Source organism: Melanostigma gelatinosum (genome assembly GCF_949748355.1).
Source record: "Melanostigma gelatinosum genome assembly, chromosome: 21".
NCBI lineage: Eukaryota > Metazoa > Chordata > Actinopteri > Perciformes > Zoarcidae > Melanostigma > Melanostigma gelatinosum.
The window spans coordinates 20366413-20654770 of record NC_136654.1 but is presented as its reverse complement, the minus strand read 5'-3'; the positions used below and the strand labels follow the sequence as shown (position 1 = coordinate 20654770).

The 288358-nt window shown below is 42.3% G+C and overlaps 7 protein-coding genes across 9 annotated transcripts in view; 2 read left to right on the top strand and 5 right to left on the bottom strand.

Moving 5' to 3' along the window:
- plce1 (phospholipase C, epsilon 1) overlaps nt 1–2525 on the bottom strand; it is a gene marked incomplete at its 5' end in the record, with an annotated part of 55333 nt that extends 52808 nt beyond the window's left edge. Inside the window, 3 exons of the mRNA XM_079292823.1 lie at nt 1053–1262; nt 1382–1792; nt 1917–2525. Of these exons, the coding sequence (XP_079148949.1) occupies nt 1053–1262; nt 1382–1792; nt 1917–2525 (1230 nt within the window). The remainder of the gene's footprint in view (nt 1–1052; nt 1263–1381; nt 1793–1916) is intronic.
- Nucleotides 2526–15021: 12496 nt separating this feature from the next.
- Nucleotides 15022–26375, bottom strand: slc35g1 (solute carrier family 35 member G1). Its single transcript, XM_079292968.1, has 5 exons — nt 25961–26375; nt 19913–20093; nt 18558–18692; nt 18247–18443; nt 15022–17432 (listed from the first exon to the last, which is right to left on the bottom strand). Exons 1-5 carry the CDS (start codon nt 26247–26249, stop codon nt 17020–17022), a joined length of 1215 nt encoding a protein of 404 aa, XP_079149094.1. The 5' UTR covers nt 26250–26375; the 3' UTR covers nt 15022–17019.
- Nucleotides 26376–26863: 488 nt separating this feature from the next.
- Nucleotides 26864–37221, bottom strand: lgi1b (leucine-rich, glioma inactivated 1b; the record flags this gene model as incomplete). Its single annotated transcript, XM_079292897.1, is given in 11 exon segments — nt 26864–28781; nt 29996–30242; nt 30482–30702; nt 30818–30982; nt 31196–31365; nt 32413–32484; nt 34607–34678; nt 35161–35232; nt 36745–36816; nt 36981–37197; nt 37200–37221. Coding segments are annotated over 11 exon segments (1680 nt in total). The 3' UTR covers nt 26864–28431.
- A 1465-nt stretch (nt 37222–38686) lies between these two features.
- Nucleotides 38687–53016, top strand: fra10ac1 (FRA10A associated CGG repeat 1). The gene is made up of 14 exons (XM_079293846.1): nt 38687–38747; nt 39109–39188; nt 39437–39529; nt 40804–40849; nt 41085–41161; nt 41307–41390; nt 41504–41588; nt 43410–43455; nt 49838–49951; nt 50847–50889; nt 51365–51498; nt 51711–51761; nt 52350–52434; nt 52817–53016. The coding sequence occupies exons 1-14, from the start codon at nt 38730–38732 to the stop codon at nt 52857–52859; spliced, it is 999 nt and encodes a 332-aa protein (XP_079149972.1). The 5' UTR covers nt 38687–38729; the 3' UTR covers nt 52860–53016.
- Nucleotides 53017–61018: 8002 nt separating this feature from the next.
- On the top strand, nt 61019–63742 carry rbp4 (retinol binding protein 4, plasma). Of its 2 annotated transcripts, none has more exons than XM_079292974.1 (6): nt 61019–61095; nt 61314–61416; nt 61625–61761; nt 61913–62019; nt 62898–63110; nt 63252–63742. In XM_079292974.1, the coding sequence occupies exons 2-6, from the start codon at nt 61315–61317 to the stop codon at nt 63296–63298; spliced, it is 606 nt and encodes a 201-aa protein (XP_079149100.1). In that variant the 5' UTR covers nt 61019–61095; nt 61314; the 3' UTR covers nt 63299–63742. The 2 variants fall into 2 exon arrangements, with proteins under 2 accessions (XP_079149100.1, XP_079149101.1); XM_079292975.1 differs by having other exon boundaries at nt 61067–61095; nt 61310–61416.
- An 869-nt stretch (nt 63743–64611) lies between these two features.
- On the bottom strand, nt 64612–73159 carry cep55l (centrosomal protein 55 like). Of its 2 annotated transcripts, none has more exons than XM_079293364.1 (12): nt 73081–73159; nt 72341–72567; nt 72121–72228; nt 71175–71330; nt 68708–68761; nt 68298–68439; nt 67968–68113; nt 67468–67661; nt 67216–67339; nt 67042–67113; nt 66658–66783; nt 64612–66500 (listed from the first exon to the last, which is right to left on the bottom strand). In XM_079293364.1, the coding sequence occupies exons 2-12, from the start codon at nt 72527–72529 to the stop codon at nt 66294–66296; spliced, it is 1518 nt and encodes a 505-aa protein (XP_079149490.1). In that variant the 5' UTR covers nt 72530–72567; nt 73081–73159; the 3' UTR covers nt 64612–66293. The 2 variants fall into 2 exon arrangements, with proteins under 2 accessions (XP_079149490.1, XP_079149491.1); XM_079293365.1 differs by having other exon boundaries at nt 72341–72564; nt 73081–73103.
- Nucleotides 73160–99396: 26237 nt separating this feature from the next.
- Nucleotides 99397–284581, bottom strand: nrg3b (neuregulin 3b; the record flags this gene model as incomplete). The annotated part of the gene is made up of 9 exons (XM_079293078.1): nt 99397–100144; nt 103273–103455; nt 107140–107252; nt 112312–112438; nt 115349–115451; nt 118951–118977; nt 124126–124199; nt 193929–194064; nt 283717–284581. The coding sequence occupies 9 exons, from the start codon at nt 284579–284581 to the stop codon at nt 99397–99399; spliced, it is 2376 nt and encodes a 791-aa protein (XP_079149204.1).
- Between the last annotated feature and the right edge of the window lie 3777 nt (nt 284582–288358).

Below are 288358 nucleotides of genomic sequence, written 5' to 3'. Positions count from 1 at the left end.
AAGACAACAGCAGAGTATCCTGTGTGATGCTGCCGATTCTCAGGCTACACAGATTCTCAGAATGTTTGCACCTCTCAAGACTGAATGCCTGACTTGTGACAAAATGACTTCTATTGAAAAGGTAGCAAAAAGCAGAATATTCTCTGAAATGTGGCAGCCAAGGCTGCTGCAGCTGAACTGCTCCTGTGAGATGTTCGTAAAAAACACTGGCTCTTGCTTGGAAACTCGATATTAGCGCAGAAAACGTCCCGGCTCTCCTCTCTGTCTCACTCGGCCTCTTTTCCGCCATCCTCCATCTCTGACCTTCTCACTCTGTCTTGCTCATTTACCTTCTCTCAAGCAATTTCCATGGCTATAACTTCAATGTAGACGCCAACTCTGCTCAGTCCATTTACACACACACACACACACACACACACAGAAGGCAGTCATTCAGTCTGTCAGGAATATGGGGAGCAGGACTAAAAGAGAATAAATCATGTTTCCACAGCAGGGGCCTACCCTGAACAAAGAGCCTGTGTGCATGTGTTTTAGGAATGTGTGTGTGTGTGTGTGTGTGTGTGTGTGTGTGTGTGTGTGTGTGTGTGTGTGTGTGTGTTGGTCTATTAATTATTCATCCTTCATGCATAACAGGCATAAGATTTCAACCCAAACAGGGGAAAACAACAGCCAAGAACAATTTTTGCAATCAAGTCATAAATACTCTTGCGCCACTGCAGCTCTGGCATTTGCACTTTTTCTTGTGGCAGAGAAAGGACAAAGCTAACCACATTCAAACCCAAAGCCTCATCATCTGTGGCATATCCATGTTTATTGCGCTGATTAACATCGCAGACTTAGTTATAAATCATTTCGCCCTGGTAACAGGAGTGTGTTAACAGCCAGAGCCTCAGTGTGAAAGATAAACTATCAACGACCTGAGAAGTTCACTGCATCGCTGTCTTGAAATCTACGTTTTCATAACCTTAACGGCCCATTTGAGTCCTGGAGCGCTCCTATAATGCATTAGACGACTACAGTCTTGTGAAGTGTGTGTATCGTCATTCTCTTACCTGCTGCAGCTTAACGCCAATGAAACGTAGCATCTCCCTGCAAACGCTGAATTCTTCTTTGACACCACGCATCACGGTCGGCCACACATTCTTCTTGCTGGGTTGCCATATCCTGTGATTAACAACCACCTCCCAGACCTCGTCTGAGATGCGTCCAGACGGCAGCGTCTTGACGATCGCTCTGGTTCCCGTACACACCGACTTGGTCACCTTATGGAGAGAAGACAAGTGTTTCAGCACTAGCGAGGGTGAGAAAAGCAAACTAATTCATATAAAAGAAACAAACACGTTCAAGATACCAACAGAAAAGGAATCTTGCATGGAAATACCTTTTGATTATTCTTGAAGAAGCGTCTGACCAGGACAGTGGAACGCTCTTTGCGGTTCCTGATGAAGTCTGCGTTATCCGAGAGACCCTCTCCATCTCCTTCGTCACTGCTGCTGCCCCCGCTGCAGTTCCCGGTCGCAGCCGAGGGCGACCTCGCGTCGTTCCTCAGGGTTGTCCTCATGGTTTCCAAAGACGCTCTTCTCGGATATAGTTTCTCCAGGGAGCATTTCTTAACCCTGGGCCTTCTGTTGAGCCTCTCTAAACTGGAGTAGCTGTCTTTGAGACGGTGCCGGTGACTATGTCCATTCTGGTGATGCTGGCGGTGTTTGGGAAAGGGGGAGCCAGAGGGAGACGACACCAGAGAGCCCGGCTCACTCGATGGACTGCACCGAGATGAGAGGCAGGGTGATGTCTAGAAGCAGAAAACATGGTTAATGGTGTTTCTGTCCAGCTGAACTGGCAGTGCCTCGAACACACAGTGTGGCGGCTAAATGTGTACAGATTGCAGATGGACGAGCGACGTCCTTCTCTATTACCTTGTGGAAAGCCAGCATCGACACAGGAAGGCTGCTGCGACGGATGTGTCTCCGGTTGGGCTGAGGGAGGCTCGGACTGTGAGCGGGGCTGGAGCCGGGGCTCGAACTGGATCTGGGACTGTGGCAGCAGTAGATGTTTGGACTCATGTTAAGGCTAGTCAGGGTGCAGGAGCATTGGTTGCTGCCAGTTCTGTTTCTGCCGGCATCCACACCCTCTCCAGGGGTGTCCAGCTGGCACCGAGATCCCTCTGAACTGTTCCCAGGTATCTGAGTAACAGCGTGAGATATTCCTTCAATTTTCTTGCCAGCCGACGGCTCTGGATAACATTTCTCTTCGCTACTCAAGAGTTCGGAGCTGTAATCCAAACGCTCGTATTCCTCGTCCAAAATTGTCACTTTCCCACTGTCACACGACAGCTTCCTGTAAAAGAGCAGGGACGGGCTGCTGCGCTGTTTGGACGACCACAATTGGTCAGAGTACCGCCATACTTCCTGGCTGTCGTTTGCGTGTCTGGCTCCTCTGCTGGTTCTGCTCCCGGTGGATGGAGGTGAAGCACGCTGAGCCAGGACTACGGCCCCGACCGGAGACTGATTTTCTTCAGTAGCCATCGCGTTTCCCTGGAGCGGCCTGCTTTGTCCTTTGTTTAAGCTGCAGCTCTGAAAACAAGCAACACGTTGCTGTTGATGCCAGTTAAGCAGGAGAAATCAAACAGCATTTAGAAGTCCTTTTAATCATCTAACATTGGGAACATTCGTCCCAATATGTGATGCAGATTCCTTAATTCCTTGTATGTGGGAAACGACATCTTCCATCTCAATTAGTGGCTCCATAGAGCAGCAAGAGGAAATGGAATTTGCAGAGGAAATTAAATTAGCTGACTTCAAAACCCATAGATTGTGTAAGACACGAAGAAACGTTTATGACTTCGATGGTCTCGATGACTAATGGCAGTGAGTTTCCCCTGAATGGAGCTCGGGGAGGTTTCAGCACATTTCTCTGTTGCAGCTTCACCCTTCGATTGACTGACTTACACACCACCATCATCAGTATACTTTCTGTATTTTAGTTGAGTTCAAACTACTCACTTATTATAATGAGAGAGATCCACTTCAGGTCATGTTACACAACAGTCTCAGGTGCCGACCATCATGGTCAGAGGCCCGTGGGCGGGCTCCAGCTTCCAGTGACCTCTTGAGTGACTAAGACAACATGTCCACACGGAGTGCGCGCCCTGCGTGCGTGTTGTAGAAACAGAAGCTTGTGCAGCTGCACAAACCGCCAGATAGAGAACCCACGGACGTGACCCTGGAGGAAAGAGGAATTTCCTTGATAGTACGGTTCACGGTCACAGCTTACAAGGCGTGTGTGCGCTAACTCTGGTTGGTCCTGACATGCATCTGGGGTATAGTTATCCACTTGCAGGCCCTGAGAGAGAAGAAACAAGAGAGGGAAACAGACAGAACACAGACACACCAGTTATGATCTATTTACCTGGTTTTCACAACTAATTTCCACAATTCCAAAGCATATTCAAAGAGTATTGTGAGAGAGAGAGCGAGCTTAAAAAGAGAAACTGAAACCCACATGAGAAACACATTTCACTAACTGTCAAAGACTCAAGATTTCTCTTAGGTCCTTGTGTGCTCTCTTCATTCGCCACATCAGCTTTCTTATCTCGAACTATTCAACTGAATCAACGCACAGAGCGCGAGCCATTGTGACCGACACAACTGAAACAACAAATACTGCATTTCAGTGGGAAGGGAATAATGCGAGAAGGAACAACACTCACTTCACACCCATGAAGAAATACCAACTTTCTGGGGCAATGAGAATACAACTATCAACAGTACTATTATCTCCATTTCCTGAGATGATGTACGAGGAATAGCACATGTTATGGGGTTGTTATAATTTAAAAAACGGTATAATATGCAACAATTTCCTGAAAAAAAACAATGTATAGGCCGATACAAAAACAATCCCTGTCAATCATCACTTATGACTAGAAGTGTGTGGCGGTGTCTGTATCTCCTCTGCCTGTATTTGCTCTTTTCTTATTATTTTACTGTGTTCGGGCCCGTTCTCATTCCCAGGAGAAACATTGCGGCTTTGTTCCGCCTTTCCCCGTAATGAGGCTCACAGACTACACAGGCAGGCCACAGCAGGATGACGCGTGCCTCGAGGGCTATATATTCATCCAAAACGGGGCACGGTGATGTAGGCTGACTGTTGCCTGGACACACCGCAAAAACTAAGGCAACGGATGCTCACCGATGGCCAGTCAGGGCCTTTATCCAATACCTCAATATCTAATATCAATATCTAAAAAACGGTGGACTGGTAGACTAGTTATGCACCCAGCTAGCATTAAATCCATTCATAACAGACACTCACCCACAACATGCATACTAATCGTGCGGTTCTGGTATCGTCAATGGCGGCCAGTGGTGTATGAATCCAAAAGACGAGCGGCCGAAACCTCATAATTAGAGCGACCTCAGCCCTTAATTCCCTGCCCAAATTCGTGGGCCAGGGTAGGAATGTGGGACCGACCCAAAGAGGGAGGCGCCAGCTACACTTTTAGTACATGTGTACAAGCTGAACTCCGCGGTTTTTCAGTTTCTGATCGCACCCAGGAGGGAAGAAGACCCAGGAGGACTCCACTTTTGAAAAAGGAAAACATATTTTTAAAAAAAGGCCAGAAAGGAAATTGCTAAAATGTATATTGACAAAGCACAATCCTTCTGGGAGACTGTTCTTTGGACAGATGAGTCAAAACTGGAGCTTTTCTGGCAAGTCACAGCGCTATGTGCACAGACCTTTAAAATAGAGCCATACAGTGAAACTTGGAGGAGGCTTGGTGATGTTTCGGGGGCCGCTTTGCTGCGCCTGGCACAGGCTGCCTTTGAGGCCCAGCGTCAGAAAGCTCTGTCCCAGGCGCAAGACATGGGTCCTGCAAAAAGATAACAACCCAAAATACACAGCTAAAGCAACCATAGAGTGGATGTAAACAAAACAGTGGACTATTCTAGTCCTGATCTGAATCCTATCAGACAGCTATGTAAAGAGCTGACATTTGCATCCATCAAACCTGATACAGCTGGAACAGTTTCTACCGGTTCACTTTTGTCCGTTTCAAGTTGTTTTATTTTTCGTTGAGGGGAACCAACGAATTTCAGCACATCTGTATTATCACGGTGTCTATGTTGGATGTCTGCGCCCTGTTTTCGAGGCTCTGTGCTACATCCACACAGACAGAAAGGCATGAAACAGACAAGTGCTTCATTCATGAGCTCGCAGTGACATCTCTCCTTCATAGGACCTCCTCTAGCTCGCTGCTAAGCTGCAGCCTTTTGAAGACAATGATGGGACGTTTTGAGATGCCACTGCTTGATGAATGCTCGTTTTTTATTTTCACTGGAGAACATTGTTCCACAGATCTACAACGGCATTTTGAGTCAACTGAATCCAGCGCTACACTACAGGACCTGAACTGATAACTCGGTATCATTATTGTTATGCTGGAGGGAGTTGCAGAGAGCGTTTTAAAAGTGTTAGCCACTCCTGCAATAAGGAATAAGAGACATGCCAAGATTCAGAATTTCCCAGAAGCCAATAAACGTCTTGTAAAAATAGAATTTGAGGCCAGAGGTCTTTACATGAAGTTATACTCAAAAATGGGCTTCATATCAACTAAATAAATACAAATGACCTCATTGTGCATGAAAAACATGCAACACTACTTGATGGACAAGTAGGATGCTAATTATTTTACCAGATCCTGAATTTACACAACAGCACCGCAAAGTAAGGCTCGTGGAATTGCTTCTACCTTTAATAACCTAATGATCATTAGATGGCAATAAAAAAAAATCATTGGTATTAATAATGTTTTTCTTATTTAAGGAAATACAATTAATATCGCAACATAACCCAAACATGAAAAAAAAACATATGCCAGCCCAAATAATTTGGCTAACCACAATCTTCAAGGTTAGTATTGGATTTCAAGTGCACAATATAAGCCGACCTCTGACTGAAACTGTGGGAGCAGCTTGTCCGGAGCTACACTGCTGATTAAAAGGAGACACCGAAGTGTTCTCACAACACCTCAGAATCAAAAAACCAAAAAACACAGGACATGACGTTTGTCTGTCCTTTGGGCCAAGGTGGTGAGCACTTCCAGGAAATGAACCTTGTTTTGAGCGGTTGACGATCTACAAGTGGGGGTTTTCCAGCTTGTGTGGGGTGTATCTTGGTTTGGTTTAGGTTGTAGAATTTTGGGACAGTTGGGCCCAGAACACATCATCAGTAAGGTTCCCTTGTGTCATTGAGTGTTTCGGCCTTTCAACACTATACACCCTCCCCAAGGGCGGCCAGCTGCAGGATGATCAGACAAAACAGGGACATTTTAACCTCCATTGTTGAACGATTGAGGGACAAATCTACACTTTGGCTGAGCTAAACAACATCAAGGAGGTTTTCCGAAGTCTTAATCAACAGGTTATTAGCAATCATGTCATTTTTTGAGCACTCTGATCTTCATTAGCGTAAGTGCCCACCCCAACCCATGACACAAAGAATCTCAGCTGCATGTGTCACAGTCAATCAGGACCAACCAGATCGAGAAAAAGTTGGCAAAGAATATGTTTAGCCACTACACATGTTGCCAGATATGAAACACCAACCTTTTGGCTTCAAATCATAATTTCTTTCAACCCCTGTTCTCTTATATTTGAAATAAGAATATATATGGCACAGACAAGTCAGCACTACTACAAATGGGGAGGCGAAATGAGAAACCAAAGTGCAGCTACACTAAATGTGCCGACAAGATGCAATTAAAAACAACATGGAGAACAACTGTGTTCTCCTTGGAGAACCATCTGTGCTCAACATCCACTGCTTCAGGCCATGTTGTGGCTGCACAGATGTTAGGCGTCACATTAAGGCTGATGTCACTTGAGGACACACGCTGACACACTCCACATGTTGAGGCATGAACCTGTCCAATTTCGGGTCAGGAGGGCGAGGCAAGCATAACAATTGTAGAACTCCGTCGCATACTGTAGCTTTAAATCCTGCAGCCATGTGCCGAGGGGCATGATAGACAGCTGTGCTTGCCATCAAAAATAATTCAGCAACACTCTGAAATTAGCAACAGGAAAAGCATTTCCACACTGTGGTTCCTTGAAAGAGAAGCATGTGGACTTAACGTAAGGTTGAGTTTGATTTTAGATGTGTTACAGCCGTTTACTTTGTCTTCATGATCCTAACTGTATCTCATTCATATAAATTACAGATATGACAAATTAAAATGGCAAAAATAAAGACAAGAAAGGCACCCCCACCATAAGAAACGTGCCGTGTGATGATTTCAAAAGGTGAAATTGACAAACACACACCAGAGAGTAATTAAAAAGAATGATTCCATCCCTACAGTTCGTTCAAAACAACCGCGCACACATGCTCAACACAGATCAAAGTACTGTTATCAGCTGAAGTTTGACCCTGGCCGGGAAAGCAAATGGCTCTCAGGCTAAATCTCAGCCTTGGGACACACAAGACACACTTGGGACTTTATTTCCTTAGAAAATGGCAACATTTTGAGCATGCGCTTGTATATTGCTTTAAAAACTTTGTGTACTTCAATAGAAGCCAATGAGAACTGTGCTCTCGGCTGCACCCACTGGAGGAGCACTGATAAAATGAGGACAGGCAGCTGTCGGCTCATCGTGCTCTAAAAAGAGAACTGCTCGCTGCACTACCAACATATTCAGCTGCAATAAAGTGTAACACATGTCGATGAAAGGGAAAGAGGATGATCTCAGCACCTCCGACAGCACTGAAGAAGAAAGATATGCAGTAATCAGAATCAGATGGTTAACAACCAAATATTATTGTTTTGTATTTGCGGGTGTGTGTCAGTTGTTCCCTCGTTTATCTCAAACGGGTATTTCCAAACTGCCATACATGAATTAGAAAATGATGTTCAGTATAAATGTTCTGGAGATTAAACCGTGTAATACTCATTTTTGCTTTCACACACAGGGCATGTTACAGTCGTTCAATGTGGTGCAGTGTCACACCAGTGATGTCTGAAGCTTTACTGGAGAGGTTTTCGGTACATTTTAATCTTACAGGCGTGAAGTCAAATGATCAATGACTGTCACATTGTTAAAAAACGATAACGAATGTGTTTTATAACCTTTGCTCCGTGGTGAAAGGCCGGTGCACTGACACTATTCCTAGCTTCAGAAGCAGGAAAATATAACGACAATAAACTAAAATGAGACAAGTGGGAAAAAAATGAATTCATAATGTGATGTCCATGTCGCTGTATTTTGATAAATGGAAGAATACAAGTTCACCACAGGTTTTTTTGGTGTTCAGACATCCAAACACTTACTGAAATTATGAATTTAAACTCAAAACTGTGTTTATAATAACCTTTTGTCTACTGAGTAGTCAATCAAAATGAGTAGCAATTTGTTTTAATGAGTCCGTGTCTCAGGACCACAACCTAAATCATTGTGTGTCCCCTCAACAAGAGGCCTTCATGCTCACATAAAAGCCTTTTTCTAATGTTCATTCATGGCGGATTATTACGCAACTCATCCAAATAATGACTCATGGCCTTGGTATTGGATTAGGTCCAACTTGACACGGTGTGCAGGCAAGTAAAGCCGAGGTGGAACTGACTTTGATGCTACACAGTCGGTGAATAAGGGAAGTAAGAGAGAGAGAGTAAAGGATCCAAATGATCTCAAAGTGTAAAATGAGAGCAGTATTTCAAACTGAGCTGAAATGCCTCTTATCCTCCTAAGCCTCCAAAATGCTGCAGTAAATACTTCACGCTAGGATTCAGCATTGGATCTTTAGCATTCCGCCAGCATAATAAGCAGGTCATGGAGAGAAGGAATCTCCTTTTCTGTTGTGCAGAAATGCCATGCGAGTACAAGAGAGTGACGCTCCAACTGGTGTCACCCAAGTGCAGAGAAACAGTCGCGCAGTGAAAACACAGATTTCACTGAGATCATCTTTTCAGTCACGAATGCTTTGAGATGCCGAAAAGGAGACTGTTAACCGTCGGGAAAGCGCCACAAATGGACTAATTTAAATTCCATTAATAATCTAAGAAAGAAGAGAGAAGTGAGTAAAGTAACGAGAAGAAGGGGAGAAAAGAAAAGAGATAAAATCACACATCTTGGAGAATGTAATGCAACACTTTGCATCGCTATCTGTCCTAATCTTCCCAAAACCACCAGATAGGCTGTTAGAAAAAATCCAGTATATACCCTAAAATATTATTGACAAGTATTCCCTGGACTATTATGAAACTAAACTACTCAACGAAACTTTACAATAAAGCCACAGTGAGTGGCGACATAACATAACAAGCCACAGTGCAGTGGTGGCTTATTAAGAGCACTGAATATGCTCAAGAACAATTTAAACTAGGCTGCATAAAGTAAGGATACTCAGTGTTGTGGAACTGTATTGGAAACCACACACTCTTCATGCAAAGGACCCCCCCCCCCCCCTTACTTTAGAACAGGGGGTCAGAGAAGAAAAGACGCATCATATGACTACCGGTACAATAGAATCACATTCCTGAAACTGGCCGCAGTTGAAAAGAAACTGACAAGCGGTACCGCGCAGTGCGACGACCCAGATAGAAAGAGAGCGATCAGTGCCGCTGGGAAGAAAGAAAACAATGGCGTGCTTTAGAATATGAGGGGAAAATCCTCGATTTCATGTGAGTCTTTCTAATCGCAACACACTGTAGGAAAGTTGTATGTTAATTTGAATGTTTGCGTTGTGGGTAGCAGGGTTTTGATCTGGCTGAGGGACAACGGGACCAGGTTTCTAATCAGGAGCCTGCATGGTTTCTGTACTCAAACCTGAACAACTGCAGCATTTAACACCACAATGTGTGAAAAGGGAAACTCAGGACAATATCCGGACCTGATTCTCCAGACGCTGTCCGTAGTTCATATGAGAACGTGGCTTTAGATGAATAAAGGAGAGAGAGTTGATTCATCTGAAGAGACGACGTGGAGCTAAACACCCTGACAATTTTAAACACTGTGATGATTCAGAAAGGACCAAGGCTATTCATAAAGATTTTTTTTTTTTAATCAAACCAGTCACCAGGAGAGCTCATAACTACTGAAACAAATACGCATTATATTAAATGGAAAGAAAACTACATCCATCTTCCCATTACCAGCTTTGGAGGCAATACTGATGGCACCAAACGGACAGAAAACGAAACGACAATAAAGTAAAAAGGATGGAGCATCAACCTGCAATCCGCCGCAGGTATACCTTTGATTTTCAACACGGCCTCCCTCTCAGTAACGCAGTGAGAGGCTGCTTATGGTGCTGCAAACAGAAGAGACTTTTCATGCGAGGGACCTGGAGAACATATGGCTTTGATTAGAGGGCAGGGCAGAGAGAGAGACGCCAGCAGAAAGTGCACAGAAACAGAGAGGGAGAGGTTCTATGCGTGCGAGAGTATCTGTTTATACGCGTTTTAGTGTAACAACGGACGGAGAGGGCTGACTCAAGAAAGGGTGACCGTATCGTCTCGGCGGATGAGCGTGTGAATGGTAGTGTGCGTGTGTGTGCGTGTGTGTGCGTGTGTGTGCGTGTGTGTGTGTGCATGCGCTCGCTAACAAAGAGGGTAAAGAGATGACTCAAACTGAAGAACAAAACGAGTGCCAGGGTTTGCGAATGTGTGTGTATGTGACGATTAACCACAGAAAGGTTGTCGAGGAAGAACAAAAGTGACCCAGGTCCATATCACACTGGTGCAGAGCCTTCTCTGACACCTTTGGCTGTGAGTTGAAGTTTTTTCGTCTAAATCGAATGGAACTGGTCCGTCATGTCTGCTCTGCGCAATCAGCTATTTCTTATTTCAAGATTTCATGACATTTGAACTCGCAGACCGTAAGCCGTAGCCTAACTACGATCCAGATGTCAGTGAAGTTGTCATTCTTTTCAGCCACTTCGTTAATCAATCACCAGTTGTTCCCCGGACAAGACCAAGTCAAAGTAAGTTCATATCAGAGGCTAGTGCAAGCGAAAGGGAAACGCTGAGGCTCCAAGACTCTGCTGCATGTCATCTTGGCTTAAATATCGCTTTATATACAGTAATTGCTTTGTTGGGTGTTTTTTCCCTTTGCCTAAAATCCAGCCTTGAGCTCCTATTAATACTGTTGGCAAATAGAGATGCAGCAGTTGCGATTTTATTGTTGCACACAGGGACGAGCATAAACGTGCACGACACAAAAACGTTTTCCTGCCGTCGGTTTTCACGCTATTCTGCAGATGGACAGTTGGTGGAGGTAAAACGCAACGAAGCATAGCAAAGCATTACAACAATCTCCATAGGGGCTCCTTTAATTTGTCTTCCAACACTAGAAAAAGGGTGATGTCATCAAGACAGAGTCTGGGGAAGCACCTACTGTTTGTGGAAGTGAGGGTGCACTAACGCAGCGAACAGAGAGTGCAACGAGTCCAACCAGTCTCCCATCCCACGTCTGCTGCAGATGTCTTTATTTCACCACACCTCCTCTCAAACTGTTGGGCAGAAATCAAAGTCTTAACATTAAAAAAAATGTTCCAGTCTGCAACAAACTAAATACTGTGGATTTTGTCAACCACAGTATTATGTTAATATATTCCAAAGGAATGTGGTTGTAAGTTGCATCTTTGTGTGTTGCCTCTGAACCAGAGACACAAAGCAACATTCCTGCTCTTCTGTTTATGAGAGCTGTATTTTCCCTTTCGTTTCCATTTGCAACACTTAAGTTCGAGCAACTATGGCAGGACAACATCACTCACAAAAGAGTTAAAGGTCACAGTGCTCTAGGGGGGGGGGGGACTCTTCCTGAGTAAACAATAAGCTGACCTGTCAAACTAAAATACTACCACGCGCCAGCTCGCAAACAACGTTTAAAGTGAATGACAGTGAAAGCAGCTTAGGTTACAAAACAATCACGTTCAACTTATACGCAATGAAAAGAAACACAAACGAACTTTGTCAGCGCTAAACCCAGGAAAAGGCATGAACACGACTATTAGTTTGATATTTAGTGACTTCGGAGGTCCTTTACATAAGTTTGGGAACCACTGACACTGTGAGCAACTTCACAAACGCACCACACTCACGACCACAAAACGCTCGTGCAACGCAACCCATGAAAAAGGTGTATTGACGTGAAGGTGTCGTGGCACAACACTTACCCACCAACGTTGTCAGACCGCGTGCGCATCCGTCTAAACGTTGCATACTGACTCGTTTAACACATGTCCTGGTAACTTTTTCGAAGACGTGCTCGCTTCTTCAACAGCTCGCGCGGAGAGCCAGTTGATGCAGAAACTCGTGCTGCGGTGGGAACCGGCTCTCTCACTCTGCTCTGATGCATTCAGGAACTCCTCGGAATACTGTACCGCAAAGTCTAAACCAGGACTCTTTTTTTTGAAAATAGGGCATTTAGACCACAAAACCAAGCTGTAAATTTACAGTAGTTTGTGTGTGATGTCATAGTAAAACAATGATTTTGACCTGACATGTTTGAAGCCAATAACCACGAGATAGTTGTTTGTATTTTAAGACCATGATCATTTTAATATATGTTGTGTTCAGGTGGTGCATCCCACAAAGACCACATAGTATCATTCAGCATAGGAGCATTGGTTGCTTCCTGAGCATATAGCTTCTGCAAATAATTTGTAGTGTGAACTGCACTGGATGGGAACTTGGAGGCAACAAGGTAGGTGCACAGAGGGTATGACATATGTCACTTGCTGGCATAATATTGGTATGGAAGTTACAGCCACTGCAGTGTTTCGTTTTATGTGGCATAATGCTAGATATATGCATTTAACTGTGCTCTTGTCATGAGTGTTTTATAAAGTGTTAAGCGTAACGGTAAAACATCCAACGGTACCTGAATGCAGCATATTCTTCCCTCTCCAGTAGCCCACAAAGCTGTGGACAGGAGGACAATAGCTGCGGCTCTGGGTTACTTTGTGGTCCTGCGTGTGTGTGCGTGTCTATGCGTATGTGTCACCATATTGGAATGTCTGGCACCAATTGCGCACCATATAGCTAGTCACAGACTTCATGCGGCGTGTCTCCTACACCGTTTCCCATACTATCCCCCCCCCCCCCCTCTTTTGAATATATAGTTTTGTAGCAACTCACCACACACTCCATTATTGACTATTGTCTCCAAAATACCTGCTTCCAGTGCATGCAAGCTACAGCCCACCACATGATACTCACCTTATGCCATCCTCAATCAGTTACCGTGCTTGCCCATCATCTGCCAATCTAGAGCCAGATGTGCCTGACCTCAGCCAAATCAGCCACATTTATATCTGGGACAGGTTCATTCGGACGATGAATAATATTTGGAATACCTCTGGTAATAATTTGTTCAATGTGATCGGCAAAGACAGGTTTCGCACGCCGCAAATCAATGCGGTGTCCCTGCTCTACTTATAGATTATAGATTTATTATAAGTGAATATAAATTAGACTGCATTTTAACCTGTGGACTCCGTGCCCGCGGGACAGCGAAAGCACGTGCTTACGAGAGATGCCCTTCACAGCCTATAACTGCAATTTATGAAAAAGAGGCATTATTTTCCAATTCCCTCCCGCTCAACTGATGGGAAGTCTTATGCCATCCGTCAGGAATGTGCAAGCCTTTCATTCCTCCAACTCTCCTCCACCCAGGAGCGCGCAAACCTTTGGGAATCCCCAGCTCCCTGATAAAAAGGGGGCGGAGGTTGTTTTTTTCAATGTCCCAGCATATCTTTATTACAACCACGCCAAAACATATGATGTGACTTTATCCATCGCTTTGGAATCAAAAGTAAAAACAGAAAGTAACCTAGATAAATAATATACTGTAGATATAGTGATAACACAGAATCATGTTATCTACACACACCTTTGACCTTATCTGATAGTATCAGTACTAACGTGTTCTTCCAAAGCACGCCGGTTTACAGCAAACTGCACAATTAACTAACTACTGTCGATGTTGTTGCTGTTGTTTTATAAAACATATAAATGTGTATGGCTGAAAACAACTTCAATGACTCTGGAAACAGAACAAACATGTTTTTTAAATTCAGTTTATGACTGAAACACCACAACTATTAGAGTTGCCTTCATCACTGATGATGGAAAGTTGCATTCAAGAGCAAATCCTTGGTTTGCGGATCGTGCCCTCTGCTGTCAGTAAAGGTTCACTACATGTGCAGGAAGCTGCTATTATACCTCTAAGCTGCTGTTATACCTCTGCTACTTCTGCTGCAACAATGAAAATACTGATGATAACAGCATTGATCAAAGCAGACGCACCATCGCTACTGCGACTACTTATAATACATAAAATCAACAACATAGGCCCACGATAATCCTTGGAGTATGTCACTTGTATAGTATGACCCTAATCAATACGGGTCATCTAATTCCACTTTATAGAAATTGGCGGTGATTGCATGTTGAAATTGGGAACATACGTTGATGGAAGACGAAGTAGCTCTAAAGCTGTAGGGGTAAAATAAAGAACCTGTTCATTTTAATACGAGACATCTTTAGCATCAAGTTACTCCTAATTCTCCCCAACAACAACGAGCTACTCTGTTCTACTTCAGATTCTTCAGCCCTGCCTAGATCCAGTATAAGGTTTATACCACCATCTGCATGCAGTTAGCCCTCGATGGACGGTACGAGCCTTTGTTATTCTGATCTGAGCACTCCTGTCAACAGCTACCTGACTCAGTAGTTTGTGCCATTGTATACCATGGTGACCCTATAGGCCTTGGGGACAATGATGCAAGCACAGGCAATGCCTCTACACCGGTTGGGTGTGTTCCACAAGCTCCAGTCATGTTAGAAAGATATAATAAAGCATGAATTCTCAAGTGATTATGAAAAAAAGAAACCTGTCTGCACAAGTTTGACGGCGGAAAAGTAACACTCAAGTCAAGACCACAGACATGACTTTTAATATTCATAAAGAATTTATTATCAAATCATACTATACTAAATATGATCAATCACGATGCAGAAATATACACATCTTACAGAATATGTTGATGTAATACATTACAGAAATAGTCAAATAAATACGATTAAAGCATAGTTTAAAAACCCCAAAACCGCTTTTTTTTGTAAAAATTTGTCAACCATTTGATGGAAATACAACACATTGCGCGTAGGCTACTAGCATTCAAGTCAATGAAATGAATATGCTGAGGTAAAACTCAACGTCAAAGCAAATCAAGAAAGAAGAACGTAAAATGAGTCTCAACATCTTAAGTGAACAGAACAGTCTACAGCACTACGAACACGACCAACAATGACTTCTTTATTTTTAAATGTCACAATGCCTTTACATTTTCTTCCTCCATACTAAAGTAGAATACTGGGAACATGTGTGATTTGATCAATTGCACACTTTGAATGATGTCACTGTTCATCACATGAAAGATGAATCATATCTCTTGTTGTACAATGAATCACATAACTATATTCAACTCTTTCAAACAAATAGGACACGAATTTAACAAACTGATATACATTTGTATTAATAAGTATTGGTAATAAAATATAATATCAGTTGTAATCATAATAACCACAACAAATAAGTGCTCATAGGACGCTCTCCAGCAGAGGGACGTTCATTGTAAATCGAAATATTCATCATGGAATCCTTGTTTTGAGAGACTAGAAACAACAAGATGTGAAAGGACGAAGCTGCAGGATATTAAATAGCAGGTCAGCAGCACTATTGCCTTCCTTTTCTGGCTGTATTTCACCCAATTAAACATTCCCACAACAGCAGAGCGCCGTTGTACTGTGAACTCCCTGCTAAATGCTAAAAAACACAGTTTGATTTATACCAGACATAAACACAGGCTGGAGTGCTAGAAACCCACATCCCTTGAAATAAAAGGTATTTCTCTTTTTTTCTGCAAGCAACAACAAACTGATCACCTTTGATTCTCAATCCAGCTGAGGACAGTCATACACAAGGAGACTCTTTTTTTTTAGCGACAAAGTGCAAACAACAAGCCTCTTTGAGCCTCGTGGAACACATATCTTTAGAATGCAGAGAACATTAATTCGATGACAGATAAGACATTAAGTGCTGGCCAACGTGTGAAGAGTTCACTCCTCCTGAGATGATCAAGGAATCAGTGTGGGGATAACACGCATGCCTTAGGTGCCTCATTAAAAACTCCGTTAGACTTGATCTTAAAAATCACGAGTTATCGAGTTGACTTTTTTTCAGAAGCATCCTACTTCATATTCATAACTATGCACAATCACACCTGAGAGCTGCCAGAACAAGTTGCTGGTAACTGAGCAGCTCCACTGAGGGAAGCTGGAGGTCAAAGGTCCTCCTGCTTAAGGCACTTCAAAGATTAGATAATAATGGATATTAGCTTATTATCTTGTTGTATAATAGAGGAGACAGGGGGTGACAGAAGCTTTTTTTGGTTTGCTTTACATTTCCTTTTCTTAGTAACAGAGTGATCCTAGTTGTATTGTCAGCATCATCAGTATCTTTTGCAGTCAATAGTGCCTAGTGCGTACCACAATAAAATAAAAGATGTAGTATTCTTTTTTTTCCAGTATACCATTATTGCCAAGTAATGTAACACAGTACGGGTGGTCCCAATGCAGTAAACCTCTCTCTTTGGCTGTTTTAAAGCAGACGTAAAATGGGACTGAGGATATCCTTCATCAAACTGATTGTGGTGAAATTCCACCGTCAGTCCCATTTATGTTGTATCCGTGTTATTGAGGAGAAAAGAGGAAATCTGTGTTGTATAAGCAGTCTGTTAGCTGCTCAGGCTCCAGGGAGCGTGATAGTTTGCGGGCAGCAACAGTGTTTCCTCCCTAGAACTCCTAACTGACCCCGCTAGATCATCCTCCTATATTTGTATTTTCAAACCTCCTCACAGGTTTCCATGTAGGTAACAAGTAAAATACAGAATAACATGTAATAATGAAAAAAGTATGAATATTAATACCAAATCATCCTTTGTTGCGTCTCATTCTCAGCTCTTGCGAGAGTTGCTGTACCACTTCTGAACCGCTACTCCACTCGTGCTCAGCACTACGCACAGCGCCCCTCCCAGGCTCCACATGGTCGGTGCATGGTTGAAGAAAATAAATTGGAAAATGAACGCCAGCACCACATCGATGGTCCTCATCAGGGCCACGGGTACGGCCTTCTCAATCTGCAGGGCCTTTGTGAGGAAGGTCTGGCCGGCGATACCCAGGACAGCAATCAGCATCAGCATCCAGCGATCGCGGCCACAGTACGGGATCTTCCACTCCCCAAGGATGGATAAAGTGATGACGCACTCGATGAAGCCGATGACAGCGTAGTACCAGACAGAGAGGTAGTAATGGACGCTCTTCCCCATCTTGCGAAGGACAACAAATGTACAAGCAGCCGCAATAGCTCCTGTGATCAAATAAAAAAAAGAAGAGACTGAATGAGAACAGTGCACACAAGACTTAATATATGTTCTAATCGACTGCTATATGGCTTCATACATGTTAAAGAAGTCTTTGTCAAAATATGTGAGTCAATCAATTTAATGTGAGTTTCTTCTGGTGGCTATTGTGACCATTTTTCACTTGCATTCTATGTTATTTTCTGCCAGGTTTTTGTACTCAAGCACTCAACTCTTGGAATTTAGATATGCACATAATTTAAAAAACGCTCCATTTTTCTCAGCGGCGTAGTTATGTCCACCTGCTCTCAATGCCAGAAAGCCGTCAGACATGTGCTGTTGTGGAGGTCAACCTATTTGAAAGTCTATTTTGGTGGCCAAAGTTCAATCTAGTTGCGGCTAGAAAACACGCGAAATCAGGGGAATGAACACTGCTGAGGAGAGCGCAGATGCGCACTCCCTATTAAAAAGAACAGCCTTCCTCTGTGCGATGTTTCACTGACGCATCTGGTGTGAAACGTGGGTAATTCACATTCAAAGGTAGGAAGGGTTGTGAGATGAATCATCAGTGTCAGTGTGCTGTTAAGAAGTTACATTGCACAGCGGAGCTTTTTGAGCACCATGACTGGATGGAGACCCTCCAATAGCGATACCATGATTAACTGGGAAAGACTGTCTTTCCCAGGTAACCCTGGTGTGCCAGGAGATGTTACTCTATTGCATGGAACTCCCCGAGATGCCATGGTAATCCTGACTTTGTTAAGTGGTTAAAATAAACACTCTGACACTTCCTACAGAAGCCGTGTTTATCAATCGTATCACCTGCAAAGGCGGCGATAGTCCCCTTGATGTGGTTGGCGTAGTTGCCCTCAATGCCACGCCGATGCTCGCCAAAGAGGAATGGTGGTTGGGCGATGAGGAGGACTCCACTGATGGTGAAGACGGTGAAGACACAGTCCCAGATTGTACACCTCTCCTTCAGGAAGATCCAGGCCAGGAGGGAAGTAAAGACCGGATTACTGAAACAGCATTAGTAAGAGAGAGTTATTCAGATATTTGAGAGAGCGAGATAATTCAATTGGAATAAGCTATTTCTATCATCTCCACTAATCCACAATCAACTAAATTCCTACCTGAACATGATGACTGTGGCGTCCGCGAGCGGCATCTGCTGAACAGCATAGAAGAGCAGGATCATAGCATTGGAACCAATGAAACCCCGAAGCACCAGATAAATGCGTTTGTCTCTTGGCCCAAGGAAGCCTGTCCTGGAGGATCAGAGATATGAGGATGATGGATGAATGAATGACTGGGTGGCTGGATGATTAGACTGACTGACAGAGGAAGTGATCAACTGAATTTTAGACGGGGACGGACGGAGACAAAGTGAGCCGAGAGAAGACGAATGACTTGATGGGTGGGTAAGTAATGTGGAGATGACAGATCGATGCACAGATGAACAGATGGGGCTGAAAGGAGGAAAGTTGATCATGAAAAATTTAAAAACAAAGAAGAAGGTAGAGGACGGATGGATGGATGGATGGACAGGTAAATGAATGAATCGAAATACTGGCGGCAGTCTTTGGGAATTAAGTTTATTTCAAAGGTGAAGTGGTTTTCCATTCATCCGTGCAACAATGAAACAAGAGACAAGCTCGTGGAATAAATGGATAGAGAGTACAATTAATAATTGTCAGACGCGATATTGTCTTTCCCTTTATGCACCATCTCTTAGTGGTTCACTTCTTTGGATTACTTGTGTTTTGTATGTTTTGCTTGGCGGAGGGCCCGTTATTGTACACATCGTGACATGATAATTGGGCATGGCTTGTGACAAACATTATGGATATTTAGATAGATATTTACTCTGCTGAGCTTCTGCCTCTGGTCAAAGAAACCTTGAGGAAATAATGGACAACATATCTAAAACATGCACGTGTCTCTATTACAAGTGGTTTATTTAATGGATTTCATTTCTTTGCACTTAAGAACTGATAATCTGATGAACAGTGTTCGGTGAAAATGATACAATATGCTATTGTTGATTCAGAAAGTTTGATAATGTATAACATTTATACAAAGCACATAACTTCATGTGGGAAGGCTTTACTCCAAACCATCCCAACACTTCTCTACATCGTATGCATTTCCATCAGCAGGGCTGAGGGGAATGTGATATTAATAATACATGTCTTTCACAGCTTTTTGACAACTTAAACTTGTTTGAGCAATGATTGTTGGTTAAGTCATGATACTTGCCGATGAGGTCGGCGGCAAGGCATGAAAACAAATGGCAGGGATGTGTACTACCTCACTGCTGAGCTTATGCACTTCATGTAATCACAACATATACATTGTTGGTTTAAAATAAAGACCGTTACGGAGTAAATACATGTGTAAATCTGAAACTCTTAAACTTAAAATGTTATTGAAGTGTGACTGTCTAAGTGTGGCAATCTAAATGTTTGAGTGTCTCCATCATGCTTACTTGTGGTAGATGAGTAGCGGCAAAATAAAGAGCATCTGGAAGAAGCAGCGTATGGCGCTGATCTCTATGGCGTGGACTCCCTGGATGGTTTTCACCAAGAGCGAAATGCTGGAGAAGAAAACGGTGGACAGCAAAGCGTAGAACAAACCAAGACCTGGACATGTCTTTGGTTTCTCGGAGTCTGAGAAAGAGAAGGAAAAAAAAAGGAAGAGAGTCAAAGAACAGGGAGTTACGGCTGGGAAGCAGGTAGGTATATGGGGGGGAAATTACTATTTCACATTTCATCTTAAAAATATTGCTGATTTTTTAGACCTGTCACAATAATTACTCTCTCCACTCATTGTATATTATACAGACGTGATCTCATTCATTGTTGCTAACCTTGATATTGCCCGTTGTGTTTACATGCGTGTTTGTTTACATAAGAATGACATTTTTAGCAACATGACGTCAGAATAAACATCAGGGTTTTCCCTACCGTTGTAACACTTGGGCATTGCGCATACTTAAAATATTTCTATCAACAGAGTCCACCAGTCTATTTTTATTTACTGAGCATATTGGTTGTGTAGTTTTATTATATTTATGTTTCTTTTAACATTTTAATATGTTTCTTCGCATTCCAAATTCCAATTTGGAATTTCCAAGTTCATTGTTTTTTTTAACAGGTGGACTTTCATTCTTATAATATCATATTAACATTATATGAGAGGCATAAATTGTTTTTTTTTAAATGACAATGTTATTTATCGTCCAACTTAATCAGTTATCGACAGGCCCATTCATTTTGTGGTGCTTATGTTGATACAGTAATAGCAAGTTGAAAGTATGTTATTGAGCTCCATGTGGCCTGGGTAAGGCAAGGCAAGTTTATTTGTATAGCACATTTCAACAAGGTAATTCAAAGTGCTTCACATAAAACCATTAAAAGCATCAAAACATAAGGCAAAAGAAAAGGAGATTTAAAAACAATTAAGAACATTCATTGCATTAAAACATTAAAAAACAGAGTAAAATGCAGAAATTGATAAATATATGAATTGAATGTGGTTCAATTAAAGGCAGCAGCAAACAGAAAAGTCTTCAATCTTGATTTAAAGGAGCTGAGGGTCTCAGCAGACCTGCAGCTTTCTGGGACTTTGTTCCAGAAATGTGGAGCAGAAAAACTGGACGCTGCTTCTCCATGTTTCGTTCTGACTCTGGGAACAGAAAGTAGACCGGTCCCAGACGACCTGAGGGGTCGGGATGGTTCATAAGGTAGCAGCAGATCAGAGATGTATTTTGGCCCGAAACCATTCAGTGCTTTGTAAACCAACAGCAGGATTTTAAAGTCAATTATTTGTTGGACAGGAAGCCAGTGCAAAGACCTCAGAACTGGGGTGATGTGATCCACCCTCCTGGTCTTAGTGAGGACTCGAGCTGCAGCGTTCTGAATCAGCTGCAGCTTTCTGACGGACTTTTTACAGAGACCTGTAAACACACCGTTACAGTCGTCCAGTCTGCTGAAGATAAATGCGTGGACAAGTTTTTCCAAATCCTGTTGAGACATAAGTCCTCTAATCCTTGATATATTCTTCAGGTGATAGTAGGCTGATTTTGTAATTGTCTTGATATGGCTGTTCATGTTGAGGTCTGAATTCATAACTACACCTAGATTTCTGGCTTGGTTTGTGGGTTTTAACATCAGTGATTGAAGCTGAGCGGTGATTTTCAATTGTTCGTCCTTGGTACCAAAAACAATTACTTCTGTTTTATCTTTGTTTAATTGAAGAAAATTCTGGCACATCCAGTTGTTGATTTGTTCAATGCAGTTACCCAGCCCTTGTATGGGATTATAGTCCCCTGGTGACATTGTTATGTAGATTTGTGTGTCGTCTGCATAATTATGATAACACACTTTGTTGTTTTCCATAATCTGAGCTAGTGGAAGCATGTAGATGTTGAACAGAGGAGGCCCCAGTATTGAACCTTGGGGAACACCACATGTCATTTTAGTCAGCTCTGATGTGTAATCAGCTACAGACACAAAGTATTCTCGGCCCTTCAAGTAGGATTCAAACCAGTTAAGTGCTGTGGCAGAGAGTCCCACCCAGATTTTTAGTCCGTGTCAAATGCAGCACTGAAATCCAGTAATACTAAGACTGAACTTCTGCCATTGTCTGTGTTTACGTGGATGTCGTTGAAAACCTTAACAAGAGCAGTTTCAGTGCTGTGGTGCTGTCGAAAGCCTGACTGGAAAACATCAAAGCAGTTATTTACGGCCAAGAAGTTGGTCTGCTGTTGGAAAACCGCTTTTTCAATTATTTTACTTAAAAATGGGAGGATTGATATTGGCCTTTAATTTTTCATTGTTGCGGAGTCTAAACTAGCCTTCTTTAGGAGCGGTTTAATAACTGCAGTTTTTAGGGCTTGTGGGAAGACACCTGAGAGAAGGGTTGTGTTTACAATTTGTAAAAGATCAGTGGTCATGCAGTTTGAAATATTTTTGAAAAAGCGTGTTGGTAGAATATCCAAGCAGCATGAGGATGACTTCAGATGTAGTATAATGTCTTCTAGGCTTCTACGGTCGATTGAATGAAATTGTGTCATGATATTTGAATGGATGTTATTCAGAGATCGGGACAACACATATCCTGTGGTTGGTGTGGAGGCACTGACTGCTTGTCTAATTTTCTGAATTTTGTCAGTAAAAAAGGAGGCAGATTGATTGCATGCCCAGGTGGATTGGAGTTCAGCAGCTACCGACACTGGAGGGTTTGAAGGCCTGTCGACGGTAGCAAATAAGGCGCGTGTATTGTTCTTGTTTTTGGTTATGATGTCAGAGAAGAAGGACTGCCTTTCTGCATTTCTAAGTTCCAAATTATAATTGCGAAGTCTCTCTTTATAGATGTCACAGTGAACCTGGAGATTAGTTTTTCGCCACCTGCGCTCAGCTTTCCGACACTCTCGTTTCTCTATTTTGACCAGCGTAGCATTTCTCCAAGGAGATCTTTGCTTACCCGAGACTACCTTCACTTTAGTGGGTGCAATGGCATCAATAATATTTTTTACTTTAAAATTGAAGCCATCTAAAAGCTCATTGACTGAGAGGCAAGAGAGGGCTGGTGTGGAGGAGAACTTCTGAATAAATAGTTCACTGGTGTTTTCAGAGATGTACCGCTTTGTCACAACCTTGGTTTGGACATTTGTGTGCAAGGAGATTGCACTCTCAAAGAAAACACAGAAATGATCAGAGAGTGCAACATCAGTCACAGCAACCTTGTAAATGTTTACACCTTTGGTGATGATTAGGTCCAGAGTGTACCCCCTGTTGTGGGTGGGTCCTGTCACATGCTGAGTCAGATCATAGTTATCAAGGACACCACATAGTTCTATGGACTCTCTGTCCTGGGGATTATCAACATGGATATTAAAATCACCAACAATAACAACAGTCAAAATCAATACAGATTACAGACAACAGTTCAGTAAACTCATCAAAGAAGGTTGCACAGTGTTTAGGCGGTCTGTAAATGTTTAGGAATAAAGCTTGAGTGGAATTCAGAGCCACATATTCAAAAGAACTAAAATGACCAAAGGGCATCTGCTTGCATTGAAGAGAATCATTAAATAAAACAGCAACTCCACCTCCTTTCTTATGCACTCTTGTTTCGCTCATGAAACTGAAGTTGGAAGGTGTTGAGTCAATAAGAACAGCTGCACTGTTATCTTGATTTAACCAAGTTTCAGTTAAAAACTAAATGTCCAGTTTGTGCCCAACAATAAAATCATTGATTAAAAATGTTTTTCCTTATTTAATAAAGCTAAGTTTAATGTGGTTAAAGCTTTCTTTGCCCAATTTATTTGGACAGGCTGACGAGGAATGTATGCTAAGTTTGATAAGTTTGCAGGTTTACTATTGTTTCTTCGCAGCCTCACCTTTCTTTTTCTATAAACTTGCAGGACAGGAATTGAGATGGCTAGCTGCATACAGGGCCCAGACTTTTCCTGGAGAGAGTCATTGGTGTCATGTGTAGCCTGGACCCAGAAGATATCAATTATTTCCTTTATCAGGTAGGGGAGACAGAGGATGGTTGTGGAACCGTCGAGGAGTGCGTTTGGTTCCAGCAGTGACCAGCTCTTTCATGTGGTCAGTGAACTCCAGGAGGGGGGAGGATGGGGAGAGTGTGAGAGAGGAAAGGGACCTGGATGGAATTTGGGGGGTGGAAGTAGGTGCTGGGGAGGGAGGTAAAGACCCCTCGTTTTGGAAGGGTGGGGAAAGTGGGAGAGCGGAGGCGGTCCCTGATGATGAGGTTGGAGACTCCTCCTTTTGGCTGTCGCTAGGCGGGGGGCATCCTTCCCGCAAGGTCTCCATGGCGATGCTGTGTGGTTATCTCTTGTTTAGACTCCTCTTGTGTCTTGTCCTTGGCAGTAGGGACAGACGAGTGACGCAGGGAGAAAAACAGGTTTGAGGGAAACAGTTTTACCCCTGACTTGTTCAGGCTTGTTGACAGTGCAAACAGCCTGCTGAATCCTTCATCTCCTCCTCTGGCTGGTGGAAGAGGGCCACTGATAAACACCTCAGCCTTGACAGAGCTGACTGTGTTTAACAGATCAATAAAGTCTCGCTTCAGAACTTCAGACTGTTGTTTCACAATATCACAGCTTCCTGTATGCACCATGATGTTTTTCACTGTGGGATAGTCAGCCACGATGTCCAGGATTTTGTCTCTCATGTTAGAGACCATACATGTTAGGGTACAACATTCAGTGGAAAACAACCTCCAACAAAAGGTTCTGCAGAAGATATCGGTGTGGTGTTTGCATACGTTGCCTGCAGAATAATAAACTGATATGCTTGTGGAGATTACATTCTGACCGCGGGTCGCTCAAACATCTTTCTTTGTTTGAGTGTCCTACTCTCCATTTCATCTATCATATACAGGATCAGTTTTCTTCACCTTGCACCAAGCCAAAGACATCCCATTTTGTTATTCTTAGTTCCACTGTAGTGCTTAATAGACACAGAGAGGATTGTTATTACAGTGTTACATTACTGTGTTAGTATTACACAATTTTTTTTACTACAATCTTCTTGGAATCATTGACTTGGACAATATCATTTCGTAAAACAATATATGATCATATCATCACTGTATTATTTCACTGAAAGTCTGTAAGCAATAATTCATTTCTATCTCCACATTTATTGTCTCATAGCTCTGTGACGTGCCTCATGTTTCACAAAGGCATGTCCAGGGGCCTTGAGTGCTTTTCCCACTTCCTTGTAAACTTTCAAACAAAGCCAAATCACCTATCTTCCTCATACAAAGTTGCACGGATGGGAATATCCTTCTATACTTTATTGTTTTGTGAGCAAAAGCTATTAAGTTCACCATTGTAGCCTTCGGGATGGAAATCTTTTGATTTATCTTTTAAAAAAAGGTCTGTGATATGCTTAAAGCCACAGGTATAGTGACACAGTAAAAGTGCACAGTCATCTTTCCTCGTTCAGGATGATGCCAATGTTGAACTGGTTTACAGCAGTTTATCTTTATCTGCATCATATTAGGCTATAGTTATTCAGCATACAATGTATAACATTGTATTATTATTATTATTATTATTATTATATCAAGAAATATGGATCACCAATTTGTTTTACCATAAATAGATTCCCATTAATTAAACATGTTTTTTTATGCATGGCTCACATCATTAGGGCGCACTTATACTGTGACATAAATCGTATTATGAAATTGCATAATTTGTGCTGCCCTTAAAGGAAAAGAAAGGGTCTTTTTAACTGTGCTTTCTTTCAGCTACAGCCCTGCTAATAGGCTAATAGCCTCCACGTGATGTCATCAGCACTGATAATACTGATACATGACGTTGCACGGTTGTATAACGTATAATCTATAACGTGGTGCTTCACAGGAAGCCATCGCTTCCCTTGGCTCTATTTCCGCATATTCTTTCCATCACTGACATGCGACGTGAGGATGGAGACACGTATCGCTTCAGTTTTAGATTGCCGCTGAGCTAAGTGCGTGCGCGCGTTTGTTCTACCTTCACCCGCGTTTCCGTCTCGGGTAGCGAGCCTGCCTCTGACGCAAAACGCCGGCGGGCAAAGCGTTTTCTCCTCGCCGCCTCTCGCCTCCTCGGCATCGTCGCCGTAGTCACACGACACATGGCTGCAGTTGCTCTGCAAGTGGATCCTCGCAGCCGTCCGCTCATCATCGCCACTCTCGTCGTCGCTGCCGTTTGTGACATGGCTGTCAACTCTGTGAAACACGACAGTCACGCGGTCCTCTGCGCACGAAACCCGCTCGTGCGCACAGTGGTTGCGGTCGCCCATGGTAAGATGTGACGGCTGAGCGGCAGCATGCCTCGGACAGAGTGCTGTCCGCTTTCTTCGGTGACTGGGAACTAAGGCAAGGTGTAATGACTAACCTTGGTGGTGGCAGATTAACTCCCGTGCGGTGGTTACTTTACCCACGAGGGGGCCGAAATGAACCCAGGTCCGCTCTGCAGGACAACTAAAACATTACCCAACGTTTACGCCCATAGCGGAGGGAGGCAGTGGAGATTTGAACCAACCAAAACTCAGCGTACATACATTCATGAAAAACATGTATGTAGGCTACCTTATTTCAAGATGTATTAAAGCTGTCTTCGTGTTAGATGATTATGACTTTTTTGTTTTTCCCAAAGCTTCCAAACATCATAATCATGTATGATTTAGTTGGAGTTGGCTTGGGGCAGATTTACTGTAAAAAAAAAAAAAATCATTTATATTGGCGAATAAACAACAAAAACATAACTGCATCTGTGATTTTACATTTTAGTATTTTATTACCACTGTGCTGTACAGAAAATACAATGAGCAAGGTGACAGATGAATGGCTATTATCCTCTATCCGTGCCTAACTAGATTAGACTGACACAAGTACGCCTACACTGTTTTGCAGAAGTAGCATGTTACACAGCATTTCAGGAGGTGACCCATATCTACACTAAATTCTATATCTATGAAAAATAAAACACTCGAGTGTGGTCCCTACATACAAAAGCAATATCACATAAAGTATTTCACACCGTACTGTAAAAACCTCAACATTATATTTGGCAAATCAATATTTGAAGTGAAGTTGTTAATTGTCACCCAAATTCGGTTCCTTTTGTGTCCGAATAAGAGGACCGTGTGAAAGCACAGGTACCAGGTGCTGCCCAGTGGTTGGCTTTTTAGTCACAGAGTAAAGACAACAATGGTTTTGTCAATGAGGGAGAACGGGGGCAAGAGTGCAGTGAAAGAGGGAGGGCTGGGGGGGGACACAGTGGGATGCTTCCAGCGAGGCATTCATCAGGAATCAACACATGAGTGTCTGCACCATGCGTGCAGTCTTGCTTAACTGATGGTCAGAGAGTATAAGGACAGAGAAGGTGTTTTTCTCACAATGTTTAGTGGATTCATTTCATATATTAGGGTCACTTCTTTAAGTGGTAAGTCATTACAAAAGACTGATAGGTTGACTAGCTACCAAATTGGGCTGGAAGAATGCACATAATCCTCAACAAGTAGTTCCATTTTTTTTCCCACTTTTGGTTTGGAAGCTTGTATTATTTTCAAGCTCAAGTCTTATAGTAACACACTGACTTTGCCAACTAGGTCGTTGCTGCTGTTACATTAGATTCCAATCCGAAAAAGACGTTTGCACATTGTCTATCTTCTACAAATTATTAAACAACCCTGACTTTAAAACCGACGAGTCATATGACCCAGTGCTTGTAGACAACGTCCACATATGTTCCATTGTGAATAATCTCTTGTCATGCCGTTTTACTGTGAAGTAAGTTTTCCTGAAAGAAGACATCAATTAAGAAAAGTTCTCTTTTGTGTTTGTAGTTTTTCTAGACAAAAAAAAAAGAAGCACGCTTCAACCTGAACACCTCTCCCTCAAGAATGTTTCCCTATTGGCCTATTATTGCATGGTTGTTAGCACTACCGAACCTAAATTGTTCCTATCAAATCCCTACAATAGAAATACAAATGCATGGAGTTGAAATGAAGAGACATATACTCTATGTCTATAACTACAAGAACACCTGCATGGTTAAATAAAAGACAAAAGCAGTGTTTTCATTGCAGTGTTTTTCCTGAAAGATAGTCAGTTCGCACTCTACGTTTTTTTTCAAATGGAGATTAAGGCATTTCCAAATAGTGAGGAATCAAGATTAAGTAGTTGCAGCAGGTTTGCCAAACATAGGCATCAGGGACTGTGTAGAATGTATTTTCAGCGAAATAAACTCAGTGATCATAACAAATTAATTTCAACCACCTAATCTCAGCCTAAAGGTCCTGAACTGTATTTGAAATATCTCTTTCGATGCTTTGAGCTTCTGCTTGAAACTTCCTTTTCTTTAAACTTAGGTGGGACTTGCTGGTGGATTCTAATGAGACTGATAAGTTCAACACGTTCACAGAAGAGAGCATTTGAATGGCACAGTGCACATAATTTATCCGAAATTAGACGAGGAGTTCAAGTACTCAAATCGATCATGAGGTGCTCATATATCTGAGTTTTCCCCTTGAAGCTGGATGCGAGCAGGAACACGCGGTCGTCAATGGAAACCAAAGAAAATGCCCGCGGTGCCTGGATATTCAGCTCCTGAGACATGACAAACTGGCCCCTCTCGGCGTCCCATTGGTAGACCTGCGTCAGTGAATAATCGCTGCCCAAGATGGCATACTGCCAGTTGCCGATGGAGACCGGCTGGAACACCATGGAGCCACGGGACGGAAATGTCTGGACCTCCTTGAACATGGCACCATCCCAGCGCATCACCTTGGAGTCCCCGATGAATCTTGTCAAGCAAATGAACAGCTCACCTTTGAAAAGATTTAATGGACTATTTACTTTACACACACACACACACACACACACACACACACACAGCTACTAAATGTGGACGTGAAATAGAAAAACTCACAAAGACAGTTCATGTAATTCCAAAAGAATTCATAGCATATCATTTATAGCTACTTAGCAAAGAGTCACGAGTAGATGAGCTATCCCTTTACAAAGAATATTATACAGGCATGATTTATGGGCAGATTTTATGGCAGTGGACAGGGACATTGCCCCTTACAATCGAATGATTATGAGCATCAAGGAAAGATGAGGAGGAGAATTCATGAGGAGTTATGAAAACACAACGTGGTGTTTGGAGAATCCTACACTTTCACGAAGCTACGTAATTATGATGCGACGGCGGATGTCACTGACGTAGGTCTGCCATTGCGAAACTACAACAAAGAAGGACGATAAAAAGTGCAACTGAAGCTTGACTCCATGAAATTCACTCGTGGTGTGTAGAGGAGAGAAACCGGAGCTCCTTCCTTCACTTAACGATCAACACTGCCTCCAGTAGAAACTGACAATTCCCTTGTGCAATGTCAATGAAACTGTTCAATATCAATATTTCCTTTGGTTTGGTTATATTTAGCTTTTTAACAGTTTAATAATCTATCATAGGCCCAGCTTCTTTTTTTTTTTTACTGATGCTTGTTATTATTGAGAACTAGAATTTGTTCAATTATATTTTGCTATATTTACTGTTCATTTTATTTCGTCTTCTTTCTTCTTCTTTTTTACTTATTTGTTACATGTTTGAAGTAAATGAACACATATAAAATGAAACGAAAGGATTGTTACTGTCTATTCCTATTCATCAACATGAATCCCATTGCTTTATGACTGCATGAGTATAACTGTTAAACCTGCGTTAGATAAGCATATCAGTTGTTTTCAAGGACGGCCGAATGGTGCGTCACTTTAAATGTTGCCACCGTAAGGAATTGTGGGTCGGAATTATCGACTTTCCTTTTGTAAAGGAAGGTCCAGTGTTTCCTATGCTGAAGGAGCTAATAAAGGAAGCATTTAAGCACCTCTCCTGAGCATTTAGAGAATTCGAACAGCTCTTATCATGGCGGTCACTTCGATTTTAGACTTCCGGGTCATTTCACTCAGTTAGGAACCTTCCTAAGCAAAAAGGACTATTCGACCGCAGCCACACACATGCTATTCAAGCTGCAGCTCTCACCTTTGACCCGGAAGTGTTTGACAGAGAAGACGTCCTCCATGTCTGGTATGTCAGTCCTGCGTTCAAACTGTTTCTGGCTCCTGTTCCACTGGTAGACAACGGGCCTCTGGGAGCTGCTGGACAAGATCAGGTGGGGTTTGTTGGAGATCTCCAGATATTCTACGTCTGTGTCGCGGAACCACGGGTGGACCGACTGGTGGGAGTAGAAGCCATTGCCGTTCCATTTGTACACTGTTGTGGAGCCCGCCTATGAGAAGAACATGTGCCAAATGTCAGAATAGGTTGTTTAAAACCTACACATAGCACAAGTATAAGGCTAAAGATGTGTGCAAAGCATGTGCAAACATTTGGCAAGGCCAGGGTAATCAGCAGGAGGACACCAGGGGGAAGGAGCAGTACGCTGGATACGATTGACACACACATCTGCACAATACAATGTCATTACATCAAGTACTGTCGAATATCAGAGGAGCAACACGAGCCAACCTTAGAGCTGTCAGCGATGACAAAGAAAGACTCTCCGTCAATCACGAACGTCTCAATGTCGTTGGGTTTGCGAATCTTCAGGATGTCAATGTCCTGGATCTTGATGAACTTGTTGGCGGAGGTGTCGCGTTTGTAAATGTGCGAGCCCCCGAACAGCTGGGCCACGATGACAAAGAGGTGGTTGTCGATCACCGTGGGCTTGCAAACCACAGTGGAGGTGCCTGAACAATAAAAAGAGAAGACGCATCAAAATAATATTGTTATTATCGGACAGATGACCTCTTTAACAACAGCAGATTTGCACAGGATCCCCCTCCCCCCATAACATCAACTCACTTTCAATGGTGTCGTAAGTTCTGAAGGTCATTTCCACGTGATCCCATTCCAGGAAGCTGCACGTGCCAGCAAACGGTTGAGCAAACACAACATACTGATCTTCTCCAAAGCCGAAGGCCCCCACCGAAATGGACTCAAACTTCAGCGACTGATAGGAGGCGAACTCTGAAAAGTACGACATGACGATGAATTCCCACCTTTATCTCTGGATAATCCTTGTTGATACATTCCTTCATAAACTGGTCGGATGAACACAGCCGAACATTTCAGCTTCATTCTCAGCACTTGTTGATAAGAACAGGAAGGCAACGAGAGGGTGAGGCAGTTAGTGACAGAAAGCTAATGTTAGTTGAATGCTCCTATGACAGAAGATAAAACCTGCTATGATGCAGTCGAAAGAGTGTGGCAGCAGGTCATTGATCTTCTTCCCCTGCTGAACGGGCGGACCGCTGCAGTAGATCTGGTCCAGGGTGGCATTGGTGTGGTGCATCCACTCCACCAACCACTTGAGATTGCAGTCGCAAATCAGGTTGTTGCCGCGTAGATCCCTACACGTACGGACGGATCGTATGGGACATCAGTGGATTTGTTAAGACATGACATCATAAATAATTACTGTTGAAACATGTATTTTAGGCTTTTTATTTCCAATCCCTGTTCAGTTTCTGCTCCTGAGGCAGGTGTGTGGTAGGAGTGGCATTTCAGGACCCACGTAGAATAAACAGGAAATACATATTTTGATGGTTTCGCCTCTGTCTTTCACGTCGATTCTACGGTTTCTTTTGATGGAATATAAACTTTGTCATTCACTCTGGTCCTCGTTAAGTGTCCTCGGAATCTCAATCACAGCCTCTGCCTCCCCTGACCGCACGTCCCTGGCTTCAAGCCACGAAAGCCATAGCAACAAGTGTCCTATCTCCTGAGTGTTCTCTGCTCGTCGCCCACTCTCAGTCTAAATTGCCGTTGACCTTGGATGTGTGTATTGAATTCATACGCACACACACACACATACACTGTAGCCTGCATTATTCAAGCTGATTGTGGCCGTGTGACAGAATCATTTTCTCTGTAATTGACTTGTGATTTACTCTTCTGGAATTTGAACCCAAGTTTTCTTCTTCTTTACCTTTTCCCATTGCAGCATGGAATAGCTTCTCCTACAATTGCCTCACTCTGATTCTTATTACTTCTTTTACGCCTCATTGTGCTCTCTTTTTCCCCCAGATTCTTACTTTTACACCCTTATGGGGGATTTTCCTTTTTGTCCCTATGCCCTTGTACAATTACTGTATTTAATCCCACAGTTTAAAAAAAAGAAGAAAAAGGAAGATTTTGCTCAACATTTGCCATAAGCCCTTTCCCACCCCGACCAAAATATATAATAGTTCTCCGATCCTTCGGTACATGACTATTTCAGAATAAATACCAATCAAGACAACTAAATAGTTGATTACAAATCAAGTCAGAGTTGTTTCATATGTTAACTTTAACCGTACACACATTAACAGAAATGGCTGTTACAGAACAAATCAATAAATGAGATTATAGGTTAATTAATTGTTTAGCACCCTGAGTGAAAGACAGACCGAACTCACACTTTTGTCAAAGCGTCCATGCCCTTGAAGACATCTTTTGGCAACGTCTCTAGGTTGTTGTAAGCCAGACTTCTAAAGAACAAAGAGAAACAAATAATGCACACAGTGATTGAGTTATAGGGGTAGACTGTCCCCAAACACAATTACAAGCAACCGAATATAATGTAGGCACAAGCTCTGACAATATTTATGGGACATCGTGCGATAATGTAACAGCTGACAAATAGTTATGAGAGGGGAATATCCTTCTTGAATGCTGTCAAGTGAATGATATATCTACTGGCTTAAAGCCAACCATCAAAACCTGGCCCTTTAGAGACTTCATTTGTGAGCGAGACACTGAACTCCAAGCCAGAAAGAGAAGTAAATGAAAGGTCAGCGTAATTCATGAACACTGCATTATTTATTTGAGAGTTGGTTTTCCAGAGAGAGGGAAGATTTTACTTTGAGTTTGTGTAAAAAAACAGAACGGGATGAAGCAGGGTGGACAGGAGTCCAGCCTGTGCCCTTTAATAATGTATCAACTGTATGTGACACATTTCTAATTTCTTACAAATCTTCCATTTTGTTTAAGATGTGAAAACGACACATTGTGGTTTTACATGGCGTTATGTGCCAGGCTATTTCTTGACCTGGGGCAGTGACTTCCTGGAGTCACAGCTGGTTGCCCCTTAATTAAAAACCCAACTTGTATTTTTTTTTTCAAATAAAAAAATTAGATATGTCATGTTGACTAGGGACATTACAAGTTTTTGTGTAGAACGTTAATACCAGCTTTTCTATCATTGCAGAAGAAATTGTATAATTAGGTCATAATGTCTGCTTTCTCTCCAGGAGCCACTAGAGGGCTAACGTTTTCTCTTGTATTGATTATGCCCGAATTAATGGGATGTTTCCTGCAAAAAGTCATCGACGCAAAATGTCCTCTGATGTGGATTTTGCTTCTATCAGACAAGTTGCTGTCAATGCTATCAGCGCTCAATTCAAAATGAATGCAGTCTGACAATCTTATGGCTATGTTTGCGTGCAATGTGTGTAATTATGCCTTTGGTACAAGCATACATTTTGGAAAATTTCTATTGATGTGTTTATCTTTTTACTTTTGATCTATCCCAGCTTATGTAACTTATTTTTCTCTGATAGCCACTAATGTTGTAACTAATCCCAATGTTCACAGTTTCAATCACGCTGCTTTGTCTGATCATCAGAGCTATGCATTCTCCCACCAAAAGCATGCATGAATAAATGCTGATACACTGTTTTCCTTTCATATCTGAGTTATTTCCTCGACAGTACAACATTTCCCACCTTTGAAAATGTGATGGGAGAGAGTAAAAAGTCACCCTCACATGCGTGCATCAAAAACAAGGAGGAACACAAGTTTGGCCGCACTGCATGAACTCAAAATGTGTTAGGAAGGGAGCTGTCAGATACTTTGGACACAGATTATAGGTCAGTCAGTGTAAGGTTACAGTACAGTTATATTTAGTCTTGACTTGAGTTTTGGCAAGCTCCGCAGTTCAGACACATAGAATACCGTTTACTTTCCACTACACGACTACTTCCTGTATCAAGATTTTCATTGCCATTATTTCTGTAAACAAGAGATGCCATCTGCCAGAAATACCATAAACACAGCTAGAGTGCATGCCATAGCATTACTTATCACAATAGCACAATAGACCCCAAAGCCGTCTGCAGAAGATACAAGGACACTGTTGGTCACAAAATCATTCATCTTGCTATGCCAAAAATGTGTGAAGAACAACTCTGCTGAGGCAATGTGACATCCAGATCTGCCCTTCAGCAACCTGATCCAGCTGCACCTTCAGCCCTGCATGGACATCACCACTGGCAACAGCACTTCTGCCTACCTTTGCATTTCAGACAGTGACAAAGTGATACAGAGAAGGAAACAGGAAATTAATGCACAGTTTATTCCTTGTTCGAATAAGATGAATACTCATAATCCCTTACCGCTCCCACAGACAAATGGCTTGAACAGTAAATGTGAAAGTGGCTGCTCTCGCTGTGAATCATTATGGGTAAAGATAAAGTTATGAATTATAAAAGGGGAGAAAGAAGGAACAGATACAATGATGGCAAGGTCCCTTTGGCAGGAATGAAGGATGAAGAATGTAGAGAATGAAAAGATGTTTTCCAACATGGCCACCACAGAACCAAAAATACTTACAGATGTATCAGCGTTTTCAGGCCCCGGAAAGCATTTGGGGATATCGATGCAATTTTGTTATTTTCAATAAATCTGTGAATGAGAAATATCTCATTAGCATTTTTGCAAGATTATGGTTAACAGTATGACAGGAATCCTTCACAGTTACCAAATATATTGTGACCCTGAAAACTGAAATCCTTGAACCTTTTGCATGTCTTCTACCTTTGCAGTTGTGGGCGGCTGACAGCAGTAATGGAGGGTTGTGAGGAAAACCAGAGCTCTATTTCTAAAGACTGTATACAAACCAAGTATCTCGTACCAGAGTAAACATGTCAGAATGAATTACTTTAAAGGCCCTACACAACCAAGCAGGTGTTTTCAATTAGGTTGGGCATTACATGAGGTCAGCAAACTTGTACTAATCAGAACCATAAATATGTAAATGACCCTCCCCTACTCAGTCAACACAAGTGATACAGAAAGTATGCAACTGGGGAGCTGTTTGTGTATTTTACATCCCTCCCCCACACAGATATAAACGAACCCTTAATAAATGAAAGATAAATACTGACAGGTATTCAAGATGTGGTAAACCCAGGAACGCATCCTCATCAATTTGGTCCAATGAATTTGCTGTGAACAATCTGCGAAACAAAAACCCTGTAAGAATAGTCGTATTCAGTTTCCACAGCGCTCCTAAATCCCGAAATGGTTCACGTTTCATAACTCAAACGTCGACTGGTTTCAACTGGAAAACAACAACAGTCAGTAGGGAGGAAATGTTACGATGTTGAGAAACTGTTTGGTACGATAACAAAACTTGGCTTTTTAATCATATTGATTTATTATTACCTAAACCAGTAGCTCTAAGGCCATATCAGAGGATAAGAAGGATAGAGTTACTGTAACAGCAGAGAACACACTCATTCAGCATTTCGTCCCACAGCAGTGAATGAAATGAAGAAAAGAGAAATGGCAGATCACTCCCACATGTTTTTCATGAAATGAATGAGAGAGCGGAATGGATGCCTCCTCCCACATGTTTCTGAATCACATAATAAACCAGTAAGGTAAGAATAGTGTCCAACAAGAATCTAGCGTGCACCTCATCCTCATTAAATCTACTCATTAAATCAGTTCTGTGATAACTTATATTTTATGTTTTACGTCAAAGCGCTGTAAATCCAGAGAAGGAGTTTGGCCATAAGTTAAAACCTTATAATTCCAAGATGTCAAAATGCAGGAAATAGAACTCTTCATGTTTATTTCTCACTGCACGCTCAGCAAACCAGTGACAGAGACATTTTACACTCACAATGTTGGCAACAGAGAAGCCCCATGCATTGATTAAGTAATACTATAATGGAGGTTGAACTTTGGGTCACCTTGGCAGTAAATAATGACAGAGGGGACGATGACACTCATTTATTTCCCCCAGTTAAATCTACTCTCCTTCTGGTCACGAGCCTTCATGCACATCCAGTCTGATTAAATGCCATCTGAGCATATGGAAGAAGTGATGCCAAGAAAAATGTTTTGCGAAGACAAAGTGATGCTTGGTGACAGCGTGCTGTTGTGTGCAATAAACTGAAGCAAGTGTGACGAGAGCACTGTTTAAATCTGACCTTGCTGTTAATTTGTGGATTTGCAATAACAAATTGCCCAATAAACTCTAGTCCTATCAAAATGTACAACAATAGATGTCATATGTCAAAGAAACAGGGAGATAAACTGCTGTGTAATGTTGTTCCTCTTTTTTTCTAAGTGCTGTCTTTTGGGGAAAAAAGAACATGTCCATTATTTATCTTTGCATCTCTATATCTTCCAAGCACACACACACACACACACGCACGCACGCACGCACGCACGCACGCACGCACGCACACAGACACACACACACACACACACATAGCTCCTCTCTCCCCAGCCCCTGCTGTTAGTTGCTGTAGCCATGTGGTCTATTGCATAATCCTGACACCATTACAGAGAATCCCCCTTTAAATCTGCATATCAGCCTCCACAGAAGTCCTCTGGGACCTACTGCCTCATTGTTCGATTCTGTAAAACACAGACAGACAGACAGACCGATCTATCGATCTATATATAGACAGATGGATTCTATAGATAGACAGATGGATAGGTGGGTAAATACTCACAGCAGTTGCAGGGCAGGGGTGTGAACAAAGCTTCCTCCGACGATTTCATTAAATCCAGACTTGACAAAAGATCTGAATGGATGGAGGATATATATGAGAATAAAATGTATCTGAAAGTACAATAAAGATGCAGAGATCCTGGTACTTAACTTGAATGAGTATTTCCGTAAGCTTTCCTCACAATTCACCATATGAACAATAAAATCAAGAGTATATTCAGGAGCAGGGCCACTTACAGTGAAACGACGTCGGACGGGAAAGTGTGAGGCACGGATCCGACATTCTCACACAGTGCATTGTCTTTGGTGCAGGTACATCCAGCGGGGCATCTGGCCGGTCTCACTCTCCGTCCGTCTGCAAAAACAAAGCTGACAGCGGCGACCCAAACCAGGAGCGTCCATCCTTTCCATCCTCTCACTGCTCTGCCCGGGTATCCCATTCCTTCTGTCCCGGTCGAGTATTATCACTCCTGCACATGCAACTTCTCGGCAAAAATCCTCCAGGATTTGTAACCCCCCCCAGATTTGAAAGGGTTTCTATTAGTTATATGTGTTTCTGTCTTGTTTGTTTTAATGATAGGAGCTGGCGTTGTTGCGCTCAGATGCAGGCTGGTGTCTATGCGTCTTGCGTCTCAATAGGAAGGCAGCAGTCCAGCGGATTCGTTCTGCAAGGGCGCCGGATTACAAATGCGGGACAGACAGGAGAGCAGAGAACAGTCTCAGATTCTTGTCATTAAAACGGAATCATCACAAATGATCATTAAAACACGCTGCTGAAAATGTGGTTCCTATTAGTATGCTGCTTACAAATAAGTTATAGGCTCAATGCTGCCGCCGTGAAAACAAATAAAAGCGTAAATGCCCGTGAGAGAGAAAGAGAAGAAAGAGATGGAGGAGGGGGGGCTGAGGCCCCAAGGTGTGCTTTTTTTTTAATCAGCAGTGCCAGCTATTATTCATGCGCGCTTCAGAGCCGTGCATGGTTAATGGAGAGCAGCTATTCATGAGGCACCTGCCTCACTCATTCACATGCTGCATCTTTTCTTCTCTGCCTTGGCATAATAATGGCATTCACTGTGAAAAGAAGATTTGTGTATGCCGCGTGCTTAAAAATAAACACGACATTTGAATTATGTGATATTGTGGAGTAAGAAATGACGTTTAAAGTTGTCGTTTTTTACTCCGACACCATCTTAAAACCCATATGAAGTTATGATAATTATGTGATGGAATAACATACGGACAACAGAGCACTGGATTTAATAAATATATGTACTTTTAAAGAAAACACGAGAGCAATTCATGCTCTTTAAAGGATTTGCCTCTCACGTCCTCTCTTTCCCGCAGTCACACATTGAGTCCTTTGATGGTTGTGGAAAAGTCATGAAACACTGGACTTCTAGTCCCAGACTGCGGCGAACTTTCACCCCCGCCAACACTTATGATCAATGTACTCACGTATAGCCTACACAAACATCCAAATAGGACAATACCCTCTTCCCCCCCCCCCCCCATCTACAATTCAAACGCCTACATGCATCTCTGTATTGTTCCTCCGCGGAAGCGATAAGATCAGTGTAATTGTGCCATTTGTCCAAAATGAAAAGACATTTGCATAAGGTATTCATTGGCCTCTAATCAATAGGCTTTTGAAAAAAATGGGTTTATGATGATGAATGAATGGGTGAATTAGTAGATTAGGTAAACATGACAAACAAACCAAAGTCTTCTTAGCCTAGAGATTGAACACATTTCGTTTTCAGCATCTTATTTTGAAATCACAAAGTGTCCCCGACGACTCCTGTATTAATATTTATGTCAAAGCACACGAAGACTTATTTTCATCCCGTCTCGGCTCAGTCTCTCAGAATAATGTCTGCAGTTACACTCTACGTCATCGCGCCGCGATTTGCTGGCCACGTCATCACATGGCGACGTACTTTTCATTTTGTAAACACTTGTGAGCTGGGGACAAAAGTGAGGAAAGTCATGGATAGTCTTGTGAAGGTGACGTGTCTTTTGAAGCCGAAACCCGGTTTTTTTTCCCACCCCCGATACAAACACGTTCAGAGGAACATTTAGTGCTTTTAATGTGTTCGTCACTTGCCAGTTAGCATGAAACATTAGCATGAAGATAAAGTAGCCAGTTGCCCACAGGGTTGCCTGCGAACGTTACTCTCTTGATTCCTCACTGCGTTGCTGGCTGTACTTACGCTTGAAGCATAAAGCAACATTTTACCACACATTAGATTAGCTGCACGTTTAGTCCAACGATTAATGCCCAAAATGGCACCTTACAGTTGTTGTGCTCTGTGGCATCGAAAAGCAGATAATACGGGTTTGGCTGAAATGAGTTGCTGTGTTTCAGGTGCACGGAAGTGGCGGGTATGACTCGGACTTCAGTGATGATGATGGGCAGGGAGAGACTTCAGACAGAGGCCTTAAAAGGTAAGCTTTTACGACTGTAGACTTATACATAAGCTCGTTATTATCTATAAATGTATTCAATGATAAGTATAAATACATGGGGTTTTGTCTGTGCTGTACAAACAGTTTAACAGTGTAGGAAGTCATTCAAAGTCTGATCTACTGTATTTTGGAGAAACCTTTGTCTCCAGTAGCTTACACATACACTGATGTGGGTGGACAGCCTCGTCCACTAACAAGCTTTCTGTGTTTATTTGAACCTTTGTCAGGAAACACGAGGAAGAAATCTTACAGAAGCCATTCCAGAAAGATCGGCACTCCCAGAAAGCTCACCGGAGTTTCCACTCTAATGAACTGGACAGGTGGTACTGTACAATAGCAGTGAAATACAATGCATTCAGACCCCTTCACTTACATCTAGCTAAAATCCTTTCAATACATTTTCCCCCCTTGATACCAAACAGTGATTCAGCAAAAACAGGATGGTAGATATTTCTGCAAATTTATTTTAAAAAAATACTTTAGTGAAGCACCTTTGGTAGCAACACAGCTTCAAGTCTTCTCGGGTAGAACGTGACAAGCTTCGAACACCTGGATTTGGGAGGGGATCTTCTGGCGGTCTTCAGGCCAGTTTAATCTCTGGTTCATCAGGGCAGATATTCTTGTTTGTCACCATCTTCTTGAGGCGCTTTCATGCGTTTCACGGAGGATAGGCTTGAGTCTGGCCACTCTACCCTAAAGCCCATGGTCACATCTTCTCCCCTTTGGATTGCTCAGTTTGGCCAGGTGGCCAGCTCTAGAAAGAGTCCCGGTTGTGCCAAACTTCATGGCTGCCACTATGCTAGTGGGAACCTGTTTTTGTCTCCTTTTTTTATTTTTTGGAGCCTTACCCAGATCTGTGCCTCGACACAATCTTGTCTCTTGTGCTCTTGCAGGCAGTTCCTTCAACCTCAAGGCTTGGTTTTTGCTCTGATGCCGATGAAGCTGTGAGACTTTACATAGACACCTTATATACACAGGAAGTGTGCCTTCCCAAATGATGTCCAATCAATTTAATCTACCACAGGTGGACTCCAATCAAGGTGTAGGAACATCTCAAAGCTGTGCCAAATTTCAAGTGTCCAAGCTCAGAGAAAACCCTGTTTTCACTTGTTATTAAGGGGTATTGAGTGCAGATTGATGTGGTAAAAAACAATACAAACAATTTTAGCAAAAGACTGCAATTCAACAAAATGTTAAAAAAAATGTAGGGGTCTGAATACTTGAATGAACTGTATATGAGTCATTTTATTTTACATTTTTGTGTTATCTATAATCATGGCAGAGCTTCCCGCTCACTTCTGTTGTGTATATTAATAGCTCATCTCAAAAATAATGGTTATTCTTCTCCAGTCACATGCACTTTACGTGTTCACATTGCTATTGATTTTATGTGTGTGTCTGTACATATATATATATATATATATATATATATATATATATATATATATATATACTGTAGTCATTCAACATTGATTTACACTCCTGACAAACTATTTTCTTTAAACCATACTTTGATGAAGATGAACAAAATATGCCGTCAACATGATCTAATCCTTGTTTATCTTTTAGATAACTCTTCTAATTCTGTTTTCAGAGAGGAGGCCAGGAACAGAAGAGCTCACCTGATCTCACTGAATGCTGTATCCTTTGATAATTTGTAATTTGGTGGGTTTTTTTCATGACGTTCCTTTTATAACGATAACACCGATTGATAAAACTACAGACATTTTGCCATAAATATATGTTCAAACAATCATACAACAATAATTATACCATAAAATAGATTTGATGGAGGTCAAGTGCTCAGTTCCCTTCATTGAAATCTAAAGATTTGTTTGCAATTCAAAGTGAGCTGACCTTAAGCACTGTCTTCAGTTTGAGCGACATAAGAAGTTTGTCGGTGACTACATACTTTATTATGGAGGACAAATGGCCGACTTCAAGCGCTCTGCGTAAGTGTTATGTCATCGGCTGTCACTCTAGGCTCAAACTAATGTGAATATGCTAACCATTGGCATTGCGTTTTAACATTTCTAATAACAATTCATACCAGTTTCTCCTGATCTGCCTTCTCATTGAATCTTTTCTTTCCCTCAGAGCCACGGACAAAACCGATCTGGATGTGCTGCGCGAGAATCATCGCTTCCTCTGGAGGGACGAGGACGAGGAGGACATGACATGGTGCTCACTCATCGCCAGCTCCCCACACAGGCTGCTGTAATATTCAGTGTGCTTTTGATTAGTGCCCTGTTTCAGATGGGAGTGTCTTATCTTCTGCATTACTTCTGTTCCAGGGAGAAAGATCTCGCCAAGAAGTATTACGACAAGCTGTTTAAAGAGTACTGCATAGCTGACCTCAGCAGATACAAGGAAAACAAGGTGGGATGAGTGATTCGTTAGCCAGCTGAAACGCAAATACAGCAGCAGTAGGCGTTTAGTCGACATCAAACAATTAGACAGCACATACAGTAGCAGGTGGCTCATGATGCCTGTTGATTAGGGACTATTTTGAATACAGCAGCTGTTGCCGCACCAGAAAAATGCTGGAATGAGAAGCCAGTTTCAGACAACAAAGTAAAGGATGTTGTAGTTTTTAAATGTGGTTGACGGAATCCAAATGACCACATACGTATGTATTATGTGCTTCATTAGGAGGCTGCTGTTCATCAACATACAGTGTTAAGTAATGGGACAAATACCTCCGACACAAAATAGGAAAATCTTTCATTTTCTTGCACCTGTTTTGGTAATTCAAATGTTGTGGCTAAGAATTATTATCATCATTATTATGATTATTATACGCACAAAATGTAGAGAAGGACAATAATAAAGCGAGCATAGACCGCTCAGCCATCCCAGGCACTGCTGCCAGGACTCGGCAGGACTCGGCAGGATCCAAAATCACAGTATGAGCAAAGGCTAACATTCTATAACTCAGACACAACCTCCCACCACCACTGAGCCATTTTAGATAAATGTTCACGGTTATGATGCGTTTTGGCACCTCTAGTGTCCACTGGGCCATTCTGGTTTGAGGCCAGGCTTTAAAACTGATGTGTTGAACCTGAGGGCTGTGTGCTTACGGCTCCGTAGAGGCACGGTTTGGTTTATTGATGCTGTGCCTCAATGTGTGACTGTGAAGTTGCCAAATCTCAGATAGGTGACATACTTGTATAATACAGTATTCCCCAATTGACCGATAATGATAATTAGAGGCAGAATAGTTTTTTTACTTATCATTATTATTATTATTATTATTGATGCAAAAGGGCAGAACGAAAAGCAGTGATAATAAAGAAGAAGAGAGAAGTCTCAGCAAATAATAATAAGAATAGTAATAATATAATAAATGCATTCATAAATAAATACAAAAACAAGTTGAGGCACTAAAGTTCAAACTGACACCGTCAGTCCAGTTGACTCAAAATGACATAATTCAGATGTCCTCACACATTATTCATATTTGTTACTGATTCCAAATGCAGTGATGAGTTGCATCATTCACACACAAGTGTAGTCGCATGTTGGTCGGTGGTGTTGGCTGAATGAGGAGTGACAGCATGCAGATGAATCACAGAGAGCGTGCTATGGGAGCGAACAGGCAGGAACACTAGCGACTGTATCATCTGTTCGTTGATGCTCGTGTACATACTGTACATGCCGTACATACTGTACATACCAGCCCTATAGCGCTGTGCACTTAAAGTCTGCTTCAGAGGAGCTTGAACGACTCATCTGCTGCATGGTTCCAAGTTATATTGTTTGTTTTTAGGTGTTTTTTTTATTTCTGCTGCAGCACAAATTGCCCACTAGGGACACATAATGAAATGACTTGACGACAGAATTGTATTTACAGTACAGACTTATATTTACAGTAAATGTGAATGCAAAGTACCCTTCCACTAGAATACATTCTCAAAAACAATATTTACATAAAGATATGCATTGAAGCCGTTCAAATCCTCTAACAAGGTTTCACATTTGGCCAATAAGATTTTTATTTCTGTCGCTCAGAGTTCAGACTGTAACACAATGAATTCTTCCACTTAAACAAATGCAATTACATGCTAATGACTGTTCTGGTTAAATTCAGTTATGGTGGGATTCCTTCAATTAAGCTTATTGTGCTTGATTTAAGATTCATGAGGTAAGACTATTATTTATGCTCTGTGTCTGTCTTATTCAATTTGTGCCCAACAGTTTGGATTTCGTTGGCGGACTGAGAATGAAGTGGTTTCTGGCAAAGGTAGGACATTCTCCTATCCTTTTGAGTTTATTCACGTTTTTTTCCATTATTTTGTGCACTATGCAGTATAATATTTACATTCTATAGTTCTCTTACTCACAGGAACTCTGAAAACATTCTCGTTAACTGAACAGTCACCTTTACTTAACGAAGGTATTTACAAATCCATACATACAGTATGCACTGTATTCCTGTATTCCGTAATTTACTGTTCGTACAAAGCAGGTAAGTATGCAGATTTTTTTTTTGTATGCCACCTTTTAAAACGGTATTCTATGATGATCAGTGTGTCGTACATTCTGTATAGAAATAGTATGTAGAATGGATTTAGGACACATCTAAGGTTTCTCCTGCCAACGTGCCCATAAAACAGTTCCCAACCTCCTCCACTAGATGGCGATAGAGATTTATCGAGCGGTACAAAACATTCAGAGGACACGTCCCAACACAGGACTCTCGAGGCTCCTTTCATTTTACTTTGACTCGTTGCCTTTTGCTTGAGTTGTTCGTTTTTTGTTTTTGGGAACACTCTCCGCCAATCAGTTATCGATGGATCACTTCATTCACACAGACGCTCCCCCAAAAGCTAATACTGTTGGTTTATTATGTCTCACAGCGAAAGAGAAACCTCATTCTACCTTTGCACTGGTGACGGAGCCTACTTTGACAGATTGGCAGCGCTTTGATGGTTAATTGTTCAGGATTAGTACAACACCTCTCTGTCTCCTGCTCCTTCGTGTGACAGTGCCAGATATTTATAGGTTTACCTGGAGGCACAATACCAGTCGAGGATAAACCTGCCTCTGCAACTCACTGGTATGCCGTGAGACACGCACGCACTTTTACATTTGAATAATTTGCTTATGTTTACATCAATGCAGCCTCACAGGTATACACAGTATTTCTGAGAAAGCCAATATATTGTTCCAGATTAAGACGGTGTAATCCTGGTCAGTTCACAGTTCACCCCCTGTAGTAACACTGTACAGGAAGTGGGATTAGATCAGGTCAGAGGCACTTCACTTCAACTGTCACGTCTGTGATTTGTTTACATTAATGATTCCCACAGAAATACTTCTTAAGCAGTATTTAGCGCACGGGACACTGAACTCTCCAGTGAAATCAATACTAATCTAATCCTGTAAAGTAGACCCAAGGTCCACAATCAGATGGCGAGGAAAAAGCTTGTGCTAACTGAAAGTCAAAAGTGTTAATGTTGCAAGTAAAAGGCGTGAGAAGTGTTTATCGCATCACCCAGAAGGCTTTATTGTTCAATTAGTTACACCTGGATTAAATGTTGTTCGTCCAGGTTCTGGTGTGGTGCTTGTCATTAGACCACGATCCACCTTTTGACTACAGATACATTAAACACTAAACAGTGCTTTTTTCTCCCAATTAAACTGAGCCTGCATCTCCTGATAAAGGGGCACTGCACTTCCGCTCTGACACAGGCGCCTTTTTCGGAACTCATCCACTAATCATTTCCTGCTGTCTGTGCACCTCGGGTCATGTTGGTATTAGGTAAGGCTGTCTACTCTTCACCCAATCCGGTGGATTACAAAGAGCGCTGACCTTTCTTTTCATGGCCACGGTGTGATATGGGACGAAGGAAGATGCAGCACTGAAAGGCTTCCTTCTTTCTAAATGTTTTGTTCTTGAACATGAAGGAGAACTGGAAGAAAAAGATTGTGTTCTTGAATCAAGTGCATTCGATAAGAATCAAATATCCTCCCCCAGAAGGCCTGTATTTCCCTGTATCTCTAGGAATCCTGAAAGAAGAGATATACCCTCTTCCCTTTCTGTGTGTGGTCCAGAAAGAGAATTAAGTCTTTGAGCTATAAAAGAAACGCCTCTAAACACACCTTAAAATGTGCCTGCTGGAGCCTTTTTTTGTAAACAAATCAAGTTACAATTAAAATCTGTTTTTTTACGCATTCTGTGTATTCTCGAGGTCTAACAAACACGTTGAATGTATTTTCTTCCTCATAGAATATTTGCATTGAAAACTGTAAATCCACTACAAATCGGGGACCACCTGCTGGACAAAACCATGGCTCTACGGCGCTACTAGTGGTCAACAACTCACATTGCGTCTCGCTGTTGGGCCTATTTTCTGCAACCATCAAACATCAAAATATGACAGAATTTTAGCAAGTTAAGTAGAGGACGGCTGGCTACTTAGCTAGCTTGCTATTTTCACCATGCTTTCATGCTAGAATTATCCTTGTTACAGAAAATGAGCCCACCAGCTAGCACTGCCGCTGAGTCTGTGGACCCTCTGCCTCCCTCTTCTCCAGGCGGGGAGGGCCGGTGGAAGCTCCAGAGACTAGCTAGCTAACTAGCCCGCTCTGGAGATGGACATGCTAGCTAACTAACTGGCGAGCCGGGTTCTCTGGAGCTCCCATCTGAACCCTTCTCCTGGTGAAGTAGACTGCCAGTGGCGTAGGGGTCAGCTAGTATGGTCCCAGTGGTAAACGTTAACTTCCTCAAGTAACACTAGCGGTCTCGGAGAGTGAGTGACTGTAAATACTGAGAGGAACTCTAATGTTGTGAAAAACGAACATGTTCAGTGAATTATTCTGCTTTCACCTATGCTCCGCCCACAAAACAAACAGAAAAGGGGCCTATGATTTCCGTAATCGGAGAAATCAAATGTGTCTTTTAGGGGTGCAGGACACGCTTCATTCCATGTTGTTTTTCTGTGCGTTTCCCTTCTGCGCTTTAGTCTTGCTGGTCAAAGGGGGTCAAAGGCCAAAAGCAGTTCTTGGTAGGCCTTCTGTCAAAGAACATTTACTTGACTTGAAATGTCCTTTCTTTAAAACATGGTTTTAACATGCTGTGCACCACACGCTCACTGGCGGTGCAGGAATCACATGTGACCCACCTCTGCTGCCATTGCCTTTATGGGGCAACTTTAAAACCACACTGTGACATTATAGTTCTATAAGTTATTGACTCGCTGATGTCATTTTGTTTCTTTTATAACCCGTGTATTTATTTTTTGCATTTTTTAATTATTATTCCTACCTCTGCTCCATCCATAGATGTCAGGTTCAGATACTGCAGTTAGTCTGCTAACAAATGGTGGAGTTACAATTTTGTCACCAGTTTCCCTGACTTTCCCTGTTTTTGAATAAAAATGGAAGCGATCGCCCAATTTGAAGGTGAGATCCTCTAAAGTGGCTTTAAACAACCGCTTCAGCGCGGCCTGGGTTCCGATGTAGACGGGATTTGTATTTTGTAAGGAAATCCTGGGCTTTGTTGTGCCAGACGAAATAAATCAGCCTCTGAACAGTAACTGAGTGTATTTTAAGTGTTTGAAGTGATGGCTCATTAGCCCATAGCCCACAACGCTTACAGAGTTTGCCAGTCTAACAATAGAGACTGCCAGCTTCTCTGTTCTTATTGTTTTAATGAGTGTCTCTGTGACCGTGTATTGGGCATTGCTCTTTAAAATGAAATATCAGTATTTCTCAGTAGTAGGGGCAATGCAGGTCTTTGGACACAAACCCTATGATACATAATCTTAGTACTATGTAATGCTCTTTAGTCTACTTTGTTAACAGGATGCCGGGAAGTGAATACAAGCTGCAAAATAGAAAAGAGTAGTGAACTTCAGGCCAGTCGTCTGAACTGCTTGCCAATGGGCAAAGATGGACATAAAAAGGCTAAATCTGATCCAGAGTCAGAGGTGGGACTTTGTGGTTGGAGAGAGTATCAGACTTTTGGATGCCAGTTACTTCCTCCTTGTTTGAAAGATCTGCCTGGGGGCAGTTAGTGTGGATTGTTCAGTGTTTCCCACAGGCTGAGAATCTATTGAAGGTGGTCGACCCCGAGGTGGGAGGGGGAGTATCAAGAGATGACTGCAAAACAGCACTGAATTCTCCAGCTCAATGGCACAACTATTCCCACATGAATGCAGCTTTCTACCAGATCTTTGAGTCTGCACTTAAAGGACACAAGAAATAGTTCTGGGTTTCTATTTTACTCTGAATAGGATTATAATTGACTCAATGAACATCGTGCTGTATTGAAGAAGACTTGAAACTCGCGAGTGAAAGCTCATGTTTACCATGTTTACTGAGGTAATAAATCAAGTGAACGTAGTTATTCTCTCATAGACTTCTATACAATCTGACTTCTTGTTGCAACCAGATGAGTCGCCCCCTGCTGGCCAGTAGAGAGAACGCACGTTTTAAGACGCATCGGCTTCACTCACCAGAACCGGAGGTTGCCGCCTGGTTTGTGCAGCGAATTTTGTTACTTTTTGTCTATTTCCCCCCCAGTTCCAGCCTTTATGCTAAGCTAAGCTAAGCCAACTGACTTCCTGGGTGTAGCTTCCAAAAAATGTCAAATCATTCCTTTTAAATAAGATTCTTTTTCAAAGTCAGCTGGTGTCATGTAAGAAATACATCCACAGTGTTTACAATCAACTTGACTTAAGAGTGAATGCGTAGTGAGAGCGACGGCTCAGGTGGTCACTGCTCTCTGACGTCATCCAGCGAATGTTCATCAAGTAGCCATCTGGTGGCATTAGCCACCATTGACGTAGGACAGTCGTTTCCTTTCTGAATGAGTTTACAGCTCTTTTCATGGCGCACGTGAGGATCACCTGATGTGCGAGGATTCCCCATCCTCGTGAAGCAAACAGTGGCGATCATAACAGAGACCCCCCGTACAGAGGGGCTTTGTTGTAACGCCAATTGTTTTTATTGTAGTGACGTGTGGCTCTGTCTTCATAGAACAGCTTATTAGCATTCATGTGGGACCAGGGAGTCAGAATCTCTATCCTGACCTTGATTGTATTCAGTTCTTGACATTTATTTCGACAAAGAAGTTTCCTAGAAACACATTTCTGTCGACTGTACAATACAGTACATCTTATTCTTTTGTAATCGACTCTGAGCTGCTTCTCTGCAGCAACGAAGGGAGTCAGTGTCTCACTCCAGGCTTTTACCTCCTCTCTTTACAGATAAAAGCTGCTGTGTGTAAGAATATCAGAGGTATTTCATTGAATTTCTGATGTGATGCAGAGAGTTAGAACTTTTTGTGAGTTCATATTGCTGAATATCTCAACTATTGGATGGACAGACACTCATGGTCCTTATATATTATAATTATCTCCGTAGCCCCACCGCGACGTTGACATTTTTGTAGTTTTGAGTGAAATAACTAAAAAAAGATTAAATTGCAATGACATCAAATTTGGTCGAGACATTCATGGCCCCCTCAGGATGAATCTAACAGACATTAATAGTGTTAATTGTTTGAATGCAGTTTGTTGCACTGTGGTTAGTTTTCAGTTAGAAAAATAAACTGTAGAGTCGCTGCCATTGAGTTTGAAATACAATATGTTAAAGGGTCATGGGGTATCATTGCAATAATGTTAAATGTTTAAAGTAAGCCATGTGGTATCATTTAGTCCAGAACAATAAGTACAAGTCCAGCTCAATATTCTGCTTTCGAGCTGCACTGGAATATTTATTCAACATAATTTCAACGATGAACACATTTGTTCAGATTCTTTTACTTGATAGAGTTTCAGGTCCTCCAAAAATAATCTCAGTCAACCTAATCACAGCCAAGGACTTGAGCCGGGAGTGTCTTTATTTAGCTGACGTCATAGTCTAATGACGCATGCGAGGAGAAAGTCTGCCGTATGGCCCCAGTGGCCCAAAGCCACGGCGTGACGCAGACCGCCATCCAGCGTCACGTCCCCTGGATGTTATCACAGTCTCGGTCTCAGGCAGGTGAGGGAAGGCATCCTTTCCACTCTCCCGAGTAAGGAGCATTTCTCGCTCCTGCGCCAAGAATGGACCGTGCTGACGCACTCGCTCTGTTACTCCGAGGGAACCCCAGAGACCAGATCAATGCCACCTTAAGCTCCTCTCGGGATAAGAGGCTGTGCAGCGGCTGGAGGGGAGGCCTGAGGGGATGAGGTGAGGCAAAGAAAGGGAGATGAGAAGGAGCCGGGGGGGGGGGGGCTGGAGATAGACACAGAGGGAGACAAAGGAGAGCAGCGCGGTTTCAAGGTTGCCTGACAGAATCGGAAGCCTTTGGAGATTTAAAGTCTGCATCTCATAATCCTAAAATAAAACATTTGCTTTTTCTGCGATACCATTTTGTTCTACTTGCATATTTTCTTTCTTTCCTTCTTTTTTTCTATGCCAAACACAATAATATTTGTACACTCACTGTCAGGGTTCTGTGGCTTGTCTGATCTTAAACCTTTTACCAATTGATTAACAACAAATACGAAATCTATTTTCTTGCGTACATCGCAAATTGGTGTAAATAACAGCTAGATGGCTGAAATATCATGTGAATGTCTTTCAAATATACGCATATCTGTATACGGCACATGTGCTCTTTTGTCTTCCAGGTCAGTTCGAGTGTGGAAATAAACGCTGCGAGAAGCAGGAAGGCCTCAAGAGCTGGGAGGTGAACTTTGCCTACGTGGAACACGGCGAGAAGAAAAATGCGCTGGTCAAACTCCGTAAGCTAAAACACACATTGGTTTGTTTTCACTATCTCTGCTCGTTCTTTCTTAAAGGTGTGCGTGTCTGTGTGGCTGGAGCCGAGTGGGGGGTTTTAAGACCCGGCTCATAATAATCCTCCTTCAGGTATCGTACTGAATAAAATCCTGTTGGAATAATTACCGTAATTGGAGGACCCAGCAGTCATCGTGAGCTCAGTGAGGCAGGGAATGACAACGCTCTTTGAATAAGCTAGTGTAACAGGTGATATCCAGACATTTTGGAAAATGGCATTAATAAGAAGAAGAAGAAGTCACATTTTTGATCAGTCCCATAGGTTGTGACAGTGATGAAACATAATCTGGCGAATTTAACAAAGCACAGCTGAGCAATGTAATGGATAGGGAAGATGTTGCACTGTTGTGATTTAATGAATACATTTCTCAAAACAGCTAAGCATTTGAATTCTACAAAGTTTCATACCTCAGTGTCGTATTATAAATGTCATTATAGAGCGTCATCTTTGTGACAAAGTAACACAGGAGCTCCACAGGGTTATGTCCTCGGACCTCTTCGCTTTTGTTTTAATTAGGAATTATTTACCAGAATTACATCATGGAGGAGGTTTCCATATATAAAAGCAGGTTGTCTTGAGTAAAATGTCTACACACATTTATATACATGCAAATATGTCCACTCTAAAATTACAAACTTTTTTTTTTCCACATTTCCTACCAAATTCATCTTATAATAGAGGATGAAAAAGTATAAAACTTGCAAGAATTAATCTCACAGCACCCTTATAATTACTGTAAAAATAATTAATAATAATTACATTAAAAACAATAAAAGAATTTCCACAAACACTATCATATTTGAGTTGCTATTGATGATGCCATGTTGTTTCTATTGTAGGATTATGTCCTGAATGCTCGTTCAAACTCAATTACCACCACAAGTAAGTACTTCTCGATGTTGATCTTTTTAATGAGTGATTTTACAGATTGTGGACAGTATGCGCTGGTCTGCAGTAAGCGGGGCAGGTCACCACAGACAGACAGCCCAACTTACATTATTTTCCAGCATGCAGGGGTTTAGGATTTAAATTTGTATTAATGTCTCCTGTTTGACCTTCTTGCCAGTTATTATTATTAAATATCGCATTTTCAATTGTAAGTGGAATCTTGACACATCTGACTGTGTTGATGCAGATTGAGAATCTTTTTTAAAATCCCCTTTGAGTGTTCCAGCAGACTTCGTAACAAAGTGTATGGAAAGCCTTCATCTGTATAAAAAGTCACGCCAAGATCCATTCATGCGCCTCTGGAAGTGCCTTTGGTCCTGAAGGTTGTCGCTTGCCTTACAAATGAGCGCTGTAATTTGCTGCTTTGTATTCTGAATGCTGTTTGTTCAAAGTGTGGGTCTGTTTGTAGGCGGAAGGAGGTGAAAGCAAAGGCTAAAAAGGTGTCGGACGAGAACCAGGAGCCACCGCAGAAGATGAAGAAGGAGAAGAAGAGGAAGAGGTCGTCTTCACACTCCAGAAAGCACAAACGCAAGAGACACAGAAGTAAAACTCCCGTCCTCTTCTGGCCAAATATAGTGTCCCATTAATTAGGGCAGTAATCTCATCAGATGAGAACAGCCTGTGGGAGCAGCCTTGTTTATGTTTTGTTCTTGGAAATTACATCATTTTTCTTTTGCATTTGACATGATTATTTTATAACGACTCCCTTTTGAGTAAAACGCATGTTATTCTGTAACTCTCTGTTTCTATTCAAGATCCCTCCGGCTCTTCTAGCAGCTCAGAGGAGTTGAAGGACTCGGACAAAGGTAGCGTTCATAACTCTCTCTCACACACACACACACACACACACACACACACCCACACACACATTGGGCAGTTGATCTACTCCCCAGGCTTCTGGGCCGGGACACTCCTCTAAACTTGAGTGAAAACACCTTGACAACCCTTTGTGAAAACACATCCATTAGCCCTGTAGGTAATAGACAGACTGCAGGTCTGCTTTTTTTTTTTTTCCCCATTCCTCTGGACGTGTTTTTTCTTTTTTCCTTGTCATTTTGCCCTTCACTTTGAGCAGAGTGAAATGAAATATGTCTGTTACCCCGTGTCTTTCCTTCCTTCTTTGTGAGCGATACGTTCAGGGAAGGTTCGGAAGTTGAAGGTGATGGAAGGGAACTTTATAGGGGCCGACGAAACGAATCTACCATTTATAAATGATTCAAATCTTAATTGGTTAATTCAAGACTTCATTTCTCAGCAAAAACTGAGCCGGTCAAAAATAATCCCTGCTGTGTGAGGCGAAAAGGGAAGCCCTGAATGAACAATTGCAAATTGTTCGCCCGAGTTGTTCCGTCCTCAAAGTGGGACTGACAGCTCTCTGAATCTCACACTGCTAGACTCTGAAGCTGGGGATGAACCAGGGGGCCAATCGGATGGCGACCACTGGCGAGGACCCGCCCCTGCAGTAGAGGAGAAGTCAAGGTGAGGTTACCAGCTAATGTGCAGATTAAATCTCACCCAGTAAGCTGCTGTAAAACCACCACAGGCAGTCTTTACCACTTAGCCTACATGTGTTACTGATCTCAATTATAGCACAAAGGTAGACCACTGAGATACTCGACACAAAGCAGTTCTGAACTGAAAGTCGCTTAACTTTTAACCTGCCCCTGTTAAGCTTCTTCTGACATGGGAATTGATATGAGAAAGATATATTAATCAGTTTTTATTTACTATATGAACAAGACTCATGCACCAAGGCATCCAGTTTGTCAGGGGCCACACGTACAATGTATTCAAGAGTCCGTGTCAGCACTGTGCATGGAAGGAACTAACATTTCCCTCTCATTTTGTTCGTCGTTTCTAGGGAGGAGGAGTTTGATGATTACTTTGAAGACATGTTTCTTTGACTCTGCCGGTATCAGCGGGAGCCCTGCTGTGACTACGCTTCCTCCTGCGGCCCACTGACATCATGTTCTGTATCGAGTCTTGTGTACTTGTTGCTTTATTTGATTGTATGTTTCAGGACTGCTGCGGAAATAAACACGAGGTTTACCCTGCATACGTCTTTGGTTCTACGAGTCTGTCAATCGCACCGCTATCACGGAGAAAAATCATTGTAAATAGTTTCATCGTTAGTTTCATTATTTACACCTGCGCTTAAAAATAGCCTCTGTGAACAGTTCCTTGACATTCCCATCCGCCTCAGCTGTACATTTAGTATTTGTCAAAAGTTGAGATGCCAACATGCTGACGGGAACATGGCAAACCGTATGCCCGTTTTAAAATCAGCACGTTATCGATGTCATTGTGAGCATGTAAGCACGCTGACATCAGCATTTTAGCTCAACGCAGAGCCATTTGTCACAACTTTGTTACGGGAACGTGACGAGGAGCGAGTTCCATGCAAGGTTATAATTAAAACGAGTAAAACAATTAAAACAAAAGGTCATCACAAATGAGCAATTGAGTGTGCGCAGCAGCCATGTCGGCGATGAAAGTGCAGACCGAAATGAAGCGATGCAGCTTACATGTAAGCTGTGGGACGGGAGAAACGGAGAGCAAACGGGCCAGCGTTTACAGCCTAAAGCCCAGGTGAGGTCAGTCAGCTGATGACCCTCCTATGTCAGCCTCCAAGAACGCTGGAGGGACCTCACACTTGGCTGCTAGTCTTGTTTTAATGTGTAAGAATTGCCTAAACTTTAAGTTTTCTCTCGTCAATTGAATCTACACTTGGTATATTTTGCAGAGTACTCTCCTGTGCAAGGGAAACGATGAATTGAAATAGCGTTTTCTTTAGTGATAGTAAAGAGCCTATCGGCTTAAATAAAGACAGTATCTTGACTTCTTTCTGCTCTGTCTGTCTTGTTTTAACTTCTCTGCTTTCTCAGGAGGAATGATTCATGGCAGTGTTTAGCTAACAGGTGGTCAAGTGTCGTGAATTGTACATTGAGTAATAACGGTCGGTTGTTTTCGAGTGGCGGTGGGATGTGATTTGGCCCCTTTGGCTGTACTTGTACACCTGGATGCATTTACAGTTGATCGATTGTGCTGTCAGCATCTGTTATCCCGGTTAAAGATTCTTGCCTTCACATGGCACCCATTTAGGGCCCTTGTGAATGTCCTGGGAGGAATTCATGAATCCCAAAGAACAACAACTTTTTAAAATGCAAAGCTTTGTTTCTTCTGTGGCTTTTCAAAAAAAAAAAAAAAAAAGGTAGAATTAGTCAGTTTAAAATTAATTCTACTCTCTCTCTCATTGAAAATTCCAAACAGCAGCAGCTAAGTGCATTGTGCAACCTACAGTACTACTGTACCGTGTGCTAACCGACTGCCAATGGGAACGCTGTGTGAAAACGGAAATAAGGGAAATATACGTTGTCCATGTATATATATTTTTTTTTTAAGTTCTTGGTTGCCTGAAGGAGGAAGTTTCAAATACATCACGTCTTCTGAGTCAAACAGGCTTCTCTCGCAGTCCCAACATTACTTCTTGGTGATGTTGCTGACTCTTCCCTCCTTGGAGAATAGTAAGGCTGACTGCAACCGGGACCGCAGACCAGACTTGAATACACGAGACTAAAGTAGGCTACACTGAACCAGACCAGACCAAATAGGGCTGGACTAGACCGCACCAGAGCGGACAGCACCTAACCAGAGAGAACTACTCTGGTGTCGATCAGACCAGACCGAGCTGGCCTAGTCAAGCGCCGACTAGACTAGTTGTCAGACCAGAATAGGCTAGATGAGTCCTAACCGGACCGCGTCAGTCCAGATCCAAGCACCGTAGGAACTTAGCAGACGGTGCAGGTCTTTGACTTTGCATCTCCACCGGCTTGATAAACACACACAAATAGAAAGAAGTATTAAAACAGGATCTTGATCTTCCATCAGGCCATCAACTGCACCAATTCTCACAGATTTTTCTTTTATACCTTTCTTGGCTTCATCTTCTTCCAGTTTCTTCTTCTGGTCCTCAATGACCTTCATCTTTGCAGTGTAAACCTCAGCCTGCCCGTTCCATTGCGCCCTGTTGTTGTTCAGACCATCACACATGGGCTGGATCTCTTTGTGGAACCTGGAGAACTCCTGGTGAAGAACACCCTGGGTGCAAATATGTTGTCCACAAGGAAGGGAAATGTTGGTGTTGCAAATACATCATTTCCCTTTTAGACCAGAAGTCCGCAGGGACGACTGGCACATCTTGATTTCTATGGACGTGTGTCTTCTTGTCCAGATACCATCCTGAAAAACAGTGAGCTGGCATTCCTCTTGGGGCCAGCTGGGTTCAACAGGTTCTTTGCTCTACATCCTGTCATCCAACCTAAGGTGGTTGAAGCTACAACAACACCTCTGTAAAGTTAACAACAGTGTGAGAAATGATTTCACTCTCTGGTAATTTTCTACGATTATAGATCTGGCGTGCATGCTGTTTTCTGTTCCCGTCTACAAAGTGCTCTATTACCACTGGGTTGAATCTACGCCTCTCTGTCTTTTCAACAGTTTATCATACGCAGCAGGCGTCACACTTTGCACAGTCGGAGGTGAGCTCGGAAATAAATGTTATAGCCTTGGAAAATAGAAGTCACACTTCAAACTAGGGCCTCGGGGTGAGGTTAATGACTTGAGTTAGTTACTTTTATATTTTACATTTGTAGAGCTTGCGCTCCTTGAAAGTATAAAAATGTATTGGATTGACACTGAATCAAAACAACTCGTGGGCAAAATATGTTTTTTATGGTGCTTTGCTGGAAACCAAAATCAGATAGGAGCTGGATTAAATTGTTATGCCCCTCTTGGCCTGTGGCTGTGTTTAAATTCCAGCAGTTACAGATAAATTGTTGCAACACAGAGCACAGGCCAGACTCCCTTCTTGCAAAATCCATTTTCTCGCCTTGAGATCCATCTTGAAACCATCACCTCCCTTTTCAGTGTGTATAATAATCATACTCCTCATTTTTTCTGTTGTGCAAACGTAAAAAGCTGTTTCTTACCTTGTACACAAATGAGCATACGAAGTCGATGAAACCACACTGCATCTTGGGTAGCTGTGCGGAACAGTTTCTGTTCTGAAGGCTGTGAAGGCCACCCACCTTGCTCTGTACCTCCCAGGGTTTGGTGATAGCTGACAAGTCACAACCTGTCATCATCATGGCCCTGGAGGTGCTAGAGAGACAGACAGTCAGGTAGGGCAATAGGACGCCCTGCTGCTGATGATGCAAGTTGTCTTCTGTTTCACGAATCTTCCCGCAAATACATTTTGTTAGCTGTATTATCTTGGGCTTGAATCAGGTACATACATCACGATTTCCTTCCCGGTGGAGTTGTTGGAAATGTAGGCAATGGCAAATGTAGGCAGTGTAGAGCGCTTTGTGGAACTGTCTCTCAATGTCTGTCAACTCCTCAAACACTTTACTGGCCGACCAGAGAAGCACCTACGAGAGAAAGAACAAGCGATGCATGTGACTGATTAAATGTTTAGCTGTGGCATGTAGTATGAGCTCTGTTCAGTGCATTAGAAACACCAACAGGTAAATAACAGGGACAAGAGTTTTCATCGACGCCTAATGGTGGGAAGTTCAGTTTACCTGACTCCTTCTGGACTCCACGTTGAACATGTAGGATGTGTAATGCTGCAGGGTGATGACTTGGGCAAAGTTCATGTACTTGTGGAAGAGCTAATGACCAAATGAGATTAGAGGGTTCATCAACACACAACAGCAGATTAAAGACTGCTGAAGAAGCATGGTTCCATATGGCGACATTTCCCACAGCAAAGTCGGGATTTGTCATGAACAGTGAACTGCGAACTGTAAAATAACACGTTGGGCGTTTGCCGTATCCTGAGAATTACATTTTAATTTGATGGATCAATAAAACATTGACATGAATACAAGTCTTTCTTGCAAGTCAAACTTCAGAAGGTCTTTTAAGTCCACTTTTGGCTAATCTTTACGCAAATTACACAAACATTTGTGTTTTTCGTAAAACTTTTCGGAGATAATATGTAAAGAGAAAGACAAGTACAAACCGACACACAAAGAACACCGAAGTTTCAGCCGTTTTGCACCTTAGCTGTTAAAGCATTTGCATCCTTTCTGCCTCTCTCTAGATCTCCTTTCTCTCTCTTTCAGTTGCTTGGATGAACATTATAACCTCAAGAGTCGGTGAAAACATAATTTCCATCTGTCCCAGTTTATCCTTTGCCCCGGTGGGAGTTTACTGATTCTAAGTAACCGTATGGATGTTTTCCTTTATATTCTAAAGAGATAACATATTCACAGTTTAGATCATTACACCTTTATTCAAGTCGAATGTTCAAAAGCAGCCAAATCAGTTCACTCAGGTCTGATTGGCTCCCACTGACATAATTGGAGGGTTTTACACCCTACTGGGGAGATGTAATTGCAGCAATCTTTATTTGCAAATTTCAGGCTTTTTAATATCCAGTCCTAAAACATATGGTGTACTTTAGCTGCTCAAATTCAAGTTAGTTTATGACTGAAAGAGTGTCTAAAACATAACCCTGTTCCAGCTCACTCAGTAAATCACTGGCTGTCTGAGTGTATATTCTCTTACCGTCTCATCCTCTGCAGAGAACGAGTCAGCTCCTATTTTGTTTCGTGCCATGATGACTCCAAAGCACTCTTTGTCAGCCATCAGAGGGAAAGTGAGCATGCATTTGGTCTTGTGTCCAGTCTGTTTGTCCACAAAGTCGCAGAACTTTGGATTCTGTTTTCGGGGAAAAAAGTCAGGTTTGGTCGAATCCAGGTGGATATTACTAAACACTGATGTAAAACAGCAGGATTACACTATTCATTTCATTCTATGCAGTTAACTGGTTTCATACGCTCATTAATCGCATGTGTCTGAGATGATTCAGTCATCAGTATTTGAGTGTTGGCCACACTTGGAAGCAGAAGACATTCATGCTGCATTCAAATTTGCCAATGGACAAGATGGGTAAGTAGTATGTCTTACTCAGATCATTTTATATCGGGCGACAAGTGAGAGAGTTGGGCTGTCCTCAGGTGAAATGTCGGGTTGCCTACGCCAGGAGAGGGTGTGAAAGGATGCTCGAGACCAACGACGTCTTTGGTACCCAAATCCCCACAAACATGTGGACACAACACTGAAGAAACAACGGTGGCAACAATAGACTACCTCAGTGGTTCAGGTTGGTTTCACCAATCCACTTAGTTATCCCTATACATGACACTGGGACACCTTAGCGATACTTAAGTCCAACCACTAGCCCAGGTACTGGACTTACACCAGTAGCCTTCTGTTCCAATTAGTCAAATATCCAATGTGGTATCCCAACACGTATTGATGAGCAATTTCAGCAAGCAGGAGACATTATATCCAGTTTCCTTTGCCTCAGGTAGCCTAACTTCCAAGTGTTAGGTATGACCACTGCTCTATCCTTGTTGTTGTTGTTGCTACGGAGGCGGATGTACCGAAATAATGTCAGCCACTGGCAGCGGTGTTATTCAGAGCCATAACGGCACAGGCAAATGTGTGAGCAGTCTTCACCTGTGTGCTCTAATTAGATCTCCATCATCATAGAGGTATCTGTCCCAGAACTGGAAATTGGCCAATTAGTTGGACTTGGTTGCCTGGGAACAAAGCCCAAAACAAAGATGGCTGGCTATTATTAACTGAGTGCACTGTCTGGTTAGCTGCTGGCAGGCTGGCAAGATGAGGAGTTCCCTACGAGCTTTTGTCAGAGGGATTAAGGCGAGCTAATCAAGGGAGAACTACAAAAGGTGTGTGTGTGTGTGTGTGTGTGTGTGTGTGTGTGTGTGTGTGTGTGTGTGTGTGTGTGTGTGTGTGTGTGTGTGTGTGTGTGTGTGTGTGTGTGTGTGTGTGTGGCTTGGAGACAAATCAAAGCAGCTCATTTCACAGCAGGAGAAATGAGTTGGGTGTTAGCGGGTGAGAGAGGAAAAACAGAGGCAAGACAAATATTGAGGAATATGATGAATAATTACATATTTCTGATAGTTCCAATATTTAGTTTTCTAGTTCACAAGTAGGGTTGGTGATCTTCACAAACATTTTTTTATATTTTTGTTGAAATTCTCATTCCATCCTGACAGCAATCAATGAATCAAATGCTCTGGAAAAACAAGATCCAGTATCTGTGGCTGTCGCGGGGCTGCAATAAAGCCGTCCATTCACCTGCCTGTGCGTACTCCGCTCTCATTGGGCTGCTAGCTTAACGGCTGTGAGGACGACGCCATGTTCTTCCATTCATGACAATCATTTTGAGGGAGTGTTTTTGGAGGGAGGCCCGAAGGGAGGAGCTTTCAGTGTTGCTGACTTTCTCGCTAGGTTTAGCGACTGCTGGAGCTAACGTGCTAGCCACTATCATTAGAAAGAGTTTGCAACACTGGGCTAGGTTTTTCGGTTGGATATTTAAAAACATCTCGTGTACTTTTGCAAGTTTTTCAAGATTACCAACCCTAGCTTTAATACAATTGAGTTATATCAGTATTTTTCCGAAGTGTGTTCATTGTTAACTAATTAATGTAGTAGAATGAAGAGATTTTTAATTCATTTTGTGTGTTTTTTTGACCTATTAAATTGAGACGACGTCATTTTTACTAAACAGCGGCTACACGAGGCAACTACAGAATGACGGCACATTGAATTCATTCATATTTCTCAAGATTCAGTTCAACCAGTTGCATTAAAGACACCAATCGATGACCTGACTGAGAGGGATGAGAATGGGACCAAATGTAAAACAGTCAGCAAACGGACACAGTGATGTCAGACACACAGCAATAGTTCTGGAGTGTGCTAGAAATAACTCATTTGTTTTTAAAAACATCTTAAGTGATGCAATTAACTTGGTGCAGTCTCCACAATATTTAATCTGTGTCATCAAGTCTTTTCAGTTTGTAAACTACATTGGTACAATCTATTTAAATTGCAAAATCATTTTTCGGTGAGTGGACGAACCACTACTTCACTGTTATATCATTGCCTTCTTTAAAGCCCCAAAGCAGTGTATTTAACAATGAGGTTGTTTGCCTAATCCCACTTAAAACTTAAGTTTCACACCACATGAAAACAAGAAACCGAGTCTCGCTGGAATCATGACCTTTCATTTACCCCTATACTGCCCTAAAAATATAGAACGCATGCAGAAGCCTGGCGGCGTGTATCGTATAGAGTTTCTCAGCCAATCTTCATGATTATGAAATGTTGCCTCTGGCCAAATTCCAGCTGCAATTATTTTGGCTGAAAATGAGTGATTGTCCTGTTTCCCACTGGCTGGGCCTTTGGTTATGCAAGCTGCAGATGTTTGGCTGTGCTGTGCTCTTTTCATTCAATCAAGCCCTCAGAGGACTGGCTGGCTACATGAGCTCAGCGTAAAATAACAGCATCAATTTATAAAAAGCCTGCCACGGTAGATTTAAGTCAGGTGAAATACCGGCCTGTATTAGAGAGTACAGTTACTATATTTCTCCTAATGTTTGTACTGTGAGTGATGCTGTTTTATCGCACAAACCTGGAACAGCAGAACAAAACACAGACACATGCCGTTTGACGATGTGATTATCTCTCTTTCACATTGATTATATTTTTTTGTTTGAAGTGCACTTTGGCCACCATTTATACAAACACAGTCCTAAAAGGGTCAGTTGGTAGCAAAAATCAAGTCAACGGGTGATGCAGGTCGTTTGTGCAAACCATATATTTCTCATAAATAAAGAGGGTCCATTGAGTCCATGCACGCAAAACACTTAGATTCATGAGGTCAAAGAGTAGTTGTATGCCCGTGTGTGTCTACCTTGGAGTGTGACAAGTGTTTGTTCGTATCTACACATGCATACAGCTTGTGCCAGATGGTCCTCTTGGCTTTGCTGGCAGCTGCTTTCGTAAGAACCAAGAAAGCCTCGATTCTGACAGGAGAAAAACATTTTTAAGGGGTACAGAGGGGTGGTGGGGCCAATGTGCAGGACACACAAATCAATAGCTGAAAGTTATGTCAATGTTTGTCCAATGGAAGGCAAGCTAGCTGTGGGGAGAGCAGGGGAGGTTCAGATCTCCAGGAGATGTTACGCAATATGAGCCAGCGGTACATAAGGACACAGCAATGCCAGGATCGGTGTGAGCTCTCCACTTTAAAAACAGGTATGCATTGACAATGGACTTGTTTTTTTAACTTTCACATTTTGAACGGAACATTTTAAATGAAGGATGAAGTGCTTTTGCAAGAGTTATTTTTTTTCTTCACACAAAAGTTCGTAGCATATCGGTAAATATTTCGGGGAGTTGTATCACACTTGAATGAACAATGTGGCTGACACGTCCTTCTCTGCCACTGCTCCCCTTTCCTTCCTCTGAGGTAGAATGCTGCGGTACGTTGTGGCCCTCAGTCTCCTGGCTTTCTCCTGGGCCCAGGACTGCCAGGTGGCCAACATCCAGGTCATGCAGAACTTTGACAGGACAAGGGTGAGTAGTGTGAAGAGATTTGTTTAGTTCTGTCGAAATGTTTACATTTGCTTTGTAGTAGTTTTTCGGATTAGGGACGTATGGGAATACAACTTCTGCTTTTAAAGGATTTTATGTCATTCTAAGTCGACTGTGTGTAAATATTTTGTTCTTTTACTTTTAATGAAAAGCATTGAGGAGCTCTTACACTTGGATTCCCCTCTCATAGTATACAGGGACGTGGTACGCCGTAGGAAAGAAGGACCCAGAAGGTTTGTTCTTACTTGACAACATCGTGGCGAGCTTCAATATCGACACTGAAGGCAAAATGACTGCCACTGCGGAGGGCAGAGTTATCATTTTGAAGTGAGTTCTGTTCTTTACGGTGAAGGTTGGCCTTTCCCCCACTGGGACTGTGCAATTGTGCCGCATGCTCTATGCTTAACTCAGTCTTTATCAAATCCATTGTGTCTCATCTGTTGTAATGTCCTTCTCTCTCTCTCTCTTTGACATCTAGCCAATGGGAAATGTGTGCCAGCATGTTCGCCACCTTTGAGGATACTCCTGAACCTGCCAAGTTCAGGATGAAGTACTGGGGAGCTGCATCTTACCTGCAGACTGGAAGTAAGTTCAGGAACATTTATACCTGAATAGGACTTAACTTGAATTTCTGACATGGATTTCTGGAATCAACAACAATAAATTCAAGGCTTACCTAAGAATCTACGGCCAGGCACCTTATTAGCACGAGCTGTTGGCTCGGGGCCGGGAGTCACTGACATTTAAATTGCGAAAGGGATTTGTTGACCTCCAGACAACTATTGATTTACTTTAATCATCAACTGCAGCACTTGGTTCTCTGTGACCCTGACCCTGGAGAATGAATCAAACCGAATGCTTACAAGGAGGGGGTCCAAATGTAATTGAGTGTATAACTCTGACATCGTGATCCCAGTGCTGACAAAACTCTTGTGTTTTTAAAGTAAACTTACATTTTCAGTGTCAATTGTAGTATTACCCAGAATACCCATCGATATAATTGCATCAGCTGTTTACGTGATTATGCAGTCATGGGACTCTTCTATAACTCCCACCCCTGTTTTTGTGTAAATGATTGACGAAAGTACTCAAGTCCACTTTAAAGCAGAAAACAATCAATGTGAAAGAGAGACAACCGCATGTTTCCGAAACACAAAGTCTGAAGTTTCAAACACCGACCGATGATGATGGCATAATGAGAGTCAGATAAAAAGAAACAGTGGGTACCTCTGTGTGTGTCTTTACATGAGTCAGTATTCAAGTCGAATGTTAAAGTGATCAGTATTTATCTTGTGAACAAAAAAAGCCTTGATATACAAAACATCAAAGTACTTCTGAGACACAGAGTACTTCTGAGATGTACAGTGAATGTCCGTTGTAATTTGCAGCACACGATGTTTTTGGCCTCACACGTATCACAAAAGTAAAAAAAAAAAAAAGGTTCCTCCCTTCTCTGCTCACAGACGATGACCATTGGGTGATTGACACCGACTATGACAACTACGCCATCCACTACTCCTGCAGACTGATCGACTCTGACGGCACTTGCCTGGACAGCTACTCCTTCATATTCTCTCGTCATCCGACCGGTCTGAGGGTGGAGGACCAGCCCAATGTCGTGCAGAAGAAGAGGGCCCTCTGCCTGCTGGGCAAATACAGACGCGTTGAACACACTGGTGAGACCAACTGAATCCTCAAGTGGTTATGATAAGATGCACGTTTTCAGTATATGACAGTATATGACAGATGTTTATATTTAGGCGCTAATTTGTGCTAATTTGTAGTGAGCAAAATGTTTGTGTCCTTTTCGATTGCAGGCTTCTGCGAGACCAACCAATCTGTCACTCCGAAAACTGATTCATGAAGCCCCCAAAATGTCCCAATTAGTGGAGGAGATTCTGGGCCTTTCAACGTTTTAGTCTCATCCTCAACATGATTCACTTGTTTGTGGAGGAATTTCAGAGTTGTGTGAAACAGCATCCGTCAGGAAAAGCAGTGGAACATGCCCAGTGAGAGAAAAAAAGACACATCAGATCACTGAAAAGCTATTTTTTTTGAGTTTGTGGAGCAGGCCAACGTGACAAATAATCTGTTGTGAAAATCTTGTTGTGTTCACCACAAAACCAGGTTGACAAGTCACTGACTTTGCTTTTACACTGAAAACATACATTACAGCACAAAAGTAGAAATTGTTAAACCTTCATACATATGAAGTTGCGTGCTATATAGGCATCGAGGTTTGGTTGTTACTTGATCATATGATGTGTACTTCTTGATCCAGTATTTCAAATAAAACATTCATACCGTGTTGGCTCGTTCAATTGCCTTGAAATGTTTATCTGTATTACAGGACTGCAAAAAATTAATTCATGTTGTGTGCCTTTGGATTCAGTCAATCAAAACACATCAAAATCCAAGTACATGCAGAATTTCGTGTTGTGTTTCACAAATAAACATTAAAAAAGCAATTACATGAAATGAGCTTCTAGCAACAGCTTCCTATATACTGAGCACCTAACATAGCACATCATAAGTGCAAGCTTTTAATGGAATATATATATTAAGTATGCTTATTATATGTGTACATTCGTATGTCTAAATAAGATTAAAAGTACCTAAAACTGTCTGACTGTCACCAGCAGGTCCAAGATGTCGCTTCTCAACATTTGTTCAATGAATTGTAAAACTAATGACATTCCCATCAGCCTCAGTTACACTTTGTGTTTGAATGCTAGCATTCTAACCTGTGAACATTCCACCTGCTGAACAACGGCATGAAAACCAGAGTATTCAGCTCTAAGCACCACTGCATTATTTAAAAGTGACAAAATGTTTTCCACATAAGTTACTTTGCAGGTTCATTAATTATAGTCGTCCTCGATGGTAATTGGAATACACGTATGATGCCCAATCGCTTCAGTATCAAAGTGCAGATTAAGTAAACAAAGTCAAAACACACGAGGCTCATCGACCTTTATCTCGGCCTTCACTTTTTGCGATGACGAGCGACGAAAAATCTAAACTGGTAAAAAACAAACAGACAAAGCACGCAGACTGCGTATTTGGCAAAGTAAAAGTTGAAAACACCATTGGTCCTCAAATACACACTGATGTGACAAAGTACGCAAAAGACTCTTGTGTCGGAAGTGGATTCAGATCTTTATTGCACACTTTTGTACAGTACAGTGCATGGCAGAACAACTTTGGAGCACATGATTAGAAAAACACAAAGATGACTTTAAAAACAACGGCAAAACGATGGGGTGTAAAATCAAAGATGACAGTATCGCAGTGTCTGTCTGTCGAGTCACATTGCCAAGATGGCAGGCATGAAGGCAACTTAACCCCGTATCCCCTGCCTTAAATAGTTTAGTAGGAATTAGCTCATGCAATCTCATTCCAGCCCCCACGGGCTTGAAGAGTGGCGGTGAATGCGAGCTTCACTCGAGCAGTGACGAATACAAGGACATCCTGGCACCATGTGGCAGAGGTTTATGATCTGGTTGAGTTTAGACAAATCAAACGTTGTGGGTCAAGTCTCAGTCGTGGTCACATGGTTCGGAGAGGTTTGTCCAACTGTCGGCAAAACACTAGACAGAGAAACACCACCGGGCTTTATATTGGAAACATAAGAGGCAACGTTCGTCCACAGTGATGACGGATGAACGCAGTAGAGAACACAAGAAGCACAAACTGATTTATTTTGTCCTTCCCCTTAACACTGTAAAATATATCTTTCTTCAGACGTATGTAAATATGCCTTCAATATTACACACACTAAGGGAAGGAGCTGGACAAAAACCCCAAAGAATGGATTCATGAAACTAAGGAGTGGAGGTTTACAGCTGGTTTATACTGCGTTAAGCCGCTTTGTAAACTTTTACACAAAACCATTAAATGATACACAAAAGGGCCATCGCAATAGCACAACAACGGACAGTGATATATAAGTAGCAATGCAAAGCTTTCATCGTCTAAAAAGACAGTATAGCTCGCTTGTATGAAAAAAAACAAAAACAAAAACACAACAACCCGAGAATAAATAAATTCATCAAATACACAAAAAATAAAATTCACTAAGAGCTTCACAAGAAAAACTGAAAAACACAAACTGAGGAAGACCCCCAGAAATAAAACGTATGGAAGGAATATGATCAGATCGCTCTTTGGCCTGCTGGTATCATACTGGCTCAATAAAACTGCAGTACTTTATTTTAGCATAAAACTGACTTTTAAAAAAGTGATACGGTGATGAAATACGCAGCATTTTAAGAATGTCCCTTGATTCCCATTTATATACAAAAAAAAAAAAATGTTTTCACTAATAACTAACTCATTGAAGCTGTTTGGATATCAACCCACTCTCAGGCAAAGGAACCATTTTAATCTAAGAAATGAATCTTGTTTACGGGAACTTAACACACAGTCGCACTTGGAACACATCGATAACGTCCCGTTATTGAACGCATCAGAAACTTGTATCCAGTGATCATCACCACAGCAGGAGTTCCAGACCAATCATCTTACGCGAGGCCGCAGCCACGTCGCACATTTAAAATCAGCTTTTGGAAATGAGAACAATAAATCGGGTTGGCAAAGCATGCAAGCGGCCTTCCAGGCGAGTGTAGAATCTATAATTCACTCACCATTGTTGCTCACAGGAGTATTGCGTTAGCGGAGTCGGTGTATGACGGTGTTTCAAAAAAACAAACCCTGCAGGGGTTAAAGTTCCTGAACGGATATTGTGATCGAGTCTAGAATGAACATTTTAGAGGCCTGGATGTGTTAAGAAACATAATAATTGCTTGTGTTGTATGCATGGTTGCCCCAGGAACCACTGGTCTAGACTTTCTTCGAGCTCAGGCAAAGCAGTAGTCGATGTGTGCCAGGAGGTCCCTGTGGCGGCTGGTGGGATAGGGGGCCCGACACTTTGGGCACTCCAGAAAACTCTCATCCAGGAGGTCGGGGACCTTTGAGGGAGATGTAGGACCGGGAGGGCCGTTGATAGTAAGACGCTCAAAGTTGTTGTAGGAGCCGGGCTCAGAGAAACGGGCGCTCGGCTGTTTCTGAAACACAAAACATTACGCTGATGAAGCGGACACAACAAAAGATTTAACCTTCATGTGAACATTTTCCATTTAAAGGCAATTAAAAGAGGAAACGACTTCATCGACTGAAGTTGTATTTCTGAAAGATATATGAACGATGTCCAGTAAAACTTACAGCAGACTCCAGTTTCGAAATCTGATCACGGGCCTTGCGAAGCTCCTTCAGCACCTTATGCAACTGGTGCTGCATGCTCTGACGATCAATCTTTTCATCCTCAGAGTCCTTGGCGGAGAGTTGGATCTTCGGAGAGGTTAGAAACAAATATGAGAAGAGAGAGAGAGAGACAAGAACTCATTGTGCTTGGATTACACAGGCGGGATCCGGATGGATTTCACTACGTTTAGGAAATGTTAAGTCACTCGTAACAGTTACAACTATGTACTGAAGGATTGTCTTCTCAGAAACTGGGCCGTAAACGTTCAAATTGTGTCATCGCTAATGCTGACAGTGTCAGTTTTTTTCAGTTTTCTCCCTGTGTGCACACGTTGACGGTGCTACCTGCTGCTCCAGTGCTGCGATTCTCCTCTGTTCTTCATTTTGGCTCAGAAGAGACTTCTGCAGCATATTCACCTGTGAAGGCCACATCACCAGTAAAACACATTTAAAATCGTATCCAATTCAAAACACACCTGGGATGAGGCGTTTCATTTAAAGGTTGAACGAGAGCGTTACCTGCAGCAGGAGTTCAGCGGATCTCTTCCTCTCCTCCTCCAATCGGACGTCCATACTCTCCAGTTCCATTCTCATCCTGTCTGACCGCTCGGACTTCTCCTTTCTCTGCTCACACACTTCACGTCTGGATGCAATGTTCATGTAATCCACATCAATATTAAGAATAACCTTGTTTATTTATAAAGTACGAGAACGGAAATCTTTGTTTTAAAACCGATTAACTGCTGTTATTGTTAGCAGACTTTGCTTTACCGGTTGCCATGTCGCTCTGCCTGCAGCTGCATCGTTACGTCCGCCGACTCTTTGCTCTTCTCTTCGTACTTCCTCAGAGAGGAGGCCAGATCGCCGCACTTGTCCTCATACCTCCTCTGCAGCGCTGACATCTCCTCCTGGAGCCTGCTAATTTGCTCCTTCTGAGACTGCAGCTCAGCCTGAGCTTTCGAGGTCTGCAGAGCCGCGGAAGAACGCAAAGTTCAGAACGCTGCGTACTTTTTTTTTGTCTGTTAATTTCTCCCAATAGAGCGCTCCTAAATAATCATGAAAATGCAATCGGGAGAGTGCAGTTGCATGAAGATTTGGTGCTAACCTAAACATGTGAACAGGGTGAATGTCAATTCATTTTCTCAATTCTCAAGAATGTGAGCAGCGCAAGCCACAAAAAGTAGAATATAGGAATTAATTAGGGCGTTAATCTTTCGACCTGGAAAAGAAATGTGTGAACAGTAATCAAATAAAGATCCTTAAGCATGTACCTGTTCCCTCTGCCCATCGAGCTCCTGTTGGCTTCTGGTCACCTGTTCCCTTTTCTGCTCCAAGTCTTTCTGCACCCCCAACAGCAGCTGCTCATAGTGGCTTTTCAGCTGAACCTCTTTTTCTGGACTCGCTGAGTCAGCAGGAGCTGAGGTAAGAAGCGTTAGTCGACAAAATAAGACGCTAATCTCAAAATGTAAACATTTCGGTACGAAGCAGCGTCCGTGTTTACGGTCAAAGCCAAACTCAAAAGATTTAATTCCAGGATTATAACCCATCTCATCCCAAAGCCCGCCGCTCTCTTGGTGTTTAGTGTCGTGGCTATTTCTCACCATCTGAAGGGGCCTCTTGTTTGGTTTCTTGCTGCTTGCCCAGCTGCTGCTGCTGCTGCTCCTGCGTGCGGGCCACGACGGACTGGACGTAGGCCTCTCTCTGCTGGTCGTACATCAGCCACTGCTGGTTCTTCTCAAGAGCCTGGTGGTGAGACGCACAACTCAAGACACCGACGCACTCTATTCTGTGTATTTCAGTACGAGCCCCTTTTCAACTCAACGACACGTCTGTATTGTTTTTGGAAAAATCCCATGGCACTCGACTGAGTTGTGGGATGAAATACTTCAGAAATGTATGGCAGATGGGCAAGATACTTCTGCTACGAAGCTGCGGCCCAAAAGCATTTTTTCAACAGTGAGAAAGTAAGCGGTTAAACTGCAAACGGCCGCGTTCAAACACGCTGACTCACGTCTTTCAGCTGATCTTGTACCAACGCCAAGTCTGCAGGAGGCACCTGTCCATTCTGTAGAGAGAAAAACACTTTCTTTAAAACAGCGATAGTCACAGTTATTGGCTTCAACACTTCTATCTGATCGGCTTGAATTAGCAAGTCCTACTAATCAAACCTCTACGTGTCATGTACTGAAGAACGTGCACTGCCGTTCCCCGCGGTGCCTTTTCCGTCTGTTCTTTTTGTCTTTGGTTGTGTTATTGTGACTTTAAGTTTCCTCTCCATGTCTTCTACAGTATGCAAAGACCTACATGACACAAGTGCATTTCTAAATATTGTGTTCTGGGCAGCAAGTGGGCCATGTATTCATGCGAGATGGTATTAAATAATAATAGATAAAAGCCACATGACCCCAGGGCCCCCTAGAGTTACTTCCTCGACATCCATTCCTAAAAGCCTGTCTGAGGTCTCATAGTTGAGCCTGATCCCGCTCAAGGCCTAAACTCAAGAAAGCCCTTCACAACAACAGGCCTCTAAACGATCATCTCTGTGAGCTCGCACACGTCCAGGCGAGCACCCTCAGCTCGGCAACTTTTTCCAGATGGATTTAAAAACAAGCTAAACCGGACTAATAGCTTTTGGGACTCCAAGAACGAGGGCGAGGTTGAGTCAGGGGCATGCGGGTCGGATTATTTCTAGTAATACCAAAGGAGCTAAACCAAAAGGCTTGGAAAGGTCCCGGGCTGGAACATTCCTGGAAAGGCAGAGAGAGATAAGGAGATCCACCGATGTACAAAAGGACGACATGACCACAAGTGTTCCGATCCAGCTGTATGAATAATCTGCATTTTACCCAACCTTCCAACCGCGAGTCTAAAGGTCGTGACCTGAAAACCAAAGCAGGAGTTATGCAAACAATCGGAGAACATTTAGATTCACAGGCAGTGTTTCCAGCATGTGGCTGACCTTTATAAAAACAAACAAAAGAAACTGAGTCTGTCTCTTTCTGCTGAAAACCTCTTTTCTTTCTTTAGCCCCTCCCACTTCTTTGTCTCTAGCCACAATTGAAACCACAATGCATCTACAGCGACTACAGTTAGTGGTTCCTTTGTTTTCATTGTTTAGAAACACCCACATTGGGTATGAGCCTGGCAGTTTTTGGCGTTAACATGAAGTACACACTGAATGAACTGATTTTGGAAGTTTGATATAGATAAAGGTGTTGTCTTTCTCCCAGTTTTATATATAGATACATATATGTATATTATGTATTGTGTTTTATTTAAGAATACACAAATGATAATATCATGTAAAAAAAATCCAACGCCTCTTAAATCATTTTATATGTACAGTTATGGTCACAGACTCTCTAAAACTCCCTCTAGTTGTATTTAGAGTTGAATTCATTTGCCAAAGCAACAAACGCACAACAAACGATGCTGAAGCTGTATTCGACCCAGAGGTTGGTGATCTCCGAGTCTTTAGCCATCCAAATTCCTGAATCACTTTTTTGCCATTTTGCCAACTTCGCCTCAAGCAGATTCTGTTCGAGAGTAGTGAGGGCCCGCTGTGCTCATCAAAGGGCTGACCGGGAATCAGTGCTGCCTTTCGATACGGAAGGAGAGCCTCCACTCGTGCCGACCATGGGTGTATTTAATTACACAACGCTATAGAGAGAGTGTGTCACTGGCACAAAGTTATTCTATCGTTACTGTGGCGCTATTGGTTGAAGAAAGAGAACCGTGGCTCATGCAGCTACATTCATCACGTTTAGTCAGAGAGAAGGGAAACAATCAGAGGTCCCACAGTGCCGCCCAGTGGACAAAGAAATAGATGCATCTGTATTTCCAAAACAAGTCTCCTCCCATGCAGCAGCAACGGTTTCTGTTGAAACGCACAACAACCCGATGACATGAGCGTTACAGATCGTAGGTGCACGAGTAGCAACTGATCCAAACACGAGCCATGATTATTCAAAAAACAAGTTATACATTTACCTGTTCCTTTAAAGCACCTTTCTGTTACACTCTAGTTGTCAACTAAAATTTAATTGGTGCACATTTGTTTTAGAATTTAACAAATATATGTGTACTGCATGCGCACTGTGGATGTGTACAATCTCAGATCGGGGGATATTAGATCGTGTGGCAGAAGACAGAGTTCTAGAAATCTGTTTTTCCTCAATTTCATCACATTTGTGTCATGTAAAATAGAGTTCTCTACACTACCCTAGGGCTTGTCATCAATAACTAAAAAGGTACCGAGTAAGCCCTTTAATTATCAATGTCCTGATACCATGAATGTTTTTCGTGGCCTGCGCCAGCAAAAGCAGTTTCATCAGACACATTTTAAAGCCAAGTGCACACATTCCCAATCAGATAATTAGTTACCTGGAAAAAAAGCCGACAAACTTAAATAGCAGCGAAACCTTTCCAACTAATGAGATCATCTCAACAGGTGCGGGGGCTGTAATTGGTCAACCTACCACCGCCTGTGTTTCCAGGGACTGGCACCGGGCAGACACAGTGGCCAGCTGGTTTTTCAGGTTCCCCGTCTCCTGTGATAAGTTCTGGAACAACGCGTCTCTCTGCTCAGCCTCCTTCCTCCGCTGCTCCAGCTGGGCCTGCAGTGATGCCACCACCTGAAATACACATCACTATAAATAAACAAAAAACACATCAACCTGGTTTTTTTTTTTAAACAGAGGTGGTTTTTGCTCTTCTCCAACCAAATTCTGCTCACATTGCCCACTGAGAAGTTCCGGTTTTTAGCACTTTTGTTGATGAGGATCATCAAAGTACACATTGACGATGGATGGGGAATCAACAGCTGATATTCCCCATTTACCAGCAGGACATTTCTAAGTAGCAGCCGGATGGCATTGTGACTATCGTGTAAATTAAAAAGAACAAAAAGGATTTCTTCAACAACAGAAACAGGATGTTAGAAGGAGAAGCCACAAGCTCAAATAGACAGCATCAATGTATCTCGCAGTGTCATGAACACAGACCCACAACAGTGAAAGATGGTTGGTTTATAAATATCAAGTGAACAGCATACACATCATGTGTTGGTGTGCTTTTCTTTTTTTTTTAGGGCTGTCGAAACATCCTTTAGCTGAGCTGCTGTCAAAATGGGATAGAAGCTATTCCACCCCAACTGTTTTTATGGCAGCTCAGTGGGATTCTAGTACGTTTTTTTGTCTTCTGCCAATATATGATGGCAAATAAGTGCAACAACTCTTCACAAGTTGAGGAATGCTCCCAAAAGACACAGCTGTAGGCATCTCCGCTCAACCTGGGCAACATGTCCAAATCAGTCTGTGTGTCCCAAGTTGCCAGAGGATGTCTAGATGGATGCATCTATACTGGTCTACTGTAAATGTGATTTTTAGCCGTATATTTCTGCAGCGATGTGTTCTCGGTACATACTTCTCCTCCTCTGGCAGACAGCTGCTGTCTCGTTGTTTCTAGTTCCTGCTCTTTAACGAGCAACTGCTGATTGTTTCTCTCTCGCAGCGTCTCGAGGGAAAGGATCCTCTGAAATAGAAAACATAAGATAAACACGTAAAAATACGAAGGGGAAAAAAAAACCAGTCAAGCAGACGATTCTCAAGTTAAACCTGAAATACGTCAACTCATTAACTTTTACCTCCAGCAGCTTGGTTTTGTCCGAGTCGGGTGGTTTGGCGAGTCTTTTGGCCAGTTCATCAATCTTTCTCCTGAGGTGAGCGTTGTCCTTTCTGACTTTCTCCAGCTCTGCCTCAGCCTTGGAGGCAGAGCTGCTGGATTTGAAACCCAACCTGGTGATGATGGTCTCTTTGGCACCTTTAGATGTCATGGCTGCTTTGGTGGGCGTTGAGGAAGCAACCTGGACTTCTAAAAAAAAAGAAAACGAGAAATTCCACCTGACGTTTTTATGCCAACTTTACCAGATGCATTGAGTTACATTGACTTAATACAATTGGACAATACATTTCTGGCATACAGCCTCTTTCAAATATTAACAGTAATATGAAATATGCTTTAGAGATTTCAATTTCGATCTTTACCGTAAATTAATTTACGTCTTCATAGATGTGTGTGTGTGTGTATGTATATATATTTATATATATATACACACACGTATACAAGTAAATGCACGTGATATAATAAATATCTAAATATATAATTCAATATACATTTAAAAATACCATATATTATGCAGATACCTCAGTAATAGACCTGACAGTTCTTGAACGTTACATAAACCTACATCATCGCCCTTTTCTTAGCTTGAAAGCTTTTAATAAACTAACGTTACGTGGTTTTAATTGCACGCTGTCAATGTTGTTACAAATCAACGAAAAGAAAGCTCATTGACGGATGAATACATAATATTTTTACACTTACAAATACAGCGAACAGTATCTCCTGAAACCAGTGCGTTTGTAAGAACAAGACCGTTTTCTAACCAAACGCTTTCGTTTCCTGAAGTTTGAATTGCAGCGCGTTGACGTCATATCCGTGATGTGCAGTGGGGTGCGTTTGTTTATGTGATCCCCGAGTGTCTCGAAAGATGACATGTTGGGCGGTGCAGTGTGGAAAACATAGCGATTTGTTAAGTTATCTGCTGATGTAATTGAAATTACTGGTATTCAATACGATTTACCTTACTTGATTAACCTTTTACAGTCAAAGGAGTTAGGACATTGGCTTTTTATGGTTTTCAAGGACTGTTTAATCGGCTACACCCGATGGTTACGCCCGTACCGGACTGCCCGCTGCACTGAATGAAGCGAACACATCATAGGAGCTGGATTTACGACTCAAACTTGTTTGACGTGTGTCAGGATCGCGGCTCTATGCAACCTTATAAAGCGACACATCATATTGAAAGACCATCTTCATAGAAATTGCGCTACCTCGATGAAAGTATATCCTGCATGATATTTGATAAGCATACCACGACATTCAAGAGATTGTAGATGGGGTTATACTTCATGGTGTTCTTGATATTTAGCCACACAGTGTTAAATGTAAGTCCCGAATACAATAATATTATCTTACGTTAGGCAGACTTTATTTGACATGCCTGCATCAATAGTGTTCCTGTCAGTGGCCCTGGTGTAAATAGTGGTTGAATTGTGAATTGTACAGTAATATCCATAGCATTATTGTATTGAGAAATGTGATTAATATCAAACGTTAACATTTTTAATTCTGCCATTTTTAATGTACCATCTGGGTCAATGTTGTATACACATACAAATAATAAATTGGGCACAACTGCAATACATTGGAGACTGCATGGAGATTGTCCACATGATTCTGGTTGATATGATTTTGTTTAATTGAACGTCAGAATCTACAGGCTACAGAGTATGCTTTGTACGTATTACCTCCGATCTTATGGGTGTCCAATCGGTCAATATGGTCCATAATTTCAGCTGTAAATCTCCACTAGCTAACTACTCATAAAGGTCAATATTATCTTTGCTTTCAGTGATATCACACCTTCTATTTTCATTTGATTTATACAATTGTACAAAGCTATTCTAGTGTTTCTGGTTGGCTGTGTTTACTGGTCTGTCCAGCATGTAACTCCCAGCGGAGGAACAACAATATGGATCAGTATGAAGCCTTGTCATGGCTGAGCCAGTAATGGTCTGCTCGGTCAAAGGGCATCCCAGGATTAATTTTGTTCTTGTACCATCAAAGCTATAGGTATCTATAACTCTGCTCCCTGGAGAGAAGAAGACAGATGGAGACATACTCCTCGATACGGAGCACCAAAGCTCCACAGCCAGCTCTCACATGCCAAAGCTGTGAAACTATTCCCACTTGACCAACTAAGCTAATTAAAGGCTCGAAGGAGACAACAGCATGACAAGTAACATGTCACCACTCAAAATGAGTGTTGAAACCCGAGAATTTATCTTGACTACAACATCTTTCACCATGTTTTGTGATTCACAGCGCTGACAGACTCTCATTCTGGCCCTGGGGTGTCTCACGAGAGCCAGGGAGGCGCTTGGCTCATAGATCCATCTCCTGGTGAGCCACGTTCGCATCATCAGCAGAGCCCAAGCAGCTTGACCGCTATGCTGCAGACCTCATGCTGCCTCTGCATTACTGACTGGCCTTGCTTCTATTGCCTGGAGCTGGGTCACAGAGTGAGATGCACACTCCTGCCGGGGCTCACATCAGCACTGCACTGTATCGGAGCAGCATACAATCTATCAGGGCAAGAGATTCTGTGCTCCATAGAGAGCCATAATGTATAATCTAAACCTCCTTGATACGATCAGATCAAATGCAGCTTTAATGAAATTGGGCTGCAGACGGTGAACAGTAGAGTTTTGCAAGTTCTCTTGTGTTCCTGTGCTGTTTTCTCCACCTACATTCAAAACGCATAGGAGGTCAGGTATAGGTTCTAAATAGGCCATTTTCAAAGCAGCTATTTTGACATGTCATAGCAGGTGTATTTGATGAAGTGAACTATGGAGTCCTGGCCAACCTAAATGGAAGAGGGCCATGATTAATGTTATTGATTACACCTGTATAGGTTGATGCCCCATGTGACCCTGAAAAGGATTAACAGAAAATTAGCATTTTCTGACCATCGACGTGGAAATATCAAATAGAACAAACAAATGCAAAACAGAGATTTTTTCATGAACAAACTTGCTGCCGTACCACAGCGATCATAGCGGCAAAACGTCATAAAACAAAGTGAAATTCATGAAGCATTCATATTTCATTAGGATTCATTCATATTTCTGGATGCTTGTAAAAGCTTTGAAGGGGCACATCAGCCAGTGCTCACCACAAATACGCACCGACAGCACAGCGTGTTTGGGTGTATCTGAGCACAAAACAAAATCATGTTTTTTTTTACGCTTAAACGGATAAAAGAATGAGATAGCAGGCACCGGCCCGGTGTTCTGGAAATAAACACTATTGACCGTGACATCAACACAACTCTGAAAGACGATGACAAAAGTTTATTTTGCCATTGAAATATACAGATCAGTCTGCCTTCCCACACTGAAAATGAAAGCTTGTTAAATTTCGCAGCTGCACAATTCCATTACGTTACTGACTTTGTCCTGTCTGCACGACTGAGCATCCTTAACGTCTCTCAATTTTTTTTACTTTTTTTAAGTATTTGTTTGTTTCCCAGCTTGCCCAGGCACCTTTGCAGTTCTGTCTGTTAGAGAGACGGCTGACATACTGGCTGGTTATCACTTCATGAGAGATGTACAGTTTTTAAATCTGACATTATTTTATCTGAGCGGAAAAACGAGTTTCTTAAACAGCTTCTTTCTAACAGTAGTGAGATTCAACTTGAACACACAGTTTTCATAATTTGACATTTACTGGTTTGTTTTTTTGCGACATGTTTCAATAAACCTGAATGTCAAATTGAATAATGTAAAAGTATAAAAGTGACAATTAGCCAAGACCTTTATATGTCAGATGTCACGCTAGTTTCATTTTAGCTGCACACTGAAAGGCATAAAGCCAAACAAACAAAACAAAATATAATAATATTATAATACCTGCTTTTTGCGTCACACAATTATCCCTCTGCCATTTCAAATTGGTTGGACTTTGGACGAGAACGTGTTTAATTCATATATTTCATGCGCAAAGTATCATTCTTGTCGTGTCACTGAAAATAATATGATGATCTTGGTTTTGACTCAAGGAACATCTGGACTGAGGTGCAAGTTTAAACACAGGGATCCCAAAGATGTTTGAAATTCTTAACTAGTGTGGCAAAATATTACGTTTTCAATACATGAAAGGGAAAATATTACCAAAAAACTATGAATCAGAACACGAGCAGTAAACAAAGGATTCAATTAATCAAGCAAATCAAGTCATCTACGTACATGGTCTGGTCTTACTCAACGTAAGATCTACTGTAAATGCAATACATGACAGACAAAAGTCCAATGTATATGCATACAACAAAAACACATGACAGTGAAAAGTTTTCACGTTCACAAGTAAGCAGTCGTCAGAGCTTACTCCCTCAGGAAAGCTGTATGGAGTTGGGTGTGACACTTGTGACTATAATAAATAATAATTTTCAATACTCTTTGTTTCTTTCTCCCTCTTCATCTCATGTCTCAGTCCAGCTTCCTCTCTCTCCTCTCTCTTTCTCCCATCACTTCACGCTGTCCCCTTTTCTCACCCTCCCTTTCATCACCTTTGCTCTCACATCTTTCCGTTCCCTCCGTAACTCTCGCTGAATGACTTTTCACTGGCACATCGCAAAGACGCTCACAGGGCAACGTCTACTAAAATTGGATCGAAACATTTTTCATACCGTATCGATATTCTACGAATTCTTCTTTCCAGAACTGAATACACACCATTTATGTGAGCGCTATTAAATATCTCCCTCATTTTTACTCTCTTTTAATGCCTGTGTGACATTTGTTCATCCGTCTTCAAGAAACACCATCGTCCGCACTTCATTTTGTGTGAGCCCTTGTGAACTCACTGGTGTTATTTTAAACATTCTGGGTCTAGTGATCAAATCATTGCTCTTCAGCCTCCACAAAACCAGCCACAGCCACGCATGTTATGACCCACTGTACACACCAACGAGTAGAGTAGAAGAGAGCTGAGCACGAGGAAGCTGGACAGATTGAGATGTGACTCAAGACTGTGAGTTTGCAATCAATTAAGGCCCTAACAGATATTCCCCGGGCCTCTTTGTTTCAAGGAGAAAGACAACTTATTTTCAAAACCCTAAAAGCTTCATTAAATGTTCCTCCCGATGACATCAGGAAAAGACTGCAATGGATATTTGTTTGTGTTGCCATGAAATAAACAACCATTATACCAACAGTGTGATGATCATGTTCAACAAAAATACTCATTACAAAATGTAATTAATGAACAGCCAAATCCTGCCAAGCCCAACTTTGACGGATTCCAGGGTTGATTTCCCCATGCTGTTCCATGGTGGGCACATTTAACAGAGATAAGCCGACTGCTCTGCTTTCTGCCACAGAAGCACCAAGCACACACTGCTTGAGAGTTTATTACATTTTTGGAGGGGGAATGAAGTAAAGAAAGTACCGTAATAGTGTGTCCCTGTGTGTGTGTGTGTGTGTGTGTCTGTGTGTGTGTGCGCTGCTGTAGTTGAGGCAAGTCCAAGTCTGAATCCCGAGGAAGTCTCAACTAAGACTCAAATATTCAAGTGGCATAACCTGGGTTCAAGATATCCTTGATGGAACAAATGAAAAACATAGAGAATTAGACATTTACAGTCCAGATATACTGATACGATGCCTAGGCTTTGGGTATCGGCTGACACAGAGTACCGAGTAAACTGTATATGCCCCACTGTGTGGAAGTGACTGGGATCATCCTCTGATGTGTAAAGCAACATCAGGCTTGACCTTATCAATTGCTTTCCAAATTTACGGGGACATTCCTGAATTTAAGACCAATATTTTGGAAAACATGAATAATGCATTTAATACAGCATGTTTTTTTGCTTTTTACAGTAATTTGTTAATAATAGCTTTGCCCATAAGTAATACAGCAGGTAAACCGTAGTCACTGACAACAACCTTTGCCGAGCGTTTCTATAAAGACCATTGCGTTAGCATGTTTTAACTTTACACAATACCTTCTTAGCATTATTGCCAAACATTTTTCAAAGCGTACCATACCGTTTTATATTGTTAAATGTGTCTTTCCTGTCAACCAGGAAATTGTTATTTCCACAAAGCATGAATATCTACTTGAAGAGCCTTGAAACACGCCTTAGTTACCAGTGAATGTATGTATTGCCTTATCAGCAGGTGGGGATTCGTGTTGAATTACTGGCACGCAATTAAAAATGTACTAAGGTGCTGGATGGCACTTAGTTTGATGGTCAACTGCCAAATAGAGTTGCATTGATGATATATGTGCATACACGGACATCAATGTGGACTTTAAATTGCTTTCAGTAGCTTTCATCTGCACTGACTATTTACGTAAGTGCACAGCTACAGCGAGCCAAACGTACTTCTTGTGAAGGCTGGAGATGAAGGAGCTGAACTTGAAGCTGGAAGTGTTTCCTGTAAGCAGGTGCAAAAGCAACAGATAAATGATTTGTCCCCGAAAGAAGTTCAGCAAAGTACAAAAGTAAGAAAAAAACAGAATCCACAACTGAAGCGTAAAGTAATAGTCATTTAGAGTTTTGTATTTGCAACACATTAGCCTGAGGCAGCTAGTACAGGCTAGTGGCAATATTATATTGGTCATGGATCGGACAAAAGGGTGACTGAAATAGATAGCTAAAAATAAAGGATTGGTGGATTTTAAAAATGGCTAAAAGTACGAAAAGTAGTAAATAAACTTATGAAATGGCTAAAAGTAATGGAAAAGCTAAACATAGTAAGCTAAAAGAAATGGATGAATGGTAAAAACGCTAAACAGATACATGCTAAATAGATAGATAGGTAGAAGAAAGAAAAATGATCCACTATGATCAACAGTGTTGAATAACTACTCTTGGGTTGTTGGGGTATATAAGTAAAGTAAATATTGTAAAGTAAGATTCTCACATGCATAACATTCAAAACTCTGGTGTTTATTCTGGATCAAAATACCAATGAATTCATCAAACCCAGTTACACTTTGGGTGTCACTGCTCTTCCAACAGTTCTCCAGAATACCTAATGAGCTGCAAAAGCAAGTCTGAGAATCAAGTGAATGGCATCTGGGCTCAATAGTCATGTCAGCAGTCAGATAAGAGGGGTTTACATTGGCACAATTGGCTTCTCCTTACTACTGAGAAATATGCTCCTACTGCTGTAGCCTTGCAGAGACAATCACACTCTTCACTGACACAAATTGGACTTAAATACCTTGAAATATGACAAAGGACCAAATGTTGAGGAAAGGCATTTTGCCACCGAGATCATACACCCGTAAGATTGTCCATCACTTCCACATTTTATATACACTGCTTTCTTTCCTCATTGTCTGAGGTGAGCCACCTTACATCACATGAAAGGTGAACTAAGGACCCCTGTGGCTTCTTCATTTCCCTTGTTTCCTTCTTGTTGACGACTTGCCTCGAGATCTTTCAGTTTTTCCTCCTTTGCAAAGTTGTGGTGGATAATCTCACGTCGTATGAATCATGATCTATTTTAGGAGCGCTCTGAGGCAAAGTTTTTTTAGGATGAAAGATTCTTGTAAGATTCGTAGTCAGGAGAGAGCTAAAGCAGCTGACATCATAAATGTAAAGAATGAACATCATCGACATCAGAATGTGATGTCTGGTGAGTCTTTGCCTCTCTTCTGCCAAACCTATGAAAAACGTTGGTCATCCATTTGGCCATCATCCTCGTGATAGAGAAGAAATGAATCTCCTGAGAAAGGCGCCAACACGATGCAACATTGCACCCAATGACCAACACCTGTCACATGAATGCGGTTGATGCCATCTTTTATGTTCTGAGGCTGGACTGTGCTCAAAACACCCCATTAAAAAGAAAGGATTACCATGAAAACACACTCAGGTCAAGAATGGTCAAATTAATGTTAAATTATTCATAGAAAACGTTCGACTACCTCATTTTACGTTTCCTAACGCATTCCTATATATTTTCCACATACTATCATTTTCAACACTCAATTTTCAGGCTTTGTTAGCCGACACCTTCCCGAGAAGTGATGCTGAGTTTTGTTGACGATAAATTTGTAGTTAGTTAGAAGTTTATCTCTTGATGGCCGGCTGAATTTGTGATGTCCATCAACTGTAAATTCATTTCAGGCGGTGTGTGCGCTGACTTACCATTACCAATTGAGCAGCTGCCAAGAATATGCAGATGTGCAGAGAGCCTCAACTGCATCAACATGAATATGTGCTGGGGTTCCTTTTGGGAAAGGTTTTATGACCAAATATGAAAATACTGAATCAAACACGGGGTATAAAGTTTTTGCGAATGATTTAATGTAACCTGTGGCTCTCTTATTGATGAAACTGTGAGGGTATAGCTGCCTAATGTAGCTTATGTAATACATTGCACATAACTGGGTTTTCAGCCCTGCAGCTAAAGTGCTTCAGTACAGACAGACTCACTGTTTATGCATGAAAGGAAAAGCTAAAACATTTTTACTTGGTCTTTCTCTTCCAGTTCCTCCTCAACTCTTGGCTGGCTGAGGTAGACTTCTCACTGAAAAGGACATGTTTAAAACATGATGCTGACACATGTTGAAAATCAAATTCCACTGCTCTATAGGATGAAATGTACTAGATGAAACCTACAGCAGCTTGGTAAAGTACTTCCATCTGGATGTTTCATTTTTAAGAGAGAGTAGTGGATGTGATTTTTTTTAATTGCTTGTCGAGTCATTCATTCAATTTACATAGCAACATCTGCTCTAAGCAGCTGCTTCCACTAAAGGTCAACAGCCATTTTAAAAGAAACAATAACCAGAAAAGGTTGGGCAGTGTTGTATTCATATTTTAAGACTGAAATAAATGACGTTGAACACAATGAAAGTAAGTCCAGACGTCTGATGTTGTGGATGAGAAATGTATTAGATTGTTGTAAGACAGTCAATCCAAGCCAAATATGTTGATAACATATAATTAGCTAATGTGTATTAAAGCACAGGGATGACACTAAGAGTTATCTGTTCTCGATCAAGTTAAGAAATGTATTTGTCTGGAAAATGTCAGGAAAGAGTGACAATTTTTGGCTGAAACTCTAAACCCAAAGTTATTCAACAGAGAAAAGCATCAAACGCTGACATTTGAAAAGGTGGAAGCCACAAATATTTGCCATTTTGGTTTGATCATCAAATTTCCAGTTGGTCATTTTTTTTTGTCAATGTACTCATTAATCAATCAACTAGTTGTTTCAGCACTGCTCTCAACCTTAGACAGTTTCTATCACATATTGTTAGTTTGTAGGGGAACCTTTACGAAGCCTCATTGTGTTGTTTCTGTCTCTGTGTACTCATCAATGTCTAAACATCATTGAATATTTCATGTTTTCTCTGCTCAAGATCAAACATTTCCCTCCAGCTTAGTCCCAAAACCAAACATCTAGCGAGATTTCATTGATTACACACCTGATTTGAGGACGAGTAGTTGTGGGGAGCAACCATCACAGCTCCGAAGTAAATTGCTAGTTTGGTACATTTTGACGCTTTCTAATCGCACATATTCCTGAGTTCCTCTAATCGGGTTATACGGAGAAGGCTTAAAAATGATACTCTGTTCAACACATATCCCCCTTCATGGGAAATGCCTGAGAAATGCAGAAAAAGGTGAACAAACTGGTGAAGGAATCCTTGCTCTGCAAAACAGCATTTGAGAGTTTTACATTCTCTCACAGAACAGGCTTTTAAATTGTGCCGAACCACACAGTGTGCCAGTGTTATCTCTGATCCAGTAAAAAGCAGTATGACATCCTGAGCCAGGTAAGGTACTTTCATCACTAACACCCCTTCTGGCGTCACCAACAGCATATTCTTCATCGGCATGACTTTTCCTTTCCTCCAGCGGGCAAATTTAAATTCCTATTTGTTGATGCTGAACCTTGTAAGGATGGAAAAGATCATCAGAAAGATTAATGCCACTGAGTTGCTGAGAGCCATTGTGCTGTGGATACATTTGTTGAGATTGATAGACTTGATTTCATCGAGAAAATTTGTTAATATTTCTTGTCTTGTATTTGAAGCCTCATTCCAGCCAGGGTGGAACCAGCAGAGAGAGAGAGAGACAAATGAGGAGATTGCTGTCACAATTACTGAACTGCAGCAGTGGAGCATCATAAGAGTCTTATTGCTTCTTTTAAATACTGAAAATTGTTTGTGACGAATGCTGTTTTCAAACTCAGTGACAGAATCCCCTGTGGTACCTGTTTTAGAGGACATTAGGCTTCCTCACAGCAGGAACTATCAACGTGTGAGCGAGGACGAACTGGGACAACAAAGAATGGATATTCATTTGAAAGTTTGAGTCACATTTGCTGTCAGAGAGTGATCTCATAGAAAAGTGCACTCAGTAGAGTACAGATCTCCGCAAGGTGTGTCTGCAACGACATTCCCTCGGTCCCACACCTCGAAAGCAGACTGGCCAATAAAAGCGCATCATCCGCCAACTGTGCAACCAGTGGGCAACAACTAACCCAGCTCTGCTCCATGGACTGTGACGCAATCGTTTCAGATTTTCTTCATTTTCAGGCTGCTTTTGCGGATTTGGAGCTCGTCATTGTTAAATGCTGCGTGTAACAGTGATAACCGTGAACAGGAGCGTTTGGAAGGAGATATTTCTAAAACGTTGGGTTTCTTCTTAAAAATCGGTGGAGCTAACATTAGCAGAGGATGTTAGCGCGTCATTAACTAGCGGTAGCACGTCTATGCTACACCAGGTAAAATGAATGTCGACACATGCTACATATACAGGAGCAGTCGTGTTCCGTAATTTCCGTCTTGATCACCAGGTCATGTGGTGGTTTAGCTGTTTAACCTGTTTTCACTTGTAATAATAAATGATGGAAATAATATGCTCTATACTTGTATGCTTATATTGCGGAGTTGTGAGGTCACATGTAAGTAGGTCAAATACTCCGAGCAGGGCATCGAAGGAGGATCCATGGTGAGCCAGTGTGGGTGGAGATGCCCAGTGCTCCAACCAGGCCGCTGAAAGCTAAACACAGCTCCGCCTGCATCTTTGTATTCTACCAATGGGCTTCCATAAGGAGAACCTATTAATACGCATGCGCACTCTGTCTAAGCGCCTTTTAGCGTTCACTTTTTTTAGGTCCGTGCACGTATAACTGCTGGACATAATACTTCTGTTACAAATAAATGTTGTTGCTTGAATTGAGCTAAACGCCTCGACCTCAGTCTGTTCACTCGAGTTACATCCTCAACACACTGCTGAATCAGTTTGACATCCTGGATTTATCTTTCAACACACATATTGTACACCCTCCTGCTGCTTCTCTCTGAAATCAGATATTTTTTCAGGGAGTGCAGTATGTGACAGTGTGGGCCCCATGGTACCTCTGACAGCTTGCCAGAGTATAGCAGCATGGTGTGGGGCTTAGCAAAGGGGGACATCTCTCTGTATGTACTCCCTCGAGGTTACATTATTAGCTTTCCCTGTTATGCCGACGATACGAAGCTCTACCTCACTGGTAATTGCAGTGACCCGAGCTTAAAGTTTCTAGCCCTTGCCTATAGATGCTTTGACTGTCTAGTAGTAATCTCTTACGAAATTAAAAAACAAATATATTTAGTTTAAGGACAAAAACTTTGATACACAGATACACAAAGAGAGCTCAAATTAAGTCAATGGGTTTGTCTTTTCCCCATCACGAACAAAATCAATCGCTACATCTTCTTCACTGTCGTCTGTCATCTTTATGTGGATTGCTTTGCCCTACTTACCTGTTTTTTTGTGAGGGAAATCCCATTTTAAGAAGGCAGTGACACATTACACATTGTTTTTGCGGGAGATGAGCACATTCTACTTGATTTAAAGCAATGACTAGAAGGGTTAAAGGGCTAATTTTCATGGTTTCATGGTTTCATGAACCATTCAATCAAGCGATGGAATAATTCCTATGAGCCCCGTTAAAAGAACACTGAGCTAATGTTCGAGAAGGCACACCAGCGGAAGAACGCACAGCCCTCAGTGTTTTTTTGCCCTGTGCAGTGTCTGCGCAGTGGCAGCCATGATTCCCCTGTACAGTAAGTGTAGCACTCCCGCTAAGGTCACAGCCCAGCAGAGTTCCTGTGCTGCCCTTCAAGACATTTGTTCTCCACCGTCCTTCCACAGGTAACTTTCCCCATATCAGCCCCCAGCTGACTTGACAGGAATCAGACAATGTCATTAAAAACACTGTATCTGCCAAGGGGGGTGGGGAGGAATATTAAGTGCCCTGAGATCTGCCACTTAAAGTGACAAGGGCATTTCAACACCCGACACCGAAAAAGGGACTTTAGCCTGAATAGATATGCTGTGTTGTGTGCTTTACCTCTAAATGTTCTTCGGTTTTCTTTTCTTTTTTTAACCTTTTGTACTCAGACAGGTGAATTTAAACCACCTTTTGAAATACACTCACCGCCGCAAAAGGGCAGAGTAGAAGTCTTAGCAGTGAATAGTCAGAATCATGGCCGTTTATGTGAAGAATACCAAGTTCTAGCGAGGAATAACAGCACAGAATTTAATTTAAAACAAACATACAATCAGTCCTGGCTCTAGAGGAACGGCAACATTACACTCGATCTGATCAGTGTACAGCACATGTAATGAGAGTGAATGCCAGTATGTAGAGTGGTTTCCATTTAGCATGTCGGCTCTGAACTCAACACTCCATGAGAATAAACTGTAGCATACCCTTTAGGTACTTTATGCATCAATTAACGTGATTATGAATGTACATTGATGGCCTGACAAATTAATACAATTTAAGTTGTGCACACTGTAATTTACATACAAATATGATGGGATTTTTATCTTGGTCGACTCGTCCTGCAATCTGAGCGAATATTGATAAACTAGAAGCGACTCCAGCTTTTCTTTTTTTCTAGGAGCGTCCAGCCATGTGGCATTGCTGATATCCCAAATGCAAGCCATGCATGGAGGATAAAGCAAGGGCATTCTAACATCACATAGAATTTTCTATGCAGCCATTACCCTGCGCCCATTAAGTGCAATATCCTATCAAGTGAAATCTCCAGTATTTGTGGCCATTCCTCTGATAAGCAATGTCTACATGGACGCAATGTGCATGTTGATGTTGCACAGCAGCAGAAAGCAGGTCAGCTCTCAGAATGTGAGCATATTCAAATACAAATCAATGCAATGAGATGTGAAGGGCATGGTGGGCGAGCTGCTGTCAGCTGACCCAGCTTAGCATGACTTAGTTGCGAATTCACGAAAGGATTGCGAGGCTTTTGCAGCTGATAAACCTGCACAAATAAGACAAATACAACCTGTGAAATGCTCAAAGCACACACAAAGGCTAAAAAGAATGCACCTCTAACAGTGCTGCTGAAGCAAATAGCGTCTCAGTGCTCCTGTGCTGTTTGCACGTGTTTAAATGAGGTAATATGCATACATTTGGGGCAAAATCTGCCCCTTTTTATGCACCCTGAGAAGGGGCAATTCATGGTGGTATCAGCGGCCTCGATCAAATCTTTGTGAATTCTCCCGTTTGTGTTCTGCAACTCAGTCAGTATCTGTTTGGCTCTCCCGATTAACCACGCTACCTAAGTGAAATATACAGTAGCATTGGCAGTCGTCGTGCATAACACACATGCTTTGATCTTCTTCTCATCCTGCAGGACAGGAATTGTGTTTCCTCTAGAAAATGTACACGCTGCTCGCGTTCATGTTTGTCAACAACCCCCGACGGATATTGCAATGGCAGGATACTGCCAGTATTGATGGAAAACTAAAAGAATTCTAAAGATCCTAATTGCGATTAATAACTTTTTGATGATCAAATACTTTAAGACTGTAAAAAAAGTTACATATTCAAAACAAAATCTAGATCACAATCGGACGCGTTACTGCCCCCCCCCCCCTCATTAGCATGACAAAACAAATGAGATACCTTTGACAGTTAAACCTTCGGGTTCATTTCATAGCCCTAAAAATTTGCGACTATATCCAGAGATTAAAAATCCCCTCTAGTGTTTTCTACTAAAGGAGAATTTATTGGCCACGTTTCTCTTGTCACATGTCTCCGAACTGACTAAACAGGCTTGAAAGCTGCAGTGACTGTAAACCAGGAATTGATTCTGAGGGAATATCTTTAAGAGTTTTTCCCCCTAGTGTTATCTATTTATTTATTTCAAAGTCTGAGCCAGTAGCCAGACTACTTCAAAGACAGCAGAGGGTCTCTTGTGAATTCACTTTATCCAGAGCATAACATGTTAATCTTACTCGGGTGCATTTACTGCTGCATCATCAGTGAGCCAGAATAAAACACAAAGCCCTGTTTCTAATAACTGAATGATATAAATAATCCTCATTTGGTTCAGTATTGCTGTTATTCGACAAAACTGGTGGGAAAGGGATTTTATGAGAAAATTGACTTTGTCTGATGTCTTGTAGTCGGGGCATAAGTGAGAATGAAGGGTTTGTCAAGAAAGACGGGAATCTTTGGCTAGTATAGTGGCTCATTTCAGTAAAATGTATGTTCTATTATTGGATTATAATTATTGATTCATGTGTGCATCACTTTGCTGCTGCAGCTGGTAAAGGTGAAGCTAATTGTAATGACTTGAATGAATGAATGAATTCAATATGAATTCCCACCGGGGTCTTATTTTTTACCGATTACAACACATCATAATTCTTTTTTTCGATTGTTTTGTATTATTAATCTGAATCTGCAAAGTAGGAACTAAAGCTGTCAAATATACGGAGTGGAGTAGAAGTTTAAAGAAGAAGAAAATGGAAACACTCAAGTAAAGTAAGTCAAAATCGTGATCACTTTCAGACTTTTTCTGTATTGAGATATACAGCGAAAGAATATCCATGGAGTTCATTAAAGGGCGGCAGAGGCATCTACAGACCCATCAAGGTGTTGTTCCGCACACCCTAATATGATCGGTCTCTGTAGCTCTGCTGGCACATCAGCTCTCATGAGGCTCAGATTGCACCGATGGCAGAACTTATGAGGCTTTAGCAGAAAAACTGGATCCCATCTGACTGCTGAGGATGTGAGGAATGTGGTAGAGCAAAGCAAACACTCTGAGGGAGCAGCTCTGGCAGTTTCAACTTGAGGACTTTGATGATGCTGATGCCAAGAGTCTTCTCATGCTGGTATGGGAGGTGAACAACATGCATGAAGATGAGAGTTATTGGATTCAGGAGGTTGCTCAACTCACCAGAGGCCAGCCTTCCTTAATTGTTTTTGACCTGAAAAGATCATTAATAGGCTCATAAATATGCCAGGAGCCTGACAGAGCAGCAGCAGGAGGCGCCGCAGATGCAGGAGGTGTTGACGGAGGTTTTTCCCAAAGTCCTGAAGGGCTTCTCCGTGCCCCGCCAAGCACATAAACATGCCCCAGATAAAGCAAAATGCACTACGGTATATATCAGCAAATATAACATCAGCGATTAGTTAAAAGCGTAGCTAGGGCACATGAGGACACGGTTTCTACCACTCCCATTAAACGTAATACAAAATGAACAGTTTGCATTATACTCCCCTATAAAATATATATAAATCTGACATCTTACAAAAGAATTAGGTGCCCTTTGTAAAGCCATTGAGGTTTAAATGATTATCCATAGGAAACTACCGTATTAAGTGGATTTTTTGAGTGTCCTTGAAACTGTAAAACACATTAAAATGTTCAAGTTCAGCTGGATAATGAGTCTGAAAACTGTTTTTGTTGGGGCTGCGCATGTCATATTATCAACCATACAAGTGGCGTGGCTTGTGCTCCTGCGGTGCTGAGTGTGTGCCTCATCCCACAGTGAAGGAGGGGACTCCATGGATTGTTCCATCTGGGTTATATATCTGCTTGCCCTCAGTTCATGCACAGTGGCATCCTCTGTTCCCTTCCCAGGACCGATTGATTGGCAGTGGCAGTGGCTTTGTAAGTGTGAAAGCTCAGGCAGTTCACACTACAGGGCCCGGGTTTAGCTCTTGCTTTATTTATGAAGGAAACGTTACCAGCTGGCATGAACATCCTGATTTCTTGTCTTCCTCTTATGGGGTTCACACTCAATTTGCATGTCCAAATGCTCCTCCAAGGAGAGCATTTAGGGAGTTAAAAAAAATTAATTAGTGCTCACAGACGCGTTTGCTTTGCACATAGAACCATGGTGAGGACTGGAGAGCAGGAAACGCAGCAGCGCTTTAATATCTGTCAATATGAACGGTGTAGGGAACGACCGAATTCACGGGCCCCTTTAAGGAAAGGGGCGTAACCCTGGTGACGGGGGGGGGGGGGGGGGGGGGGGGTTAAAGGGTGGCAGGAAGTGAATGGATGTTTGTTTTGTATGGATGGAAATAAACGGCCACATGGTGCAGCCAAAGGGAATTCTCGCCTCCTTGTTTGTTTCCACGCACCTACAACGGCACATTTTGTTGGATGTCTTCGTTTGTTCATTGTGCTTTCCTTACACTGGTCATAATCAATACAACTTTTTGTAAAGGAGCAACATCTGTCATATCGATCCCTCTTATGGGACGTATACTTGCTGAAAAAGGGAGAGGGGTTGACTTGTTGACACACACACTCCTAGAACTCATCCCCTCTTTCAGGTGACAGCAACACCAATGGAGACCGTTCAATGCTTCTTGAGCCTTTTTACAAAACGGATGCTTCGTGAGTTTCCTTCTCAGCGTTCTTGCCGCGCATAACACAGGCCACTCCAGCGTGCTAAAAAGGTGTCAGAAACATGTTCCAGCACTCACCCTTTCCTTTACAAGTTCCACACAGCGGGAAGCACACGATCCCTCTATACACCTCTCCAGACCTTTTTCTGACCTATTTTAAGCATTATGAGTGTAATCGACCACATGAAACCCACTTTCAGCTCGGTTCATCACTGCAGAGTCCTTTTCTCCAGCAAAGGAAAAGCCTCATTCAAATGTGCATTTGACATTATAATGGGCTACTGCAATAATAATAATGTCAGGCTAGGATTTATTTCTCCATCATGATTCCTTAAACCATTGATATCTGAATACATTTCACTTCTTTTTTTATTGCTGTACATATACAGTATGTGCAGCACATATCTATATGTATATATGCTGTTGCCCCCAAAAAGCAGCATTTTTAGATGTTTCATGAGTTAGGAAAAGTACACTGAATTATTCAGTTTATTCAGTAATCAATTTGGGAAAATAATTCTGGCCACACAGTGATTATGGATACAATTTAGATATACGCAGGATGACGCCTTATTTAGTGCGATTTGCAAATGACAGCTTCCATCGTCTTCAGAAAAAAGTTAATATTCATCCATCTCTTAGGACCTCACATCTGTCATTTGCAACCCAACCAGACCAAAAATAAAATAGACATTTAAAATTTGTGCACCCAAATACACATTAGGCTGCTGATGTGATGTGTGTAACTGATAACGACCTTAAATCCATGATGTGTAGGACTGTTTATGCATTAGGGTTCTTTATTTTTAGTAAAACAGAAACAATGCCGTTAAAATTGTTGCAGTTTATCTGCTGCCCTTAACTCATTCATTCTCAGGGTCTCTGGGTCAGATAAAAAAAGGGGGAAAAGTATAAGCATTCATTGCTTTTCGCCACAATATTCATGGATAGTAACACTAAAAGTGACAGCAATATAAACCCCTCAGGCTCCATTCAAAATGTGGGTTGTTGGTGGAGAGTTGCGGTCAGTTGAGAGTTTGGATAGCGTTTATATAGTTTGGAGAATTTAGAGAGAGAGAGATAGTTTGGAGAGTTAGGAGAGTGAGGAGAGAAGGATAAGTGATAAGATGGAGCCAGTTAGGAAGAGGAGGATTTCCCCTGTGTGGGAACACTTTGATTTGATAACTCCTAATAAGGTAAGCTAAATCTAACTCTATTTCAGACACATTAGGTTTGCTTATCAAGAACTGTATTTTTCACAGTTTCTTATTTTATTCAAAGGTGAGGTGTTTATTGTGCTCCAAGGAGTTGGGGTACAATAACACCTCATCCATGCTAAGGCATCACCGTGCCTTGCATGAGAATAAGGAGGAAACTGGAGCTTCACCCAGCCATGGGAAGTCATTACAATATTACAAATGCACCATCACAATTTTTCCCTGTTCACTTTTGTTTATTGTGCAAATAAAGACAGGTAACAGACACTGTATTTGTTCTCTTTTAACCAGCCACCAGAAAACAAGAGCTGGATGAAGCCCTCGTCTCCATGACAGTGAAGGACACACTCTTCAGTATTGTGGATGATGTTGGATTCAGGGCATTTGTGTCCAAACTTCCTAGTTCCACAACCACTTTCACTGTCCTCTGCCTGCTTCAGCCCATGCCATTTTCCTAAAGTGACATAATAACATTATTACACAACCTGCCATATCATATGATACTACCATTTTGGGAAAATTTACACACAGAATACATTCAAAAAATATTTTATGATGCACATGTGTGATAATTTATGCACAGAAATTATTTGGTCATACATTTTTGTAAGTCATAGTCATTCCCAACAGCCATAACAGACAAAAAAATTCAATGCATCACATGATGTGGTTCAGATACAGCTGCCTGTGATTATACACTTGGCCAGTAGGTGGTTTCGTGTGCACATGAAGCTTCGAGAAATGAACCCTTTCTCGAACCAATTGGCTGAAGTGGTTCGATGCCTCATGAGGCTTCATCTCACCATCACTACAGATGACCCTTGACTGGGTACTGGAGAGAGTTGGCTGAAGACAGGGGCGGCAACAGCAGCAGCAGTAGTTGGTGGTAGATGTTAGGTTAGGTTAGGTTGCAGAGCAATTATCAGAAACAGAGCAGTAACACTGAAAGGAAGGCTTGACAAACGGGCAAGAGCTGTGAGGAGATTCTGCTTCAAATAGACCGGAGCAATTCGGAGCAGCTGGTGAGTGATCAGGGCAACGCATGACAGGTGAGGTGAAGGTAATCCAGGTAGATTCAAGAGTGATCATGGGTTGCAGAGAAACCCAGCCATGACATGTTAACCAAAGCGAGATAGTGTCACCACCGATAGTATCGTGTGTATAATCAACTAAAATAAAGTTTCAATTTACAGTTATATACTGTGCCCTGCTTTATATTTAAACAACTTTTCTTTAAAATAATAGTTAATAATTTGGGAAATACGCTTATTTGCGTTCTTCTCCAGAGTTCGTGAAAAAGATCAATACCAATCTTATGTTCGTGTACAGTAAATATAAGGCCACACCTACAGTAGCAGCCTGTTAGCTTAGCTTAGCTTAAAGACTGTAAATACTGGGAAACAGCTTGGTTCTGTTCAAGGGTAGCGAAATATCAATGCAAGTGCACTCATTTTGTTTGGTAACTGGTTTGGTTCAACTGTACAAAAACAGACATGTTGCTGTTTTATTAGGGTTGCGTGCTCGATTATCGCCTATCAATCCTGAAGGCTTGTTGAGGTTCACTTCAGGAAGTCACTGTTTCTAGTTTGCTATACCTAAGTAGCTGCTGCCTGTAGCCTTCTATTTACTCAGAGATATGACACACTGTTATCTAGCTTCTTATTTAAGGCTCTGCAAGAAAGCAGACAGTATTTCCCAGAGTCTCTAACTGTTGCTTTATAACAACAACGATTAGGAAACGTTTTAAATATCTAAACATTATGCAAAGACATGAGATGTTGTGGGCAACGTATAAATGCACTGTAAAGACGTTGCTCTCGTTGTACACCAGAATTGATAAAATGGAGAAGGAGGCGTCGTGACCACAATTCACTCGACTCAATAATTCAAGAGGATAGTTTTTGCCTCCTCAAAATGTCTCAATCTGTCTGACAGTATAATGATGAAAATTGAGCAGCCTGACCTTAAAATGATTGCAAAATAAAATCTGACAGAAAGCTTGGATTGATGAAAAAAACCGTTTTCTACTCTTTCCTATCAATGGTTACATGAACCTATCCCTCTTTGGACTGAGCAGAATATCAAAGGGTATTTCCAGTTTCCTCCAAGAACAATCCTCTGAAATGCTGATATGCAGGAATGACAGGCATGCATGGTTGTTGTTTTTTAAGGATTCTCCACAACACGCATGAACTCGAAGAGTGGTTATGATTGCCGGGGCATCCGAAGGCCAAGGCACTTTGATCCTCCGGGACTCTCACGTCAGCCTGCAAGACAGATTCATTGACACTAACACCCAGGGACTGAGGTGTTTGCCTTCTTTTTCTCTTCTTGAAACATTGCACTAGCCTTATACCTGTAACCCAAATGAGTCATTAAGCATGGGACAAGTTTAGCCACAAGCCAAGCAGTTACATAACATAAGAATTGATCAAAAATATGAGCTGCTTTTTATACTACTTGATGGTGAATGTATCAGTAGATCCCAATGATTCAGAAACAGCCCAAAGACATTGGGCATTACTGTGAGTATTTGAGGTACCGTGTTTACTACTTTGCAAGCAGGAAATCTAAACTGTCAACCTCAAGGAAGTAGTCGTCCAACCAAATAATTTTACAGCGTGCTTTTAATTAGCTATCCTTCGTCCATATGTCTGGCCTGGCCATTAAGCCAGCGTGATGTCAAACTTAACAAATATGGAAGTATGATTCCCCATGGTGTGCTTAATGGTCCGAGCACCCTTCAAGATGCATCAGGCTTTCGCACTGTGGTTTTAGGAAGCGCATGAAAAATAGGCATGCTCATCCTTCACCGACACTCCGGAGCTCACGCATGCCAATAGTGACGGCATGAAGCCGAAAATGTTAACTTTCTGAGGCATCCAGTACATTTCTGTCCAAATTTGTGTTGTATTTTAAAACGTTATAAAATAATAAGAGCAGTGTGCAGATAATCTGATTTTTATGATGTTTTTGCTGTGTCACACTGGAGACGGTGACTGGAGCCAATGATGCCAGCGCGGTGAGCAATTCATATTCTTTGTTGTTCGTAAACATTTGTTCATTGATTGTAGCCCACAATGTCTGGGCAACATAGTAGCCAGTGGGAGCAGATGGACAATTGTTGTTAATTACTGCTGCATTGCTCCATTAATAAATGAACTACATGTCAACAGCAGTACATTGTTCTACTAATGCCTTTTTAATCTAAATACAACTATATATTAGATGATATATTCCAAGTGTTCCTAATGGGAGAATGAGCCCTTGTCTTATTCACATAGATAATTGACGATACGATGATGGGGTGTCACAGTGAGATATTTCCAGGACAGCTACATTAGAGTTTAATGGGGGAAAAGGCAGCTGTCAAAAACATCATTGGTAAATGTCAGGTCTCGTCAGTTCCTCAGACTCAAAGAGGAAGGTCTTCTATCTGCTCATGATTTTGTACCAGAGTCATACAGGGACGAACCTCTTATGTTAAAAGCAGTCGTCACAATGCAGACTTAAGATTGGTGAAGTTGGTGACCCTCTCTTGACCGGAGTCGTAGTTATTTCTATCTTATGTTTGTATGCAACCCTATCTCCTACAAAATGGTGTTCCAATACAACTAAACTGCACTCTCAATTACAATTTGAGGGAAACGTATATTCTACCAGATTTTACGAGTTTTAAACAGTTTGAAACACGTGGTTTATGTTGTAAATGCAAGAAAACAAAAAAAATGCAACAAAACTACTTTGTTGGGTTTAGACAACAAAACTACTTTTGTTGTCTAAACTAATTTAGAGAACGAAACTACAACTTAAAGTTATTACAACTCATCCTGTCAGCACTAAATTTCAATAGTTTATGAGACATTTGCCTCAGAACACCAAATGTGAACCTCATGATTGAGATACCGACCGGCACTGCCATCCCAAGAACCATGCTCCTAGCCCAGCTAAAAACATTAAAACCATTGCTCTTATGCAGCCATTTTTAAATATTTAATATTAGAGGATCCAAGCAACTTCATGACAGCTCCATATTCCGTATATAGAATGCCACCCTTCCTTCAACACTGGACAGCAGCTGGTATAGTTTGTTTTTAGATTTTAGGGAAGATTTTTGTTCAAGATGAGATATCTAGGGAAATGGCCAGAGAAATGGCAGAAACTTTATAAGTCTACCACATTCAGAAGTCCCACCAATGCATTGTGCACAGACAGAATAACTTACTATTTCATTGCTTTTGGAGTGTTTATGTTTGGTTGTGCTGTACAATAAGAGATCCCACTTGAACTGACACATTTGACGTACTCACATGTGAGCTGAGTTGTCACCGAAAACCAAACAAATCGTATTTCATTCCAGGAAAATAAATTGCCCCTTGTATTAACACGGCCACTGGATATGTTAAATATGACCTGATATCCCACGTTGAGGGGAGCTGGTGAGAGATGTTAGCAGACATCCACACTGGTTGTGCTGCATTACACATGCTGGCCTGCTGTCCTCGTAATCTCAATGCCATCTGGTGGGGAACCTCACTGTCCCCCTGCACCTCTGGCACATTAGTATTCCTCTCACGCCGAGCGAGGGAGACCAATGTGTGTGACATTCCTCGGAAGCATAAAAGAGTCGACACCGATGAGGATTAATCGAACCGCTACAGGGCCCACCTCCAACAAACCTGGCTCATTTCAGGCAATGAGAACGCTTACTTTTTAATCTTTTTCATTGTTGTCCGTGCTTGTGTGTGATTCCACCCCCTCACAAAGTAAGCATCCTCTCATTTTGTCCACAAATGGACCCACAATTGCGACTTCGTGCCTTTGTTAAGCGTCGGCTAAGATGTTCTGTTGACATTGACATAAAAGAAGAAATTCTTTCATGATCTTTAAAACATAATTGTCTTTTGTAAAATGTGAATTTAACCCTAATAAAGGCCTAAATAACATTAAACAATGTAATATCCCAGTCAGCAGTGAGATTGAGACTCCTTTGACTGGTGCTTTAAATAGTGTGTTGGGCTGTCAGTGCAAACTGTGATTAAAGACCGACCCCTTCCTCTTCATTAGCGCCACTTGGAAAAGACCTCTCTGACAGGATTCTATCATTGCATCATCATTTACACTTTGAAATGTATCTACAATAGAGTGCTGTTTCGGATTTGGGCCTCATGCAGCAACATTCTCTTACATGTATCTTATATTTTCTCTTAATTTCTATCAACTCTAGATGCAACGTTTTTTCAGCATCCAAATCTGCTCTTACCCTGGTGTGCTGAATGATGAATCCCACTTGATCATAAATTAGAGGGGCGTGTGGCCGATTGTTTATTAATAGCATAGGTAACGCCCCCTAAACACGATGTTAGGGCAGGTGTTGTGCCGTGTGCAAATACTCTAGCACATGCCTAAGATTGTGAGAGTTGCCACCAAAGAAGACTGTGAAAAAAGAAGAACTTCAGCAGTAGTGAAATTGGGATCAAAAGTATTTCTTTAGCCCACAAATTTAATAATCCAATCATTATAATTACTGCAAAACATAAAACCATTTAGATTTGATTTATGAGATTCATGAACATTTTCATGTCCTCAAATTTAAAACGTATGTTTCAAACAATTTGTAGACTGTAAAAATAAGAATTATTTCGGTAAGAGTGCTTTCAACCACTCGCAAAATGTTCTCTCACCTAAGAGAAGAGCAAAAACAAAAAAACATTAGTGAATCAGAAATCAATGGGCACTAAAAAAACAAAAAAACATCGAGGATACAAATCAAAATAAGAGGAAATTTGTTCATATATTTCTTGATGCAGGAGGGCCATGTGTCATATTTTATGGGGCGCTATCACGTTGGTTGTTATGAGAGGTTATTGTTCACGTTATTATGTGAAGTTTTTGTTCACGTATGAATATCAACTAAGACCAGTTAAACATGGGAGTAGCAACTAGGGGAGAGTGTGCTCAGTGTTTGCATTTTATCGCCAGTTCCACCATAAAAATTATTGGTAATTTTCCTTTAATTTAACACTCATCTGTAGTTGCACCCCTATGTGGTCTTGCGCCGCAGGATAAATACAGCATGCAAATCTGTTAATATTCAGAGCAGGACAATTCAGTGAAATGTGTGGTGAATTATGTCTAGCCAACAGTCATTGTATGCATTTAGAATCCTAAATATTTTCTATTAATGGTAATTTTATCTCTCCTTTGCAGCTGCCTGGGCACAATTTCCTCTCGGAGATCAATGAAGTTCATTTTAATCTTCATAAAAACCTTCTTATAGACTCAAGATGGTTTTATTCTGCAGAGTAGTGATGAAGAAGTCGCAACAATACCCATTTGTAAGTCCTGTACAACTTACCTCACCAGCAGTCTTTGGCAACCTGAAAGGGAGGTAACGCAGATACTGAATTGGACATAAATGAGGCATAAATAAAGAATTGTACTCAGCTTGCTTCATTTCCATCCAGAAACCTCGTAACCTCTTGCGTTTATAGCCCTATGGGTATATTATAAAGTGCATCATGGGAAATAAGGAGTACAGACTGAAATACCCTTTTCTTCACATACACAGTTAATACTCCATCATCAAAGATGTATCTATTGTCCTCCGCTCAGTTCTTACCTTCATCGTTTTAGTTCTAAACTTGAGAACAAAGTAGAAGATTCTCATTCCGTTTAAACTATTGACTCTCATTAACCCCAATGGATCACTTTAGAGGACATTACATTGACTCAAATTACATGGAGACTTAACCTAACCATAACCGCAACACTCAAATGTACGGATTTACACTATAGGGATGTGCAACTGTCCTCATTTCGTCCCCCAAAAAAAGGCAGGTCCCCACAATGTGACTTTGTAAACACATTTACGTCCCCACAACATGAGTAATACAGGCAGGCACACACACACACACACACACACACACACACACACACACACACACACACACACACACACACACACACACACACACACAGACAGACACGCACACCTCAAGAACAGCTACCTACATCTGAAACAAAAAAAAGCTTACCTAATTAGTGTGGCTGTTTTTAGGTATGGGGGATAGCGAAACAGGTGCGTGATTCAATTCCAGTACATGCTACAGGAGCCTGTTGCCATGGAGATAAAGGGAGACCTGATATTAAATTCACCCTAACCTATATGCAGTGGCAGGCTGTGCATTTTATACCTGGGCCTTCTGTGCTGTCCTACTATACTTGAACCAGCTCCTAATAAGCTCATTGTGACGCCACAGCTACGGGTTATTATTTGTTTCTAGGGGTGTAATAATACACGTATTCGTATTAAACCGTTCGGTACGAGGCTTACGAACCGAACAATACGTTTGAATAATACTAGTGCGTTTGGAAAATGCAGAAGCTTAAATTGTGGGAAATATAACGTTTTCGTTGGACTGCACTCACGTAACAGACAACGGGCTGTGTGACTTTTTGAACCCGGAACAATAACAAAAAACAGCTGAGGCCCCGCACGTGTCTTCAGGGAGGCTAAGCTAAACTAGCTTAGCGGAGAAACAACAGCGGCACACAATCTACGAACTCTCCCCACAGCGTTGAGCTGTTCCCTACTGATTCAGTCAGGGCTAAAGCAATCACCACACAATCCCCATTTTTCCAGACCATCATTCTTGCTTTGTTAAAGAAAACAACAGCCCGAACGGATTCAATTGTCCGGACAATAACCCTGCGCATGACGGGATGCTTCGTAATTAACGGACAATGCATATAGTCCAATCAATGTAATGTGCTAGATCACGAGCCATTCATATTATTCATAAAAACGACGCGACAGACAAATTAACACAGTAGAAACGCTACTGCAGATGTAAAAAAACAAAAGCAGTTAACTTACCAAAGCTGCTGTTCACTTAAAGACAAAGTCCATCCTCCTTTCTTTCTTAACAAAGTCAGTAACTCCAAAATCCATTTCTCCTCCTCCTTCAGCCATTGAGTGTTAAAAAAGAAGAAGAAGAATCTACACCAAGCAAAACGCTAAAAATGTCATAACTTCTTACATATGTTTCAACCTGAACTCTTACTAAACACTAAGATCTGCTAGCTAGCTTTCTGTTCGGTAAAAGTCACGCTGGCCCACTGACCAATCACGGCGCACGTTGATGCAGACGTACTTAGCAGGCTCCCTGGGCAGCAGTGGCACGTCAAAGAATACGCCCAACATGTCAAACTAAAGATCTGATTGGTTGAAGACTATGACAATCAACAATATCGTCCCCATTCACTTAAACTGCAAAGTCTACCTTGAGGACCTCGGGCCTCTCTCCTTACATAGAGAAATATCGTCTGAATCTGATTCAGCTCTCCTTACAACAAGCTGTGCTGGAAGCAGCGCTGCAGGCTGGAAGCAGAGCAACAGAGGAAGACAGGAGCTGTGCAATGACAAAATAAGCTAATGGGGAAAAACATTATAATACATGTAGTGTATTTGTGAAAAATTATTAAATTATAAAATAGCTATAACTGTGATTCTGTTTAGGCCAGCAGAGAAGGCTGCGCTGGCCCTCACGGCCCACCATATAGGCATATTCTACGTCAGATGTGATTTGAACATCTTTGGTATTTATATGGATTATTCAGTATATCTAAGACACAAGCACAGACATTCTTCACATGTAATAAAAATGGATTGAGATGAACAAAGCCCTTAATTAACACTGTTATCTTCGTCTTTATTTTGTCACAATTGTATGTCAAATATATATATACGTCTATATGACATATATTATATGACACATATAATTTCATTTCTTTACAATAGAGAAACAACATAGAGATGACACACTATTTTGGTTTCTAAGTAGAAGCTCCGTTTAAATAGTGGCATTTTTTTCCATACACTGTTTAAGTCAAGCTCCCACTCAAGTCATGGTTTTGTTTTCCTTATTGAGTCACATTCATACACAATGTGTGTTTGTTCGTCTCTTTTTCTTTATAATTAGATGTCAGTATTTTTTTTGTCTGCAGTTCAATCTGTTCATGTTCCATCACAATTGACGGCCGTCTGTTATTGGTCCGTGTGGCCTCACAGATGGTTCCACCTGCCAACCATCCTGTGCCACCAGTAAAGGTATACAGTTATTGAATACAGTGTCTTTGAAGATTTACAGTGAATCCAATCAGCTTGCAGAGGGCCTGGCATAAGCGTTTCCAGTTCCTCTGCAGCTGGGCCCTTTGCTGGCCAAGGAGAAGTGTGCGCCTCCGCACACGAGGGACGTCTGACCGTGGCACTGTCCCTGGGCTTCTCTTTGGCCTGCTGCCTCCAAACCTCTGGTCCCACCGCCGGTGTGCAGAACTCCGGCTGAATATTGGACGCAATTCCCCTCTGACTCCTGCACAGTCCCAGCCTCGAGAGTGTTTGTGCCACCGTGGTGGATCTCGCTTTGAGACCCGGACATTTTCATGGGGATGGAGAGGCTTTTCTGTTTTAATTCCTGCTCGAGTTCCACTGTCATTTCAAAGGAGCAGGGTGTTTGAGCGGAGCTGAGGTTCTTCTCCGACCCCATTGTAACGATGATGGCGGCAGGAGGGCTTACACTGCTGGGCATAACACCAGGCGCCAGCACGGCACTCTCACAGGGCGAAGAGAGAGAACCGCTCCCGGGCACCGCTGTCTTTCCAGCTAACGCGGGGTGCCACTTGAGGAGCGCCCGTTGGTTCCGCTCACTCGTGTCCACATTCTCGAGGTCACATGCTTGCAGGGAGGGAATGATGGGCACAGAACGGGTGCGCAGGGAAGGTGGAAGGTAGGTTGTTTCCTTATCCAGACGGGTGGATGGGACCTCGGTCCATCCCTTTCTGGCTGCGAAGTGAGAGAGTGACGTCCTGCTGAGGAGGGCGCCGACCTTTCCGCTGGCAGAATCACACCTTTAGGCAGAAGAATGAATAGAAATGGCAGTGTGAAAGAGAGAGAGAGAGACCAAGTCGTTTAAATTATGACCTTTTAGTCCGAGACACTCATTTCCTAAGAGGAATAAAATATAGAATATGGAGATAAAAGTGGCCATTCTATTGTGCCTTTTACGATTTCATTCCCCTCAGTGGTCTGTACAAAAAAAAACTAATCTTGCACCGAGAAAAATATTATTTAGGTATTGTTCTTTTGTAATCTTGTGTAATTACCGCCATTCTAATCATTTATAATCCTCGACATGAGCAGTCCATATTGTTGCTGCATGAACTGAAGCATCCCTTCTCTCTTGACTGCCTTATCAGAGATTTAAGGCTTTGGAAACACAGCAGCTGGATGCCTGACCCCGGCCTGTGGGAGGATGTGTAAAAATGTGTGTCCTTGAACATGTGTGTTCTAATTTCGACGACATAATCCAACAGAACACATCTAGTCTGACGGATTTATAATGGGACAATAGGGGCTAATGTAGTCCTGTTCGTGGGTGTGAGAGTCTCAGCATGCATGTTGGCATGATGATGCGTCTTGCCACCAAGTACGAGGGAATTATCTCGGAACAGTGCCGACAAGCTTGAAGGCATCATGTTGAGAATGAAAATAATACAGGAGAGCAGGGAAACGTATCCAGACTCAAGTGGGTATACGTTTGTATATGAGTTGAATGTGCACAATAGTTAATATTGTTACTGAAGACTCGATTCACATTTAGAATCACCCTGGCAAAGCCTTAGGAGACAGCCAGTGTTATTGTCAGCCTTCAGAGACTGTTTGTAGCATAACCAAGTTTAAATAATTGAATTTCTTTCCTATTCCTCCCTCGTATTAGAAGGGCAAATGCAAGCTGGAGGTAAATCCGGCAGATCAAAACACATCTGAAAATAACTCCCGTAGCAAATTTACCGACAATTCTCTCCTTATCTTTGATAAGTAAATATATGTTTTGACACTGGATAATGAAACTGACAATACTCTGCGGGGATTTGTTGTCACAAAATGGAAAACATGGAGCGTTCTCGTGTTTGTTTGCTGTTGTCGCCTCGAACACTTTCCACTGCACTCATCGCTGCACAATCTCCCTCCTTTAATTCCTCACCTACCCCTCTCTCGTTCTCTCACTCTCCTTTCCACCTCCCATTTCTCATTTCCAGAGATGAGAGAGTGTATCCATGGCAACACGGGGAGAGGAGGGGGCTGGAGGAGGAGGTGGAGGAGGGGGCTGTAAGCTTGGTAGCTTGTTGTATAGCTGTTAAGTCCAGAAATACGTCATTTCGACCTCGTGAAGGCCAGCGCAATATACTCGACTGATAGATCTGCGAGGGAATTATCAATGGATAACGAGATCTAAATAGTTTAACTGTACAAACGCAATCTTATCCCAGAGAACATTAGAGACCCTCTTCTTCTCCTAAACACTTGAGAAAGCTGTGTTCGGTTAAATTGCCTATAGCTTACAGATTTTGCCTTTGTCATTTAAAAAAAAGAAGTCTCATGAGTTTCTTTAGTTTATTTGTCATTCCGTGTGTTAAGAGGGAAACTGCTAGGATCTCCCCGCACAGCCATTTGAAAGAACTGCTGAGCTCCATGGAGCTTTGTTTAAAAATGTAAATTATGGAAATAGGTCACATAAAGAGTTTGGCAGCTTGCAGTGCATCTTACAAGCCACTGTAGTGCTCAATCAGGTTGGCATGCTAATGGCAGCATTGCTTGGCACTTTTAAGTGTGTGGAATGCACGAGGGACACTGCTGCTTTAACGACAGACGTTTCTGATAACAGTGCCATCGTTCAAGTTGCACACACTGACAGCAAATTAGGCTGTTCCTCAGTCGTATGCTAAATAGGACTGCCTTACTCGGGCTTCAAGATGCTCTCGTCTGCGTCCTTAAATAAATCCTAAAATAATGAAATGCTTTTATTGTAGTTGAAGAGAACCGCTTAACATTATGCATGACTCGACTTAGAAAAACAAGCTTTTCAATCAACAGTGAAAGACAAATATTTGCGACGTGCTACAAAACAATCAATCTGATTCATAATCTGAAGATCTTTGCGGCAAAAAGTAAAGTCTTAACAGAAATACTTTGTCTTAACATGGATCATCTCCTCCCTCCTTCAAGACACGAGGTGAACGTCCCTCTTTGATAACAAATGTGTCAGACATGATTTTATTTCAAGCTATTCTTTTAAACCCATGCCAGCGATGCTCATCAGCCTGTACTTTTAAAACGTGTGAGTTATTTTAAGCCCCCAGAGAGCCAACTGATGAGGTGTCTCTGCCAAAAGTCCTCCCTGCTTCTAAAGCCTCCTGAAACAGCGCCAGTAGCTGTGCTTCACTTCCGATAGCCATGAAATAGGGCAACTCCCTGTCCTTACTTGACATCAGGATGAGCATAAGGAGGAGAATTTAAGATGCGTTCATGCCTGAAATTAATTCTTTGCAATTTGTAGTCTTGTTCTAGAAGGCTGCAGCCAGCCAACATGGCTTCATATTTAGCTTGCACATTACAAAAAATGGAATTATTTATTTCATGTTTTAACCACAAAGCTTATACAGTCAAGCGTTAACCAATATCAACCCATTCGAGACATTTTGAAATTCATGTGAACCCGTGCATCATCTGGTAATTAGCTTTGACGGTGTCGTGTTTTTAAGCCTGATAAAACCCTGCAGCTGAACCGCATCTTCATTCACAGCAACAACCCGGTGGCAAGTGTATGGAGGATTACACACGGACTCATTTCCTGGACTTCCCCAGCGCCACGATAGTGTTGAGCAGTCGGGATCAAGTGTGTTCTCCAAATGAATTGTGACAGTCTCAGTTGAAGGGCTCAGCAGACCTCATTTATTTCCCTGGATCAGATTTCATCAAGCTAGTTCATGGATGTGGACTGCGAGCATTTCAGTCATAAACTAATTTTTTCCCCCAAATTATCCTTCTGCCACTCCGACTTAACCTCAGTTAGTCTGGGGGTCAGTGTCACTGAACCGGTTATTTGACATCGGCGTGGAAAGGGGCAAAGGGAATTTCCTCTCTGAGGATCAAACAAACACGACCAAACTATCGAAAGAGAAAGTCAAAGTGTCACCTTCTTATGGACTCCATGTCTGTTGGCTCATCCTCCTGCAAGTGTTTGTAGACGTGGCCATTCACTCTGGATCCATCAATGAGATTTGTCGATATTTTGTGTTTCCCTCTGGAAAAGGGTGGGGTCCTGAAGTAACTAGTCTCCCTCCGTTGTTGGGCAGGACTGAGTGAAAGGGAACTACTCCTGTAACCAGAAGGGAATATCACCGTTTTAACCCTAGTTTACAAACGTTGCATGAATTCAAACGGCACTCACTGATCTATTTATTGTATTAAATGTATCTCATCTCCTCTGCTCACTGATATGATGGACTGGACTGGATTGACCTTTCTGTTTGACGCTTGAGATGAAAAGAAGCATCACATTTCACATTCAGTTGACTCTGCGCATTAATAATCTTGGTGTTGAAGTGTAAGCATCAGACTGGGGTTGTGAAAAGAGTAATTTACCATTCAGCAATATAAATTACATTCACATTAAATCATTTGTCATGGCACAATCAAATATGAGAAAATAGAGAGAAGGATTTGACTCAAGAGTCAGCAGCTCTATTGAGCTAAATGCCAACATTAGTGACAATGCTAACATGCTGACGATGAGCAGCTTTGCTAGGTTCACTAGTTTAGCCTGTTAGCATGGTAATATTTCTGCTACCCCACATGAAAATGACCAGAATACATCGCTACCCTGCTGCCATCAAGGATCTTTAGAACCCGGCTTCCTGCCCAGACACCCTGTTTTGAATTGTTCTGTTGGCAGCAAGTGGTCAACTTTAAAGCAGATCCCTGCACGTCTGCAGCAATAAAGACATGGCATCTGACGTGAATCAAAGTTATGCTGCACTATATTGCAATCCCATGTGCGTGTATATCGTGCAAGAACAAACGACTCCCACGGCAGTGTGGGAGTATGAAATACATATTTTCAGTTTATTTGAATACATTTCAGCACTGTAGCTGCCTTGTCGATCACCTGCTACTCTTTCCTTTGTGGACAATAGGTCACTTGATTGTGTTGGCTTAAGTGAACCACAAAATCTTTTTATAACATATTATTACTGCTGGGTGAAAAACTTGTTTGCATTGAAGCACTGAACACAAATCAGCAACAAACATTCTCCGAACTTGATTTTGGCTCTTGAATAATTTGGCATTGCGGCAGTGACAAAAATAGACTCTGTATGAAGTGGTGGACTGTGTTTAAATGAAGATATTCAAACCTTTAGCTTTTTTAGCTTGTCCTTCAACTGAACTCCCCCATTCCCTTTAATACAGGCAGTAAACTAAATAGTCCAGTACACATCTGGTTATTAATTGATAGCTGACTGGACCCCTGTGCAAAAAATAATAAGCTATAATAATTCCCAAATGTCCGTGGCTGTGGAACAATAAGCATGGCTGATGTTGGCCCTAGTCTTCGCCAGCATGAACGTCCGCATCGACTGATGTTGAAAAACGTTCACATGAATAAAGCTGAATTATGTCAGTTTTGTTCGCTATTAGCATGCTGGTTTTTTTAATTCGGATGAACTGAAAGCTGGAAAAAATTAAAATATGATTTAGTGAACAAAATCACCAGGCTGTTGTAATTATTGAATGTTAAAGGTCTAAAACTGAAAGGCAGCTGTTTATCTTCACAATTACAATAAAAACAAAGTACAACCTCCTGATGTTAAATGGGTAATACTGGATGTGAGAGTAATCCAGCACGTATTTCATTAAGTTTTTCTCTGTTTGTGCCATCTTTTGGACATACGAGAGAGAGAAAGAGAGAAAGAGAGAGAGAGGCAGAAAACACTGGGAGACAGAGGAGGATGATGCGTGACAAGAATAAACACCCTTACCCACAGAACAGCAGGACACAACGGCACAGCACTTCTAATATATGCATGTTTTCACTGACTCAATTTGAGAACATTGATTAGCCTACAATGTCCTTATAATCCAATCATGACGACGGGATCTGGAGATTGATCAAATCCCAACAATAGCACAAATGACAACAATGATTGACTACTGGCAGTGTGATGATTATACATTGACTTGGACGGTGTTATTTCCATCAGATTTTGCTGGCAAAGCAGCTCAGAAATATGCTTGAGAACAGGCGGAACAGAAGGAGCTGTGCTGGTCAGTTTATTCAAAACTTATCCAAATTGGAAACGATTGGTTCAAAATGATTGATTTGTTCAGTTCTCCCCACTGACGTGTGTACAACCAGCAACAGAGAGGGACAGTTTTATTTCATAAATACGAGCCACATGACTCGAGGGTTGTTTGTCTTTGGTCCAGACTGAATTATCTTTCAAAGACATTCATTCTGTGGATTTTTATAATCCCCTGGCTTTTCCTCGAGCGCCACAATGACGTCAAGCATTTTAGTTGAAGTTAACCGAGGCTCAAGATCACTCTATATTGTCCCACTTGGGGAAATTAACACCATTAATGGCCAAATACCTGCAAAACACCTATTCCCATCAGCCTCAGATGTCCTTTGTGTTTAGTGCTAATTAACTAAAGTTAGCAAGCCAAAACTAACCGACGATGGTGAACTTGGTAAACTTTAAATCTGCTCAACAGGATGTTAGGATGTCATTCTGAGCATGTTTGCATGCTAAAGTTAGCATTTATCGCAAAACACCATTGTACAACCGAAAACATATTTGTTGCTCATCATGCTGAATCCTATGACACTCAGTCAACCTTTTGCAGCAATATTGATGGAACATATTGACATGCTTTAATGGAGCATTTCTCCCAATCGCTCCAAATGTGCTCCACTTCTCTCCAGTCAATAGATGAAAGCATCTGAACATCATCCATCGCAGTCAAGTTCTCGTCTGCCTCCTCTGAGAACAAGCCGAACGCGTGATTGACTGTCAGCTGCCCTCCGTGAAGCACCTGCATTACACTGTAGAGAATATAAAGCCAGGACGAGTCGGCACCATCCCCACAGCCACACACGACGACCGTCCTCTCAGTTCCCCGTTATCTCCGCAGACATAGCGTCCTTTAATCACAGTACGTCCTGACTGTACTGTATAGGAGATACAGTACACTGCATAACGGTTAGTTTGTCTAATGCGCACAGCAGTGTAATGAGACTTCAAATAAATGTGTGGAGCTTTATGCACAGCCTGCTCTCTTATCCAGAGTGGCTTTCAATGCTGCTCAACACCATCAGTTCAAGTAAAAGGCAGACATTTATCTGACAGATTTACAAACATTTTTCTGAAACGACTTCTTGCACGCTGTGTGGCTGAATGTCATGAACTGTCATAGTGTGCTTGCACCCATATCAACCAAGCAAATGAAGCTTTTCTGTAAACATCCCACATAGGGTGATTGTAACACGCAGCACGCTCTATACCCACATCCCTGTGTTGTTGAATCTTCTGTCACTCGAAGGATGGCATGAAAGGAATTTGGTTGAACCAATGTTTAACTCTGCATATTAATTAAACAGAGGACGTCTCCTCTTCCCTATCAGTGTGCAAGAAGTCACTTCTGCCCAATTTACTGGACATGCCATGTAAATATAGACATCTTCATTCCGAACCATGTTGAGAGACGGTAATTCATTTAATTAACCTAGCCAAACCAATAAGCCTCCTATAAAACGTCTAACTGAGGATATGCACACAGGCAAAGCTCATGACTATATGTCCAAGGTTTATATTAACATAGTGGCCCCAAATTACAATCACCATAAATCTTCCTTACAATTTTACAAAAGATCTGTTTATTATTTGCAGGTCTAAGTTTCTACCATATTGCAGGATGATTGCATTTCTCACTCGGCTGCCTCTCACACCGGGATGTGGTGAACGATAAGAGACAGGAAATAAGAGGATGGCACGTTGGTCACCTGAAGCGTTTCCCTTTAGACAGCGCTCTGCTGAGAATAGGTGGCGCTACTGTTGATGTGCCTGGTGCCGCCACGCTGCTGCCCTTAACAGACGATCCGTGAGAACGGCAGCTCTGCAAAACATGAAGAACAATAGCGGGTACAGTGAGCCGTAAAAAGCATGGCAATTGTTGCTTCAGGATGTATCTTGGTTGGTATCCTCGGGCTATGAGAAAGACAGAAACATGAAGCTCCTTTATTACAGTTTAGCTTGGATTCATTTGTTGTAACGATCAAAAACAAGATGGTCAGGTGTGAGGGATTATGTAAGTCAACACAGGAATACGATCAGGCTGTAATACTTAATGCAGGGGATACTGTATGGGGTTTAGTAGCAAGTCCCCACTCAGGTTGAGGATGTTTCCCCCTTAGTGCGGCAGAGTGTCCTTAATTACACTTTACATTTTAAACTGCAGATTAGGAGGGGGACGCTTTGTGAATAAACTCCACCATGGCCCTCATAACACTCCCGCTGCACGAAAGAATTAATGCCACACAAGATTATGTTAATGGTTTCCGAAAGAATTTCCCCCCTCAATTCTTTCCCTTTATTCTTATCAAAATGAACACCATTATCTCACAACAGGCCCCAGACAGAGCCCTGGCACAGCGACCATGGATGCCCCACGAGGCACTAAGTCATGAGATAATTCTGTTATTCCAGTTACAGTACTTCCTGCGCTGCCCTTTCTCTCTGTCTGATTTTACCATCATTAAAGCAATTGCATGCGACTTGGAGCCATGTTCAGGGTGCTCACGCCTGATAAGCCTCTTTTTCTCCCTTACACCCTTGACTCCCAGAGGGAGCTGTTACTGCTGGTAACCAGTTGTGCAAGAAAATAGGATCATTTTGGCCACCCTCTCATATGCCCTGCAGGTCTAAGCCTCACTTTCTGCAACAATTACTGTGGCAAACTTTCCCAGAGGATGATATCGATGTCAGGGGATAGAATAAATAGTTTGTGGCAGACCTGCATGCCGTAACCCATTTTGCTTGTTCCATCCTACCTCATTTTTGCCTTGTTTTATACCGCTTTATTTCAAGGGGAAACAGAGGGAAAACACAGAAAAATCTGTCAATATGTTGACTATCAACTACATAACAAGGAGACAGGCAAACCTTTGCATTCAGAGCAGCATTAATCCTCCTTGGATTACCATCAAATCACATGTCCTGAACTCTGCACAATGGGACATTTGACCATTCTTCATGAAGGACATTCGTTGGGTTAGCAGCAGAACAAACCACCGCCAGATGTAGTTTACTGCTCAAACTGAGCAATGTGTCAACGGGACGACCATTGACAGCGGACGCAATTTTGTCTCTACAAGACCAAAATGTGAATCACTTGTTTCAGAATTATGCACTGACAAGCACATTAGCATTGAGTTTGTAACTGTTGACAGCATTATTAATGTTCGAGCTGCACTGGCCTTTCCTTTTATTAATCATGGAGCTGTACCTGCGGAAGATCCTGTCACAACACCAACTGAGCAAGTGGCTAATATTCATCCCCCATTTACTGTTCATCCTGGCATCCTGGTGAATTCCCTGATGGGACTGGGCTTTGTTTTTCTTTTTAAAGCTACAGTATGATACAAACACACGTCTTCAAAAGACAGTTTCATGCATAAACCTGATATTTTAAACTTTTCTCTTCATTTGAAAATACTCTAAAGGAGTGTTTATGTATTATTTAAATTGTGTCAATTGTCTTGTAGAAGAGGACGCTGTGTCTGTGACACCACATGAGCTGACAGTAAAATTGACTTTGGTGTAGCAGAACACAGCCCTGTGGCACAGAGCTGTTATTAAAATACATTTCTGTGGATTTCCATGCACAAGGCTCTGTTCTGTGGCCCTTACTGTTCTCTACTGCCATGACGTATTCATACCGCCTTGCCTCATTCCTGAGGGCTACCCACTCTCTTCTTAGAGTACCACTAGTTAGTTACCTTCAGCTTCAGACTGAAGGGAATTGAATTTTCCTAGTCTTGTCTTCCCAGCCTGTGTGCCCCTATTCCTTCATGTTGGTGCATGTCTGTTTCAGTGCAGTGTGTCCCATGGGTGCGAAACCCATCTGTTTTTATTTGACACACACTCCTTTTGCCACAGAGGTGTTGATTAAACTCTCAGAGGCATGGGAGCCATTTAACTCTTCAACTGCATTCACATTCTTCTTTTGGTTTCCTTTCCCTTAAAAAGTGCCTTGAAACAAGTCACAATATGCAATCTGACTCATATATAATAGGTCTCAGTATTCATGGTGAAGTGCAGGAGCCGTGTTGAATCCACAAGGTTATTTAAAATCATAATCACAGATGGAGGTAACATATGCACAGGATTTTTTTCCAGATGTGCTAAATTGTACAGGTATTTGCGATGACAGATGAAAGAGACACATAAATATGTAGAAATGCTGCACGAGCCAGGGCAGGTGCGCAAAGACGTCGGACATGATAGTGCAGGGCTGTGAAGTGCACACAGTATAGAGGCAGGACAGGTGCCCTGGTGTCTATTTTAAGAAGGTGCCACGGGTTTAGGAACCCGATTTGGCTCAGGCCTTGCTTCAGAAAGCAATGTGTAACAATGACGTCAGCATTTACTGCATAACTCTTTGCATTGCTACTCAGCAAAAACCCTGAGAGAAGACGTCTTGGTCTATAACACCTGAGTTCAGGGAGTTGCCACGTTTTTGGGGAGGTTAAAGATACTCGAGCGGCACCTCCAGTTTATCATAGAGAGGATACGGAAGACACTGACCAAAATGGACTTCAGTTTCATCGTCCCCTCTGCACCTGCCTCGACAGAGCCAGCCTGTTTTCACAGCTCACCGCACTCATCCTCCACCTTACTGCCTCAGACGCACACAGAAGAAAACCGATGCCGAATACTTTGCAGCGAACATGTTGAGCCTCTTTTGGAACACTCGGCTCTGTTCTTCCTCGAAGAGTTTTGTTTTTTTCTCCATTTCTTCAGTCCAACTCATCCTTGACGTAAAAGCTACTTGAGAGAACTTGTAGGACTGCACCACTCACAGCACATGTCCTCTCCCTAGACAGGTGCAAGCTGAGGGAGTGGGCGGACAGAAGCAGTGGTCTGGGGGTTGCTGTGTCAAATCTGTGGAAAAATAGGTTTCGCTTGTTAATCTTTTCCTGGTCTGTTCAGCTCATGCCCCCTTGCGAGTGTTTATAGCCAGTGATGTTTAACGTCCCACCTTAAGCTTCCTTCCCACTGTTCTATTACAGCTTGTGTTTCCGTGTTGTTATTGCCGTCTGTTATTTTTGTCTTTGCCTTCCTCTTGGCCTCCTCCCTGTGTCCAGCTCTGAAAGCATTTTGTGGCTGGATACAGGGCATCACTTCATGCTGAGCTCTCATACAATCCTGTCACCACATTCTCAACGCCATGTTGCTAATATAATAGCCTGCTATTGTGCTGTGGGACGATTGGCCTGCGTCCGACTGAAATGCAGTAAACTGGACTCCGATGTGCTGAGACCAGTTGGACCAGTGGAGGGTTTTTGTGTTCTGATTTTTGTCTATTTTGTCTGTGCAGCAGAGAAGGGTTGTGCTGTGTTTTCTGTCTTATTTGAAAGTCATTTGAATTCTTTTTTATTTAACACAGCTACTTAATAGCAGCAACATTTACATCAAATGTTGTACGACTACTTTGCTGTCAAGCGCTCGAAGCCCTAATTTCAACTGCAGGTCCGTGGGTGGGGCTGGCTTGAGGGCTGTTTGTTTCAGTGGGTGACAATAGACACCGTTGCATTGTTAAAGAGATTCAGTGCAGGCCTCATTTGGGAACGCAGAAATGACAGAACAAGGCTGAAGTTGAATGAGGAATTTCAGGCAACAACAAATACATTTGTGTCGCAGACAAACGTGTTGGTTATCAAACAGGCGTGCCAGCCTGTTTCCTCCTTTATGCGTACATATTGAAGTGAGAGTCATGCAAATTGCAGAAGTATTTATTTATCTTCTCGCAATCTGTGAGTGTCAGTAACACCTGGAGATTTCCACATCTATAAAGAGCTGGTGCACATTAGCACATGCATATGATAGAAAATCAGTAAAGCGTGCAACTTCCTTCAACAACGAAAGAAAAATGCACACTAAACAACAAAAACAACAACATCTTATTACGAAGATAAAATGTGCACACACTATGTGATCATTTTTCTAACACCAAACAAAGAGGGCGTATTCAGAAGAGTCCTAATGCGTTACGGCAATTGCACTCCTTTGATGAGAAGTTCATATGTGTGCATTAGGCTGCAATTACTTTGGGATTCTGTGGACACTGATCAGCCTGATCAGTGTCATCTACATCCTCCACGCGCTCTGCTATGAATGTCTGGGTCAGTTTTCTCTCCAGCAGTGTCTGCCTCTGTGGGCTGTGGTGGCTTTTAATCAATTTCAAGCTACTTTTTTTTCTTTTATGTCGACACCCTGCCATTTCTTTTCACTTAAAGCAGAGGTTTGTCTGTGGGATTTTTCATTGTGAGAAATAGCTGCCAAAATTAGACTTTTTTTCCTTGGGCTCCTACCGTTTCTCTCCAAAATGTTTCAGTGTTGTGTTTCTTCATTAATCAATACCTTAATCACACAACTTTTTTTTCTTTTCAATTCCTGAGTTCAGTTGAGGGTTACAAATGTCAAGAGAAGGAATTCCCATTTGCATACAGCAAGTGAATGCACCACAAATAAAGTTTTGCCATTCTCAGGAGAAAAATAACACCAGTAAAGTGCCATTTAACATTATTTGGCTACTATGCAGTTTCAATGCTGTGCTTGCATTGTGAGTTCAGGACCCGCGACACGCCATGGATCAGAATTTCTAATCTGCAATTTGTCACAGGAAACTGTCATTGTGAACACGACAAGCAGATTTTTCCCGTTTAACACACGACGCATTTATTTGAAACTCTAAATTCCCACCGTCTCTCAGCCTGTCAGATACGAGTGTGAACAAAAGGCTTCAGCCAGTAGAGATACTATGAAGACGCACATCGTGCATCATCCTGCCAAACACTCTAAACTAAAGAAGTACTCTACATATTAAGATGAAAATGATCATAATGACGATAAAGACATGACTGGAAACAAATAAATACTCGGTGAAGACGTACCTTTTGGAGTTGAAGGCTGTATTGGAGCCTGGGAGTAGATTTGGACATGAGGCCAGAGGCGTTCACACTGCAGTCCCTCAGGCTGCGGCTCTCAGAGAAATGAGCCTGGAGTTTTTCCCTGTGTCTTCTGTGGAAGAATGCAGGTGTGGGGAGAAAGAGAGACATTGCAATATCACGACGAGAAATGACCATCGTGGTGTGCTCCACTGGAAAGTCTCTGGCTCCATTAGCTATTTACCTCATGCATTCTTTCTAATGATAACACACGCTGATGGTCTTTAGTCCAGTCATTGATTTCTGTGACCTACTTGGCCAGCTCTTTATACACCCATGTAACAGCGAGGTAGGCGATCATATTTATAGACATAATACCCTTTCATTCTTGACACACACTTTACACATTCATTCCTGCATCACCATCAGTGGACAATCACACTACACCAACCAAGTGTGGCCCTACACACACACACACACACACACACACACACACACACACACACACACACACACGCACACACATTGTTGTTCATGTGCGGGCACCTTGAAAGGTGAAAAGATCGTCAGCTCACATGTGGACTTTTTCTTCCAGAGCTGTAACTGAAGGTGCGATGGTGGTGAAAAGTGCTCAAACTGGTTGCAAAAATAGCATTAGGAGGAAAGATGTCTTGCACAACTGAAAATTGAATTAAGGAAATGTACCGTGAAGCGTCCATTACATGCCTTTATAAAGGAATAAAGAAAGACAACGCTTTTCCAGAAATACCTTCACAGAGCGTTTCAAACTTTACAGAGGAAGACTACAAAGGAACATGTCCAGTTGCATGTTTTAGTGGATAGATAATGTGGATGCATGTTTAATCCAAAGCTGCGAAGTGAACATGTCCCATTGATGGTTCATTTATCCATGTGCATCTGGTGACCTTAGCAGACCTTTCTGCTTCATAGACAGCTTACATTTGTTTTGTCACCTGTACAATATTATTGCCAATCTTCACCATAAAAAAGGCTCTTATGAAGAAACAATGTGAGAGAGACAAGCAAAATGGCATCTTTTTGCAATGCTAAATATAAAATATGACAGTGTTCCTTCATTTTAGAATTAAACTTTGATTTGATTATAAATTAATGAATGCTTGAGAGTTAATTAAATGTTAATTCATCATTAAATGTTAATTCTTAAATAAGAGGTTGGTAAACTTAAATAAGAGGTTGGCATTTCACCTGAAGCTAAGGCTTCAGGTGAAATGCCTCTGGAGTAAATTACACGGTCTTGCAGCCACCGCCGAAGACAGCCCAACGTGTTCATTGTGTTTAACCTTTCTTGTAGTGCGATTTGTATGCTTGATGGGATGTGTTGTCCTCAATTGGCTCCCTCCCGCTGAGGCGTGGCTCATCTCTGACTGTCTCACAAGCCGGGGATCGTGATTGCTACTTAACGTTCAAATGCCTGGACAGCTTGACAGGCAGCTGAGGTTAAGTGGGCCCAAGTGCCTCTTTTTGTCATTGTTTCAAAGCTATTGTTAATTGTTAACTTGACTCTGTGATTAGTGATTGAGGTACTCTCTAGCTACCAGTGTACAGGGCCAGGCCTAGTTTTAATCCCTAAATGCACACACATTTGGGATTCTGTCATTTAGAGACACAAAGTGCAAGGGTGCTGTATTGAACTGTGTTTAATTTTACTTCTAAACAATACTGGCCGGTCGTGAGGTTTTTATTTTCCATTTTTGGTTTCTTTAGAGTAAGTTCTTATTTTAAGAGTCCTCTTTTATATTGAACACCCACAAGCCCCTTTCATTTGTAGTTTGCCTACATTTTCGTTTTTGTGTGTTATCTAAGCTCCTTAAAATGAAATGAAATAACTTTATTTTTACCAAACATATCTTTATGTTGCCTCCCTTTCCTTTCACGAGCTGGGTTGTAACACATGGGCAAGAAGAAGCAAATGAGTAAACTGGACAACAAACTGTGACTAACTGTTGGTTTGCTACTTAAAGCAGAGCAATAAATGTTCTTTGGCTGTGTCAGTTTTTATTCAGGTGTGCTCAATTATTACATAAGCTTACTAAATCATGCTATACAATATGGTGCAGTATTATTACTGACTGAAGTTAATTTCATAGTCCAATCCATGACAATCGGTGACTGATTGAGGCTATTTTGCAAGCATCAGCACTATTGTGATATGTAGCGCTTCAGTATCCTGCCTTATTACAACATTTCATAACCACACATTATTAACTATTTCAGTCTTTAAATATTCAGAAGTAACCCTCTTAACTTAAACTCCTCTGTATAGCGTTCACACGCTATCATGAAGGAACTGCTGGTTAATCTTCTCTGTGAAGTACTGATACAAATGAAATTCCAGGTCGCTGCTGAAGCGCAGAATACACTTAGAGTTCATTGCGGGAGAAGCTAAACTGTCAAACAACATTTGGGGGAAAGCGGTTCAATTTAATAAGGAGTCTGGGTTTGGATAATTTCCGGTACATTTCATTTATTTGAGCCAGGACTCTCTGGTCACTCTGACACGCCTTACAGCGCTGCAGTACTGAAAATGAAACTCATTTTTGTTTAACAAGACCAATTCAATTAACCCAAGCTACATTAACTCCCTCTTTACACTGTGCCATTACTTTCACTTTGTCGACATTGCTTTTCTTTTGTCTTCCCCTGAAGTGAGTAATTGACTTTGGCGGGAAACTTTCGTGTGGCCCGGTACCCCTCTTATCCAGGTACACGAACACGTACACACATTCTTAGGGTCTAATGTTTCTTTGGAGTTGCTCTAGCCCTTGCCTCATCTGTGCATTTTGTGACCCACCTGCTTGCTAAAACCACTTTACAAATAAATCGTACATGAGTATCTGTCCCAAATGCATCCTACACAATTTAGATCTGAAGCCCTGATAAAATATCCTCTCGCTAACGCACACTTAGAATTTCATTGGGCTCAATGCCATGATGGTAAAGTGCTCTTTCTGCAGAGCCGGGGGCATACTCTACTAATGTGGTGCTGGCTTGCATCACTCACTTGTTGCGGCGGTAGAGAGCCATACACGCCACTCCAAGAAGACAGATCCCGGAGGCAATGCTGAAGATGGACAGCACCTGCCTCTGGTAAGTGTCACCACTCTCTGCGGAGAAGAGAATACGGTTCAGGCCATAGAATTTCTACCGTGACACAAAGGATATGCGCTGTGGCTGTGATTGAGCCGGGAGAAAGAAATGTATCATGAATTAACATACTGAGCTCACACAAACAGCGGACGGACGTACACACACACACACACACACGGCCGCACACAGACATCCGCCCACAATCTGCATTAGCATAAAGCGACCGATGCTGCTGTCGGTAAATGTCAGTGTTTGAGCATGGGATAGGGACATGGCAGACACAGGCAGGGCTCAGTGACATGTGCTAAGTGAAGTGTGGTAATCATTTCGTTCAGACACAACCCAGCAGGCAACACGGTGGACTGTCTGCACAGCAGGGGCCACACCGTGCGTGCGTGCGTTTACTGTATGCGTGTCCTCATTCAGAGACTGATGGCGACAGGGAATTAGCAGCAAATGAATGCTCCCGGAGTTCCTTGTCAGACCCCTGCACATCAACGGAAGAGGCTTACGGTCACAAGCAACTGGGACAAGCAGCAGTTGATCCGAGCAGATATCTGTCTGACTGAGGAGCTGCATAGTGCAGAGGGTGACGGTGGGACATGCACTGGCTTATCACAAACAAATTGCCTGTAGTGGTCAAAATGAGCACAGTCTAAAACCTGCAACTACTAAGTATGTGACTGATCCACTGCGGAGAGTTGGATAGACCTCTCTCTGTCCCAATGTCTTTCATGACCTTAAACACAACCTCCTGTGACGTTACTCAATCAATCAAAAACAATAAATCCCCCCAGTGTCTGATCTCACCAACATGACAACAGCAGGGTGAAGTGCAGAACACACCCCCCCCCCCCCATGACCTTTGAGGGCTTGTCTGTGGCTTTTTACGCTGTCAGAGAACTGTCCTGGGAGGTCTTCTTCATCCCTTCTTGTCTACCCTGGTTTATCAACTTCCCCTTACTCTTGTTTTAAGGGCACAGTTGGATAGCCTCTTGCGTTTAGCTCGCACTGGAGTGCAACCAAGCACACTGTTCACCATTTTTCCATTTATTTTCTTCCTCTGCATTACATCAGTGCTGCAGCAACACATGCAAAGGGTGGTATGGTGTAACTGAGTTCAAACTGGAAGGAAACCTTTTTAATATTAGAATGCTTCTGGCAAAAGATGAATATACCATTTGCACATGACCTGGAGTTACAATATGTGGAGATATACAGTCTATACTGCCCACTCAGCTCCTGTGAAAAGGAGGCAGGCTGGGTTGGAATTAAAATAGAGCCAATGTAAAGAAATGCTGCAGGGCTGGTCAGCTGTGACACACTATTGCTTATTCAACACTGGTAAGCTGACAAACAGCTTTGTGGATACTTTTGGTCATACTTGTGGTGCAATAATTTGGCAAATAATCGGCTTAAAGTATTAGGTTTCAAAATGTTGTTGTTTTGGCTGGCATATTATGACCTCAACAAGAGCAATTTGGAGTGTGACTAACTAGTTTAGTGAGTTTACATTGTGCCAGTGGTGGGCCGTCAGGGCCTGCAAGGCCTTCTCTGCTGGCCTAAACAGAATCACAAAGCTGTATATATTTTATAATTTCATAATTTTTCTTAAATACACATGTATTGTAATTTATAAAAATATTTTCCCATGATCTTATTTTCTCATTGCACAGCTACTGTCTTCCTCAGTTGCTCTGCTTCCAGTGCAGCTTGTTTTAAGTAGAGCTTTTATCCAATCAGATCTCACCTCGAGGTAAGAACAGAGACCCAGGCCTGCAGAGTCTCACCTGCATCCAGTGCAGTTTAAGTGAATGGGGACGATATTGTTGATTGTCATATTCTTCAACCAATCAGATCTTTAGTTTGACATGTTGGGCGTATTCTTTGACGTGATAGTGGATCTGTCAACAAGTTTGTGACTCACTGATTCTTGAGCACCCTGTAATTCCTCTGGGATACAGCAGTGCATATTTTCATGCTTTACAAATGAACAACAGAAGTTGCCTCTGTTCATGAGTGATCTGTCTCTTGTATATCTGTGTCCCTGCAGCCTTTAACCATCAGTGAAATGACCTCTCGACGGTTCTATCTTTGAAACATATGGGAACTATCTTTTCCTGCCGCCACATCATCAGTGCTCATGATGTGCGGCACCACCTGAGACGAGCCTCTGCCTTGTTCGGATAGATGACATGGGCCTTTCCAAAATCTGAACATAAAAACAGCTGTCTACAAAGCTCTGCTGAATGCTGAAACGGAACGAACTGAGCATCCTCAGCTACATTGGCTAAGCCATGTCATATGGACACGAGGACAACACAATCCCATATGGCCAGCTGTGCCATATAGCAACCACACTATACATGGTCAGGAAAACATGCTACGATGAAGATCATGCCAAAGTATCCATGACAAAATGGGTAGGGGTATTTTGCCTGAAATACATCAGGGCAAACTAGGGAAACACAGAGAGCTTCAGCAGCTGGGCCCAAAATAATTACAAAAAAAACAAGATTATTGAGCGTACTCAAACCCACTTCAACCAGAGCTTTGATGTATTCTGACGGTGTTAGATGTCACATATTGGACTTGTATAACAGCTATCAAAAGATGCATTTCTAAAGCAGAAGAGGAAGTCACAATGGAACACAATGAATAAGCAAGTGAGCATGCACAGTGCTTTTCACAGGCTAAAAAAAACTACCTGCACTTCAGTCTGCCATCTGTCCGGCTATCAATCGATCAATCCTGTTCTCATTTTCTCTAATGCATCCGCCCACCCGCAGGAGCATTCTGGACTAATTTAGTCCCCAGATTAAAATCACTGAACTGGGGAATGTTGTGTGCAGGGCAGGCGTCTGCTTTCAGAGCGCCTGCTATTTCCTGGTGGAAGTGTGTGGTGTGACGGCGGTGTATGAAGCCACGCGAATGGAAAGCTTCACAGCATGCAATGTTTGGTTATCATGTATGCACAAAAGGGAGCCAGAGAGCGAGGAATAGATGGCAAAGAGAATATGCTACGAGTGTGGTACTGTAGAGGCGGTGTACAATTCGATTGTATATTCCCTCTGGACAAGGAGCAGCGTGTGATTATTAACGAAAGCTGGATAATTTGTTTTTTTAAAAGATTTGTTAACTCCCTGGAAGGTTGAAAGGTACCCAAAGAGGTTTAAATTGTATTTCCATTGCATTTGTATAGACCGTTTGATCACTGAAAACAAAGACAATATTTATAAAATGCAACAGATTCAGGATCTGCTGCTAAGCTGAATCTACATACGCGGACTGCTGCATTGTGTCTTTACTTCTCCATCGTCTATATCGCCACTCTTCTTCATGCAGAAAGCGTACTCTGAATTCACCACAACGGTGTTTCCATGGCGACTGGCCCGTGTTAATTTTCCAAGGTGAGCGGCCTTGTTGTGCTGTATTGTGTGTTTGGTATGTGGTGTTTCACAGACGTGAGGCACATTAACGAACACTCTCCAAACAGTCAAAGAAAAGTTGTCTTACCCATGAACTCAATCCCAAGTTCATCCGCTGCTCCATTCACGGCCAGATAGCAGCATGAGGAGAAGGGAGGGAATGGGTAAACAGTGAGGAGAGAGAGAGAGAGAGGGAGGGGGGAGAATAAAACAGTTACAACATGATGTGCCACTATCTTACTCAGAATTCACCTAAGGGAGAGACACATGCTGCAACTAGACCATAAAGTTGGTTTGACGGCTTTCTCTGACACGGCTCTCCCTTGTGCACCAGGTAATGAGCCAGGCCGCCCCAGATGCTTGGTGTGCTTTTGCGAGACACACTTTGATTTCACACAGCCTACAGTGGCTTTGAATAAAGAAAGAAAACAACAAAGATATGGGGGCTGAGAGGATTAGAGGAAGGATCATGAAAATAAAAGTTGAAAATGACATATCATGTCGCTTAATGTCACCGACGTTGCTTTGCACGAGGCTTATGTATTGATTTGAGCCTGAGGTGTCGCAGTAGTTGTCAATAGCTGGTCACTTTAAGACTAACACACATGTTTACATGCGTGCGCAACTGTAGGCATATGCTGTACTCTTGTCTGTATGTTTTTGTCTCCCCTACACACACACACACACACACACACAGTCCTTCTTCATGCAGTTAAGTCTTTTCTCCCCAGTCCCAGTGCTGGGTAAACCGATAAAAAGTAGGACTCGTGTTCTTTCCATCCTGACAGTGCCCCTTTTTCATGTCACTGTAATGTAATCTCATTTAAATTAAAATGAAAACCCTCACTCGTAATTGCTTTTCTGACAGAGGTGGTCTGAGTTTTAAATAGAATGTGGCTTGCCAAGCTCCTGACAGATTAAGTAGCGGGCACTCTCAAAATAAAAAAAAAGAAATAGAAAAGGCTAACAGAGAGAAAAAACAACATCTGTTCTCGGATGCATTTTGATTGTACATTGGGAAAAATATGTTAAGCCAGTGGTATGAGGAAAAATAAAAACACCGCAGAGAATGAGTGAGTTTCACATAAATGACCGATGAACATTTGGATGAATGGATTTATCATAATTGCATAAGGTCATCTCGCTCTATTAAGGGGTGTGATTTGAGGAAATTGGTATTTTTATTGAGAATGGTCACATTTGAAATACAGTTGGCAAACGTAGAAGATTTAGGGGACGTTTCAGAGAGCATTTGATCCTTGGTGTTCAATAGAAAGCCAAGTATTTACTCTATGACTGCCTAACAGACTCCTAATGAGGGAAGGGGATTTCCACGATTCCTGTGATAACCTGTGAAAATAGAAACAAAGGCAGGTCTGAAATCCCCTGATCAATCAATCGATGAACAAATGAATTCATGTTTGTAATTAAATAGGAAGTAAGTGTCATCATGTTTTTACTGAACACAATGTCAGTTCATCCTTTTCAGATTATATCGCGCAGATTATTTATTACACTCTCCTACTGATTCATAGTCGGTATAATAACAACTCACAAATTAATGATCAAAACAGTCAATTCTAGCCTGCGGGCATTATGCTTTTCGCCGTTGGGAGTTTTGAGTTATAACTGCATGAGTAAGATGCCGACGACACTTTAGTTGCTAGGCGCTTACTGTCACTGTGGAACAAACTCTCGGCAAGGCCAAAGAAGTGAATGCAGCATCTCACTGATGTCGCCTGATCTGTATTATCCATTCAAGCCTCTCTCTGTGATTGCCCATGGCAACAGCCAACACTTTCCTCCCCTCTAAATCGCCCCGACTGTCACATCCTGTGCAGATGATGTCATTACAGCACTGATACACATCCCTCGTTCTGGCACTGCCTTGTCTGGAGACATACACCGATCATAATACATGCAGGCTCCCAATCCCATGCACTGGCAACTCAAAGCTCGCCTGGGAATCACTTACGCCGTCTTGTGGGAGCCTTGAGCAAGCGTGAAGAATACCTGTGCATTATGTCAGAGGCTCTTGGCCCGATTAAGAGGCAGAAAACGGGCAGGTGGGAGACAATGGCAGAAGTGAATCAAATCCTTAATCCCCGCCTTCGTTTGAGTGAGCAGGGAACTGGGAAGCCAACGTGTGTGTGTGTGTTATTGAACTCAATATCCTGTGCGGCTACTTACTCCGACTTAATGTCTAGCAGAGATAAATAGTTCAAATTTGAGGCTTGCCTACTTCCTCTTTGGAAATCAGCTGAAACGAAAAGCCGGCTCGCCTCCCTCCCTTTCCTCTTCAATCTTCCACCAAACATCACATATGTAGCCTCAAAGGCGTAACCAGCACAACTAAACCAACATTAGTTGCATGCCCTTACCTGTCCCATAGACTATATTGCAGCCTTCCTACACTCCCATGTTTTCAATGAAACACCCCGCCATGTTCCCACTGTGCACCAATATGCAAGACCATGGCACCTTCTCTCCATCTCATCTCCAAGGCTGAGTTCACAGCAGAGTAGTTATAGTGCCTGACAGGGAGCCTCTTTGTCCTTTTGTTCCTGGGCTTTTCAGATGTGCGCGACAGTCTTTCTACCTCTGTAAGGATGTGTGTATGACGGAGTGGCAGTGTGTGTGCAAAGCCAGTGCAGGACTGCTCTGTTGAGTGGCTGCCTTGCGGCCAGTCAATACCAAGACAAAGCGTACGAGGCGATGATGATTTGTGACTGTGAGGAGACACAGAGATTGATTTTTTACCAAAAAACGAAAGGTTAAAAGAGAAAAATGTGCGTGGCAGATGAAACTTTGCTCTTCCCAGCGTGTGATTTGTGTCCAACGCTGAAGATGTAGTATTAAACTCTGCTTGTAAAACAAGCATGTAAAAACAAACCCGCTCACACACACACTGACACACATACTGGACTGAATTGAATTTGACTGGAGCTCGTCCCACTTGTAGTTGCTGATAGTGTGTGCATGTATGCCTGCATGTTATCATATGATTTGGCTTCAGAATGCAGGCTAATCCTCAAAAGCCTTGGTAATCTGGGTACATTTTAGATTACTTTGTCTCAACAGAGATCAAATTAGGCTTCCTTGCGTGCACGCGTGGGGTACTTGTCATTTTTTCCCATGCTAGAAGATGTTAAGGATGAGTTCATGATACAAAATTACGACTGATTAAGATTTCTTAAACATGTTTTGACAAAGCTTTAATGAGCATTTCTTCTTCCCTTTTAGCTATTGTATATTGTAATATGAATGTCATTTTTTTTTCTCCAGTACTTTCAAGAAAAGAAGAAGAAAGAGAGCTCTTGCACCCCAATAACGAGTGTACTCTCACTAGCTCCCTTGCTCATGCCTCGAGGAAGCACAGTGTCGAGTGTAAAAGTTGTTTGGATGAGCGGTTCTCGAGAAAGCTGCAAGCAGCAACACAGCAGGCCGAGCGTTCCACTCGTTCAGAACAGGCCGGCAACGTTTGAATGCTCACCGCATTAGCAACTAACTCCTTGCTTTCCATGAGATTCTTATATTTTCATGACAAGTCTGGCAAGGCTGCACTTAAGATCATATCATATTGTTGGACGCCGGATGTGTATATATATATATATATATATATATTTATATATATGTAGTGTATGCAGTGGGGGTGGATGGGGATGATTCTGATGATGAACAGTTGACTTTAGAGAGTATACATAAAGTCAAAGTTTTGTGTACATTCAGTAATAACTGTGGAAATGTTATTCCATACATTTATTTGAATCCATTTTTATTCCCCCCCCAAGGTATTTTGAACTCCACTTGTTTGTAGTTTTAGCTGGAGACAGTAACTTTCTTTTATTATAATGTAATATAATGACAATACTTTAAGGAGATAATCTCATTTTCAGGTTCATTCTTGTATTTGAGGTTATTTGACAGTTTGTGGGTAAGCAGGCACCCCAGATACCCAAACATTAATGATGTCAAACCTTTCTTTCATGCTTGATTTTTTTGGTCAAGGTGACTGAATATTTTTACCCCAACAGGACTCAAGAAATGATGTTCCTGAAACACAGTTTTTTAGTCTGAAAGGTCTTTTGTTTCTTTAATTGACTGACAAAATCAATCCACTTCAATTTTCTGCTTCAATCCTGCTATATTTTGAAATAGGAATCTTTTCCCAAGAATCATTTTGCGTTGAAGCGTTTTCAGTATGCCCATAGACTGCAGGAAATATAGTTTCTAAATGTGTAAATATCAACAAATGTATGTACAGCATATTCTATTGCAGAGTCTTAAACGATGTGCATACAATACCTTTTACAACAAACAAAGCATATTTTAGAATTTGCCTTCTGAAGGCGTATTGTCTTATACATTTTAAATGAATGCAAATGTACCATGAATGTTTTGTAATCTGCTGTATTTGTTTCCTCGGGTGTCCATTATTGTGGAAAACAATACAACTCAGTTTATCTCAAAGAGCAAACATAAAATCTCCTGACCTGGACACGCACGGAAATTGATGTCTGCCTATAGAAGATAAAATACATTCCACTGTGAGAACTGGCTGCGATGAGGGAGAAAGAAACATGCTTTGTGACACTGGCTTGTGACCCCATTAATGGACTCTCAGTGGGCCTGGTGACATCAAACAGAAGGCAATAGAAGGTAAGTTTTCTCTCTGACTCTTGGTGCAGGTAAGCCAAGTCACTCCATAAAACAGTGTGAATTTGTAAAGCCGCAGCCTCATGGGAAACGCTCTGGGCCACCAATTTCTCTTCCTTGTACCTCTGACTTTTGCTTTATTTTTTAACTACTCTACACAGCTGTCATGGGGCTTCAAAGACTCCTGGGGAATAGTTTGTAATCAGGAATAGGAAACTATTCCTTCCTTTCAGCGAGACGAAAGCAAAGCCAGATTAAAGACTGTAATAAAAGATACAGGAGGATTTATGCACATGTTTTAATATCTAAATGGTAGCTCTGTGCCTATGTGGGCCAATAAAGAAACGCAGTCTCATGATATGCATTATGACTGTCTCTTGTAACTAAATCATGTTTCAGTGCTGTAATAATGTCCAAATTCAGATTAAAATGGAAATATCCACATTATGACAGTATTAGTAAATGTATCACCACGTGTTATGAAAAAATAGACTGGATGGAAATCGATAATAATGCAGCAACTGAAATATCTGTTCTTATGAATGAACTTCATGTCGCAGATCACTACACCGATATAGTAGGGTGTAAAATAGAAAGGAGAGCGTACTTGGGTCTGACAAGATAGCCTCTGTCTTGGGTACAAACTGGTCACAGCGTAGTCCATGGTAGCCTTCCTTACACCTGTGTGTGAGAGAGAGAGAGAGAGAGAGAGAGAGAGAAAAAGAGAGACAGAGAACAAGATCAGCAGTAAGACAAACCAAGCAAAAAGTACCAGAGTACAGCATGAACTATCGGCTGAAGACTTCCAGATCAGGAAAGTTGAGAAGAGGAAACCTAGAAAGAAGACGAAAAGGATGGTGAAACGTTGAGTGCTCACCGTGGACTGAGGTGGTAGAGGGTGATACACAGAAACTGTCGAGAGGGGTGGGGTGAGAAGAAAGAGAACGGAAGGGGAAGATAGTTTGGGCAGGCCTAAGCAGCGTCTGCAGCCTCACTGATAGCACATGACTGACAGGAATGCCAGGTCCCAGTGGAAGAAATGGGGTACTGGGATGGAGAGTACTTGGCGTGATGCAGACAACTCAAGATCTACAGTGGAAGGGAAGCTGCCATAGTTGGAACTCTCATATAAACAACGTCCTGGCACAGTCCAGATATTTGCCTTCATCATCAATTAAATATCTCTCCACTGTTGACGCCTGCAGATCCCTCAGCAACTGTCATAAATATATCCAGCGAAATGATGACATTTTCAAGTTTGGCTGGGTATGTTGCAATATCTCAGCAATACCCTCATCGTTCGACATTATCATACATGTATAATTCCCGTGAATGATTGAGGATTTTTACCAATCCTGTGCTATTACCTGAACGAATTAAAGAAGGAAAAAAACACTTGAATAACATACTTGTTCTGTTAGAATGAAATTTGTGAAGTTACGCAAAAAAATCAGGTCATAAATATAAAGTTTGCTGTTGTCCCTCTGCACTCAGCCCCAGTTTGGCACAATCCTCAATAGTTTTTGTCTCAAAGAGGACTTTTTTTAGGAGCTTTTTTTATTCCTATCGTCAGTAGTGGCCACACTGAGCACATTCAGTGGGCTGATCCATCCCTCTGCTCTTTCACGGCTTAGGGGAGACAATTGTGGGATTTGCTTTGATGTGTCTCTGTCAACATAAACTTGTACTTGAGTGAGCGATATGTCAGAGTTGTCTATATTTTCTCTATTCCGTCGGTCAATGACATATTGTAGGTAAACTGCAGGGATTTGCTGCTCACACATTATCCGTCAATATCTGTCCGGCACATTTTCCACCAGTGACACCGCTCTCTCACATACAGTATAATGTCCTGAGATGAGTGACGGGCAGAAGTCGACCAGTCGCTCAGCTCACGATCTGATAAAAACAACAACAATGCCAACAACAACTGAGCTATGTAAAACAAACTGAGCAAGCAATGCAGATCACAAGTTGTTAAAGTTGGATAAGAGTGAAAACAAAGTTTTTACATCTCAAGCTGCAGTTTCAGCTTCCATTTGTTCAGTGTGTCTCAGCTCAGTGTAGTTTATTATACCTCCTATTTCCTCTGTAATGCAGTGTGGAACTGCACAGTTGATGCAAATGAATAGGATACTGTATATGGTCCTCATATTTTGTGCTGGCTCAAAGCTGACAGTGGTGCTAATGCACCTGCATCTTCTTTTTTCACTCGGTGTCTATATTTTGCACCTGTTTGGTGATGTCGTGGCTCCAAAGTCAAAAATGCTCCTACTATGGTAAGTTAAGTGTCGTGAAGATTAGGTGGCACAATTTTGGTGTTCTTTTTTGCCTCGATGAAGCTTTTAAGATATACTGAGTGATTTTTTGTCCACTGAGAGACAGTGAGAAGCATCTCTAAACACAACACTGACATATTTTATTCATCAATTAAGTCTATTTGGCAAGTGATATTCACTCTTAATGAGATCTTTTTCTTATCATCAACCAGAAACATCTGTCTCTTTAACTGTTAAACGTTCCACTATGTTCACCAGGTGGTTTTTCTGTCTGTCTTTTGGTGCTGGAGAGCTAATAGTGGGTTTGTAGCGCTTTTCTTTGCTGAAAACAGCAGCCTGCTGCTTCTGGAAACGACAGAATATGAGAGCGTGGTGAGTTAATCAAATCAGTAAAGTTTGGTGCCAGAAAACTCAATCAATGACTTTAAAGAGATTGCAGTTCTTCATACAGCTGATCTGCTGAGTCGTTCTTCATTAAAAGTCATCCTTTCTCCTCCCATCACATGTAGCCATTTGTTCCATTGTAATTATAAAAAATGCTGATTATAGCCACTTTAAAAAAAAAAAATCTAATTGAAAGATGCAGAAAACATTTTAAATCATGGGTGTGCTAGAAAGTGAGTTTGAAAAGCTTTTGCAATCTCAGTGCCGTTCACAGAGATCAGCACTGCTCTCAAGCTGCAGGGCGTGATCGTCGAAACAGTCAATTTGTGTTATGTGGCGATAAAACCTCTCTAACTGCACCTTTTAAACAGAGCAACTCATTACTGTTCAACTGATGTGTGAAAAATACCCTTGAAAAGCCTCAAAACTCTTCATTTCATCTATAAAGTAAAAAACAAAAAAACCTTGATAGCTATCCGCTCAGGCAAGTAAAGGGGAGAAAGAAGTTGATTCTCTCCTGTTATTGTCTCTCCCACAGACAGACTTCTACCTTTTAATCGGACTGAAAAAAATGACTCCTGCAAAGTCTTTGGCACGTAGAAACAAATAAACGAGAATATGTTGTTATGTTGTCCTATAGAGCAGCACACAGAGCTACTAATAGACCAATAATACCTAACAATAATATGACAATGTCTTGGTCTGACAATTGGAAATGCTCCTTAGTAGAACAGATATGATGACCAAACTAATTGAAGAATTCATTGTTGGCAAAACCGTGTTATGCAGATAAGTTCCTTCTATTCATACATATTACCCGGCTCTAGTTCACATTTGTGAGCGAGGGCTGGTTTTGTTCATCATTTGCATAACACAGCATAGTACAATACAAGTGTCTGTGCTGAATAGCATTAGTTGCATTCTCATTGTTCACAATGCACTCAGTGTGCATCTTACAAAAATAAAAACAGCCAAAGCCAACATGATTTAATTCAGTGATCTGAAAAAAAACGCTTTGAGAAAAAATATAAATCAGAATATCACCATTAAATCAGACCACACGTTTTACAGTGGAATGGAATATGGAGAAAACAAATGTCAAATGATGCGCAAATTAAAGCTGCTTTTGACGGAAGTAATTAATACAAGGCCACAGTGGGACTTCAAATAAGAGAGAAGCTGAAGTTTCTGACACACACTCATCCTACATCCAATGTTAAGTTGCCAAACACACATCACAGGAAACAGAGAGCGTTGCTGATGCTGATACTTTCCGGGTAGCCAGATACAAACTTTGTGCATCCCGTGGTTCGCAGTAAAAAACTGATTCCCTGGTTTGGTATGAAACTCAAGCACTGTCCCTTTTTTGTCAGACTGCCAGTCACACTCAAACAGCCAATGGTGTACCGTAAAAATTGAGGGAGGAACCCAATGCGACCACACAGATTTCAAGGGTAAATCGTCTCTCCCCTGCCATTGCCTGGCTCTGCCCTGTATCACCTTCTCTCCCTGGGTGTGAGCTGAGACGCCTTGTTAGCATTCTGAATCACGAACCCAACGGCAGAATGCCTGTCTGGCTGTCTGTTTACGGCTGGGCTTGCTTTCTGTTTGTCTGAGAGTCTCCATCTCTCCCCTCCTTCCATCTTTGTTGCACTGTGAAACAAGCTCAGCCGTCCCTCAGTGAGATGCAAACAATGCCTTGTGAATGTGTTTGTGTGAACATTGCGTCGAATGGATGATAAACAACGTGAGATGATGAGGCGCTTTGAGTATGTGTTTGGGCGTGTATCTTCCAATGAGGGCAATGGGGGAACAAGAGCTTGTGTTCGTGTACGTGTGAGTCTGAAAAGGGGGAGAAATCGCAAAGAGAACCCAGAAGTGTTTGTGTGGATCGGGGTATATTGCGACAGCTTTCTCAAGTGTGTGTGTGTGTGTGTTTATGTCCTGCAGCCGTTGTGTGCATGAGCAGCAGGACTCGGAGCATGTTTCCCCCCCCCCCCTCCGGAGCCGTGTCTACCCAGCTGCCTTTAACACATGTTCAAGTCACGGAGAAAACACACCTCTGAGTCTGTAGGATGACAGAGGGGTGGGGAGCGCTGCCTCAGAACTAATCACCACCCTTCCTGTTAATTAGCATGAAGAAAAATGGAGGATAGTTTGAGTGCAAGGGGAGGGAAAAGAGGTTGAAGGAGGAGAGAAGGGATGGGTGTGGGATCGTGTCAACCAAACTTTTCATTTAATCCCTGACGCCCATGCATATTAGCATCCATATGTCACATAAAAAAAGTCCAAATGAGCTACAGTTTTACTGTGAGTAGACTGGATGAACTCAGGCGTGTAACTTACTCTTTGATACACAATATTTAGTGGCCATTGATCATTTCCTCTCACTTTTAACAGCATCTGTTGACAACCAGTTGCAATAAAATGGGCAATTCTGTTGCACATAGGGAACGTTTTACAAGAAAATGAACAAGACCCGATGAGGTAATCAATGTTACTCACATGTCTGTGCAGTAAATACGATTTTCTAGCCGAGCATAAAGTTTGGAAACAGGGTAAAATTATGCCCAGTCAAGAAATAGTCGCCTGCCAACATACACAACCCCCCATTAAAGCCAAAACATGTGGCTTTTATGCTTCGGTTTTCGTATAGATTAGAAAAGAAGATATAAGGTGTTACTGTTAGTGACTTTTAGAGGTGCAGTTAGGCCGATGTTTGTCACCTTTGGACAGAGTCAGGCCAGCTGCTTCCAGTGTTTGCAGTCTTTATGCTAAGCTAAGATCACCAGCTCCTGGCAGTATCGCTTCATGCTGGACATGAGAGTCGTATCAATCTTCTCATCTAACTCTTGGCAAGAAAGCTAATTAGCATATGCGCTGCAGGAATTACCATCCATTCCGGCTTAATTAAAAGCTGTGGTTCGAAGTTCATTATTGACCTCAGTTTCTGCATCTGCTAATGGAAAGCAAGTGATTGAACGCTCAAGAACAGGTGCTACGTGGACCTTGTGTTGAGATTGTATTCTCAATTGAGTAATTCTTCGTATTACGTAAGCGATCCATCCAAAAGCATCTAACACGGAGACAATAAGACATCATTCAAATACAAATGTAAATCTGTTTTTGTATTTTTGTTGAATGTGTAAAAAAGGGAAAAAGGACACACATGTTAAGTAAATTAACATTAAATCCATGTTTGTAGCTTCATATATTAAATGTTATTCATTAAATATGGCAACTGTTGTTTTTCGTGGTGTCTAAATTCTGAGTTTCTGATTGAAGCAAATGGTTTCTGTCGTGTCGCTGTGTCGAAAATTCCATCTCTGATTAGAACACTTGGCATCCCGCAGGGTTCAACATTATGGTTCCGCCACTTCAAAAGGAAATGGGTATAAGCACAGTCAAAGCCTCACACTCAACATAGAAAGCTTTCCAACAGCATGTCTTGATGTATCCGGGCTATATGACTCAAGCTGGCTCACCCTGAACTGCAGGACATTGCTGTCATCAGCTTGTTAGCTCCGTTTGCCAAAATGAAATGAAGAACTTATTTTTGCTGGCATAGACCCATGACTCATGGCATACGACAGAACCTAAGAAGAGCCAGCGCGCGCTACTTAAACTTGCCACTTGATCATATCTACGCATGACGACTGGGGAGTTAACAGAACGCATCTACTGAATCCATTTTCCCTGAATTACCTGATTCTTATTCCAGGAAATGCCTTTCTTCAGTCTCTCTATCAAAGGCAATCATTATTTGGCAGCAGGGCTTCTTGCCACACTCAACAGGCAAATGTATCACACTGCACCAAGTCTTTTGACTCACTGCCACATCTCATATTGCATACCAACTGGTGCAGTTGATGTTGATAAGTATTCCTGAATTGGGCGTTACCCTAATTTCCATAAATGTACCTACAAGTCATGCATAATAAAATCATAATTTGCAGATGCATGGCCAGCACAGATGCAATATGGTATTATGTTAATTGCTAAATATTGAAATAAATGATTAAAAGTCCATTCACTGTGTGGGGATGGTGAGGACTGTGGTATTTTAACTTGGTCATTTTTGAGATATAGACCGCGATACCGACCTGTTATATGAAGTGTATAAATACTGTAGAGGAGGAAGATGAGGGAAGGCAGTTGAGTGTGCATTCGCTTTCCACCGCAGCCTCATTTTTACCACTGGAAGGTCGAGATGACTAACTAAAATCCATTTTTTATGAGCAGAAAAGAAGTAGACCTCTAGTGATCTAATTCCTTTTATAATAAGAAAATACACACAAAAACATATCACACCCATAGCACACACACACACACACACACATACATATCTCTGCTTCACTCTCAATATCAAAGCCTATCAGTGGCTGACACGTCTCTCATTGTTGTTGATGGGATACGAGGGAAGAATAGGCGATGAGTTGGCTGCAATCTGCCCGGATTGTTCGATGGTTAAAAGAACAAACATGAAACAAATGCCTCCAATAAAGACAGCCCTCTACCTTTATCGCATAAGCCACACATATCTCCATCCGTCTGTTTGCAGCAGTGCAGCAGGGGAAGGCACGGCGGACGTGATTTATACCTCGTGCGGATTTGATGGATGTCTATTCCTGTGTGTGAGCTGTTTACATGCAAGACTGATATGCCGCTGCCAGCATGTGTCTGTGTTGGAAACTTAAATGCTTCACCGAGAAGAGGCCAAGAAAGAAGTGAAGCGAGAAGGATGGCTGTCGCTGAGCGACTTCTCTCTCCGTAAAAAAATAAGCGAGAATGCGTGGATCTAAACAAGATGCGGGCACAGCGGTTAAATAACTGGCATCATAAATTTAGGTAGACCTAAATACTTTGATGACAAAACAGAGCATTAATAAAGCGGTTTCATTGTCTGGGGACATTTGATGTATGATATATCGTGCTGTGATGCTGTGATTAAAATCTAGATTGTCAGTCAAGCAACCGTTTGTCTCAGATACTGCGCATGCTAACTCTACGGGAGTTAATTCGAGCTTCATTAGGGTCCTGACTAATGAGCCACTTTACTGTTGGAGTAAATACATTGTTCATAAAGTTTAGTAAGGCTATACTGTCCTCACTCCTTTTTTTAAGGTTTCACTACTTTTTGGATGTTGTCCCGAAGACATTTTGCTGGTGAAAAGTGTTTATAGTACGTTGCATTTTCTTGAGCCATCGTCTGCTATAATTGCTGCTGCAATGTCCCCATTTCGCTGCAGGGATCGTGACAATTTCATCAGCTAAGACAGTAAACAAGGCTGCTGCAACCATTTCATTCATCAACATAAATCCGAACCAACTAGCAAAATAAAATATCTCAATCGGCGCGTGGCAGAAAAGTGCAAAACACACAGCACACAATGTTCTGGTCTGGTGTGCTCTATCTCGAATGCTCCAAGTCGTCATTAAGCTCTTGGAGGATGAAGACATAAGCAGGGCTGAATGTGAAACTGGATAGCTGGCACTGTATCACGCAGGAGTGCGCACTACATCACGACGGTGCTCCCGAGCTGCGAGTCTGTAACAGGTGCTGTTTCAAAGGACTAGAGATAAGAGAGTGGATAGAAAAGGGTGAGGGGAGACGGACACAGTGAGGGGGGGGGGGGGGGGGGGTTGCTGCTGAAGGGGATGTATTCCTCTTCATCTTTAGAGATTTCTTTTTGCATTCTCTCTGCGGATGTGTGCATGTGCACACAATTGCAAAAAATATACTGGCAGACTGGGGAACACTATTGTGTTTTGAAGAGCTTTAGTACTTTCAGCGTCCTGACAAATAAGGATGAATTTTCCCAGCAGTCCGTACAGGTTTGGAGATTTGCACTTTCAACCCTGTATAATTACGAGACATCTGCATTGTGTGCTATTAACCACCGCAAGTAACCTTCCACGCTTCCCACCGAGTGATTCATCATTTAAAAGTGTATTGCTTGAATATGTCCATACAAATCTAACAAGGCAAATCGGGGGGGGGGGGGGGAAGATAACGTTATCATCAATCAGCTCTGTTTCGTGGCGATGATGATCATCTGGTGTGTTTGCAGAAGACTTGCTAAATATCATCAATTAACGTGGGTCTGTCATTAAGAGGTGCCGCAGCCAAAGAACAGCTCACAGGGTGGAAGCCACGTAGATAACAGGCGACCACCGAAGCCGTGTTGTTATTTGCACCGTGTTTTCGTGAATGATGTCATATGAGTCATTAAAGAGACCAGAAGACAAGCTGGGATGTAAATAAAAGCAACACATTTCTCCATAAGTCGGTTTCACCGTAAACTGAATTATGATGGATCTGTCCCTCTTGCTCTTATGGTGTGCTGCTCACTAAAAATGGAGCATTTGAGTGCAGGGGATGCAGATACAGGCTCACGACTTCACGCCGAGTTGCTTTTCGATGCCCACGTTTTTAGCTGCAATCACTCTAATCAAAGCAATTATGTTGAAGAAAGGGGTGTTTGAACTGCACCTTGAGAGAACATAATGTGATTATTAAACAGCAATTGGCAGAGATGGCAGGAGCCCCTGCTTGTCATCGGGGTGTGTAAAAGCTTATCTTCTTTGATATCATCTACACGCCCCTTTAGGACAGGTGCCAATGAAAAAGTAATCATGTTCAACTGTGTTGTTTGTAAGCCTGACAAGAAAGAGGAAATACAGTCCAAACATGAGTCATGACAGAGCGATTGAGTTGTGATCTGCAAACAGCCGGTTTGACTCAACGTTACTGAGGTGCCAAGGATGGTCATAGACGCGGCAGATGACATCACCACAGGTGGAGCGAGAGCGACCTGAATAATTCACCTCCTGCTGGTAATGAGTAAGTGAAAAGGTATGTAACACCGTAGCCTTGTCTGCACACGTTGCATAAATGGGGACCTGGGTCTCCGAGATGGTGATCCTCACAGAGCTGTTGAGATATCTTGCATGTTACATCGAGTGAACATGACTTGAGTGCATTTCAATCTTGTCTAGATTTGAAAGGTGTCATCGAGCTGAAAGATAACTCGTGTACAATTGACATGGCTTTTGCTTTGCTTGCTTTCAACTATTCATAAGGAGCAAGTCTTGTGAAAAGCAACTCTCTATGAACCACTTTCTTGTAATATGAACAGAGATGGTGCCATCGACGGATAACCGAGAAGAAATTACCTTTATTGAAACAAGAGCTTCAGCTTGTCAATAAGCGCCGCGTTGAATGCAGAAGTCTCTCGAATATCATCGGGTTTGCTGTAGACTACAGCAATTTAGACTTAAAGAAGAAGACAACACATGCTTATACTGTAATTGTAGGACGAGAGACTGCGGGGAGAGAAAACGAGAGCTTTTTTTTTACACTAAACTTGACTAATGCTTGACACAAAGCATCAACATTTCTGGAAACACAGTGATTATCTGTCTCCTCAGGAGCAAACACATCAACCTCCGGCATGTCACCTTATTTTAGAGTTTACCTTTGCTTTGTATGAGACTCACAGTAACCCATGGCACATTCATCAATCTTGTCCCCACTATACGGAGTGCTGCCTCTCTTTGTTTATTGTCCGCGTTGAATTGCAGTTTTGTGCATTTGGTCGGAGAAACAAACAAGAGAAATGAGAATCTGTGACGGGCATTTCTTACTGTTTTACCCAACAATCAATCCAGGAAGTAGTCGTATCACAATGTGGTCAATGTAAAGTCACAACAATAAGCACATGCACAGCACATAATGCACGTGACCAAATTCTTTTCATGTGTCAAACTAAAACATTTTGTTACACTTTAATGACATCATGATAAGTTGTCCTGAAATTAACAATGAAACCATCTCGCTCTCTTAGTTAAGATGAATGATAATCGTAAGTGTTGTAATTATTATTATTGATATTTTTATTTGTAAAGGCTATTATTTGTTAACCACTCTACCAGATGGATGTTCACACTAATAGTCGCATTTTCAGTCAACAGCACAAACACGGTGATTGGCGAATAGCAGCAATAAATGATTGTTACATTAGAAATGAAACCACTGTAAATGCCCTCAAGAGCTTCAAGTACACACGACTATCATGCACGCAGGATCATGTTGTGGTTTTCTCCACAAACATAAATGGTATTAGTCATGCCCATTTCCCTGCTTCTCATCTCGCCCTACATAGTACAGATCTGCCTCTGGTTTTAAAGCATCTGGGGGATCATTCTGCTCTGTGATGCATAACGGAGTGCAAAAGCCACGGCGCCACGCGGCTCCAGGTGTTTCCTCCCATCTGCATTCATTTCAGGAGCTCAGCAAAGAGGTCGAGTCGGGTTAACTTTCTAATCTGCCAATAGCTGAGCTGTGCCCCCCCCAGGCCCACCCACTGTTGAGCAGAGACACTGCAGGGTTTTTGTTTCTTCAGCTTAAAATATATATATTTTCTGTAAAACAAGAGGACACTGCTGCCTTTTGTGCCCAATGTCTCGGATGCTGCTAACATCTGCCTCTACAGCCTTAATCCTGTCTGCTACGTTGAGCATGATTGACTTTCATTCACTGCAAATGCTAATCACCTCCAAAGGACCTATACATGCACATTCTAAAAAGCACACACATACACACAAACTCACAAAGACCCTGACACACACACACACACACACACACGGAGTGTACAGCACCATCGAAGGCAGAGCTTTCTCTGTAGATGAACTGTCTTGAAGCCAAACCCTCTGGCTAAGCTACAGTATCAGCTGTAAAAGATGGATTAGGGTCCTCTATAACTACTCTCACACTGTGGCACGATGTAATAAGATGAGTGTGTGTGTGTGTGTGTGTGCTGGAGGAGGGAGGGCACATCTTTAAAGTGACTGGCTGCTCACACCTCCTGTGTTGAATGCCGTGTGTGTGCTCCTGCAAGCTGCCTACAAAGTGTGAGAGGTTTACAGCCGTAGATAGAGACTACTGGAGCAGCTTACACTGCTGTCTAACAGAAACCAAACAAAAGTCTGGGGGGGGGGGGGAAGAGATTGCTCCCATTGTGATCAATCTGACTGCCTCAGCCAACCAGCCTTGAACAGATGGTCACATTTATGTACCCTGGAGGCAGACGCCGCTACGCAATACACTGTCAAACACCAGGAATGACATCTTAGCCCAGTTAAAAATCAAATTGTGCTTATTGTTCCCGCTTTCTTTATAATTATGTCGACACAATACCTCCCAGTATAATACTGGCTGATTGCATCCTAAACATGTCCATGGGTGTACATCCACTGCATGCTTTACATTACAGCCACAGAGAGTTCTGATTGGTTAAAATATATGTGAAATCCTTTCTTGTCTTCTGTCAAACCCAATTCACCTGCACATGTCATTTTGCTTGCCAGAAAATCATGCATGCTCTGAGCCCTTTCAGCATTTCAGATCCCTTTTTGTAACACCAGCTCATCCTGAAATAGTTTCGAGCTATAATATGAACAGATATGCATTCAAATGGTTAATGTTAACCACACGATACACAGGTCAATGCTTCCACATAGCACAAATCTGAGCCCTAGACATGCAGCTGGAACACAAAACAAATATCGTCCTTAGGCAGCGTAAAAACAAAATCCCCTCGAAAAGATTTCAGGAATGGATTTCACATTTAAAGATGAAAAATGAGCCCGCAGAACAAACTTATAGCTGCGATGCTAATTGGAAGAGAATTGAGCTGGAGAAATAACCACAGTCTCACTGCAGATGTCAACCCTATGGATTTTCTGCGTGATCTATATTGACAATACACTCTGTAAATACACCAATATTTTATGATTTACCTATCGGTGAGTTTTTCATGCGAGTGAGGGCTATTTTTTAACTCGTGGACAGCTATGAATTGATGTTGATTAAATTGTAATTCAGTTCCCCTCGTTTCGCTATTATTGCCAGCAGAAGCTGAGATGCACCGCCTTTAGGCAAATGTAGCTCAAGCTCAGAAATAGATAACCTCTGTTGATTGAATTACCCGTGGTCCCTTGCAGCTTGCTCAGTGTGGTCCTTGTGACTTGCTGGACTATATATTTACATTTATTTGTGCACAGGATGGAGAAGCGCTGTATTATATACAGATAAATTCTCTATTGTCTTTGGTAGAAATGCAAATTAGCATGTCATGTTTCAGAGCTGACTTGAGCCAGCTTTCAGTGAAATGGCAATATCTCGAAGGAGTGTAAAATTGCTGCAAAGAGATCAAAATGATACTCCCCTTATTTGTTTCACCGCACAAACAAAATAGACACAAATCATGCATCCGTCCGAGGTAAGCAGCGCTCTAACTATGCAGTCATCAGAGGATACGCTTCCATGCTTAGCCTTGGGTTGAATCCAATATATCTGTCCGTGTCACACTTTAGAATCACAGCTAAAAGGATGAACAGGGAAGTGATGGGCAAAAGAAACGAAAATGAAGAGTGGGTGAGTCTGGGAATTACAAGACGGAAACCGTCAACGTGGAGTGCATCAATGTCAGTCAAGCTCCATCCCCAATGATCGTGGCTAATTAGATGTTCCCATGCTCAACATATCATGCTGATAGGGAGAAACATTTTGCAACCCAACCCAGCTGACATGCACCGATAGCATTGTCAACTGAGTCAGCTGTGCCGACTGCTAACATGGTTCGAGAGTCGAATTGTGGCTGTTATTACAGATGCATGTTCTTTTTTTGCATGCAGTGACAGGTAGTCAGGGGAGAAAATCGGAATTAGAAATGGATGAAATGAGAAATGAATGAATGAACTCAAAGTAAATGCACAGAAATCCAGTTAGAAATAACAGTGAACATCACGGTAACCACTCGGCTACCGAGGCACTCCAGTTACTACTTATGGTCGACATTTTTTCCACAATAGCCATTTAATGTATTTACGTCCAGTAATTACACATACATAATAGTTTTTACTCGTAGTGATGGAGTACGTCATTCCCGCGTTGGATTCAGATTGCCTACCTGCCTACAAGGCTTCACAGGAAATGATGCAGCATGTAATAAAGTGTTATTTTATCTCACTGTTTACTGCCTTTACACTGTCGGAGCTGTATTCATTTTCACATTAAAAGCCTTCAACTGGCAAAACACTGGGTTGCTTTTACTGTGAAGCACCCAAAAACGAACGTATCTATTAAGACAACCTTTGTTTGTTTGGCTACATAGTAATCAGACCATCGGTAACTCTACTTACAAATAAATGTAATGGAGAACTTTAGTTGCCCTGCTAGAATACGAGGGCTTTCTTACTCTCTCATCGGTTTTTTTCAGTAATGTGTTACTTGATAGCTTTACAACTAAACTTTCTCCCGACACAACTTTGAATCCATGCAGAATGACACTACAAAGCCCAACATTGCCTCCCCTGATTATCTGCTTTTCAGCGTAGTTGGTGTCAATTCCTGGTTTGATTGCTGTGTCTGCCTGAATGTCAGACGCGACACCCACATAAAGACATTATTTAGCATCTTGTGCCGAAGCAAATACAAAGATACATATAAAAATAAATTATTTAGGGGAATAAATGGAATATATATCCACCTATCCATCTATTTCGTCTAATCTGATGTCTCTTTATCTCCATCTCCTCACTGATCACATCCTTGCTTGACTTTGGTTCTGCAGACAATGTTTTAAAATGAGCCCTGAAGCCTTTAATAATCGGTCATGTTGGACGCACCATATGCTGTTGCTCACAGCCTCTCTTACAGTCTTCCACCCAATCACTGGCACTGCATTGTAGAGTGCTAAAAATCTTCAATTGTACGCCTCTTGGCATAGACTGAATTCTCATTTGGAATCCAAGATGCAGCAATCCACAGCAGATTCTTGGCTCGCTCTTTATAATTATATTGAGGACAAATAAAAACAACAAAGATATTAAAACAGTGCAATTCAAACAAGCCAAGTGAACACGGGATATTGTGGAGGGAGGATCCTCATGTATTAAAACAGATATTTGTTTCACAGGTGATGGTATCTTTGCAGAACAAACCGTCTTGTTTTTATTTACCTGTCAATATTAAGCACACATTTTCTCCTTCTGCTTGCATGTGAGTTGCTGCTGTAGCTACTAATTACTTTCTTACGCGCTGCTGATTAGCTTTGCCTGGATCCCCAAAGCTCCAAGTGTGTGTGTGTGTTTGTGCACATATATGCAAGGATGTTAATCGCTTCTGTTGCCACACAAAATAACACGTCTGCAAAAATCTATTTGATTGAACACAGTAGAAAACTATTTTCAATGAATAAAGATCAAGGTTGTATTCATCTATGAAGCCAGCAATCCTCGATGCCTGACCATGTGTCATTTCAGGATAACTGATCGTGCATCTGCTGAATTAGCAAGAGGTGGCTCAAGATCCCTCACTCCGTCCTTTTACTTTGAAGTGACGGCAATGATAAGATGACATCGTAGAGTGATCAAGGATAACCTTCAGTGTTTTATCTCCACAGATCCACCTATTGGTCCACATCTCTGGCACTGACATATTCACCTGGAACAGAGCGCTGCCAAGAATGCAGTCATTTCTGTGGTTTGGTTTGTTTGACATGTATTTCTCGAATATATTTATAAGCAAAGCACTTTCTCGACTTTATTACTGGCAGTGCATTTGCCGTATTCAGGTTTAAATTTCACAGTAGGGTCAAGCAGATTACTATGTTCTAACTTGCTTGCTTGGCGGAAGAACAAACAGAGTAATGCAGTACTTCTAGGTCAGTAAAATCACTGACATTAGTTGTGCAACTTGATCGAATCCCTGAAAAGATGGCTGTTTCAGATCTGTGGTGGTTTGGGGAGCAGCTGTTCTGTTTTTTTGCGAAATGGGCCAAACATGAAGGGACCAGTGTTCATTTTGCGCTTTCATATTTTCACAATGAACACCTACAGGAGGTCAAAATTCAAATCAATCAGTTAAATAAAGGCTAGAATCATTGAGATATAACCTGTGTCTTGTTGAATCAGGCTTTGCTTCCTTGTTGTTTGAGGCTCTCCACAGACTCCACTACTGTATTCGTAAAGATACTAATAATTACCAAATGAACTTATTTCCTTTAAATACTTTTTTGCTTTTATTCTGACCTCATTAATACCTAATATGTAGAACTGTATTGTAGTCACAGCCCTGCCCATTGTAACAAACTAGGCTTGCACATTTGATGAACAAGCCATAATGTATTGTTATGACACCAATTACCATATATAAAATGTGAATAATTTATAATATTTCATGTTTCAAAAGGTTATATCGGCTATGGAGGGATGAAGAAACAAAAGCCACAAAAGCGACCAAACAAAAGTTGATTATCTCAGAGTATTCGATCGCGTGACAACTGCAGTTAAACAGGTGTAAGCAAAATAACAAAGAATGAGTTTTATCAAGGCAATTATCTGAGCAGAGCTGCGCCGGTGAATGTATTCCACCCTTGACTTCTCTGCGATGAACGCAGCATGAGCTTTCTCACTCCCTCCTTCTTATCACACTGCGCTTGCCAGCAGAAAGGCCACTGCTCGTTAATGCCAGTGAGCTGGAAATGAGTCACACCAGCTTGTCACGTGGCTGATCTGTGCCCTGACGGGGCCCTCTGCTCAGGAACTAAAGAACACGGTTTCCCCCGATCGTTGACATTCAGGGCTGCTATTATGACTGCTGTTCCCGTCAAACTGGGGGAAAAGAGCAAAATGTGGTGAATTGATCCTTGTGGATACTAGTTCCTCTGCTGGTTACAGGGTTGGATGTTTATTTGACATGCTATAGTCTCCTCTATGAATGTATTGAACACAAAGACTGGAATTAACAACACTGCCATGAAATTAAAAAGACCATTTTTATAAAGTGTACTACAAATGAGCTCCACCAACTGTGATCTAAACACCTGGGAGTCGTGCAACACGACTTCAGTTATGCGTCGGTGTGATGATATTACATAAACATTGCATTCTCTCACAGTTGATTTGCTTCAACCAGCTCAGTTTATTCAAGTGGGAAATGTTTGATATAATGAGGTTATATTTCACAGGTTTTCCCGTACTTTGTGAGGAAGATTGAGATAGTTTCTAAGCGACTTCAAACTGTCATATAAGTATTATAGAAGGGTGAGCTTGGCTTCTCTTTGATACCACAAGCTAATTAGCGGGATAACAGATCCTAAATAATAAACGGCTACTTGCACAGTTATACATTCTATCACCAATTTGTGATTTTTGTTCACCGTTTACAGAAGTTAATTTGTGGTGAAATGTAGTCATTTAGTCCTTTGGTGTTTCCACTTCCCCTCAGTCTAACTGATTTCTTTCTACTTCAATGGGTTTGTAGTCACAATTGAGATAAGCACTTAACTTCAGCTGAGCCAATGCACCAAAGCTGTTGTTAAGCACGACTCGAGCAGATATGTATCCAGTGGCGATTACCCAAAAGCAGCTGACATCACTGAGGTTCAGAACTCAAACTCAAAAATGTCTTATGTTGTGCAGTGTCTCCTCTGGGAATAGGTGGCCTAAATATAAAGTTACAGTGTCATATACAGCTGAGCATTGCCTTTTTTTTTTTTTTAATACGGCGTTAAAATGTTGTTGTGAAGAGAACGTGTGCATCGTCACTTATTTCGTGACTGATATGTGGTCATTTGATCTGCCAAGAGGATCGTGGGAGAATTATAAGACGAAGACATCGATATGAAATATACAAATGTGTTCTAATGTATGACCATTTATATACATTCTCCCCTGATACATAAGCGTGCCGCATATAAAAAAGGGTCACAGACATGTTGAAAGAAGAGTCACACACAGGAGTCAAGATATTTCACTCAAAACCACAAATGTCAACCTCACCAAAGTCAACTGATCACCAACGTCCTCTAGATTCATCTTTCTGGGGACCAAGAATGTCGACAACAAATTGCATCTTAATCCAATAGTTGTTGAGATATTTCAGTCTGGAGCAAACTGATGGATAACTGACCAACACACTGACATTGTCATCCCCGGAGCCTTGCAAGCAGCAGTGCTGAAAATCCTGATTGATTTTTACAGCCTGGCAACAACAGCAGAGTTGAAACCATGACTTCCACAGCTCCTTGGTGGTCCATCTAGCCCAGGTCCTCAGAAAAGTACAACGAGCACTGGCTGTGTTTCAGCACCGTTTCCATTTTTCAGGCTTGACTTTGTCTGTGATCTTTCCCTCTCGTTTCTCTTTGAAATCGCCTTACTACATGCAGCAGATGAAATGTAGAAACCACTGTGGGTTTGCTGTAAGTGAATTGTGAAGAGGAATACTGGTTCCTTTTCCTTCGTGAATAGCTTCTGGCCAAGGAAATATATTTTTGTATCTATTTTTTCAGATACAAAATAAGAGTTTTGGCTGTAAAATGTAGCCTCTGGTCACAAACACTTTAAGGGACTCGTCTAAAGATCATTTTTAGTCTGAATGTATATACATGAGGAACTGCATGATCTTCTAAGACGATACAAAGTGGAGAAGAATCGAAATCAATCTGCAAGCCCTTGGAAACCAATTGTAAATGTCAAGTTTTTAAAAAACAAAGCGCTGCTTGAACCAAAAAGAGGTAATCTGGCATGCATGGTCTACCAAATTGATTTTACATTGTGGCGTTAGTAAAAGCAAACAAAGTGTCCTCACTCAACCAGGCCTATTGAAATAATTGAAGGTTGGAGGCTTTGGAATCTGAACGGGCTGTTATTTGGAAACAAATTCCATGTTCATGGTCAAAGTGAGCTACTTGGCTCAATTTATTATGCTTTTTCATTTTTGAATCAGTAGCACTTAAAAAACAATACCTGTGTTAGAATATTGGAGTTCACCAAAAGCTGCAAAATATACTGTACTGTGCTTGCTTGCAGTGGAACTCATAGGCTATTTAAATACTACAGTACATTCAGTGCGGCTACTGTCAGGGAAATTAAAGCCATCACATTTGGGTTATTGCCTGGTAGTCTGAGCCTTTTCAGTGATTCATTCATTTTGCGTCAGAACCTCTAAATGAGTCAACCCTTTCCTGTTGTTGGGCTCTGACCATGTGGCTTAAACATGTGCTGTGGACAAAGAAATCAGGCCTTCACTTTGTCAAGCAAAGGTCTCATCCTGATTTGTAGTTTGAGGAGAGCAAAGGGATTTCACACTCAGGTGTGAATTTCCCCCCCCCCCAAATAACCATGGTAACCGCGGCAATCTCATTGGCCGAGAGCCAAGAGAACCCAGGACCCCTGTGGTTCAGCCGATGTTCTATAAAACTGTTTTTAGATCACACCTCCTTGCTTTCCCCCTTCGACCTCGGTTGAGTTAGGAGGCACACACCGCTCTCCTCGCCCGGACCCCCCCCCGCTGTCCAGGCCACAGAGAATCCAGCTTTTCCCCCTTCGACCTCGGTTGAGTTAGGAGGCACACACCGCTCTCCTCGCCCGGACCCCCCCCGCTGTCCAGGCCACAGAGAATCCAGCTTTCCCCCTTCGACCTCGGTTGAGTTAGGAGGCACACAACCGCTCTCTTCGCCCGGACCTTCGTCCTGGACGCATGAAGACACATCGGCCTCTCCTCCCCCCCCTCCAGCACGACGAGGCCACGAGGAAGCAACGGCCCTTCAACCCTACTCAAACCCTGACAAGCCGTTTCGCTGGATGAAACAGCCCGCGATAACGAATCTGCTTCAGCGATCAGTTCAGCGCTTTTTGTTTCTTTTTCTTTTGGTGCACACATTCCGGCGAAGGAAAGACGACAACGCCTCCCTCCTTCACCGACGATTCCCGGTAAGACGCACGGACCACGCCGTCAGCCGAAATTAGATCACCCTCCCTGCCGCGAGGACAGATCACGTCTGCGTTTGCTCCAGCCGAGCCACGCCACGACAGACCGAAACAGCGCCAGCTCAACGCCGCGCTGAGAAGCACCCCCCCCCCCCCTTCCTCTCGAAGAAAAAGGACAACTTTGCTCACGAACCCTTCAACGTTGCAACGAAGCATCTACAAGTAAGATTCTTGGCATTTGGGCATAGCTTAGCTTAAATTAACTTAAGTTTAATTCAGGCCATTCATTTATATGTTGATATTCCCGTGTTTTTGTGTGTTTAAATTACTGTCGCGTGATATCGAGATATTACGCAACTCCTCGCGGACGAGAGAAGCTCCGCTGTATTCGTGTATTAACTATGACTGTTTGCTTGGATTTATTTGATTTCTTTTCATTGGTTTTACTACACTTCGTGTAGTATTCTCTGCTCATTAAATCAGCTCTGTGAGTGAAGTGTGGAATCTCGGCTATTGTACATAACTGCTGGCAGTTCTACCGACAACGGCACGTTATGTACGATACGCCAGACACCCCCATTATCACTACAACGCGGACAGCACGCAGAAGTCTGATCCATGAGCCCCCACCTTTTTTCTCGTTCCTCCTTTCACGAAACACGCACATACACATAGCTCCTAGTTCTACTCCTGGGGAACCTCGTTCAAACGAGCGCCTCACATCACGTGCTGCCCAGGCACACGTGAGTACATACAGCAGCCTAACTGCCATTTTGTCCGGGTCCCTCGACTCCGCCATCTTTGTAGTTTTTAGCTGTAGTTCTTAAGGCCCCTCCCCTTTGGCCAGCGTCACTCGACGCCGCCATCTTTGTAGTCTTTAGCGTAGCTGTAAGACTCCCTCCTTTCCACCCACAGACCCCCACACACACACACACAGACATACACTCTCATCCATTTTATTCATTCTTTAGTTTAGGCATATAAAATTGTATGATAACGTTTGTTGGTTGCAATATTAATTGATCTGATCATTTATTATTTTGATTTAATAAACTCTGTTATACTTTAAGGAGCAGTCGTCTGTGATTACTTGTGCATATGTATTTGATAAGACTGTATGTAGTAGCCGGTGCTCGAACTTAAAAACCTTCACTGTCACTGAATGTATAGTCATACGCAGACTATTGACATTATGAGTGACTACTAATTATGAGACTTAGTTTTATCGTTTGGTTATTGGTCCCTGTTCGCAGGGTGGTGCCCCGTTTATATTAATAATCATTAATAATTGTTACATACATCAATAATTCTATTGATGTCAAGAATTCAGTTTCTTAAATGCTGATAACCCAAACACGCTCCGTTAGATCCCAACATAATGGTGCCCCGTGTGAGGCTACGTTATTCCAGTTTTGTTACAGTATATATGCACATTAATCCATAATTATTTTTGAATAATTAATTTTCCAAAAAATATTTTTTTCCGAAAAATTATTTTTTCTTCTTCTTTTGAATGATCCAAATTCCTGAAACTTATTTCCCAAAATAGGTAGGCTTTGATCTTCAAAATCTTGTCTTATTGTAATTAAATTTTAGATTTTAAATCCAGATTTTTAATCTTAATCTTTAATTCCCTTCTCGAAATTTTATTTCGTTTCCAGGTTTAATTATTTGTTTCATTTCTTAAAACTAACAGCCAGCTGTGTAGTAGATTTGATCGTTTATTTGTAATACCTTGCTTGTTTTCTTAAATCCCTCAAAGAAGTTACACACAGCTGTCACAGGCCCAAAGTGCTAAACCACATTAGCATTTTCGCACCTCTGGCTGCAAAGCAGTAGTGATACCTCAGAGCAGCAACAGTAGAAACGTAAGTCACAGAGCTAGACATTTCACTGTGCGCCTGCATGAACCGTAACACTAACAGTAATTAACATCTAACAGTAGAAATCCTAAGTTACAGAACTAGACATTTCACTGAGAACCGTAAACACTAACAGTTTCCGTTCTAACACTAGGGAATTAACAACTACTGGGAGTCGTGCTCATTAGAGAGAATGAGTGACGAGAAATCCCCCATTCCTGGAGCTGTAGCTCCAGAAGACACCGCATTACGAGATGCGGTGGCTGATGTCCTCGGACTCACAGCAAAGGAAAGAGAGTACTTTGCAAAATACACTGCTGTCCTATGCGACGAGCAATTAGAGCAGCTGGTGGCTTATGTAAATAACCCAGCAGGTAACAGAGAGCGCCTGATTCAGGACGTAATCGGCGAAATACTGCTCATCTACCATCAGGAAATGCAGCTGCAAGCTGCCCGAACCCGGGCACAGAGCGACGAGCAGCAATGCGAGATCTGGACACTCCGAACAGAGGTTCAGGAGTTGTCACGTGACTGTAGAGCCCTACAGTCAGAAAATAGTAGCCTGCGCAGTGACCTCAGAGAGGTCAACCTAGAACTCTCTAAAGCATCAGAGAGTGATGACAAACTGAAAGCGCTTCAAGGTGTTCCAGCAACCCCGGTAGGTACTGCTACCCCCTATCGAGCCTTTCAGCCCAGTCATTTCTTGGTCTCGGCTCCCTCATTCCCCGAGACCCGAACCACCTTGCATTTCTTGAACGCGACATCCCCAACCAGGAGGAGAGAGGACCAACACCAGGTCCTAGTCGGCCCAGGTTGCTTCAAAACCACCTCAGGCGAACGCAATCCTCCACGCGGTTCACGCGCACAACAAGAACTGACCCCATCCCCCTCAGGGAGGGAGGATGATAGTCGTTACCACCATCGCGAGTATGGAGACTCGGACGGCCCAGGCCCCATCAACCTTGGAGGCCTGCGTACTCGACAGATTGAGTCTCTGGCAAAAGACGTAGAGCGCTTCAATCCCGATAATCACGACTCGAGCATCGATGACTACCTTAGGGAGATCGATCGCTGCCTCCTCGACTCATCGCGCGAAAAGCTAAAGCTAGTGTGGAAAACCACTGCGCGAAGCGTCCACGTTTTCATTGAAACGCTCCAGCCGAGCATCCGCGACTGCTATTCATCCCTTTGTCACGCCCTTAGGGAGGAGTACTCCCTGTACACCAACCCAGCTTCTGCCACCCTCGGCGCCTTTGCCATTTCCCAGGAAAGGCTAGAGTCTCCGAGAGACTATTTCAGGCGCTTGAGATCTGCGTACTTCCAAGGACGTAACGCCCCAGGTCTAGAAGAAGACCATGCCTTCAAGTCGCTATTCTTGCACAATCTCCACGACAACGTGAGATACGATGTTACCATGCACTGCAGAACGAGTAACCTCACCATGCCAGAGATTAGGAAGTACGCGCAACTTGCATGGGAGACACGCGGACGGCCGACAAATCGGTACGAAGACACCGCCATAGTCTTAGGCATCCAACAGTCGAGCGACTCCGACCTAGCGTCGGAAGACGACGAGAGGACTTGGCCTAGCGAGCCCTGGTCACCCCCGAGGAACAGACGACCCTGGCGGTCGAAAGACCAACGGAACCAGGGGGGTGAAAGACACCCTCAAGGGCAACCCATCAGGTAACGCTGACTCGCAGCCCACCTGACTAAGCCAAGTGACCTTTCCCCCTGCTGCCAAGTCGACATGGTAGGGGGGGGAAGAGAACTCAGCACACTTCCGGAAACGACCACTCCCATTTCGCACCTCGTTCTTCAACCTTCTTGGGCGACCTTGTTCGCAAAGGCAATGCCCGTTATGTATATATCTATACATATTCTTCGGTCTTACTGGGGGGTCATAACACTCTTGCTCTACCCGACTCCGGGTCAGAAACGAGCCTCATGTGTTCCCCCACCTTTTCGCATACACCTCTAGGGTGCCACAACCTTAGAGGCCTTTTGAGCACCCTAGCTCGTAAAATCTTACGTCAACTAAGCCTTCTTCTCCTGCTCTGTCAGCATGAGCCACCTCCAGCTTGTTCAACGAAGCCACCGCCTTCTTTCAGCCGAGTCATCGCCCGGGCCTGTCAAGTCGCCAGTGCCGTAGGTAACTGAACTTGACCTGTGCGCCGGACCTGTCTCCATCTCTAATTAGGAGGGTGGGGGGAGGGAGATATCACCAGCCCGCCATGACACACTCCAGAGTGAAACTGTTCGCGACGTTTCCCTGAGTGCTGGCGGTAACGTGGGATATCTGCCCTCGCCACTTGAACAGCGCGAGGGGGGTGGGATCTCTGACAACAGAAACTTAGAGAGATGCACTTCACAGGAAGTGCACTCTAATCTTGCCAGTGCCGAAACCAACCGGCAGAATGGCAGCTTACTATTGACTACTGACGTTTAACTGCATGCTCCAACTCACCCTGTAGACATGCACTAACCGCTAACACATCCAACTTCAACCAGAACAGTTGCATGACCTGACAAACCATTGTGACTGTAAACTGATGCTCCACTCTCATAGAGAACCCTTTGCATGCTTTATAGACTCTACCAGAAGTAACCAAAGAAGACATAACCTCTGCCGTAGCAGTCAGATTTAACCCAGGACCTCATCCGAGAAGGCTCAGCTGTCAACAGCTGAAGCAGCGAGAGACCAGCCTAGCTAGTCACACTAGCTGTGCTAATGAAATCTGTAAATCTGCTACCACTACTGTTATGCAACCCTCACAGGTACCTCTGGCCTATAGTCTTGGCAACGCAACTCCAATATCGATAGATTCTAAAACTTAGACACAGGACTCGCTCTAAATCTACCGATTAGAGAGAGGTAGACGCACATATCATGTACTAATAGATCCAGAAGCGACAGACTAACTGGATTCCCTCCTATTCATAACACCACGTAGCCAACCTACGACTGCTCCGCCGACGGACTCCAGTCCTGTCTAGGAGTTGAACCAGTAACCACTGTTTGCCCCTCACCTGCTTCTTGTCTTTCTATTCTTACCTTCTCTCTCTTTTGTGTTTTGTTTTTGTTTATTTGGGTTGTTACTTTCTTTGACACTGTGCCACAATGCTAGAATATCACAATATCATAATAGCGATTGAATTATTTGGGAATAATGTTTTGCTCACCTATGATTTGAATTGTGTATGATAGTAGATGTAGGTAGAAGTAGTTAAAGTCATCTGCCCAGATGCCACCTTAGTCATCTGCCCAGATGCCAATGAACTCTGAACTTGAACACCATGAACTCGACCACTATGCCTTGAACTCTATGAACAATGAACACTGCCTGTTTTAACCACTGCTTTTGGTCTCAGGAACACTTGGACTGTCTCACCTCTTCAGGTTTCCCCACCACATGGATGCACATGCCAGCCCTTGGTTTGCTCTAACGACCGAAGCCAACACCTCGCTCTTCAGAACAAAGGGGGGATGTTGGGCTCTGACCATGTGGCTTAAACATGTGCTGTGGACAAAGAAATCAGGCCTTCACTTTGTCAAGCAAAGGTCTCATCCTGATTTGTAGTTTGAGGAGAGCAAAGGGATTTCACACTCAGGTGTGAATTTCCCCCCCCCCCAAATAACCATGGTAACCGCGGCAATCTCATTGGCCGAGAGCCAAGAGAACCCAGGACCCCTGTGGTTCAGCCGATGTTCTATAAAACTGTTTTTAGATCACACCTCCTTGCTTTCCCCCTTCGACCTCGGTTGAGTTAGGAGGCACACACCGCTCTCCTCGCCCGGACCCCCCCCCGCTGTCCAGGCCACAGAGAATCCAGCTTTTCCCCCTTCGACCTCGGTTGAGTTAGGAGGCACACACCGCTCTCCTCGCCCGGACCCCCCCCGCTGTCCAGGCCACAGAGAATCCAGCTTTCCCCCTTCGACCTCGGTTGAGTTAGGAGGCACACAACCGCTCTCTTCGCCCGGACCTTCGTCCTGGACGCATGAAGACACATCGGCCTCTCCTCCCCCCCCTCCAGCACGACGAGGCCACGAGGAAGCAACGGCCCTTCAACCCTACTCAAACCCTGACAAGCCGTTTCGCTGGATGAAACAGCCCGCGATAACGAATCTGCTTCAGCGATCAGTTCAGCGCTTTTTGTTTCTTTTTCTTTTGGTGCACACATTCCGGCGAAGGAAAGACGACAACGCCTCCCTCCTTCACCGACGATTCCCGGTAAGACGCACGGACCACGCCGTCAGCCGAAATTAGATCACCCTCCCTGCCGCGAGGACAGATCACGTCTGCGTTTGCTCCAGCCGAGCCACGCCACGACAGACCGAAACAGCGCCAGCTCAACGCCGCGCTGAGAAGCACCCCCCCCCCCTTCCTCTCGAAGAAAAAGGACAACTTTGCTCACGAACCCTTCAACGTTGCAACGAAGCATCTACAAGTAAGATTCTTGGCATTTGGGCATAGCTTAGCTTAAATTAACTTAAGTTTAATTCAGGCCATTCATTTATATGTTGATATTCCCGTGTTTTTGTGTGTTTAAATTACTGTCGCGTGATATCGAGATATTACGCAACTCCTCGCGGACGAGAGAAGCTCCGCTGTATTCGTGTATTAACTGTGACTGTTTGCTTGGATTTATTTGATTTCTTTTCATTGGTTTTACTACACTTCGTGTAGTATTCTCTGCTCATTAAATCAGCTCTGTGAGTGAAGTGTGGAATCTCGGCTATTGTACATAACTGCTGGCAGTTCTACCGACAACGGCACGTTATGTACGATACGCCAGACACCCCCATTATCACTACAACGCGGACAGCACGCAGAAGTCTGATCCATGAGCCCCCACCTTTTTTCTCGTTCCTCCTTTCACGAAACACGCACATACACATAGCTCCTAGTTCTACTCCTGGGGAACCTCGTTCAAACGAGCGCCTCACATTACGTGCTGCCCAGGCACACGTGAGTACATACAGCAGCCTAACTGCCATTTTGTCCGGGTCCCTCGACTCCGCCATCTTTGTAGTTTTTAGCTGTAGTTCTTAAGGCCCCTCCCCTTTGGCCAGCGTCACTCGACGCCGCCATCTTTGTAGTCTTTAGCGTAGCTGTAAGACTCCCTCCTTTCCACCCACAGACCCACACACACACACACACAGACATACACTCTCATCCATTTTATTCATTCTTTAGTTTAGGCATATAAAATTGTATGATAACGTTTGTTGGTTGCAATATTAATTGATCTGATCATTTATTATTTTGATTTAATAAACTCTGTTATACTTTAAGGAGCAGTCGTCTGTGATTACTTGTGCATATGTATTTGATAAGACTGTATGTAGTAGCCGGTGCTCGAACTTAAAAACCTTCACTGTCACTGAATGTATAGTCATACGCAGACTATTGACATTATGAGTGACTACTAATTATGAGACTTAGTTTTATCGTTTGGTTATTGGTCCCTGTTCGCAGGGTGGTGCCCCGTTTATATTAATAATCATTAATAATTGTTACATACATCAATAATTCTATTGATGTCAAGAATTCAGTTTCTTAAATGCTGATAACCCAAACACGCTCCGTTAGATCCCAACACTGTTCTTGAGTTTTTGAGCCTTAATGATGAGCTCTCTGGTCCTCACCAAGTCATTGCACCGTGCTTGTGTTCTTTAGACATGTATTCTAATAAAGTGCTGCACACCTTCAGCGTAAATAGTGCAAAACTGATTGTCATTTTCAATTGAATTGATTTATGTTTCACATTAGCAAACGTGGGATGGAAAGAGGGGTTTTATGTTTTTCTCCATTCAAATTCTAACCTATATATAAGCAGGAATCAGTTGGATAAGTGAGCTGCACCACCATGGCCACTTAACAGTCGACAGTAACAGATGGGGATAAATTCTTTGCTCTTGCTGGTCACTTCCCCCTCCTAAAACTTTACAACTTTCCCAACCTGTACAACTGGAGCTAGTCCCATAGTGTGAACAAGTTTCTCTCATCATTGTGTTTGCGGCCAAGGGGTCAGGAAACTGAGAAAGGAGAGGAATAGCATGAGCCAACCACGGTGTTATTGTAAAATGAAGACGGCACAACACTCTTCATACACTTCTTCATTCTCTCTCTCTCGCTCGCTCTCTCTCTCTCTCACATTACGTTAAACAAAAAAACATGTCTCCACATGCTGCTTTGGTGTAGTGCAACAAAGTCACCAACAACACACGTACACAACATACCACTGTTGGGTTGCTCATAGATATCCCGCAACACTGTTTTCACAGCTAACTCATGAATCCCCAAGGCACCTAAACCGGCCCTCACTGTCCAAGAGGAACTGTTTCAAGGCCTAATTGGTCAGTGAACAAAAATAAATCTGTCTTGGGTAATGAAAACAGGTTCCACTGTAATAAATGTAGAGTAGTTCTACAGTTGTATCCTTTACTGAATAAAGACTAAATGATTAACTGCAATGACAATCGAAAGGTGAAATAGCACGACTATTAACAGACGGTAATCAAACGGGTCAGCGGTAATTACCTGATGATTACTGAGTTGATCAATTATTCAATTTCATTCTGTTTTCCACGGCTCAATTATACAATTCATTCAACAATTTGCTGAACTGATTGTAAGAATAAATTCAATATCTATTTTTGGTATGTAATTTCATTTGTCTCCAGTAGATCATTTTAAATGTGCATTCACAAGCCTGCAGGGCCATGTTTGATATAAACAAGTCTTGAAAGGAACACGTGACACAAAATGCTCAGTATGCTTGTGCAATTATTTGACAATGTTGCTGTTGCAATATGTCAACAATGCATATCTAGCCAAAGCTCAAGTTGACATGCACAGTAATTACATCAGAGACACATCAGAGAGAAATCAAAGATAATGAGCAGGTTTGAGATAAGTGCTTGATCAACACTGCATGTCAGGGAATGGAAATTAGCTTTGGGCAAATTGGTGATGTTAAGTTTTCTGAGCTGCTAATGATCAGATTAATAAATGCAAACTGGGGATCCCTTTTGGCATGGCTTAAAACCTAGGGATTGGTGGCGTGAAAGTAGATTAAACCTCAATTAAGCAGTGAGGCCACTATTCATGCGTTAACTCAGCTCGATGTAACGTAAGCAAATAATGCTCACATATGAGAATAACATAGTTCAAACAAACTACAGTTAACACTGCACTGCCGAAAAAGAAACTCCTTTAAAAAAAGGTCCTATTTGTCTTGCGTGAACGAGTAAAGTTTTACATTTCTTAATGTTTAAAATGAAAATTCACAAAGGACATTTTGTTGTATGTGAGACATAGCGATTAAATTGATGACAATAGAGTGATTAATGAAGCACAAATATAACAGGAACCCATCTTCAAAAACCTGTCACCTGTTAATTAGAGCAGATATGTTACCACGCACTAGGTATCTCTATTCAGAGGCACTGAACTGATTGCCTGTCAGGCAGTGGAGAAAAGGAAATTGTGCCAAGAAAGTAATTTGTGAAAACATGTGCCGGGTAAAAAAATGGAAAACATGGAATCTAAAATTGAGCACAACAGATGTAATGCAATATAAATATATACGTACAATGTGAAACAAAAAGTGAAAGAGTTTACAGGGTTAGTTTTGAAATGCAAGATGAGGAAAGACGTGAAAATGGAAGCTTCCAAAAACAATCATGTCTCCCTCCGAATATAGGCTGTGAAGAAAAAATAACGAGATAAGAGGAAATAAGTACAACACCAGTGGAGCGTCTCAAGGGATTGCGTTGTATCTCTGCAAAATATTCAGGTCAAAGCTTGTAAATGTTTCGTTTTATCCTGACAGGCTGATTAGCATTGATGTGATGGCCGCAATTTGGAGCACTGGTTGATTATAGCTAATTTTGAAGATAATTCATCTTATCCTGCAGGCGACACAAATGCCCCCTCCATCAACTATATGTACAGAGGGTGTCCCAGGTAGCTCTTATCAGCACTCTAACACATCTCCCTTGCCAGCCGTGACTATGGATGCAAAGCCCTCAGTCACCTCACCACACATGGCTCACTGCCCCCACAGTGTCAGCGGACATTCAACCCAGAGAGCAAACCAACAGGAAGAGGCCAAGGATCCATCGTTCTCCCAACTGAATGATAAATAAATAGAAATGGGTCAGATTGCACCTTCAATGGTTTAGGGACAAACTGTAATAATCCTTTTCCACACATGAACTTAGCAACACTGTCGACTTCAGAAAAAAAAGAAAGAGAACGCTGTTCAGCTGAAACAAGAAGAGGACAAACGTTTTGTTGACAATATGGAAATTCATGGAAAAGTGTAAAACAAACTCTTGAGTCAAGTATTCCATAAATCTAATGGGACATATAATCAAATGATGAGAAAAAGCATTGGGTTCTTTCTGGGAAACCAAAAGTCACATTGTGTGTACATAAGCTAATTAGAACTTTTAATTAAAGTCATATTATTAACAACCATAAAGTATATATTCTGAGTAAAGCACCTTCCTGATGTTGTAATATACATCTGTAGCATATAGATATACAACCACGACCTTTAATGTGTGTATTTGTAGATCGAGAAAATGTAATAAAATAAACAATTGCCTGCTTGAGTTATGCTTAAAACATTGAGCTGTTTTAGAAATGTACTTTCTATCTTTTGAAAAATAAAATAGTGTGTATTTGTAATGAGTTTTTAAAGATTTATGTCTCATAATGTCTATCAAATAGCAAAGACGGCGCAGGGAAAGTGTTGAAAGGTGGACAGCATATTGTGGGTTTTGGTCTTGTCGTGGGATTCATCAACAAAATCTAAAATAGTGAATAGCACCAGGCTTATCATTTAAGCCCCGACGTTGTGAAATAAAAAAATATAAATCAGCGAATGATTTATTAATCGAGCAAGCAGAAAAAAGGAATACTTATTAAACACATGGTTGACCAATTGATTAAAAATGCATCAATCTCCACATGAAATACACATGTGATTAGAAATCACCCAATCGTTTCTGCCGAGGTTATCACAGCATGCAATGTATGTTGAAACCACTGAATTCCAGCTTTAACATGGATCTGCTTCTGCTAGGTTCAAATTCTCTGCATACAAGGGCCTTTGTGCATGTTTGTAACTGTCCATGCCCATCGTGACTGATCTCTTCCTTTTTCACAACCTCCTTTTCACTGGCAGACAACCTGCTAATGAATAATTTACGCTGCTGCTTACGTCCTCAGATTAGACAGAGAAATTTTTTTCGGGAACACATGAATGTTTAAAGACGAGTCACTGAACCTCTGTGGCGTCTGGAGAGGCCTCGCTGGTGTCATTCATTTGTGCCCAAACTGCTATCAGAGGATTGAAGCGACAGCATGAGGCTCCATGCAAATTCTGCAGGAAGAAAAACCCTTTGACTTGGTGCGAAGGATCATTTGTTTCTGTGCTGATGCCTTTCCAGACTGATACAAATGAGTGAGAAGCTTTACATTTCAGTGCAAAACGCCAGGCTGCTGTCATCCAAAGGGGGAAGGGGGGGGGGGGGGGGGGGGGGTAGGCGGGTGAATTATAAGCCGACTCTTAGCATTGTTGGCAGTGTGTCTGCATGTTTTGGCAATATTCCCTGTAAGCTCTGCATACAAGGATCCACTGTGCATGTCCACACTGTGCATGTGCACACAAACACAAACTCTTATCTCTGATGCAGTGCTGTGCAGGATATTTACGTCAAAACTACGCAAAATGAGAAATGAAATTAGAAATAAAATGTCCCTCCGAGCGTTTCCCTCCCTCTTGTGCTAACGTGCTGCATACTATTCCTTGATGATGAATTTGAACATTTTTCACACATGATGCATTTTGTCTGTTCAGGTAGGCTGCATTTAAATGCAAAGTGAAGTCTCATACCATTGAAGATATGTGGCTTGAGATGGGATATGCAGCTGTGTTACGCTTTTACACAGAAGACTGGACAAGGAGCAGTGCACTGTGTCCATTTCTCTGAGGAGAAATTTAAGTGCTTTACTATTGCTCTTACAGCTGCATCACCCACCAATGCTGAATCATTTTACACATGCTCCAGGTCTGTATTTTTCTTGAAACAAGTTTAAGCAAACACTATTTGAAATCCATGCATTGCATTGTTTCAAGTGACATTTCTCAATTGAAGCTTTAGTCTCATCTTTCTCTGATTCTTATACATATTTGAGCTTTTAGGGCTTGTCTTCTGAATTCTGGAGAAAAGCGCAGCAATAGTTGTTCGCAATTTTCTTACCACCAAGTACCCTCCCCAACCTTCACCAGGGCCTCATTTCCTGGAAGCATCCTAAAGCTAGTGGTGTATGGTAACGAAGTAGAAATACTTCGTTACTGTACTTAAGTAGTTTTTTTGGGTATCTGTACTTTACTTTACTACTTATATTTCTATTTACTTTTACTTCACTACATTTTGCAAAGAAAACTGATGCTTTTACTCCGATACATTTCCCCTGAAACCTTCGTTACTCGCTACAAAATCAAATCTATCTTTAGAAACAAAATGAATCATGAGAGCAGCGTCGGGGACTGTGGTGGAACACAGACTGCAAGCAAGCAGGTTTGGTGAATCAGTGGTCCTACCAGCAAGTTAAATCATTGGTTCATCACGTTAATGCGCAATTGCAAACAAGTGCTCTCAAAGCCACGGTGTTTTGATTCCCAGTGATGCCCAGGATGCTACATGCTATAAGCTAGCGGGCGACTATGAGTAGAATTCCACTCTACGATGACTGATTTCATGATGGAAGCAGAAATGGAAGCACCTGCTACTCCCGCAACAAACGACGGTGGTGACGAAGACCAACACCCGTGGATCGCGAGCGAGTTAGTGAGCTGAGGAAGTGTTGACAGTTGTGCAGCACTAGTTGGCTAACGTTAGCTATAGCTAGCCACCACACCATAGGATTGATGGGAGCCGAGAGAGCGCAGCATTAGCGTTAGCATTAGCGTTAGCATTAGGGGAATCCTTCGCAGCAGTGCGCAAGCTGTCTGTGACGCTGAACACACCTCTACCTGCCTCAGCGGCCTGTGAAAGGCTATTTAGCATCGCAGGACGAGTCTTCAGCCCAAGAGCGAGACTGAATTCTCGCAATTTTGAAAACCAACTTTTTTCGAAGATGAACAGCACATGTTTCAGTTTCAAGTAATGACTGGGTTGCTGCTTTAGTATTGATCATGTTTTGATATTTGAGTCATGTTGTGGATGATCAGATGGAGTTATGATGGTAGCAGTCGCCCAATTGCAGATTCAGCTTGAGCAAAACCTTTGCCTGTTGTGTTCAAATCAGGCCCACAGGAGTTTACAAGGCAGGCGTCCTTTCTCACAACACTGACCTGATGCATCAAGTGGATATGTTTTGCTGAACATAATATTATGCATTGGTCCTCTACATCCTCTAGTCGGAATGAGCATACTTATAAACGCACTGTTACAACTCCTTCATAGTGTCATATTGCTTTTCGGAGAATTATGATGATAAGTTCACAGCAGATGCAAAAGTATACTTATGTACAATATGTTATGTTGAACATTGTTGCTCCTGAATGGATCACAGCCAACCCAATTATGTTGGGTTGGCTGTGATCCCACCATGTCCTTGCAAAGTGGTCATGGTGCCACAGCACTTAAAAGAATAAACTTCATCATTCTCAAAATTCTGACCCTTTGCTTTTTTATGAACAGCATTTACTTGTACTTTTACTTTCAATGAACAGGTTATGATGTACATTTAATGTTCAGGTTGTGATGTACATTTAATATCAGAAAATTACTTTTGATACTTAAGTACTTTTGTACTTAAGTACAATAAATATCAGATACTTTAAGACTTTTACTCAAGTAGTATTCTAATCGGTGACTTTTTACTTTTACTTGAGTAGTTTTCCAGTAAGGTATCTTTACTTTTACTCAAGTATGGCTTTTGAGTACTTTATACACCACTGCCTAAAGCTAAGAGCACATTAAATCCCTGCGCATCTTCTTCTATTTTTGGGGTGTTTTCAGGAATGTCTCCTTCCAACTCATAGAAATTTAAGATCATCTGAGAAAACCTCAAACTCCTACTAGAGGAACTAAACTATGTATCTGATTTAGAAACATTAGTGTTTGTTCATTCCATATATTAGTTTATACTTTTTCCATCAGTACCACACACATTAATCTCGCTGAAATGCTTTTGTTTGCCATTCCATATCTTTTTTACTCCAGTGTCTGTAAGTAGTTATTTTTCTCACTGACCTTAACCCTGCTTCAGAACATTCATAGAAAATATCTGAAAAGAGCCTCTTAAAAACATTTATCTAATAGGTCTAATATGAAGCGCTACAGGGCACCACTGCTCAGGTAGGAGTGTTTCTCGTCCACACCCATTGTTCTTCCTTTGAGTGAGCACTATTGAAACTCCGGAAATTGTTTTCAAATACATACTGGCAGACCTATTGAGCAGCATTATGTATTTCTCTGTTACACCACGTCAAGAAACCTCTGGAATAAGAGATGAGACGAGACGTTTCGTATTCCAGCAAATCCTATTCATACTGGTTATTTGCTGTTATTTAAAACTGGAATGTGGGGACATGTAAAACGAATGTTTAACGTTACAAGAATCCATGCGCTAAATTGATTATCAACAAGATATATTCTAGATATATATAGACAAGATATATTCTTTACTTTGCATCGCTTACTCCTCTTTGCAGCAGTTATTGTTGATGAAGTCTAACAGCTACAACTCTATTCTCCTGTCTGTATTGTTATATTTTAGAAGTAAATGTATAAACACTAATTTGGTTGTTCTGTATTGTAGTAAAGCATTTTCCCTCTTTGTGCAAAATATGATTAAATTCTGTGTGCTGTGTTGTTGTCTCGTCCAAACAATAATGGATACTAATACCATCTGACCACGGATGCCTTCAAAAAACTAATTTCTTCTCTATATTCTCTATATAACTGAAAGCCTGTACTACTGGGTGCATGATTGGAAATACTCTGGTTAATCACATCATGTATGCAGATGATCTGGTGATCTTTAGTCCTTCTAGCGCTGGTCTTCAGCAGCTCCTCACTATATGTACTGTGTATGGTGTGGAACATGACATCAAATACAACGCCAGTAAGAGTGCTATCCTGATCTGTAGAACTAAAGAGGACAAATGTCTAAACTTCCCTGACTTCAAATTGTCTGACAATAATCTTGGTGTCTGTAGTGAAGTCAAATATCTTGGTCATTTTTAAACAGAACACATGTCTGACGATGAAGACATTCCCAGGCAATGTCGTATGATGTATGCACAAGCAAACAGTCTCTCACGCAAGTTTGGTCTGTGTACAGATGGAGTGAAGATGTCTCTGTTCAGAGCATATTGTACTCCACTCTACACTGCACACTTGTGGTCAAACTACAAAAAAAAGAGTCTACAGAGACTTCAAGTAGCGTACAATGACGCCATGAGAATACTTTTAAAGAGACAGAGATGGAGTAGTGCCAGTGAAATGTTTGTGGCTGCACGAGTCAACACTTTCCAAACAGTTTTAAGAAATCTCATGTACAAATTCATCTGTGGACTGAATGACTCTGTAAATGGGATCATACTTGTTTTAACCAACATAAGGTTCAGCACCACACGCTACCAGTCCCAGCTGTGGCGACATTGGTACAGCTGTCTCTTTGTAAGGCATTGCTAGGCCTCTGTGCTTTTATTGTTTGTGTCTGTATGGACCCCGAGTCTGAAATAAAGTCTTTCTATCTATATTCCATTTACTTTCAGCTACAATATTCATTATGAGTGAACATCCCAGTGATAGCTTTCTGCCTTTGATCTTGCAACAAAAGTCAACAACAATAAATCACTGAAAGAGCAACTTTCTCTGTAAAACACACAATCACTGGGTGGGCTGTGCACATGAAGGAAGGCACTGTTGTTGTTGAATATCTTCCATGGCTTCAACCGCACGTTTGAAATATTGAACAACTTAATGTCTTGTAATCATCTGTAAAACCGATATGTTTGTTTGCATATTTTGAGGCAGTGTAAATGGTTTCTGCTTTTCAAAGCACAGTTTGAACACAACGTAAGCATATGAACTACAGTAAAGGACAAAGCACATGGCGGAAATTTGCCTTCTAGGGTTTCTGCCAGAAGCCTCTTTAGGTTTAAGCAATACACCTATGTGGTGAGGATTAGGAAAAGAGACCATGTTTTGGGTTGAAATGAACCCTTTCCGGAAGAAAGACCTGAGGGGCAAACCTCTCCCGGAGAAGGCCGGTGGACTCACTGATAACGTTGTGTTAGCGTACTAGAAGGGAATACTCTCACTAGCAAACATTCTTGGGTCTTGGTGGTAAAACCAGGTCAAGGATGATGATTTGGGCAATTCAAGTACTTTCACCTGGAAACACTGACGATTCAGATAGAAAAGCTTTTCTATCTGATGTGACGGGTAAAAGCCAAGCAAACTACTCAGAGCTAACTGATGTGTAGTTACAGTGCTTACTACTTCCAAACACTCAATTAAGAACAATCCGGTACACGACCCCGTTTGCTGCTCAGAGTATGATCCTATAAACTCCTTCAGACACGGCATTATGTTTCGTCTTCATTCATGAAACAGACACGTGGTATGAAATGAAAACAAAACATTCAAAATAGTAAACTGAGTGGCTCACAATGCAGGATCCCACAATGAAATGGAATTCATAAAATTGAGAATTGACTTTCAAGACAATCCGTATTTAACTCATCAACTTATTTTATACAGTACGAATAATAATGTTTGCACAAATTCAGCATAATAGGAGCTTCTATGACTGTCAATCGGCCACTCAGTCGTTTAGAATTGAAAAGCTATTCAGAAAATAAATGGACTCAGAGTCTACAGTGACACTTAAAGTGACACTTAAAGTGCAATTAGCGCGTCAAGGCAATGGTTTACTCATCCGTCTTACTGGAGTAATGGTGTGGTCATGACTTATTCAACTCTATTCATTCTGGTGTTGAATGTATTTAACGACAGCGATGCAGATGTTAAAAACAATATCAGCATCATTCCTTCAAAGTCATCACTCATCTAGCAAGTACAAAAAAACATGATGATTGCTGAGACAACATCAAGTATCCTGCGAGTCAAAATGTGAAAAGACTTTCAATGAGAAGTTAAAGGATTATTCTTTGAGTGAAGATTAGATAATAGGAAACATTAAGAGACTTTTAAAAGACTGTACAGTTTATCATTGTGGTTTTTGGTCTCTGTGTGCTTTACTGTTTAAATAATGTGCACAACCAGCCCTCTGCTGTTTGCTATCAAATCAAAGTTGTATCTCTGATCAACAAGGCTCTGTGATTTGTACTTGTCTATCGAAACAGCAGTTTACAAGATATGACTTAAAGGAGCACAGTGGAGTTTCTGACCAGTAGTGGCGCTTTAGAGCAATGACTCGTGTGCGTTTTAAAAGAGTGCATCGCCACACTGTTTATATCGTGAGCTCAACCAACGTAATGGGAAATGTAACATTCATGTGTTGAAGATTTCTCATGGATTGACTGTGCAACACCTGAAGTTTGAAAGTTGGAACAGACAAATCTGCCTTATCGCTATGTTGAGTTTAAAACATAATTATTGTGAACGAATCATTGCAACTTAAAAATAACTTCATGCCGTAATTAGCATTGCATTTTCAAACCGCTATCGCTTGAAATGGACAACAAAGCAGTCTTACTTTAAACGCAACAAATCTTCCAGGTGACACATAGAAAAGTCTTCGGCCTGAAATGAGCACTTTTAGGTGCAGTCTCTTCTCCATGGTACACTAACAGCAGAGTATCATGTCAATCCCACACCCAGGCAGAGACTCAAAGAGGCAGACTATAGTACAGGGATAAGTGGGTTTCAGGAGGTAGGCTCCAGTCAGATTACATAACAATCAAGGATGAACTCGGGCAAGGACGTTACGTGCAGACATACACCCATGCTGAATCTTTCTTTCCTGCACGTGTGGGAGACATTTCGTTTTTTTAATATCAGCCTCAATTTTGGTGTCTATGTCCCTGTGATCCATCTCACATCATTACCAGTCACCGGGAAATAAGCAACACATCACCGTTGCGGTGATGTGTTACCAAGTAATTCTGCTGAGTTGTACTACAAAGGGATCCTGTCATGAATGTGACTTTGGAGATATAGATTTCTGGGTCAATTTGCAATGCAGTTGGAAACTCTGCTCTACTTTAATACTTCCTTGGAGCAGATTAAGATAAGCATCTCCCTTCCTGTCCTAAATTCAATGAAATGACAACCCTTACGGTGCCCCTGCTTCTGACAAGAGAGAAAAGCCGGGCTGTGATATGTCTTGCTTAAGCAAACTAGCACTGGATTTTCAGTAAATTTGACCCAGGTCAGATTTAGCTGAGACTAACCTCAATCCCTGCACTTCCAAGCACAGAGAAGAAACCCCTGCTGAATATGAATAACCTCGCAATAGATGAGGATAATTGGTATGACTGGAAGTGTTTTCGTAAGGCTGTGGTTATCCTTCAGTTCTATAATACAACTACTGGCACACATAGACACATACATTTCAGATTTTGCTTGCAGTCTCACTGCCTGTCAAAACTGGAAGTGAATGTGGCCAAGCTGTCCAGAATCCTCAACCCAGGATCAATGCAGATACAGATATGATATGTGGCGAGATATTGTAAAGGAAAGAGGGGAAGAAAGTAATAAAGGCACAGCTCTAAATGCACACAACCATATCTACAATGACAGCCGTTAGCAGGCCAATTCGGGACATAATGTGCAATGTGAGATCACATATGAGGTTGACATTTTGTTGCTCAGTGCGGTGGTTTTAGTGGCCACGGTGTTAACCTCTCCACGTCACACAAATTTTATTGGAAGAATCAAGGAGCTCTCTGTGACCAATTCAAACTCCCCTGCATCGTATTGATCGGTCACTGACATGGATGTAATGCAGGACACTGGCGCTAATGCAATAAAGCAACTGTAAACCCTCGGCAACTCTCCAGTGCATCTCCGTAAAGAGTGATAGCGGCATACGAGGGGCAAGAAGACGGACAAATAATTCTACATTTTTGTTATACTCCCTCCATAAACACAAATAAGACCTTTTATGGATTTCTGTGAGGATGACAATAAGAACGCATTTCACCACAGAGAGCAACACATGTAAAGTGTCCAATTTGGGGGGCTTATATGGTCTTCTGAAACTGCAGGCTGAATGTAGTGGTCGCTCTCCACCTGAGCCTTAAATATGCATGCGCTGAGAGCTTGGCGGGGGGGGGAAATTGTTGGCCTTTTTGTTTATTTCCCATGTCTCAGGGGGATTTTTATAAAATGGCTGAAGAGAGCTAATTGCCTTTTTTGTTACTCCTAACCTTTCACATTTGGATGCATGTAACATCTTGCAATTACATTGTGTGCCAACGGATGTGTGATTTCCCCTATTAGATTTCAGTAATCTGTTCCCTTTGGAGTAAACCTATAGTTACACGCAGTATTGAACAACACTGTAATCTGTGTTTAGTAGATATAATAAAAGTGTTTAATAATTCATAATTAGTCATAATCATAAGTGTATTGGGAATGCATAATTAAGATAAAGATAAAGTGTTGTAGGATTAGTAGCTAATGAGACATGAAGCTTCTGCCAAAGTTGCAGAAGTTTAACAGTTATACTGAAGGATTATCATAGAAGGGATTAAGCAATAACTGACCGTCATTGAATGTGTTAGGAACTCAGGGAAAGAGAGTCGTGGAGACAGGCGTTTACAGAAGTGCATAGAGAAGTCAGCCAATAGAAATTGAGATAGACGGAAGGGGAGGAGTTGCGAACGGATATGTGGGCGGGATATAGAAAGAGTTTTTCTCTTCTGTTAGATAGGATCCTGGGAAAGACGTGTCTCCTGGATCAGGGAAGAGTTTTAATCGTGTAATATTTCATGAGATGAATGTACACCATGCTGAAACTGTAATTGCATCAGCAGGATTAAAATCCTTTTTGACGGTAAACCAGTTTCGGTAACGTTTTTAGCGGCGTGTGACTGTAAAGCTAACAGTCCACGTGTGCTGGCCTGCTCGACTCTGTTCGTGAGGAGATTTTCCCTCCACACACCTCAGCTCTGGTTTATCCACTTCAACAATCATCTCTCTAACCCTGTGGCTATCGCACATAAATGTCACCACATATTTATTGCTTATATGATTATGGCAGTAGGAGAGAATCACCTAAGAGGAAACACTTGTATGCCACTTCCATAAAGTCGGGAAAGTGTCAAAATTGAAACAGCAGAGGCCAAAATATGTTGAAGTAACTAGAATGGATAAAGCTCCAAAAGTGCTGGATCCTACTTTTTCCATAATGTAACTCAAAAGCATTTGGACCCTCCCTGTCTCCTAACAGCCTACTTCTCCCAAAAGCCCACTCCTCCCAGTTGTAACACTGGCTTTCTGTTTCATTCGATGATTAGTCAGACCCAGCGTTTAGCACATAAAAGAGTGATGTAACGCTTGTTTCCGATGTGGACCACTGTGTTAATACACCAGTCTCAAGCCCAAGCCATAACCCTGATGATATCATCATAATCATGATCTCATCAGGGTTATGGCTTATTTTCATTACACTTTGGCTGCTTTCATAGCCAGAGAAGGCATTATTAAACCGTTTCCACAGGCTGAATAATACTCCTCATGGCAAATAAACCAAAAACCTTACGTAATAAAAGTGCCCTTGGAAACCCAACAAAATGTATGGAAACATAGTCCTAACGGTGTAACACAACAACCGCATCAGGTTGTTAACATGTGTGTCAGGAGACTCAGAAGAAAAAAGTACCATCACAGTTACGGACGTTTTTTTCCAGGCTGGAGAGTTCTTTTTGGGGGGGTGGGATGCAAATATGTCACAGTTTTTAGTGAGGTAGCGTAAGCTCTGAAAGTAGCGATTATGATCGCAGTGTTGGTTTTATAGTTTGTCGCCAACAGAAGCAGAAAATTGAGAAATTAACGGCAATTCTTCAAGCATTCTGAAGATATACGAGCTGCTTTTTAACCTTGTGGTGAGCAGTGTTTCGTTTTTACAAGAGGTTTAATCAGTTTGAGGTGATCTACAATTATTCAAAGGTTATAGCCGTTGTGGCAGCCGGAGGGGCAACCCCAGAGGGGTAGTGATAGAGGGACGATATTGCATGACATGGAGGCGGAGCCCCCATGTCAGGGAATGGAAAAGAGCGCCAAACCACCATCAGCCCAACAAGCAACACCTGAGGAGGAGAGACGAGGGAGCGACCACACCCTATCAGAGGAGGAGGAGGGGACTACAAAAGGGCCCAGGAAACAGGAAACCGGGAGAGAGTAGGAGTAGAAGAAGAAGAAGAAGTAGCCTGATCAACGAACCCCTTGGAAAAGACTGCCTTACCCCTGGATCACCCTGGAACGTCTGACTACCCGCCCGGCTCACGACCCCTGCCTGTACGACTACCCTGCTCCTGCCCGCGCCCTGGACCGTCTGAGGAATACCCGTTGTGCACCGACCCGTGGAATTGGACACCGACCCTCCCTCTGGAAAGCGGACATTGTGTGCTTGAGTGTCTATCCTACCTCTTTCCACTCTCTACCTTCAGTAAAAGCCTCACTTGAACCGTTTATCTGCCGACTGGTTGTGTTTATTGGTCAGTGTTGTCGTGAAACCCCCTGTCCACCCCGGGGGCTGTCACAATTTGGTGGAGAACGTGGGCACAACCCGGTTCTGGCAACGCTGACCGATAGACCAACCGACCCAGTAAGCATGGCCACCCCGGTGCCATTTCAAGAGCTGCTAGCGGGGCTAATCGCTAGCAACCAAGAAACCCAAAAGCGCCACGAACAAGCCATGCAAGTACAAATGCAAATCCTCCAATCCCAGCAGCAACAACAATACCAACAGCAAATACAAATGGAGAAATATATGGAATTGCAAACAGAACGCGCGGATGCCATGCAAAGCGAAATCAAGGGCATGTTACAAAACCAACAGGAGCAACATACCGTGGAGAAAGCCAATCCAGCGCGCTTCATGCTCAAACAAACGGCAGCTGACGATGTTGAAGTTTTTTTTCAAATATTCCAGACAACGGCACTCCGGGAAAAATGGCCCGAAGAGCACTGGGCAGAGTTAATAGCCCCCTTTTTGATCAATGAAACGCAAGTAACGTATCAGGACTTAGAGCGCGCTGGAAAAGTTGACTTCCGGGTTTTGAAAGCGGAAGCGTTACAGCGATGCGGGGTCACGCTGTTCTTAAAGGCACAGCGATTTCATGAATGGTCATATGACGCCTCACTTTCTCCGCGAGCCCAGATGCATGAGATCAAAAGGATTACGACGGCCTGGCTACACGCAGAGCCAACAGAGGTGTCGCCCACCGATCGCGTGGTCATGGACAAATACATCAGATCACTCCCGTATGAGGCAAAAAAATTGGCAGGCCAGAGAAACCCCCGCAACATCGAGGACCTGGTGGAAATAATGGAGGGTTACCAAGCAGCACAAGCTTTAGTGCGTGGGGGAAGAAACCAGACATTAGAGGGGCCCACCCGCAAAGGAAAAATTAAAACTGAGGAAAATAAATATGTGTCTCCCTCCTTCCCCCCAGGCTTTCCCCGACGTCGGCCGGCGTTTGGACAGGAAGAGAGGAGGTGCTACAACTGCGGCGAGATCGGGCACATCGCCTGGGAATGCCCTCACCGCCAGGACGCACCCATGCCCACGGCCAGTGAGGGGAGTCGCCCATGCGGCTTGATTACCGGATGCTGGGCCACTCACGAGGACCACATGCCCCTCACCCCTGTCAAAGTCAACGGCCGCGACGCCTCAGCGATGGTGGACTCCGGGAGCGCCATTACATTGGTGAGACCCACGTATGCTCAGTACCCGCTCCTAACAGGCACCCGAGCGGTCACGTGCATCCATGGGGAGACCCGCGAATACCCCACCACCGCCCTAGAGATCTACACGACAAGGGGTAGATACAGCGGCACTGCAGGAGTCGTGGAAGGACTCCCCGTAGAGGTGCTCGTCGGCCGAGACCTGCCCGTGTTCCAGGAGCTTTGGCGCAGCCTGGTGGTGAAACCAGGTACGACCCCTCCCCGAAAGTACAAAAAAAAAGCCATCTGTGGGCTGGGGGAGGAGATCTCCACCGATCCCCTATCGGAAGGAGTCGCCAGTGCCGTGGCCCGGGCGTTGGTGGAGGCCACCCAACCCAACCCCGATGACGTCTATGCCACAGCCATCGAGAACGACGGACCCTCCAGCCCCAGTGAGCCCGAAGGAGAGGCGCCGCCCATCCCCGAGGAAGCAGATACCCCCTCCCTCGACGAAGAGGAGCTGGCCGGGCTGTTTCCCCAGGACCCGGAGGAGCCCATCTTACCCGGGCCCCTCACAGGGAGGTTTGGGACGGCCCAGTTGGAGGACCCCAACCTAGCCAACGCCCTTCGGCAGGTGGCCGCCGTAGACGGACGACCACTGGACGGGGTAAGAGACCTCCCTCCCACACATTTTTCCATATATAACGGGCTCCTATACCAGGTAGTAATGAGGGACGGGGCCCCCCTCAGGTTGTTACTGGTGCCACGTCCTTTTATACCCTCTGTCCTACAGTTAGCCCACTCCCATCTCCTAGGTGCCCATCTAGGAGTGGAGAAAACCCTGGAAAGGGTGAGGGCCAGGTTCCACTGGCCCGGAATAAAAAAAGGCCGTCGAAGATTACTGCCGGAGCTGCCCCGAATGTCAACAAGTGGCCCCACAACCCCATCACAGAAACCCGCTGGTGCCCCTGCCGATCATCACCGTCCCCTTCAGCAGGATCGGGATGGACCTAGTGGGGCCACTACCCAAGACCAACAGGGGACACAGGTACATCCTGGTTATTGTTGATTACGCCACCCGGTATCCCGAAGCCATCCCCCTACGCTCTATGGCCACCAAGGGCATAGCCAGGGAGCTGGTGATGTTGTTTTCCAGGGTCGGAATACCGGAGGAGATTCTCACCGACCAAGGGACCCCGTTCATGTCTAGGATCATGAAGGACCTGTGTGGCATGCTGAAGGTGACACAACTGAGGACGTCGGTGTATCACCCCCAAACGGACGGCCTAGTAGAGAGATTCAACCAGACACTAAAAAAAATGCTGAAAAAGACCATGGACCAGGACGGTAAGAATTGGGACCAACTGCTGCCATTCCTTATGTTCTCCATCAGAGAGGTGCCCCAGGCGTCTACAGGATTCTCACCCTTCGAGCTCCTGTACGGTCGCCGACCCCGGGGACTACTCGACCTGGCCAAGGAAGCCTGGGAACACCAACCCTCCCCCTACCGCACCATGGTGGACCACGTCGAGGAGATGAGGGTGAGGATGGCATCACTCTGGCCCATAGTCCGAGAACACATGGCCGAGGCACAGGCGGCCCAAGCCCGCGTGTACAACCGGGGAACACAACCCCGAGTGTTTAACCCAGGGGATCGGGTGTTGGTCCTGGTGCCCACGGCGGAATGTAAGTTTTTAGCCCGATGGAGGGGACCGTATGAAGTGATGGAAAGATTGGGGCCGGTAAACTACCGAGTCAGGCAACCAGGTCGAAGGCACCCAACGAAGATTTATCATGTTAACCTTCTCAAGAAATGGGTGAGTAGGGATGCCATGCTCTGTTTCTCTCTCTCTACACCCCCAGGAAAAACAGAGCCAGTCGAGGTACCCGTGGGAGAAGAGTTGACCCCCCGGCAGAAGCAGGACGTCCGGGAAATGGTGGATCGGTTCCGAGACGTGTTCTCCCCGGACCCCGGATACACCACACTGGTGCAACACCGGATAATCACCGAGCCCGGGAAGAAGGTAAAACTAAGGCCGTACCGCATCCCCGAAGCCCGCCGGGGGGCGATAGAGCGAGAGGTACAGAGTATGCTGGAGGCAGACATCATCGAACCCTCGACTAGCGAGTGGTGCAGCCCTATAGTGTTGGTTCCGAAACCAGATGGCTCAGTCAGATTCTGCAATGATTTTAGACAGCTCAACGCCATCTCAAAATTTGATGCCTACCCGATGCCCAGGGTGGACGAAATGATAGAGCGCATCGGGAGGGCCAGATACATATCCACCCTCGACTTGACTAAAGGCTACTGGCAAGTGGCAGTGGCCCCCGAAGACAGGGAAAAAACGGCCTTCACTACTCCCATGGGCCTGTACCACTATAAGAGGCTGCCGTTCGGTCTCCACGGAGCCCCCCCCACGTACCAGAGACTGATGGACCAGGTACTTCGTCCCCATCGAGAATACGCGGCAGCCTATCTGGACGACATCGTCGTACACGGGGAGGAATGGGGGGCTCACCTCCAAAGACTGGAAGCAGTCCTGAAAGCTCTGCGAGGGGCGGGGCTGACAGCCAACCCCAAGAAATGTCGCCTCGGCCTCCGGGAAGCTGACTACCTGGGGTACACCATCGGCCGCGGCTGCGTCAAGCCCCAGGTAGGGAAAGTCGAGGCGATCCGGGAGTGGCCCCGCCCCCGCACAAAGAAACAGGTACGAGCATTCATTGGGCTAGCTAGCTACTACCGACGTTTTGTTCCCCAGTTCTCTGCCCTTGCAGCGCCCCTGACGGACCTAACCAAAAACCGGCTGCCAGATCGGATCGTCTGGACGGCAGAGACCGAGGACGCCTTCGAGAAGCTGAAGGAAGCCCTTTGTTCCGAACCAGTGCTGGTGACCCCGGACTTTACCCAACCGTTGGTGGTACAGACGGATGCCTCCGAGACCGGGGTGGGTGCCGTCCTGTCCCAGCTGAGGGATGGAGAGGAGCACCCCATCACATACGTAAGCAGAAAACTATTACCTAGAGAAACCAGATACGCCACGGTCGAGAAGGAATGTTTGGCCATCAAATGGGCGCTGGGGGAATTGAAGTACTATCTGCTGGGACGGCACTTTACCCTGGTCACGGACCACGCCCCCCTGGTATGGATGTCTAGAGCGAAAGACAATAACGCCAGGGTCACCCGCTGGTTTTTATCCCTTCAGCCGTATGCTTTCTCTGTTGTCCACAGATCCGGGGCCGCTCATGGAAACGCGGACGCCCTGTCAAGACGGGACGCCCTAGGTTCCTGGAGCAGTCCTCCCCCCAGGTCGGATTTAAGGGGGGGGGTATGTGGCAGCCGGAGGGGCAACCCCAGAGGGGTAGTGATAGAGGGACGATATTGCATGACATGGAGGCGGAGCCCCCATGTCAGGGAATGGAAAAGAGCGCCAAACCACCATCAGCCCAACAAGCAACACCTGAGGAGGAGAGACGAGGGAGCGACCACACCCTATCAGAGGAGGAGGAGGGGACTACAAAAGGGCCCAGGAAACAGGAAACCGGGAGAGAGTAGGAGTAGAAGAAGAAGAAGAAGTAGCCTGATCAACGAACCCCTTGGAAAAGACTGCCTTACCCCTGGATCACCCTGGAACGTCTGACTACCCGCCCGGCTCACGACCCCTGCCTGTACGACTACCCTGCTCCTGCCCGCGCCCTGGACCGTCTGAGGAATACCCGTTGTGCACCGACCCGTGGAATTGGACACCGACCCTCCCTCTGGAAAGCGGACATTGTGTGCTTGAGTGTCTATCCTACCTCTTTCCACTCTCTACCTTCAGTAAAAGCCTCACTTGAACCGTTTATCTGCCGACTGGTTGTGTTTATTGGTCAGTGTTGTCGTGAAACCCCCTGTCCACCCCGGGGGCTGTCACACCGTATACATATAGTATTCATGCAACAAAAACCAATGGTGTCCTTGAAACATAGTTGTTAACAGAAAAGGGTTGCGTGTAACAAGCTCTTCATCATGTTGAGTGATGGCTGAGCTAGAACAAGTGCCGTCGTTGGATGGATAGAGTCACGGTGGATGGTGGAGAGCTTTCATACAAGTCTCATACATTTGCAGTAGCTTACAGTGTGAAAACATCATCTGACTGAAACACAATACTGTATGTTCGTCATGCATAATACACGTTATAAATAAATACAGCATGGGTGTGTACTATCAGCTTGTCCGCGGAGCATTGGAGAGAGATTTGGCTCGTGAACATTTTTAAATCAATTTGTATGCAAACTATTAGGAGAAATTTTAACCTCAAACTAATTAGCCACAATTTCATTTATTACAGGACAGTTAAAGGTATATTCATCACTCTAGGGCTTACATTAATTGCAATCCTCATTTTGAAGTGATGGTGGCTGAAGAAGCTTTAGAAACTCAAACATTGACGTAGCTGTACCTGACCATAGGCATATCATATGAATCCTTAAATTGGCTGCAATTTCTGCAGCACTATCGATTTTGTTCAATTCTCGTCGACTTTCTGTCGTGTTAAACGGACGGCTGATATAGATTTATATTAAGATGTTGTAGTGAATTTCTTTTCTTCCTCATAACTGTTCTGTCAGACTTTTTCAAAGCGTTGTAACATTCAATATAGTGTCTATTTCTTGCTCCATTTAACTGCCAAGAGGCTCAGGTTCAATACATATCATGCTTCAGCTATCACCACCTGGCAAAATAGCCAGTAGCGTCTTTCCATCCTTCTAACGTCTTGTCCATCCTCCTGTCATTTCCTCAACTTGACACTGTGTCTCTGTGAGCTGACTACCGGTACACTAAATTCATACGTCTATCTGCCCCTCTGCCTCCATTGACCTCTGTTGACTTTCCTCCTGACTTCTCTGTCAATCCGTCTGCCTCTTGCTGTCTAAAGCAAATTGAGTGAACACAAGTTCAGGTCTGCTGGAAGAAAATGCCTCAAATCTGGCTTGTCTGATGACCTCTCTGACTTTCAGTTGCTCCACACCTTCTTATCTGCCTTTATTTCAGCTGCCAGCTCAACCCTTCAAAGTCTAAATCCAATCCTGTGCTTCTAACCTCAGAAAATAATTCTCTGTTTTTCTCCCCCCCCCCATCCTCTCATGTCTCCCTACTCTCCTCCCCCTGAAGGTTCCGTCACCTGCCTTGACGAGAAGTTCGACAATATCCAAAGTTCTTTCTCTTAACCCACTGGCCCTGTCCTCAATTCCCTCCACTACCTCCTCTGCCGACCTTCCTGACTTTGGTTTAAATTATCTCCCTTCTCCACGGATGAGGCCCTGAAACTGATCCACAATCTTGCCACTTCTCCTGTTCGCTATCATCAGCACCTCTCTGACGGCAGACCGATTACAATCTGCCTTCAAGTCAGGCGAAGTGCCACTGTGGGAGCACTTCATGATAATGGAACTTCACTAGCTTTAAGAGAGCTAATCAATATTAATAATATCCTTAAAATACTACATGCCAACATGTAAAGCAGTACATAGCATTGACAGTTAATACAAGTCACAAGAAAAGAAACGCTTTGATGGTATAATTTATCAGTCTTTTTTAGATGATGTAATTTTTCTAAATCATATACAAATATGAAAAGCTGCATCCAGTCACTGCCTTCACATCTGTAATACTAGGACACACAAGTGTAATACAGTATTGGATGCAACTTCAGACATGCAAAACTGAACTACATTTTGATCCAATGACAAAATAGATTGACTTGTATACTGATTCTGTATATTTGCTGAATGATAGTCACACCTCTTTGTGTTGGCTTGTAGCATAAGTCAGTCGTATTTATGTCTGGACATTTGCTGCGGTGACCGATCTCGTTTTGCGAGTACTGGGGTCTAAAATATGCTGGTTGATATGTGACAGCATGACCATGTGAGCGTATGAAGTCAAATCTGTTGATCTAATGCTGCTTTCATATTTTCCCAGTTAAGTAGCACGAGTAAATGGTTACAAAAGGCGATAGACACAATAGCACTAAAGTCAATTAGAAAAAACGCAGCATTAAAGAAAACCTTTATGAAGCATCATATTTGTGGTTTGATGAATTATATTGTCAATGACAATGTCAAAGCCTCAGAAATCAAAACAGAGTTGAATTGACTCTAAGAAAGAGTCACAACCTTTGATCATTGTGAGCTCTGTTAAGGTGGTATTTATTGCATTGCTGTTGCATGAGGTTACATTATACGTTGCAGGTGTTCATGTTCTTCTGTTCACCCCCCCCCCCGTGTGGTTCAGTCGTAGTGGAGTCCCACTGAGAAAGATTCATTAAAGAAATAATTCATCGATTTAAATCATGTATGTATGATTTTTATTTTAATAGTAAACCACCAAAAGATAATTATTATTATTTTTATTTTTTTGCTTGATTCTCAAAAGGTGACAGTACTCTCAAATGTACTTAGTTTTAAGGACCACCTTAAAAGAAATATCAGGAAACACACATATGGACCAATGGCATATTGAGGTGGAATGTTCCCAACAGTGAAACGCCTTCGAGTGAGAAACATTGCTTACATAAGAAATGGTAAGCAAATCATACACCCATCCAAGCAGAAGTCTACAGGGAATGTCATTGGCCTCCGGTAACCACGGACCGAACCATAACCTAACAGTGAACACCAGGAGCTACTGGTGCCAGATTGTCTGGCTGGAGGCAGGCACTGCATGCCCATTCACAAACACAAAAACACCACATTCTTTTTCTTGAAGACAAGAATGGCCTGAATGAAAAGTGCTCTTCAATAACTACTGATTAGATGGAGGCCACTGGGCTTTGTTTAACTTAATCATACACATTATGTCGAAAGACTTGCTCGTTCATGCACATTTGCTTAAGGTACACACATAAAGATGAACATGTTTGCAGACTGCATAATGTTTAACAACATTAAACGGGCTTTTTTTCGGTGAACTGCTAAACACTACTCGGTAGATGCCTTAAATTATAATTACACATGACGTTACAATGAAAGGATTCGCACTGGCTCCAGTTTACTGATGAAATTAAAAGTGAGAAATTGATTAGCTTTTCATAAAGTTGTCAATTTGAGAGTCTGATGAGACTCATTTCATCCCTGAGCCAAATAAGGTTCCATGACATATAAAGCAGTTGTACCACCTCTCCGCTCCGCACTTGTCGGGTGAAACGGATATTTTTGGCTGAGTGAAAATCGCCACAAAATCGTGACATCCACAACTATTTAGAAAACCACTTTTTCAACACATTCAATGGCTTTCTAGCCTACGAGAAGCACTGCACAGCCTAAAGTGGAAGGTAAAGTCACCTCACCTTGTGATAAACAGCATTAGCTGACTTTCCACTGTATTCTTGTTTCCCCTCTTCCCTTTCCGTCCTGCCTCATCTCCTCTCAGACAGACAATGCTTTCATAAGAGGCATAACCGCTGTCAGTTTAATGTCTTGAACGCCTTCTTTGTTGGTGATATTCGTTTCCTGCTTTGACAGTCACCTCTCCCTGTTCGTGATGAATTTGATAATGTATTCTTTTTTTCATGTTTATCCACCATAGTGGGCCTTCGGAATGGTCCTAACTTTCACCCAACCTGCATTCGGCTGCATGGTGAGCGTTAACAAACAACGTAGTGATCTGGTAACAGAGGCTGCAGCCAATAATGGATCCAAATTGAACTGTCCTTTCTTGCAATTTAGATTTGTTTGAGGGGATTTTAGAAGTTACTTGCAATTAATTGCGATTCATTCGTTTTTCATGTCTGTCTCATTACTGTCATTTAAGGCATAGACGTTGACTATTCATCACTTTCATGAATGTGCAAATGTATCGGCTGCTGAACAACATGCCTCCAATCTGACAGTTATTTATTCCCCATTTCGTAATCTCTCGAGTGTGAATTCAACAAGTATGAAATAGGACTGTCACATGTGCAAAATGTAAGGGGATGTAACAGATGTATGACAAGCTCGAATAAATTAGGCCAAGTTTCTGTGCATATAACCATGGAAACCATGTGTGCACTGCACTGTTCAAAACTGGGACCATGGAGGGAAGTGAAAGATACACTGCATGGCACTACATGAAAGAGACTGACAAGGTGGGAGTTAAGGTGGGTTGGATGCTGCGCTGAATTAATGGAGTCTGGACTTAAATACTGAGACAGCGTCTAGTTCCTTAACAATGGTGGGAAGCTTGTCCCATTGTCAAAGGTGTTTTGTTCCCAAGCTTTTTATTCTTTCGAATGCAGGCATGAGTAATCCTGCAAGTCCATAATTGATGTGTGCATTTTCTAAAACGTCGGTGAAGAGAGTCTAAGAGAGACTGGATTATGTTTGTGTTTTCTTTTTTTGCGTGGATATTAGGGCAGCTTATTTGTGGTTGGCAGTGTGTGTGTGTGTGTGTTAAAAATTAAAAATGTAAATAGACTTTTTCAAATTATAAAAAGTGGGTGCAGCTGGCAAACTATCGACATTTGGGGTAAATGTGAACGCTCCAAGTTGTTATTTGTCTTGGTGATTTGGCATCGCACTGGTTTCCTCGTCAAAAAGTAATTTTGGATTGTTGCAGAAAATATGCTGTGAAGGGGGACTAGTCGACCTAATGACGTTTTGTAGTCTTATTTAGCCACTAGTTAACAACCGCCTTGTTAAGACACTTAAAGAGGTGTGTCTCACCCAATTTTTTATTCAATTAACTGTTTGACCCAGCAGTCAGTCAGCAGTTAACATCATTATGGCAACCTATGATTGCAGCTGGAGCGACACAGCTGATTGAGATGAGCTTATTGGTGCTTTTTGACACACACATACACACACATACCCACACACACACACAGTCATGTTTCCATCCCTTTAGAGGACATGACATTCATTTTAATAAATTTCCTGGACACTCACCCTAATCCAAACCACTACTTGTCTAATCCTAACCCTTTCCCTAACATTAACCTTCAGCTAAACCTAACCACACTCTAACTTTAACCTAAAATCTATGATATACGTTATGGGGACCAGCATTTTGTCCCCAAAAGGAAGGCGAGTCCCCACAATGTGAGTGTGTAGGCAGATGTATGTCCCCACAACATGGGGAGCATGTGAGATGAGCATGAAGAAGCAGTACTGGTGTAGCTGTGAACATAGCAGAGCAGTGTGTGTACAGTTTAGGCTATTTGTCTGTGATAAAAAGACAAGCCAAGCCAACTTGCTGTGTTTCGCTTGCCACCTGCTGAATAAAGTGAAGGAGGTTAGCCCCGAAGTTAGCATCAACTTGGACCCTGCAGGCTCACATAAGGTGAGCTGACCTTTACCGAGACCAGCTATTGTCATGCCTGCTGAGTCTAAACTGTAGTGTACCGGTCCGGTGTGGTGTTTGGCAGAATCAGTTCGAACATTTTTCCACTGGCTCAACCTTATTAGAAACTCAATTCAAGCCTTGCAATGTTTCACGTCTTTCATCAGCTTTTCATCAAATTTTCAACAGCTTTTCATGAAATTTGAATTCATAATGAATTCAAATATTCAAATATTTCATACATTGCATTATTCCACTACTAAAGCCAGTAATTAAGTTTAGCATCAGCTTTTCACACTGTCATTTCTTCAGAAACTGCCTTCTATAGTTGAATGTGGTGTTGTATACCATCTTCATTCCATAGAAAAAGAATACTTTACTTGTATAAGAGAACAGAAAATAAATCGTAATTTTTTGAAGAACCTGTATAAAAATGATTTCTTAAGTCAGGTATCAGCAAAACCAGGTGTGAACCGGCGAAGAGATACCAACAAGCTGGAGGATAAAAAGACCAACAGCATCAATGGCTATACTTGAGTCACAGAAAACAAGGACGAATGCAGAGCCCTGGTCAACATAGCAGGCCATTTGTTACTTTCATTAGAGCTGTCAGTGCTACTGTACACTGCAGTCGGAGGCAGATTCATGGAGGTGATAGATACAGAGCAAGTAAGCGGGTTCAAGACAGCAAATTGCTCTGTCATATCTAAGGCTTCAGTGTTGCCAATGAGCTTTTTTAACTGTGGTTTGAAAACTTTGTCAATCTCAAACAAATAATATAGAGAAAGGAGAACTATTTAGAATATATATTGAAGGTATTTTGTCCAGTAAAGGGCATTGTTCTTCTGGTAAATTTCTGGGAATAAAGATAATTTTCATAACGTAATTTGCAAAAAATCCTGATTTAACCACCCCAATTGGTTGGCTAATGATTGTACGTTAACGTTTCAAATGAAGTTATTTTACTGGCAGTGGCAAAAGCACACAAATGCAACATCCTTATAGAATTGAGCATTGTATTTTAAGGTATCTATGGTATGAAGACCAAGATAGATTAAAACATGTTGGCCATTTAAAACATATCAATTATAGTCACAATAATATAACAAAGGGAAAAATATGCAATGATGGTTGGTTGAAAAAGAGCATTATGGCTCATTACAAGTTGCATTTACTTTACAGTCCATTTGTTGTTGAATTTGAATTTATATTCCCACGGCAATTAGTGGCTCCGAGCTTGTCCAGTCCATTGCATGGAGCAAACAATCGTGTTTCATATTGAATTGTCAAAAAATCAGTTTGTAGCATTGACCTTGTCAAAGGAGAGTATTTTATTCAAATGTGTTTAAAGGTATTAACAAGTAGCAACATTTCAGGAACCCGATTTGATTCAGACACTGACCTTTGCGATGGAAACTATTATTGAACCACTGTTAGTTCTCATCAGGCTTTCCTTCTTGCAGGAAGACAAGTTCTAAAACGGTGTAACTGCCACAATAAAAAAAACATTGTTTCCCAGAGATATTCATGATGCATAGGTGCATTTTTTTTGTTGCATTTCATTTTAGCAGAAGCTTAAAAAGCCATTTAGTGACATTTAGATTGTTTGTTAGAAACAATAATGAATAAGATCCATTTGCTGCTGGTGGACTATGCAGATTGTCTTTGGGAATTATTCTTCCAGACTTCTGATAGACGTCTAATTCATAACATGTTTAAATGTTGAATCGACTTTTTTAAATTATTATTCTGACATGGGATGTATATTTAACTTGTATTTATCCATAAAAGTTCTTTAAATGAACATAAATTCAAATAAACTACCCTAAACTCTGTAGCTTTTTGCAGAGTTGGAAGTTTGAATTCATTGTTTTCACAGAGTCCCCAAGGTTCTCAACACCCACATATATTCTGTGTAGAACACCATAAAACAACGCGTGCTTCTCCTAATACCTAACGCTATGCTACTTGAAGCGCTTGAGTCACAATGAAGGTCGAGCAAGTTAAGAAACAGATCAAAGCCAGTGGAAACGTGACTTCGTCAGGTGGTAAGATTCCAACCCTCAGGTGATTTGTATACAGTATGGCTATGATAGCAATAAGGAGCACACAGGCAGAGAGCATATCAAAGTTCTGTCAACAATCTACCACAGCCACAGGAATAACAAAAACGATCCCCCTGCTTTCAAAAATGAAATAAAGAGATTAATGTTGACTGAATTAGGACGAAGCAGAAATGTTTTCTGGAGAAAATCACCAGTTTTGCCAATATGTAGCAGTTGAACTGAAGAAACACATTTTTTTTATTTGCTTCACAAACCAGCTGGTAAGATTGCAACCTGCTAGCTTCACAGCAGCTCACATCGCTTATTGTTTACTCCACCCTTGTCTCCCCCAGTCTGACATTTACCTTGCAGTTGTAGAAGTAATGTTTCATTGACATCGAATTGTTAACTGCAGCTGGGACACTCAGCAAAGCTTGATAGAGCCTGTATACTTCATCAGGAATGCTTGTCGAATGGTCTGCACGTCAGATAGCTTCGGAAAACCCTGTTGCTCCGCACATTTCCGACATTGGTTCAGAGCGAGCAGAGACGGACGTTATCTGTGACTTTCAGAAACCAACGATCCGTCATTCGCATCCACTTCACGCTGCGATCGGCCAGATGTGCAGCGATGAGAAAGGAGCCAGGGTTCGATCTCCTCTCTTTCGCTCTGTTTACAGAGTTACACAACTGTTTCTGTCACTTTTAAATGACAACAACCAAGTTTAACACTGTCAATGTCTTCCAGGCGAGACTGCACTGAAATGAAACGGCGTGCAAACTAGTTCTGATTGAGTCTACCCCTGCCCCTTATTGAGCCACTTCCACCGGATTTATCCACCCCAAAAATCAAATGTGAAATCCCCATTAGAGGCTCGGCTGGGAGTGACGGTTAGGATAGATTATCTGGCAGTGTGTAGGCTTTACAGATTTGTCCATCCATCTTAATCACTGTAATTGACTTGCGGACTGTTGTAAGCCATCCTGATAAGATGGGAACTGTTGGGTTTCAGTGACAGCGCGCAGGGATCAATATTTCTCACCTGCCATGACAAATGCAGTTTTGGAGGTTTTCCTGTTATCTCTGCATATTAGGCATTAATATGCATATTAATGCCTAATATGCAATCACACACGTTGCTGTGAGATTAGAGGCCTCGGCGTGAGTGTCATATCATGAGTCAGGAGGATCATCTGAGCTACATCGGTGTGTGTTTATGATACGTTTTTTCCGAATCGTCTGTTAAGAAATGAGACAAAAAAAAAGGGATTTTGAAAAGTTTTCTCTGGGGGCCCCAGTATTTCAAAATCAACCGCCGTTCTCAATCTACCATGACGTCAAGGCTGGAGCGTCCATATCGGCAAACGTGGACAATTGCTTAGCGCGGCACTTTGACAAGGGTGGCGAAACAAATATTCATGAGCAGAGTAACCTTGGCATAACCATTAGCAGTAACTGCAGTCCCGCTAGGTTAGCCTACTGACATCAAGCTCAATTGTCTTCGAGAAAAACCAAGACCAATGCAATGTGAGGATAAGGAACTATTATCTGAACAACCCAAATTATCTGAATCAATAAAGAGGAAACTATTGTAAAAGCAAGTATTTCAAAAACAAGGATTGATCCAGGGAGTGTTGGCGAGGATAAATGGTAAATGGACTGTACCTCCGACCACTCAAAGCGCTTTAACAACACTAACATTGTTCACCCATTAACACCCATTGAAACACTGAAGGCAGGGGCTACCATGCAAGGTGCCACCTGCCCATCAGAACTAATGAACCATTCATACAAGATTCACACACCGCAGGCACAGCACAGCAGGCACGGGAGCAACTTGGGGTTAAGTGCCTTGCCCAAAGACACATCGACATGGACTAGAGGAGCCGGGGATCGAACTACCGATCCACTGATTGAAAGGACGACCCTGAGCCACAGCCGTCCCTGTGATGATGGATGACGGCGCGCCTTCAAGTCGTTGCCAACGCTAGCGGCACTCGCAGTTCAGCGCTCAGGTGTCAGATGTGTCAGATTTTCACGAGCAGTATTTAGATCGAGGAGCTGAAAATCAAGGTGACTTGATGCTGTCATGACTCGTCTGTTCGAAATTTAGAAGCAGATGAGTTATTATTCGGATACGGATCAGCAAGATGCCTGCATTCGTTAATATTGTTGACACTGCGAGCACACTGGCGTCACTATTTATGTTGTGTGTATGGAATATTGGCGTTTGTGTGTTGTTGCTGGTGTAGCACGTTGCAAATAGAGGGGCAGCATATATTGTTACTTCTCCTAGAGCAGGCAGAAGGCCATACACATGTCCTGCATGACGTAATTCACTTTCTTTGTTTCTACTTTTTCTGCGTGAAACCATAACTCATCTTATCTCTCATTTTGCCAAACAGATGCTCACTGTTTTAAGGAAACTTTTATTGAAGTTGTTAACTGCTGCAAAATGGATTAGTATGCCATCTTCCTCCGCACTGTCTATCGATTTGTGTGTCAGCAAGGTAATTGGATCATTGATCTGTTCATGCATCCCTTTATTTGACTTGTCACACGTAGGAAAACTGTTCTCGTGCATTACATAGTTGTATAGCGTTTTTTGTGTATTAAGCTAGTTAGTTCAGCCTCAAGAAGCTCAAGCCCACACTTTAAAACTCCATACAGACAGTACAGACAGATTATCACTATCAGTATAACTCAAGGCAACTTTTCACCAACAAGTTAACTTCATAAATGTATTAATGCATCACATTTTCCACTGACATACTGTACACTGAAGGCATGTTGGTCACAAAAACATTTAGCTAATTTAATACAAATCTAGAAAGTGAGACACATTTGTTGATAAATCAGCAAAGATGAATCGAGCTAAAGATGTTCGTCCAGTTTTCACTGCCTATGGCGAGTTAAAAACAATCAAACATCCCCAAACTTTCACTATTCATAGACAAACACCAGCCCAGAATTTCACTCAGTTTCAAGTGTTCAGCGAGTGTTGTCTGGGGTGGGAGCGCACTCATTTACACACATTTGCATGTCATTAGCACTTCAAACCTACAAACTTGAAAGGCTTTCCTTGTCAAGACACTCTAATCTCCCTCTCTCTCCCTGTCTACCGCTCTTTCTCTCTGTTGCACTCTCTCCCAGGTCTCTGCTCTCTCACACAAGCAGTGATTAAGGAAGCTCAGGACATCAATTAGAACGTTTAACCTTCTGTTCTGGTTTATGACAGCTTCCTGGGTATTGAAATCTAGGATGTGCTTGCGTTTGAGCTTCCCTGCTTGTGCCGAGGTCTTGAAAAACATTTCAGAAAATGTTTCAATTCACTCAAACACGCACAACAAAAGAGTTTAGTTTGAAGTTTATGGAGCTTTCTGATGATTTGACCAATACGTAGCGATAAAGTTGCCAGGTCATTAAATGAATTAAGGTTTGTTTGTTTTTTATTTATTTAGAATTTTGTTAAAAATGAAAAAAAGTCTCCCCATCCTATACACCAGACTGTGTCTCTTTATTAGTTTTATTACATGCAAATGAACTCGAAAGATTAAAGATGGATTTCAAATAATCTCTCTCTATCTGTGCATGTGTGTGTGTGTGTGTGTGTCAGGTAAAACACAGTACTTTACAATCAAGCAGTCAATGCGACCTAATTACTTTCAATTTCTTGTGTCTAGCCAGGCTCATACAACTCGTTCAGCAATGCAATACAATACAAATTGAATTAAGCCTTTCATTATTTCATTATTCAAAATAATAATAATGATAAAACAGCGCAACTCTGGACCCCAACAAACTTTCAAACATTAAATCGGGGCAGACTTCCTGTAGTTTTGAATAATTATACAACTATTACAACATTCTTATATAAGCAATGTTTCTCACTCGACGGCGTTTCACTGATGGGAACATTCCACCTCAATATGCCATTGTCCACATTATCCACATGTGTGTTTCCTGATATTTCTTTTAAGGTGGTCCTTAAAACTAAGTACATTTCAGAGTACTGTCACCTTTTGGGAATCAAGCAAATACAAGTATTATATGAGTGTACTTGTATAAATTGTATAAAAAGTGTGATATTGGATCTGAAAACAAAAAGAAGGAAGTTGGAACATGTAAAAGCCTTGCTGCTCTGCAATGTTCTTTTTTTCTCTGGAAATATCATGATATTACACTGACTGATTGTTGACACAATGACAACATCTAATTAGAGACGGCAGGACCCTTCATAAACTGAGTTCCACTGAGATTAATAGAAATATCAGTGACAAGCAGTAGACTGGCACACTACGGAAATATCAACAAAGCTTCAATGCCATCAACAGCCCAAAAACCCTGAGGCATTTCAAAGCATCTAATCACTGTCATGCTTTCCTGTAAAATGTTCGTATCAACCAAACTATTTGGAAAATGCAGACTTTGACAACTCTGCTCCGTTTCTTGTTACAAGTTTAGACAGCTTCCTCAACTGGAAATAACTTCATGGCGCAGACAAAAAGCAAATATAGCAGAGACTGGTGACTGGTTTCTGTGGCAACTGAAAACATAGAAGCACGATTCCTTATATTGTGGTTTATTGATTACAGATATGACTTGCTTTTTGTCAACAGTAAGCACTTGAAGTGTTGTATTTACCTTTCATTACCGTTTTCCCATTATTATTTGATTTCATGTCTGAGCATGCATTAATCACAAAGACCGGTGATTATTTTATTTTGGGTCAATTTGTGTAAATGTAAAGTGATGGTCTTTACATCGCTCCTCCTATTAACAAAATGATGGGATTCTCTATTCATAATGGGATTCATCACTGAAAGTGCAAACATAACTCAGATTCTCCGATTAAGACTTGATGTAATAGAGTTAAGAGGGCTATTTATGTTGCGATGACATGAGAGCCAGTGACAAGGACTTCATGTCTTTCTGCATTTTGCTCAAGGAGATCTGGGAGACAGTGATGGATACTGCAGAATCTCCAGAGCAATGAGCTCGTGGCTTACTGCACACACTAAATTAAGCAGAAGTAACACAATCACCAATAAAAAAACCCAAAACATACTGACAGATAACCAGTGCGGGGCAGTCCCACAGATGCCAAGGCAATTCCTCGGTTCATTATTTAACATGCCAACGGTTGTGCAGAGTACAAGCGAATCATTAGCTACAAGATCCATCTCAGCAGAGATCATTTGTAACAGGAAACAGAGGGATTATTTGGGATCAATTCTGAGTTTCTTCACATAAATGAGTTCAGAATGTCCCGCTCTATACAAGTAAAATAAAAAAACAGCCTATTAAAGTGCAGATCCATGATCATTACTATCATTTCTTTTCACGTTTTCCCACGTGACCTACCGAAGGTTTCTGCATGATGACATTTGAAACAAACTTAGCATGGCTAATGTTCACTCAGTTAGTGCTATCGTTCACTTTATTCACAACCTTATTGAGTAGCGTACGTTAGTAACCGATGTCACTGCTTTTTGCTGACAGCTGCGTTTCCATTTGAAAAACGTGGAAAGGAGCGCGGATATACCGTGGCGCTCATAAGCTGCCAAAGTAAAAATGGACATGACTAAAATTGCAGCAATGTTAACGGATATGTATGTTAGAAGCCAAACAGAGTTATTTTACATTTTTCTGTATCATACTAGGACTAACTTGCTGTACACTGCAATACAGTGCTAGTTCTTGATTTTAACATTTGTCTAACCCTAGCCGCAATCTTTATGCAAAATATCGTATGTGGCCATGAAGTGCATATTTAAGATTTCATTTTACAACAACTCAGCTGGAGACAGCATTTCTGAACAAATGCACACAGCTCCTGGTACCTTTTAATTAGATCGCTAGCTACAGCTGATCAAATATACAGTGACCGGATCAAATTGAGAAGGATACTTGAGTCTTCTTCTGTCTGAAATCGATGAGCTGTTGTTTCAAAAAGGACAAAGAGTGGTAACTCTGGCCCTGTTATCGTTGTGAACTGCTTAAGCGGCATGCGAGTAACTCGGGGAGTTGGGACATTCCTACATGAATGCACCAATGTTGCATAAAACATCACTCTTGAGATGACTCGCCTTCCCTTAAACTCCCGACACACCACCGTGCATGACAAAATAATCTGTCGTGATACAAAAAACCACATACATTGTACATCTTTCTACAAAGGGCTCCCTGAATGCCAAAAGCAACTGAGATTTGCACGTAAGATAAGACGGCTTAGCTTCAAACCCATGATGTGCTTAAACTTTAAATTGACTGTGGTAACAAGGCTGCTGGTTATAAGATAATCTCTGTCATGCACTCGTATCGTTTCTGAGAAGAAAAAGATAAAATCTTAAAACTTCTAATAATAACAATGATCAATTGAAAGAGGGATTTGCCCGTTTATCTTCACGCCAGTCAGTCTAATGGTACCTGGGTTGACTGGCGTGATCATTAGAAAATGGAAAAAAAAAAAAAGGTTTTAGAAACAAGGTTTGCGTTTTTCAGGTAAAAATAAGCCACAAAGAAACATCATCATTTTTTGTTGAAATAAGAATTAAAACTTGGAACACTGTTTGTAACTGCGCTTCATTCTAGAACTGTTGAAAGAACATGTATCTGTATTGACAAAATAATATTTATCCCCACGTTGCTTGTTGTTTCCCGCATGAATTAAACTAGTCTGTCGCTTGATAATTGATTTTAGCCTGAGAGGTGGAAGGTGGAACAATGGGATTTATTTCTGCCTCTCTCTGTCTACTTTCATTAGCTACTGTACTGAATTACATTCTAATTGAATTCCGGAGCGTTCTATCAATACACATGGACAGTTCTCTCGGTGTTCCAAAAGAATCACGTCAGATCATTTGATGATGAAATATCACCCTGGATAAGCACCACCAACTGTTGTATTCTGATGTTCTATCTCTTTTTTTCAGGTGATCTCTTCTTTCCTGATCTCGCCGAATCCTCTGGCTCGTGTTTCCCCAACTATCTGATCCCATTATTTTATTTGACCTTAAAATACACAAGCTGCAGCAGAGATAATGTCGGTAAGGACGCTATGAAGAAGGCCTGTGTCTTACTGTACTTCACTTCTGACAGAGGGGCACAATGAGGAAGACAGGGTAGAGTGTGGGAGAACATAGAGGAGGCAATATGATGAAGAACATAGGCTCATTATTTAGATTTCCCCTCGATAAAGGCTAATTGGCGAAAAATGAAATGAAAAAACCCAACATCTTTACATGTAAATAGAATTTGCCTTTCGGCCCACACAGATGTATTTAGACCCCCGCTTCATGACCTCCTTACCAATATACCACAGTAGAGCAACCACAAAACTCCGAGGGGCTGAATATAAAAATGTCTCTTTTTTTCATGACGTTTCTACCTGTAATGATGAAGTCAGTGCAGCCCCCTCTGGTGGAATACAGATGACAATCATTAGCAATGTTGTAGCACATGTTTCAAGGTCTATGCTGAACTTGAACTCCTGATCTTATAGATTTGATACCCCTGGGATGGGAGGAAGCGACATCCTTATCCTCCATTGATTCCCTTCTACCACAATCCACCGAACGGTCTGTCTGTCTTCTTGTCCTCCTCTATCTGGTCTGTCCTGATGACAAAGTAACAGGCTCAATCGGCAGTCCTTCAACCTCCAGAGACCCCATCTGCATGTGTTGGCTACAGAGATATCAAAGTCTGCTGTCTAAGTGTTTCTGTGTTCAAACATGATGATGCCGCTATACGGTCTCTATTCTGTGTCCACTGCTGAAAATCATTGAGACTAAACATCAGTAATGAGAAGCAGCTGTTATCCTTCACCAGCTGGGCTCAAAATTAAATGGCAAGTGCTACAGGCAACAAACTGAGGCTGTACGGCTGCCTTCGAATCCAAATGCTCCGTCATTACTTCATCGAAAGTCTTCGCGTGCATTTGATGTGCGGAAGAGAGAGAGAGTGGTGAGAGATGCTGTGTGATGAGTGTGTCTGTTATTTTGTTTGTGATCCTCTTAAGCTCTGCAACTGCGATTGTGCACAGTTCTCTTCAGAAATGTCTGTTTGTAAATGTGGAAACATGCAGTGATGATACGTTTGAAAAGGCACGAGTATTGATACTTAGTCCTTTGGTAAAATCTTGTGGTAACTGCCTCTATCTTTAGGTGTCTGTATGAGCAATTATATTGGCAGTGTGTGACTGATATTTGAATGCCAGCTACACTCAGGGGTCGTACATGTATTATTGAGAGAACTAAATACGGCGGCATCACTCATCTTTGCTGACAATTTGTCCCAGTGGCCACTCGCAGTACTGCCACAAAGAAACAAATCCGCTGCCAGACAATTCCCCCTTTGGTTCAAATTGCTTTTAAAAAAGTACGTCCTCAAGTAAAAAAATGGATGAACAGTATACAATGATTTTGTAGCGGAAATTAATTGAATTTGAGTTTGGTTGGTTTTATTATTTATGGGCACTACTGCACCTTGTGATACTGTAAAAAGAATGTGTCGCTTGTTGAATCAAAGAAGCAATTTAATATACTTAAAGGAGTTGTATTTCACATTCGGATAATTAATATAGAGTAACGTCTAGCTCAGCGCAGAACGCAGTGGCTCGCCCTCTGTGTGTGCTGTTGATCAAGCTTCTTCTTGCTTTGTTAACATGCTTTTAGTGCATGTGAGTGGGCCTCACTAGTTAGCTCGGTTTGTGCTGTTAGCACCGTTAGCTTTGAGTTGCTGGCTCGCCTTCTACATGCTGAGAGCCGGTGGGAGGAAATCAAACTGCTTCTAGTCCTGGATCTTGCACCTTTTTAAAAAGAATTCAAAAAATACGCTGGTATGTAAAATAGTAAATTATAGACCAAAACCTTGCAACGTTTTAATTGTCTGCAGGCATGGTGGGTTTTCTTGTCAACACGACTGTGCCATGCTTCTTATGTTTCGTAGCTTGAAAAACAATGCAGCCGTAATTAGCGTCATATGGACACAGGATTCTGTCATCTGCAGTGTTTGTGAGGAGCTGGCAGAAACTAAAGTATCTACTGGAAGAGCTGAGACGGTGGTTACAGTAGTATGCTAGTTATTAGTAGCTCATATATAATGAAAGATATACACTGTCTTGTTGCTGGTCAGATAAGGAGAAGATGCACTTTAGTCTATTTAAAAAAAATAAAGAAATCTCTTGATTCATTAACTTGAATTACAAACTTAATATGCCAACTCTCCGTTCCAAGACAAGATGATGGGTCTGTCATGCGATGCTGCCAACAGGTAAGTCTGCTCCCACGTTTATGATTGTGTTGCGTTAATACAGGAGCAGGGTGGTGTAGTGGGGGACATGGCCCATTGGCTTTAAGCCTGGAGAACGTCCTCCCGAGCAGGATGGATCAGCAGAGCAGCGACGGCATCGTGGATTAGTGCAGCCTGTCAAGGTCTGACGGTGCGGTGACAATTTAATCGCTGAACATGCTCCCGATAGAAAAGGGAAGATGAGAGGCAGAAAAACAGGAAGGGGAAGTTAAGAGGCTGTGGTCTTCATTTATATGATTCATTTTGTCATATCAGATTCTACGTCTCCAGGGTCCTGGGGGAAAAAACATTAACGGGCTCACAGAGACAAAGACGGACACACTCACTCGGCCTATCCTTAAGCTTAACCCTACAGCAAACAATAGCTCTTTTCCTCATGGGACCAGAGAATGGCATTGTCTGTTTCTGAAATTTCATGTGCTTCCTCATCAGGGTAGATTAACACGTCCCCTCCGGCATTCGGTTTGACGCACAGACACACACACACACACACACACACACACACACACACACACACACACAACCACACACACAGTGTTAGCACTTTGCTCATGAAATACTGGTTTAACTATCAATCTGCAAAGATGGGTTTTGAAGTTTTAGGGTTTTACACACACGTAAAACACAATGTTATGTCAGCATAGCTCTGTTCGAAGCCGATCCAATGTGCAAATTGTGTCATGAATTATTCACGACAGCATGTCGTTCATACCATTAGGTGGCAATTATTTTAATTAATGAATCAGAATCAATGCACAACGTGTACAATGCGAAGCGGTGATCGAGCATCTGAATGTAACTGCCATAGCGGGTGCACCATAAGTGAGTCAACAACTTGTTTTTTTTCTGCTTCTGGCCTCACACTAATGAGGGAAGAAGTTACCATGGTGATAGAAGACATGAGCTACCTTGAGCTTTGCCAGGCTTTTAATGCACACACAAAGATGCACTCGCATAGAGAGAGGATCGTGTTTCATCCTCCGTGCTAAAGAGAATGAAAGCTGAACCATTAAAAACGCACGGTTATCTAAAGGCAATGGTTAAACACAAAGAAGCCAATAGGCACAGCAGACTTTTTCTTCTGCTGTATAATACTCGTTATTGAAGGCAGAAAAACATCTATTTCTGGTTTAATTACCAACTATATTGTTATCAATAGGTAAGGATCTAAATTGACAGAAGAGGCAGGTCAATTCCATTTGCTTTTAATTTAAATACACCTTTAATTAATGCCAAATTTGTCCTAATAACGTTTTCCATTTCATCAAAAGGAAACACCCCCACAGGATCATTACACCCACATTTAAAGTTTTCTATAAAAGCTGCATTTCTAGACCTTATAAGATATTGTCAATTTCATGTACAGGTCCTACCAGCGGAACCAAAATGAAAAATACCTAATATAATGGTTTCTGCATGTGAAAAAATAGTACAGATGCACACAATGCTCGTTCCAATTGATGTTTTTCCTCTTTGGCAAACTGGCATCAAGCTGGTTCAACTATAAAGCCAACTTGCAGCAGTTTTGCATCATCTGTCCAACACAAGTGTGCCTCTGCTGTCAAAAGTTAGGAAACATTCTGTTGAAAGGAAGCAAGTAGAAAAAAAAGATCTTTACTTTCTGTAAACAAGTAGCAACCAAGAACGCACATCTCTGCCGTGTTGCATTCCCTGAGTAAAGCATGCACGGCTTCTCAAGACCTGAAAGTTAAAACCTTTGCCGTGTGTCCCAAAAACACAACACAATGCAGGTGGCAGCCAAAGCTGCAGTGCACCCTCACTCAGAGTAAAATATTCGACAACACCTCCCACACGTGGCTAACTGCATGCTTTTGGTTTGCTGAGCACAAGTCACACCGATACTGCTGAGCCCTCACATCAAAGTCAAAAAAGCCTGCATCACTGAACAGGTCCAATATTTTGAAACTACAACCTGCTAGAAATAATTGTAGAAATAAATGCAGAAAGAATGTTACTCAGGCTGAGGCATATCATCAATAAGGGCTGAGCTGAATGAAGGGCATCCATGCAGAATGATCAATTACAACACAGTTATTCTCATAAGATATTATGAGAGGCCACAGTGTCCTATTTTGTCTTGGGCTCTGGGAAGACAGTAAGTGGTTCTGGCAAGCTTTGACTCACTGAATTACACACATGCCGTCCTGTAATTCGCAGACCTCACACCAATGCATTACTCTTTGCACCACCAATTAACCTCCTAACAACTCAACGCGGAACTGTCGCCATTTTTATAAACATGCTGATCCAAAATGAGACGCACAACAACACACCACACACAATGCACTGATTTGACATGAAATTGGCTGTGCTTAAGTGGAAGAAAATGTACAATGTGGTTTGTGTCAGTAGCGATTATGCGGCACTGAGATTCTGACATTAATAACTACCATCATTTGCCCTTGTACCGCACATCTATGCAGATGACATCAAAAGCATATGCTATTTTCCTTTTCAAACAGAAATATATAAAACAAATCATTTTCAAACGTTTTTTTGCAGATGATACGTGACATGGGTAATTTTAACTTGAATCCCTCATCTGGAGAAAAAGTATCTTAAATCGTTCTCAGAAATGAATACACTTGTGGCTGTGTGTTGCGATTGTTATTCTACCCGGAACCATCGGCATGCAACGTTACGCATGGAGTGGCAGTTGTGGAGCTAGCTGTGTCCTCTGTGGCACTGGCAGGCATTGGCAGGTCCAAGGTGTCCCAACAATCTGCCGCAGGTTCTATTTGTCTCTTCACGTACTGAATTCCTACACTGGGTCAGATTCCTCGTAGGATCACAGGAACATGTGTTGTTGCTTCCAATGTCAATTTCATTTGGTGGCGATTCTCGACCTCACGGCACATATTTTGCCCGTCGGGAGGAGCTTTAGTGGCGTGCTTTATTCCAGACTCACCATCACGAACCTGTCTGAGTGCTGAACTCCTGAACACAAGAACAGGAAAACAGGTGACTTGATTGGGTGTGACAGCCGGCTCTACGACACTTCCTGATAATGCATTCCTCCACCTTCAACTTTTTCATATTTCCATATAATATGCGCGTTTTACTTTTGTGCGCTTCGTGAGTCTGACATGTTGGAGCAAAAGAAAGGCGTGTCATCATCTTAGTCTCTCCTTTGCTATCAGAAGTGTGCGTCAAAATGATGTTTCTCCTCCTCCGGGGGGGCAGATATATCGATCTGCATCTACACAGGACTAACATTGAGATTTACAGCTCTTCGTGGTTTGCACTGCGTGGCTTTTCAATGACTTGACTCCTGCTGTACTAGTTATGAAGAATTTGGGGGCAATGGAGGCAATAAAAGCCATAGAGCTAAATATTATAAATGTTTTAACTGTATGACATTGTATTTACATAAATCTGTGCATTTACAGGAAATATTGTGGGTCAACTACTTTATATGCATTTTATCTTGCACCTTTAATCTAAAGACCTTTAATCTTCATATAAAATCCACTGAATGATTTGGTTTGATCTGATTTTACTGACATTTCCTCCTCATGAAACTTAGAAATCTTAGGGAATGTGACAGGGCTCTGAAGTAATGGTTTGGTATAAAAACAAGTAATCAGTGTGCGTTCTACAGTTGACATTGGTACAGTGACAATTGTGCCCCACTTACCACAAGATCTTTGAGTTATTGTACATTTTTGGGGGTATTTATTGTATAAGAAGCCACAGCTCTGGTGTGGAAGTAGGTCTTAAACTCACATTTGCATGTTTATTTTGGGAGCCTTATTAGCATTGGCAAACATGAATATCCGGCAGGAGGGCGATGGGGGAGGAGGAGAGCTAAGGAAATGTGTCATAACAAAATAAATTGATTCCCAAGTTGAAAACTGCATTCCCATCCAATGATTCAAGTCTTTAAAGATCGGCCTGACATCTTTACTTGTCAACATCCGAGCATCTATTATGCACTTTGCACTGTGGCCTGGAGGATTAGATGGCGTCAGAGGAAGCAGCGATCGTGATACCTTTTACTTGTCTGTACATTAGAACAGACTGAAGAGACCAGCAGTTGTTGCCATGAGGACGCTGATCCGGCCAGTGCTTGGAAGAGATGATTGATCAACTGCTGTATTTCCACCGAAAACATTGGCGTAATCATCTGCCTTATATTTGGTCATGTTCAAACTTTTTCCTTGTTAGTTGTATACTGAAATGTGGATGGACAATATCTGGGTTCATCATGGAATTCAATTCTGCAGGTAGATAGAAAGAATGTGATGTGCCTCTGATAAATGTGTTAGTAGATACAAGGGCAACTAAATGATTTCTGGTATTTATGGGAGCTGCAGCAGAAATCACTCTTGAAATGATTCATTTGTTCCATGAAATGGAATCATTTTGTGGAAGTTTATCTGCTTTAAAGTTTTGATTTTCAGTTCAACTGTTTTAAGTTTACTGTTCTGGAAACTCTGTTACCTAGTGGCTAAAAATAATTTCATGCAGCTTTAATGTAATCTGTGAGTTCAAATTAGTTTTCAACTTACTTGTTGCAAATTATCTTCAAATATTTGAAAAAACAACAAAAACATTTGGGGATCACTGTCCTGTAGGAGCACTTCTTGAAAATTACAAGCACATCTGAATATCCCTCGACTCGATGATATCAAACAACATCAGCATGGCAGCGAGTTTTAAGCGGCAACCTCTGGCGCTAAGAAATTAAGGTATATTGAAAGTGGCAAAAACTTGAGAATGGCTCCAAAAGTGAGTCCATCCCCACAGACCTTTATGTTAAAATGCCCAACTTTACAGCAGAAATGATCAAGTTTACAGCCTGGTACACAAAAACGGTTTTGATCACTGCAGCTTATTTCCCGGTTAATGACTTTACTGGGTGTGAATTGTATACAACTCATTCATTTAAATTATATCAAGGCACTAATGGTCCTTTAAACACTTCTTCTGTATTTTATACAGTCTAGGTTTTGAATATATAAAATGATTTGAAAAAAAATGCTTACTGCCTGTACTTCATTCAGGCAAATATAACAACCCCAACGTTTCAATGAAAGTACTTACAAACCTATATAATCATTCTTTCCCGCAACAGGCACTCGGCTCAAATGAAGTTGGCATAGTGCCTCTTGGTTAGGCCCTCCAGTCTTTCCTGAGTCCTACAGTATGTGCAGTCATTCAACCGTCACTACTTATTACCCAGAAGGCAGTTGCTACAGTGCGAGTCTTCAGGGTTTCTTCAGGGTTTCAAGGTGGGGACGTTCCAATCTGGTTAATTGTCTGAATCACTTTTTTTTGGTTTACATTTACTTGTAAATGAGAAGCCAGACTCATGCTCATGCGTCATTTAGATCTGTGCCTCTATAATTCCAGGTAGGTGTACTGATGAGCTGTTTTTCAACTCAGCGCCATTCAGCACAACCCTTCCCGCAGAGGAAATATCTTATCACGTATGTATTTAAAGTGATGTATTTTTAAAGCGATGTAACATAGTTGAGTTAAAGTGGGTGGTGCATCAGGGTGCGAGGGGAAGCAGACATGCAGGAACATACAAAGAAGAGCGAAGCTGAAGGTCCAAGCAAGAACTCTTTCATGGGTGTGGTTCTTGCAGTAAACACAAACCTCGTCTTTATTGGCTCAAACGACAGAGATCAAATTACTGGACATGCAACTCAAAAAGCATGATTTGACATTATTTACTTTTTGTTGTGTACATACCTTCTCTTTTCCACTATCTTTAAACCACTTTGCATTCTCTGCTTTGAGCGCAATGTAAACAAAGCTTACTTACTCCAATGGCAAACATGAAGAAACATAACTAGCTGTCAGATAAATGACATTTGCTTGATAATGCAGGCAAATAGGTTGTCAAAGGCAATAGAAAGGATTCGATTTAATACATTTAACACAGGTAATTGACAACATTTTAGTTATGCCTGCCTCATTATACGAGTTGTGTCAAAGTCAGCTAAGCATCAGCACGGTTGTTGCAGCATCCCCTGTATTTTTCTGTTCGCCTATTGTTTTACTGCCATGGCAATAAAACAATATATATACTGTATATATTCTATAAATAAAATATAAATACAGTATATTTCATATGAACCTCTGCAGGGTGAATGTGCATCAGTACAGACTCGTCCTCTGTATGAAATGGTAGTATTATCACTGTTTTTCATCATCATAAACTATAGTTACCTGGTTATGCGTCGCCTATACACTGCCTCACTCCCTCCTCACATTGGCTTCAGCCAGTGCTCTGTGTCGTTGACCGTGTATAGCAGTGGCTGCTTTGACATCCAGTACTGTGTGTTCCTAGACCCCAACGACTGCACAATACCCAAGCCCTCTAACAACCCAGGGGAGACCTGGAAATGTTTGTAAAATATTGTGAATAACTATTTCATATAAATGATCCTGGCCATTCAAATGAATGCAATAAACATAAGCATCATTTAGCGTGACGTCATTTTCTCTCCAGACCCCCACCTCTAACTGACTTCCAGCCTCCCTGCTGTTAAGGCTTTATTTAGAGAAGTTACCTCTGCTGTATTTATTGGGTTCCGGCTGTTAGAGCCTGTCTGAGTGAAACTAAAGGAAAAAAAAGAACGGGAAAGAAAATTGCCAAAAATAAGAAATAATTCTGTTGCTTTTAAGTAAGATCAAAGAAAGATCTCGCAAGAGTCCCATCTTAACACCTTCTATTAAAATGCATTTATACCAGAGAGAAAAAGACTAATATCACTGTTAAAAGTTTTGTCGGACCAAATTAAAGACACAGTCAGATCAAATTTGCTCCCTGTGGGCTTCCCACTTGGATCTGCATGGAAACAGTTCTTTCCAATTTGTGTAATTAGATTTTGTGGATTGGGAGAACCAGCTGCATCTACTGCGGGGCTGGGTGTCGTTAAAAAAAATCTGACACCACAGGCGTGTAATATAGCCATACTTTCAAACTTTCAGGCTGAACTGCCTTCTCCGACCAACTACATGCGCATCTACCTCACCACACTATCAACTGTATGGGTTGTAGCTGCTGCCGTAGTGGGCCAATCACATGTCACATTAAATCAGAGGACACTTGCAGTGATTGGCTGCAAGCAAAACCATACAAGTAGTACTTTTTTTTCTCGCTCTGGGTACAAAAAGCATCCAATGCAGGTATTGTTTGACAAGAGAAGTTTTGGTGCTACTTGGCACTGGGTTATTTCAAATACCGATACCAAGCCCTACCAAAGCATGTCTGATCCATCGATTAGTGGTTTGGGTTCTTGTAGATATTTGGTGATTTTGAGATGCATTGTCTTGTGTTTCATCACTCTAACAACAGTCAGTCAGGAGCGTGAATGAAAAGAGCAGCTTGACTGAAAATGACCCCAAGGTTAGTGTTTGAAAGGGAAGGGCAAAGAGAGGAAACGTCAATGCTGAAAGAGAAACCAAATGCCTCTCACACACACACACACACACACACACACACACACACACACACACACACACACACACACACACACACACACACACACACACACACACACACACACACACACTCACCTGCAGTGTCTGTGAACCCCAGCCACAGTTTCAATGATGGAGCACTCTCCCTCGTTGAGACAAAAGGCCAGGTCCTTGTCTTCCACACATGGTTTGAACACCTCTGAACGTAGACTGGGAAGTGTGGGGGCCACTGCTGTAGACAGAGAAGACAGAGACAGAGAGGACAGGTTGAGTTACTATTGGATAGAAAGTAAAAAAAAAAAAAAGGTAATTTCTCTCATTCTTTCAATTGAAGTCATTGCTGATTTGCACAGGAATATTTCTCATTTCTATAATTCCTTTGATGTGCCTCGGTACATGGCATGCCGTTATGGTTCTAAAAGTTTGGTTTTCTTTGGTTTTTGTACTGAAATGACCACTCTGCTCAGGCTGGAAGAAAATACTTTCTTTAATGTTGATTCATTTATCATTGGGCCAAAGGCAAGATAGCCCAAGGAAATGACTTTCATTACTGACGACAGAATTAGCATTTTTGTTTTGAAGGTTTCCGACTTTGCCCTGATGCAAAAAAGAAAGTAAGGATGTAACGCACGTTATTGACTGGAATAACACGCTTTAGTGTTATTATTGTTGTCAGTATTGGACTGCTTTAGGTGTATTTGTTGCTTTTATTAAATACATGTACTGCACTCCTGGTGTCTGTTTTGCCATTTGTTTCAAATGAAGCTGTTTAACCACAATTCCTCAGCGAATTTCCTGTTCTGCAGCTTTAGTAAACACAGGTGGAAAACCCAGGAATACATTACAGCTGTAGGGAAGTGAGACAACAATATACAACACTACACCAAGGCGGAACAGAGAGAGATGGGCTCGGTGATGTAGCTTTAATTCTCCTCTTCTAGTCTAACCCTGAGTCGCTCTCACATAAAGAGCATGACTGCCATGTACAAACACTGCAATGCAGGGCTCTCCACCCTGTGAAATATGCACAGCTGTCAGTGACGTATGAATATGTTGAGCTGGCATGTGCAACCTCCATCTGTATGCAGATATTCATTCAACTGTACACATGTGTTGTTGGCATGTACACACACATACACACACGTATACAATAACATGGAAATGATCACGCAGAGGCTCTTGCACTCCATCATGTAACCAAGCATTGACAATTGGATTGACTGGTATTACGCTCAATACCTTGCCAATACAATTGGATTACACATGGGATTCTGCTTTCATCCATTTATATTGCCCACACAGACACACCGTTTAAATGCACATACATGCGCACTCACACGCCACATTCTTCTCATTGTCATTCTATTCCTGAGTCTGCCACATCTTTGTTGCCCAATCTGCTCTGTGCGCCGCAGTCCTGCCGCCCAATGGCCTTTTCTTCTTTTAGCCGAGGTTCTAGTGACCAATTGCGTGTGGAGGAATAAAAAGGCAGTGATCCGCTTGTGTTGCTCAACTGTCCAGTTCAATCTATGTTTTGTTTACGGCCATTGATCGATAAATCCGGGGGCTCTTCATGTAAGGCCCAAGAGATGATGAGAGATCAGAGGGAACACAAAAAGAGATATGTGGTGTTCTTGGGACCAACCAAGACTCTCATCTGTCAGAGTCAAAACTTTGGAAGCTATCATTTAAACCACTTGTCGTGGCTCCGATTATATCTTCGGATGCATTGGGGTCTCTTTCTTTTTTTAATATCTATGTAGAAGGATGTTTTTAAGTTTACGTTCAGCATCCGTTGAATGTCTTGCGTTTTGGATGCTAGTTAGAATAATTTCTTTGGATCAGTTCTTTATACATCAATGTTAAGAGTGTGATACATATAAAAGTAGGTTTTGAACCCGAGCTGACACTCTCACTTCCTGTAAGACACAGATTACAACTTGGATTATTAATTCCACATATTTCCCCGAGTGTAATGTTCAAGAGGTTATCATGTCCTAGACCTGCTCTTAAAATATGTTTTACATTTTTATTTTATTTTTTATTATTTTTTATTTTTCTCCGTGTATGTAATTTATTGACCCTAGGGTCACATTGTGTTGTTTATGCTTTTAAATGTCTGCTCTGTTAAGCACTTTGTGATGTTATGTCTGTGAAAAGCGCTCTATAAATAAATTTCATCTATTCCGAGATGCAACTTTAATAATAGAATATAGAACACAACGTCCCCCTGTGGTACGCATGTCCGTGGTAATAATTATCATGGCGTTTATAGTCCCTCGTATATATTATTCAGACAGCAGCAGTGACCATAAGTGAGAAATAGCTTGATATACAAAACTATGTTAGGTCAGCGGTTTAGGTTCACGCACATGAGAAATAGATTTTGTGACAAAAGAGGGCATTGATTTTGTGCTGTAAGCCCAACTATTGTTATATTTACATTAGAAAAGCCAAGGTCAGGCAGATAACAAACACCCGTCGCAAGTAATCTTATCAATGATAAAACTTTTCAAAACATGTTGTTTTTACCTGTCATCTCATATTATTTCAAAGAATCAGTGAAGAAGGCTTTTGCTGATGCACCATTACTGAATAGTCTCTTCTGTGTAAAAAGCTGTTCAAATACGGCAATCATTTTCATTTGTCATATGTCGTTGACAGAGCGGAGGCGCTGGATGTGAACTGCACAAGGTCACCGTGGTACCTGTGACATAGCACTTTTTGGAATCGATGATGATGTGTGACGTGTCCATATATCGCCTTCGTGAGGAACAAAGCTCCCACAAAGCTCCAAGGTACATTACAGCAGCACCTTTTTTGTATTGGCTCCCTTTTTTAAAAAATCAGGCAGTGAATGTGCCAGTTTCCCACTCAGAGAGAGGGAGGCTGACATGGAGTGGTCTTAAATTAAACGAATTATGGCGGTCTTTAAATGTGCAAAGGATTTCTGGAATAGCTGATCTTTGAAATCCCCTGTGGTATACCGGTGCTGGGGCTGCACGGTATGAGGACAAAATGTGATGTGCTGTAAGGTTGTTGAATATGTTCACGACATATAAACAGATATTTAAGTCTGCTCAGTTCTGCTACGTTTAGTATATTCTGTTGCTTGTCGAATTAAAAGAAATGAAAGGAAAAAAAATGTCTTTATTGAAGACATTGAACATTGAACTGAACACAAAAGACATCAATAAAAAAAAAAGATTAATACTTTTTAAAGAGTAGTTTTCTACTGACAAAAAAAAATCTCTGAGCCCAATCTCGCAGTTCGCGATGGCGAAAATAAACAATATATCCCGGTGCCCAATTAATGATCTGACCTGTAAAAAGCAGCATGTTCTCTATTTCATTCAAACAGACTAAAAAGTGCTAATTCCCTAAACTGTCACTCCACAAAAAAAGGCTCTACTTTTCTTCACCAGGTGCAAGGTTTACAGACAAACAGACTGTACTGATAACCTCTCAGAAATCTGCAAAAAAAACAACCTTCTTAAGTCTTAAAGGATTACCTCCACTCTTTTAGCCCTGTTGGCCACATCAAGGAACAAGCCAGCCTCAGATATGTTTGGCCTTGAGCAATACAGGCTGGCAATTTCTTATGGGTTCCCGTTTCATCACCGTGACAGGCAAGAAATGGTAAAAACAAATCTACAGCACAGCAAGCACAACTCGGGCCCTTTTGAACAAGCACCTGTCAAACAGGATCCTGTTGAAATGCTGTGTTCTCTAAATATTCCCATCAGAAATAGAGCAAGTAAAAAAAAAAGGAAAGCAATTAGTGTACCTTGAGCGCGTGAGAGCGTAATGGTGATAATGTGTGTTTGTACAGTATGTTTTGATGTAACGTGTTGGGGGCTGACCCTGAATAGATCAGTGTGAACCCTGCAGTAGATCCAAACTAACACCAAGAGAAGCTTTTCTTTAAGAGAAGAAGATTCTTGCACTTATTTTAACATCCACAGTACTGAATGCATTTCACACTTTATCTTCATCTTCATTATGGAGGTAATAGCTGGCAAATGATGTGTCCCTTCCTCTAAGGTATTATTAAGACATCGTGTCATGACTAATTATGACAAACATAGAAGTTGCTGTTAGGTTCATTTATTAACACTTTTAATGACACCTTTTACAGAATAAAACCCTCGCAATGCTATGGCTTCTAGCAAACACTCCCAAACTCAGACTCTTAGGTAGCTGTGAAAAAAAGGAGTACACTGTGTGAATAAATGGCAGCTGCAGTTTGAGCATGATTCATCCTGGAGTCTTTGAAATCATTTTCACGTCTCTCGCTCTCCCAGCTGCACAAAGGCAATACTGATTGCCGATTCCCTTGGTAACCTTCAAGGAATCTACTGGCTGGGAATCACAGATTCATATGACGCTTGAGAGATCATTTATCTGAGAGGAATACTGAGGACAGGGCTCCTTCCCAGCCACTACCATTTAACTGCTTTCAATACATATCTTCAAAAGTCCAACCGTTTACGCTAAATATAGGATTCATTTTACTTTGAAATGTACCTCTATTGCAAATGGGAGGCACTTGACTACTTGTCGACCTGTTATTGTAAGATAAAGGTTACAATAAATCCAAAACAAAAGCAATGCCATTTTTTATGTGATAGAAAGGGAAAAAAAGTCACAGCCCTACATGGTCTTCTCTATGCATGCATAAAGATACAGCCAATCAAAGTGCACTAAAAGTGGGCCAGCGACTGCAGTCAGATATTATGCTCTACAGTGCAGCATAAATGATCTGAAGGGTTTTTGTGGTAAGCACTGAGACATTTTCAATGTTTGCCAACTGCTAAAAAACTTTGATCATTTCGTGCTATTTGACAAACTCTTTTTAAAACCACACAGTATGTATTCCATAAAACAAGCATCCGACTAACATGGAAGGAGTCTTTGTCTGTCTATCCTGCAATCTTCTCAATAACCGTTTATCCAATCGACCTCACACTTGGTGGGTGTGTTGCCGAGGACGCGACAAAGTGCTGTGTTGAAGGCGGGTTCTTGAGATCTACGGAACATATTGATTCGTGCCTTATGTACACACTGTGTAACACACATGCACACCTTGACATAGCCATCACTGTATAGTTCCAACACATATTCCTGAGCTGGCACTGAATGCTCATTGCCTATAACTGGGATTTATTTGAAGAGAAGTCTATGTTGTTTGTTTGTGAACAACGACATTTTTTCATTTATGTCAAATGACATGCTGCATTCTGTGTTTTTACTACGAGGATGCTGCTACATGCCCAATTTGATTTATTTTCCTGTTGGTTCTCTTTGCAATGCTTGGAAATGTCACCCTCCAGTTGATGCATCTCTTACTGATATTGAATAATAAAAGATAGTGGAAATAAATGCATCTGTTTTTTTATTCTAAATTATTACAAATATGCAGTGTTTTAAAAATAGCAGATAGTCACAGTGAGAAAAAAAATAAATCATGTATTTTTTCATCAAGATGAATAGATAATCGTTTTTAGAATTGCATTGTAGCCATCTGAGTCCAAATCCAATTGAATCGTAATGTTCCTAGAGATTACCAATCTTTAATATTCTGTACATACTCTGCACACATACACTTGCTGTAGACAGTGCATCATTGGCACAGACAGCACGAGAGACAATTCCATTTACAACTGCAGCATCTTCCTTCTAATGTGCTCATTAGTGTTCTTGTGCGGAGCCTTATTAACCCCCAGGAGACTCTGGTCGGGAGAGAACTGCCTGTGTTTACTGCAGCACACATCAAAGAAGGCCTTACTACGTCAAGGGAAAGTCCTGAGAGAGCCTGCTGATTGCTTACCCATCATGCACCGCTGCCTTTTGGACAGAACCATATTCAGAGCAATTGACAGTGCAGTAGGTATGGATAACACATTGGCCCTAACAATGCTTTCTGTCATAATGGTTTGGAAATTATGACACTATTTCTTCACTGAAGCAGCACTTTAGCTGCTGCAGGAGAAATGACGAAATGTCTAATTACTGGATATTTTTTAAAGAGAGGAAGATAAATGATCAGGTTTAAATTCTGACCAAAAACAAAACATATTTATATAAACTGATACCTGTTGATTCATCTTCAAAACATAGATTCCTTTTCAGACGATATGAAAAAAGTGCCAAACGTATGACTTTCTCATGCCCACTACAAAAAAAGGAAAATTATTTTGTCAAAATGTTGTCAAATCCCAGATTCAAGCATTACTTTCAAGCAAAACATAATTTTGATAATAGCAGCTACTTATAGCAGATTACTGCATCATGGAAATAGTTAGGCTAATTAACAAGAGCTTTTGGCATTTTGGTAAAGCAACAATCCTCAGTTGCCATGAATAAGATGCTATAAGAGTCCAAGTTTTGTTTTCGATTTCAAGCACTGTGAGACAAGAAGCTAGCTTTCTTTTTGTTATTATTCTGAAAATAATATATTTGAACAATGGCCCAACACATTGCAAAACATATACCATATATGCTATATATACTGCCGTTGCAGCTTCACACAAACCAACAGTGACATGAACATATAAACTGAAAAATAAAGCAACAGATAACATATACAGCAGAGTAAGGAAGAGGAAGGATTACAATGACTTATTTAAGCCTTGATTGTTCAATACTTTCAAATAACCATTGTCAATATGTACAGTGGCATATATGACCCTGTGGTGTCTGTCAGATGTCTCACTCTCTCACTCATACACACACACATACACACACACACACACACACACACACCTTATACATTTATCTTTGTGAGTACATTCACTGACATGATGCATTCCCTAGCCCCTAACCCTAACCTGCACCATAACCACTAGATGCCTGACCCAAACCCCAACCATTATCATTATATAATTCAAACGTAAACCTTGAAGTCTTAACCCTCAAACAGGGCATTGAAGTGAAAAAATGTCCTCACTTTCCCAAAAACGTGCGGTCCTCACTTTGTAGCAAACAAAGAATACAAACACACACACACACACACACATGAAAACATGTATAATGCACAGCACTGTATGTCTTGCATGATCATGAAGACGGCAACCCTTGGGAGACCTTCTGTCCCTGACAAACAAAGAGTCAACCCGTCGACTGCAGTTGGTTAAAGGTGGCAGTCGCTGCGTGTAAGCAGGGTAAAAGAGCACACGGCCTTGGTCGCCATGACAGCCCAGTGACGGGTATTCGGTGGGACATTTATCTTAGGTGTCCTAGATGTTTTTTTAAAGCCTCAAGTTGCGATATCTACAGCACACTAACAGTCTGACCTTCCATGGCTCAAAGACGCTCAGGTATCAGTGAAAGCAGCAGAAAAACGTGATCTCTAGAAAGTTATATTTGCTATCTGTTCCCTGACCCACAACCATGATACGCCCTGAACTGTGGGTTTTGTGATCTGTTGCACCCCTATTTGTAATTAAATTGTCCATTGCAGGGGACATTCAGGAGTCCAAAGTACTGCTTTTTGGTCACTAAAAGCCCTTTCGAGTCTAGTCATTATCGACCAGAAGCATTATTAGACAAACTAAAAAGGGCTTTGAATGCATTCACAGTGACAGGCCCAAAGCAGCAGGTTAATAAAGTAGACCCCAGAAGACTTGAAAAATGCATCGAACCTAAAGGGAACAATTCACCCCCTAATGAAAAGTTTTAATTATCTACATTATCTCCTCACCCCGTGTCAGCTGAATCTTGATTAACGCTTGGACGACCATCGGACACAGAACTGCACTTCTAAACCCCTCCTTCTCCCGAACAGCTCATAAAGTGGCCACGAAATTTCTCTCTACAACCCTTGCAACATGGATTAAGTGTTCCACAGCCAAGAGACTGCACCGGAAGTCCAACCCGCCTGTACGGCTCTCTACTAGAAGCCTCAGCTTGTTTACGGGGCGAGGTGGAATATACCTCTGTTGGAGGTGAAATGTGTCTGCACTGTCAGAGATAACCTGCATACTCAATAGAAGAGGCTCTACAAGATAATCTGCCTCCTCGGTAGTACATTTCTCTGATTCAACAGCCACAATGCCAACCGGCATCAGATGCGGATTTCAAAAGTGGCACTGTGACGAGAGGAAACGGTGACTCCTTTGGACCTGCAGATCCTCCTGGAGCAGTTTCTTGGCTGTCAAGGTCCAAATGTAATCTGTCGGACGTTATTGACTTCCTGTTGAAGACTGGCATCCGTAATGAGGTTTACAAGAATGTTCAAACACACAACAATATTATCAGAAGCAATTTCTCCTCTGCTAATTTGTCTTCGCAACCGACGTGCAGTAACATGGGACGAGACAGATAATTCATCCTGAGTCGTTGATTGCAATTTGTTGTGTAATTATAATAATATGCCACCAGGAGTGACACAAGTTACTGCTTGTGATCTCAGAAATGAAAAAAACTCTGTCATGGACGTGGTGCCGATTATTCCAAAGTTTTTGCCTCGTTTTTTTCAATTGTGACAGATGTCTTTGTTTTTGGATGATGATGATGATGTATGTTAGAGTGTTGTGTTAGATATGTTTCGCTAATGTGTGCATCACGGTACCTAAACCGATATGATGTGCATGTGAGTGTGAGTGCAGCCATGAACATACATCCAATCACTCCGGGGGAACCTCGTGAAAGCTGTTAAGAATGGAATGAGTGCCTCTACCTCATATTCAAAAGCGGGTGAGGTACTTTGATGCCATTATCTCCATTACTTACAGCAAATGACAGAATAACCAGTAACTAGAGGCATACATTTGAATCTGTCAAATGCATATTTAATGAGGGAGGTCGCTTTAGTGCTTTTGACATGGCGATGACATCACATTTTGATTCCAGGACGGGACACGCAAGAAATGAGACACGAATTTAGTCTTGCTAGACTTTTGCTGAAATATACAGGTACTTACCTGGGGTGTTGTAATTAATAAATCATCGCTGTTTACAAATGGGACCCAGTGAAAGAGGCTGTGAAACGAATGAAAAACACACAACGCATGCACACAAATGTGCAAGAAGGCATGAAAGTAGTGAAGAGCTCTCTTTGGGACGAGACACATACTTACAAATGACATGCATTGTGTATGAGGCCTGATGTACATTTTGACAAAACATAACATATCCTTTCATGTGCACAAATACTCGAAGACATTACTTGGATTATTCATGAGAAAACAAAATAGGAAGTTAAAGCCCCTGAACATTTAATCTGACTGACTGAAAGAAACTGATTATCAACCACATTACCCAATAACAACTCCAACGTAATTATTTTTAGCTCTTTTCACAAAGGCCTCATTTACAGATATGATTATGATCTGCTGTCGCTGTGTGCGCAGCTGTGTGTGTACGTGCACAGCGTGTGTCCGTCACAGTATTTTATTAATTTTCATGAAAACCCGTTTGTTCTCCATAACAATTGATGAACAATGCTAATAAACCATTTATCAAACGTGGCATATCTGGCTTGCCTGTTAATCTGCATCTAACTGTTACCACACTTGATCCTGCCTTGGCAGTACCTGTCTCCATCTGCCTTTTTTTGTATTATTTTAAACTATATTTAAAAATATGCCATCAACTTTTTAACCTGGGGCTTCTAGAACATCATGCAGCGCCAGTAGAAACTGGCAGAGAGACTGAGAGGTGTCTTCATTTACTTGCCGTAACATCTCCACCGACATGGCGGTTGACGCTAAAAAAATGCAGATTTCCTCATGCTGATGAGTTGAGATGCTGTGTTATCAGTGCTATGATCACTGCACAGCTGTGTTTGAATACTTCACTTTGAAAAGTCTGTTTTTTTTTCTATTTTCATTCCATGGATATTCAGCATGCTCCCTCTTTATGCCCGACACACATATTTGAATTGGAAATGACTCAGAACACTGTTTTATGCAGCACTCATCTCTAGATATATTTTGCACATGCAAACAGATCAAAACTGAAAAGAGGGGGGGGGGGGGGGGGGTTGAAAAGCCTGATTTGCTTTAATCTTACTGCGTGAACCAATAAACATTGTCATTTTGATCACAAGTTATTGATGCAATATGTCTGCCTCTGTCTCTCTCAGGCGACTATTCACACCTGAGAGGACAACAGTAGAGGAGGGCTGACAAGAAAAGATGACAAGAAAGACACGCCATCAGAGATCGTCATATTTTAAAAAGGCACAGCGGCCTTTTTGCCGCCCCGCTGCCTCATCGCCATATTCCGATCTTTCCTCCGGCGCCCTGCTCCCTCAAGAAAGCTGCAGAAATGCAAACATCACCATGCATCTCCCATCACCGGGCAACAGCGTGAGGAGAGGACTCGAGCGATTCCGCTACGTGGACAAGAGAGCGGCTTCCTGTCGGCGCGGTTGATTAAAATTCCTGCGACCGAGAATGCAGGGTGTGATGTACGACGAGCAGGTGGTGTGGGTTTAATATGCATGAGCGGCTCCTGCATCTGCAGATTGGCAGTCACTGAGCTTGCCTGTGCGCTCCCTTGGCAGCTCTCTTGGCATATGGAGTTACTGAGGGCATACATGAGCATAGCAGGGGGGCACCCACTGGTACCATCTACTCTTTTTGTGACTCCAGAGATCAGAAGGATGGCAGCTCGATCTTTTTGGTGACTTTGGTTTACTGAAAGTAGCCAATGTAAAGGCAGAGGAGAGCATTTTGCTGCTGTATATTTTATTGATTTTATAGAAACAGCAGGGAACATCAAAAGGGAGAGGGATTAAGAGGGCCAGTGTAAAAATTGACTGAGTTGGGATTTAGAAATTAGGCTTAGAGGAGGGAATGCCCCTACAACATCTCAGCGGATGATTATATTGACATGAAAAACAAGCACAGTCCTACTCCAGATTCTCAATGAGGTAAATATGGTCTTAGTGCTGCCTTGCACTGCATTTGACATATGAACTGTGACTTTGAAATGTGTTTTTCAGGAAGCTGCATACGATCAGATTCACAGGATTCTATGTTCATGCGGGTGCATTGCAAAATGTTGAGTTTTTTCTTCTTGTCCGATGAGTTATTTGGGTGTTTTGATGTGTGCTGCAGCTGCAGCTGTAGAAGAGGCGCAGTACAGGGTCTGACACTGGCAATCCAACACTGCATTGGAATTTGGATGCCGACGTTTTGTCCCATCTGCCACCCGACTGCAGATCAACAGGATACTAGACAAGGCGCCAACCCCATGTCCTGTTATATTTCTATTATGTCAATTGGTTGAGGCGCACTCTTTCAGACCTCTCCAATATCCCAATTCACACACAAACAGCTGTTTACAGCCCTCACTTTCTCTTGAGCTGCTGAGCTAATATTAGAGTAACACAGACTGAAAGGAAAAGCTGCTGCTCAGCCCCAAATGCCCAAAGATCTTGATCAGAGATATGAGTTTAAGATTTTAAGATTTAAGATTTTAAAGTGCTCTTCTTAATCGTGCAATCAACCATTTGCTAAGCCCCGCCCCCCGCTCTCCTTCATCAAACTGTGAGAGTGACGGAAAATAACTTAACATTTAACCATGACTAGCTTGAAATCCACCATACCAGCCCTCAAATGAAGAACATTTGAAACCATTGCATGAGCGTCTATGGAGCAGAGCTGGATTTGTTGTCGGACCCTGGTCAGAGCAAAGAGTCGAGGGATTCCGAGTTGAGGGAGTCCGACTTTTATATACTAACTGCTAGCGACAACGTATGACGTGGATTATTTTGACAGTTGGTGCAGGGAGGTTGCAGTGACGAGACAACCATCACTTCCATACCAGCTAGAGAGCTGTATGAAGGCCGTCCTGCCGCCCTACGGTGCGCTGAGTCGGTACATTATTTTGAAATCAGCTTAAAACCTTACTGCTTAGACAGGCATTAGACAGGCTCAATGTCTGCACTCTAAGTACGTATTGCGTATTTCAATGCCTATTGTGCCTTTTTCATTACGTTTCGTGTTTTAAACACTGCTCTCTAAAATGATTTGTATGTCAAAATGCTCCTGTTAAGCACTTTACAAATGTCTGTTAAAAGCACTTACTTACTTCCTCTCTGTTCAGCCATCTGCAGGTAGCATGTGTTGTTGTTTTTTCATCTGTACTCTCTTACTTGGAGTAATGTGCTTTGTCAAAGCACGATCACACGTGAAAGCTCCCCTGTAGTCAAGGCGTTGCAAATTAGCCACACAAACCTCTGTGTTCTTGTGCTCATCAACATTTTTCTTTGGATGGCTAATCAACAAGCTAAGTAACATTTTCCAAAGACACAGAGCTGGATATATACAGGTCAAAGATACACCATCAATATAAAACTAATCTGAGCCAGGCATATGGAATAAACTGTATCAAATGCATCTATTAAGTTAATAATTGAGTCGGCATTAAGCAAGCCTGCAATGAGTCATTTAGAAACAAATCTGTAAACATATGAATGTACTAATTGGATTACATTAATGATAACTAGCTTTGAAAACACACCAGGGGACAACGGTTAATCCCAATTATAAATCCCACTAACTGTGTGTCTCGTGGACAATGCAAAGCCCTGATGAATTTTGCTTTCCCTATAACAGGGAGGCAGATTTCCCCGGTCACCCCATCCCGCTCAATACAGCCATCCATATCTTGGAGGTGGCTCCCTTTCTCTCTCAGACACACACACACACACACATACACACACACACACACACACACCTACACTAAACAGTCGCAGCGTTAAAGCTCTTCAAAAAGTAAACACAGGTGGAAACAGGCAGCTACACACACCCGCAAACGCCTGCTGCTCTCAATGGAGCAGTGGTAACAGGATTACATGCCTTTGGGACTGCTCACTCACAGCAGAGAGACACCGCTCTGATTCAATCATGGTGACATATGCAGAAACAAGGAAAAGGTTGCGGCTTGGCCTCCCTTGGGAACGAGCTTGTCATCGGTATTACTTGACAGAACGGAGAGAGCACAGAAAATGTGACAATTTGAAACAGATTTAGGAAATACTGATGGGTGGGAGGGCACTCTTGACAGTGAGTTTGCGAGGTGTATTCAGGTGAAGTCGCAGGCTGTATACGGACCTTTAGGCTTTACCCTGAAGCCATGCTGCCAAACACATACTGTGGGGCATCTCCAAGCGCATTGGAAATACCGGACTGGCACCGACAATGCCGGGACTGGCAGCGTTGGCCCTGACTCTGGATCAGTAAAGTCCTGTTTAGCCCTCTCTCGGCCTTCAGGGAGTGTCTGCCATCAAATTCCTGCCAAAGCATGGCCTGTTTAACACCTCGCCACCTGCCATGGTCATCTGTATGCGTGTGTGTGTGAGGGGGGGGGGGGGAAAGAGAGATATGTGTGTGTGCGTTGAGTGCAAAGCAGAGGAAAGTGTGGTGACTGTGGGTATATAAGCTGAATATAGAATATATATATAGCCTTTCCAACACTTAATGATTTCAGCAGTGATAACAATGTAGTCTGTTAATTGGACAGCTTCAGTGTAGGGATTTATTTTTAATCCAAGTCATCAGCACGAGCACATTGAGTGATAAATGATGATGATATCACGAACTATAGGAGGTGCTGAAGTCCCTGTAAAACATATCGCTCCCCTCAAATATTCTTCTCCATTCTTCTCTGCGGCCTCCATCAAAGGACGTATGGAAACATTAAACCTGACGGCCAAAGATGTTGCGCGTGAATGATGGTTGTGTTTTCAGAAAGTGGTTCTCTCTCTGGTGCATAACATTTCCTAACAGAAATATTAATCAAAGAAACTTCGCTTTGAGCCATTTGGGGATGAATACAATACAGTGTCCCCCTCAATGCTCCACGCAACAACGTTGCCTCTGCTTGATATGTCACACTCAATGAATGCCACAGGCAAAACTATATGTTTTACCAACAGGATGTTTGTCTCAAAATTACTGGAACAGTACTTTCTCTTGAGGAAACAAAGGTAGAGAAGTCTAGCTTTGTTCAACGGTGCGAAATGCTGTTATTTCTCTGCGTTTTTAGTCTTTGTGTGTCGCTGTTGAATTTGGCACATTAGGGGCAGAAGACACTGCAGGTTGCTCAAAGCTTAGAACAGTAAAACTCCCAAGCTGAAGCACGAGATAAAGCGCTTTGAATAGCAAACAAACAAGGCTGTAGGAGAGTGGCTGGGGATGAATCCATGCAGGGAACCACGGCGGATTGTTCCCAACATTCGCAGTCCCCTTAAACCATGACCATGCAAAAGAAAAAAAGTTGTATCAAAGCAAAGAGAAAAACAAACTGTACACCCATGTGTAGGGGTGTAACGGTTCACAAAATCCACGGTTGGGTTCGGTACGATACAGTGGAGCCACGGTTCGGTATGTTTCGGTACAGTAGAAAACTATAAATGCCAGAGAAATGTACTTGATTTTAAAATATATTAATTCATTACAACTAACATCATGAAGTTATTCTTTGACTTTGAACAATGATGGAACTATACCTGAGTGACCCATCTTCTGGGGAGTCTTCTTAGCAACACATAAGCATAAAAAACAAAACCTGCTCCTTAATGTTATGTAGTATTGTTACTTACATTTTGTATTGTTACTTACATCTTGCAAAAGAGATTTTTAATCTCAATGGGACTACCTGGTTAAATAAAGGTTTTTAAAAAAATTAAAAAAAATTAATTCGTTTTTTTTATTCAAACGTATTCGGTTCGTCATGCGTACCGAACCGTGAGCCTCGTACCGAACGGTTCAATACGAATACGCGTACCGTTACACCCCTACCCATGTGATGTCATAATTTAGAATTCAAGCATTTATATTCACTCAAGAGAGAATTATGATTATGTCATTTATATCACAATATACTCATCAGCAAAGTGAGTTGATTGTGTTGCCAAATTATCTTCATTGTGAAGCACTATTATGTTATTGGCTTCATGTGACCAACTCAAATTGTGTATACCTAGTTAAGTAGGTTGCATATGTGGCTTCTACTACACTGTAGTAGATAGTACATTAAGATACACAAAAGGACAAAATCGAATATTAATTGTAAAATGTTATTCGCCATTTTCAGGTTTGTCATTAGAAAAGACTAAAGATAGACGAAAACATCTTATCATTATGACCAAAACTATTCATAGAAGTAGTATTTTAACAATGATTATTATTGAGGTCAAATGCTCAGGTTGAAGATCTCACATTGTCACTTTTGACAAATATGAAAGCAGCTGGGCTAAAGAAATGACATATGGCAGTATACCTTAATCCAGTTAGACCACAACAGCAGCTGACACCACAGCCCTCAGCTCCCTGAGCTGTCCTTTGTGCCTCCGGACCCAAAAGCAACCACTGTCACAGTCAAAAGAACCCCCGAAAAATAAAGCTCCCGTAAATAAGCTGTCAGAACTGATGTTAATTTTAGTTAATGTGGCCTTTTAGACTTCTAGACTTTTTGGACGACTGCCCTGCTGTGACACCCCCAGCCTGTCGTCTTTATTCTTGACGGATGTGTCGGTGTTGTAGTAAAAAATTGGGAACTGCTGTCAGAATGTCAGCTTGTCATCTTTACTGTTTCCAATCCAGTAGATGGAAAGGTGAAGTACGGCCATGCCGTGTTCACATTATGGGTGTGGGCGGGTGTCCACGAGCGAGTGGACAATCTGTATTCACCTTCAGTTACTGGATCACATATGTGTGGAGGACTTCATTTAACATTCAAAACAAATTGACTGTGGTTGACATCACCCAAACAACTGTAGTATTTTAAATCAAAAAAATAGGGAGGACTACCTCTACTTCGTGAAAGCCTAAAGATTCAGCTCTTGACAGATCCATGTGACAAAAGGGGATTAAAAAAACCCAATAACACATTTCAGCAGTACGCTGTCTCCAGGCTCTTACAGATCAGTTAACAACTGTCGGTGGATGTCGATGCTCATACTTCAGTGGCTAGTTGTCAGTGGCATCTTGACATTTGCGACGTATAAAGCAGAGTGAACAGGGTTTACATTTAGTGAGCGGAGAGGGGATTAGTGTCTCGCTTTCATTGGACAGATGTCTGCTGATGGACACACTGCAGCGCTTGCATTGGCAGTCCTGCGGGACAGACACTTTGACCACCGGCACATGATAACAAGATAGGTTTTGATGGTTTGAATATCGCAGATACTTAGATGCTTTTGCTCATCGTGAGGCTGAGTTTTTTTTTTAAATGCTGTCACTATACAGTGCAAGTGACTTTTGTATGATTATCTGTAGCGCTCATACAATTTGTCTAAATAGAAAGACAGAGGGAATAAAGTACAGGCATGAACTGTGTTGGATTTTCTGCTCATATCCATTCGTCAACTTACATTTTAACAGATGGTGACGGATAAAGCAATAAAAAGCCGATCCCTTCACATACACAATTATATAAACAAGCTACACTGTAGGAAAATACTGTGAATAAAAAAAGTGCATTCATTTCATGCTCTCCGTGTCACTATAAAATAAATTCTCTTCGAGCCAACCAATGCTGCTAACGATGACAGCCATCCACAGCTAAGGCACAAGTAAGACAGAGGAGCTAGCGGAGGATTTCTAACAAAGCCACTGACACCTGTCACCGCAAAGCATGACAACGGGGTGATGGTACACGTAAATATCAAACTGGTCAGAGTGACTGGACAGATAACATGGAGGCATTAAAAGACAGAGGGCAGAGAAGAGGCTGCAGCCTTTCAGTGTTTTGAACACCGCTGAAAGTCTGTCAATCACTGGTGGCTATAGCGGCCCGTTCTGTGAGACGGATGTTGCACGGACTTTGCCGCAGGAGCAGTTGCCAAGCTGGGAAAAAAAGGTTTTGACATACTGTATGTAGGATTTACGGAACAGTGGAAAAAAAAAAGGCTGGAAGTTCTGAAAAACAGTCTCGATATATAGGAGAACTGTATGGTCAGTGTTCAGGATATATCACAGAGCATATTAGGTGCACAGAGATCAGATAATCAGTGCAATGGGGCCGACTCAAACAGCCCCAGACTCAGCCAATTAACAGGACGGTAAGGCGGCAGGAAGCTTTCACCGCCCTAATGAAAGAACCGGGAGTTTGTTCTGTCCAACCAATTTATCTGTTGGGCATCTGCCGGCACAGAACTTAAAAGCGTCGTCTGGCTGGCAAGAACACACATTTGATATTCTTGGCACGTTTTGATGTCATACATTTCTTTATTCTTTTTTTTTTAACTAAAAAACTACATATACTTTGTATACACTGTTGAAACTGTAATTGTGCACTTCAGTATGTAGACTGACTTTTGTCAAAGGTATGGTGTCAAACTGATGTTGATGTTGACTGTATACACATTTAATAAAATGAAACATTTTTTTTATTCTACACTTGGCCGACATTTGAGCAAACTTTGAGTCCATGCACTTTACTTTTTCCAAATGAAGCCATTTCTTGAATTTAAGTCCTGCTTGAAATGAAGAGCGTATAAAACAATACTGTGTCGGGAAAATGTTGATATCCTCCTTGTTTAAGATATTGACCCATACCCAGCCTTTATGTGGTCTACGTAAGAGAGCTAACAAAAGATTGTGAGGGTGCAACATGATACATCCGACAGATACTATAAATTACAGATAAGATGAGACTTCTGAAGGAGGAGGCTGAGCAATCAGGTCAAGTGAAAATGTCACCAGGCATGAACAAAAATACATCATCCTCATTCGACAACTCGATCATTTATGAAAGATGTGTATATGAGTATTTGACAAAAAAAAGAAATCGAACAACATCATGATTTACAGCTTATCTAAACTCAAAATGTTCCTTACGTATATAGCTGCTAAACTAAATGCTGCTTAAACAAGCTTACAGTCTGCACTCTGCAGTGTCACTCGCAGCGTGCTCTCAGATGATATGCATTACTCGGGCCACCAGCTGCTTTTGAAATAAACAAGGCGAATGTATGGACACTGTTGAGCTGGAAAAGAAAACAAAAATAAATCTGCCTACGTACACAGTAAGGTGCAGGAACAGTAGTGAATCACCAGAATGCTGTTTACATCTAGCTTATGGTCGTTGTTGTAATTCAACACATATCTGTCAGAGCTGCACATTGCGTCTAAATCACAAAGAATACACCTTTCAGTGAGGCTGTGCGTGTAGCTTTAAGTGAAGCAGAACCCTGTGCACACACACAGGCAGCAGCCTGGCCCTCTGCAGCCATCAATTCACAGCAGTGAAGCCGACTGCAGCCGGCCCCTCTTTCTCTCTTCCCCCGTACCAGAATTAATTTCTCCCCAGAGCTGATAGGCTACGCTCTACTGCAGCCAATCCATATAATTAGGCCGTCAGCAATGTAAACCCCTGGCTCAGACTTCAAGTCCATTTCAATATTAGGTGCAGACATGACAATGGCTTCATCAAATGTGAGAATTTCCTGCATTGATTTGAAATTGTTTTCTTTCTTAGCCCTCTGTGTGGCTTATCACCACACACAACTGTTTCCGTTCTACACTAGCTCCTCTTTCGGGGCTTAGGGGAATTATTCTCTTCTTCTCCTGCACATATGGCGAGATGTGTCCCGCCTTCCTTTTGGGTTTTATGATGCATTCAGTTCCTTATTATTAATGAATCACTTGCAAGTGTCTTAATGGCCGTTTAATATTGGTGGACGCACAGACCGAGGTGTCTGCCCTGAACTCTTTCTCCCTCCCCTCTTCACAGTCCTGTTACGCAAGCATTTTCCTCCCTGAGCCAATTATGTAGGGTTCTGACAGCCGATCTCACTCCATATGGCGACAGCTCTGTTAATCGCTACCGCCTAGAGAACTGCTGCGTGACAGCCTGCGTGTCAAAATCACCATCAGAAACGGTGAGGCGTGGAGAGGGCGAGGGCTGGAAATAAATGGGATGCTTGTCAGTGCATGTGTGTTTTTGGGGGGCGGGAGGCGAGGAGAAAGGAAAAATTTGCCTGAGAAAACAAAGTCAATGAGGCATGAAGGAGGCTCCCCTCTCCTGTGTTTGGTAGAGGTGGTTCTGCCTCCTCACTCACTGTTACCACCACTCCAGGGGAGACGGGCAGCAAATGACAGCATCTGGGGGGGGGGGGGGGCATTGAAGGAACAGCGCGGCTCTAACAGGATTCTGCGTGTTTACTTGGTCTGGTTGTGGCGATTGACTAAGGGGACTCTTGACAGCACAGGCTTACAATCCTGTGCCTGCACGTTTGAGCGGACATTAACTGCATTTCCCCGTGTCGAATAGGATCTTCTTGGATTGAAGAAGACCGTTGGGATGAGGTGTCAAGAGGGGCATGCTGTAAACAACAATGCAATACCAAGGTGGAAGCTATTACAATCACAAAGACTTGTTTTGTGCATTGACTGATTACCACTGGGGAAGAGGGACATAGCCTGCGTCAGCCTGAATCCCCCTGTTATACATATTTACTTGCAGAAATGTATGATAATAGCTTTGTCATCCTTGGCGAACGAGAGGCAGACAGACACATCAGTTAGACACGATACCTTCGGATTAAAAGCAAAACGATGCTGAATCGAAGATTAACATGACAACAGCCTCAAACGTATAAGGAACATAATTCACAGTCAATTGTATTATTCCGGCCGCATTTAGAGGATACAAAATACACCTGTTTTGTGTGTGTGTGTGTGTGTGTGTGTCATGAAGTAGGATCAGTTCATCTGCTATTCCTGTTCCTAGAGAAAAGGTGATTATCGAATATAGGCTGCATTTAACGAGATTACAAAATCAATACTTTAATGTGTTTGTATGTCTCCCCATTCCCCAATAATCTTGCTAAATCACGACATTCTCACCCATATCATAGAGGTGTTGCCTAATTATCAGTAAACAGAAATACACTAGCATATATTTGTGCATAATGCAAATAATGGGAAGTCGATTGGTTAAGTGTTGCTTCCTGTACGGGCTATGCGCTCATTCCCCCGCATACAAATGCATGATGGTAATTCCTTTTTCTTCCAATTATCATTACTGTTTTGATCTCTAACCTTTGAGATGAAGGGGGTGAATAGGTCAATTAAACAGGTGTCTTTTTGTTAAATACTGTGATTGTTCTCACCTTTCTTCGACAGTGTGAAAATAGTTCTGTGTGTGGGAGACTGAATATGCAGATCGATAACTAAGGATGTCTAAAGCGCACGAGTAGAATCTAGATTCGGGGGGAATTCAAAGCCAGTGCTATTCAACCCAATGCATTTGGTCGGTTCATTTTTTATTTTGGGGTGACAAAATGAGTGCCAGTTTTATTTAATTAGAAAGTGAATCATATGTAAATGTTTTTGTATATTTACAGGAGCGGTTAAGAAAAGCACGCTAAACACGTCCTTACAGTGTCTTCATACCTTGCCAATTGCTTGTGGTGCTTTCCATCTTTAGGTTGGACGTGAATAATCACGAGATTCTCTGAACCGTGTCCAGCCTTTCTGATTCCCTGAGTGAAGCTTACTGGAAAGACGAAAACCCAAGAGCTGCTCACTGATGTGAACATTTTGAAAGCTAGGTTCGCAAAAAGTACATGACACTGTTGAGTCAGCGTGCACCGAGGGTTAAAGCCTGACTGAGTCACCATGGCTCATGTCAGAAGGCCTTCGACTTTGCCACCTCACGCGACTAAGGTCTGTGTCACTACCCTGCCAAGTGTTGACCTTTGATCAGTTAGAGGAGTGCTAAAAACTGCCCAAAGGTCTCTCTGGGTGTATCTCAGAGCGGGGGGGGGGGGGGGGGGGGGTGGAAGGACAACTACAACAGCCTGTAAAAAAAAAAAAGCCATTGACGTGCTTTGTCAACACACAGCAGCGCTCAAAAGCTAAGCACATGAGCCTCATGCCAATTTATTTTTAAGCAGCGCACATATCTGACAGCAGAAGCTGAAAGCTTGATATTTCATTCAGTAACCTGTGTGTATAAAATACTGAAATTCAGAGAGCTGTAATTTTGGCCACAGTCGGACCTTTCACATATCGAGGGCCAAAGCACAAAACCTCCTATCTGCAGAATTTTCGGATTGCCGGATTTTATTTTGGATGATGAGAACAAGGAAGGCTGTTCATATTCAGTCTGTTTTAAAATAATCCCGCCCTTTATTGAACTTGCACCAAATGATGGAAAGATTGCAAAGATCCTATCTGCAAAATGATCCAGGCATTTTTCAGAGAGGAGGTTTTGCTCTTCGGCCATCGATATACATACTGCTAAAAGAATTCCTGTGATGCCTCTGAACTACTAGGAATTGTACAAAGGAAAAATTATGCACGACGCCAAGATAATGGTGGCTAAAGTGAAGATAAAGTGTTTTTTTCCTGGAATTGAACTTCCTTTAAAACAGATATGTTTTAGTCCCCGGGCTCCTGCGCTGTTGTGCTTCAACCACTTTGTTAAAAAAAACAACAACATGGTCTCTACAAAGGGACTGCTGGCAGGAAACAGAGAGGTATCTATTTCACCTCAGATGCAGTTTGAATTCCCATTGCACATTATCGGGCCAGCTGATATTCCATCTTCAGCAACAAGCAGGAAGGCACAACATTGCTCCCCCACATGCAGCTAAAAAGGATGTTCACCCACGGGGTTTCTGCACTTTTATTACATTTAGCCTCACGAGTTTCATGTTATTCAATAAGATTCCTGTATTGTCTCACTGTAAAAAGCAGCAAACGCATTGCATCTCTGCCTCCAATGAGAATATCTGGCAAAGGGTGCAGAATATCATGTACTGACTTACATCAGGGGAAAAAAAAGGTCAACAACAATTATCAGGAATAAAACAGCATTTAAATAAAATCAGAAAATGCCTGGCTTGTATTAAGTATTACAATTCAGCGTGCCAAGTAGGAAATAGAACAACCAGATCTCCCTCATCACTCATGCTAATTACTGTTTGCGGCTTCAAAGGGTTTCTGTGTTGTGCCTTCGCCGTGTACTGCTGCTGACTAGACACCAATGGAGCCCGATTCTTCGGTGCTGCTATCTGAAGCCTGTCTTGACCATTAAAAATATCTAGTTGTTTACACCAAAGTGGTGTGGGAAGCAAACGTCAGCATCATTTCCTGCTGTGAGAGTTATTTTTAGACTGGAGGAAGAAGGGGGGGGGGGGTAAATGGGAGGGGGAGGAGAGATATTGATGTCGAACAGAAGCATGGGGAGGAAGGCCGAGAAAATGGAAAGAAAAAAAGAAGAGATGCGAGAGAAAGAAAGCGAGAGGGAGAGACAGTCACACTTGGTTTGCCTCATCTCTGGGCGTATCATCTGGCTTGCAGGGGGAAAATGACTGTAGCAGTCCCCCAAGGGCCAGAGTGACTTCCTTAACCACTTTAATAAACTGGAAGAGTGCGATTGCCCAGACAGTACTGCTGTCAGCGTGTTAATTAGACACAGTGCTTTATCAGAGCTGGCCACTCATGAACCGACCAAGCATATTACCATAAAGGGTTTACGATCACCCTGCACGGCAAAGCAAACTTAGAGCATATAATCGAAATCCATTGTCATTTGGCTAAATTATATGTTACTTGCTGTATGAAAAAGTATTGAAAGCCCACACTGCAAAACCTGGCATAGCTCAGCTCAGCTGTCAACTAATTAAACGATACATAAACATCCAGTATTACACATGCACTTGTTTTGAATTTCATATTAAATCTAGTCTTTGAAACAGCCCATATTTTGCAATCTTAATTTCAGAAGCAGCCCTCTACCTCATTATCCAGAAGATCCCAATTACACATTCGCAAACTGTTGACTGTGCACTGCTGCTTTTTCACACAATCTTGTTCTTCCATATCTGCTTATTAGCACATTAAACCTCAAATGTTCACCTTTCTAATTTGAAACTTTTCTAATTTGTATAAGGTGTAAACCATGTGTGTGTGTGGGGGGGGGGGGGTTGTTTTCAGCTGATCAGATGTGAATGATAACAAGTTTTAATCAAGTAAGGAGCACCTAACGCAAAATGACGAGACACAGAAAACAGTTTGAACAGAATACTTGCATTGATTAACAAAACAAATTGATTGACTTGCATTGATTTACAAAAATCACAATTAAATGTGAAAGACAGATGATTAAGAGGCTCAAACCTATATTTAAAAAAAAGTAAAACCTGAGAGTGTTTAGTGGAATTCATCTAGAATAATTAGTTGGAGCATCTATAATGCTTACGTTGAGGTCAGATCTGTCAGACGCTAATCCTTTAATTAATGTAGGCCTTTCGTTTTGCAGATGGGAAAACAGGATAATGCTTGGGATATTATAAAAAGAGATAAGATCAGGTAGATTATACATTCAACCAGCTCTACACTGTATGTTAAGGTTCGATACACAATCCTATACTTAACAGAGACCAAGCACAGTGACCTAAAGAAAAACAAAGGTGTCACGTATTCTCTTTTACACATTTTAAATAACGCCATGCAGGATGTAAACGGAGTTTGCAGCTACTTCAGATTGTAGCGGATGTGCATCATCTTCGAGCCCAAGAATATACAACGGAGGGTTGAGCAAAAGCAGTGTTGATTCACCCTGAAGACAGTGGATGTAATTATCACCTCAAGTTTTTGTTTTTCTTCCCCGCAAAAATAAAACTAGGCTACTGAATAATTCATGAGCTCCGAGTGTGTGTGTCATCAACTCAGCATTTAGCTAGAGGAAACTGAGGGCAAACTCTGAGAGGGATACTATTGTTCCCCTTTCAGCTCATATATATAAGCCTGTACTTGCTATATTTAAAATTCACATCTTCATCATGAGAGTGTACCACTGTGTCACTGTCATACAAACATCTTTCCAAAAAAATATATCTGAGAGACATAAGCTCTGGGTGTTCAGAAGATGTTTAAACCACAATCATCCCAGAGCTTTTAAAAAACATCCTAACAATAACTTATGATATTATATATGATGTTTATATTTATGGTTTTCATTAGATCTCATTCATGATACTATATTCAGTCTGCATTTCTGCAACAGCCATTACATGTAAAGTATAACATTCTGTTATTATCTCTCTATGTAGTAGTTTTCATTGTAGCATTACTCTTACAAACTTTTGCTACTTCACATTAAAAGTGTTCCGCTGGCAAAAAGGGGGTGGCTTTTATTGTGAAGGCCCTATTGTCACCACGGTTAGCACTAGCAAAAATTGTCCAATCAGCACGAAATCAGATCACGGCTGCAATTACAAATGACGTCCTTATTAAAGCAACGTGGGATTGTTTGGCTAAGCTATGAACTGATACATCAGTTCTTCTTCTCTTGTATTTCTTACAAAGTAGCTGCTCAACGAGTGTTTACTGTCCCCAGAATTCTGGGACATGTAGTAATAAACCGCACTTGCTGTTACCACAATAACCACAGCTGTCGCCATGTCAACCGGGACTGAAATCTGGAAAGGATTATAACTTTAGCGGAACGTAATAGCGATGCCACAACTATTAATAACAAGTAACACCTGCGCGGCTCTTTTTTGACTAAAGGCTAGTAACTGCTTTTTTTTTATACATACTTGTATGAATGTATGCCACTTTGTAATTGCTTGACGAAATTAGATACTGTTGATTGGACTTTTAGCCCCTTAAGGGAAAGAGTCAGCAAGCTGCGGAACAGATGAAACAAAACACACAGACGTCTGAGGTAGTGAAGAAGTGGCCTGGGAAATGAAAGGGAAAATGAATCCCACTGAAGTGTAGGTAGAGGGGGTGGGTGTGCAGGGCATGTCTTAATATATTTCCAGAAGCTACTGCCAGACTGCCTCCCCTTGAGCCCATTATGTTCCATGCTGTGGGTGAATATTAAAGATAAGAGGTCACGAACAAGAGAACTGAATGTGTGGGAAGGCAAATGAGCATCTACCCCATCCTCAACTGAAGTATGCAGCGATGAACACACGATCTGGACTATCTTGAAAAGGACAGAAATCCATATACAGTAATTCTTACACTATGATGATTCGGAAATAAGTTTCCTTTCAAATGGAGTTGCCAAAGAGTGCGCCTGTGATAGACACGGCAATTCAAAGCCTGCCATCCGTCTTCCTCATATTTCCCTCATGACTTTCCAGCTTCTGCTTTCCTGTTCCCTCAGCTACAAGATATGAAAACCTATATCCTAGTCGAGAGTCAACATAAATACTCTGAGGCAAAAATGCACGGCAGCACAATGCTAAACTGAAGCAATGAAGACGATGACTAATGAACCTAACAAAGCAAATTCTAACATTGACTTCGTAAAAACACAAGAAGGTGAACGTGTTTGCAGAAGATATTCTGAGGCTTGGAGAAAGCAAACATGTCATGAGCAGAGAAGAACACCCTCACAGCTGGAGAGGGACTATGTGCTCGAGGTTGTGGAGTCACTAAGACACACGCCTGTATATTTCCTAGCAGATTCAAGAGACTAAAGTAGTTTTAATATCATTCTCACAATGAAAACTGGAGCTTCCTATTTGAAGAAAATGCACTCTTGGATAGCCAGCAAACTCAGAGATCTTTATCCGTCCTCTCTGCTCGCCGTTCCTTTGTTCTGAAACGGTGTGTTTGCTGTTAGATATTGATTAAGAGGCTCACAAACAACACAAGAATGCACACAGAAATGCCAAGTGTGTGTCTCTCTCCGACAAGCATCGGTCAATAGTCAGTTGGGGACTAGAGCCGTACCTGCACTGAATTAACCCTTCTTTAAATCTGGCCCTCTCTCAGTAGGTGCAGCCAAATGAGCTATGGAGATATAAAGTGGTTTGATTAAGTGTGAAGCAGCCAGACAAGACTGCAGAGGAAAAGTTATTGAATAGCTCCAGAGTAATACGAGCACTTGAGCTTTCCCTTCAGCTGCGTGTTTCATGTTATTGGTGTTGAATTAAAGACAAAACCAGAAGCAAATCTCCAGAGTCCTCAGTTCTGTGAAGCCTGAGCAGTCGATAGAACTATGTGGTGTCCTTGATAACTATGATCTGACTCAGCATGTGACAGGACCCACCCACAACAGAGGGCACAGTCTGGACCTAATCATCACCAAAGGTGTAAACATTTCCAAGGTCGCTGTGACTGATGTTGCACTCTGATCATTTCTGTGTTTTCTTTGACAGTGCAATCTCCTTGCACACAAATGTCCAAACCAAGGTTGTGACAAAGCGGTACATCTCTGAAAACACCAGTGAACTATTTATTCAGAAGTTCTCCTCCACACCAGCCCTCTCTTGCCTCTCAGTCAATGAGCTTGTAGATGGCTTCAATTTTAAAGTAAAAAATATTATTGATGCCATTGCACCCACTAAAGTGAAGGTAGTCTCGGGTAAGCAAAGATCTCCTTGGAGAAATGCTACGCTGGTCAAAATAGAGAAACGAGAGTGTCGGAAAGCTGAGCGCAGGTGGCGAAAAACTAATCTCCAGGTTCACTGTGACATCTATAAAGAGAGACTTCGCAAATATAATTTGGAACTTAGAAATGCAAGGCAGTCATTCTTCTCTGACATCATAACCAAAAACAAGAACAATACACGCGCCTTATTTGCTACCGTCGACAGGCTAACAAACCCTCCAGTGTCGGTAGCTGCTGAGCTCCAATCCACCTGGGCATGCAATCAATCTGCCTCCTTTTTTACTGACAAAATTCAGAAAATTAGACAAGCAGTCAGTGCCTCCACACCAACCACAGGATATGTGTTGTCCCGATCTCTGAATAACATCCATTCAAATATCATGACACAATTTCATTCAATCGACCGTAGAAGCCTAGAAGACATCATACAACATCTGAAGTCATCCTCCTGCTGCTTGGATATTCTACCAACACACTTTTTCAAAAATATTCCAAACTGCATGACCACTGATCTCTTACAGGGCTGGGTAACTGCATTGAACAAATCAACAACTGGATGTGCCATAATCTTCTTCAATTGAACAAAGATAAAACAGAAGTAATTGTTTTTGGTACCAAGGACGAACAATTGAAAATCACCGCTCAGCTTCAATCACTGATGTTAAAACCCACAAACCAAGCCAGAAATCTTGGCGTAGTTATGGATTCAGACCTTAACCTGAACATCAAGACAATTACAAAATCAGCCTACTATCACCTGAAGAACATATCAAGGATTAGAGGACTTATGTCTCAACAGGATTTGGAAAAACTTGTCCACGCATTTATCTTCAGCAGACTGGACTACTGTAACGGTGTGTTTACAGGTCTCTGTAAAAAGTCTGTCAGAAAGCTGCAGCTGATTCAGAACGCTGCAGCTCGAGTCCTCACTAAGACCAGGAGGGTGGATCACATCACCCCAGTTCTGATGTCTTTGCACTGGCTTCCTGTCCAACAAAGAATTGACTTTAAAATCCTGCTGTTGGTTTCCAAAGCACTGAATGGTTTAGGGCCAAAATACATCTCTGATCTGCTGCTACCTTATGAACCATCCCGACCCCTCAGGTCGTCTGGGACCGGTCTACTTTCTGTTCCCAGAGTCAGAACGAAACATGGAGAAGCAGCGTTCAGTTTTTCTGCTCCACATATCTGGAACAAAGTCCCAGAAAGCTGCAGGTCTGCTGAGACCCTCAGCTCATTTAAATCAAGATTGAAGACTTTTCTGTTTGCTGCTGCCTTTAATTGAACCACATTCAATTAATATATTAATCAATTTCCTGCATTTCTGCATTTTACTACTGTATTTTATTTCTTACACTGTTCTTAATTGCTGTTAAATCTCCTTTTATTTTGCCTTATGTTTTGATGCTTTTAATGGTTTTAAAAAGGACTGCACAATATGTCGCCATTTCCTCCTGACCGAGTTCGTGCAAGGCGTACACTATAAAACGCAGATCAGCAGAAATCTTTTCCAGACGTGGTTTGTGTGCGAGTAATTGCAGAATTGCGGCAGTGTATGGTTGATTGCGTGCAGCGTAATGTCTCAGGGAGACATCGATTATTGTTTCAATGTATGTTTTAAATGTCCTTTACTTTTGCCTTTATGCTTTTAATGGTTTCATGTGAAGCACTTTGAATTACCTTGTTGCTGAAATGTGCCATACAAATAAACTTGCCTTGCCTTGCCTTCACAGCGCTGCCGTTAATGACAGAGAGTTTTTGAAAACGTAGCTTCGTCATTGTCCGCATGAAGGGGAGACCTCTTTGCTACTTACTCTATTACGCTCAATCTGTTTTGTAAGATCGATGGTTATTGGTGAGGTGTACCGTATGGGGAAATGCATAATAGTATATCTCAGTGTAGAATTGAAAGAAGAAAAAGTGCTGACAGTCGCAGCTATCGGGGGGGTTACGTGTGCGTGTAAAACAAACCCACTGGCCTCCCTCATACGAGAGAAGAGAGCAGATAATCTGCTGTGACACCGTGCACACTGGGATACAACATGACGTCTGTCATGTCATGTCTGTGAGTTGTGGTCAACACAAGTAGAATTTAATTAGTTTGGTCGCATGAACTACACACTGTATTTCATACGATGAGTTTTTCTGCAATTCTCACTCTCTATTACAGCCTCTGAAAAGACAAATGGCATTATCACCAGTGTGCAGGCACACAATGTATTGCAGGGTCCCGGGTGTGATGAGTTTCGCTAATTAATGGGGTGGGATGACACCAATACTCACAAATATGGTATCTTAAGAGTGACTAGGACAGTCTGCTTGCCTGGCTGGCCTTATACAAGAAATCACGTTTGCTTTTAGGTCCGATGGCAGATTCCTTCTTGCGTTCGCAAATTGAGTCACATGACTTTTTCTTTAATCTACGCACAAATGCCCTTCACGACATAATCAAACAATCACGCTGTAATTGAAATGCATGACAATGGCAAGACAATGCTTTGTCTTTACAGCCCTTAACCAAACACCAGGCTCAATGCCCCATGACACAATAACCCACACTTCAATACCCAATCGGTCATAAACATTAATTGTGGCATCTTTCATTTGACATGAACTGTAATTGAGCATAGAAATTAGTTTACTCTGACGGGCTGGGAGAGAAGGTTATGAATCTCCTGTCTTCTGCTGTTTTCAGTTTGTGCTCTCACGACCGTGAAGATGTTAGGGTCAAGACAACACTAAGCCCCTCCTGGTTTTACATCAGCATCTGTGTTTTCTTTGATTCACTGAGTGACAGAATCAGCAGTGGCACGACACATCAGCCAGGCCGGTCGCCCTGCATGGAAGCCGACGTCTCTGGCTTTTAGAATCTGAAATTGTGTCTCTCCCCAGCACTCTCACGCCGCTCTCGCAAGACGGATCGCTGCTTGCGGGGCGGGTGGATGAGACATGATCTCACTCTGGAAGGTAATGACATTGACAGGAGCAGCCAGTCACTCAGATTTGTTGAAACAGAGTTGAAGCGAGGGCTATATGTGGCTGGAGGTTGCGGGGGGGCGGCACTGCTGGGCGAGAGGATGATGATCCTCTGGACGAGTGAGAACAAACATGTCCACTTATGGCCCGATGATGCGATGTGATGTCTCCCTCGGCCATGTGGACAGAACATGCAGAGTCATGACCTGGATTGGTAGCCCTTAACGGCAGAGAGAGCTCTGCAGTGTTTAGCATGAATTCCCCGTTGTTTGCATGGCCGTATTCATCGAGACTGCAGTTGCTTATACTTTCCGCTGCCAACGTTTAACTTGATTTAAATTGACTCGTAGCTCGGATAGATTTCAATTTCAGATTTTGCCTGGAGGGCATAAAAAAAGATGAACAGCCGTTGATAACTCACTCTCGAAGACAAAAAAAAAAGGAATGGTACCTTTTCTCATCCAATTTCAATTAGTTTTTCTATACGAGCAGAAGTAATAGATTTCACATTTGATCTAACTAATAGGGCTAAGAGAGAACAAAGTCTCGTTTGATGGCTGCATGCGCACTAAAACATATCCTTCAGATAAAACGAAAGTCAGCTCCAGTATTTGGGGGATAATACATAAGAAAACCTTAAAATAATTCAAAAGACATTGTGTTGCCTTTATAAATGGATGTATAAGAGTTCTGTTTGACCTGTTAATGCATTTAATGCAGGGCTATGCAGATTAGTGCAGTGATTTGTATCCCCAAAAGAATGATTGTCTTAGATTCTGTTGTAGGTGGAGAAAATTCACAGGGCCTCACCTTTTGGAGATGCATCACGTTTGTTTTTGTTACCGTGGCAGAAACCCACTGTTCAAAGGAAATGCACCTAAGAGTGCATTACTGAGCGACTGCACATGGAAATAAGATTTCTCCGGGTTTTTAGCAACTTACTGTGGAGAGGCTTGTTTCTGCCTTGAGGATCAGATGGAAATACTGTCGGGGTTGGGTTGGCACGATTTTGAAATTGGAGAGTAATCATAATCCTGAGGGCTAATAAAACGGGGACAAATTTGAGGGGCACAGACTGAATATGAAATGCGTTTGGACCGACGAGAGAGTGTGTTCTTTCACAGAGGAGCTATTTTTAAAACCGTGACGTCTAACGGTGAGCAGGGGGTAGCTTTCTTTAATGACGGTGCTCGGCTGTTTGGACTGGAGTCAGCACCTCTGTTTCAGATCACGCGGATTGGAGGCCAAGAATGAACAATGTGAGCGGGGCTCTGGCACAGACGAGCGTCAGGACCGCCAACACACTTCATCCATCCATGCTGGAAGCCCGTCTATCAGTCACACTCTGCAATGCGCCCACACCTTCCGAACACATCGCCGAATCAGAGATTACTTTTGTAAAAAATGACACCGCAGCCACTGCCATACAACACCAAGAGGAACACATACACAGATACGCCGCCATGGCTTCTCACTTCAGCACCAGGGACAGCTTCTTGCCTTCGTCACGTCTATTGGTGTCGTGTTCAGCAGTCATGGAGACTTTAAACAGCACACCAGCCTGCTACCCAATGTGCTCCTACCAATAGCCACTTCAGACCTCATCGTTCGAGGGTGAAGAGACACTTGACTGTTTTGAGCATCTACTATTTTTCTGTCTCTCTCTCTTTCATTTTTCTCTCGCTTTTGCTGAAATTTCAAATGGATTCGACACAAAAGTTGGCACCCATGCAAGCCAAATTAGCGCAGTATCTCTGCAACCTTATTTGACTGTTGCCATCTCCTTCACAGTAACTATCAGTACTAGACTATTTGGTGCAGACATTTCCCGTGTTTCCCCCTCATTATTTGCCTTTTATAGGATGCAATTTGGCATGCTCAGCACAGACAACAAAAGAAAATCACTGAGAATTTATTAAATATGGGCAAATCTGCTTTAGACACAGATGACGGATGTGTTCTGTGGTTTTGGAATGCGTAGATTTATACATTTTTCATACCGTTTGAGTTGTTGGGTTCATTTTTTTTTTTAACAGAATCTGAATAATCTTTATTGGCCAAGTGTGTGAGCACATACAAGAAATCTGACACTATTTTTAAAATAAAAATTCCATCTCTCTTTATGTACTGACACAGAAATGGAAATGACTGCCAGGGACAAACACCAGTTGCCAAACTTAACTTTTAACGAACGTTATTGAGCAGTTGCTCACACCGTACTAGTAGTATCAGTGTATGACTGTTCGTGCTTGCTTGTAAATGTACTTGTGAATGTACAAAATATCTGAAAAAGATTTGGAGAGTTCCCCCTCATGTCCTACTTGACACTCTGTTCCCTGCCCAGGAACGGCACTCAAGAAATCTTCGCATCCTTTTCTTCTCCGCCTGCCCACTACCTGCAACACCCCGTTTGAGCTCATCTGCCCTCTTAGAGCACCAACTCCTCCATCTCATATGAGATGAAAAGATCACGGGAGGAGCAGAATGCTGGTGCACAAAAGAAAAGATGAATCACTGGAAACTTAACCACGGTATTTATTTCCCAATACTCCTTTTAGGTCTTTCACTGCTCAGGAACTGATCCTCCATGATGGATGATTATTATTTACTCTACAAAACCTGACATTTATCTTACGAGGCGCCGTCTCATGTGCTCACTCCCATTATTCACGAGATGCACATTCATTTAAATTGTGACAGTGTGAATTGAGTGTGTTATTGTTATGGGTTACATCATGCAAGATTGTGCACATATGTAAGGTTTTGAGGTTCAGAAGCACCCATTAGGAATAGCTAGGATATAGGAATAGCCAGGGGCCGCGCACCCCCTTCTACATCCCGACCGGGTTCGCGCACCAACCCCCCCCCCTTAATAAAAAAAAAAAAAGAAGCAACAGAGCCTCTTAGAGAGACAGCGAGATCCTTCTTGTGGCACTGGCACCTCTGCGTCACTCAGCGTCAGTCTGTGTCACTCAGCGTCAGTCTGTGGCACTCAGCGTCACTCAGCGTCACTCAGCGTCAGTTTGTGTCACTCAGCGTCACTCAGTGGCAGTCTGTGTCAGTTCAGCGGAAAGATTCAGCTGTAGCAGGCGAGCATAGTTCGGCAACCGTCAAGAAGCTACGGAGCTGAGGGGGCGGAGCTAAAACGTTAGCTGCACAAGCTAGGCTCGCTAGTGTGTACGACTGGCGGCAGGTGGCAGGTCTGCCGGAAGGAGCTCAAGTGCATAAATTAAAAAAATATTTTATTTTTTATTTTTTTGGAAAAATAATTAAAAATTTGACTTGATAATAAAAGTATCCCCATGGTCGAAATTATGAGATAGAAAGTTGAAATTATGAGAGCATGTTGTCCGTGTTGTGTACCGACATTAAAACGATCACAACAGGTGGACAGGAGAGGCAACAGCCCGTAAAGCGGTTTTTCAACGATTGAAAAAGATCGACAAATAATCCCAAAATGTCCACGAAGAGAAAAATTGATGCAGAGGGAATAAAATGTAATGAAAGATGGGAAAGCGAATACATGTTTGTGCTTCAAGGAGAGAAACGGGTCTGTCTTCTGTGTTATGAGGCGTGTCGGTGATGAAGGATACAATTCTCCAAACACAGAGCTAAATTTAGCCTCCAAGAAAAACATCAAATTGTCCAAGAATTAAAAGGCAGACTGCAATCACAGCAGAATATATTTACACAGCTACAGCCCAGTGCATGCTGAAGGTATGTGAGCAGAGCTCCGACCAGATACAGACTTTTACAAATGTCAGTTTGTGAAGAAACACCATCGCAGACGAGTTCATGAACGAGCAGCAATCTAACAACACAGCAGCTAAGAGACGAGCAGGTACTTGTGTTTTTAATGAACTGTTGATGAAAGCACAGACAACACGGATACAGAGCATCTATCCATGTTCATCAGTGAGGAGCTCTTGGATGTAGCTGCCATGCAGGACGACGACAGGGAGGAACATTAGTGATGCAGAGAGGTGACACAAACAGCTTTGAACAAAGTTAATGTCATAACTTGCGTTTGATATTTGTCTTTGTTATTTTCTTTCATAGTTTGATCTTTGATAGAGTCATGTGGGGTTCTTAACCCTCAATTTAAATGATTTATGTTATAATAACAGAAATGTGTTTAAATATCATTTTTCATTTATATAACTGCATGTACAATATGTTTACACTTGAAGAAACAATAATCAAATGCAGAGAGAGTTATTTAACAATATGTTAGGGAGAAGTTAGTTATACAGTCTTACATTTACAACCGGCCCTTTGAGGGTGACCGTGATGCTGATGTGGCCCAGAGTGGAGATGAGTTTGACACCCCTGCCCTAGAGGCACCACACTTTGGGAATCCCTGCTGTAGAGGAACGCACCATATGAAATGCATGGCAAGAGACAGCCTTTGAACCCTCCAATATGTGTTACAAAATTCTAAATACTAAGTTCACATCTAGAATGAATCTGTGCCAGGTTAACTCTGTATTCCGTACTGTTGTACGGTGTGGTTGAATGCTGAATATACATGCCACAGCTTTCCAGGAGACTCGGGTGTGCATGCTGGGTGAGCAGAAGAAAACTAATATTTGATTTGATTGAGGCCTCCTAATGATTCTTGCGTGATAAAAAGTTTTGTTTTTTTTCACATTCAGAAATGATTTTGTTCATCCATCCTTTTGTGAAATGGTGCTGTGCCTCCATCCACTCTGGAAAATGTCCTATCAAGGGTTGATGAATAATGCTGAGCATGAATGGATCTGACAATAGCGTGGCCATTGCTTCCATCTGCGGGATCAGGCAGGAATATGTCTAAACACTCTGAAACCCTCGCTGACAGCTGTGATTAATTGACAAGTTGACAATGCAGTTGACAGAGAGGTTTTGCATGACTATTTTAGATATCATGTCATTCATATCATTCATTCTTGCTCAAAAGGGCTCAAATCAAATTTGCTGCAACAGATTACCTATTCTCTCATTTACACATCACAAAGGTATCGTGTCTCCAAGGAATCCAAGGAGAAAGTATAGCCTTTTGAGCTGAAGGCTATAGCCTTTTGAAAAACATTTAAATCTGCAATGTTTTTTTCAAAAGGGATAAATACGCTTAATCGGCTTTTTGCAAAGAGTTAGATGAGAGGACAGAGTCCAGAGCAGAAAGACTCCATGCAGGAATAAACAGCGAGCTTAGCTCTGTTCAAAAGGGAAAACTAAATCTACCAAACACCACCTGATACATTTAGATGACATATCTTGTTTATTTAATCCATAAAAACAAAAGTGTTTATATGACAAATACCACAATTTGACATTTTTAGAACGAGGTCCAGTATTCTATGCTAGCTAAGCTAAACACCCGCTGGCAGTAAACAGTATTTACCAATCAAAAACTATCCCTGATATATTGTAAGTATATAGTATAGCGTGTTTCCATTTATATCAGTCAATTATACAAAGGTGAAACAACTTTAAAAATGCAACACAGTCATCTTCACTGTAGTTTAAACATGCACAAAGGTATGATTAACAATTTAACTCTCAGGCTGATACAGCAAAAACTGAATAGTAGCCCGGCTAGTAGCTGGCACCTGCAGCCAGGAAGAATAATCATTGAGTTGCATGATCTGGCTTCATGAAAGATTTTAAATAAAGGGACTAACAAATATAAAATCCATGTCATTTGCAATTGTAAATAGCACAAGATGAGCTGTGGAGGCACACCAATTTCTGTCAGAGGTATTATGTAAATCCACATTCTCACAGGAAAGCACATACACCTCATTTTAGATTTCCTGAAAGAGACATGACAAAGCATTTCAACTTATTTTAAGATCACTGCCTCCTTGCTTTCTAAATGAGCATCAGTGGGACGGCTCAGTTCAGACAGTACTTTTACCCTACAGGCCAAATTTCAGATGTCATTTTCAAAAGCTGTGATTGTTTGTTTCCTTTCAACGCTGACACAAAAAAGTCAAAATGAATATACCAATGATTATGTGTCTTGAGCCTGCAATGAAAGCAGACCTTCTTGATGCTATATTTCGAAGTGTCACTTCAAAGTCCCCGAACATGCGTTCTTACACTGGGTTACTGACATGAAAGGCTGGATTCTCAGAAGCAGAGAAACACAAAGGCTCGTTTGAAAGCATACCGCAGGACCCTCAGTCGGAAGGAAGTGCCCGTTCTGCTCAGAATTCTGATTGCGGCTGCATTTCTTAACATCCTCATCAAACTCTCCGTGGCCTCTGCGCTGACCAGAGTGCTGCCATGATTGAAAGACCGAGTGAGAGTGAAAGATGACGAAGAGCAGGACACATAACAGACATCAGAGAGGCAGGTTGAAATAGAGAAAGAGAGCCACGGGCTTATTACTCTTTTGTGGATTCAGGTTTAACTTTTTGATTTCCTATTGCTGCACGCCCCGCCGTATCTTTATCCCAATTTTCGTAGGTAATGTTTTGTTGTTTATCCGTCAGTCATTTTGTTCGTGAATGGATGGCTCACACAAAATCACGCTGAACAAAACTGCCCCACATGAGTCACCAAAGGGACAGTTTTGTTGGTTCACAGCTGCTGCTGTCCCATTAGTCAGGGGGCAGGTTGGCACAACACCCAACTACGGAGATGGCATACAAATTCAGCCGTGTTCTCCAGACAGGGAAAATCCCCACTGATCTCCACTCCACTCTCCCCCTCCCCTCCCCCATCACCACAATGGAGAGGGAGGGAGAGACAGAAAGAGACTGACAGAGGAAATAGAGAGTAAGATAGTAAGAGAGAGGTTGGAAGACAGCATTAGAGAGATAGATGCAGAGAGAAATGTGGACTAAGAAGCCCCACATCGGCCTCCCCCGTGATGTCACAAAAGGCGCACCGCGCTGCTATGATGCACATGATATGATAGAGAAGATTAAGCAATAATCACAGGGGTTTAGCTGTCCTCAGACGGGACTAAATCCCTCCTCTGCCACCAGCAGTTCAGCCCTCTGCTGGCTTCTCTGAGGGACGGAAATGCATGGGTGTGCACATTCTTAAGTATGGCTGCCAGGGCACATTATCAGAAGCTTTTATGATTTGTAAATTACATCATGCAGCTCACGTCTCCAAAGAAATCATTTTCCGAAAGGAGATTCTAAATTGCCAGATTCATGTCTATGCTGTGGAGTGGCAATGTAGGGAACAGAGTGTATGTCAATGGTAAATAGACATGAACTTGTGTAGCGCTTTTCTAGTCACACACTGACGGCAGGGGCTACCATGCAAGGTGCTACGGGGGCAATTTAGGGTGACGTGTCTTGCCCAAGGACACCATCGACATGTCAAAGTAACTTTTACCACACTGGACTGTAGCTGCCGTGCATATGTATTGTCAGAATGAAGGGTTCAAACAAATTGTCATTGTGCACAACCTTGGGTTTCGTCCAACACTCATGGTCTTCTTGGTTAAGTGGGTTGCAGCTGCAGCAATGCCCATCACGGCTGGCTCGTCATTATTTCTGCTGCCAACTGTATTTCTTTGTTTTGTCGTTGAACAGCATGAACTGCCACCAACCATGGCTTGAAATTAACACCCTCTATTCCGCCAACTGTGGTCCCAATTTGACTGTTTGGAGCAGGGATTCCCAAAGTGTGGTGCGCACACCCCCAGATGCGCGCATTTCATATGGCGCGTTCCTCTACAGCAGGGATTCCCAAAGTGTGGTGCAATGGCCACGCTATTGGCAGATCTATGCATGCTCAGCATTATTCACCAACCCTTGATAGGACATTTTCCAGAGTGGATGGAGGCACAGCACCATTTCACAAAAGGATGGATGAACAAAATCATTTCTGAATGCGAACCCGGTCGGGATGTAGAAGGGGGTGCGCGGCCTAAAAAGTTTGGGAACCGCTGGTTTAGAGCAACTATGATTATTCTGTGTGGCACTTGGGCGAGTGGAGTTTTCTTCAGCCTAGTTCTTGAATGCACTCCCAAGCATCTCCAGAACAGTATTAGTGACCCGTCTTCTCACATTCCCTTCTCTTTTTGGTTGGTCTCTTTCAACAAACCCACTGCACCCACTGCTTTTTTTTTATATTCACAACAGAAATGGTTAAAGTCTCCATTCTTCCCAGTTGTGCGGTACGACATAGCGTGGGACAGCGACGCTCAGACAGCACAATCTGTTCATTTTTGTCTGACATCTTGCCGAAGCACACAGCAGCACAGCGGAGCACTGCGAAATATCGAAATGAGAGATTGCAAGTATGGCTACATTTTGAAAAAAAAAAAGTCTTGTTTTTCCTCTTTCTCACTGCGCTACACCGAGCATATCAGCTTGGTATGCCTGGTATGAACCAACAATTGACACGACAAACCTTTACATACACAATTGTGTATTTATTGTTTTTCTGTGCTGCTGGCAGATCTAATTCCTCTTTTTCTTAAAATGTCCTTGGGCTGATGTTTACAGAGAGTAACCGGCCACCCCTTCTAAGCCCCAGAGCTCATTGTCCGGGGCAAGACAGCTACCGGTCTACACCCTCACGCCAGTGGCTTAATCTCTGATCCCTGGTAGCTGACATTCCCTCATCACCTTCCAAACCTCATCAATCAACATCTGTCCCTCACTCTATTCCTTTCTTTCTTTCTAGCACTATATCTGTTGACCATTTTCCCGTAATGCCAGCACGAAGCAAAAATGAGCCGAGTGAATTTTCTATATAATTGGTTTGGTTCTCATATATCACCTGACTTCTGTATATACTGACGATGAAGTGGCCTCTCACTTCTCATCAGTGCTTCCCTTGAGATAAAAAAAGAAACTGCATCTTGTGCCACTTTCCTGGTAAAAGGCTTCTGGTTCAAATGTATTTCCAATTCGAGGTCCTTTCACATCATCGTCAAATCATTCCGGCCAGAAGTCACATCTACAATGGAAGTAAGTGAGAGTCTAGTTCATGCATCCTCCCATCACACACCTGTGAGTGGATTTTTGACTTGGGATATTCATGCTTTTCACAACTGCACTGTGGCATTTTCCGATTTACACTTCAGTAAGAAGACGTAGAAAGGCAGACTGAGGTGGACAAGAGTGGTTGTGAGAGGTACTGCATCCTTTGTGGGGGGAAAAGTTAGCTTTTGCCGTTCTGTATTCTTCTTTCTCCCTTGACATGGTCTTTGTTAAGGTGCAGGAAAGAATCGAACCAAAAATCTGTGCAAAGAAAAACAAATAAAAGAAGAAAAAAAATTTGGGAGAAGAGCAGCCCAAAAGTAAACAGTGGATCTGATAATTGAGGCACAACACAGCTAGGCATCTGGTGTAAGTCGCAAGATCAAACGTGATTCCTTTTTATTTTTGAATACATTATCTGCTGTGGTCTTAAGAGAGTGCTGCGTCTTTTTATATCACATCATTAAAGGTGCAGGTCGGGCAAGCACTGGGGGTGGTAAGGTGAGAACTGGAGGAAGAAGAATCAACTTTTATCTTCAATGTGTCATTATGGGGTAACATAGGAACACCGTTGAATTAGATGGGTGTGCTCTCCTTCAGTACTCAGAGGGAATAATGAGTGAGACCGGCAAAGGATAGCGAGGCTTAAATGCATCAGAGTGCACGCTGACAGACAGAACGAGACTGGCAAGGGAAAAGCGATGCGGTCTTATCTTGGTTTTTTTGACAACAACAGATGTTGTGATCCTGGCTGTGTAACGGGGAAGGCATACATCTGTGTTCGGGATGGTGAACTGCTAGCCAGGGGTTTAAAACAACACCCCTTTTACAAGCCATTGCTCTCATTGTGCAGTCGGCTCATGCAGATGCTCCGTGTAATGTGCACTCAGTAATCGCGGGATTAAAACGACTGTAACCAGGCGACATCGTGGCTTCAATCATGCCTCCCGCTGCTCCAATCGCACAACGCTCACAGACACATTGCTGTTGATTATTAGGACCTGCCAATCACATGACAGCAGACACACTATGCATTAGCACATCTGCTCTGTAAATCAGATCATGCCTGTAACCAACATTGCAAAGCGGTTAGCGGCTCATTTCAGTGGTGTAAAATCAGTAAATCATTATATTCAAGACATGATTTGCACCGTTTTTTTTCTTTGCTATTTCTCTGCTGCAATCACCTGGAAATCATCATTTTAATCTTCATTAAAATGTCGTACATTTTGTTTGGCTGGATTTAAATAAGGAGCGGCAGACATGAGGTACAGCGAACGACTGCACGACATAGTGGCAAAGCAAGCAAGTGAAACACAAAACATTATTTTTGGCAGCCTCTCCAAGCGTCCCCGTCAGTCACTCTCATTACCATCCAATTGTGAGTGGAGGGCTGCTCCATCCAGCATAGTAGAACACAACCTGGCAGCATGCAGCGCTGCAGGACGAGCCAGAACACCTCCACTGAGCCAGGTCTGCGTTTTTGGCCCTCTCCGTTCTCCTACCTATGCAACTGCACTGCCTAAAAATGTCATTTCACGGTGCTCTGTGTTCCCAATTTTCATTATCTGCGACTTAATCTGCGTCAGAAGACATCTGGCCTTTTTTAGTTCCAGTTTAACTGAACTATGTTATCAATGTCTGCAACTTAAAGCTCATTTAATTGCTTTTAACACTCTCAAATTGAGTTTGTTATTGTTCTGCTTTAGGAAAACAGTTTTTACCTATGCTGAGCGTGTGCAGGCTTTGCACAAGACACTAAATGGCATGTTTCAAATTCAACCTCACTCAGAATTGCAAGGATGAGCAGGGTATTTATCCAAATTCAGTTTATTCAATATTTATTTGAGCATTTTGTGTATTTGAAAGTGCCCATCAGTGATTCATTGGCCGTGGCACACTTGTTTTTGTATAACCAAAGTACAATTTATTGCTGTAATTTGAATAACCTGGCTATCACATAACAAACTAAGCATAATAAAAAGATATAGCCTCAAAAACTCAGAATTAGGAAGCCCTTGAGTGAACCATTTAACCTAAAGCTGCTACACTGGAGCTGCTCAGTGGCTGAGTGTAGAAGACTGGGCAGAACTAGGCCTCCCACTATGAATACTGTGTTTAACTGACAGTGCTTTTAAACTTCCACTGCGAGATAAAAAAAAAAGACTTTGACTCAGGGATCATTTTATTCAATATTAACGGAGGTGGTTCACTTTAATTTGCCACGCAAGGAAGTCTGAGTATTTTCAAATGTGAAACCCTGCATGACGAGGGTGGAAAAAAGACACGAGCAGAGGGTTGCCCTGTTTTGCACAGTGTTGGATATTTTCACAGTCAAGTACAAAAAACAAGAAAATCCATTATCAGGCTGCATGTGATAACTTAAAAGACGATCAGGATTGCCAGTGTACCTCGAGCTGAAAGTCAAGGAAATAAAGAGCCTGAGAAATGAGTCCAGAAGGTAATGTGGCCACAGCACAAAACTGACTTTCACCCCGCTATTTTGGAGCATCATTACACACATTGTCTCTTATCCTGGTGTCTGAGCCAAAGCGATACTGTACTGCTCTGGCTTTTCATCGCCCCAGCTTTACTGATACCCAACACAACATCGTCTCTCTGCGTTTGTTATATCTTCTACCATGAGCGTTTGCTTTGCATGAGGGGGAGCAGAGTGCTACAAATAACCAGAAACCATACGAGGTCAATTGCCAATAATTACACCTGCTGCCAGGAGAATCGCTCAGGGCATTATTGAGAATATGACAGAAGAAGAACAACGTCATCTACACACGTTCAGTTACATTCACTCCCATGTAAGAAACTGCAAAACTCACATTCGATAATCTGATGGAAAAATGAGGAAACCATGCAGGGTTCAACAATAAGGATTTCTAAGGTGGCCTGCGGGAAGTAAAATGCCACCTTGGGGAGGTAAATCTTGCAAATCGCATGCATTGTTTTTTTTTAAGGAGTGAGCCTCACGCTTCCTTCTAATCTCTGTTCATGAGCTGAAGCAAAAGCGAGCATTTCAATGATCCTGGAAGTTTAAATGGGTGTCGTAAGAGGAAGCGAGCGAAACGCTTTCATTTAGAGTCCAGAGACAATCAGCTGATTGATGGAAGTCATGCTGAATTAAATATTGTGTATAGGGGCGAGTAAAAGTTGACTTTGGGTAAGTAGTTTAAAAAAAAATTAAAAATAAACATTAACGGCTCATTTTAAATTCTCAAAATAAGAATGAAATCGACTCCTGCGACACATACAAAGTAATTCCAATGACATATGAACATATGAATATTTCTTGATTTCCAGGACTGTCGCTTCATCCCGTCTCATCGAGACAAGTAAGAGGAGGACCTGACCCCCCCTTTCTTCGCTGCGATGTGATGTTTTCTGCAGGGCTTAATTTAATTTCCACTCCCTTTTGAAGTCTCGCCAAGACGCATTACAGAATAAAAAATGATACCATCACTTTTTATCAAAGGTCTTTCATTGATTTTTTTGTGAAAGAGAACATTTCTATCTCGATATGAAAGGCCTCTGCTAATGCGAGCAGTGAACTAATTTGAGGATGACTGAAATATTAATAGTTTTTAAGACACATTTTCACTAAAATTACATCTCTATTCTGTGCCTGGGTGATTTGGACCAGGGCTTTAAAAAACAAACAAAAACTCCATAACTCCATAACCCAAAGGAATCCCAGTGTTTCAGCTATTCATTTATTGCTTACACTAATGGGATTAGTGCCATGCAACAGAACTACTGATATCAAGACAAGGGAATGGCATCCAAGGATCTGTGACTCGGTCTGAACTGATTAAAAGTAGCCCGTTAATGAAGCCGTATTCTGCTCCAGAGGCTCATAACCTGATAAATGGAGAAACAGGTACGCGTGCCAGCTGTGATTCAGAAGAAGGAGATTGTGTGGGTGTGCATAATATCGTTTTTTCTTTGCTTTTTTCTATCCACATGATCCTCTTCTTTCCCCTGAATTACATCTGTGTATACATAATTAATATTCCATTGATATATGGACTATACGCACATTTCCATATTTATCAAACGTTAACAATCTGAATCCCTAAAGTTAAAAACAAATAAAGGGATTCAAACGCGCATTTCATGCTGATGACAGAAATAAAGCAGACCCTCAACAGAACACTTCCAAGTAATCACACATTAAATCAGCTCTAACAACAGCCTTGCCCCCTGGAAGCAAAACACTGAGTGAAACTTGGTGCTCAAACATAGTGCAGCTGATTCCACAACACATTTTAGATCTGGATCTGCACAACTAAGCAACTGTTTGCGATTCATAGAGACTACCTTGTCGAAAATCAATCACTGAGATATTTTTTCTTCCCAAACGCAGTCTTGTTCCGCACAATCGACATTTGTGGAACAGTGCGGTTACAAGCGCACAATTGGGATTATGTTAAAACGCATAAGGGTGAATTTGCAAATGCTGGAATGGAATGAAGTGAAATGCAATCATTGCCCTTATCTCTGTTTTTGAAACGCCTTTCTGAAACATCAGTGTATTGGTGTGCTCTCTTCGAGGCATGATTGGAAAACAAAGAACAAAAAAAGGGGGCTAAACACTGTTGGAACGTAGTATCAGGATTCAAAGATGCAGAGAGCTTTATTTTACAATCCATTTAACAAACCAGGCTGAAGGAGAACCCTCTGGGCTACATGCGAGAGGTGCCAAAACAGCCCATCACTCATCCTTCAACTGAGGATGACCTTGGTAAGAGAAAAAAAACAACGTTCAAAGCTGATAATCTTCATTGTGAAAAAAACAACTGCATCTAAAAAGGATGGAGATTTCATCCTTGACAATCAAGCGGAACAAAAAACAAACAGCAGTTGGTCAGGAACCCTAGCATAACTAAAGACAGGTTATTACCTTATTCATCAAGTGATGCATAATGTAATAACAGCCTTTAAATCAATGCCTGCTGTAATTAAAGTGGACAGATTTAATCTGATGAAGGAGAGTGCGTGCATGTAGCCATGCACGCACACTCAGTCATTATTCAGCGAGTTAAAACACACGGTTCTCCAGCTGGATTCAACCGGATTTACTTCTCTGTTCTGCATGCCAAGTGTGTTAACAGTGTGGTAGAGCCTATGAGACAAGTAAAGAGATCTCGTAATGGTAATACTGTGCGTGCTATGCATTTTAATTAAACAAGGGCTGGCAAGGCCCTCTCCAGCCTGATATTATCTTGTGTGGTACACAAAAATATTGCATTTACATCGACTCTTTTGACAGCCTTCCAAAATGGCAACTAAGCCCAAATCAAAGACTGGGAAATACGTAGAAGCAGCTTAAATATAACCCCCAATAAAATCACATAAAAATGTATGTTCGCCAAAAAGTCAAAATGTGTTGAAAAATTCAAAAACCTGTTTTTTATCTATCGAAATATTCTGCTTCAATCCACATTTGTTGGGGTTAAACATTTCAAAAACTATATTTTCACTGCGGTCAAAATGGTGTAATCCCACGCAGGCACCATGAATGGATGAAATGGCCTGGTGCTTATGTATGCTAGCATGTTGTTGCTTGTTCAGATGCACGACAACAATACGGTGAAGGATAGAGAAAGCAAGCAAAAAAAAGAGAGAGGGAGACGTAATGTGGCGTAACAATTCATAAAAGGTGTTGCTGGTTGAATATCGTTCTGTTATTCGGAACATATTGGGACCACTGGGGTGGCCCAACAACATCGCGTATATGACTATAATCTATAAACTATAATGGTCATACCGCCCGAGCCTAATTTCTCAAACGGGATACCTATTCCTTTAAGGATGCTGTAATGTATATTTCGAACAATAATAATGATACCTGATTACCTTAAAAGCTTTGAAATGGTCAAGGCTGCAAAAAGAAAACTTTCACAAGAAAGAATCATCTCCTAGAAAGATTGTATGAATGAGGCTGATTGGAGATCAGCAAAAAGGACAGCATGAGGGCAGCACAAGAGAGAGTTGGGACACTGCACTGTTGTGGTCATGGTGTGTTTACCGCTCATGCTCCAGGCACTGTCTAGGCTACTCTACAAAACAGGTAATGAGTCTACTCCCTAATTTGCCCACCTCTCGCCATCTCAACGATGTATTTGATGGCCTCGGCATTTGCCTACAGAGTGCAGACAAAATTCAGCTTGTATTTACCGGAGAGTTCTTGCCTCCCAGTTTTGTTTTTCCACCTTTGCAGGCAAAGTGGATTTCGGTTTTGCCGTCACTGTGAGCGAGCGGTGCAGAGTGCATGCACACTGGAAAACATCGAGGTCAGCGTTAGGGGTGGGGGAAAAAATATTTGCGTGGCGATATTGTATCGATACATGGACGCCAAGTATCGATCTTTTATTTTATAAACTATTTCAAATATATATATTTTTTTTTTTGAAAAATCAAATCAATTACTTTTTCAGTCCACTAGATGGTGCTGAGTTGTTTTTTGGTGAGGTCAGCAAAGGTCCTGGGTCAGCATGATTGGTAGGAAGTTGGTCAGAACAAAGATAGAGACATCTGGCCTCACAACGGGATTAAATCTGCCAACAGTAGCCGGCTCATGGGGAGAGTGCAGCGCTGAACTGTCTCTGCCCTCAACGTCCACACATCACAAGTTATACTGAGTTATATAACTCTTATATCCTACTTATATAAGTCATAGTTCATATACTGAGTCCACATGTCTGCATTTAGTTAAGTTGGACTATGTAGTAATACAAACAGTTCAGTTTGTCAGGTTCATGCAACATTTATGACATTGTTGGTCAGTCTGTCTGCTTGACAATCATATTCTGCTGCAATAAAAATGATTGAAGTGAGATGAACAGACTGAAAACCTTATCTTATTCGATAAAACATGTTGACACAGTTTTCCTTTGGGGACATCCCTTTGAAGTTGAAAAAAGTAATAGATTGCAAAATATATTATCGCAATACTCAGAATATCGCAGTATCGTGATAATATCGCAGTATCGTGATATCGTATTGTGACCCAAGTATCATGATAATATCGTATCGCGGGACCTCTGGTGATTCCCACCCCGAGTAAGCGTGTGTTCTACCCCTGTGTTCTTTACATTTTTTTAAAAGTGCTTGCTGGATAGGTTACATGCAGGGACGGGAAGGAAAGGTGTGCAAAGTCCTCTGGCATTGAGTACATAAAGATGTGATGATATTTGGGCTTATGAACAGAAGAAGGAGCCATTTACTCTGAATAACAATGTGGTATACAAAAAAACAATAACGTGTGCAACACTTAAATATGCACAGGCAACAGGGTGAACAAACAACATGTTTTTGTTAACAAAAGTCACTTCCCCACATTCTTCAATATGAATCTACAATGTTCTTTTTCTTCTCTATCACTCATCAATTCCTTATATATTGTGCAGCTCTTTTCTTCTCTGTTGCTATGGTTACAGGGAGTCTTATTTTCACACGTGCACCTCTGCAGCAACACCAAAGTACGAATGTGGAGGAGATGGGTTTTTGCTGTTGGACATTTTGGTAATTGGCTTCAGCTGTATACCCAGGGGCGGAGCGGGACTCCCTTTCAGCCCGGGAGCGAAACAATGCAGAGTGGGCCAAAGGTATTTCTGAAGCTCTTAAGTAACTAACCAGGTCCATTTCGTGAAGTCATACCGCTTTTACTCGAGATCATTCACAAATCACTCCTGGAATTGTGTTTAGCTCGCGGGTTGTGAAACCTCCCCGCTCTCCAGCATAACGAATGAGAAAACGACTTCACTCAGCGAGAGAGAGAGAGAAATGCTTGTGTGCCTTTTGGATGTCGTTATTATCAATGTAAGACTCGCCACTGGCCAAATAAAGGCTTGTGCTGATGTTAAGGGTCAAAGTTGGAAATAGAAAAAGCATCTGCAAACTCCAATCTTTGCAATATTTCTGTATCTAGGGCAAGCTTTCGGTCAGAGATCTTCTTCAAGCAACAACAGGAATAAAGTCTATAGACACTGACAATCATTCAATGAGTCCTGATGCAAATCACTTTAGGGGCTGTACCGAGGGCAAAAACACGTACAAATAGCACTCTCAAAGCAAATGAAAGTACGTCTTACAAGAGAAAACACCGATTAGACAAAAACAGATTCGACAAAAAAAGACAAAAAAAAGTTGACTAATGCAAAATTAAAAATGTTGTTCAAAGTGCTTTGCGGCAAAACAGATTACAACTACTCCCTACAGCGTCAGAGCTCAAACATTTGAGAGGGCACGTGCTCCCTCAAGTGAAATGTGCAATCCGCCCCGTAGACTTATTCCCCTCCCAACTGTAGCCGTTACCCGCTACGTCAGCAGTATTCACCCAAGCATATCAGCACTGGCTGTGATGTAATTAAGACCTGCTGGATTGGGGCTTTCACCTGCCTGCTCAATGACACCATTGTATATGTTCATTATCACGCCACGGGGAATTTAGCGCGAGGACCAATGGGTCTTTTCACTCATCCCACATGTGCATGTAATATACGCACACACCAACAAAAAGCAAAGCCGCAAACATTCAACCACAGGCCTGCCGTATGCACCCACACTAAATGATATTCAGTAATACACCCAGACATAAGACAAATGTGCAAATACTACTAAAAAGACATCAACCTACACGCGCAGATACAGCCGCAGGCTTCATACACCCGGCGACTTCAGCTGCGTTCAAAAGATTCCTCCCACCCTCTCAATCACGCCACACTGATTATAAGGACCTGCCGCTTGGCAGCATTTCCTTTCATGCAATTATGTCTGAAAATGCTGCTTATTTCTGCTCAGCTCGAGTCACAACTGGGTAAACGTCCAGTTCCTGCTGCATGATGATCATCATATGAAGTCATATGACAGTTGTTGTGCCACGGGCTGTACAGAAACCATGTATGATGTACAGTTCACAGTATGGGTTACAACACCGTGAATGCGTCAGATACAAAGTTCTTACAAGAATCTAAGGTCACTCCTGGTTTAACTCGGGTCAAATGTGTCATTTCATTCAAAGTACAACCATAACAGTTACTCAGGTAATGGCTCCATTTCTTCCAAAATGAAAGAATGTTCTGTTATGTGGAAATTGATTTAATCTATCCAATGAACTTTAATTATGACTCACAAAGACCAAAGGGTGGGAGCCTTTAAAGTCCATTGCTGACACAATATCAAGAGGTGGAGGAACTACGACCCGTAAAGCTTTGTTTATACTCGCGCTTGGTGGCGTAGCGCCAGCCGCCGCAGACGGCAAGCATGAACGGAGCCGTTTATACTCTGTGTGATGTGCGCTGCATTATTCTCCGAAACGCCAGATACGTACAAACTAAATGAACTGTGAAGAATCAAAAAAGAAAAAGAGTGTAACCCAGAGATATAGACTGAAGGTTTAACCGGCAAACAGCCATAAATCAACATCCACAATGCCGAGGAGGGATTGTAATTATCTGAAAACTCATATCTTTTATTTATGGACTACTTTATTGCCTTTGTACAAGCCCTGTAAAGAAGTAAGTCAAGTATCACATGCATTATGAAGAAGCAAACGTTAAATACCCTGTAAACAATTTGATATGGCTGGCAAAATGTATACCTCCTGTTTTGAATTGGCCTATTTTGTATAATCCCTGTACATGTAAACAGTGTTTTTATCAGTGACCTATGTGTGACGGTCACGTGATCGCACGCGGCAAGTTGCAAAAGTTCAGAGGTGCACGGCCATGGTGCCGGCCGTGATTACGTCATTTTCTGGCCTTCACTACGGCGAGTATAAACAAAGCTAAAGACTAGCTCTAAGCAGCTTATGATTCATAATTAAAACTACTAATGCCCCTTAAAAAAATGTTTCGTCAAAGAATATATTTAAATAAAATCAACAAAATACAATTATTTGTTTCAAAATCATTTGATTTGTGTTGATGCAAAGAGTAAAAAGTAAAAGGATCACATTCAGAATCTTTTTTTCTTCTTACCCAAATCCCTTATTTTAGGCCGAAATCTGGTTTCGGTTGTTCAAATGTAAAAAGGCACCACATTACACAGACACTAGCCTCTTTAAACTTCTTCCAAACTCTTAAAATGCTGTCGTTTGTCTTCCCACGTCTGCATGGTCTCTGCAAACGTCCCCCACAGTAAACTCCAATTCCCCGCCGCACTGCAGGGCCCCTTAGATCCTCCCACCGAGGACTGCCGGCTATCCGGTCTTAGCTGAAAACGTCTGCTGATAGGGCTTTCCCCAGCAGCACTGAGACTGAAACAGTTCTCTGAATACACAAGGTTGCCTTTCTTGTCAATTTAAATAATCGTCTTTAGAGCACTTTGGACTCCCTTGCAGTCCTTTTTTTGGACATAAATAAGGAACATTTCCCAGCACAAAATAGCGACAGTTTATATTTTATTCGAAAAAACAAGCAGCAGTTGTCGTTTGGAAATACAGCACAAATACTGAATTCCAGTCTCCTCCTGCTGTTCCCTTACCTTTCTTCACATCACCTCTGTTCTTATTCGATGTGTAACTTTAAAAACAGGATGTTTGGATTCCCACGGCTCCTTGTTAACTGCTTTGTTGTGTGTCCAACAGAACTCCACAGCCTGTCAGCACACACAGTCCTCTACCTCCACCTGCTAGCTGTCTCTGGAAAGACTGAGATTCTGCTTTTACCTCCGTGTAGTATATCGGACAGCTAGAGGTGATGGTGGGGAAGATGGTGGAGATACGTATCCTCTAGGTCGATGTATTGCATTCTGATTGGCTGAAGGAAGCAAAAGGACGGTCATTTTGAAAACAACTTGCTGAAAGTTAATGTTTGTTGTCTCGGGGAACCTTGTTTGACATTTGGGTGAGAGTTAGTATTTCTGGACTTGTTTGCTCCCAAACGTAACCCTGGGCCAGCCTGATTTATTACTATTTAACTTAACGCAGGAGGCATCACAGGATTGAGACTTGGAGGGTGTGGTCTGTGCAAAAATATGAAATGTTACCCCAAACCATATCGCATTTATTTTTGCCCACAGCATGGGGATTACAGTCGAGGCTTTAAAGAGCACTCAGATGAAATGCTGAACATGGGTTACACTGGGGGAAAAAATAGTTGTGTCCTCACTTTGCACTGGACTTAAAATCCTTTCATTTGAAAGTAAATTTAAAAACCGAGACACGATTGAACATGATTTATAAATAACCAGAGCACATAATAACCTCAACATAATACACTGTAGCTTGGCTCACCGTAATCAGGACTGCTTGAGTGTCAGTCTTTCTGCAGGGCGCTGCTAGAATCTATTTCTGGTCCAAAGCTGAACCACTTGTGTCCCTCTCCTTAACGCTGGATGAAGATCCTAATGTTGAACTGTGAGGATGTTCTTTTATTAGTCCAACATTAACCCTCTCATGTGAATGATTGCAATCAAGAATCTATGGTGAATTCTATTGGTGTAGAGTTAACAAGTGCCTTCAACAATTTGTTACTAAATGGATTTTAATAGAATTCTGGGTGATAGCTCATTACAGAAGAGCAGCACAATTAAGCAGTAAAATTGGTAAAGTGTGTTGCGCAACTGACAGTGACTATAGCGTCATAACAACCTTGGAACCATTCAATAACTACTGAAAATTAGGAAAGTGAAAGAACAAATAAATCAAAGTGACTTTTATTCAGGATGGGAAACAACCAAAAATGCCGTCGGTTTGTCATTACAACACACAAGGAGGAGTTGCACCCAGGCATGATATGTTATATTTACTCGTAACGGTCTGTTGATAAGTTGATTGGCAGCAAGATGGGCCAATCGGTTCCTGTGCAAACCTCACTGAAACAGTGGGCAGAAGCCGGGTTTCTACTGGGCCTGATGGGGTTAAGGGGGGCGGGTAAAAAGGTCCAATGTCATGATGATGAGTCAAAGATGTTGTTACACAAAGCCAAGTGTGTGTCACTGTATGCAGGTGTGAATAACTCTAACCTGTTTTTTTTCAAGCAGTGCTTTTCTTGTTATTGGGCTGGTGCCACGATTCACATAGCATGGTCCTTGGTCACACGCCCATCAACGGAATAAACTCTCCGATTACAAACCGGTCAACGAGCCTTGAGAAAGGCCTCAGACACGCTGGCCCCTCAGTGCTTCACTGATAAACGATGCGGCCACCAACCAAGGCCAACCAGACTCGACATTCATTTCGGCTTGTCCACAGGCAAATGGAGGACATGACACTTTCTGATAACTTTATATCGACTCTTCTCTCTTGACCTGGAGAGATGCAGTCCAAGGCCACTCTAACAAACATCTACTTTACGAGGCGTACCGCCAGATACAACATTTACAGCAGAATTTGTTAGTTGGCCCATCTGAAAGGTAACTCTCCTTTAACGTTTTTAACCATCTCTGTCTTCGTGAGATTGCTGATTTGTCGCCATAAAATGGTACATCGCCACAGAGTAGTGGCATGATTGGAATACACTCATCTGCATGAAGAAAGACTCCTGTACGGCACCCAACACATTACTTTGCTAGATGGACTGTAATTTATAGCAGCTGGTAAGTACAAAATACATGAAAAGGCTTTATTGCAAACAAGTACACGCACACACACTGCTCTTCAGTTTTACAGATGTGAAGTTGTACTTGGGACTTAAACTAAGCAGCACTTTGTTCTTGTTACTTCACCTATTGTGTGAAATTCTGAGGTTCCACAGCAATGTGCTAACCCAGCCTTCTCCTCACACCAACTTTGATTTGTGCATGTCTGACCTTTTGACCTGCAGACTCTTTGATCAGGCCGAGCTCCAAGATGCTGCCGTGTGCACCCGCTGCTGCCGCCTATACACACTCCCTCCATCACACGCTCTGTCACTAAATTATAGATTATGTTGTGTGTGTGTGTGTGTGTGTGTGGGAGAGAGGGGTTCTTTCAGCAGTGGTTAAAGCTGTGAGGGGACGTGCTCAAAGAGCATTCTTCTCTGCTCTGCATAGTAATTACCCTCCACTTCAGAAGCTACTGGAGTTAATGTGCATGCTGACTAGATACTTTCTATTAAATAAGTTAATCAGCATATGGTTGCACTCACTGTGAGCTTGACACTGTATGTAGACTTTATATATCTTGCCCACTAAAAAGTAGTGCTATTTTGTTGATATCTGCATACATTTCTTTGCAGCTCTTCCAGCTCGTTAACTGTGAAGGACACGTTATAGGCGGATGTGCCAGCTGTACGACGTGTCGCCCATCAGCTCTCTAAACTCTGCAAATGGCTGGCAAAGTCCCATCAAGATTTCAAACGGACTTCACTCGGTTTCACTGTGACTTTTACACTGAAGTTATTTATACTGAAATGAACACAAATGAATAATCAAGAGGGCATGAAAAATGCATGTGTATGAGATACATACTCTGTATCCATAGAAGGATATAGAAAATCTCTTTGGCAACAATTAGCCTGAGCGTGCGCACACAAACACAGACAAACAACATGCAGTCGCACTTGTTAGACAATGTTCATGTCAAGGAGGCAGACAAAGAACCAACGGAAACGAAAAAAAACAAGTAAAAAGATGTAACGAGCGTATGAAGATATTTTGGTGCAGTTAACAGAAAGGGGACAACACGGGCAGAGCAGCCAGACATCTTCTAACATCTGGATTACATAACTCCAAATGAATCCAACCTCAGGGCAGCCTTTTGCCATACACTGTACAAAGGGTAGCAATAATCCTTGAGTAATGCAGCACTGCTACATCTAAAACGTCACTCAAAGGTTTTTTTTTCTTGTTTCTTTTTGGGCATTTTAATTACTCATGAGCTGGAATTGCTGTTGGTCCACCTTAAAAGCCTTTGTGTTAGGCTTTCGTGATAGGGAGTAGAAGATATTTGGATTTGATAGCAATACTAGTGGAATTTAGTAAGAATACATTTTTTAAATCATCCATCTACATTACAGTATGTTGTAAATAAAGATGTGATATAGAAAGATACTATTCAGTATCTCGACACACATGATACTGAGGTAACGATTCTTATTGTTGTCTGAAAGGAATGCCCTAATAAACAACCTTGTATTCCAAAACCTTCAGACCTCGAGAGTATCCAGACTAAAAATCCAGCCGCCGTAGGAAACCTCGACCGTTCCAGTGTTTGAGTGTTTTTTGTTGTTATCAGATGCATTTATTGTATTACAATCAGTCTCTGTGTCGTGTTGCCAGTGTGTGGGCAGTTGAATAAAGACAAAGAAATAACACGGTTTCTATATGAAGCCGCAGAATTGTCCACACTGAGTCCACCCAGGAGTTCAGTTCTGTGAAGCAATCAAACAGTCGGGAGACACGATCGGGGAACGAAATAAAGAGCTACCACAGAAAAAAAGAAGAATGCATATATACATTCTCTTAAACAACTCGTATATCTGTTCGAACCCAAACACAGCATTGCGAAGTGCTATTAATATTTATTTGTGTTGTGTTGGAACATTTTCCAGTTCCAGCTTCTGAACTGTGACAATGCGCCGCTTGTCTTTAGTCGTGATAATCTGAATATCTTTCGATTTTAGATCCTTAATCTTGCTCAGACAAAACAAGCGGACGGGCTCGTAGTGAACATTTTTCACTCTCTTAATTGAGAAAAGAATCAGCAGTTTAATAGATAATGACAAAAGAAAAATACGAGTCACACTTTTTTCCCCACATAATGAGGTTACGTAAAAAGGTTTTTCAAAAATATTTAGCCTCCTATTCTCCCCACAAATGCACATTTTATTAGATTTCATAATATAAATAGTAACTGTGCATTGGTAGTAAGTCTGACAAATAACATGGAAATACAAACTGAATTTATTATAAAGAAGGTGCCACAGGAGCACGTTTATATTGTTAGTTACCGTAGCGCCGTTGATTCATTTCAACAGTAAAATAAGAACACAGACTACAGACAGAGAAAGAGGTTTTACCGTGCATATTTTCTATGAAATGTGCAAGGAAGATACTGACTGGACCCTCTTCTTTATCCTATAATTGTGTCATTCTCTGCAGTGTAATCATCGCACCATGATATGTGTAAGGGAGCATATGTTAGTCTTCACTGTCGATTTTAACTCCTTTTTCGAAAGCGGAGGACAAGGTGCTACCATCTTGGTGTTGAAAAAAGACCTTATGAATAATTAATTCAGGATCATGCAGATGAGGGGCTGACTGCTTGATGACTGCTAGCAAAGTGAACAGATTATTCTCTGAGTCACCCACCATGAATTCAACAGTCTAAGCCCCCCCTCTCTCATTCGAGGTCACTGTGAGCTCCACACAGCGGACATCTGAAATTCTTCAGATGTCTTCAAAGTATTGACCCTGACCTCTTGTTTACTACATTCAGATTGCTTTGTTAAACAGGTCCAATGAAGCAGTGTTTGTATGAAGCCTGATAAAGAGAGCAGAAACATAACCTACGAAGCAGAAATCCTATGACAGTGAATCATTGGAAAATCAGCTCTTCTCTGAAAGCTGGAGACCACACTGAGACTGTCCCTGGTGCTGCCTCCATGATGATGAATCAAATGTTATGATCAATCTATTAAAGGATTAAAATGTCAAAAAACGATATTATATATTTCGTTTCGTTGTGTTCTTTGAGAAAATAAAAGCAGTTCTGAGTTATGGTTCATACTTCCCATTGTTCAGACCCCGAGCTGATTGCATGTACTGCTCACGGGTTGGACTTTGGTCTCATGATGTTTATGTGTAATCAGAAAGTAGGACAACCCCATGTCACTAGGTTGAAAAGTGAGCAACCATTGATCTACCGAAGGTTAAGATGAGGTGTCTTATACAACGACCGAATGCAATGATGCTGCACATTGATTTGTTTGCAGCATGCGCTATAATCCTATAGGTTGGTGGAGAACCTCAGGCCACCTAAACAACCAATCTTTGTTGAAAGCATAAATATTGACTGGCTTCTGTGACTCGTTGACAGAGTGGTCGATCTCTCCTGACTCCGGTCACTGGGTAAATCACCTTTCTCTGGAATGTGATGTGCGTGATTATATTGCTCAGCTATATCACTGCTTCCTTGTGTGTTGTCCACAACAACTTACATTATCCCAAATGTTTCCAACAATGTTCAAACCAAGATGAATCTGTAATTGTATTTGGTCGCCTCTTAATGGCGCCATATCCCCTTTGACCCCTCTAGTTGCCTTAACTTGTGGGTAAAAAAACTGATGATCATCAGAGAGTAAAGAATTGCATTAGTATCATTATTCACTGAATTATTACCCCCTTACAGTAACACTTTAACAATATTTTTAGTATGATTTCTTTGACCGTGCTCTGCAATAGAACAATTGAATTCACTATGTAACTTTGACTTGTCTAATGGTAAGTTAGCAAGTTGACATAATGTTAGCGAACAGTTCTTGCGGCTATTACATCAGAATGAAATTGTATAATGTGCACAATAAGACTAAAGGCAACGTGACTCACACCTTTGTAAGCTATTTTGTTGAGTTGCCTCTTAGAGAAATGCTCTGAGTGGACATAATCTTTCTCTGTTCAGCAGTGATACAGTGTGTATGTCAAGGGCTTTTATTGTGATAGGGAAGAACGGAAGGAGTGAAACTAATACTGCTGAACAAAAACTCAGAGGAAAATACGAGAACTTGGCTACGTTCTAGAGGAGTTGTATAGTTGTTTATTTGATATAATAAACTGGACAGGCTCTGCACTACATGCACAGCTATAGCATTATTGAATTCGCAGGACATTTTTGATTGCCACAGAGTAACTTTTTGGGGCCATGAGACATCGGGTCATTGTTACCGTAGAACCCTGACACTTGTTCTTAACATCCGAGCATTTTATTTCTAATCCCTTCTATTATTAGTGGCCAGCCTAGCCATCTAGTATGTCCACCATTACTGTAACAGTGCTGTGGGTGTGTGGCAGCCATTTTGAGAGGGCCAGGCACCTGTTGCACAGAGATTAAGGAAGATCAGAAGATCACAAATGCTTTCAATCTAGATTTGATGAGGGAATGTACTGACCTCCCTCCACGGGACATTTAGCTCTTTATACTAGTCGCCTCATACATCACATCCCTTCCCATCCTCTCTCCCTCTCTCCTCCCCCGAGCTCGTTTGTTTTAGCCAGGGTAGAGCACTTAACAGTCTTTCCAAAAAGCCTCTCCAAACAGGAAAATATGACTACAGCAGGTTTAGCACTGCTATCCCTGCTCATGAGTGCTTACCTTTCCCCTGGTAAGCTATAACTGTGCCAGAGGTGTTGGGCCATGGAAAAACTCTGCCACATTCGTAAAACTTTCCGTATGCATTTTAGCAAACGTAATAGTACCCATTTGATATCAAATGAACACCTCTCCCAGAACAATCAAGACTTATTGGAAACCTGACATTGTTTTTCACCTGGAAATCAATTTTAGAGGTTGGGATCCTCTAAAACAGGGGTTCTTAACCTTTTTGACCTCGGGGCCCAACGTTTCAAGTACAAAGTGTCCCGGGGCCCACTCTGACTATATGCATCAGAAGTGTCAGACAACCTGTAGGTCATACAGAAACAGAGCAGTGGGCCTTTGGAGTCAGTACAAATTTAAGATTTTTGTCCGCATAAAATAAAAAAGTATCTTTCAGTATAAATAACTGCCTGTGGCTGTATCTGTACAGGTAAAGGACAGTATAGGGCTGTAACTACACTATCAGTGAACAACTGCCTCAAATTTGAAGACGATTGGACAAAGTATGACCATTCTACAGAGTTTCTTCCATGAAGAGATCCAGGCGGAGCTCTAAAAGGACATTTGGAGACCCAAATGGACACATGGTAACCACATGATATTCTGACACACTAAAGGTGTTTCTCCCTTTATATTTTGATATTATATTATTTTCCTTTTATTATTAGCCTTTGCAAATTGCAAAAACGATGTATATATGGTCGAAGACATGGTGTGTGAGTAGCGGACTTGCTGTGCGTAATGGCTGCGACCGAGCGAACGAACGAGAATGAGAATCGCTCAGTTACGCAAACATTGGTTGACGGCTTATGGAAGAGGAGGATAAGGTTTGTACTATAAGTACTAGCGTTTTCTGAAGGCAGTAGCTCCATGGTAACATCCGCTAGCACGTTGTCGGGTCTGTAATGTGTCTTTTTCCGTCGAAATGCTGCAAGATACGACTTGCAGCGGTTATGGCGACTTTGGACAGTGTGTGTGTGGGCTCCTTTTGTGGAGAAACCATAAGAAATTAAAGAAAATCGATGATTTCTTTGCAAAGATGAGGATTTTGGGCATGCTGGGATACCAAACACGGACATGTTTTGTGACGTATTTGCGCAAACAAGCCGTAGGAACGGAAGCGGAGGGGATCGAGGATGCCGGTGTTGAACAGGCAAAACCCTTGTTAAATAAATGAGATGATACAATGTGATGATCACAAAGACATTTATTATCATGTGTATGTAAACCTGCATACACAACAAGAAGCCCAACAGACTTTCCCACGAGCGTTGGATGTTTCGTCGCTTGGTGTCTCTTTATTTCTGAAGGCTCCAGTGCTTCGTTTGATAGCATTAGCTCACATTCCACACACTGAGACCTCGGCTCTGTCTCGTTGCCTCCGTTCACAAAGCCGTACTTAAGAAAGTCAGGGTTGTACTTGCGCACACATTTAGACTTTTGGGGGGTATGGCACCACTGTCGTCTTCATTGTTTCTTTTTAATAACTTATCCATAACTTTCGCTACAGGCTAGCGGCTAGCTGAGTGTCTTCTTCTGCTTATTGCAGCTTGTTAAACAACTGACTGACGCATTACCACCACCAGGTGGTGGGAAGCTATATTGTAACTGAGCATCTCATGGATAACAGTAATATCTCTGGTGTCTTCAATTGATAACCTATGCGGTCCCGCGGCCCTCGCGGCCCACAGGTGCAAAACTGAAAGTTTTTCGCGGCCCTCTAGGTGGCGCTCGCGGCCCAATCATGGGCCGCGGCCCTATGGTTAAGAATCACTGCTTTAAAAGAGCACAGTGGTGGCAGCCAACACTTAGTTGGCACAAATAACTCATTACTGTTAATCAAGCATTTTGGCTGCTAGCTTTACACAAACATGCAGAAAGTTAACCATTCTGCTGACGACAAAATAATTTGAACAGCTAACAATACCGATTTTAATACGGCAATAATTATAATGGTTGTGATGAATTTAACACAAGCAAGTTGTCTTTGCTGCTTTCCACCGTCCACAAGCAGGTCAGCTACAGAGCACCAACCATACAGCTGGCAGGGATCAGTGTCCCGCTCAAGGATGCTTAGGCAGGGTGAATGCTTACCAACACAGAAGCTTAAACCCAGAGCCTCCAGTTAAGGGACGGTATCCCGTTCACTAAGGCAACCTGCCATCTCTAAACACCATGCATCATGGCCGGCTACAGTGGCTTCTGTCTTACAGATAATTCTGATGGTGCATTTTGAATGTGAAAGTCCAGTTATGTGCTGTAATATTGGCTTGTGCAGACTGGAAAGGTCTTCAAATTTGAGATGTTGGGTTGGGCAGCAAATAAGCAATTGTATTTTTGTAGTCCAAATAAGTGAAGGTTTATATTGTTCAACGGTTGTCCCGTAGCAAATCTTAATTTTGGAAACATTTTTTTAAATGAATACTAATCATTACACCGGTCACTTTGACTAAGATCCACACACAATCCAAACTGCTGTAAATTGCAGCAGTTCCACATGGTAAGCAGTGGTGAGGTAGTGTAAGGTGAGCCGGATGGTAAGATGACCTACCTGCACTTTCACAGAAATGAAAACCTAGAATATAACACCACTAATGGATTTTATCAATGAAATGACCAAGCCAGTGTTAAAGTCACTTTGTGTGGGACATTTACCTCAATGTACAGTATACATATAGTGTATTCTTCTATTAATAGAAATGGATAGGGGCAATGCCATTGATTCCACCCCCCCTCCACTCAGCTTTCCCATAATAGTTGCTGTTTAGTACACTTATCATCGGTTGTAGAAATCCAAGATAACATCCAATAGCATTGAGGAAGGAAAGTAAGTAAGTTGTGCATACATCACCATGTACGATTTTGGTTTCACAAATAGTTTTTGTGTGAAAAATTTATGCAGCGAACACACTGTGCTGTCAGCTGCGCCACACACCTTCTCAAGTCACCTCACCCAACACGTCTTCACCGCCACAGATAGCTGTCTCATTAGGAGCCGTCCGTTTCATGCGGTTTCACATCACTCAGATGCAGAGACAGTGGGCTTTTTTTTGGGGTGGGGGGGGGAATAATTACAGAGAGATCCATTTGCGGCCATGTCTGAACAGGACGGTCGCGGAGTCATTACAACACGTTCTAAATAGCGGTCCACTTGCTTTGGATTCCAGCCCGAGTAACCAGTGCAAGTTAATGGAAAATGAATGTAGATATTGTGCTGCTGGTCTTTTGGTTGCCGTGGGGACAAGTCCTGCAAAGTGCACTTTACATACATCTTCAGTTTGCTGCAGTGTTCTTTGTCATTATTGTTGAAGTGGTATTTATTATCATAGCTATTAGGTATCTTGATTCAAGAACAGCCATATTTGTCGAACATAATCTCTCTCTCTTGCTTGCTCACTCGTTACAGTGGCTTTTGATGTTGCTGCATCTTCACGTGATTTTGGTGTTTTTGTGGGGCAGCTGTGACACGTTTTTTTTTTTTAAGTTTTAAGTTTCTATTGACAGAGAGATAGTCCCTCGCTCTGTCTCTCAGTTATGTATGAAAAGTCATATAGGCATTACATCGTCATTGAAATGACAAAGAAAGTGCGTCATTTCTGACACGTGACTTCATTTTCTTTGATGTCACATCTTGTATCCCACTACATTTGATTTTCGCTTCGAGTGGTGCAGTTCCGGGGGCATATTTGTCTAACCATCAGTTTGTATCATTCATGTTAGGATAATCAAACTTATCTTTTGTTTATGAATATACTTCCGATCTTTAAAACACAAACAGTATGATGGCTTCGTTTGGCTTCCGCTGCTCATATATATGAGATGCAGGATGCCCTTGAGGTTAGTGTGGTCATCACCCAACGAGAGGGTGAGCTCAATACCCGAGAAACTGAATTTGAATTAGAAAAGAGGCCACACACGGGGGGCCACACACTCTTTCCTATTAGCTAGTTCAGCCAGAAACATTCTCATCATACTGTAGTTAATATTATGGCAAATACAATTGAAATGGACACAATGTCTTAATTTAAAGTAACGTTTCTTCTCAATCAGTCAGTCATTTCATGATTAAATATACCATAGAAATATAATTAAACACAACATATTTCATGCATCAGCTTCGCATGTGAAGATGACAGTGAACGGAAGCCGAACAATAGCACTTAACAACCGCTTGTTGAAAGCAGAGGCCGTAGTAATCGGATGCAGAAGGACATTTAAGGCCCTCCACACCAAAAGGAGGTGTTGCCAGTTCTGGCTGATTAGGCCTTTGCTCGGGCTGAAATTGAGCACAGCTATATTGGGACAAGATGTTTTCATTGGCAGACATTTTGACTTAACATTAGGAACACAGCTGTAAATAATAACATTAAGGATTCAATTAAAGTGTTGCAGCAAGTCCAGTGAGCCAGCGGCACGCACAGAAGTAAGGCCCCTCTACGGCTACATTTCACTTAAATGTATGTATGTCGACTACAGCAACCCATTTGTGATCTAACTATTCACTTTGTTATGAGTTCATCGGTACCAAATACTTGATTGTGCTCCTTGTAGTTTCTAATATCATACATTTAGTCGTTGAGCAGATGGGATTACTGTTTTTTCCAAAAATATAGTGAAATATATAAATGATCAGAAAAACTCACTTTTGAAACACAAGCCCTAAAAACAATCAATTTCCGTTGCAGGCACAACTTGGACTGGATTAACAAATAAAAAGACCAAGAGACACAACTAATATTCACAGAAACATGGTGAAGTGGGACTTTTAAGGCTCCATCCTTCTTGTAAACCTTTCCACAAGGTAATACAACACAAGGCTCAGAAAACGGCTATCCTTTGATTTGATGCAAAGGCACACGCCAGTAGGTCATGTCAGATTATAGCCTCTTCAGTAGCACAGAAAATGAGCAAAAGTTAAAAAAAACTGAGATTTTCCATCAGTCTGCACACACACACACACACATTGCTATGCAGAGCTCTTATGAGCCAAAATAGATGAACCAACGTGTGGGTGCACCACTGATGTGTTGAGCCTTTAAATATAGATTACATCGGTAAATTGTGTGTGGGCGTAAAGATGGCGTTTAGGCACATCAGCCGACGCTCAGCTGATGGCGTCAATGACTGTGTTCCTGCCCTAACCTATACGCAATGAGCTCCATTTGTGCTCGCTCATCTGCTCACTCCTCATTTGTTCCCCACTCTGTGTTCTGCGAATCCACCAAAGGTGCACCAATACAGAGGATGTTCCCAACAGTTAAAGGCAGCTCAGAGGAGATGAGGAGACAAGAGTAATGAGTCTTTCAGATGCTCATGGAGGGAAGATAAACAGTATTCTTGTCAAGACTAGAGCAACACCATTTCACACCAATCTGTGTATTGATTGGCCACTACGGCTCATCTGATTGGACAGTAAAAGGCTGGTGAAAGACTGTGTCTGTATTAAGCAACCCAGGTCAGGACAAATAACAGCACCAAGCAGGGATCTTGTATTATTCCCACCTCTCCTTTATGAAGTCAAAAGTATTGGCTGTGTTTTAATCAGATTTTCTTCATGGACCAGCCTGCATTAGTCATAAAATATCAAAGCTTAGAATGCCTACTCTGTAGCCTTTTGCAAAGCAAACAAGCCATGGACTTCATTAAAGCTGTTCTGAATGCCGCCTCATGTCGCTTCTTTTTTTTCACAAATGAAAAGATTTTCCATTTGTGCTGTTTTCAGTTCGTCACAGACCGTGACGCCTGCAATCGATCCATCATCAGTATTGGAGCCGAGAACGTAATCAATCACTGTCACGCTGAAACACTTTAAGTTTCGATATTGTTTCCCGATCCAATGTTTGTTTTTCCTGTAAACTGTAAATCATTCCGGCATCTATGGAACAGGCTCAGCATATTTACTTCCAAATTTTAGGATTAATACAAATTCAAATATATAGGAAGGAATAAAACAACAGATAACTGTAGAGACAATAAACTACCTCACATTTTCACGTAAGTTTATGAATTGTGTATGAAAAGGAAATTACTCTGGTTTTATAGGCTAACCTGCAGTGTTACTGTAACTAACGGCGGCTGATATGATTAAAAATCGACAGCCCAGATGATGGTCACTGACATTTTTAATGTGGTTCGCTTAAATTATTTGAGAACGTATTGATGGATGAACAGAAGATATCATACTTTCTTAAACAGGAAGGGAATACTCTAGCTTGATATGATTTAACTCACTTCCTCTTAAGGTGTTTTGTTGTGCATGTACACTACGGATCTACGGCGTCATTTTAGTGGAAAAAAGGAACAATGTTGCACATCCTATAGCTTCATATCTGTCACGTTCGTTGGTGTAAATTACTTTAAAAAATAAGAGCGTAGCAATCATGCCACAGAGAATTACAATCAGTCAATGCTACAGCAGCCCTGTGACATGAACAGGTGATACAGCTGTGCGCCATGAGTAATAGACTTGTGTCTTAAAAATGATGCGCGAGAGAGTGAGGATGTCCCAATTGGCCAAAAAGATTCACCGACTAGTCTGTCTTCTTTGCATTTCTCCCTCAGGCCATCAGCAGGAGGAACTGTGAAGTGAAGAGGAACACTATCTTATAGGGAGCCTACACTTCAAAGGGCGATCCCTGTCAAAATAAAGAATGGGCTTTAGGATTACATGACATGCATTTCAATGCTTTGTGAGACTTTAGGACCGTCCAGCACAGCTTCAACTGTGCATTATAATTGTTTAAATGCAAACATATGACTGTGTGTTTGGTCATACAGTCAAATGGATCGCTCTCTCTGGAGTAAAGGTCATGGGGCGATGAAGAAAAAAAAATGATTTGCCCAAATCTGATCTCTGTCAGTCTCTCTCTGAGCAAACCGTTATGGATGGCCTTGGAAAGGTCAAGCCATCACTCCTATGAGGACAAACATTCAGCACTAAATCATAGATTCATGCCAAGTTATTGCGCTCCCAGATTCCAGCCTCTTTGGCAGATTTCATGAATTTATTAATTGTTATTTCCCAGGTACAGAGAACTGAAATAACGAACATGGCGGGAACACTGCACTGTCCCCGTTTCAATGAAATACTCACACATGGCTCTGGCTAATATGGCTAATTAATGAAGGTGACACAAGAACTTTATGGCTTCCAGCAATATTATGGTTGAACTGGCAGGGGCAGAGGGGAGAGCTGCCTGGTAATTTAATCTGCATTAGTCAGGATTGTGACAATGGCAATATATCTGGAAACTGCTTAGCGGCCCTCCACAGGATGGTTCTTGTGGAGGGGTCCTGTGGAGACTTGCTGGTTTGTATTCTAGCCGTGTACTCAGATGGGATAAGCCATTGGGATGCCAGGTGAATGCAATTTACTAGCAGGTGGGATAGAAAAATGAAAAAGTCCATTTAAAATAAGTAATTATCCATGGTTACAGTCTTACTGTGAGTGGTTGTAAACATGGCGCCAGTGAAGGCAATGTGTTCTTTGGTACAGGCAGTTGTGCTTTTCCAGTGGATGAATTTGAACAACTCTGGTGATCCATTAACTTTTTCTATAACACACAACTTTCTTTTGAATGAAATACTTTAATATCTACAATATGGTTTTCTTTGAAATGTAACACAGATATTCAAGGTCCTCAGAGGATGGAATTTAAAAACGTACTGTACTGTAAGCGACAGTCTTTGTCCGAGGATGTGCCCAAGGACGGCCTCACAGAAGCATTAGCGGTGTTGTGGGCTCGTTTTTCAGCTACAGTGAACATTGTGATTCACAACAAAGAATAGAAAAAGAGTTGCGTAATCAGCTCTGTATTGTCGAACAGCAAAAGGTTCAAATGGTGGTCAAGATAAGCAAAAGTCGTATCTAATTTGTAAACGCATCAAATTATAAATCTTCTTATATGAGTCACATAATCTTTACTCGAGGCTTTAAAAAAAAACATGAATTGATGAATAAATACAAATACACAAAGAGCATCCAAGCTACAGTGTTGTATCTGAAGTGTTATGTTAAAACAAGGCGGTAAAAACACAACTTACTTCAGCTACATTTACATGAAGCTCATTCCCCATTATCGTAGCACAATCCATTGATGCAGTTAAATTGTATTTCTAGCAGATAAAATAGCTCCATTACAATGCCTTTAGCTGCAGGTGCGGTATAAAACGATAGTGTGGAGAGGCTCCATCAACGCCGTCATTCCAGACAGTCATGCATTAAAAACAAAACCACTCTTTCAAAGCGGTGATAGATTAATCCTTCACATTTCTACCCAAAGCTTTGAAGTCAATACGACAATCCAGCTCCTCAAGTCACCGAATATTATCCATAAAAATAAATGAAAGCAAGCTCACATACACACATTTTTCAATGGCTGTGATTTTAACAGAACCCCCCCCCCCTTTCAAAGATTAGATGTGCTGCCTTTATTTTCTCACAAGCGCACAATATCTTTTTGACAAATGTCTTGCGGAATGACTGTGCAGAGCATGATTCCCTTTCAGTACAGCGATACATCTCCACTGCAAAACACTGCACTGTGTTGTATCATCCTGTCTGAAACTGCAATATATATATCTATAAATTATGTAATATTCATGAAACTTGAACGCTTCCTTTTGTTTTCATTAAGGAGAATTGATAGGAAAGTGCTATGAGGTATGTCACTTACAACATGGTCTTCATTTAGTGCACTGCCTATATTCTAATAGTGAGAAATGGAGACAAATGAACAGTGGCAGAGGGACAATTACCATTGCTATGCCAAATGGCCGTATTAAAATGATAACGACTTACAATCGAGACATCAGGCAAACTATGACTGCATGACAGAAATGCATTGATCACTTCCCACATCTCTGTGTTAATAAGATCAAAGATATTGACACTATGCTTGAGAGCCTCAGAGATCCTCACCCCTTAGAAGCTGTCCACGGCAGCAGCGATTTGTCTTTGGATTCACACGACAGCGACCGCGAGAGTCAAAGCTCAGAGACGATGTGTGCACTGTCCCCGGGGGCGGGATAAATGACCATGTGTGCTCTGAAATAACGATGTGCAGGGACTATTCAGGATGGAAATGATGTATAATTGATACGATTTGTAGAACCACTACCTGTCCGCAGGCCAAGCTAAGACCACATCACACAGAGACGGCAATCAAAGAGGAGCAGTGTATTGCTTTTGCAATCGTTTTTTACTCCTATCCCCCTCATATACCTCATGAGGATGCTGCTAAGGTGTTTGCAGGAGGTGAGAGCAAATCTAATCAGATTTGCACTGGATTTCTAACTGTGGGAGATGAAAATGAATGACGTTAGGCTGCAGCTGACGTTAAATGGCACGGCTGAGTGGCTATAAGTTAAATAAAATGACGGCTAGCCTTACAGCTTTGTCTTTTGGTGGCAAATTCCTCAAAAAAATGAAGCGTGAAAGAAGAAAATATCATCATGGGAGCTGTGATGTAAGCATTTAAATTCCATTTTATCAGTTGCTTGGAACCAATAAATCCCCGGAGCCTGAACAGACCATACATACTTCATGATACAATCTATTTTGAAGTACAATAGCCCACTAAAACCCATGAAAAAAAACAAAAAACGAGATCAATAGATTCCTTGCATGTCGGCTGTGTCAATTTATCTTTTTGTGGACCACCATTGTGCGGGTGCTCCACAATACACTGCTTGCCAGTCTGCATGCAGGTATTCCTGGTGTGGTTCCATTTCTTTGTGTTTGTGTCCTCGTGCCACATGTTTCTAGTGTGTTATTTGTCTTGACAGACATGGTCGAAATGCACATGACAGTATATGAAAACCACCGTGTATAATGCCCGCCTCTTTAAAAAAGACCCCAGTGTTAATTTGGCACCCATGTCCCCAGATGTGGAGACTTTTAAACCCCTTTTAGTTATATATTTAGAAAAAGAGCCTGGGGAACAATCAAGCAACTTTTTGGGAGGATATTAGCTGTGGCTCAGCTGTGTTCAGTGAGCAGGAGAGAATTTTACATTCAGTCAGTAAATGTGAAAACAACATGGTGAACATGTTGTGGCTCAGTTTTTAAATTGACCATATGATAGAGTAAGATTCACTGTCAGTACACAACAGTGACTTTCTGTCATTTTTCCTATTTGTTTTATACTCGATACACTGCCAAAATAAAAAGCTGATAACTTGGCGTTATATGCTGGGTGTATAGCACCTAAAACCGAAGAACTTTGTGTTTTACAGTACACCCCTCAGTATTTCTGCACATGAGAAGCTTTGTTTTCTCTTTGATTTAATCAGCTCTGCTCGCCATTTCAGACTAGATGGGCGTAATGGGGTCATTTGAAAAGGTTTTGGTTTAATCTGATGGACACAATCACATTTAGACCAATGTACAGTCCTTCTTGTTAGCCCATACAGCTGGGAAACAAAATCCATTAGAAGACTCCGCCAGCTTTCAAATGGGCTGATGTAATGGTTTGGACATAGGCCGCCTTATAGCTGATGTTATGTGCTCTCCTTCTGGGTTGGGTTGTCTTGTTCCCAACGAGTATGGTCATTATTTTATCACCCACCTCCCTCTGGAATACTAATCCAATCTGGATGGGCCAGCTCAGGGGACAGCAATACAATTAGATCCCAGTGACTGAAGACCCTCATAGTGGTGGGCAGGCACAAGCGTTCAAAAGGAACAAAATCCCACCGTTGACAAAGAAAGGAAAAGCATGAGGAAGCAGCTCAATATTTGTAACCGGGCGGATCAGAACAGCCATATAATTAGGACTGGTGCCAATAACACATGAAGCATGCATGTGTCAAATTACCTCACATTGGGATTGAAGTGAAACCCCTTTCAATTCTTAACTGCTCTGTAATGATGAGGCCTGAATGGGCTCATAACCCCTTTAAGCACCTGCTGCAATAGCTGGACTATTACCATTACCACACCACCAGCCTAATGGCTTCCACTCTAGATCATTATGAAATTGCCTCCAAATGCATCAATGAATGTGGCTAATGTGGTCACAACTTCCTCACACAACGTCTGCAGTCCACCCTCATTGTCGCAAGCCAATGAGGAGTTCAGTTGGCAGAGATAATTACGGTCCCCGGGCCTCATTAGAGAAAATATATCCCAAATGCTTGTCCTATCTTAACTGAAGTTTCAAAGAAGAGTGCTACCTTCCTATTAACGGAGGACTACCTACCGCTAGTCATGGCTGTGTCCCATCCTTTCTCCTAAGTCCGAACTAAAACTGAAGATTTGATCCTTTAATTGGCACTTGTCCTGTCATGCCTATGTTTAGAATAGTAGGCTAATAGAGATGCACAACAGCAACAGCTGTCAATTGTCACTGGCTAACTTGCTCAACATTCATGGTCAAAAGAGAGTCGGTAGGGCTGGGCCATGATTCCATATGATCATTGTATCGTCTTTGAATCACATCGTTATGAAATCATATATCTTGACACACATTGATGTTGTCTAAATATATCATAACAAGCATTAACCAATTAAAAGTTCTCCGAAAATCTGAATTGATAAGAATTGTGTTCATGGGATTACCCAGTTAGATCAAACAATTGTCTTCATCTCATAACTCTGAATGTGTGTGCATGCATGTAAACATAGCTGAACATATTTACTCATTTTTTCCCCCTGAAATTTCCCTGAAGGTCTAAATCAAGTGACAAAATACTCACCGGAGTATACGAAAATAAGCTTCACCATTTGGTTTCCATATAGACTACTGATTTAATGACTTACCTGAAAACATGCTACATCGTAATATATATCACAATCAAGATATAAAATGACCTTTTTGGTGATGGAAGATTTTGGCCATATCACCCAGCCCTTGTCAGAGGCACGACTTATCGTTGGAGGAGAGGAAACTGCTTTTTCAGGCAGTTATCTTCTCACTAAACCCTCTCCATAGCCAGACATACACCTCCATCATATTCAAAATGAATCTTATTGGAAGTTGATATACTGTATATCCATTACATGGTGCAGGAAATTTAAAATGTCATACGGTTCGAGTGGCCTTTCAATAATGATGCTTCGGTGTTCATGCGGCTCCCCGTTTTCATTATCATTGCCACACAGGCCTAACAACAGTGCTGCTGCCATTTCCGGCAAATATTTTGAATTTAGTGTATTCATGTCATCCTAATTTAGGATTGCTAACTTGGAATATCCCTAATTTAGTAACAGCTAACAGTCCATACACCCATTTCTTTCCTAAATGTAGTTAGGAGACATGTTTCTGTCATCCCAAGATTGGATTTCAGATTGTTTGTGAAAACCGCTGTGTATGTCGCAAAACAGTGCCGAGCACTGTGAGAGCCTTTTGTTTCTCAGCTAGCCCGTCGCTCTATGCCATCCCATCTTGTTAGAGACTCATCACTGTGTTCCCCAGATGGTTGGCCCAGACGTATTGGGTAGCATCACCTAACTGAAGAGCAATTTAACAGTTAACTCACTCCACGCAGGCCCAATTACAGGTGAATCTAATCCTGGATTAGACAATATGCAACTAGTCTTTGTTTACAAGCCTCAGGCAAAAGGGGATACTGATCTGGAAAGATTCAATTTGAAGGCCCCAGACAAGGCTGCACTGACTCACCGCTCCGATCGAGATCATTTGTTTTGCATTTACTTTGAGAAATTGGAATATCATTGACTTGCTGGAAAGCGGCAGAAACAGAGAAATAGGTGCAATGCATTTTTTCGACTTCACCGCCGCCAGGCTTGGCAATAAGGACATGTAACTGATGCATTAAAGCGGCTTGATTTGACTTGTGAAATGGAGTTGGTCCACTGCACTGATCTGTTTTTGCCAATTTTGCATTCCCTGCACCAAATGTCACATTATGACAGCGACAAAAGATGCTTTTGGGTAGTAACCGCTTCCCTCACATCTGGACACATTAACTCTGGGAGCTGACTGTCTGCTTGCCTGCTGCTCTGTGCATCATTTGCACTCAGTGCATCATAATGACAAAACATTCCATAATAATGGCAGGTGTCCACAGTAACATTGCTGTCCAATACGTTTTGCAAGAAAATCACTCATTTTATCACGAGGGGGAAAAAAAGATGACATTTTCAAATGTTGATATTTGTTACTGCTAATGCGGTTCACTGTTTTCAACTGGCAGTAATTTGCACCTTGTACTTTAGCAGAGTGACTGTCACTGGTACTTCTTTCCTTGAGTTTCTGCTACAGTGTAGTCTGCCAGTATATTCCTCCCTGTGCCTCTCTTCTCATTCCTGTGCACCGAAGGACTGTAAACTTGTCTATAGAGTGAAAGGAGGCAACGGAAGTATATTACAAACCCCTCCAGTGCACTTGCAATCTGGACCACATCCACAAACATCCTTACAGCATATGCACAGGCGTGTTTACTCAGCCTACAAGGTCCAAAGACAACACGTACAAAGAGACAACTGTCCACTATTATGCCCGATCAATAAAGAAAAATAGAAATGGATGCTCAGGAATCTACTAGTAAAACATTTTTTTTTTCTTGCACATTAGCAAAAGCAAATCAATAAATAAAAATAGGCGGTGCACAATGCAAAAGTGAATTTTATATCATCTGAATATCAAGCAGGGACATGTATGTGCACACCTCTGCCTCATACAAAGAGCTCAGCCTAATCTAATATTTGCAGAAGCCTGTATGTTTAGGGAGGAATCCATTTTTTTGCAGCACTATCCTCTCTCGATCTTGGATTAGAACCCGACCCACTGTATCTCTCCACTTTCCTGGCATTTGCATCATTTTAAATCACAATCTTGGCAGGTTGTTTGGCATGAAAACAGCTTCTCCTTCACCTCCTTGGGACCTCTCTCGACACTCCCCTTTGTGAGTACACATGCTCACACACACCACACACACACACACACACACGTTCAATACTAATGCAGCAGCAGTGTCATCTGGCCCTTTCAGCATGACTTCACTGAAGAATCTTTCGTGAAGGCCAGCAAAGGCCACCAGGGAAGGAATGGGTGCGGTCACGCACATCTAAAAATCTTTGATCCCTTATGTGTTTAAACATTCATACGCAACCATTAGCTTGTGGCAAGTTGGCTTTTAAAAGGAAACCACAGAGCAGGGAATTCTCTGCCTTGAGCTTTGAGCATGCCCCAGTATATTTTCTGGAGACCGTCAAATTAGATTAGATTATGACAGTATTGATGTTTGAAAATCCGGCCTGTCAAAAAGTAAGAAGCACATGTTTATTTATGTATGCATGCTGCGCAAGTCTCCTTCATAAAGACAGACTTTGGTCTGTCTCTTGTGACAAACATTAGTGTATAGTACGCAGAGTCTAATGTTTTAAATATGTATATGTCAGAGGTTAGTCCCCCCCCCCTGCTGATGGGTTGTGCTGGTCTGTGATCTGCTCTCTACTTTTGATTTGAGATTTGAGTGACAGGCTGTCAAACTGCTTACTTTACTCAAGAGTGAATGTATTGGTTAAATTCATCGCACTTTCCTGATCAGCTGTTTGACGATGCCGTCCTTAGACAGCTGAGAAACATTTGCTTTCGTCGACTAACATCACTGTCATAATGACATGGTGCTTAAACACATGCTGATATTTGTTTCATTGTTGGAATCCCATGATCCTGAAAACATACAGACAAGATTTCAGTATATTGTCTTTTATATTTGCTGTTTTTTTTAAGTTTAAATCATCTATATAAATTAAAAACTAATAGTACAGCAGGCTGGTGCCACTAAGCTGCTTCCTGGTTAATTTCTAATAAAAACATCAGGCGTACCTGATGTTTTTATCCAGAGTGACGTATAAGTGCAACACTGAGACAGGCTTAAATCCATACATCTCCAAAATTACAAGCAACTAATTAGTATTTAATACAATCTGTGTGAAGCCCACGGCACCCGCATGTTAGATAACAATGGGGGAAAGAAGAAGGCTGGACAAATAAATAAGAGGCATAGAGAGAGCGCGATTCAGTGGGTAGAAGGGGACTGAATCACCATTTATCATGGATGTCAATTAATGGTCTCTAAGCTTTTTAAAATTGAATTCACTTTCAATTAAATCAATTTAATACAGAAACTATATTTGAATTATATATAGAAAAGGTTTCCAATCCAATTGGATGTGAAAGTGAATCCAGCTTAGCCTCCGGTTGGAGAGGCCCATGTAATTTATCCCCGGTGAGGGTTATTTCGTACACAGCCATGTAAGCACACACACACACACACACACACACACACACACACACACACACACACACACACACACACACACACATTTCAGCTCTATTGAAGTATGCTTGCAGTGCTTGAAGGTCACATTCAATAATGAATTCAGTGGAATAGTGACAATTACACACACAAACTGTTCATGCCAGCCAACACACATGCACCCACGTGCACACCCACGCGCATGTCCCCCGACTCCCTTCACTCCAGTGCAATGATGATTGGGTCTCTCCACTGGACTGACTCCACACTCCTGCTCTGCCATTCCACTCAGCACCGTGAGAAATCACCTAGTCAGTCTAGGACTATTACAGAGTAATTGGCCTTTTAAAGAGGGGCTCCACCATGTGAAACAGTGTAACTGAGAATGATACTCTCGTTGCTCCGTTCCCCATTTTGTCCTCCATCCCTTACATTCCTCCCCGTCTCTGGCCTCACCTCTTGCTCTCCCCTCTCTTTCGCCAGCTGCGTTACAGTGTGTCGCTGCCCTTCAACGCCGCGTTCTTATTACACCCCGTCGGACTCTTGTTGACCTCCAAAAGCTCAGCGCTGGAGCTGCCTGTGTTGCCACTTTCAGCACTGGACAGCTCCTTGACCGGACAGGCCAACTTTATTTTGAAGAGAAGGGCAAGATGAGGCTGTGGAGCAGTGATTCGGTTCGTAATGCTGTGCCAAAAGAAGCAACTATGTCAGCAGCATTGAAGATGAAATTGTGCACTCCTAAATAACATGCCAAACGACACAACTACACATCTATAAATGGCAGGAAGAAGTAGAAGTTTACGTAGTAACAAAAAGATAAAATATATTATGACAAAGGTAACATCGAAAAGCCCCCTCATTCAACAAGAACTGTACGGGATAACCCTCAAACTAGGCCAAAATGAAGACTTCCCAGTCAAAACTTTTTTTATAATTATGCTGGTTCAACCATACATTTGTTAAAACGGATCCCTTTCTGTTTGCGCTGTCCAAGATTCATCTCAGTAATTATTTTAATGTTAGATTTTTATTTCCATACCTAATTTGTTTTTAATCAGCCACATTGGAGGCTGGAGCAAGTGCCCCCAAAACAACAAATGTTAACAGGTGTATTTTTCAACACAGATATGTAACGGTTTTAGGAGGCAATGATTGTATCGCTCTGCCGAGTTTTACTACCTTCCCATTTAAAACACCATGAAGACAAAGCACCAAATAGCTGAGCATCTATACATCATTTAGTATCTGCTAACAAATCTGAGTCCACTTTACAAACGCTCTCCATCTTGAATTCAATTACATCACTGGCAACTCGCACTCAGGTTCCAGTCGCTGATAAACGTATCTTCATTACTTTTTCAGCGTGCTCTTTTGGCCAACATTTAATTATAAGAAATATCAGCAAACGATTTCTGCTTTGGCATCACGGATTAGCGCAAGTCTCTGTGTGTGTGTGTGTGTGTGTGTGTGTGTGTGTGTGTGTGTGTGTGTGTGTGTGTGTGTGTGTGTGTGCGAGAATCTTAAGGGAGGGAGCTGTGAAGAAGTAATATAGGGGAAGGAGAAAGAGAGAGAGAATAAATAGGGGAAACAGGGGGGAGGGCGTCTGTCAAACACATTAGCAGATTAGCACACTGTTTGTTTGACTTGGAGAGAGGCAGGAGGCCTCTGGGGAGAGGAACTACAGGTGTGTGTGTGTGTGTGCGTGCGTGCGTGTGCAGAAGATAGAGAGAGAGAGAGATTGATGAGAGTTGTTATTGCATGTATCTGTGAGAGTGACAGTGTGTAATAAGAGTGTGTGAGAGTGTGTCTTCCTGTGCGTATGTGTGCAGCTGTGGAAGCGAGGGAGGACGAGGACCTCATTCTCCGACAAATAGCCTCAAGCCCCCTGGAGCAGAGATAGATGAAGAAAGACATCTTAAATAGTATGCATCAAGTGAATAACACAACGAAGTAGAATAAAAAAACAACAACAGAAAAAAAAAGCACAGAATGATCTTGCCAGCACAACCTCCTGCTTTAAAAAAAAAAGAAGAAGAGCTGAAGTAGTAGAGCGGCTTGGGCGCTTGTAAGATCTCCCTTTGGAGGTTTACTGGGCCTGAAGGGGACGGTACCTGGGGGGGAGACCCAGGGTCTGACCCAAGGTACACTTCTGGGGAATACATTTCCCAGCAGGAAAGTGAAGTGAAGGAGTGAGCACAACAACCCCCCCAGGTATACCCGCTGGAGAATAGCTGTTCTGCGTGCCACGTTTTCACGGTGACCCTGACCTGCACATGTAATGGATGGCCGTTGAATGTGATGCGGTGGACTCGAATGGAGATTGTTCTTCAAACAGAACGACCGGGGTGTGTCAGCGAGCATCCACCCTGCTGGTCTCCACGGCTACACTTGTAACCGCAGTCAAGTGGGACAAGAGACCGATATCTTTCTTTTCAGCATCTGTTGTGACAAACCGTAATGGAATACAACATTAAAAAGAGATCGGAGTGCATTACTATCATTAAATGAGGCAATAAAATGCTGTAGATTGATCTCTCTCGAAAATGCTGGTCCACAGTTCACAAGATTAGAATCGTCTGTTCTAATCTTCTTAGGTAGGATTTCCTTGCCAGCAGACATGTTGGGAACCTATGCGTGCTGTTGTATTATGGTATGTTTAATCTTTGTTCTTAAACCAGGACAGATGCCACAGCGGCAGATGAAAAAATGGGATCACTGTGAATTTTGAAGATGCTGACTATCTGACCTCTTAGCGGCGTGGTGATCCCCAAAGAGGTTGTCATGGCAGAGACATCAACAGGCAGAACCATATCCAAGACGATGTATAGATACAACATGTTACCAAAGATAGACAGCAACGGTTGCAAGGTCAAGAGCTTTCAGTTCAAGTGTTCAGATGGACAGACAGTTAAGCCCCCCCCCACACAAAACACACTCCACTATTCATTTAGATTTGTCTCTTGCTGATCTGCCACTCCCTGTCACAATGAGTACCCCAGACATCTACCCCTCAGCAAAACACATTAATACTTCCAGCCAGAGAGGAAGACATAAGAAGAGGAGGAAGCAAGGCCCACTTCTCTGAGCCAGAGAGACAGAGAGAGAGAGGGGGAGAGAGAAGAAAGAGCAAGAGAGCAGTAATACGTTTCCATCTGAAATATTAAAGCCACTGCATTAATCTGTCTTCCCTCTCCCTGGGGTGCTCGTGAAGGCTCTCGCTGTCCTAGAGTTCCCTGGAAAAGGACAGAGGCTGGCTGCCTCACCTCCTCCTTCCCTCCACGCCAGCACCGGCTCTCCACCTCTCCTCTCATAATGACCATTTAAGTGTTTATGTGGGAGTGGGCTGTGGGAGTTTTTCTGAAATGGTCGCCACTGTCTGGCCAAATTAGAAAGCAAGGAAATGGCTTAATTTTTCAATATGTTTTTCCATATTTGTACTTATATGACTAAGAATGAAAACTAACAAATTCTTAAAACGAAGAATGAAGAAATGATTCCCGGTAGTCGATTCATCTTTTGGACTGAAAGAAAATCAACAGGTGGCAATTTTGACCAGCTGTCATCTGTCATGCAAACGTGTTGATTCAAGCCCCTTAAGCATTGATCTGTTTCATACATCAGTCGAGTAATTAATCGGTGGATAGACATTAATAGTGAGAAAAATGCTCCGTATTCTCTGGCTCTGGTTCTCCTGTGTGAAGCTGATTTTGCTTGTCATCTATCACAGTGAACTCAATACTCAACTCAATACTTTTGGGTTGGCCATTTAAAAATGTTTTGAAAGCTGTGATGGCCTTTTTTGTTTTTTGCTATTTTCTGACATGTCATGAACTACTATTTGAGAAAATAACGGTTCATTTCACAACTTTATTTTGACAATTTGACGAAGAAATGGATTAACCTTTGAAAAAAAGTTTCATAACACAAGTAATTGATAGCTTCAGCCCAGGTTAAATAGCCAAGTGCACTGATTGACACATCAATTGACCCAAATTGGGCAAGTTTTAACATTCTTAATTCTAGACTTCCTAAAAAAGCAGATGCTGGCACCTCTTGAAGGTGGTGGCACCCATCTAGTCTTTATCGAGGCCACCAGATCCACAGCTGGACGCATCTGGCCTTGCTATCTCCTCTCTCTGTCTATGCATATACACACACAGCATCCATCAAGTACACACACACACACACACCAGCTGTTGTGGATTACCAAGGACCAAGAGCGGGTCTATTTTCTGACTTATGCCCAGTGTTTGATGGCGCTGCCCTGGATGTAAACCAACACAAAAGCACTGGCTTTACTATTATAATATTACGTACTGTAATAATGCGTGCTTTGCTTCAGCTGTACACTAGTAAGTACACATGGATAGAAGATGCTTTAAAGTGAGTTGTGATGAATGACAGGTGCATTTTAGATTGAACCCACAGGCTTTGGCTGCATGCTACAAAAAGCATATCATGATTGTGTTGAGGGAGGCTGCCTCTTGTGGTCCAAAATCCGACAATTTAAAACTCTCCCGAACCCTCTGCCAAAAAGGAGCAGATGAATTATGCCTTGTGCTTTATTTTCTTAACGTTAGCTAGCATTGGTGACACAGAATTATCAAGAACGACTACCTCCCCTTCAGTTCTTTCACGTTTATGAAATGTTGCGCACCTCCCGTCATGTCAAATTCCTTGTATGTTCAACATAGAATGGCAATAAACGGTTTCCGATTCTGATCTGATTCTGATTCAGCATCTTGCTTTTGTTTATTTCTTCTCACTGCAAAGCATTATTACAGCAAGTTGTCGCACAACGTCGGTCTTGGTTTTGTTTGCATCTGCCTCCCCATGAGATCACGTGAGGTGGTGCACTGCTCCCTCTGGCACAATAATCTCAATAATATCTTGCAGTGTGCGATGCGTCATTATTTTTCAAATAGTGTAATGTGTGCATGCTTGAGATTAGAGAGAAGGACATCAGTGAAGTTTCTCCTTATGTGCGGTGACGCAAGCCTGTAGTCTGAGCCCGGCTTTACCCGACACACACACACACACGCGCTCTCCAAAAAATCAGAGGGAGCGCAGTCCTTTTGTAAAACAGACGATTTAGGAGTAACAACATGCAAAATAGTCACTTGGGTAGCAAGCTGAGGCTTTAAAGCTTAACTTACTATGAGGGGGAGAGGGTGAAACCATTGGACTGAGGCAGCACCACCAATTGCTTTCACACAACTGCAATAAAATATTCCATCATATTCCAGAAGCATCCCTGTCTCCAGCTGGGATCAAAGAGTGCACTTGACAACGGCAGTGTCTCGCTTGCACCGTGACCGAACCCATCATTACGTTCCATTAATGGCAATCATGGAAAATAGATAATAGGGTTTGGTGTTCTCATTTCCTCAGTAAGTATAGGTACATAACAAGACTACATACAAGTGCTGTATCAGTAATACTGCAGCAAACAGCGTAACCTTACCACTATTTGTATACACGGCCCCACTATGCATCATTTTGCCGCATGTTCACCATTCAAAAGATCAGAACAGATTCCACATCTCGCTCTGGTTGTACTCCTTTCAGGCTGTCTGTGACAGGTGTTTTATAGGGAGCAGTGCTGTTGTTGTGGATGTCCTATCAATGATTCAATGCAGCACATCAGATGGAAAGGGAGAGATGGAGAGAAAGATGTCTCTGCCTGGATATTCGGGGAGGGGGGGGGAACTTTCAATATATAATTCACCGAGTTGTCAGGTTGGGTGTGAATGTGATGGATGCTTTTTTCTGTCTCGTAGACATTCAGTGCTCTTAAACCTTGGATCTCTTTGGCCACTTTCAGCATGAACTACACTGCCAAATGTCCTTTTATGATTTTTTGATCCTTACACTATGCTACTGAAGACCTGCAGAACTCCACATATACACACACACACACACACAACACTGTCGACACACTGTTCCCATGCCTACTTGGTGTTGCCAACATGTGTTCGCAATTGTGTTTTCTCAAACCGAAAAAGGGCGCTCGACGCAGTTGAAATGAAATAAATGTCCACCATTGGCAACTTTGCAAAGCTAACACAGTCCAAAGCGTATGCGTTTGTGTATATGTTTGTGTTTATCGGCAAGCTTGGGCAACAAATCCATAGAACAGAGCCATGTAAAACGGCAGATTAGGGGAATATGAAACACACTCTGGAGTGAGCGCTAGGCAAGGGCTTTTGTCTTGTTATCTTTGGGAGTGAGTTGACATTATTCACATGGATAAGGTTTTACCATGCATGGATTACCACATGAGACAAGCTGCGCGAACCCACAGGAAAATAACATCAGAGGACCTTAGTCGATCCCGGTCTCCATCTCTCTCTCCACTCAGGCTCCCGCTCTATTCATCAATGCCACGATCAGCACACATGGGGCTTCTGACATCGTGTTTGAAAAATAATGGCATCTTCTGTAACTTCACAAGGGGCATTCGTCCATCTTTCTTTCTCTTCCTATTGAATATTTGGGAACACAAATACTTCAAAAAGCCCAAATAATCGATGTGCCTATATTGATGTTTTAATACATACATACTCATTATCCTAACACATAGAACCCTGCAGAACACAATAATGTGAGGTAAAGTAGTTCAACACTAAAAAGACATGCGGACTAGTTCAAAGACCACTGAAAAAGACGTCTTTTAAGCTGTCTCACTTTAGCTGCTTCCTTATTATCCATTGGGAATGGTATTCCACAGTTTAGGAGCAGAGTTATTTTTTTTAAAAGCTGCAAAGCTTCTCAACAACTAACACATCAACAGTGAAGGATCAGACCGTGGTCAGATTGTGGACCAATCACAAACAACGCAGGATCCACAGTGCAGGCCAGTCCTCTGCTACTTAAAGCTTTATGCAAAATCAAAAGTACTTTAAAGTTGGGTCCTAATGATACATGGAGCCAGTGTTCTTCAAAACATGCTGCGCTGTTAACATAGCTCATTACTCCACTTGAATGATAGGCTCTCTCTTTTTAGTTTTCATCAGAAGACTTGCAGCAGGATTTTGAATATTCTGGATACTATTTTTCCTCCTACATTAGCTTGTATATTTAGGTTTTTTTAACAGGGGGAAACCTGCTAAAAAATAGGCGATAGACTCCTTTTTACCACTGCAAGTACGCTGTACTATCGCACTGGCCTTTCTGTTTGTATTTTCCAGGTGTGTACACGGATGTGTCCAGCACCAGCCAGAACCCGAAGCAGGGTTAGGAAACAGTGATGTGGCTTTGAGAAAAGCATATTGAATATATGATTTGAACTTTAATAAATCCTAAAAATTGTTGATTTTGATCATTACACATAAACTTCAAGTTGTTAATCCTTCTAAAGCCAATGCTTTCTTGTATTCTTCCTTCAAAGGAATGTTTGAAACGTAAAAGAGTTACCTCGATATCTAGTTTAACTCTTCTTAAGAGTCTTTACATCCGCAGTTTTCATGGATGTGTTTTTACTTTTCAGGATATTATCTGAGACACTGTTAAAGTCGTGGTGAACAGATATATTGGGAAGACAGCACATGGAGGAGTTACTTACCATTACAACTGAGATGAAAAGGGTTCTGAGGTATGTTTTCATAAATCTCTGTCTTCTGAGGGAGTGAGTACAGAGGATCGTCATTTATTTCAAAGCATTAGGATTTTACACAATCACAAATACACTTGAGATCCCATTTGATATTTAAAGTAAGGTGCAAAAAGACGGACATGATTATGTAAGCCACTGAGCGATGACTAGGCATGTCAAATCTATGCAGCTTTAAGGTTCAGTATATGGAGAACTGAAGGATTTCAGAGGCCGATATGAATAAAAAGAAAACCATCATAATTCATAATAACAATGAAATAGTCTTGGCTCCTTATCATAATTTCCTCAGGATTTCTTTGCAGGGTGTAATGACGGTCGGTAATACGGAATGATGAACGATACTCTTATCTCTTCCGGTGCACTCCTAAGATAAGAGCTCTCATTGGCTGCTATTCATCCTGTCAGCAATGAGAGGAGAATGAAAGAAGCCCATAAAGAAGAACTGAGAGCAAAGACAGAGGCGAGTGTTGGCCTTAAAAATAGAGGACAGGAGGATGAGAATAAAAAATAGGAGACCCTAAGTATAGAGGCATGAAAGATAGTGGGAGGGAGGCGAGAGAAAGAGAGGTGACCTCTATCTCCACCTCCGCCTCCACGCGCCACACCAAGCCTCTCCATCTCGACCGGGACACCATGGCCTCCGCAATCGACACTTTCCTGCGGGCTCGTCATGTACCCAGATGCTGTGTGCGAAGCAGCGCCAGTGAGGAATCCCGTTCCACATGCCACGCACACCTCAGTTTGAAGTCGTGACTTCAAGTATCCCTTCCATGTGGCATAAAGCGAGGGTTTAGATGTTTGGAGGAGTTGCTGCCAAACGTACAGTTAGAACTGTGGGCTTGTTTTCATGCCAACAGGATGAGGGCATGTTTGATACCAACAATGTGGCAGACAGTGAGTGAGATTATGTCTATATGAATTGCTACTTGAGTATCATTTTAAAAAAGGAAATCAAATGTAACACAATAAAACTCAAACACATATATCATGCAGGTTTTAAAGTCTTACACGCAAGCGCTGTCCTTTTTATAACCCTTTAAACTGCTTTTAAAGGGTACGTGGGCCATAAATATTTGAATGGTTAATGAAGGCTTTATGCAGCCACTGCAGCTGTAATCCCTCCAAAATGGGACCATATATCCAACAGAATAGGGAAGGAATCAAGCTCCATAATACATTAATCCCACATGGCACTGCAGTTGTGTGGCCACTTGCAGTCTCTTGAACAAAAAAAAGAAGAAAAAAGTCTGCTTTTACCATAGATTCAACGCATCCCACCAAAACTGCCTCAAAGCCACACAACCCCCTCCCAACCCAACACCTACCCCCGACTCTCATCCTTTTCCTTTCCGCGTTATTCGTTTGCAAATTGATATCGGAACCAGAGACCCCGCAGGGTCCGTAATTCAATATTGGGATCTAACAGTCTCAGATCAGATATGATGGACTGTAATCCTCTCTGCGCTGCCACAGCCACATGCACTACTATATCTCAGTGACCCTTGAGCTATCAGCAAGTCACTGCGTTCTCTGCACATGACTGGACGAGTGAATGAATGAAGGAGTGGGTGAATGAATGAATGAGGCGGGTTTTTCTTTTTCATAAGCAGGCCGATACAAAGTATCCATTCCTAAAACACAAAAAAAGCACCGTGGCAGACTCGTGGGTAAGTAGGCATGACAGCATGTGATTAAAATGAGTGAATTGGAGAGTACTCCCCATAGCACACACACATCAGCACCACTAAACCCAGTCTTGTTCTCTACTCTCCATTTCTTCCAATTTGAAAAGAGGTAAAGTGGGGGAGTCATGTTCGCAGACAATAATGATCCCACTGTTTACTTTCAATTAGGATTATTTCTTCCCTTAGGCTAAGAACACCTTTATTTCCTTGTGGACAAATTAGTAGCTATTAACTCTGTAGGAGAGGCTTTTTGATGCATTTATGAAAAGAGACGAGCAAAAAGAAGCCAAATGTACATCTAAACTTTTACTGATTTTGTGTCCAGGGACCGAATACCATGAAAGGCCACATATGACGATCGGTGCCTTCGCCTCTGAAAGACAACACGTCGAAACTGGAAAAAGGAAAATGGCAGGTCAGCCTTTTAAAATGAATCAGAAATCGGAATTGGCCAATAAAATTGTAATCGCTGGATTTCTAGTCAAATCCTTGTGCCATTAGACAACTGAGCACGGGACATCTCAAGCACTTTATAAAAGGGAAGCTTCATCAATTATTCACACTTCCGGCAACGCACATGTTTCTCTTCCCATACATTAATATTTCAGCCCCTCCCCTCCCTCTTCTTCTCTCTGCCACCCTCCAGGTGGACATTTTTTCTCCATAAATCACAGTGACATTAAGAAGCCCTAAGATGGCCTCAGTCAGTACTCCAGGAGGCCAGCTTCACGATGAGTCCCCCGACTGCTGCCCGAGAGTCAAATGTCACTCAAAAGCATCGGATAAACACAACAAGATTACCTGCATAGAGTACATGGAATGTTATGGACACATTATTTCAATCAGGAGAGACTTGTTTCATAAGTTTAACAATGATTTATTATACAAGCGTCAAATATGCAAAAGTGCAAAGTCTTTGGCGATTGGACTCCATCCTGAAGTACTATCACCGAGGGTAGGGATACTGAGGTCCAACAGGCCTAATCCCCCCTGGAGTCCAGACACTGGTGGTGGTAATGAAAGGAGTTGCTGCACTGATGATGCATCAGGAGCCTGACTGTGATGCTGACTGGAGGTGACTGGGGTGGAGGAGGGTTGCATCTGCTTAGCTGAAATGACACCTGACAGCAGCAGAGAGGAGAACACTATTTAAAGATTGACAGCAACGATATGATTGGCTTGAGGACCCGGTGTGCCGAATCTGGTTGGTTACTTAAAAGTGCACGCCCCCAACCAGCTGATAGAGTAATTACAAGGAGAGGAAAGACAGCGATTACTAGTGAGTGTCTTCCTGATTGAACTTGCGCTTGAGCTACATTTCAATCAGGAGAGACTTGTTTCATAAGTTTAACAATGATTTATTATACAAGCGTCAAATATGCAAAAGTATAAAGTCTTTGGCGATTGGACTCCATCCTGAAGTACTATCACCGAGGGTAGGGATACTGAGGTCCAACAGGCCTAATCCCCAAAAAGACATTTATTTATATGAATAAATAAATGAATAAATACAGACATACATACCTTACTGCTGTGGTGAATTTCCTAAGAAAATAGACAATTAGTCATGAGAGAACTCTAAGGGTAGAATGTGAACAAGTAGAGGTTAGACCAGAGGTAAGATGACCGGTTGAGTCAAAGCAAAGGATAGAGGAATGTCACGACGGACTGCAGACTAGGATACGGGGGTCTGGAAGACCGCAGACACAGGATAGGGCGGGTCTAGATAGCCCTAGGGGAGTATGGTAGGATTTCAACAGATCCTGAAACATATGGCGGGGTCGGCCCTGCGGAGGGTCCGAGCGCAGGACTGGATAGGTGAGGGTCAAGCTAGACCGCAGACAAGGATAGGTGGGGTCATATTGAGACCGCAGCGTAGGATAGTAATGGGTCACGTTTAGACCGCAGAGCAGAATAGGGGGGTTCAAGAGAGAACGTAGAACAGCACGGTTGGGGGTCTTACGGCCCCCACAGGTTTGGGGTCTGACTGCCTCAGCACAACCAGACCGGGTGAGCTCACCCGGGAAACTAGAAGGTATGTCATACTTTGACAGGTCTCGCATCATTCGGACCGCGAAACAGAAATTGTGTCATATCTGACTGCGAAATTAGAAATTTGTCAACTCTGGACGGGTCTCTTATCATACGGACCAGGAAATTAGAAACAGGGCACCTCAGACCCACATTTTCTTTTAGGAAAGTAAAACAGTCCCGTCGGACCAGGAAACAGACACGTTAAGCCAGGTCACATTTACTCAAAATGAAAACCCTGCTGTTCAGAAGCCTCTCAAAATAATTGGCCCATCTCCTATAATCCCCAGACATTACAATAGTGTTTTATCAGTGCACTATTTGTGATATACAATTGATCATGGGAACCGCCCGTGCCAGATTGAATTCGGAGGTGCATGACCGAACCGTGATCACTTGCGGGCTGCTGCTTAGTTATGTTTATTTCGGCTCATAACGATTTGTAGTCTCATGAATGCGCTCCACTTCCACTACTGGGACAGGTGCTTTCAACTAATTAAATGAGAGCGATGCTCCGGAGCTCCAGATGTTTGTCAGCCCCATGACTTCCTCATTCGTCGGAAAATGACCCGGAGCGGAAACAAAGTCTCCGCTTCAACAGCGAGGAGCCCTCACTAAGACCAGGAGGGTGGATCACATCACTCCAGTTCTGATGTCTTTGCACTGGCTTCCTGTCCAACAAAGAATTGACTTTAAAATCCTGCTGTTGGTTTACAAAGCACTGAATGGTTTAGGGCCAAAATAAATCTCTGATCTGCTGCTACCTTATGAACCATCCCGACCCCTCAGGTCGTCTGGGACCGGTCTACTTTCTGTTCCCAGAGTCAGAACTAAACATGGAGAAGCAGCGTTCAGTTTTTCTGCTCCACATATCTGGAACAAAGTCCCAGAAAGCTGCAGGTCTGCTATTCTATAAACACTCACAAACACCCCTTTGGTGCCATAAAATGTATATATAATGTGTAAGATGAGATAATACACTGATAACCTCCACTGCTTTACATAACTCGCTGATTCAGTTCTGTATAGGACCCATCGCAGAGACATTGTGGTGACAGGTTTGAAGTGAAAGAAAATTAAAATGTGGATAACACCTTGAGGGCAATCTGCATAAAAATGAGAGCGATAATAATAGAACGGGTAGAATGGTGGTCTGAGATATGAATATGTAAAATATATGGCCACGCCTCATTCACTCAACTGTGATATGCCTTTACCTTGCAGCTGGTTCCTTACTTCTGGAGCATGCTCTCATGGTTTGACAGTCTTCGCCCGAACAAATTCTTGGTTTTTTTTCACCTTTTGTAACCAACACGCCCTATTTCTGTCCTTCTGCTCTCTCTCTCTCTCTCCATCTCGCTCGCTCTCTCAGCCCTCGTTTCTCGTGGCTCCCTCCCTCCCCCCCCCCCCCCCCCCCCTCTTATTGATTCAGTGAGGTTCAGTGGGTAGAGCGGGCCACTTGCAACGGCAAGGGCATGGGATCAATTCCCACAAAATTCCGAGCATTCGCCCGGGCTGTCACTCTGGGATCATTTGTCCGAATCCTTACCCCACTGACTACACTGATGTATTCTGCTTTGTAATTCGTGCCCATCAGTGTCAAGTGTCTCTGCTAGCTAGATGTTCAGAGCCAACACTGCATAATGCTTCATTCATTTGCATGTGCATAGTGTAAACACATCTTTGGCTCTCGGATGAATCTCATATAAGCCAACGTTACACAGTAAGGATGTTTCTTTCTTTTCTTTAAGACATCTGTCTGATTAATTGGGAGAAAAACAACTTGAGATTGTATCTGTAAATTTCTTGCGCAATAAAAACTCTAATGGGAGCAGGTTGGTTCACAGTGTCAGAAGGACCACATGTACTGTAGCATGTACTGAGCACATGGTTTTTGCTATTGCCTCCACCAGCAATGCTAACATGAATAATTGATATTTCTGGTACCACAGCATTTATGCAAGCACTTTACTGAAATCCCCATTCATTTTAAATAAGTAAGCAACTGAGATTTTGACGAACAGTGGCCATAGTTGTGTCAGACAGGTATGTCCAAATGGTCTTCAAGAACTGTGCGGCGGAAATGATAAAAAGCTGAGGCACAAGAACTTGCTTTTTCTGACGAGGATAATATTTGTAAATCGGTGCAGCTGCACACACACGCTGTGCCGAAGCGGCTCTGCTTGGGTCGGCCTCAACGAACAAGCAGAGCGTGTCTCAGGAGAGACAGAGGGGCCTCAGAGGCAGCCTGGCAAATCTGAGCCTGACCTCCCTGGAGAGAGAGAAAGAGCGGCAAACTGGATTTATATCTTTGTTTGTAATCCCCCTTACACGCTTCACTGGTCCTACAGTAGTACTTTGTGCAGGCTTAATGTATAGTCAGGAAAATAACAAATAACAAAAAAACAGGAGTGTCAGGAGAAAACATCGAAAACGGACGTCTGTGTCGCTCTCCGGTGTTTTCCTAGCTGAAATACAAAACGTGGCACAATTTCTGACTGGCTTTTGACTCCATAGTGGTATGAGGTGAGCCTGTTATTCAGACCGAAATGCCATTTCGTTCCCGCTCCAGTATTCAGTTTGACATTGGCCTCTTGTGAAGCTGCTTTCTGTTTGGGGAGGGAGTCTATTTTTTGCCCCGACCAATCCCCGTGACTGAAGCGTCCATCTGCTTGACGTCAATTTCGGGCGACAGAATCTGCATCAGCGTTGGCTATCGGAAGTCAGCTTTTACCCTTCACTTAACACAAAAATTCTAATACCTTTACACAAGTGGTTTCAAGATGAAGGACTGAATCCTCCCCTTCCATTTTCATAATTACCAGGGAAGCCAACTGAAAATGAAACCCATGGGGATGACAGCAACAACGCTTTTTCATCTGTTAAAAACAAATCCTTCAATTCACAGCTGTTCTGGTTGTTTCAGAAGCCTTGATAGCTGTGGATTGCTCTCACACAGATGACAAAATGACTCTCACCTACAAAAGGCGCTGACTGACTGGCTTGTTTCCCCAACTGGGTGAAACAGCCATGGATGCCATTGAAGAGCAACACCAGACCCTTGAATTGCCTGACAAAAATTTCAATGTGGCTGGCGATTCACAACTCGGGAATCAGGCAAGCGAGATGTGCATGGAATTACAAACCACACTTCCCTCAGGAAGATTCCTCACAAGCGAGAAGAGAGTGGCATTGGGCCCCGGGCCAAGGCAGCGTCCATGGTTTCCCCAACAGGCATCCATTGTGCTCTGCTCCATTCACCTGTTATTTCCCTACTTACGAGCCAATGGGGCTTGTATGTAGAGAGTGGAGTCGGATACGTAATGGCCTCAGAAAAATAAACGATAGATTCATGAGTTTGGGCACACACGCATGCGTCAGGCTCGTCTTGGTGTTAAAAGTGTGCCAGTATTTCTGTGCCCATATGCTCATGAATATGAGCTGCGGAGCTAACGTATGAAGGAAGATGGAAAGCACAAAAGCAAAGCAAAAATAGATGGAGAAACACAATGACACTGAGAGCGGACACAATAACCATGGGGCAAGAGGGAGAGCGAGGGAGAATGAGGAGGGGGGAAAAGACAAGAGGAGTAGGGAAAATATGTCATTATCCCCAACGGACAGGGCTTGTCTTTCTTCCAGGACACAGAAATTAATTTAGATCTTCACCAAACAGCAACGAGTAGAGTGGGGGAAAAAACATGTTACTGCCTCCTATGCGCAGTCCAGATAATGTGAAACCAGAGACCATACAGTATAACTGCATTAGCAAACAACTTAACATAAAATATGAGATGACTTGGCCGTGGGTAAAGACAAACGCACCCGAAGCCATGTTTTCCAGAGCGTTTCATCGTCAGCTGAGACATTTTCTGTGTGTCTTCACACTGCACAAATCTACAAACTTGATGCATCCAAGCTTTAGAAGAAGCTGCACTCTCTGACGTTTGCTCCATAAACGGCAGTGTTTTGCCCTCAAGAATACCGTGTTAGTGTTTTGCATCTAATATGGCACATAAATACTGTACATAAGGGTTTTGTGAATGAATATAAACAGTACAGAAGTTGTGTGAATTAAAGCAATATGCAGTAAAGAGAATGCTTCAATATTTTAGCCCATACAAACATTGTCAATACGAGGCACGGGGGAGAATACCATAGCAACAAGAAGCCATTTAACACAAAGCGTAGCCTTGGGCGTATAAGTCGTGACAGTGGTCTCTTAACACTAACCATTACATTTTAGCAATGTTCCCTAACGTTGTTTGTTGTTTGATCTGGTTTAAATTCAAAGTGTTCACAAATACTGGAAGTGAAAGCATGATAGTGAACCTATGACTATTTAATCAATGGATTCACAGCTGTGGTTTTGCTCAAGGAGGGCTGAAATTTCAGAAATAAGACCTCCAAAAAATGGTTGAATGCCGCAAAGTCAACTGGTGAATTCAATCAGTAAATAGTTTTACTTCCGTCAACATGTTGAAACTCATGCTTCTTCTGTCATCAAATGTCTTTCTTCAAATTAAATATTAAATATTACATAGACTGTAAGTAACAAGTGAATGTGGTCACCCAGTATTTTGTAGACTCCCGTTTTAAAGCCTAGAGTTTGGCATTTTGACCGTCGCTATCTTGGTTTTTACCCGTTCCCAACTTGGCTTTTTGCAACCGGAAGTGATTTGATAGGGCGGACGTAAGTACAACCGAACGCTGAATAAGACTTTTTAGGCAACCAAAATGTTACAAATTTCTTGAATGAACTGAAAACACATTGTGGAAGGGTTAAAGTTGTAAGACAACTCCCAGACTGGACAAAGCTGTGTTTGTGACCTGTCAATCATAAGGTAGCCACGCCCTAAAGCATACCCTGCTTTTTGGTCTATGTTACTCTGAATAGGACCATAATTTGCTAAATGAACATCATGCTGTATTGAAGAAGACTTGGGACGAGCGATTGAGGCCATAAACCCATGTGTACGATGTTTACTGAGGTAATCAGGTGAGGAATAGGGTCATTTTCTCATAGACTTCTATACTATCAGACTTATTTCCGGAGGTTGCCGACTGAATGACCGAGGAACAAGTTAAAGTCTGCAATCAACCTACAATCATCAATGAAAGGAAACCATTTCGTCCTGGGTCTGAGAATGTACTGTACATGAGGAATATCTGCAGCAATTTCACTACAAGGAGAGATTTCAATAAAACATCATAAAGCTGAAATGTCGAATGAAAAACAAACATGCTTTCAGGTGTAGCATAGATGTGATAAACTGGGTGACTTACTTCCCATTTCACGTTCCTTACAAAACAGGCATTTGCTGTCACAATTTTGTATCTTAATATGTACACGCGATATGAATGATGAGCATATTTTATGTCAGACTGCCACAACTTTCCGGTGGAGGTACCGAGCTATTAATATGACACTTTCCATGGCTTTGAAAATATCAATGGTCTTTTTTTGTCAGGAGACAGGATCTATTTCTACAAATATGACTACTTTTGCAGCAAAGTTTTCATCACTGACGTATTCAATTATTACTTTAACAATGCTTGCTGCCATGGTGATGTTTTTGGCAAACAAGAAAGGGGCTGAGAGCTTAAAGCTTTAAAGCTTTTTGTAATCTAGGTTCAAAGAATTAGAAGCATGGTCTGCATTTTCAAGATCTGGTTTACTTCATTGAAATAGAGTTGAATAAAACACTGGGACGATCTGTCGCCATTGATTTGCAACAATGAGGACAGCAGACATGTGTTTTGGTGCCTGTAGAGTACCACCTGTTAGATATTTACTAAATGCATGGGTAATGGGTTGAATAAGTGGGCAGCCCACTAGCCATGATGTCAACATGTAGGCTTGAGACTTAACAACATCAGCCTCCACTGAGAATCACTTGTACATGTGAAAGATAATATTAACTGAGTGCAGCTTTACGAAGCATGCTTTAGCGAAGGCAGTGCCATTTTTATAGTATACAGTACAAACAGATGCGTCCTGATGCTCACACTAGGGGGCTGCCCGGTTTGGCAGCTTTCAGCTGTTTGGCAGCTCTTTGTAGAGTGACATGACTGACTCTGGAGCAGTGGATTATAGTGCGGGCGGAGTCTGAGGACTGTCTATTGGAATTTCTATACTTGAGTCCATTGTTGCTTTGTGAATTCAAGCTCATCACAGCCAATGTTCTCGCTCAATTGGGAAAACTACAAAGTTTAAGTGATTTTTCTCAAAAGCTGTTCAACTGCAAACAGAATACATACAGTTTAATACCCAATGTCCAACCAGCTGTACGGAAAATATTTGGCCTGAGGTTGAGAGAAACAAAATGATCTCTGATCACCGTTAGCCTGTGATATCGACGCCATTGAAGCTTTCCAACTGGTGAACGACAGGATATCATTTAGTCAACAGGAACTGCCATACAAACGTATGATCAACACCAGAAACGTTGAGAAATGAAGGTTTCAGTTTTCACATTAAAGTTTTGTCGTTGCAGATTGGAGCATTTTGCTGGGGGGGGGGGGGGGGGGCTAATTCCCTAAATTGGTAAACCCACTCAGCTCATATTATTAACATGACATTTTGAAGACAGTACTTGTTGGCCACTGGACCTGGATCCTTTGCATTGGTGCAACTGTATAAAGCTAAAGCAAATCATGCAACTAAACACAGATGATCAAGAACCAAACGTGAGTTTTAAGTCAAAGCTGCCCATTTAAAGTTTCAACAGAATTTATTTTGAGTTGGAGAATAAAAATCCGACAGTCAATACAAAGGCAATACTCATGACTGCACTCGCATCCTGCCCCACCCACGTCTGAAAACTATGCCTTGTGATGTTAAAAACATGCCCCTTGTGGAATGAATAATCAGGAAGCCTTTTTTTTTTACACAATGCTAAATTCACAGCTACCCTGCTTTACGCCCTATATCTCCCTGAAGCCTTTTTCTCACTTAGCCCACTCCATCTGCCATCTCTCTCTCTGCTCACAGCTCCCACTCATCATTCCCCTGCTTTGGTATGCTTCCTGCATTTTCTTCCTTTGCCATCCTCTTCGACTTTGTTGTTTGTCAAAGTACTTCTTCTCGTTCTCTCCATTGCCTACCTCATTTCTATCCACTTGTCCATTGCAACCTCGTTCTCATCCCTACATACATCTACTTTCCCCTCTGTGCCTTATCTTTCTGTCTCTCTCTCTCTCCCAGTATATCCCTGCAGTACCTGCGACAATCTGCTCCCAGTATCCTCTGATCTAAATGAGATGTGTGGCCTTGCTATATCTGATTCCTCTAGACAGGAGGTGAAAGCTAACCTTTATCCCGCTTCGACACCTCACCAGCTCCTGTTATTTGTTTTCATAACACAAATGTGCCGTCCTCAGTCACATGACACATCAGAAAGCTTCAACATCCCAACTCAAGCAGACCAAATAAAATATGTTTTACTAGATGGGGCCCTGCCTTTAACTCCCAAGATTCCTATCGGATTAATGCGCAAGTGAAAGATAAAGACGAGAGGGGTGAAAGTACTGAGAATATCCCCGGATATCTATCTGTGCTAATGAATGTGATTAATGTTGAGCTGCGGTAGTATCCACTTTCCATTTGGATATAAAAATAAATAATGCATATTCTCAGACCATGAGTCATATAAGACGTTATTCTTTTTTAAATGCAGGCACACAGTTGCATGTAATAACTGGCTGTTATAGTGACATACCACTATTACTACTGCAAGTGCCCAGAAAAGAGCTCTTGTGTAACACTCATCTCCAGTTCCATACATAACCTCACACAACCGCACTAACTCTCCATAAACCCCGAAGGTGAACTTACGTGTTCGGAAGCGGTGGTGTGGGCGTGTGGCCGGGCCCTTGCCTTGGCGCCCGTGATTCCAGCGTGACGTGGGCTTGACTGGCGCCGCCTGCTGGGAGGTGGTCGGCTGCGCCTTGGCGGTGGCCTTGGCGGTAGCCGTAGTTGTGGTGGATGCTGCCGTGGTGACGGTGGCAGAGGTCTGCCCCGGCTTAGAGTTGGCGGCTCCGTTGCGTCCACCGCCGGTGCTGCTTCCTTTTCTAACAGTGCTGCGAGGGGTGACCTCCTTACTGCCAAGTGGTGGGGTGAGTCGGGTGGCGCGAGTGGTGGAGGTGGTAACCACAGTCCCACTAATGCGGGTGCCGACACGGTTGTGAAGGTGCGGGGTGTGACTGCCATCTCCATTGGCAGTGCTGCCATCTCCATTGGCAGTGCTGCCATTGGCCGAGTGGTTCGCCGGTGGCCCCGATCGAGTTCTTGGCGCCGGAGCTGTACCATCGGCAGCTAGCGGCGTGGTAGTCAACACCATGGCCGTGGTGGAGGCAGTTGAAGTGGTGGTGGCTGTGGAAATGTCGGGGCCCTTGGGCATGGCACTGGGTTTGGAGAGAAATATGGGGTCCTGTCCAATGCTACCTTTGGGATCCACGAGATCAGTGGGGACATAGTCTTGGACAGATCCCACAACAATCCATTTAAGCAGCATGAGACTGAGTCCCAGTCCCACAAAGCCCATTACCAGGGGCACGGCACACAGCCAGGTCTGCTGGCGAGGCCACACAGCGCAGGGGCCGCAGCGGAGAGGGCCCGGCGCTCTGGGAGATGCCTGTTCAGCCCCTGGCTCCTCCAGTGTCATGGCCGCTAGACTGCTCGCACCGGAACGCTCACTCATCCTGCCGGAGCTTTTCGTCTTGTTGGGGGTGTTTCGGCGGTCAAACAGGTGGCCAAATGATACAAGGGCACATACGAGGAAGGGGGTGCGATGCAGAAGAAATGCTGGGCATCTTAAGTATGTACCCACACAATACCTAGCCTATATATATATATTTATATATATATATTATCTACATGCACAAACATAAATCATTAACTAATGCACAAGCACGAGCAGACACAACCCACTCACATTCACCTACTACTAATTAAAAACTGGCAAAGCACTCAAACGCACACAACAGTGACATTACCTACACTCCCTCTGGCGGACGACAAACCAAACACACGCGCAAATACGCACAAGAATATACACACTTCCACACGAGCACGCGGGTTACGGACAGGTGAGGGAGCGAGAAGACAGGCCGCCTCACTGGAGTTCAGCGTTAACGAAGCGATGATAAATCCCAGGATGCTTCACTCCCTTGTTAAAAACAGCCGACGTAAAAAGCACGGAGAAGGATATCGATCCGCCTCAGACTGGAGCTGTAAATCCATGCGCGTGTGTGCGTGCATAGATCAACAAACCAAGCTACGGCAGCACTCGTCTCCACACTCAATTGGTTGATTATCGGCCGCATAAGTTCCTGAAATGCGAAGCACTTATTGTCCCTTTATTCTCTTAGGTCTCATTTGAGTTAATTCGACCTTTCCTGCGCACATCAGCGAGCCTCCTTTTCCTCTTCCAGGTGTCTTTTGTCGGTTACTTCAAGTTTGCCTCCGATAGCACTCCATGCCCAGACACCCTTCTGGTCGCTCCAGCTGTCAGTAATCCAGTGGAGGAGACAGACGGTGAAAGCCACCGAAACTGAACCGAGGCAGGGGGGGGGAGAGAAAGATCCGATGTGATCTGAAACCGAGATGGGGCGGTGCTGGTGGCGCCCGGGGGGGTAGCGGGGTAAATCCAAGTGATCCGGGTCCAATCCCTACCCCGACCACACCACTCGGATTTCCCGGGAGTGACAGCCGTGTGTCTCCGCAGCAGTCTGTCTGCGATGATAGATCCGGTGTCGGTGGGAAGGGGGGGGGAAAGAGAAGAAGCCCATACGATTCGTTTACCTTCGCTGCATTCCCACAGTGGTGCAAGCAGCAGAAAGGGAGACGGAGAGAGACAGACAGAGAGAGGATGGAGGGAGGGAGGCTTGGCTGCTGCTGCTCTGAAAAAAATGATGCGGCGGCTGTTCTTGGAGGCTGAAGACTAGGGAGAGACAGCGAGGGAGGGAGAGAGGGAGGGCGGAGGGAGGCGGGGAGAGGGGTTGCTCGCTAAATCCGCGGTGAGTGATGTGGGTTTCACGGCTCCCATCCCATCCGGCGCTCTCCTCCGGTTCGCCTTCCGTCCTCAACACTCCAAAGTGACGACCAGTGACTGCCCCATCTCTCCCCGCGGACTCCACGGGTGTAGGTGTGCGCTGACTCCGTTATCGGCAGAAAGAAAGAAAGAAAGAAAGTAAGAAAGTAAGAAAGAAAGTAAGAAAGAAAGAAAGAAAGAAAAGAACAGAACAATTGTGGTGGGCAGAAATGGGTAGGTAGATGAGCGAGAGAGAGAACAGAGGTGCGTGTTGGCTAAGCTCTGCAGCAGATGCAGATAGGAGGCAGAGGGAGGAGGCGGCAGCACAGCAGCGCACGGCACACATACACACGTACCGCGTTGGAGAGGAGAGGCGCTGCCATAGACACACCCCAGGGATGCGGTGAGAGGCAAGGAGGAAGAGGAGGGAGGCGCCACCCCGATGTCTTCCACCAGTGGCACACAAGAGCAAACAAACCAAAACACCTGGCTCCTAAGTTATGGCCGAGTTAGAGCACTACTTCAACTTGATACTGTTGTGGGCAGTGGATGAATCCTTTATTTTACAGTGCACAGGGGACACCCAGGTTATATCGGCAGCACAGCCTCACTGGAATATGAGTGAAGAATATTCTCAAGATACAAGTCGATTCAAGGCTCCTTTAATTCGACAGATTTGGCATTTGGTTTGTATTATCAAAGAAAAGCTTGTGACGTAGGAACCATGCATGGATGATGAGACAGATGCAATCAACAGCAAATTACTGTATGAAAATACGTGAAATACAATATGAGTTCAATTCAGGGTAAAAACCTAATTTGAAAATGTGTATCCATCACAAAGATTTGAAGTGCGTGAAAGCAGATGCAATATAAGGATCTCGATTATTTTCTATGTTCATGCAATATAGATACAGTTTTTGAGCAACAACAAAAAAAACAGCAACAGTTGTAACATGAATTTATACTCGCCGTCTCTTTTTGCACACGCATTGTCACCCTGGGACATCAATGTTGTTTCATTGTTAAAGTGTGACTACCCAGTGTTCCTCGATTAATTTCTAATCATAAAAAAAGCTGTTTCAACAAGTTGCGGTTGTTAAATTGCTAATCAGACATTTAGACGTCTCCAATGTCTCCAATTCTTTTGACACAGTGCCACTGAATGCAGCTGCTTTTGCTGCTCGTGGAAGAAAACTCATGGAGCCGACGGACACAGAGGTACTCTGCTTCATTATTTATTGTTGCTTCAAGATAAGGTAGGGTTGTGGCATTATTTCAAGCTACTTCTTCAGAACATGATTGATTCTGTTAACCGCTGGAACTGGAGTATTCGTCAAGTTCAAGAATAGAATGAATCGTTGAAAAAGTGGGTGGATATAGTCTGTAATAATAATCCTTGAAAAATGGCGTGTATAGTACGTGTGGCTCTGTGTGAGGATGAAAGAGAGTGCAGGGAGGTGAGGAGAGAGGAAAATTAGGAAAATGTCTGCTGCTTTTTCACACGGCTTATATAAGCGTCTGTACAATACGCGGTTCAAGATCCAAAACTTTGGAATCATTCCAACAAAATCCCAAAACAACATCATTCATTACTGTCTTTATCACTCATTGCAACACAAATGCATTTCAAACTCCTTACAGTCCCCAAATTAAGCTATTTTGCATGCATTGTTTTCACAATAACAATTTGCACCACCCTGAGGTTGGTTTCTCAATTGATTTTCATGAATAATAGAACATGTCTGACACAATTGGAGCACTGTGACATCGCCATGCTTATTCATATTTCTGTACAGATCACATCTTTCATTAGCGGCTTGCTAATGTGTCTGATGAGTCTGACTGCATTGCTTACTGCTTCATGAGTAGAGGTGTTTTCCCGCTCTGACGATATGTTGATACTTGGCAGGCTGTCGACAGTCCCTCCCAGGATTTCACTGGCTCTTTTTTTCTTTCATCGCTCACAATCATTTGAAGATTCTCAGGAAAACAATCGAATCGGAGGACTTTCAGCAGAGGAGTTGATTCAAATCATTGAAATATTGGTTTCAATTGGGAAACACTTTGTTTTTTGAATGACGGGTTAGGGTGAAACATTTTGAAGAGATTTTCTCTGGAGTATAAATATGTCACAAATAAAGAGCGAGAAAGGCAACTTTCACATTCAGCACGGGGAAAGATGCAGCATATTGTTTACACTTCGCTTTACATGTTTCTCATCAAGTCAGTCAGAAAAATGAATCAATGTAGCAATACAGCATACATTAAAGCTAATACAAGGACTTTTCTTTTTGCTTCGATTTTGGTGTCCCTGTGGACGAAAGCATTCGTCTTTTCTGAAGCCAGAGTCACCTCTCATTTCACTGCAGTATAGGATCTGACATTCTGCCCCGCTCAGTCCTGGTTCTGGTTCTCCCGTGCCGCCATCCATTCCAGATGGCC

Coding starts and splice junctions, on each gene's coding strand:
- slc35g1 (XM_079292968.1), bottom strand. CDS start 26,249: ATGGGCGACCGCAACCACTGTGCGCACGAGCGGGTTTCGTGCGCAGAG. Junction 20,094..25,960: donor AGACGGAAACGCGGGTGAAG/GTAGAACAAACG, acceptor TCTCTTTCTCAG/ACTCCGAGAAACCAAAGACA. Junction 18,444..18,557: donor GCCACAGTCATCATGTTCAG/GTAGGAATTTAG, acceptor ATGCTGTTTCAG/TAATCCGGTCTTTACTTCCC.
- fra10ac1 (XM_079293846.1), top strand. Junction 41,162..41,306: donor GCCGACTTCAAGCGCTCTGC/GTAAGTGTTATG, acceptor TCTTTCCCTCAG/AGCCACGGACAAAACCGATC. Junction 51,762..52,349: donor GTTGAAGGACTCGGACAAAG/GTAGCGTTCATA, acceptor TCACACTGCTAG/ACTCTGAAGCTGGGGATGAA.
- rbp4 (XM_079292974.1), top strand. CDS start 61,315: ATGCTGCGGTACGTTGTGGCCCTCAGTCTCCTGGCTTTCTCCTGGGCC. Junction 62,020..62,897: donor ATCTTACCTGCAGACTGGAA/GTAAGTTCAGGA, acceptor CTCTGCTCACAG/ACGATGACCATTGGGTGATT. Junction 63,111..63,251: donor CAGACGCGTTGAACACACTG/GTGAGACCAACT, acceptor TTTCGATTGCAG/GCTTCTGCGAGACCAACCAA.
- cep55l (XM_079293364.1), bottom strand. CDS start 72,529: ATGACATCTAAAGGTGCCAAAGAGACCATCATCACCAGGTTGGGTTTC. Junction 72,229..72,340: donor ACAAAACCAAGCTGCTGGAG/GTAAAAGTTAAT, acceptor TTTCTATTTCAG/AGGATCCTTTCCCTCGAGAC. Junction 68,114..68,297: donor ACAAGAGGCCCCTTCAGATG/GTGAGAAATAGC, acceptor TTCTTACCTCAG/CTCCTGCTGACTCAGCGAGT.